This window comes from Harpegnathos saltator, unplaced genomic scaffold (assembly GCF_003227715.2).
Source record: "Harpegnathos saltator strain DR-91 unplaced genomic scaffold, Hsal_v8.6 scaffold343, whole genome shotgun sequence".
NCBI lineage: Eukaryota > Metazoa > Arthropoda > Insecta > Hymenoptera > Formicidae > Harpegnathos > Harpegnathos saltator.
The window spans coordinates 510,061-795,443 of record NW_020230143.1 but is presented as its reverse complement, the minus strand read 5'-3'; the positions used below and the strand labels follow the sequence as shown (position 1 = coordinate 795,443).

The 285,383-nt window shown below is 51.1% G+C and overlaps 7 protein-coding genes and 1 long non-coding RNA gene across 19 annotated transcripts; 3 read left to right on the top strand and 5 right to left on the bottom strand.

Annotated features, from left to right (window-relative positions):
* Positions 1 to 32,917: 32,917 nt before the first annotated feature.
* On the bottom strand, positions 32,918 to 45,382 carry LOC105181350 (sialin). 3 transcript variants are annotated; one of them, XM_011138338.3, is made up of 8 exons: positions 45,358 to 45,382; positions 36,393 to 36,700; positions 35,683 to 35,928; positions 35,463 to 35,547; positions 35,012 to 35,229; positions 34,574 to 34,723; positions 34,330 to 34,462; positions 32,918 to 34,245 (listed from the first exon to the last, which is right to left on the bottom strand). In XM_011138338.3, exons 1-8 carry the CDS (start codon positions 45,380 to 45,382, stop codon positions 33,797 to 33,799), a joined length of 1,614 nt encoding a protein of 537 aa, XP_011136640.1. In that variant the 3' UTR covers positions 32,918 to 33,796. The 3 variants fall into 3 exon arrangements, with proteins under 3 accessions (XP_011136640.1, XP_011136559.1, XP_011136402.1); XM_011138257.3 differs by lacking the exon at positions 45,358 to 45,382 and adding an exon at positions 38,166 to 38,350 and having other exon boundaries at positions 33,797 to 34,245; XM_011138100.3 differs by lacking the exon at positions 45,358 to 45,382 and adding an exon at positions 37,744 to 38,124 and having other exon boundaries at positions 33,797 to 34,245.
* Positions 45,383 to 47,902: 2,520 nt separating this feature from the next.
* Positions 47,903 to 67,255, bottom strand: f (espin protein forked). Of its 4 annotated transcripts, none has more exons than XM_025300254.1 (12): positions 65,123 to 67,255; positions 59,464 to 59,592; positions 58,703 to 58,937; positions 57,070 to 57,268; positions 55,483 to 55,658; positions 54,852 to 54,924; positions 53,637 to 53,797; positions 51,664 to 51,907; positions 50,560 to 50,918; positions 50,063 to 50,238; positions 49,795 to 49,985; positions 47,903 to 49,291 (listed from the first exon to the last, which is right to left on the bottom strand). In XM_025300254.1, the coding sequence occupies exons 1-12, from the start codon at positions 65,132 to 65,134 to the stop codon at positions 48,955 to 48,957; spliced, it is 2,292 nt and encodes a 763-aa protein (XP_025156039.1). In that variant the 5' UTR covers positions 65,135 to 67,255; the 3' UTR covers positions 47,903 to 48,954. The 4 variants fall into 4 exon arrangements, with proteins under 4 accessions (XP_025156039.1, XP_025156040.1, XP_025156037.1 ...); XM_025300255.1 differs by having other exon boundaries at positions 47,904 to 49,291; positions 59,464 to 59,589; XM_025300252.1 differs by having other exon boundaries at positions 47,907 to 49,291; positions 58,703 to 58,967; positions 65,123 to 67,254.
* Positions 51,727 to 78,574, top strand: hgo (homogentisate 1,2-dioxygenase). Of its 3 annotated transcripts, none has more exons than XM_025300256.1 (8): positions 51,730 to 51,926; positions 71,929 to 72,064; positions 72,490 to 72,635; positions 73,034 to 73,220; positions 73,344 to 73,523; positions 73,814 to 74,037; positions 74,529 to 74,655; positions 77,754 to 78,574. In XM_025300256.1, the coding sequence occupies exons 1-8, from the start codon at positions 51,873 to 51,875 to the stop codon at positions 78,068 to 78,070; spliced, it is 1,371 nt and encodes a 456-aa protein (XP_025156041.1). In that variant the 5' UTR covers positions 51,730 to 51,872; the 3' UTR covers positions 78,071 to 78,574. The 3 variants fall into 3 exon arrangements, with proteins under 3 accessions (XP_025156042.1, XP_025156041.1, XP_011136200.1); XM_011137898.3 differs by lacking the exon at positions 51,730 to 51,926 and adding an exon at positions 71,474 to 71,558; XM_025300257.1 differs by lacking the exon at positions 73,344 to 73,523 and having other exon boundaries at positions 51,727 to 51,926.
* A 2,102-nt stretch (positions 78,575 to 80,676) lies between these two features.
* LOC105181149 (uncharacterized) lies at positions 80,677 to 85,605 on the top strand. Its single transcript, XM_011137776.3, has 9 exons — positions 80,677 to 81,040; positions 81,843 to 81,903; positions 81,985 to 82,137; positions 82,811 to 83,047; positions 83,128 to 83,433; positions 83,630 to 83,734; positions 83,855 to 84,012; positions 84,097 to 84,511; positions 85,058 to 85,605. The coding sequence occupies exons 1-9, from the start codon at positions 80,936 to 80,938 to the stop codon at positions 85,303 to 85,305; spliced, it is 1,788 nt and encodes a 595-aa protein (XP_011136078.2). The 5' UTR covers positions 80,677 to 80,935; the 3' UTR covers positions 85,306 to 85,605.
* A 174-nt stretch (positions 85,606 to 85,779) lies between these two features.
* Positions 85,780 to 150,718, bottom strand: Ret (protein kinase receptor Ret oncogene). 2 transcript variants are annotated; one of them, XM_011137563.3, is made up of 20 exons: positions 150,481 to 150,718; positions 149,500 to 149,748; positions 113,278 to 113,499; positions 113,028 to 113,146; positions 112,245 to 112,380; positions 110,856 to 111,154; positions 108,544 to 108,721; positions 108,301 to 108,398; positions 103,767 to 104,050; positions 102,450 to 102,632; positions 100,654 to 100,832; positions 99,681 to 99,887; positions 99,388 to 99,490; positions 97,777 to 97,945; positions 92,056 to 92,360; positions 90,221 to 90,425; positions 89,764 to 89,893; positions 89,250 to 89,451; positions 88,343 to 88,521; positions 87,347 to 87,738 (listed from the first exon to the last, which is right to left on the bottom strand). In XM_011137563.3, exons 2-20 carry the CDS (start codon positions 149,570 to 149,572, stop codon positions 87,347 to 87,349), a joined length of 3,663 nt encoding a protein of 1,220 aa, XP_011135865.2. In that variant the 5' UTR covers positions 149,573 to 149,748; positions 150,481 to 150,718. The 2 variants fall into 2 exon arrangements, with proteins under 2 accessions (XP_019697770.2, XP_011135865.2); XM_019842211.2 differs by lacking the exons at positions 149,500 to 149,748; positions 150,481 to 150,718 and adding an exon at positions 124,098 to 124,254 and having other exon boundaries at positions 85,780 to 87,738.
* On the top strand, positions 136,315 to 137,082 carry LOC112588917 (uncharacterized). Its single transcript, XR_003113122.1, has 3 exons — positions 136,315 to 136,620; positions 136,748 to 136,859; positions 137,060 to 137,082. It is a non-coding gene; the product is annotated as an uncharacterized LOC112588917 (long non-coding RNA).
* Positions 150,719 to 165,737: 15,019 nt separating the features above from the next.
* On the bottom strand, positions 165,738 to 173,750 carry LOC105180786 (synaptic vesicle glycoprotein 2B). Of its 4 annotated transcripts, none has more exons than XM_025300262.1 (13): positions 173,560 to 173,668; positions 172,708 to 172,818; positions 172,368 to 172,582; positions 171,614 to 171,670; positions 171,367 to 171,528; positions 171,136 to 171,298; positions 170,661 to 170,782; positions 168,983 to 169,221; positions 167,896 to 168,062; positions 167,610 to 167,787; positions 167,180 to 167,297; positions 166,663 to 166,822; positions 165,738 to 166,303 (listed from the first exon to the last, which is right to left on the bottom strand). In XM_025300262.1, the coding sequence occupies exons 3-13, from the start codon at positions 172,411 to 172,413 to the stop codon at positions 165,874 to 165,876; spliced, it is 1,842 nt and encodes a 613-aa protein (XP_025156047.1). In that variant the 5' UTR covers positions 172,414 to 172,582; positions 172,708 to 172,818; positions 173,560 to 173,668; the 3' UTR covers positions 165,738 to 165,873. The 4 variants fall into 4 exon arrangements, with proteins under 4 accessions (XP_025156047.1, XP_011135567.1, XP_011135405.1 ...); XM_011137433.3 differs by having other exon boundaries at positions 165,740 to 166,051; positions 166,176 to 166,303; positions 172,368 to 172,818; positions 173,560 to 173,667; XM_011137265.3 differs by lacking the exon at positions 172,708 to 172,818 and having other exon boundaries at positions 173,560 to 173,750.
* A 38,287-nt stretch (positions 173,751 to 212,037) lies between these two features.
* On the bottom strand, positions 212,038 to 251,573 carry LOC105180712 (uncharacterized). Its single transcript, XM_011136992.3, has 5 exons — positions 250,620 to 251,573; positions 243,920 to 244,578; positions 221,369 to 221,487; positions 216,647 to 216,740; positions 212,038 to 213,628 (listed from the first exon to the last, which is right to left on the bottom strand). Exons 2-5 carry the CDS (start codon positions 244,160 to 244,162, stop codon positions 213,461 to 213,463), a joined length of 624 nt encoding a protein of 207 aa, XP_011135294.1. The 5' UTR covers positions 244,163 to 244,578; positions 250,620 to 251,573; the 3' UTR covers positions 212,038 to 213,460.
* Between the last annotated feature and the right edge of the window lie 33,810 nt (positions 251,574 to 285,383).

Here is a 285,383-nt window from a genome sequence, read left to right as displayed (position 1 = left end):
TCTAGCTTTATCTAATCTCGAACTTTGGTTAACGGTAGCCATGCGTGATTGCGCGAGCGCTCAGCCTGAGCACCTTGTCAAGAACAAGCGTCGTTGACTGACGCGAAGGTTACGAGCGAGAGTCGCGGTCTCGCAGAAAATCCCCTCGATCGTAACCTCGATCGCGAGCCGGCCCCCTCGTTATCCTCCTTTCTCCTCTCGCACATTCAACGGAATTTTCAGTAAAAAAATCCCGGGCTTGATCCCGCGCCGCGCCGTGCGTGGGATATCATTCCTCCGGATGAGCTGCGGCTCATCGATATCCCTGGTGGCTGCCGCCGCCGCCGCCGCCGCCGCCGCCGCCAGCGGCGAGAGAATGCCACCGGTAGCGCAACCGTTTCCGTTCGCTCTATCGGATTCCGAAGACGCGCGCACGCATCTCGCACGGGCGTGCGAGATCGGTTTGGCCCGCGGCGGGCTAGCATTAAAAGTTTATAGTAGTAATTTGTATCCCTGTGGGCTCTGTCTTTCTCTCGTGCGCTGCTCTTCCCTACCCCCCCGCCCTCTTTCTCTCTCTCTCTCTTTCTCTCTCTATCTATCTCTCTGCTTCCTCTACTCATTTCTCCTCTCGTCGAAGGGATCGGCCAAGTCTCTCACGCTGGCTGCAGTTACGTGATAATGGACCTGTGGAATCTTTTCCCTTCTGCCACTCGCGCCTCGCCTCGCCTCGACTCTTTCTCGGCCGTGGAGATTCGATCCATCGACCTTCCCGCGCGCTGTTCCGGTCGACGCGTATCCTGACGAGCGGCATTATCGGAAAAATACGAGAATATTCCGCCCCGGGCGAGAGCGCCGCAGGAAGGTCTCTCGCGTCCCAGCTTGATGACACGATATCTGGGAAGTGTCACTGTGTGCGAGTGTCACATGACCGCGAATAGAATGTACGGTTTAAAGAGTGGAGCATATCTCACTCGCCCGCGATAAATTCGACCGTTGACGATTATTATGCGTTCGAGAAAACGGTACTTCATGTCGTTTGAATTTTTAACCGCACCGACTGCCGTGACCGATCTGTTTGTTCCTTTTTTCTCTTTTTTACGCGTGTTGACGCGACGAATGCGAGCCTGTCTCTCTTGTGAATTTTGCCGATTTAATTTATGATAATGTACGGCTAGATTTTTACACTTATATGGAAATGTCTCCGTTACGTAAGTGCTCGGTCGTCAAGACCACACGTCAGCTTATTCGTCTACAGCTTATTATTCTACAGATTTTTTTCTCTCGCAACGTTATCGCGCTCGGTATATAAGCAGGTATCAATAAAATCCTAATTTTTGAGGTTGTACCGGATAAAATATTCGAGATTGTGAATTCAACGGTCGTCGGTCGGCTATCGAGTTGTCGACGGAGAAAAATCATCCACGAATACGCTCGGGTAACGCGACCCTAAAATTTTATGCAAATCCGATGATACGTCCCGCGGCTTTTTAATGCCCGTAATCGTTGCGCATTTAATCAATATAAAAAGGAGAGGAGGACAGGATAGGAGGAAAGAAGGAGAGAGAGAGAGAGAGAGAAAGAGAGAGAGAGAGAGAGAGAGAGAGACCCGTCGGCTCCCGTCGAAAATTCGGGTCCGTTCCAACGGAGCCGGAGGAGAACCGCATCAGAGGAGTGCACACACGGTGGCAGTGGCATTTGCACCTAACACACTCGCGTCAAGGAGAACCGGATCGAGGCCCGGTCAACAGGAGTAGTGGTCCTTTTCGTGCAGTGTCAAGGTGACGGCCGCGACTTCCTCGAGATTAAAGTCCAGGATCACGGGCGGATCCTGGCTGGCCGGCACCCCATAGTTAAGTCGGCTAATCTTTCTCTCTGAGACCATTTCTTTCGCTACTTGAAGCCCGCAGGAAGACGCGTATCGTCGATCGATCGATCGCTTAATGCGTTTTTGCACCTCCGATTCTCTGGCGAGACGAGATGGATTACGTTTTTCTAGGTCGGATTCGGTGAAATTATCAAAACTTCATATCCCGAATATTGGGGATTGTAAAAATGGATTCTTTTAGTAGTCTCGACGTTCTTTTCACAGCTTCGGAAGAATGACATTTTTTCCGTCGACTCGCCCGTTCCACCGAGGACGAGAAGTCGATTCCTAGAGAGCCCGACTTCCCGAAAATTTTAATACGTCCAAGCTCTTGTCCGTGGGAAAAATACACACACGATCGGCTGCGTGTTGTAAAAAGGGTAAAAAAAAAAAAGAGAGAAGAACGCGTTCTCTAACTGGTATTATGTCGTGATGTGTTTACATATGTGAAGGTACACAGAGGTGGACCAAGGTATACCCCCTTCGAGTAGGATCTCTAACATTTTTGTGTCCAGCATGAGAAACATAGAGTTCCGCGTACGGATCACTGTGGAAACGCAATAGTGAATTCACAAATTTTCACGGTAAATCGCCGTAATGCGATCCGCTGCAATTAATCGCACAAGCGCACGCCGTCGCGTTATTAATTATTCACGCTTGCGCGTAAACGCCGACCGACAGCGAAGGACGAAGTAGTTCTTTCTCTTTCGCTCCGCGAAAGGGTGATATTATCGGTACCTTGTGAGTTTATTTGTGCATGCTTGTAAAGCCGACGAGTGACTAAAATATTTGATCGCCGCGCGATGTCCGAGGAACATGCTTGTTTGCGTACGCGCGAGGGTTCGGATTCTTTTCGATAAGTAACTGACAGCAAAGGACGACTCACGCTCTCGATCTTACCTACACGGCTATATAGGGTGACGGTGCAACCTTCCTTTCGCTCTCCCACCTACGCGCATTTGCCTTAAACCAGTTAACAAGGACACGCGGGGTTATACAGAAATTAAGGAGAGGCTTCCTTTCGGCGAAATCTCTTTCTCTCTCTCCCTCTCTCTCTCTCTCTCTCTCTCTCTCTCTCCCCCCTCCCCTCTCTTCCTTTCAGCGATTTTGTGAAGTAATTTTTCAAGCTTACGTTGACGTGCCGTCGGTGAAAGTGACACGGTAGAAATCAGCGGAGCAGCTTAAGGTCACATTTTCCCCAATTTCCCAACAATCCGCGGTCATCGTAGAAAAATGCAGCGCCTCCTTCGCCTATTGTGACTCCTGGCCGAAAAATAAAACCGTGAAAGAGGGCATTATGTGAAAAGGATTTCTTGAGGTATCTCGCAGTACTCGAACTGGAGCATTCATAAAATGGCATCTCGAGCAAGACAGAGTCTCGACGAAAGAAGGATTATAACGACCTAGTGATCGTTTCGATCTACGGAGCACCAAGATCCACGTCCCGGTCGAAGGCGATGAGAAAAAAGCGAGCAAAAGGTGGGGCGAGCTTGTCCGATGAGGGACCTGGCGCCTATACGGAGCCTGGCACACCTGTGCCTGCCCGTCTCTTCCACCCTCCCCATTCTCGCTCCTATTATTTCCCTTTTCCCCCTCTTGTGCCGCCGCAGGCGCGGTCTGCCGCATCTCCTCTATTCTGTCTCTGCGCGGCGCGCGGAGCCTCCTCTACACGGTGCCGAGAAAGCACGCATACAAACTCCGGCATTGTGAAACGTCGAAAGTTTTTCCACGGACGTGACAGCTGGAGGGCTTTTCTCTGACTTATGAACGATAGAAACGGTTGCGGACGGTTTCTCAACTAGCTGCAAAGCGGATCCTGCTGCTTCGTTTGCTTTCTTCCACGTGGACCTCGCTCGACCCGAAAGAATCCCGACGCAAGCTTAATTATCGAGATAATTGGCATTGAGACGTGAAAAGATTTGGAGACTGAAAAAGTACGTAGATTCAAGATTTGAACGAGCGTAGAAAATACAGCGGACCTCAATGGAAATCTTAACGAACAACTTGCAAAGCCTATAAGAGCCAGCGCAAAGTTCCATTCAACAAACATAATACAAACTGAAAATTCTCGACGTTTCGACATTTTCGACTCTCGTCGATATTAATTATTTTTTTTTTTTTACAATAAATGCGCCAAAATCTCGCATGATATTTGCACGTGCAGTTTTTTAGCACCCTGTAGATGGAATCGCCTCTATTTCTATTACCATTGCGGTAGACCTCGGATCCACCTTCTATCTCCTCATCGGTAGGCCGAAACTCACATCGATGTTCGGCCAGAAGACCGTTCTTACATTTGCAGAGATCGGTCCGTTCGCGGTACACTTTGCGTTTCCCTCTTCGAATTTTGGAGCATTTCCCATTACGTGTTTTCGTTGATATTCACGAAATAATGCGGTCGTTCTCTCGAAATCGTCGCGTCCCATGTAACGATCCGTCGCAGCCATCCTGCTGTTTTATTTCATTGGCGCTTCTTGCCACCTGGTTGCATGAAAGTGCCAATTTGGCACTACGTGACGAGATGCGAGTCACACCGGCTTTACGATCGTCCATCCATCCTTCCGCCACAATTGGATCCTCGGGCCAAAAAGATTGGTCAGTTGGATAGTCGTGAGAAAATCAAAATCTTCTGACGTTTTCTGCCGGTACAGTGTTGAACTGCGCGAGCGAGTGAGGTGTATTCTTGTGCGCTTCTTGGTCGTAGTACTTCCAAGACACTCATTTCGAGAGAGAATTTTTCTACAAGGAGAAATTAATTTTGTCATCTCGACGGACTAATATCCCATGTAAATTTAAACATTGATTCTGTGTGTCGAGTGTTGTCTCTCAATATTTCATCAAATATTCCTCGAAATAACGAAGCTACGCATTTAAGATGGAGAGAATTATTCGGGTCTCCGGGTGCGTTTTCTTTTTTTTTCTCTCTCTTATTTTTCTCTTATGAAATACAAGACTCGCTAGGGGAAATATCGAGGTAAATCTGTGGAATAGACGCGAGAGGAGAAAAAAAGTTTTTTCGTAGGTGGGTCGTATCGTCGAAAAAGGTAGAGCAACCGTCGGCGCATCAACAGGTGGGTATCGGGTGGCGAATGAGAGTCGAATCGAAGCAAGGTGAGGCGAGGCGAGGCACACGCACGCACCTTCACACAGCCGAACGAAATGGCTTTTCTCCGAGCGCGGCCGATCGTATTTCATCTCCGTACATGCGCGGCACCACTTATTTCTCACGTTCTTAAAGCCCGGCCATTCGGCTTCCTGACTTACGGGCCTCGAAGCGGTACGTAGCGAAATAGCGATGCCTCGATGTGGCATCGATACCTTCATTCCGCTGTAGTTTCTACAAACGTACCGACATGTATACCTATTATTATATATGATAATATCGGAAATGTATCTTAATATATCTCGCGGAAGAACGTTATATTAACATATTTCGGGGGAATCAACCGCTATGCAATATCACATTACAGAAAATGTAATTTTTTTTCAAGTAAATATTAATCGAATAAAATAGAATAAAATTTATTTAACTTCAACGCGCGCCCTGTAAATTTTTACGACTTAAAAATATTCGTTGCGGAAAATTTTAAAAATTTGTTGAGATTTCGTGGTGAGAGGACGGTTCTCTTGAAAATAATTAAACCATGCGCGATTTACCGATACCGATCGACACTTGCGAGGCGATTTATTTTTTCGCGAATGCTTTTTCCATTCTCGACGACGCGACTGATAAATGCCTCACAGTCGGCTCATCGGCCGTGCTTCTGCGAGGTCCCGACCGCGAGGAAGTGTATCGTGCCGCGCGTCCCGTTCGGCGGGATGATTATCCGAAGAAAAAGGACACGCGGCACCTCGCGCGAGAATGACTGCGGCGGTGGAGGAGGAGCAGAAGGAGAAAGAGTAGCGCGTCTCCGCGCGGAGAGCTACCTCGATACGCGTTTCCGCGAAGTCGTAAATCAACGATGCCGCGATTACGCACTCGTGGCCGCGTAATTTATCTTTAAGAAGGCCGCTATCGGACGAAGGCGAAGAGCAAAAGAGAGAAACGGAGAGAGAGAGAGAGAGAGAGAGAGAGAGAGAGAGAGAGAGAGAGAGAGAGAGAGAGAGAGAAACGGAGAGAGAGAGAGAAAGAGAGAGAGAGAGGAGAGCGAGGACGCCTCGCTCCGGTGGTGGGACCTCTTTCGACCCGGTTCGTTCGACGCGAGTGTTACAGGTGCACCGGAGCCTGGGACCGGACCACTCGTTAAACACGCCACGATGCACCTGCCGCGGCATCATTCATTGCCTTTATTTCCCTCTACCCTCTCCTCCTCCCCTCCTCCTGTCTCCCAGTCACCTTCACCGTCGTGTTTCCTCCCTTCGTCCCTCGCGAGTCTCTCGATCTTGTTTCTTCTTCTCTCGCACCTCCGCTCCTTTCTCTCTCTCTCTCTCTCTTTTTCTTTCTCTCTCTCTCTCTCTCTCTCTCTCTCTCTCTTCCTCCGCTTCTTCATCCCCTTTCACGCTTTACTCGTGGGGAAGCCTCCTCGGCGACGAACGCGCGCTCCAGACATGCCATCGTCTCCTCCCTGGTCCTTCGCTCTCCCCGCGCGCTCCTTGTTCTTTTATTAGCTACTATAGAAATCTACCGGTGTATCCGTGATCTCTCTTACCCTCGGCCGGGATTAGCCCTTCGGCACACCCTCTCTCCGAAGAATTGCTTATTATGCGCTGTTTCTGGGGGCGCGCGGGAGATTCCTTCTTTGGAGCATTGGATTGCAACAGAGCACGGCGCGAGAAAGACGGAGAAAGAGAGGTGGGAAAGTGAGAGGAAGGGTTTGGTTTCTTCGGCGAGATGCAAAATCGCGATATGTCTTAATGTTTCAATATAAAATCCCAGCGTCGCGGCATATTACTTGCATTTCCTTCGGCCAGATTTCGCCGGGCTCATACTGCCCGATTCCACGGCGTTTTTCACAAACGAGGGTTGATATGCTTTTGCACGCGCCCTTTTGTCAGCGACATAACAGGTGTTCAATGAAGGGCTTTATCCTGAAAGCCACTCGAAGCGTATTGATTTTTAAACCTGCTATTGGCATTCAGACGTCCGGCATGGGGCTGCTGTGGGCGGCCGAAAAGCACGTTCTTGAGTTCAACATTTTGCTCTACGTTATGGAAATTTACTATTCGTGTCGAATGCACAGGTAAACTGTCGCCACGTAATTTTCTGCACATTCACGGGTATTATGTCGACCTGAAAAGTGGCGAACTCCTTATACCTCCTGTCACTCTTCTGAAGAATGTCAGGGAAATTCTACACAATAGCGGCAGGGACGTCAAGTTGTGAAACATAAAAACCGCTCATCCGACGCATAATGGATGATCGATAATGACAATTGATGACAAGCCAGATAGGGCAGAATATTAGCGCTTACCAAAATATCTCAATTGTGTCGAAACAATTGACCGACTAATATCCGTCGACACGAGGTATGTTTAAATATCGGACGTAAACAACGAGCACGGGATCACGCCTGCCGAGTTGTAAACATCACCGAAGTCACATTGACGAGGAACGCGGCCGCTAGTATTTTTGCTAGCTCGAAGCCGAAGCACAAGCATGAGAAAAAAGATGTCGGTGTATATCGAAAAAGAGACTGCCGTAGCAGATTCGTTAAATTTTTTTAAATTGACACTGCGCATAAATATTATGCACAAAACATCAGATTAATAAATAAATATTATGCACAAAAATATCAGATTAATATTCGTATAAAGTGTTGCAAAAGAAAGCCAGCTTCAGTACAATCAGTATGGTTTTTCATTCGTCAAATATATATCGTATCGATTATCATTTTCAAGGTTCCGCGTATAATTTTTCGCAGAATAAATATTTCCGCAATGATCAGAGAGGAAGCAAACAGTGCTTCTCGCAATTCATATTTTTATTAAACTATATATGAACGCATATTATCGCGCACTATTTTTTTAAATCTCTATCCGAAAACCAATGCGATTTATATACTGTGAGCATGCATTATAAAACATGACGCTTTCTGAGCGTTTGATTTGCACACTCACCGACTTTCGTTGACTCCTGTGACTTTTCATCCGTCCAATGTCCGATCTACTCAGCACAATTTTTTGTCGCTTTTTCTTTCTCTTTGTTTATCTTTTCTCTTTCATTAATTTCGATGGGATTTAAGAGAAAGAATGGCGAGAAACATATATGGTCGCGTTCAAGAGATGAGATTTTTATCCCAAAAGGAAGTAAACACGATATTGCAACGTTCCGAGAATGTATATACGTGAGACGCGATTCGCGTAGAATCAATCGCGAATGAAAATTACGACGTTTAGACAAGAGAGAAAAAACGAAAATGTTTTGTTTCGCGAACGGTAATTCGAAAGAAACGCACGTCCTGTTTCGTAAGGACTAAGTTGTAATGTAAATAAACGCGCGTATCAAATTTATCGGTCATTTCAAATGAAATAGTATATAGCTTCTGACATGTGTGAAAAATGTAGAATGTACGCGTAGAAAATTGATAAACTTGACAGAGTATAAGATAAATAAAATTTATCAAGCCAAATAAGATAAATAATGGTGAATTTCACGCGCGATGACGCAATTCTGATCAAATTTTAACATTACACACTACTCGAAGCAGGAGTTATATTGATTGAATCGCAGCAAATAATTCCATATCTTGATTTCAATATAATAACAATCTAAAGCATTTATATCTGTATCTTCTAATGATTCAGAGTAAATATAAAAGAGAGAAATATATATTATATCTTAAGGATTCTGTTGTATAATACGGTCATTGAAAGACACGATCTCCTGATTATTTCGAGCAACGTGTGAAAACAGTACAATTAAATCGCATTGATTTTCTCGAGATATTGCAAATACCCACTACCATAGAAATGTCTTTTTTCTCCGACTCACCGATACACAGCAGACAGAGTCAGCCGCGTTCTGCTGCGGATCTGTAACAAAAAATATAGTTTCGTTAGTTAAATCGTTAGGTTAAAAGTTAGGTTTGGTTGAGTTCAGTTCGCGGAAGCGCGCGCGCGCAAATACAAATGTTGATCCTTTGCCATCGTAATTCAACGGCTTTTATTCCAATCACTCGGTTTTCGATCGCAATGAATCAAGAAGAAATGTACAAACAATCAGTGAACCTCACCTTCAAGCCGACTCTGCTCGGCCCGAACCGGATCCTCCGGTGCGGCATCGGCGTCCGTCGAAACTGCCTTCCGGTAACCGCAGCTATCGCGTGGCCGCAAACTCCAGCAGATCTGTAATAAAAAGCGAGTTTCCTCATTAGTATTGCAGCGACAAATGCGCCCCGCATCAAGAGTACGAAGACTCAAAACTACAAATTAGCTTCTTCAACTTAACCAAGTTAACCAATAAAACTTTACCTTCAAAGCCATGAAACACTGCTATTGCTTAAGATGCTCCGGATCATCACGCACACACACACATACACGCGCACTCACGCACACACACGCACGAATATTACACGTTACACGCGCGCATATATTGTGATCGAACGTGAAAATTCGGAAATTATTACGCCGCGGCGGCGATCCGCCGATCCGTCCGCCGCCGCGGCGTAAACAATAATGGAAGCGATCGCGGCAATTGCGTACTTATGAACATATTGTTTTCAAAATCACGCTACCTTGTTCCGCCGGGACGCGTCTCAGAGACCCCGTAACGTTGTATAAAATTTACCTTTTTAAACAAAAAGGTAAAAAGAGGCGCCAAGTACACGCGCAACACGTATTGTGTTATTTTTAGAAATTTCAAATTATTTTTTTCAAGTTATATATGTAACATAAAATTTTACAAGTAAAATTTATATAACTATAATAAAACTCTACAATACTTTGCAAAAGAAATGATATAAACGGCAATGTTTACGCTTTTAGTACCGTGCATCGTACCGCACCTGAACGTGTATCTTTGGACAATATAATTTATTATTTTCGTTATACAAGTAATCAGTTTGTACAAGTAAAACTTATATCTCTAACAATAAATTCTCCTATTAAATACTATAAATAAAACTGTACAAAACTGTTCTACAAAAAAATGATATAACAAAACAATAGCATCAACTGAAAAACTCTGCTCAACATCAACTCTGCAAATGAGAGCGATTTGCAATCTGAAGATAAATGTATCGAAAACTTCCAATGATACACAGTCCGGTATTTCAAAAATAGTGTCTTCATTATTTACTAGAATATTGAGTTTTATATTTATTTTACTTGTTATTGTAATAAATTAGTTATTATAACAATGCAATAAAAAATATTCAATGCAATGAATCTTGGCTTCTCTCTTCTCTCTCTCTCTCTCTCTCTTTCTCTCGCTCTCGCTCTCGTTCTCTTTCTCGCACATTTCTACTCCTGTACTCTAGCAATATTCTTCTCTCTCTTACTCTCTATCGCTTGCTCACTCGCATTCACTGCTTCTTCAGCGCGCTTGTAACGCCTCTGGTGTCGGAAAAATGAGATGTACAAATTCCCTCTCCTGTGCGGTCTAGCGTTTCTAACTTTCTTACTGAATCGAAATTTTCCGTGATTTGAACTTTATTTTAAAATATCTGCACTTAGAGACAACGTACACAAAAAACACGAGGACACTTTTCTTCCTATTTTTTAAGGTCGAATCGATTAGGACTGAAAAAACCTCGATCGGTTTAGCCATCGCTGAGATATGAATATCTCACCTCGTTTCAATTCGCAGTCTCGCGTAATATAGGCACTACCATGCCTCTTGATTATCTCATGCCTTCCTTTTGCAACTTTTGCAAAGTCACCGGACGTTAAAACTCTCCCTTCCCTTATCTCTCTGGCGTTTTCCTTTCTTTCATAAGTGTTTCCTTCTGAAGAGGCTCTTAACAACGTATAACTGCAGTAAGATTAGATACGCCCGGGCCCGGTTGCGATGACCTAAACAGGTGTGGTCGATTCCGGCGATGAGTCTTAAGATGCAGCGAGGGTCCATTGTGTCCGTGAAAGTCAGTCGTGTTGCCATTGTGTGGCCAGGTAAAATTTACCTTCCCCGCCGGCCCTCTCTGTTGCCGGGCGCGTTCTGAAGACGATGACAACGACGACGACGACGACGACGGCATTTTCGGCGGGCTATGCAGGCCGATAGTGTAACGGCCGTTATGCAAGAAGCTCTTTATCCAGCGAGAGAGCGAGAGAGCTGATTTATGCGAGGATTACGGGAACGGGTCGCGGCCCTATCGCAGGGCAGGTGCTGGGCCCCGCACGGTCCTCGGGAAACGTGCGCGATGTCGCCAATGAACGCGATAACGACAAATCGATACCGCCACGACGCCGATGAAACTGCCGAGCGGCGCGTTCGCCGGGATTAGCGAGTAATAAACTGCTTTTACGATTTTGCCGAATTAATGCGGCTCGGTCGCGCGATAATAATTACACGAGGATGACCGAGGCGAATCCGCCCGTCGGAGATGAGAATCAACAACGCTCCTCGGGACCCGAGTCCGGGTCTGGGTCGAAGAAGGTTGGGGAGTCCTCTCAGGTATATCATACGGACGAGACCGAGCGCGATCGGATCTCGGGTTGTTATTGCCGAATCGTTCCTTTTCTCGCTCTCTCTTCCTGCCGGTACGAGAGAGAAAGGCTCGCAGGCGTGCTGGAGCCGGGCACAGGTGTGGTGCCCTCCTTGACGGAGGGTGCTCTTGAGGGAAAAACGTTCCACCGCTACCCACCCCGCCTATCCCTCCGCTCGATGACGCAGGTGGCGTGGCCGACACGTATACCTTGTCACTGATATCCTAAATACACTTTTTCCCGCCTCATTGCTCGGCTTGTAAGCGATGCGACGCTTCGTAAGGGAGCGAGAATGCGCTCCTCCCTTTTTTCTCCGTTTTCTTTTCTTACGCCGTCCTCGGCCGTCTAATTATCGCATCCTCAGACACGTTTCCCGACTCCTCGGTCTACGGACGCCAGCGTACGTGCCCGTACAAAGAGATTAGTTCGACATCCTTCGATCGGCTTTCACGCAACTTCTCTTTATCCCCGAAACTCCGCATAGATATTATGGACACATTCTGCGAACTCTCAAACTCCTGCGGAACTTGTTTCTCGCATCTCTCGTCTACCCAGGCCCTTCGCTACGGGAACGATCGAGCCCGATGACGTGACGCGTAGCGGCAGCTCGATCGAATCGACGGACAATCGACGTTCCTGAAAGGGACGGAACTGCTAATTGCAGTCTCGAAATCAAGAGTCGCCTCGGAGGGAGGATCATCCTCGGGGATGCTCGCTGCTCGTCCGCTCGATCCGCGTGAGACCGTCGCGCCGGGCTTTCACCTAAACCGGGAAAACTCACGGTCGCGTTGAGAGTTAGACGAAGCGGAATGTGGCGAACGCTGAATTAGACGGGCCACGACGTTCCCGAGTGATTTTATCGCGGGATACGCGAGATTTATCTTACGACTTCGCGAGGACCGAGGGCTGAGACGCGGAGCGAGTCGCCTCCAGAAAACGAGAGCCCGTGCGCGCGCCAGGACATAAACCGACGAAAGGCGCAACCCGATATCTCGGCACGACGTCTCCGGCACGCGTCTCCGTGCGTCAGAATATAAAGCTCCGCGAGAAGCACCAGCTGCGAAGATCGCTCCTACGTACAAAGTGGCAGCCGCTCGTTGCGCAGCCACTGCAGCCTCGTTCCACAAATCATAACACGCGTATATCTTGACGAATGCACGCGGTTGCACGCCGCCGCCGCCGCCGCCGTCGTTACTCCTTCGCGCACCGGGAGATGGGCTCGTCTTTGGTGACTGTTTATGCGCGCCGGGGAAATACCTCGGTACTGTAACATCAGGGTATTAATATATCTTCCCAAGCGGTCGGCTTTGAGCCATTAGCTGCGAGCAGAAACGACCCAGGAGAGGAGATGGTCGAGTGAGCGTCGAGCCTTCTTTCAGAAAGACGAACGCCGCTGTATCGGTATTAGCACGCCTCATTGAGTTACGCATGAAGGCAATTAATGGCATTTGGCACATCGGGCCGATGGAATTCGCTCGTCTAAAATCGCACTCGTTCACCCTGTCGGCGGTTACTCAATCATCAGTCGCGCTTTCGCGCGACGTCAAGCGACCGACTAGTTTCTTTGTTTCCCTGGTCCAATTAGCTGCAGAAGCCAGCAGTTCGCTTTCTCTCTCGCGCGATTCCGCGTGGGTTATCGTGTTACTCGCCGATCCTCCGGGAGAGATAGTTTCGGTCCCCTCGCGGCGCGGGGGCGGCGCGGGTCGTCGCGAAAATTGCTCGCGCGAACGAGATAATCTCTCGTCGACGGCGGCGATCTCGCTGAATCGTTCTTGGAAGCCGACGAGAGGCTCGCACGCCGGTGAGAGGAAGGAGCCAGGTAGCGCATGCGGCGAGCAAAAAAGCGAGACTTTGCGAAGGCGTTTATCGCCGTCGTGTGAACATGTCCGCCGACTAATGCTACCGGATACTTACCTGCCCGCCTGGCTGCGCGCGCTGTGCCCGCGCCGTCCAGACAATCGCCGTTCCTCTCTCTCTCTCTCTCTCTCTCTCAGGCTGATATCTCATATCGCACCTTGAGAGCAACGCTTTATCTCGCGAGCGGACTCGGACTCGGCTGGAGAACGAAGACGACAGGACGCGAGACTCGAGAGACCGCGGAGCCGTCACAGGTGATCATCGGGAACGCTACCTCCCTGGAAGAAGCCAAGAGCGCACGATGACTACCTTCGAGCCCTTCGCGGCCTCGCGATCAGTCGCGATAATCGATAATCGAGTTATCTGCCATGGCTCATTGCCCTAATGGTCCTGTTTTCTCGTTAGCTCGTGTGCTCCGAGATCGGTGGTTATCTCGTTGCACACGATGGCGGGCGGCATGCGATCTCGATCTCTCTCTCTCTCTCTCTCTCTCTCTCTCTCTCTCTCTCTCTCTCTCTGTCTGTCTACCTTCGAAACGGAATAGCCGACGGCCCGATCGATTCCGGGAAGGATATCTCGTAAACGGTTAATTTACGGGCCGACCGAGACGGACGACACAACCTTCGCGGTATCGTCGACTCCGTGCCTCTCACCTGCACCGATGCACCTCCTCCGTGGCAGCACGAGCGTTACGGTTCGCACCGCGTGCGTGATTCACGCATCATTGCCGAGCGAGACGCGTTTATTACGTGGGCTCACAGTCGTTCGACTCGCCCAATCGCGCGGAAACACACAGCGTGTCCGGTCCTTCGCCGTCGCCGTCGCCGTCGCCGTCGCCGTCACCGTCGCCTACGTCGACGACGGCGGCGACGAGATTCGCGCTGACTCAGACCATGAGCGCGCTCGTTCGGCACAAACGCGGAAATGCGGCGGACGCACGCATGCGCGCGCGCGCGCGGATATACGCGATCTCATAATTTCTTCATTCGAGTCGGCGAGCCGTTTGAACATTTACGAGGTCAGCCGCCGGCGTTTGGCGGATCGCCGAGGTGCCGGCAGGGGGGAACGACCGACGTCACCATGCGGCGCGTGTAGATGAAAGGACGAGGGCGCGCGTCCTATATTCCTCTCGCTGCAAATTTCGTCGCTGTGTCGGCCGAGAGAGAGAGAGAGAGAGAGAGAGAGAGAGAGAGAGAGAGAGAGAGAGAGAGAGAGAGAGATTGTCAGCGTGAAATCGAAACGCGGCCAAGTCGAGTTCTTCTTCATCTTCGAACGGCGGCGAACAGGGCATCGTTATTGCGTGCGGACGAGCGTGGTGCGGAGTAGCGTGCCAGGTGCAATTGTGTAAATCGCCTAGCAAGGTTTCGCAAGGTATTGCCGGCCGAATGTGATAATTCACGCATTCCTCGTGGCGCGTTACTGTCGCCAGGTCGCCGGCGGACCTGTTATTTTCATTGCGCCATTGCCAGATGCGAGCGTTAAACGCAGTGACTAATGCGATTTCATGCTTTCTGGCAATCGGGACGCCGCGGCTCGCCTTGCCTGCCGATCGCACAGTCTACCCAAGAACTGACCGAGGGAACAACCTTGGTCGAACGATCCCCCGGCCCGGCCGCGACGCGACGTGTAGCCCGCGCGGAGGAAAAACTTCCGTCGAATTAACGCGACAATGAACTCGGGGCCGCCGAGTCTCCTCCGCAAGAAGCTGAGATTCACTTTCCTCCCGCCGAAATGCGTTTGGTTCGCGCTCGTCGTCGCGTTAAATCGGCCAGAATCTTTCCTCCGTGCGCGAGCCGAAATTACGATGAAAACTCGTGTAATTAAGTATAACAGTGAGACTACGAGCCGTCGGCGTCGACTGCGCGACGGAGTCAGAAATACCCGGGCATCGCTCGCGGACTCCGGAGCGCATTGCACGAGGATCAAGACGCAATTCTGCCGACGTTGCAAGCGCGGCTCCAACGGCTGCTCGCGCATAAACCCGCTATTATTGTTGCGGCTATGGAAACACGATACGCGGTTCCAATGTCTCTTCGCGCGAGAGGTCGCGAGAGACGTGGCGGGGTGCAGGTAGAGAGCGAACGACAGCAGAAAGACCGAGATAGACGGACAGAGAGAGAGAGAGAGAGAGAGAGAGAGAGAGAGAGATAGCGGGAGAGGCTGGAAGGAAGGGCGAGAGGTCGGATGCTGCGACGAGGGCGATCGGTTGCGGGAACGGCTCGAGGATCCGCGAGCGACGTAAAGATTACGAGGCGCGACATCTGGCGCCACGCTCGCATGCACGCGTGCGCGAATGTGTGCCATATGGTTTATGCGAGAGACTCGCTCGCGGAGATCGCGACCTGAACCCTCGCCCACGTTTGCTTTGCTCTCTCGACTCGGTAGCCGGCGGAGAGGAGAGCCGGCCGGCTCTCCCGCACGGCGGCGAACGGTACGACGTACTCTTCCTCCTCACGAGTGTGACTTGCGACGGCGCCGGTATATGCGTGAGTAATTGCAGCCTGCGTGCGGCGGATTATCCACGCCACTCGGTGGGTTAGCGCGTAGATAATGACAGGATGCAGTGGAGGATGAGACGTGATGACGTCCGTATTGGGAAATCGGGGGAGACCTGAATCTGAGTGGCGTCGTGGTTATTAGAACGCTCCGGGGTCCGTGTTTGTCTCTTGTCCCTCGTAACCCGGCGCTCGTGTCGTTCGCTCTTTCTCTCCCTCTCTTTTTACTTGTTTCTCTCCGCCTGATAGTCAGGTCCGAGAGTTTTTCTGCTGTCGCTGTCGCGAGAGCGTCAGTTGCGGGACATTTGTCAGAAACTCAAAGCCCGACTCTGGGCGGGCGGAGCGCGGCGTCGAGCTTCGAAATGCTCTAATTATACATCCACAACGCGATATATCCCCCTCCCCCTCCTCCTGTCCTGTCAACCCTCGGGGATCCGTTTCTATTCCATCCGCGGAACACCTGCACGCATTCGTCTGGTCGCGTGGTCATGCGCGAAGTGCCACACAGAGCGAGGTAACGGCAAAAGAAGAAGAAAAGGAGGAGGAGGAGGAGGAGGAGGAGGAGGAGGAGGAGGACGGGAGGAAGGAGAAAGGAGAAGAAAACGACCGCGACGACCACGACGACGACGTCGTGACGCGTCGCGGCTCACAAAACAAGGACGCAGCGCACGACGCCGCGGCGCCGACGTCCAGCTGGCATCCCTGTCACCCCCTTGACGTACCGGAGCCGCATTGCCGCGAATTCCGTGCTATCTCGATCGCGCCTCGGGAGCACATTTCTGCATCACCACGCTATGCGCGCCGCAGTGTTGTTTCCTACCGTCGCCTCTTGGCCCGCGCCGGACGAAGCGGATGCGTCTATTTCGGGTGTTTATTGCGCCTCTTAGGCGCAGAATTTTCTGTCGGGGAGTTTCCTCCTCCGCCTCCGCCTCCGCTTTCGCCTCCTCGCGGGGCAAAAATGATCGATTGTTAGTTTCGGAAAAATCAGGCTGAAGAGGACGACGACATGGTCGAGATCGGAACCGAGGATCAGGGCTGAGTAAGAGAGAACGAGGCGAGGGGAGGGGAAGGGAGAGACCGTAGGACAGCCGTAAAACGCAACAATCACGGCTGTGTCGAATCAATAGCGGCCAATAGCGGGCTGCTGCCCTGGACCACCCCCGGGTAACATTCCTGGGATAAATCCGCCTGTTTGTCGCGATTTCGCGCCAACTGACCGCGTGGCATCCCGAAATCCTCGAATCGCCGGTCCAGCAACCGCGCGCGGTCGTGGTATTCTCAGTCTGGCTCGTCCCCGCGACTCTTTCGCTCTGCCGTCTCTCCCTCGGAACATTCTAATTCCGTAGACACGTGCCCGGATGGAAACAGATGTACTCGTTCTCTTCTCCCCCGTGTCCTTCTCTCTCTTTCTCTCATTCGCCTGTCGTATAAATACATCGGTGGGCTAGTCGTTGAGTCGTGACCGGGTATGTCGGTCCCCGGCAGTGCCGTACTTAGCCGTGGCACGATATAAAGTTACCAACGTATGGCTGGCGCCACACTGGCCGGACATTCGCGGCATTCGGTCAGAACGCGGAGACGCGATTTTCGATAGCCCGCCGCCGCGCCGCGACGTCGTCGTCGCTGATCACGTTCGCGCGAGGAGCGCGGCTCGCCGGCTCAGGTCAGACGCGTGGATTCTCGCTCTCGGCCTGACTTGGATTAATCTCGACAATGGGTGTGCCAATTGGGCGCCATCGGTCGCGATCCGTCTTAAGTTACCGAGCTTCATGTTTCATTCTGCGATGTTCTCTTGGCAGCGGCGGCGGCGGCGGATAAATTCGCCGATCGGGCCAAACTCGCAAGTATTAATCTCGGTGTCGTCTTGGTGGACCTCCGTCGGATCGGCGTCGCCGGTGGCGTGTATTCGCGGCTGAGAGGCCGCCTCGCTATTAAGAGATCCGAACGGCGCGTAACGCTCGCCGCAACACGGACGCCCTCGGGGATGTCGGTTGCTTAGAGATGGGCGAGACTAGATAGATAGGTGGGTAGAGGCAGAAGGTAGAGATAGCCGCTCGATGTAACCGCTCCGGCGTACGCGCTCGTGTTGCATTATTATGCATCGCATGCGAGCGCGCAGCGTGGTCCCGCGCGTTGGTCGGGCTGACCCAGGGCTTACAGGACGGACGGGGAGCCTCTTCAGGTTCTCGACCAGAGATGGGAGGAAGTACAACTTCGGCGACATCCTTGAACCGGCGTATCGAGTACCCACACAACGCGTCCTGGCGCTTTTGCTCTTCCTCCTGCTTCTCTCTCTCTCTCTCTCTCTCTCTCTCTCTCTCTCTCTCTCTCTATCTCTCTCTCGTTCGCTCGCTCGCTCGCTCAGTCTACGCTCAGATCGCATGTCCTGCATCGTTGATACTTTGCTCGACGGTGTCCTCTTCGTCGTATCGATCGTGCTGTCATTTTATCGCGTCGTCGTCGTCGTCGTTGTCAACGTCACCGCGCGACGAACCTCGTGCGCGAGCGGTTCCCCCCGAAAGAGGTCAGCCTGCGGAGGAGCGCACCTGTCCTGCGGTATCATCGCGTCTTCATTCTAATCGCGTGCCGGCGAGATACTACTTCTTTTCTTTTTTTCACGGGAGGTACCGGGAGGAAAAAAGCGAGGGTGGGAAAGCGCGTGGGTGTAGCCTCCTTGTGGCCAGGGCCGCGCAGTGTGTGAGTCACTGACACGCGTGATCGTTCTCGCGACTGGCATCATTATTTATGAACCGGTAGCGCCGCGAGAAACCTGGAATACGCGCCAACCAGCCACGCCACGTGCTGTCGAAATTCCGGCGACGCGACTCCTTTCGTCGGCCGGCGCGTGCGCGCGCGCGCGCGCGCGAGAGAGAGAGAGAGAGAGAGAGAGAGAGAGAGACTCGATTATAGATTTACGCGACTGTGTCCGCAGGACCGCCGGCCTTGAGTCCTCGCGATACCCCGGGGATCAAAGAGAAAGAGAGCGCGGAGGAGCCGAGGGGAAAAGAGAGAAAGGACGAGCGTCGATATCACGAAGTCGAGAAGCGAGTGGACGTAATTTCATCGCGCGTCTCTATAACCGCGACGTGCGGCTCCTTCTGCGCGGCGTGCAAGTTGAGTTGAGCCAGCGCCGCGTACACGCACACACGGCGGAGCCAACACGGACATGTGTGCAAACGCGCGTGCAAAAGAGCGACGACGAGAAATGCGCGTGTGGCGCCAATGGCGGTGAATGCAGCGCGACCGGGACTCGAGCAGCCGGCTGCGGAATGCAGTTCCGAGCCAAACTCAGAGAGGCAGCGCCGGCTACTGTGCGTAGAAACGAGAATGAGGGGACGGGAGAGAGAGAGAGAGAGAGAGTGAGAGAGAGAGAGAGAGAGAGAGAGAGAGAGAGAGAGAGAGAGAGAGAGAGAGAGAAGGAAGGGCCGATAGAGCGGGGCCCTCGAGAGGCCGGGGCCCTTTATCATCGCGGCCACGCGAAACGAAATGTCGAAGCGCGCCGTAACGCAGCGCGGCGCGCGGCATGGCGCGGAGATATCCAATCCACCTTCGAGAGTCGGCCAATGATGCAAAAGATACCTCATTTCCAGCACCTGAGTACGTAGTGCGGGGACTGCGCGTAATGCTGCTCTGGAGCCCGCTGCTCGAAAGTACAGACGCGGGGCAACACGCACTCGCGGCTTCAGCACCTTATATGTTGCTAGTCGCCGCTTTTTCTCGTATACGCGGATCCTTCTCTCGCGATGCCGTTTCTGTTTCGCTTCTTGCAGATACGCCGAGGATACGAGGATTAGCCGAACGGAGTATCACGTATCGCGAGGAGGAGTATTACGCGCGCGCGTGCGCTTCTTTAAGATGTGTACACGTACGGGAGATAATAATCTCTCTTCTTCTCTCTCTCTCTCTCTCTCTCTCTCTCTCTCTCTACAATCCCCCGGGGGATTTGATTAAAAAGTAAGCAGTAGTAACAATATAAAAAAGAAGGGGCGAAGACGGAAGGGGAGAGGCGCCGACGAGCTTCTCCACCGGCGCGGCGGGTCTACTTTTTGCGGCGCGGCAGGTAGAGGCGTTCCTGCGGCGTGTCGTCTCTCCTGCGCGATGCGCTCGATGTCACGACGCCGCGCGGAATGACGACGGAGCCTGGACGGGGAGCAAAAGCCTCTCACGAGAAGCGAGAGAAAGAGCCCGTTAACTCGAGCTGAACGCGCCGGCGAGAGCCACGGTCGAGTTCGGGTTCCTCCGCGAGGAACACGAGCCCTCCGCTTTAATTACTTCTTTCGCGCAACGTCGTTTGATGATTACGGCGATTATGATGCGGCTTTTATGCGGCCATTCAGTCCTGCGCAACGAATCATGGGAAACCGCTCTGGCAGGTACCTCCTTGCTTCTTCACCTCCGCTCTCCTCCGTTGTCCCGTTCCCTCGAAAATCTTAGAACTGAGATCGCTAACGTCTAACTGGGACAAATAATGTAGATATTCGAGAATTTTGCATCGACAACTTTAATCGAACTCGACGCGTTGCAGAGCGCACTTCTTTTGCAGGGCACTGAAACAGATAATGAATATATTAGTAATTTTTCCAATGCGACGTTTATTGGAATATTTTTCTTTAGTGGAAAAATATCAAATAAAGTTGTCGGAGGCACCGCCCCCCCCCGGAAGGTGCGAATGAACGTTTCCAGTCCTCAAGTACACCAAGACGTCGGATTCAAGTCGATTCTGTGCTGAGATTCAGTGTATCGTATTTTTTCATTTCAACGACTGCTGGATGCGTTGGATCTAAGCGAGCGGATAAAGCGAGAGAGAGGGAGAGAGAGAGAGAGAGAGCGTCCTTGCGATCGCGCGAGCTTTCCCATCGTTCCGCCCGTCGTTTCGGTTTATGCGGATTTATGGAACTCGCGTCCGGTGGTTGCTTGACGTGACGCGCGGCTTATTCGTTTGCGTAATGCGAAACGGTGATCGACTAGTAGCCTCGGTTTGCACACCATATGGCGCCAGCCAGGCAGCGAATCACGGCCTCTCCGCCGGTCGCAAACGAGATCCCTTTTTTACGTCGGATTCCTTTTTTCCATCTGTGCCCCCGTCGCTGCTATCCCCGTCTCTCGGAGCGCGCCGGGCCGAAAGACCGGGTGAGAAACTCGAGCGAAACTTTCGGAGGCGATCGCGCCTCGCTTCTAATTATCGAAGGGTCGCTACGCGCGCGGTTGCCGATGCACGACGAAGTATCGATGCGTAAAAGCCGGCGGATTCTTCGCCTGGACGCCTAAATTCCAAAATTTGGAATCCTCGATACCTGACTGGATTGTGAGCACGCTTTATCGCGATGTTGAGGAGTACGAAACATGACGCCGAGAGAGCGTCAGAGAAAGGCCAGAGAGAAGAAAGGAACCAGGCGGAATACAATGTTATCGGGAGGTTATCGAAATTCCAGTTCCAGAAAAGTCCCAAATGTGGAAGCGAAAGGAGAAAGAGACCTCAATAGCCGCAGTTTCACGGGATCTCAGAGATCTCAAGAGACACTCCGTCGGTTCCTCTTAATTTATCTGTCTTCTTATACGGACCGAGCTAATCGCCGCGCGACGGCGAGGATTCTGATTATCGAGCCGCGGGACGTGTAATCGGTCGGGAGATCGTTAGCGTGCGTATGAGAGGCCAGACCGGCAATTTCTTTCGCGGTTGCTCGTGAATTATTGCGCCTTCGCGAGAGCGAGAGAGAGAGAGAGAGAGAGAGAGGTGGGGGAGGAGAAGAAGAAGAGAGACGGAGACTCGCGCGGCGGCGTAGTCGTCTTAATACGACGAGGCCGAATCACGCCCGGCGTACGGGCGCGCGGAGGGACGTTTCCGGTGTTTAGGAGGATCATTTCGGGCCCGGTAATCACCACCTGCCAGCGCTAATTGCCAACATTCGGACCGCCCCGATGTGTCCGATGCGTCTCGACGATAATATTTGTCCGACACCAGCTTGCGCGCACAGTCCCGCGCCGTTTGCTCATTGAGCGCTCTCACCTGTGATCAAGAGCTGTTAAGGATACAATGTGGGGCCCTAAGTCGTGTAACGGGGCCCGCCGAGACTCGCGCGCGCTGCGAGAGGCTCGACCGTCGTCCTTCGACTCGCAGCCAGCCGGATAATTCGGCTGAGGCTGAGTCGTGCGTTTAAATTTCCCTCGCGATTTCCCACCTCCCCCCGCTTTGTTTCGCTCGGGTTTGATCGGACGAAGAGAAGAAGAAGAGGAGGGTCGCTTTTTTTCGGTGATAGCGCCGATATGAAGAGCGGCGTCGCTCCGGGAAAGAAGCCGCGCCGGTAATAGGCGCGGTTTCGGACGCGTCAAGAACCGATGTCGTGTAACACGTCTCGCGTCTCACGGCGATTGTTAATCGTCGTCGTCAGCGCTCGTCCGTGAAACGCGAGGTGAATGTCGGCCGAGCGAGCACCTGCGAGCGCGCGCGTCCGTCTTGCAGGATCTGCCTCTCGTTGGCCGAAGTGCCCGCCGGGCCATGTTTCCTCGCGATAATCGCGTCGTCGGCCGCTGCGAAATGTGTGTGATTCCTCCCCCGGCTGTTTTTTTTTGGGTCGTGTCGATTGCGAGTCGCCTCGGCCGTCGCTCGATCGTGCCTCTGTGAGGATCCTCTCGCTAATGCATGTGTGTAATGCGCGTATACGTGTGCGGGCGCGCCGTAAAGCATACACGTCCCCGCCGAAAGTACGATCGCGTCGATCTCGAGCCGATCCGCGAGGGCGTTCCCAAGCGGCCGGTAATTATTTGTCGGCGGGCCATTTGTCGAATCGCGCGCGCCTATGCCTCGTCTCAATTCGCGATCATTAACATCTCTATCGGCCGATCTACGAGCGCGCGAGCGCGCCTCCTCGACGCATCAGGTGTACACTGCAGGAGGAAGAGGGACGAGGGAGGGAGGGAGGGAAGGGTGCCGCTGCCTCTGCCGCTGCTGCGGCTGTCGAGTGAAGCAGGGTGGCAACGGCACATCGCGCGAATGGACGTTGCGCTCATGGCAGGTGGGTGTGCGTCTGTACGCGCGCGCGCGCGCGCGCGCGCGCGTTCGCGCGAGTGCGAACAGCCGGAATGCTTAAGCACGCGCCGGAACCGGAAGCTGCTGGGTGAGCACGCGAGCAGCGCTGCACTTCGTGCATCGTCAGGTGCTACGGCGCAGGAAATTAGGGTGAAACGCTCCGCCACGGTGGAAGGGCCCCTGCGGGGGGAAGGGGGGAGGGCACGACAACGAAATTTGCATTAACGAGCCGCGTCGTAAACGCGCGCGCGCGCGCGAATGTCGGCCCGCGATCTCGAAAGTCGCGCGCGGCTAATTACGCGCTCACGCGATGCTGGATAAGACTTCGGCGATCACGACGACCTGCTCCCTCCCGAGTGATCCGTCAAGAACGAGAAGAGCTTTCGCTGGCATGCGAGAGAGGCTGTAGCCGTTGCGTGCGTGTTTCCCCTCGTGGGAAAATTCGAGATGTCGAGGCGAATTTGCTCGACCGAGCGCGTACTCGTATACCTTTAGACGCCGCAGAGTCAACATTGAATGATTATCGCGCGGAGTCATCAGACTCTCGAGCGGCGCAAAAAGCACCAGCTGCAACTCAAGTGAATTTCTTTTTTCGAGAACTAGCGGCAACACGCTCCATCGAGCGCGCATGTGTGCCATGCGCGTGTGTGTGTGTGTGTGTGTGTGGTTCTCTCGTGTCCGTTTCTTCACTTGACGTCGTTCACACGCGAGCGCATACGTATTCCTCGGAGACGTCCCAGGCTACGTTCATCCGAAATTGGTTCCCGGTGTAAACACCTGTACGCTTAATAATCGGGAATTTCGGGCGATTATCGAGTGTCGGACGGACTTGCTCGCTTTCGTTGCGGCTCGCCTCGCCTCATTACGTTGCGTTGCACCGTCCTGCGCCGCGCGCGAATGTACGTACAGGTGTTGCCTTTTAATTTGCAGACGCTGCACAGAAGCACGTATCGTTTACGCGGAAGTCGTTCCCCCTGCACGCTCGCGGTACTTTTTTTTTTTCCTTTTTTATGAAAAGAGTAAATATCATCGATGTCGCGCTCGGGGATACGTGTTACCTCGAAAGAGGGAATAACGACGCATTCACGTCGCGATTAATCCACGTCTTTGTCGTGATTCTTTGCGCTCTTAACAAGACTCCCGGCTAGATCGCGATCAGTTTCTTCGCTTCTGCGTTCTCGACGCGGGATGTAAGAAAGAAACGGACATAGCTGTCAGGCTTTATTTATAGCTCTTGTTTCGGCCGTCGTGAAAACACCGGACATGTTTCATGAGCCGGCTAACCATGTGCCGACTAGCGAAACTCGAGTTTCCTCGTGATCGATAAACGATGCGTCAAACAGAGACAGTCGTGCTGACGATTAGCGCGGCAAAATCGCGTCCGCCAATTCGACGTCGTGGAATTCCGACTTTCTCCCATCGCAAAGCGCGCATCGATTACCGCCGCACACGCTTCAGATAAAGAATAGCACAGAAAAGCTTTCGCGGTGGCGAGAGACGGAGCGGTTAAGTTGAGACAGGGGTAGATAAAGAGCAAATATCCTCCTCGGCTTTGCCGGGGTGCGATCGCGGCCGCGTCGATGCGCCGTAAATCTCCCGGATACACGTCGCGCACTCGAAAGTATTCGGCTTTAATGGCCGGCCCGGCGATATCGATGCGTGAACATCGGCCGGATGTGGGTCAGATGTCATGTGGGCGACCCCTATAAATGGCCGGCGGCCGTCACACCGGCCAGATCGCGCGACGGCACAAAGCCACAATGTGGCGACACACCACCGAAAAGCCGTGTCGCGCCGCGCCGGTGCCACTATGTGTATGCAGGGGCGCGCGTGCGACTCGTCGCAGGTGAACACGAGCGAGCTTCACCTGGCGCGTGCCAACTGTCTAATTAATGACAATCGCGCGCGAGCACGCGGCGCGGCCGAGCGAAAGAGAGCGAGCGAGCGGGCCGGCGGCGGGGCGCCTCTCTATTCCTGCGTGTGCGCGCAATTTGCCTGCCTGCCTGCTTGCCTGCCTGCCTGCCTGCCTGCCTGCCTGTCTATACGCGTAGCCTGTAATGCCGAGGTACGGCTTATCGATCGGCGGAGATGTTGCGAGATATCGGGCCAATTGGTCAGCCCTAAAGAGAGCGGAAGAGAGTACGAGAGCGAGACGTGCGCCGCGTGCAAGGGTTACATCGCGAATTTACATGAGAATCGCACGAGCGCGAGCGAGACACAAGTCAATATCGACCGATAAAACACCGCAGCGGGTCGCGGTCGCGGCGCGTCCTTCGAGTAGAGTGCGATAAAGCACGGCGGGCGGCGCGGCGGCGAGAGAATGCACAACGGGCTCGTAACGGTGAATTGGAACGCGATTACTCGAATCAGGAAGCTGCGGATTTCTTCCCTTCTCGAACTTATCGAGCTTATCTTATTCCACTGAAGCTTCAACCCTTCAGTGAGCACGTGCGTAAGGGTGTAAAGGGTTAGCGTATCGCTAATCGAGGATACGTTGTTTTCGCGGTATATAATTTTGATTACTCACATGTGTGTATTTTCGCGACAAGAAACATTCGCTACTGCAAGGCGCGCTTTGTAAATATTATATATTATACCTTACGCGGTTGTTTCGAAAGCGGAAAAAATTAATCTCATCTGTGGGGGACGAAACATTGTGGTGCCACACCGAGTGCTAGACCGAGCGTCTAAAGTAAGGTAAAAAAAAAACGGTACACACCTGCGAAAGAGTCAATTGTCGGGCTTGTCGAAGGACGAGCCGCTCGGAGCGGCTTCTCGTTCGTTCAGCAATCGATTCTTTCTTTCCCTCTCTCTTTTCATTTTTGTTCGGAAGAGGAGTAGTATCGCGAGATGATGACCCGACGTTTCGAACGCCTGTCCCACTTTTCAAGAACCTTGATCTCTCGATCTCCTCTCGCACGGCCAGCTCGATCGTCCGCCGACGCCCGCAGCCAGTGTTTGTAATTGACCGGGCGATCAGTCGTTTTCGCTTCAGTCGATCGCTCGGTAGGTACCCGGGTAGGCCCGGTTAAGAGTTACGATCGATTCGATTTGGTCGTGCATATCGATCGCCGACATGCACCGTACCCCCGCGAGCGACCGATAGGCGGAGATGAACCTGTAATGCACTTGAGAGCGTGGGATCGCTATGGGAAAAGTGCGCTCTTCCTCGCGCGGCGGATGAGATCGCGCTGCTACCGTGTGTGGCTTAGAGAGCCGCTTAGCTACACGAGCGCCGATACGGTTGCTAATCGCGCGGCGTCCGTTGCAAGCCGCGGAACGTTTTACGAACGGTACAAAAGAGGTATGCTTAACTGGAGGCAGAGAGAGAGAGAGAGAGAGAGAGAGAGAGAGAGAGAGAGAGAGAGAAAACTTTGTCTGTACCGCGGTGGCAGAACGCATCGCTCAACGAGTACATTGACCTCCGCATTGGTCTCCGCAAAATACACCAAATATTTGTTCCTTTTTAAAAAAATATTTCATTTATTGTTTGCTATAGTTCATCACTTGGAGAATTCTCCCCACAGAGATCGTATTCCTACGCAATTGTGTTGCAAGACCGACTTGCTTCGTTTGTGCGGATATAGAAAAGAAAAAATAATCGCGCCTCACATACGCAAAGTTGGTGGCGAGGGAGCGTCGGGCGTTAAATCGAGTGACACTTTGGTCGACTAAAGTAATCGATATCGAGGTGGATCACGATTCCGTAAAATTATTGCTTAACAAGGTAGCGTCGAGGCGGCACCGGGGTCACCGGCCGTGTCCAAGTCATGGTCCGATCACACGCGGCGAAGTGCGACAATCGCGACAATTGCGACAATCGCCACGTAATCGGCGCGAGGAGCGCGTTTTCCGGCGAAGGCGGGCAGGAATGCGCGCGCGCGAGGCTCCGAAAAGAAGCAAAGAAAGGCGAAACGAGCGCGGCGGAAATTACAGAAGGCCACGACGTCGAGATAGCCACGATTACCGCGCGCCGGTGCCTGAAACGCAGAAAGGGGGGGGGCCCCGTGCGCCGCGCCCCTCTTTCTACCTGCCGGTTCGCGTGATGACGGCGTGTGCCCGCGGGGGCGTTCGATTCCCCGAGAGTCGTGGATCGCGTGCGAGTACGCAGCTGGAGAGAGGAAGGTAAGGGAGCGCGAGAGACGCTGCGAGACGGGGGGAGGGCGGCAGAGAGAGAGAGAGAGAGAGAGAGAGAGAGAGAGAGACAGACGGAGAAGGAACGCATCGACGAGAAGGATTCGAGCCGGGAGTTTATCGCGGGGCCCCCGGGGGCCCGCGGGGCCCGTTCGCTATGGCTCGCAACGCGCACCTTAAACGTGGGCGGAACGGCAGGGGCGCCCCCGGGGTGTTTCTCACCCGCATACCTGACGTACGTGCCAGCCACCTTCTCATCCTCCTTCCCGTCCCTCCGGCTCGTCCACCTCGACTCCTTCTGCTCCTCGCGCGACCTCATCTCGTCCCGTCCTCTCTTTCTCTCTTCATTACCTTCATTCGGCTTCTTGATCCTCTCGGGCTGCCCTCGTCTCGTCGTCTTTTCCTTCTTCTTTTCTTCCCAGCTCCTCTCGTCGTTTCTTTCTTCTCGCTTAGGAATTATTTGTCGGTGCTCGTGCTCGCGCGGCCGCATGGATCCGCGCAAAACCGCGCGAGAGCTATCTCTTTCTCATCTCTGGTTGAAGATCTGGGTAAAGGATTAGTGCAGTGTATCGTTACGTTGGGCTGTAGGGAGTAAGGAGAGAGAGAGGGGGGGCGGAGGGAGCAGGTCTCGGGGGATACGGAATATAACGCGGCGTGAAGACGCGCGAGATTGCCATTAGCGCGACTCTGCCCCGTAAAATTAGTCGTTTAATGATATGAATTACGCTCGCGCTTACGTTCACGGATTTTACGCGCATTCCGACGAGGATAAACGACGGGCGCGCGGGGCACGTTGATTCTGACGAGGGTTAATTTTCACGGCGAGCGTGTGCTCTATTCGAGGATAACGGAGCGCGCTTGGGTCGAGGAGAGTCCAATTTGTTCACGACGCGGAATCTGGCGCGAGGTCCGTTATCGAGCGGTCCGAGGATTCTTTTCCGCAGACGCGCCGCACTTTCCGACACGAAAGCCGCGGCGGTCCCGCCGCGCATTCTCGCGAAATTATTGCCTACCGTGACTCTCGGACCTTCCGCCGATGCCGGCTGCGCGACGGTGTCTTGAGATTGGAATCGTAGGCGAGCGAGACGACTGCTCCCACGAGGGTATACCGAAATATCGAAGGCCGCAAAGAGGAACGATTCTTTCTCCTTCCCTCCGAGTCTCGTCCGTGGATGTCGCGACAACGATTCTTCATCCGAAAAGGATCACCTGTCGGAATTTATGATTTATATTTCCACGGATAATCGTAATTGTTTCACGACGATTACATCTCTTGCTCTCTCTTCGCTTCGAAGTATCAATGACACGCAACGGTTCCCGGTCGGGAAAGAATCGCCTTCAGTCTTCGCAGTTTTTAAGTCAACTCAAGTTCTCAAATCTCCCGCGGATGTAATTCTTTAATGACAATTATATTTCGTTCTCTCTTCCTCTCGCATAAAGCGAGATCCAAGTCAAGATGACGCTTCTTGATCCGCGAACAACCGTCCCCCCCCCCCGTCTTTCACAGCTTCGAAGCCGACTTTTGATGACGGCGATAATCTGACGGCGCCATCGCCACGTTCCGCGGTAATTAATTTGTGCCACATCTCGCCGGCGCGGGATATACCCCTGAGAAGGAAGGTCCTGGGCTCTCGCGGTCGCGTCTAACCCGGTCGACGTGATTCTAATGAGAGGAGCCGTACATTTTAATAAGTTCCTCCGAAAAATTCCGACGGCGCCGATGGCGGTTCTTGCCGATGGTTGCTGCGCGCTCCTCCGAGTCGAGTCCGTGCTGCCCCGAGGACGTTCCCATGAGTCGGGGGCGGCCACACCGACGCTTTCGTAGGCTCTCGGGGGAGCTGTGGAGGAGATGCTGGGCCCGAGAGCAGCCGGGGGCCATGCCATGTTCCTCGTGAGCGGTGCGTGCAACCGCGCGCTGGCAAACACGTTATTACGCGAACCCTTAATAACCCACCGAGAGTTAACCTCTGCCTCGCTGTCTCTCTCTTTCTCTCGAGCTCGCGGAGGATCCCACTTGTCTCGCTTCTTCCTCTTCTTCTCCGCCGCCGCCGTCTCTCCTCCTTCGCTTCGACCCGGCTATCGGATTAGTTATTCCGCCAGCGACGTGCACGGTAGCCCCGGTTGCCTTCGATGCGGCTCCGAAACGCGTCGTCGCTTTCGCAGAGAGGGAACGGCTCTGCCGCTTGCTTGTCTTTCTTTGCTTCCTTTCTTCCCTCGAATCGGACTGACCCGCGACTGAGTCTGCGACAAACTTTCTCAAAAACAAACGACGACCCTGTTTTTATTATTATTTATTTCGCGTTGTTTCATGAACGCGAAAGAAAGATCGTCGTGTCAGCGGGGAGCACCTTTCCTCATCGCGGATCGCTTCTCGAGCGGAAGCTTGTTTCAAGACATCGCGCGACTCACGCTCGCCCTTCGACGACGTCGAAGGGACGCGGGCGAGGATTCCGCGACCTCTCGAGGGCTAGGCGCCTCGGCGAATATTGAGCGACGAAGTTGCGAAGGAACGAACCAGGAAGCGATGCGACGCAAGAGGCGGCCGTCGCGGCCGCGGATCAATGTCGACGGAAGGTATCGGGCGCGCGCGGCTGTCGCGTTATTCGTGACGTTCCCGCAAGATGAAGCTCCCTTACGCGCACGAAATCGCGTATCGATCGCGCCGAGCGCGATCCGTCGCGGAACGTGTCGGCTAACGACGGCATGAATGTTCTACAGCCCGGAAGCGTCGTGTGTGAGCGCGCCTTCGTACCATCCGGCAAAGTCGGCGAATCCTCAGATCTTCCGTACAAGCGAGACCTTTTGCATAACACGCGCGAGTCTGCAGCGCAGCCGGTGATCTCCGGACGTGCCGCACACACACACACACACACATGCATACGTCGCGACACAACGCATCCTCGAGAGAGCTCGCCTCTCGCGCCTCGTCTTATCGATTTCCACGGTCGGCACGTTGCCGTTCGGTCGCCTCGCGGACGCTGCCGCGCGCCGCGGCGGTGCGTCTCGCACCACGAGGACTCTGCATCTAACATCTCGCGAATTTCGGTATTAGGACCGTATGAACCGGAGCCGAGTGCGCGCACGAGACTCCGCCGCGCCGGCGACGTCCGGCCGCCGCAAACGCCGAGACCGCAAAGCACCGCCGCGGAGAGCTCTCACGACGCCGCGCCGCGGGAAACGCCTTTCCGTTTGATAGACACGAACCACGCGCGCGCGCGCTCGCGCGAGAGAGCGCCCGTCCCGTCATTCATATTAGTCCGATTGCCGACGCGTCCAAGGTGTTTTCGGCGATTGGCCAGCCCGGCGAGATAGACCCGGATTATCATGCGCGTGCATGTCGACAAAGGAAGTTTAGCTTGTAAAGCTGATTAAACCTTAGTTAATCACAACCGAGCAGGCCTACATGATAAGGCAGGAGGTGATGTCGTCGTCGTCGTCGTCGTCGTCTCGTCGCGCCGCCTCGCCGGACCGACCTCGTGCAAGTCTCTCTCTCTCTCTCTCTCTCTCTCTCTCTTACCTTCCAACGCGCTCTCCGTCGACGTGCGCGCGCACGACCATCTCTTCGGCCACGTGCTCGCCCGTTCACAGCTCGCACGAGCGGGCGGTCCCGCGCGGCAAACGAGTGCGCGAAGTGCGCTCCACGCCACTCATGCTCGCCCGCTGCGCCGGACAGAAATACTGAATTCGATGCGCGGCGCGCGCTCCGCAATTCAGCACGTCGCGATTGTTGCCGCGGTTCTGCGGGAGCCCTCCTGCGCTTTCTTGCGACGCGACGCGGTGCGACGCGATGCTACGCGACGCGGCGCTGCGCGACGCGACGCTGAGCGTTGCCCCTTGTCCACGTCACGTCGCGCCGCGCCTCGCCCCCCGCGCCCCTCGCGGCGATCAAGAGGCGCGCGCGTCTCGCGAGGACTCGTGCACTGACGACGGTGCGGCCGGCAGGCGATGACGTTTCTTCCCGGTCGCTTGGCTCAGGGGACGATGAGGCGGATTCACGAGTGGCCTCGTGTCATTCTTTTCTCGAGGAGCGACCGCGTGGAGAGCGGGATATTTCGCGTCCCCGCGTAGATTCTCGAGAAGCTGCGCACGATCGTTGAGATCGTTGAATTTGCGCAGGATTGTTTATTAGGAAATGTTTGCAATACCGTCTCTCCGATACGCGGTAAACGTTGATCATGCGTTGCTACTGGTCGTATACATTGCGACGTAATTTCTGAGCGGATAACGTCCACGATTTACGTTCGCCGTATCCGAGAGAGACGGTATTGCAAAAACTGCCTAATGTCTTGGCGAAATTACGTCATGTGACGTTTTCTCTGGAAAGTTTCTCCACGTGATCGTCGAAATCCCACAGCTTTTTGCAGCCTGCGGCTGTCTTCATGACCGTCTGGCTTAACGATCGTCGCGTTGATCTCGGCTCATTGCATAAGAATTTAATTAATAATCTAATCTGCTCAAGTTACGATAAATGAGTGTAGCTTGAGAGACGCGCGTATCTTATACATACACACACACATACATATATACATACATACATACGAGCGATTTTTATAAGAATAAAAAATAAAAGATGAAGAAATAAAAAAATCTCTTGGATAATCAATTATAATTGATACTCAACGAAACACGCGCGCCCGATAGCGTCATAGCGTTAATGATCATTATGATGTTCAACGCGCGTCAAGACGCGCTTTTTGGCGAGCGACGCGCTCGCAGCATCGCGCGATGCACGGCGCGGAGGAGCGACGCGCTCATGTGTTGTGCGTCGTCCGCGCGGAGAGACGCGCAGGAAGGAGAGACGCGGCGAGTGGGTGTGAAGGGGAGACAAAGAGGGAGCGTGCATTGGTGCGCGAGCGACTGGGACGAGCAGACCAGAGCGACTTCCTCGGCCGGCTGTTCTCCTGGCACATCGGCGCAGCGCCGCAGCGCCACGCGTCACGGCGAGCACCATCGCAACGCGCGGCGCCCCTACGCCGGCCACCGCGACGCGGCTACGCCGTGGCGCGTTACCTTTGGCTCCTGTTCATCCATCGTCGCGATGCTGCGCGGCGCTCTGACGCCTCCTTTACCCGAGGACGGTCGTCGTCGGCGTCGCGCGGCTCTCCAGAGCGCCCGGCCCCGGCCCCGGCCCCGGCCCGACGACCAGCACAAGAGGCGAGTTGAGTGGGAGAGTGGAATCGGCCGAGTGACGTGCCGAGGCTCTCGGGCACCCTGGGCTGACCGTTTGGTCTCGTAGTTCGGTGCTTTTTCATCAGGTGGAAGGACCGGCAGCGATCATGTTGCCTGGCGATGTCCTGAATCGCGCGTCTTGGTCCGACAGATTTATGTGCCGGATGAGTCTCGTAGACTTGAGTAAACTGAATCGACATATTGTTATTTGAAAAAGGTGTCTTGGAAGAAAGCGAAACCTTCCGAGGGAATTTTAATTTGAAGTCTGGTTAACGTAATGAACGAAGAGAGAGAGAGAGAGAGAGAGAGAGAGAGAGAGAGAGAGAGAGAGAGAGAGAGAGAGAGAGAGAGAGAGAGATGCTGGACCTCGAAGACACGGCTATAAATTGCAGTTTGTTAATTTTGAACTCGCACAATAAAGTGCATGGTTTCTTATAAATATTTAACGATGAAGCTGAACGCCACCTAGCGGATCTGCGAAGAAGCGGTGGTTGTGGAATTGCATCGTCGGGTCTGATACCGAGGATCAGTAAAGCCCGGCTCTTCGGGCTTGGCAGATGTGTTGTGTGATATCTACCACACAGCGAAATGCTTAATTCTTTTTGACGGCAGGGATTTTTGTCTAATTTGTCCAATCTGCCTTTAAATCGTGTTATGACGTGGCGCTTTCAGCAGCGACTATCTTGGAAAAAATATTCAATTTGCTAAAATTCATTCATCGACGGACTGCGTAGACCAAAAGTCTTGTACAGGGTTCGGGTCTCTGCTAAGTGACTTGTTGCTTCTACTGTTTCCAAAGCTTCTGATCTATTTATCACGTAAGTCGCCCCGATCTAACGACGAATTACATCATCGAGAAATGAAAATTCCAACAGGACAGACTGAAGACAATTTGTCAAAAAATTTAAAAACTGGTGCGCGGCAGGCGGTGATAAAAGTTCCACTGATCATCAGTGATTGAATATACGAGTACAGACGGTTCCAGATGATACAGCTCTCCCAAGCGTGAGCTGTGGTTTCTCTGATTAAGCACTTTTGTTAAAAATCGCACATTTATTTATAAATTCGTATCAACAGATGATGTCGTGTAAACGCTTAGTCTAAGCTAAACCGCCGTCACTCTCGTTCTCTTTGGTAATCGCACTTGTTACAACATATCGGTTTGATAAAAAGTGAGTAAATACGTACTTTGAATCATCCCACATCATCCAACCCTGGACTTGGCGGAACTAAAGATAAGCGAACCTAACGTAATAATAAAAATTATAAAAAAAAAAGATCAAAGGCTGTGGCTCATCGGTATAATTTCTTCTTTCGGATTCTCGTGCGACTAAGTGTACAAAACGGCGAATAATCGCGACAATAAATTACCATCCACCTCGTAAGGAAGTGAAAGACGCGTCCTTCTGATTCTCTAAGCGCGAACCTACCTAGGCAGTGAGAAACAGCCGACTCGGCTACTATCTCACGTTGGCTACCACCAAGTTGAAGGGTCTTTAAGCGTTTACCGACCGCCTTGTGAATGTCGCGGAGAATAAAAACGAATACTGTCCCGTCTGGAATATACATCGCGTCGGTCGCGAGTTGCGCGAATCGGGACAACGGTCGAAGTCCTCGTCATCGTCGTCATCGTCGCGCGCATCCACCTCTCGCAACCTCTCTCCATCGACTTGGACGCATGCGCCGCTACGAAATCGTCTTCTTGTTTTTGAGCGGCAGCGACTCGACGAAGTTGCTGCTGTCCTCGATGGCGATGCCGTTCTTCGTCACGTTCTTCACCGGGTTATTCCACTTCTGGAGCTCGCCGGTGCCGAAAGTCACGAAGACGATTGCGCCGATGCAATACATGGCCGCCAAGGTCCAGAACACGATGGTCCACTGTGTGTAGGTCTGGTTCTGGTACGTGATGGTGCCGATCATGAAGCTGCTGATGAAGCCGCCCAATGAACTGAAGGTGTTGGCGATGCCGAATATGGTTCCCGAGAAGTTGGGCGCGATGTCGAGACCGTTGCCCAAGTAGCCGGCCGTCACGCCGCCGTTGATCGTCAGGGCGACGGTGAAGATGGCGACCGAAGCTGTGCGATCGCAACCGTAATACGCTTGGAACACCATGAGGATACTAGGTATCAGCACAGCTGAAACCGACAAGAGTTCTCGTGTCAGCTATGTCAAGGAAGACCGAGCAAGTGGCATCGTGAAGGTCGCCTGGTTTGACTCACCGAACGTAGTGAACAGTTTCCGTATTGCCGTGACGGACAGCTTGTTGGTGCGCCGCAAGTAGTCGGCCAAGGCGGACATGGACACTGCGAAGATGTATTTGCCGAGATACGGCAGCGAGGACAGCAGGCCATTCTACGTTTGTTAGGGAAGAATCAGTGACGGACGCGTTTCAACCGTCATCATCGTTAGTTATCTCTTACTCGTACTTTTTAACATTATTTTATGTCGCGACGAGACATGTACCTCCTTGATGTTGAAGTGTAAGATGTACTTCATGTAAGTAGGCAGCTGATTGACCACGGTGAAGTAACCAAAGACGCTACACGCGTGCGTCACGACGATTGCCCAGACGGGTCCCGAGGTGAGGACGGAGCGCCATGGTACTGGCAGATGCTGCAATCGGCAAGACCGAATGAGTATCATGAGCATTGACGGGTTCCTCGAAGCGAAGAGAGAGAGAGAGAGAGAGAGAGAGAGAGAGAGAGAGAGAGAGGGAAGGTGAGATCAAACAAGAAGCGACGAAGGACGAGCCGCGCGAGATCCAGCGATCAGAATCCACCGGTCGTAAAATTCTCATACATTTTCCACGCGTTTCTCATTGCGGCTCGCTTCTCGCGCTTGTACTCAGATGGCTACATCCAGATGTAGAACGAGCGTTCTCTACCATTGCTCTTCGAATACCTTAGTGGTGGCGGTGGTCCCGATGGAGTCCTCGATATAGCACCGCTCCTCGTGGCTGATGCGCGGATGCTGCGACGGCGAGTCGAACACCAGCAAGAACCATGCCACGCTCCATATAATGCCAATCGCGCCGGTCACGTAGAAGACCGACTCCCAACCGAGCGAGGCGATGAGGTAGCCGCATATCGGCATGGTTATCGCGGCGCCGAGCGACGAGGCTGTAACAGCGGTACGATTTACGGGTCGCGTTTGATGCGTCAGCGTGAGCGTTTCTCGCCACGATCGCGGATGTCTGTACGTGCTCTTCTTGCGGCTCAGGCGGACGAGAGAAAACGACCTTACAGCGACTTCACGCGGGATCCTCGGCGGGATGGGCAGGACGGGCAGCAGCGGGATCGGGCAGGATTCGCGAGATCGCGGGGCGAATTAGATCGTGAATTGGATCATTTACCCATCATGTTAGAGACGAACTTGCTACGCTCCATCGGTGGAATCCATCGAGCAGTCATCGGCTGGATCGCAGGCCAGGTGGCACCCTGATTTGCGGAATGAATCGATTTTGAGAGATCGTCGGGCTGTATGGCGATGTCGCTCGCGTGAGACTCGACCGACGAGTACGATCGGGACGATTATCGAGCGCGAGTGTCTTTTCTTGAACGATAATAACATACCAGCATAAATCCGAGTACGACTCTCAGCGCCGCGACCACCTCGTAGCCGAGCGTAGCAGCCAACGGCGTCAGCAGGGTGATGAAGCTCGATATCAGCATGCTGTAGCCGAAGACTCGTTTGGTGCCGATAATTTCCGCGAGCCGGCCGCCCGGCAGCTCCGTGCAGATGTAACCCCAGAAGAAGCTGCCGAGAATCAAGTTCACCTCGTACTCGTTCCACGGGTACTTGATCTGAGGTCGTTCTTCCTGAAGCGAGACCAAACCCGTCGTGAAGTCGTGAACAATTCGACTCGAGGGAGTCTTGTACAAAAGGAAACATGTCATGAATGATCTAGAAATGCCATCGAGGACGACAACGGCTGAAGAAGAGAGGACACGTCGCGCACATGCTGACGAATATGCTTTTTCTCTTTCGAAAATCTCTAAACGAGATCTTTCTTTTTTTTTTCTTCTTTTTTTTTTTCTTAACGCGGTACTGAACCTGTCTACGCAGACGGTCATGAATCATGAATAATTGGTCTGCGTGCGCTCTACTCTCTTCGTCTGTGGGATCTAGCATCATGAACTTCGTCTTGATCCTTGCGAACACGGATTGGACACGGGGAAGTGGACATGAGGATGTGCGTTTAGATGAAGATCAATACGCGTGCGGCTATCATCGAGGTCGTGAATCCTGCAGGAAGTTCGGCTTTACGTAAATCTCAACGAACCCGATATCGCTGTGGAAACGCTGATAGGAGCGCAGTGCTGTTCGCCTCGTTGACTCTATTAGCGGCAGCGTCGACGTCGATCTGCGGCGGGCCTCTGGTGTCGCCGATCGGGCTGACGTCGCTCGTCACCGTCGCCCGGGCGCCGCACTCGTCCACCAACGCCGACTCGTTGGCATGCGACGACAGGCTGCTGTTGCTCGCCGTCACCATCGAGACGATCGCTATCGTGAGATTCACGCGCAGCATGTAGTTCAGCATGAAGCCCAGGATCACCATGATACTCAGCACCTGCCTGCAGTTTAGGCGATCTGCGGAAAAGCATTTTATTCGTGTCATTCGTGTCCGGCGATCGAATTCCGCGGTGAAGGAGAAACAGAGAGAGAGAGAGAGAGAGAGAGAGAGAGAGAAAGGAAAAAATAGACATTGCTGCTTGTTGACTTGTTTATCGCTCTGTGAAGTTTATCCCTAGGAGCGTTACAATTATTAAAGAATAAATGAAATAAATGAAAGAGCAAGAAAGAAGAAGAAAGCAAGAGAAAAAACAATCGTGGAGACGCAGCCGACGCGCGTTACTTTAGATTCATGCAGAATCGCGCAGACAATACTTGCGCATTTCTTGTCTTGTCTCTTTTCTCTTCGTTGTTAAATAAAAGAAATTGATATTTTCGGGCGACAGGGGCGAGTTAGAGCAGATTACGCGTCTGCGTTTCGCGTCATCGCGAAGGAGAAAAAAGTCGGCGAGCTGGCAAAGTCGCAGACGGTCGTGCAAATCGCGGCGTCCGTGCTCCTCTCGCTCGCCCGAGAGATCTTCGATCTCCCATGCCGCGCGACTAATGACGTTTGATTGATGCTGTTGGAGACGCCGGCGATACGTTTCGCCTGAATTTCCGCGGCGGTCTGCCGCACAATCATCAACATCGGCGAGGAGGGGGGAAGGGGGGGGGCGGTGGCAGTTTCGAAAACAGGATACTAGCGCGCTACCGCTCGTGTGACGCCATCGTCGACACGACGCATCACACGATCGGAGTGCCGTAAACAATTTTTACGTAACGCGGCCGCACGCGATCCGCGCGATCGCGCGTGTGTATTTTCGGTCCATTATCGATCTCGGCGAGTCGCGCGTCACGTTATCACGGTACGGAATGAGGCCGCGAGGTCTCTCATCCCGAGGTCGCCGAGATGAGTCCGACGCGGAAGGATTTCCTCACGCTACCTCCAGCATCGCACCTTCGTCACCGCGACACTCGAATTCGGGATTTTCGCGCTGTCGTGTGCGCGGAGTGGGCGCTCTCTCTCTCTCTCTCTCTCTCTCTTTTCTAAAGTGCGAATGGTGTATTCTTCATTGCCATACTTTTGACTGGTGGTTTAGTTGCAAGTATGCACACTGCAGCCGGTGGAATCGCGCTGCAAAAAGTTCAGTTGACAGCAGCAAACAGTGCTTGCTCGCATTATTGAAGCAGTTTACGAGTCTTCGGGGGCAACAGCTCATTCTCGGAATAGTTTGGGGAAATTATATTTCGGGATATATATTCGGTATTTTATGAAATACCTTTCCTGGAAATTGCCCCAAATTTCGAAGATAATATCTGGACAAAACTTGCGTGCTTACCGCTCGCTCCATCATCGCCGCAAACGCAGCAAGAGATTTGTGTCATGCGGATTTAGTGATAAACTGTGAAAATCAGCGAGATACAAGAGGGAACAGCGAAGTAGCGCTCCGCTGATTCTCGGCGAAATATATTGCCTGCACCCATCAGAAAAGAACACCTTTACCTTCACTCTAAGGGACGCGACGCTCGCGTTTGTCACGTTTCTTGGCGAAGACACGTCACGTGGGCATTCGGAAGCGTCGCGATTATCAATTCGCGATGGTCAATTCGCGATTCGTCCGTCCGGCTTTAATGAGAGCCGTCGATCGTCGTCGTCGCGCGAATCTCGGGAGTGCCTCGACCAGGGCTAACCGTCGGCAGTTTCGCCGTCACTTGGCAGACCGCCGGGATTATTTCAAGAATGGCGAGCGCCGCGGCGGATCTGCCAATTTTCCACCGTCGGTCGCGCAGTTCGCGCGCATTTCTCGCGGACGCAACGACGACGTTTCGCAAACGGCGGACCATATGCTCGCGCGCGTGAACTTCAGAATCGAGAAAACTCCAGGCTTTTCGCGAAACGCTGCGTCAGTGGATCGAACGAGCGAGCGTGAAGCTCTCGCACGATGCGACTGCGAGCCCGCGAAATCGCGATACGAACGGCCGGCTGGCGGCTCCTCGTTCCTGATATTAATAGTTTCGTTTAGCATGAGGTCGCCTTGAGTCGCGCGATACCTGCGACATTCGTGTTTTGTTTTGCTTATCGTGCTCGAGATTGTGCCTGAGATTATCGCCGGAATACTCGGTACGTACACGTATATACACGTGTAAACGAGTCGCTGCGTTTTATTGACTTAGTGGAGGAGGAGGGATAGATAAATAGACAGATAGATAAATGCTTTTATAATCCACCGTATGAAAAGGAGAACAAAATCAAGATTGCATTCTAATGACGGGGATCCTAATGTTGGATCCGTCGGATCGGTTCGATTTTCAGCAATTCTTCGGGTGAACGTGCATTGTCTCGAAGAATGAAAATCTAGATATTCGAAAACTGGGGCAATTTTTCGAAAAAGCACACGAAAGGAAGATCGGCTGAATTAACGTGACAATAGAGGAAGCCAACGCGTTTTGGTCAGATTAGATTATTAATGATGATGATTGCTTGACGAATAATTTGTTCCTGTCGAATGCGAGGAAATCAAATTTGACTCAAAGATTGAAGGCAACTGGTCCAGTATTTTTCCGCAATAGATATGCAACGATTAACATATAATTAGCGTAGGCTAATAAGTAGGCTAATGAGAATTAAAACCGCGGATATTACCGTGCAGTTTTAATCATATTCTCCCAGGGGGATAATGTCAAGGTGACTGAAAATTAGGAATAGATCGGAGTTTTTTTTTCTTAATCAAAAGAAAAAGATGAAAACGGGGGGGGGGGAGGGGTGGGCTAAGAGTCCGAAAAAGACCGTGAGAATGGGCCAAGAAATATTTGGCTAGAGAAATCTCACTTTCGCTAAACTTGACTTTGGTCCTCCCGAGGGGATTGATTAAAATTACACACGCGCTAATATTCGCGATTTTGGCCAACACGCCGACTGAATATTCCGTGTAAGAATGTCAACGCTGAATTCTCGCGAATGACGAAAGCGAGAATTCAGCGGCGCGAGCCACGTCTCAAGCGGACGAATGGTACGATAACCCGGTATATGTAATCTTCTCGATTAACTTTGCGCGAACTTCGCTTCCGTAATGGGTCTCGGTTCTCGATCCGCAGAGATAACGAGAGGGAGAGAGACGAGTTAAACCGGGAACCCGCTGGGATATTGTTAGCGGAGCGAGGGAAGCGTCGAGTCAGCGCTTCCTTGACGCAATTTGTTCTAACTAACGCGTCTTTGACGCATTTAATTATTACAACAGCGAGACGCAATCTGAGCGACAAATAAGTCGTGCGTCGTTGCATAAGATTCTCCGTCCTTCTCTTTCTCTCTTTTTCTCTCGCACAATGCGCGCCGGTCTTCGATGACAAAAGAGCTCGTGATCACCTATCATCTGTGAACGATTAAGGCTTCTTGTTTGCGAACTACCCACGCAAACGGCACGCGTGCAACAAGACAGACAGAGAGAGAGACAGAGAGAGAGAGAGAGAGAGAACGGGGGAAAACACGAACGATTGAGGGAGCATGAAAAAATAGCTCCGTCGGCGAGCGATGGTCATGTTTTTCCATGTAAAATTGTATACGATGTAACGAGCACACAGTTTCACGTAACCGCGACCGCGAGGAAGGTTTCATGAAATTGCAGGTGCCTTCCTACAATTAAGATTCGACATGCAGCACGTGCGATTAAAATTCCGATAGCCATTCGCCTGAATTACTATATGTATCGAGCTCCCCTTATTTTTCTACGCTAATTGCTTGCTAGAACCGCCGTATTATCAGCAATTTTTGCCGTCTTTATCATATACATGGAGGAGGAGAAGAGGAAGGGGGTGGAGCATGCAATCAGCCTATCGCGCAAAAAGGAAAAGAACTTGGCGTTCGCAAGACGCACTTCGTGACTTAGGTCGGCGTAACGCGTTTCTGACAAACGCGTAACTGGAATATTTCCTATTAAGCGGTAACTTCGTTTCCGTCGACGGATAGATTACCATCGCGCGTGCCTCGTTTGCTCTCCCCCACACGACGAGAGACTGCTACCGGTGTGCGAGCCCTCTCTTCCTCCGATAACGACGACGACAACGACGACGACAGCGGAATCAATTAAGAACTATTACACGTCCTTCTCGTTATTTTCTCTGCGACCGGCCTGTGCGCACGTGTGTTTGTCCGACACACCCCTTCTATCGGCATCGCATACGTCGCGAATATTCCGTGTCTTTTCGCTGGTCTCGGCCTCGACAGGGAGCCAGCGAGTCGTCACGCATCACGCACGTCGCCAGCGCGCGCGCTGTTTCGCCGGTGTTTCTGCGAGATACGCGCCATCCGCGTATGGGACCGGCGTTAGAAGGGACGAGAGAGAGAGAGAGAGAGAGAGAGAGAGAGAGAGAGAGCGCGCACAATTTGGACAATTGGACTGAGAGGAGTGGCTGTTTAAAAAGACCAATCTGACCGATAACGAACGGCAACTCGCGAATCGAGCCCGGCCCGCCACACGTCGCGCTAACCACTTAACCGCTATTACGACCATTACGCGCTCCCCGATCGCGCGGCAATTGACACAGGGGGCACGCAAGCGGCATAAGAAGCGCGCAAGAGGTACGTGTGCACGTACGACACGCGCAGTGTTTCTGCTATTTTAGCTATTCGTCGACTTCGGAACGGTCCCAGAGCGCCGCCGCAAATCACACGAACACGCGCTACGCGATAACGCGCGCGCATGAATTTTTCATTTTCTCAGACTCGGCTGTCGTCCGGCCGAAGTCCGGCGGCGTTTATTATTACATGCGAGCGTGATTGTTAAAAGTCCCGGATGATTATTAAGATTGCCGATGGAGCCGTTTCCGCCGCGCCGCGCCGTTTGAAACGCCGACGACGACGACGACGTTCGATCGACGGCGATCAGCGCCGTGACCCCGCGGGGGCCGTTTACCCGCCACGGCCGTCTGCGTTAACACCGCGCGCTCCGATAAAAAGATAAAAACTTATCATTGTGTTAACACGTAACCTTTCATCCGCGGGAATAACTCGGCGTTTAGGAGAGCGAACGTATTTTTCGGGAGCAACAATTTTCATCGCTTCGCATGTCAGCGACTTGCGAGCGCGCGCGCGCGCGCGCGCTCGGCGCCGCTAATCACAGGATTTTTACGGCCGCCTTTATTCAATTGTCGTGCCGCCTCGACGGCGTAGAATCGTATCGCCGATGACCCCGATAGAATGACGCCGGTTTTAATGGCCGGAAAAACGCGCGGCCGGGCGCGATTTTCGAATCGGCTGGGCTCAACCCTCGCCGGGCGATCCCGAGGGCGGATCGCGCGCGCGCGCGCCGCTCCAGGAGGGTCGCGATACGAATAATAATAACGACAACAACAATACCGACTGCATAGCCACATTATGGCTCGTAATTATTTGGCGCTGCTTCTCGATCTTTAATAGGTTCGTTACCAGCGCCACACATATGTGACACGCGCCGATCTCTCACGAGACTGACTCACTGACGTCACGCATGTGTGACACAGTGATGATGGTAACAATTGTGAACTTTTGACGAGAAACTGTTGACTGCAGTATTACAAAAGATAACAACTGACAGAGGGACGGAATAATCAGCGTGAATATACATTTTGAATGCGAACAAATGCAAACCGGACCTATAATTAGCTCGTATCGTCCGCGTTGTACGCTTGATTGATTTTAATCAAAGACGCGATTCGCGATCTCTCGCTCGAGACGAACGAAAATTTTCCTTGCATGTCCTTGTAAACAAATGAGGTCGGTTTTGCACATTGTTACATAAAAGGACACAAGGTAGTCCGTGGCAGGCGGTTTCCCGGATGAACGCGTGTTGGTAGCGAACGTGTGTTAATTTACATAGCGGCGTGTAAATAAATCACGCGGAAACGTCCGTCGTTAAATTAGAAGGCTCTCGATATTCAAGCCGGCCGACGAATTTTCAAGTCGCGAGCGAGACGCTGCGCAGGAGATACGGCACGGCGAGGGTTCGATCGCCCTGCGTGTCTTGCGGCGGAATCGAGAATCACCTCGCGTTTGTTGGAATTCTGTCGAATGATACTCGCAGAACATTCTCACCGGGCGCTCGTCGTATTTCCATGCCAATTAATTTGAAAGACAATTACGCGCTAAGCGCAATGACCGAGTGTGTCTGACGATCGGCGACCGATGATAATTCAAAGACATCTTAGAAATGCCGCGTGAGCCCTTTGGGATCTTTCGGGACGCGGACTCTGGCCGAAACTCTGGCCCGCCTGTTTTGGCAAAAGCACGAGCGGCAGATTAGTTATCACAACCTTCACCCAGAACCCGGTTGCATATTTCGCCTCAGCGGAGCTATTTGCGTCAGTTGTGTTCCGCCGTTTTGCGCGAGGATTCGAAATAGCGCAGCCGCTTTTCGCAGCCGCGGTTTGATGACTTGCCCTCGTAACGATCATCGCCGGCATCGATTCGGGTCAAGAAGCGCGCGAGTCTGACAATCGCGAGTGGAATTCACGACGCGTGCGAGCGCCGAGCGCGCGTCGTTCCGCGCGTTCTGCGTATTCGCCTGCCATTGGTCGAAGATTAGAGGCTGGTGCGTCGCGTGGACTATGAGCGGCTATTAGCGTTACATTACATGGCAGCGGCTTTCTTTCGATGCTGACGCGAAAACACGTCGCGTTAACATCAGCTGCATCGAAAGTCCAGGGCAACCAGGCGCGCGCACGCTCGCGCGACTCGATTTTTTCCTTTCCTTCTTCAACCGCGGACCGCGCTCGCGCGTTCATTCCGCCGCGACTTCATTCAGAGATCTTGGCGACTTGCGTGCGCGCGCGCAACCCTGCCTGATCCAGTTTTCGCGTTTTTTGACACGAGCCGTCTGGTTTTCGCGTTATGCGCGCAGAAAATTCCGGCAGATATTAGTTCGATTTATCGTTGAGATATATTACGAACACATTTTTTCTAAAACATTAAGATATTAGATATTTCTGGAAACTGTGTCGACGCTTCATGAAAATGCCATACCAGCTCGTTCAATTGAAATGCACTCATGTTATTCAAAACGCACGACCACGAGAAACTAATTTACGTACGAAATTTTCGTGTCGTCGTGGGTAATAAAGTCAAAAAGATATGCCAACAAATTCTACTAGATCATTTGTCTGTAGATATACTTTCTGTATTTCGATATAAATATATCCCAGCTACGCGACATGGTGTATTGTTTAATAAAAAAAAAAATTGCCCCCTGTGACGCGCGTCGGGACGTCTTCCTGTCTGACGTATTGCGTCTCGTATATTCATGTGTCTTAAATCATCAATTAGTCAATGTATTTGTGAAGGTAGTAGCAGAAGTAGCAGCGACGGCGGCAGTTATAAGAGTCACGCGGTGCTCCCCGACAAACAATTATTTTTGCATCGCCGCGCTTTGGTGTGTGTCGTTAAAAGACGACGTTTAATTTCGGAGTTAACATCGGGCTTATCGGGCGAGGCGGGACGAGAGATTCTCGAGCGTCTCGCGAATAAAACGCCGGCGACTCCTCGTGACGAGCGGCGGCGCTTTAATTTGAAGCTCGTCGCCGCGCCGGTCGAATTATGTTGTTTCTTGACGAATCATTGTCGTAACGACGAATGCATTAACGCCCGAGCGGAAGCCGCGTTCGTTGCCGTCGCGCAGCACGCGTGTTATTATACGCGCGCTTAAGCCTCGCTGACGTTGCAGTCTGCTTCCTTGGAAAAGTTATCGCCGAGTAAATAATGGATTTTCGACGATGGTGGACAAGAGAGAATCGTCCAGCCGTGAACGCCGTCACGACGATGCTCGCCGACTTTTTTTTTTTTTTTTTGAAGAGACGGCCACGAGAGCGTTTTTCAGAGAACCCCGCGTTTTCTCAAGCGACCGAATATGCAAATGCGCGCGTCGCGAGGTAACAAAGGGAAAATATGATTCGCAAGTCGCCATGTGGAAAGAATCCTTCGCGAACGAGACTCGAAGTGCGCAAGGTAGACGTGGCCCGAGGCTAATGTGACTCGCTTACACCTAATACGTTAATTAGTTCATGGAAAAGTCGACTAAGCAAGTGGCAACATTTATTGCCGCCAAGAGTAATACTCGGTTTACCCGACGTGCGTCACAGGGGGCAATTTTTTTTTTTATTAAACAATATACCATGTCGCGTAGCTGGGATATATTTATATCGAAATACAGACTTATATCTGTATAAAATGATTTAGGACAAATGATTTAGTAGAATTTGTTGGCATATCTTTTTGACATTATTACCCACGACGACACGAAAATTTCGTACGTTAATCAGTTTCTCGCATTCGTGCGTTTTGAATAATATGAGTGCATTTCAATTGAACGAGCTGGTATGGCATTTTCATGAAGCGTCGACACAGTTTTCAGAGATATCTAATAAACCGAGTACAAATAAACCGAGAACAAAAGTGACGGAACTAAACGAATTTGAGCAAACTCAAAATCAACAAACCGGAGCTGAGACAGAGAGAGAGAGAGAGAGAGAGAGAGAGAGAGAGAGAGAGAGAGAACGCGAGAGAGCGAGCGCGAGCCGAACTCTCCGAATCAGCTTACCATTCGCGCGTGAACGAACATGAGACACGATCGCGTTGCTTTGTTATTTAAACGCGACGTGGCGGCGGGTCAAGGCGACGTGGTCAACCCCCGCTTTCGACCCCTTCCGACGCACATCAATCAGCGACTTACCTAGCATGCTGCGGTTGGATGCCATCTCTCGCCGGTGTATGTTTAGCGCGCGCTCGTGTGTGATGTGACAGTCACAACCACGCGCGCGCCTCGATTTCCCGCTCTTCCGCGCTCGAATTGGCCCTTGTCTTCTTTTGCTCGATGCTTCAGCTTCGATCTCACTGATCTCTAACCACAACACCACAACCTTGTGCGTATATATATATTTGTATGTGTCCTTGTATATTATAGCTGTCTCTCTTTCTCTTTTTCTTTCTCTCTCTCTCTCTCTCTCTCTCTCTCTCTCTCTCTCTCTCTCTCTCTTTGAACGATGGCTCCTCTCGTTCACGCACCGTCAAACTGTCAAATCGTTCGGACGACGGAGCTCTCGACTAAGCTTCCAGCCCCGAAGAACTGCCGGAAAACCTTTCTAGGCGCGAGCACTCTCTCCTTTTCTCTTTCCCTCTCTCTCTCTCTCTCTCTCTCTCTCTCCCTCTCTCTCTCTTTCTTTCTTCCTATCTTTCTCTTTCTCGCTCTTTCTCTGTTTTCCCTCTCGCCAGCGTCGCAACTCGCTCGCTCGCCGTGCTCAAACTGCGCTCCAAAACGCCTGCCAAAAATCTCGCCTCGCCGGACGGCGGCGAATCGCGGCGCTGGCTGGCTGCTCGCGCGACGTCGAAGACGAGGATGAGGACCGGCGAGGAAGACGAGGAAATGAAGGTCCGCCGACAGCGTCGACGTTGCGACACCGACGCCTTCCGCGGGTTGCGTCGTTCTCCGGCTTTCGTATCGTTTCGTTTCGTTGTAACGCTCCTCGGTGTCGTAACGAAGGCTGCGTGTGACCAAGTGACGTGAATAGAGAGGGAAGAGAGGCACGGCCGCGCACGTCACGATACTCACAACTGTGTTGTGTGTATGTGTGGCGTGCACACATGCGTGTGTACAATGCCGCGCTTTGTTCGTTCGCAGAGAGGAAGAGAGAGAGGGAATAAGAGAGAGAGAGAGAGAGAGAGAGAGAGAGAGAGAGAGAGAGAGAGAGAGAGAGAGAGAGAGAGAGAGAGAGAGAGAGAGAGAGAGAGAGAGAGCAGTGCGTTACGCTGTCCCCCACCATCATCGTGCGCCTGAGCGTGTGGGCTTTTCCTACCCTTCTTGCTGTCGTCCTTTCGTTCCCCCGTGCGCCCTGAAGTGCATGAAAAACAATCGCGAAAAGCGAAAAGTGCCAGGTGCGCGGATGGAACGGGGGGGGGAAGAAGAAGAAACTGAAACACCTGTCGTACTTGGGGTTGAGCGTATCGATCATCGATAGTCACTTTGGGAGAACGCCACTTCCCCTTTCGCCGCGGTGAATGATAAATAAATAATTTCGCTATTTATAATAGCGATAATTCGCAGGCGCGGTAACTCCTCCGGAGAGAACGGCTCCGTTGGTGCAGCTGAAATTTCCGCAGCCTGGAAATCGGACGAAAACTCGTTCGCGGGAGGAAAGAGATTTCTTTGGGGGATTTTTCTACTCGCTCATAATTGCTCTCGACTATCTCAACTGAATTTCTGAACGAGTGCCAAAGTGAATAAGAACTGCCAAAAATAACGTCGATAACGTAGAATTTACCGTCCAAACGGGGTGTCAGGTAAGGACAAACAGGATCATGTTATTATCCTTCTCTTGCACATATAGATTTGACGTAAATATGTGTCGTTTTGCATCTTGCTTAGCGGGGAACATATAATAACGTACATTTAAATATGTTCCCGCAGACTACTTTTCGTCAAGCTTTTCTTCAAGCTTCTAGATTCGTTTGCAAGGCTAGGGAAGGACCTGTTAGATTTTCGGGTAGGGCGGACCCACGTTCGATAAGAGACAAAACAAGACAATACAATCGTATCAATGCGCATCTAATATGGCGTCCGAACGGCAGCCTCTACGTTGTCGGCATTTTCTTCTCCATTCCTGGCATTTCTTTTTCCATTCTTGGTCGTCCTTCGGACGTTTTTCGCTCGCGTGAAACTCCTAGACGTTTTCGATCGCGATAACAGAGAAACGTCATCCCTCGTCACCGATTTTCCGTTCGGTTATCACACAAGAGCTGGGAGGCTTCAACTCCGTGCTTCAACTCGTTCACGACAGGTCTGACACACGCACAAGGATCCGATCTCCGTGGTAAATCGCGTCGCGAGTATCCTTCGGAGGATGAAAGTTACGCGCGTGTTTATCGTGAGATTAATAGCGCGCGTGACGGTATCCCGACGGTCGTCCGCCCGTCGCTTCGTTATTTCGCGATGGAGATGGATCTGACCGAAGTGACGGAAGATAATTGTTACTCGCGAGAGACGCGCGCGCTATAGTGCGCCGTTATCGCGGCGCTGCCGGCGTGATTAATCAACGTCACTATTAATTCGCCGATCCCTAGCTTCTGCACGGTTCCTAATGACTGTAATTGGTGGCTACCAGTCGCGTTCATCGCGCAGCTAATGTCCTCCCTGACGCGACTAATCGGACCCGCCGGCATTGCCGGCCTTCTTCATTCAGCGCCGATACTCTTCGTCGCGCCGCTCAATGGGAATCCCACGTAGATCCCTCTCCTCTGCTCTCCTCTCCTCACAGCGAAAGTCAGCGAGATACGCCCGTAATCTCCGCTGCTCCTCGATCTTCACCTTTCACCTCCTCCTCCTCGCTTCGCTTAGCGATTAAGCGGCGCGCGTGGAATTTTCGTCGAATGGAAACGACCGACCGGGCCGAGCGGAATCTTACCGCGGCCGCGTCGATAGTGCAGGATCGCGATTAACTAATTAGGATTCGTCAGGTCTGGCAGTTTACCTCAAGCTGTATAATGCAAACGGAATCATCAAACTTTTTCGTATGTACATTGGTCGCAGTCGGTTCTCCGACTGATGAGAGACGATCAGGTCTCCCTCTCCCTCTCTGTCCCTCTTCCTCCGCCTCTCTGCGCAGTTGTAAGATAGTTTCTATATCTCCTGTATCCGGGAACGCTCTCGCATATACCCCTCGCGAATTATAATTCCGCAAACGTATTGTCGTCGGGAAAAAAGAAATATATATGTGTATGCATACGTTCGAAGGTACAATGTTAGTCACACCACGCGGTGACACGTGCGAGGATATTTCGCAAAGGCGCAATATGGACGCAAATGGAGTACATTGGAAAAAAAAAAAGAGAAAAAAAAGTATCCTTCTCGACTATATCCGCTCGACTCCGCGGTGGAGTATCTTATACGAGTGTACGTACGTGCTAGTCTTCGAGAGCATCGAAGACGCTTCGTGCGTTGTGTAATACCATGAATCACCTTATATGTTCATTTATATCTCCGCTAGCGAGAACAGACAGACACCCCTCCTCCTCCTCCTCCTCTTCTCGCTCACATTTTACCCGGATTGCGTAAGTTACATTATATTAACTCCGATTACACGAGTAGACTCGCCGTAGTCCGAGGGATAAAGCGCGAATTACTCGCGCGCACCGTGTCTTGTCCTTCTCCCGAATTTTTTTCGCTCTCCTTCTCTCTCTCTCTCTCTCTCTCTCTCTCTCTCTCTCTCTCTCTCTCACGGTGCTTAAACTCGCTTTCGTGACGCGACCGCGCGTATTTTCTTGGGCCGCCCGATCGTTAATCGAGGATGTTGAGTTTGCTGTTGGTCTTCCTTAATTGCGCCCGCCAGGGTATAATTTGGCCATCGTCGGAATCGTCCTTGGTCGAGTCCTCCCGCTTCTCGTCGGCCTCGGGCTTCTCCTCCTTCTTGATGACGCTCGACGTCGCCGGTGAGGCGTCCCTCTTCGGTTTCGTCGTCGCGTCGAACTTGGCCGGCGTAGCGGTGGTGGTGGTGGCGGTGGCGGTGGCGGTGGCGGTGGCGGCGGCGGCGGCGGCGGCAGCGACGACGACGACAGCGGAGGCGGCGGCGACGGCGGAAGCGGCCGACGCGGACGCCTGCTGTGTCTGGTTCAGTCTGCAACGAAACCGAGACGATGGACACTTGACACTCGTTCTCCGTCAGCGTCTCTCCGACAGCGAGGCTCGAAAAGGTGTCCTTCTCGCTTGGAGGCGAACTTCCAAGCACGCTCGTCCGATTCGGCCGGGCCGATCTTTCAATCGACGGCGTATGTAATATCACGCGCGTCCGCGGGTTGCGTAATTTTGTACAGCGCGAGCCTCGAAAGGTCAACTCCAACAAGGGGCAATTGTAACATTCGACATGATTCCAGCACTTGATCTCCATACGCGCTGAAACACGGACGGAATTCAATCGCTCGCGGAACAGCGCAAAGTGGATATCCCTCCCGCGCGGGATACTTCCAAGTCCGGCTCGACTCGATGACGCGCAGCTTTCCTCCGCATCTCGTCGCGAACACCTCGCGTCCCGATCGATCCCGAATTTTCCCAGATTGCGGCGCGTTCGCGGCGCATCAGTGACGCGCGTGCTGGGACTCTCAACGACAAACTAGCACGCACCTCTTTTCCTCGCTGTCCTTCTTGGCGAGAAGCTGTCGCTTCCACGGCGGGATCGCCTTCTGCCGCCTCTCCTCGTTCTCCCGCGCTATCTGCTCCTCGAGCTCCTTCTTCGCGCGTTCCGCGGCCTTCCGCGCCAGCATCTGCCGCTTCCAGATCGGTATCACGTTTCCTGAGCTGTCCTTCTCCGGAATCTGCGGGAACACCGTGAGGAAAGGTCAAGCAACGCTTCTCCGCGAGATCCTTCATTCGCGCGGCCGTGATTGCCTACCTGATCGACGAAATTCGTGACGCTGAAGGCTTTATTGATTTCCGACATGAGATTCTGCTCCTGAGTCTTCTCCACCTGCGCCCGCTCCACCTTCAGTTTCTTGATGCCGGGTATGTCCTTGGTGCGCTTCAGCTCGGCGATCAGGTCCGTCTTTTGCACGAAGAACGGCTCTGAAACTGAAGCGGACGATCTCGTCGGGACTCATTCCAAGTCGCGAAGATGTTGGACTTACTCCTCTCTTTCCTTCTCTGGTTTTACAGTTACAATCGACCGAAGATGAAGATTCGTCACGACGGCGCGATCGTGCGCGATGGCGTTCAAAAACCAACGTCAAGATTTAACACATTGTCATAATACGACGGGATGTATCTTCCCAATAATAAAAAATATCTCTACAGCCGAGACGAGCTCGTCGAGACGTCAGCTCGACGATGAGCGTCGCAGCCGTTGGATCCTTTGCGTGCCCGCAAACGCGTGTATGTGTGTCATTGGCTTACCGTTAGTCATGGACACGCTGCGAGGAGGCGGAGCGGAGAACGTCTTGGTAGCGTTCATCTTCGTGCCGGTCCGTCGTAGCTGGATACTCGTGAGGTCCTGAATGCTGATCGTCGCCAAGGGTTGCGGATTCTTGGAGCTCTCGGACTCGTTGCCGCCGGTACCTGCTACTTGATTAGCCCGTGCTCGCTGCAAGGGCGACAACGGCGGCGGCGGCGGGCCCGTAGGAGACCCCTTGGCCTCTTCGCTCCTTCGCGCACCTTCCTCCTCCTCCTCCTCCTCCTCTTCCTCCTCCGCGCCTTCCGCCTCCTCCTCAGCCTGCTCGTTATTCCGGCTCTGGATGTCCAAGTTGTCCACTGACCTGCGAATGCGATTTTCGGATCGTTACGCGGGCGGAAAATTTGTAACGGGGGGGGGGGGTAATTTTGCTCACTCGTGCGAGGTGAAGTCTAGAGAGAAGAGTTTTCGGATTTATCCTTTCCGCTCGTGTGTGCCGTCAGAAGATATTTTTAACATTGTAATATCAAGTTTGCAATTGATGATATTGTGATGTATTATGTAATGTTATTAAATTTAGTTTGCTCCGAACGTCGAATGAATAAAGATATATTATTTATACTATATATATCGACGTTATCATTCTTCCGCAATAATTAGCTAATCGCAAGCTGTCAACCTCCGTTGATTCTTATCAGCCATTTTCCCACTTAATTTTACTTTTTTCTCACTTATTACTTTTTTCTCACTTAATAATATATCAGTCTGCGTTTTATCTGGGTATTTTTCATCGAATCGTATCTCGCTGCGAGAAACAGTCGTTTTTCCGCGGGAAAGGCAGATCTCCCGGGGAGAGAGAGGCGTTATTAATCGCGTTGAACTCTGCACATTTCCGCCGCGTCACCGGCAAAGAATCAAAGACGCTGCGATTTTACATTGTTACAGCATAGCCGGCAAACGAGACGAGGAACTGCCATCGACGTACGATACCTCTCCGCCGACTGGCAAACCGCGCAGGTACCCCGAAACACACGAGAGATGAAGCGAGGCAAACCGCGAAGTTAGACACTGCGCACGTAACTGCGGGGGGGGAGGGGGGGGTCACTGACCTCGCCTTCGACAGGCTGTTCTTCGACGGCGCCTTGCAGATGCTCTTCAGGTACTCGGACGGCTTCAGCAGGGTGTTGGAGTCCGCGTTGGCGAACTTGGGCGGTATAAACGGCAGCACCATGTGCCTGTTTACCAGGTGGGACGCCTGGCTCGCTTTGATTTCGTCCGCGTCCACCGGCGCACTGGCGGGAGGCACTTCCGGCTGCTGATGCTCGCCGGAGGATACGTCGGACTTGTTGGTCGCTGTTCCGAGACAGCGGCGGTGAGTAAGAAGAAGAACGAACGGGACAGAGAGAGAGAGAGAGAGAGAGAGAGAGAGAGAGAGGAAGAGAGAGAGGAAGAGAAAGAAAGAGAGAGAGAGAGAGGGAGAGGAGAAAGAGAGGCGCAGAGAGACAGACAACGATGGAGGGACAAACGGAGAGGGGTAAGTGAGTAGAAGAGAAGTAGAGAGAGAGAGAGAGAGAGGGGGGGGGTTCTTGTGTTATATCCTAGCGCGCTGGACGGTCGTTACCGACGAGCAAGTGAAATCTAGGTAAGTATATTATATGCCCGGTGAGCGCTATGGTCTAGTAAGTGAGGCTACCTCGGCATGATCCGCTAACAGTTTAATTAAAGGCCGAACCGGCGTGGGCCAAATCGCGAGACGGCATGAGCCGTCTGAGATCACACGCGGCGTGGCGCGATGTGGCGCTGAGCCGAGCCGAGCCGAGCCGAGTCGGTCCAATTAAATCCGCGGCGCAGATTAACATCCGTGAATTAACTGATTCGCCCGATCCCACTAATTGCCGTTCGTCGTCGTATCAGCTAATTGCCGTGCGTCACGATGACACGTATCGGAGAGCGCGCTGGGAAATGTAGGCGCGCGCTGGCTCGCGACGCGGCACGCCCGGTTGCGCGATAACACCGCGATAAAAATGCAGCAATATTGCGGATATTACGGATTCGCTATAGCGGTTATTATGCTTCGCGCGCGATCGCGGCTTCCTGGTGCCGGCTGGTCCGATACATTCGCCGGGGACGGGTTTCCGTCGCTCTCCTATCCGGAAGAGACGCTCCACTCGAGACCGGTGGGCATAATTCGAGATTCCCGGAGATCGCTCGCGACGCGACGCCTCGGGGATGTGGCGCTTGAGCAGCTGCGTTGATTTTCATTGATTACCTCAATTCAAAGCAATTCAAAAGGAAAATGTTGCATGCTTTTCTCGAAGGGCCCTTTCCCGGAAGGAAGAGGAGCGAAAAGAAGCTGCCTGACTATTGGAGCTTTTTTGGACACAAATCTGTACGAACTTGTTGAACAAACGGATAAATTTGATTTGTTGCATGCAATCGATTACGTTTATCGATCCTTTTGCTTATCGCTGCGCTAACCCTGCGAGGCGGTCAGCGCCACGAGGAGTCATTAAGCAAAGTTCCACGTTCGTCGAGGTATTACGGCCTCGTGAGTGAGAAACTCGCGTGCGATAATCCTCAGAGAATTATCGGTAAGACCGGTACGTCGTAAGACCGGTGAACGGCCGGCAACCGGATAGCTGATGGGTGGATCGCGTGGACGCGGTTTCGGGGAACTTCGAACAATTCTCTCGTCGCTCCGTCCGCGATCCGCCAGGTGAAAACTACCACAGAGTGCCGCCGTGTTTACGTCTCAATAAACGCGAATGTGTCCGTCTCGCGACGCTATACAGGGTGTCCCGGAAGTAGCGCGCTTTCTCTCCGCCTCACGGAGGCCCCCGTCGTCGCGAAGTCGAAGTCGTAGTTGAAGTCGACGACTGGCCGCGGGCGCGAACGTACGATATGAATCGGTCTAAGAACGGGAAACGCGTTTTTCGCGGTGAACGCGTACGTACGCGCGCGGAAATGTCAGCCCGCGCGGTTCACGCTCGCGGCTCAAAGTCGAGCTGCAACTTTCACGCTCGCGCATTTCGTAAGGGAGCGAAAGGACACGAGGAAGCGAACACGCCGCGCGATTCCTTACCGGAGGACTCGCTCCTTCCGTCCTGGCCGGTGCTCCGCGGCTCTTTCTTCTCGCCGACGGCGATGCTCTCCGCGCTCTGCTTGGCGCTCACCAGGACGACCACCACGTCGTCATCCTTGTCCGGTGGCGGCGGCGGCGGGGGTGGCGGTGGTTTCGAAAGACTAAACAACAGAAGACATCCTGGCGCTTGTAAAAAAGTGTCTCGGGCAATTGCCCTCCTGCAAAATTTTGCAGGAGGAAATCCGACCGGGGGATCGGTGAAAGGGACTTTTGTCAGGAGACTAATAGGAGGTGAAGCTAATAGCTGCAGTCGAAGCAGCTGCGGTTGACACCCGATAGCGGGTAATATAAAATCGCAAAAGCGTCGGGAAGATTAGCAAGCTTTTAACAATTTTATGAGCACTAGCGAAGGCGATCATAATTATAGTAATGATCGATCATAGTCCCTAATAATAGACACACCGGAAGATAACGAATGAAGACGAAATAACAAAACGGGAGGCAGCAAATACGGGTGAAAGTAAAAAAGGAAAAGCCATACGACTGTGTCTGTCTTCGTCTGTCTTGTTTCGAAAGAGGTACTTTTGGCGGATGAGTGTCAGTTCTGATCGGCTCGAGTGAGGTTTTACCAGCGAACAAAGACGACGATAATTGATAACAACGATTCGTCATGGTCTTTAATAATAGATGCTGATAAGGAAGAAAGGTACCCAAAGACAAAAGATATTAAGAGGTGTCAAATGAGCGAGGGGAAAGAAGACGATCCGACTGTTCTGTCACTGACCGTCCGTCCAGTTTCGAAAGAGATTCCTTCGCTCGAGCCGTTTCCAGCGGCTTTTCAGCGAACGAGTGTCGCCAGGGTCCGCGCTGATCGACTTGAAGAGCTCGCTCGCGCCCTCATTCGAGTATATTCGCTATTCGGGTCGATTATCCGCATTCGTTCTGCCGAGGCGCGCTAACGACCGGAGACGTCCGACCAAGAAAGCGGCCGTCCGCGCCGCTTCTAATCCCGTATCCTGCCCCATCTACGTAATATCACGGAGCGACCGAGAAGGAGCTGATCGAAGGATCGGAGCGAGTCGAATCGATCGTAACGCGCGGACCAGCGGCGGCCGGCCGTGCGCGATCGACTTTCGATCGATCTTTCCTCCTTATTGGTAGCTAAAGTGGCTTTGTGAAGCGTCTTGATCCGGTATATCGATCTGCCCTACTTACCTAGGTCCGCCATTGCCGGCCGCTCGGGTCTCCTTTTCACTTTCCACGTGCGTGCTCGACGAGTCCTTCCTCTCTGCGAACAGAATCGCGAGGTCAGCCGGTCCTTTGCTTTGTCTTGGACCGTTTGGGACCTTTGGACTCCCGCAAGAGTGGCCACAACGATGTCTCGTTATCTCTTGAGAAATTGCCAACCGCAAATAACACACACACACACACACACACACACACACACACACACACACACACACACACACACACACACTAGTACACTGTACAAGTACTCTTCGTTTCGCATTTTAATACCAGAACTACCGAGCGACTGCTTTGTAATTTCTCACGAAAATCACTCCAATTCATACAACGATTCATTTCATATTTTTTATGGACGTTAAATAAAATTAGAAGAAATAAACAAGTTCGAAGTCAAGTCCTTGACTAACGTATTTTTTGAGAAACCTGTCATTTCGACCGCTCGAAGTAGATCGCGTTAAGACAATCGTCGGTAGTTCTAGCGTTAAGCGCGAGTCACACTCAAAGGGAAGAGATCCCGCCGTTGCAGTGGTTACTCGAAGTAAGATCAACGTGCGGCAGAGTGCGGTCACCCTTCAGGAATCCGGGGACTTGAACGTACCATGCGACACGTCGGGATTCGTCTTGACACCCTTGCCGATCCGCTCGTTGCTGCTGTGTCGCGACAAAGAGGGGGTAGACGTTGTCGAGGACAAGCAGTGGATCTCGCTACTCATGTTCGAGGACTCGCTGGCGCTGCTGGACCGGCTGTATCGCCTGTCGGTTTTCCGAGAACGACTGAAACGACGAAGAACAGAGGTTTCGCGAGATGCCCGATCGAGATCCGCGCATATCTGCGCGATAAGCGGCCGAAACAGATAGCGATATCGCGTTTTTCCGTTTCCTCGAACGCGCGTCGTCGGCGAGCGATCATTCCTTCGCGACGATCCGCAGCCGTGGTGCGCTTACGTGTTGTGCCAAGAAGCGTCGCCACCGAGTCGCGCCGCGACTGCTTTCGTAGCGGCTGACGCTGCGTTATGCTGCGCTCATCATGTTCTCGCCGATTCGCGGTAACGAAGAATGGACGGCTCATTGTGTTAACTCTAGTTTGGCACTCGTCGGTGCCAAACTGATGCGAGCGAAAAATTAAGAGCCTACGGCTGTTGTGAATTTGTGAAATTACGGCGCGTAGAAACGTGCTTTTCTTAAAGCGTGAGATATATCTTCAACTTGCAGCATCAATATATTTTTTTCTCTCCTACTCGCTACTCTCTAGGTATTATCCGTTTTTAACAACTGTCATGCATGACTCAAAGTCGTTAACATGATCTCGACGGATTTTTCAAATTCACACTTTTTCTACGCTGAAAATTATATCTGTACACTCCGGACTGGGGATGGACTTGGTCAGAAAAAAGCATCGTCTTCGATTTAATCGATTATCAAAAAAATCATTTTTGCATAATCGATATTTTAGAAATATCGATAATAATCGATGTTTCCCTAGTCAATTTTAAATTAATGTGAAGAGTTATATGTTGCAACAATAAATATAATTAACAATAATATATTATTAAAACCTTAAAGACCCTTTTACAGTAGCTGCAAGCATAAGCTTATATATAAGAATAAGGCTATAAGCGTAAGCTACAAGAAATAAACCAATCAAAGTCGGTTGTCCTTATGATAGATATCGATATAATAGTCGAAACTGTTGTTGGTTTATTTTTTACTGTTTACTGTTACAGCTTTATTTTTGCAGCTACTGTAGACGGGCTTTAATTTAGTAGTAAACAAATTCCCTAGTGATAAAAATTTACTAACAAATCTAGTGATATAATCGACGAGAAAAATAATCGGTCCCAAAAATATCGGTCTGATAATCGATTTTTCCAGAAAACAAGAATCGATGCTTGTTTCGTCGATCGATATTTGCCGATCACTACTCTGGACATTTGCAGATATTTAAGCAAAGATACATCAGAAAACCTTTCGGATCTCACAGACCCAGTGCGCCGACGAAGGGTCAACAAGGGTTAACAAGGGTTAAATGTTGCGTGTTTGTTTCGTCGGATAAATCTTGTCAAGACTTACCGGCGACCAAATTGGCTGTTTCCCGTAAAATGCTCATCGATAATAGAACGATTCTTACGCTCTCGACCCTCCCAAGCCTAAATTCACGACGTTTGCGACGTCACAATGGCGTTACCTGCTGTCGGAGGTGTTGTCAGCCAGCTTCTTGCGCGACGACGAGCCGACGCTGCCAGTCTCCTCCTGTCGTACGCAGATCTGCTCGTAAGCGTGCTCCGAGGACTCTCTCGGGGCGATCTCGGAGCGGGCCGCGTGTCCGTTGCCGGGATGAAGCGACCGGTTGAAGCCGCCGTTGTTGATGTGCACGTCCACTTTCACTGCAAGCCAAAGTCGCGCGCGAATATACGCAACGCGAGGCGTGAAAACGCAACGCGGCCCGTGCTGTCTCGCGGGTCGAAAACGCATCTCGCGATCCGAGCGAAATCGCTGTTTAAAAAGCGCGAGCGCTTTGGAACGAAAATCTCAGCCCGCACACAATTGCATTGTGTAGGATCGCTCGATTCGCGATCCCCGCGATAAAATGGGCAACGCGCTCGCGACTCGCCGAAGGCCTCGATAAGCCCGTCGATCGCGCTTCTTATTACTCTTACTCATTAAGAGCCGCTGCACTGTAACGGCTTAACGGTATCCGCGCGGTAAATCGCGCGCGAGTCTTTAACCCGGTTTCGCGCGAGACGCGCGTCGCTCGCGACGACGCGCGTGCAGCTTTTTTCGCTCGCTCGACAATTACGGTATAATTCCGTTTTTCTTTCGTTCTTTCTTTCATTCCTTCTTTCCCCTCAATGAGAGGAGCAGCGCGGGCAGCTTTGCGCATCGTGCGTATCGCATCGGCAGCAGGAACTGCTCGAACTCGTCGTTCGATCGATCGCGAGTCCACCTTGAAAATTGTGAATTACATTCTGATGCGCAGAGTGTCGCGTGAGGTTACGATTCGCGTGTGATTTTCACAACTGGATCGAGGGAGAGAGAGGGAGAGAGAGAGAGGCAAGGAGGGGAGTTGCGATCTCGTTTCTGCGGCACTCGAAGCTGGTGGCATTTAGGTCCGCGAAGTAGATGCCGCCGCGAAGGCAGATGGCCGCGGTTTTGCTTAATTGAACATGAGACTTTGTAAATATCGTCGCGAAGAAAAGAGACAGAGCGAGAGAGAGAGAGAGAGAGAGGGGGAGAGAGAGAGAGAGAGAGAGAGAGAGATCGACGATGTCGAACATTGGACGCGAATCGAGGTCGCTCTGGAGCCACAACAGTTGCCGAGAGCCGACGGAGTGCACAGGGTGACCCAGAATTATTCGTCCGAGCTCATCCCGAGCTCTTTCGGGAAGAAGTCGATCAGCTGACCGAGGAGATCAATCTCGCGGTATCTCGCGGTATCTCGCTTCAAGACCTTCGCACTTTCGACTCTTGGCACTTTGACGATCGATCTCGGAATTTAGATCGCCGTAACTCGGCGGATTTCTGTCCCTAAAAAAAATTCTTCGCGCTGAGAATCGCTTCGTTTTCTTCCGCGCAAAAGAGATCTTTTCTTGCCCCTTCTACTCCGTCGGTTTTGGAAATATTTTTCACAACTGGGGACTGGGTGAAATTTAAAACCTCGCCGCGACGAAGGCCACGCCGCGCGAAATTCTCCCGTTTCCGACTTTCCTCGGAACCCCTTCACTTTCGACGGCCGCGTTGGCCGCGTACAATACTTCTGGGACACCGTGTGTAGCGCGAGCGTTAGCTTAGCGATGAAATATCTGGGACGTGCTACTTACCAGTCAGAGTCTCGTCTTTCCTCTCCGCATGGCGCTCCGCCGCGACGCCGTTCCGCGGCTTCTCGGCATCGCCGAACAGCCGGGTGATCCTCGTGTAGACGAGATCGTGCGGGCTGTGCAGGTAGAAGGACTCCGTGTCCTTCGGCTTCGGCGGCTCTCCGATATACGCGCTCATCGGGTTGATGTAGATGCCGTCCCGCGGCCGGGAGCCCGGCGGGTGCAGGAAGAATGGCTCCTGGAACATCCCGCAGCCACGTAACGAGCACTGCAACACAAACAGACGTTGAGGCCGTATCAGGCCGGCTATTGGAGATTGCGGACCGCGGGCTAAAGACTGAGCCACTTGAGATACCGATCAGGACTCAAGAATGAACAAACTGAAATCCGTCGATTTCCGATCAAATTAGTTTATTGTTTTTATCAAAGCGACTAAACTCCAGCTGATTGTGAGCGCGCAATTTTGGCGGATTAAGTAAATTTTAAATAATCTTATCAAACTTTAGATGTCAAATTTAGGAGAGACGATAAATAAATCAAATTTTAATCTTCAATCCGCAACGTTCGGTCTCCAACGGTCTGTCCGATACGGGCTTGACGCGGATGTAAAGCGATCGCGCATCCTGGGCGTTTCGAGAGAGAAAGGTTCGACGAAAGACAAAGATATTTCTCTCTCTCGGGAAAGGAATGAGAAGAGTTTTCTCTGTCAAAAGATATTCGCTTCCCCCGCCCTCCCGCCCCCCGAAGGAAATCACCGGGCCCACCTTGTCCATGGAGCTGGCGACGCAGCTGCACGTCGTGGTGTCGCTCATGTGACCCGAGTAGTCCGACCCGGAACGATCCCTGGCCATCTTCGGGGTGACATTAGGAGGAGGCTTGCCGGTCTCCTGCTGCTAGAACAAACGCAGAGCGATTAGAACGGTCCGCCGGCCGCAGGTCCATTAGATCGCGCGTCGGAATGATCCTGATCCTAGCCGCGGAACCTGTCGCGGAAGCGATCGCCTCTTCCTTATTGCGCGACATGCCAGCAACTGGATCTCCCTTCTCCCTCCCCTCCTCTCTCTCTCTCTCTCTCTCTCTCTCTCTCTCTCTCTCTCTCTCGTGCTCGCCCTGCGTCCTGTTCTCTCGTCCCGCCGATGTACCGCAATCGATTGCGTTCGCTGAACGCCGCGCTCGAGACTCGGACGGCGATAATCTCCGTTGCTTAATAACGATTACCTACGGTATTGCGCAAAAGTCCGAGGACTGACCTCTTTCATGCCCAAGAGCGTCGGACGAGGGCGGGGAGGGAGAGAAAACGCCGATGATTCGGCGAACGTCGCTCGCGCCAGGACGTCGTTGCGGAAGGTTGCAATTATTTGGAGACCTTGCCGTACGCGCAACAAACGGTTACACTCGTAATCGGACAGAGGAAAGTGGAAGGTGCGATTAGCGCGCGCGTATGTGTGTGTGTGTGTGTGTGTGCGCAATTCTTTCTTCTCTACGCGAGGTCATTCCTTTCCTCGGTGCCGCGAGCGCGCGCGGAATGGCCAGCGATTAAGCTCGTTAATGATTCTAATGAAAACGTATCCGGCTCTTCTCTTCCCCCCGAGAAAAGCGTCGAAAATTCGCACAATACACGCACGATACCCGCTCTGTTATTAAGCCGGGCGATTTCATCGATTACCCCCAAATCCGTCCGAGGATAAACGCTACCGGTTCTCGTGGGAGCGATCCGGCGACAGATTAGCGAGGTCGTGAAAGGAAAGCGTAATTAATCCGCGGTTTCGCGCAGTGTCGACAAAATGCTGCGTTTCGCTTCAATTTGCTTCGACACGACCGCCTGAAAGGGCGGCGAGGGCAGCGAGAAGTAAGCGGCGCGGGTGAATTTTAATGACTTGCACGAAGCCGCGGGCCTCTTATCCGTTCAATGGGGAACGCTAATAAACGGTGAAGAAAGTTAAGAAAAAGAAGAGAAAAAACGAGCCAACGATCTACATAAGATCCGGAACGACGTTTTGCCGTCGCGGCCTTTGTGCGAGTGTCACATCACATTCTTCAGCGTTTTTCATCTTCTCGCTCTTTTTTCTTTTTTTCTTTCGTTCTCGCGCGTCAGGAAACCGGATTATCCTGCACGGCGCGGACCATTTGATACGTCGCGCGCCGCCGCTAATTATGTTATACCGTAAGCCGAGCTCGTAACTCCCTTTCGCGTAATTCCGTGTGCGCGCGCGCGTGGAAATCGCGCCGCTTCCCAGTCGCTCTCGTTTCGTCGAGGTGAAACCGCGTGTCGATAGCGCGAGATTCCGCACTCGCGGCCGATTAAAGCCGACGAAATCTCCCCCTCCCCTCCTCCTCCTCCTCGGCCGCGGCCCTCTGCGAGCCTTTCTAGAACGCGCGTTTTCGAGCATTCCCGCTCGGCGCCGCCGAGTTGCACGAGTTTATTCCGTTGTATCGTCTACGTCGAGTCATTAGCGGCTAATCGTGATTCCGCGTCGGAACACGTTATAACGTTAACAGTCTCCCGTCGTTGCGCCGTATAATTAATTAACGCGCGGTTGTTCGCGATAGATTCTCCCCGTGAAATCGGTCGCGATCGGGGCGACCGATTGTCAAACGGCGGCAGAGATGAATGACGGCTGCAGAGATGAAAATCGCGCAATTTGCGCCGTTTCCGTCGCGATCGCGCTCGCGCGGCGCTATGCAAATTAGCGCGCGATGCGCTTTTAACCCATGGCGTAATTGGGTCGTGTGTGACGAAAGAGGGAAACGAAAGAAGTGCGTGCGATCGCGTAAGAGCAGGAGGAGGAGGAGGAGGAGGAGTGCTCGTCGCCTGTACGACGCGGAGTCGCGCGTGATAAAAGTGACATATCTCGCGCGCGCGCGCGCGCGCGTTCGACTCGGCCATGCGGGGAAAGTGGTATTTGAATGACCGTGTATTCTAATTTCCGAGCCGGCGGAAAAGAGAAATTCGCGCCAGATATCTCTTCGGTCGCGCCATCCGCTCGTCTCTAAATACGACGCCTCTCACAATTCGCCGTCTCGCCTCTCTCGACTGCGAAGACAAGTCTGACCGCTCGCTCGGCGGAGCACAATGCGACGTTTCGCAATCGCGCGTACACGCGTGTCCTTATTATATTTCAACGCGTGGACGCACGTGCGAGACGTACGGAGAGAAAGATCTCGGGGCTCGTGTTACCCGGAGCAAGGACCGGACGAAAATTCTCGGCGACGAGAGAAATGGTATCTCCGTTCGCGCGAGCGAAAAGAGTCTTCCGAGCGTTCAGAGCGAGCTTCGAGATTCGACTGAGATAATTGCGAACAATTGACCGACTGCGAGCCTTCCACGGGAAACTTTCTGTCGCCACAGCCACGAGTTTTTCCACTTTGTTCTTGGTTTTCTCGAGGAATATCCGGTCAGATTATCAGAATTCTTCTCGTTCACAAAGCGTGTACGAAACTGTGATACGAACTGATTTTCTTTCTTTTATCGGGAAAAAACCAGACCAAAACTTGTTTGTCAGCAGAAAGATTCCTGTAAGAAATTCCCACCCAGTCGATTGTCCTTTTTATCTCCACGAGGGGGTTTTAACGTAGCGGATGTTTTTCAGATTAGGAATATTTCAGTCGTGTTTCAAACGTCGCTTCACAAACTGACAACGACACAGATATCGTTTCTCGCTGCATTTCGACCTTTCGACTGCTCCATCTTGTCTATTACTCGAGATCTTTCTTTTTTGGTGCAGACGTAAATGCTGATAATGATTTCACAGTCGGTCTTCTCTCCACGAGGAAGCTCGCGTGCTATGCAAATGGGTAACATATTTCGGTCTTTAGGGACGTGAACGCGAAAATGCACCGTGACGGAGACGGATGACAAATTGTAAGAGCGCGATGTCACCGTGATGGCCAGCACCCGGAAAAAATGTCCGCTCACGCGAGGAGTCCTTCCCACGTGATGTGTGCTCTTCCGTTGCGTTATGCGCCACCGACACGCTCCTCGCTCAAGCGGGTGAAGGACGGAACGCGGGGAAAATGAATTCGTCCGCGTGCGGGTTTACGCGGATTTTTCGGTGCAGGTTACTCCTTCGCGCAGGATTCAGAGCGCGATGCTGATCGGCCGACTGCTACGTCTCTCCCTTCCGTCGTGCCGCGTACGTTTACCGTAAGTCAACCCAAGTGGGTGAGGAGCCTATGTGGGTAATGCCGAAACGTTAGAAAGTCGCGAAGGTACACGATCGTCTTGGCTATTGATAATACGAGCTAATAATTCAATATGAGCCAAATCAAAGGAGGGGCAAAGAAGATCGGCGATTTCGGACATCGGCCTCGAGTATGAGTGTGTTGGCTCTCTCGAGAAGGTGGACGAGAAACTCTTAGTTTTTCACATTCCCCAGCTCACACAAGTGAGCGACTCCTGGCCGGGACAATATTCCTCGCGATATCTTTCTTTCTCTCGCGGGAAAGTTGAGAAAGAAATGAAAATCAAAGTGGATTCGCAATTAAAAGATTCGAAGGAATTTTAATTAGGATCGGGCAAGCGATGGAAACGAGGAGAACGACACAAGAGCTTGGTCCTCTTAGCGTGAAGGATAGAGTTCATTCGCCTTTACCCTCCCGAAGAGATTCAGATTACGCAGCAATGGCGACTCCGAAATTCCGGATTCGGTCGACCCACGTCGTCACTCATTCGCGAATACCTTAGCGTCTACATTAAAAAGAAAAAAAAAAAGAAGGAAGAAAAATACCAGAGTCGTCAATTTCAAGCGGCCTCGCGGACGGTCGGTCTATCATAACGGGTTCCGCTCCTCGTCGCGTGATTATTATCGACAGATAATCTGCCGAATGCGTAAAACCGCCGCTGGAAACGCAACCCTCGGCGGTAACCACGAATGCACGCTCGCAGACTCGGGCCTCTCGCCGTTGCAGATAATCGCGTTTCCGAGTCGTGTTAATCTTGTTATCACCGGGCACGTTGTAGCGCCGCCGGTTGATCTTTCGCAGGCGTGTTCTCGTGTGCGACGTTCAAGGTGAAAGATCGCGTCTCACAGTCATGGAACTGACCTGTGCAAGGTCGCAGCGGCCGCGCCGCGAAATGCAGTCCGCGGCACCTCATTCGCGGCGGATGAATGACAGTGACGTGATTGGGTCGACCGGTCGATCGGAATCCGAGAGCGACCCTGTCAGCCCGCGAGCGCGGGATTTTGCGAACTCACCGTCGCGTCGCAGTGCTGGAGATTCTAAATTTACCGAGCGCTCTGGAAATTTGGAGAAAGTGCGCGCGGCACTTCGTGCACTGCCGTGGCCGCGTCGACTTAAACATCGACCTCTTGCCTCTTCGGTCTTCGACGAGCCGTTGCATCGCGAGCGCGCGTCGGCACTTCCTATTACACGCATGAATGTCCGCCGCTCGTTACGAGTGAAAAGTTAGCAGCTATTAGCAGGTGTGTACGCAAAACCGGATCGCGCGTAGAAACTGCCGGCTCTCCGTTACAGCGGGGCGATTTTACAGCTAACTTTCGAGTCATCGTCATCGGGGGATTCGAAGCGCTCGCGTCGGAGACGATCCTCCGGATCCTCGAATCGGGCGATGCCCGTTGAAACCGTTGTGGATTATCGACAGGCTTGCAGCAGTTCGCCGTCGTCGTCGTCGTCGTCGTCGTCGTCGTCGTCGTCGTCGTCGTCGATGATTTCATCGGCTTGACAGGTGCGAATCGCTTTGCAGACGTGGAATCGGACGGATTAGCTGCGAGACAGCGGATGCTGCGATCAACCTGCGACGCGTTTCGTCGTTAACAACAAGAAGTACGGCTAAAAGCCCGACGTACCTTCGCGAGCGGCCGCGAGCGACGCGATGAGAGTAATCTCCCAGATCGAAATTCTGCATCAACACCTTTAGTTAACGATCTGCGGTGTCGATCTGCTCAACTTGCTCAACTCTTGGACCAAGTGTCTCGTCTAACGAGATTAACATTCGCGTGACGCAACATGGTTGAACATTTCTCCGCGTGAAATGAGAAATCGATCAAGTTATCAAGAAAAATAGTACGGCTGAGGACGCGGCCAACTTCCGCCTTGAGACTCACATCTTCTGCATCGAAATTCTTCATGAGCCACTTCTTAGTCAACCTAGTCAACTGCTCGACCGAGTGTGTCTAACGAGACAAGTAACGGACAAGTTACTTTGCGCGATATATTTTCACGTGTTCACACGGCATAACGTGGTTGAATATTCCTCGACGTTAAACAACGTTCAGTAGAGAGCGAGAGAGAGAGAGAGAGAGAGAGAGAGAGAGAGACAGAGAGGGAAGGAGGGAGGGAGAGAGCGAGTCACCTCTCGAAGTCGTGTATATCGGAGCCGCGAAGAGCTCAACGCTAAATGTTGCCGCGCGGAGCGATGCGCACGGTGGCATTACGGTACCTTATGCATTACGGCTCACTTACGTATACACCCATGCAAAACCGGACTTGGTACTCCGCTGCGCAACCGGAAACCAAAAAGCCTCTCAGGTCGCCTCCGGTCGCTCGTCGCAGGCGGCTCCGCGCTCGGTCGCAGAAGAAGGCTCCGCTCGATCCTTCCGCTCATCTGTCGGAACGCACGCTCCGCTGTCCTAGTTCGGACCAAACCGGGGCTCGCCAAGGCTCGCGCCGTCAAGGCCGTTCATCCGCGAGTCCCCAGCGCGACCAGAGAGACAACGGTACCTCCGCTCCACGTTGGCGCCGCCGATGCGCTCTCCTCGTGCTCCACGCGAATCCTCAGGACCACCCTCTTCCGACTCTCCCCTCGGCTGTCGCGAATTTCAAGATCGAGTCACCGCAGTCGAATCTCTTCGTTCTTCAAGCGCGTCCCCAAGTCCCTCCGGATTTCGATCCGGGTATCCAAACCGGTTCACACAAATTCGCGAGAATTTCTCGAACGCGTCCAGTTACTTCCGATCCTTCCGACGCTTCAATAGACGCCAGAATCGCCCAAAGCGTCTTAAGACTTCAAAATGATACGTTCGGGATTTTCCAGCGTCCGTACTTTTGCTCCTGAGCCGCTTAGGGCTTTCGAGCAAATTTGCAGAGACACTCTCTCTCTCTCTCTCTCTCTCAAATTTCCTCCAGCGAGTTTCAAAAGTCGAAATTTCTCTACTGAATATTCCTCCAAAATCCTTCAAGAGCCTCGCGGTCTCACTGTCTCTCCTCTCCGGACGAGTCTCTCCAGGCTCCTCTCGCGACTCGCGGTCCAGTTTTGGCCAGTCGAAATCACGCAAAATCCTCAGTGCTCGAGTCCGCACGCGTAGCGTTTTCTCACCGGCTCTTGCCGTGCTCGACGAGCACGTCCGGCCAGTGCGAGCGGGCGCGCGACTATGACTCGAAGCTAACCGGAGTCACGCGCGAGTTAGCACCTGCCTGTCGGCCTGGGTGACGCGGGTCGATTTCTCGACTGGAACCTGGTGCGCGGGTTTTCCTCTGGTGGCGGCGAAGCGCGCTACGGCGAGTGGAGTCGAGTCGAGCTGGGGCTAAGCGAGGCGAGGCGAGGCGAGGCGAGGCGAGGCGAGGCGAGGCGAAGGAAAGCGAAGCGAAGCGGACCGCGCCCGCGCCTGTTCGTCAGGCGCAGGTCGTCAGGCCGGTGGTCCAGGTGCCCTTTTCCTCCGATCCGATCCGGCTTCCAGAATACGTTCGCTCGGCCCGTCGTCGCCGGGCACACCAGCAGGCGACCGGCCGGTCGGGAACGGCCGGGTACGGGCGCGCGCGGGTGACGGTCGGCCAACGAACTCGCGCCTCGCCGCGCGAGTCTCTCTGTCGTCGTCGTCGTCGCGCGTCTCTCGTGCCTCCGCAGCGTGCTGAGCGCAGGAGGCGGCAGACCGGGACTCTCTCGTAGTCGTCAGGTCCGATCGTCGAGAGCCCACCTGCTCTTCTCTCTCATCCGCCGGTGAGGCGGACGAGGTAGGGATGCGATGCCTCTCCGGTGCTCGTTGTCCGCCTCTCCACCTCTCGGCCGCCTCGCCGCGGATCGCGTCGTCCTTTTGCCTCTCGTCGCGTTGTCCTACTCCCGGCGGATCCCGCGGATTTTCCCGCCACGCTCCAGTTTGCCCACGAGACCCCCGTCTCTCTTCGGGGGATGTCGGTTGGCTGGTCATTTATGGGGAGAAATTCTCGGGACGTTTTCCCTCGAACCATCGCCGTCTTTCCCGGCCTCTTCCCCGAGACGCCGATGACGCCGATGCTTTTCGACGTTCCCGAGGAGCAGCCGAGGGACGGTATCAAGTCGGGAAGCTGTGATTAGCGCGTCGACGCGTCGCGATCTCTCCTCGTTATTACTCACTGTACACGCGCGGCGTGTATATCAGCACGCTTAATGAGACTGAGATACGCTGCGATTTTTGGACTCGCGCTCGTGCAATCATCGCGCTTGCAAGATGCAAATCGCGCTTGAAGGTCGTGCGCGAGCGGCTCTAATCGCAATGTTAAGGCATAAAACATGAGACGCCCGATGCGCGGGCGTCGAAGATAAGATTCGATAGGAAAGATCCGATACCGACCGAGCGCGCCATCATAATCAAAGGTGTGTTGTCGTTAATTGCACATTATCGTTGATCTCCGCGACTCTCCTTTATCATTCCGGCAGCCGATACACCGGGAGAAGAGGAGACGCGTGCGCGCGTCTCTTTGAAAAGTAAGCGCGACCTAGAAAGCACCCGTCGATCGAGTTTCTTCTTCTGCTTTTTTTCTCCTTTCGGGAGCGAGCAGCATCTGCGTTCCCCGTTAGTTCTCCCTCTCTCTCTCTCTCTCTCCCTCTCTCTCTCTCTCTCTCTCTCTCTCTCTCTCTCTTTTCCTCTCTCAACGTGATGCAAAAGGAAGTCCCCTCTGGAGCGAGGCGGCGGAGGATGAGAAGCGCGAGCCACCGTCGCCGCGAGGTGGCAGCGCTCTTTCCTCTCTCGGATATCATCGTCCTCGTCATCTCCCACCGAGCTCGAATTTCTTTTCGCCTCCTCTTCGTCCGATCCCACTACGTCTAACTGTAAAGAGCCATCCCCACTTGCCGCCTTGGCGCCAGGTAGCCTCGGTTCTTCGCAGGTGCCGCTGGCAGCTACGACCGCGCGGCAGCGCGTCTGTGCCAACGACGACGACGGGAGCGTTTGAAAATTAAGATTAAGACAGTTAATTGCGACTGCCGTTTCGGCTGAGGATGAGCGTCGAAGCGATGGTCTCACGACCATCGCTTCGACGCTCGACCATCTGACGATTTGAAACTTGATTAATATAAATACTTTCGTGCAGGATTTATTACTAAAAAGCGCAGAAAACAGACAGACTGCAATTGGCTCTTGTTTTTCTGCTCGTTTCGTATAATTTTGGAAATTAAGATTTCTGTTGAGAGAAAGATTGAACAGGAGGACATTGAGGAAAATTTGACAAGGTTAAAATTTAAAGGAGAGAGAGAGAGAGAGAGAGAGAGGGGGAAGGGGGTAATATAAAAATTAATGTTAAAGGATTGAAAGGTTGCGAGCGATAGAATAATAATATGGAAAGCTTCCTCGGTGTGAGGCGATAATCAAGTAATTATGATCTTGCGTTGTCTCCGGTCAACGTTTCTCCCGCGATCGGAGAAATCCGCGAGAGTCTTGGGATAATCATTGATCTCGATAATTTTTCTTTACTTAAACGACGACGATTCACATCGCTACTTGCCGTCGATTTGCGAAATCCTCGAAATGCGAGTTCCTTTCCCCGTGGAGATTGTCGCCGGCCGGCGGTGATCACGTTTTTCTCCTGCGAAATATTGAAATTCGACGAAATGTCAAGAGTACTGGTTTAACGGAATTATGCGGAAAACCGATCGGCTCGTGCTGCATACGATCGCTGCTAAATCACCTGTGAAATTCTGTCGGGAAACGGACGCGTGTGCGCACGCACGCACGCACGCACGCACGCACGCACGCATTGCAGCATCTGACGCGGCCCGACTCGGTCGACTCGGTCGATTTTCCGCGAGCGGAACGAAACTGGTCCTCGCGCGATTCCTCCTCCGCGTTGGCGTGCGAGCATCCCGAGAATCCGGCCAAAGTCGATCTGAAATTCGCCGTTCGGTCGAGTCGATTTTTGTCAACCCGACGGAACCAGTCGGAGCGGTATGTTGTGTAACGCGCAGAGCGCGCGCGCGCGCGTGCGCCAGAGATTTCCATCGCGCTCCACGTGTGTCGGAATTCGTTTTACCGAGTCGCGACAAAATCGCAAATCGACACATAAACGTAGACGCACGTAGAGTACGCTTATCTCACCGCTTAAATTACCGCCGACACGCGCGTTTCCTCGACGCGCGCTCGCGCCGTCTGTTGACGTTGATAGCGCGATAAAGTGCTCCCGTGACGTAGATATCGCTCTGCTCGGCGACGGAGAGCGGCGGATTTTCACGCGGGCTGCCTTGTTTTTCGCGTCGGCGATCGCGAGAGTTACGCTCCACCGCCGGCTTATATATATATATATATATATATATATATATATATATATACACGTATATATATTACATATAAGTGTCGATTTTTCTCGATCCGCGAGCGCAGCTCGTAAATTGCCAGGCCGGTGTATCTTCGCGACACTCAGCGATTGCGGTCACGTGGCAACCGTCATTCCTCTTCCTTTTTTTTGCCGCGTGACCATCGAGAAAACAACGCGTGATCGTATGCAGATTTCAGCGCGCATCTTAATTACCGTCGCGCGGGTGCGATTTCCACTCGCTCTCGCTCATAATGACCGTGCCGGTCGAATGGCAAAAAATGGCTCGCCGATTCGATCTCGCGGCGCGAGCAGCGCGACGTCTCTTCTTCGTTTTCGAAAAGCGAACGCATCGAACGGCGGGCTCCTCCCGCCGGACGCAATCGGCTCGTCATTACGTGTCGTCGGTAAAATGACTGATCCTCCGCACGGTGAAAGTCGAGAATATGGAGCGCAATTATGGCAAATACCTTGTTTACGGCGTGTACGTTATTTTCTGCATTCCGCGTTTTTCGAGCGATTTTAAATCTGGAAGTACAATCTTTGTAACGCGGAGCACGCATTATACGCGCGGCCTTCGCGCATAAATGAAATTCTGTTTTCTTTTTCTCTTCACGCAACCGTAGAAAATGCAAATTTCAATCAACCACGCAGGCACCTGTTGGCGCACATTTAAATACAAATTATGGTAGCCGCTAAAATTATCCCAAGTGAAATATCACAAGCGCGTTTGAAGACTTATAACAAGACTGCCGATAATCCCGCACGGAGACGACAGTTCCATCGATGTGGATGAAACGTTTCCGTTGTGTGGAATGAATAAAGACCAGATGGAGGAGACTCGATTGCGGGGACGGAAAAATTCCTCGAAGAGCTCTCTCGAGTTCCCCGAATAATTTCCGTCAAGTTTTCACGCAGCTGAACGTGTCCAGACGACGTTCGGCCGCGGTGATACGGAGATACGATTTCTCGCCGACTCGAGTTATCGCCCCCGTACGGTCCCCGTTCGGTTAAACGAACCGAGATTTCTTTCTCCGTACACATTCGTACACAGCCGAGACGCGCCTCCTCGAAACCGAGCTCCACCTCGATCGCGATCGGTGGAAACTCGCGTGTAATTACGCCAAAGGCGCCAGAGGCGTGTACGCGTTCGGCGTGACGCGAAACTTTCTCGCGGACAACGAACTTTCCGCGATAACCGATAAGAGGTCCGACAAGGTGAAAACGATTAGAATAAAATCCACGGCGCGCGCGGCGGTCGAGTTCGCGTCGCGGACGAAGACGATCGGATTTTCGTTGAAACTTGACTGTCATGTCAGGTTTATTTGATCGAAACAAGAACGAGCACCTTGCCGAGATGTTCTAGACTCGAGATAAGATAAAGCGACGAGGCAATTTATCGATGGATGATTACCTTCTCGCGCGAGAGCGATACGCTTACTCTGTAAAACGACGTTATAAATATGAATGTTACAAAGGAGGAAAGCCGCGATATGACATTGAGCAACAAACGAGTCGAGTTTGCAAATCTTCAAGTGACGTTACGCGACCGACAACAACACACCTCCCCCCCCCCCCCGCAGAAGCGTGAAACGTTCCAGATCACGTAGGCACGCCTCCGCCTCCGCTCATAAATCTTCCCCGAAGGTGCGTGCAAGGAGAGTGTTTCGGTAAGCAGGATAGAAATAACGAGTATTTGCCGCTTACGCAACGCTTACCCGTCATTATTGGCTAAAGGTGATCGCGACCAACACAAGTGCGAGTGGAAGTGCGGGACCCTCTCGCGTTTCCTGGGGAAGGAAGATATCGAAATGAGAAAGTATCGGGAAATTCAGAAGCGTCGAGACGACTTCACGAAAAGTCATCGGAGTTGTCGCCGCGAGAGCGGACTCATTTGAATATCTTTGTAATTTGGAAATTTTTCGAGTCGACGAAATCGACGAAATCGACGAATCACGGCTCTTCGGCAACCGGACCCGAGGACCGGGCGGTTTCTTCGGGCGAGATCACAGATCAGCCGCGTGCTCGTGATGACGACCGATCGTGATCGGCCGGTCGGCGATCGGGCGAGCTGATGTTGCGAGGGGCTCGTCTCGGGAGAGGCTCTCGGTGATAAATTCCTTAGTGTGATGTGGAATTTCTGGCTCCCCGACTGGCTATCACAGCCGGCCGTGCCGGTGTTAACCGAAGCCGTGCCTACGATTACTCGCAGCCGATTGGTCCGCGGCCGTAAACATGTTTTTGCATAATAACAATCTCGTCGTCATTGCGTGGCCTGAGAACAAGCGCGGTCCCCCCGTCGTTCATATAAAACGGGGGACACCGCGGAGACCTCGGTATTTCGTGTGAGGAGAAGAAACCGCCGAGCCACTGCCGTGTCATGAAAGACGAGCTCAAGGTAGCGGAGCTGTTACTTCTCTCGGATATTAAACCTCGCGTTACTTTTCTTCCATCTCTCTCCGTTGATTGTTTTCGTTTGCGAAAAGAAGTCGATCTTGAATCGCAAGGACCTCTCTCGTGGGATCTCTCGCGGGGTCGACCACGCGATTGGGGCGATCCCGCGAGTATCTCCCGAGTCGCTTGGGAGCCGAGACGACAGCTCTCTCGGAAGCGTCGCAAGCGAGATAACGAGAGCAAAAATTTGAAGAGCACTCGGCAAGATTTGACGTTGCGATCCGGGCTTAAGATAACGACGCGATGACGATTCGCCGGCGCGCCCGTTGCCTTCGGCGAATATCATCGCGAAGTGACCGCGTGTCTTTTGTTAGTACCTCACGGGATTCGGCTGCGAGTTCTCCAGCGAGGATGAGCGCTGCCCAGGAGCACTGCCTGCTAGACAGAACAATCCGCAGAAGTGCCCATATGGTCTTTACGCCGAGCAATTGTCGGGAACGGCGTTCACCGGTAAGTGAAGTCTCGCGTGTGCGCGTATTTGATACCTTCAAAATTGCACCGGAGTCCTGAAGTGACGAAAGTTGCCTCGCGCGCTCGTTGCTCCACGTTCCAGCGTAGTTTTCCCGAGTTTCTTCGGCGTAATCTTCGGATAAATCCACATTTTCGATCAGTCGCTAGACACGTCGCCGGGAGTTTCAAGCGACGAGAGCACTCTCGTTTCGAGAGAGTTGAAACTGGTTTCCCACGCACCAACGGAGTTCTATCGCCACTCTCGTGCTTATCAGCCGACATATTTTCACAAGTGACCCGCGAGACACGCTATCATCGCTGATCTGTAACTCTGTTGGTCGTTCGTGACTTTCCGTAACGATAGAATCGTGACGCCTCGTCGATTAACACCGGTCAAAGCGGCTTATCTCGAATTCGTTCCTCAGCTCCGCGTTTTGAGAACAAAAGATCCTGGTTCTACCGGATGAGACCGTCCGCCGTTCACAGGCCGTTCAAGCCTTTTAGCGAAGCGCACGGCGCCGAGTGTCACTTAACCAACGATTGGAACAAGACTCACCCCAATCCTAATCAGGTAAAGTCGCAGTTTGGGGTTTTGGTGTTTAACAGCGGGGTCTGTGTACATACCTTTCAACACCTCGAGCTCGAGTAAAACGTTCGGACTACTCGAAGCGGCTCTTGCGCAGCTTTATCAAATATCAAACAAGTTTACGAGACTTGATTAATTACTTATTGATTGTTATTTAACAGTTTTCCAGTCCCCCTTAATTTTTGTTCGAATCCGCCCAACTGCCGCGTACGCGGATCTTATCAAAATGTTAATGCGGTTTAAAGAGGTGAACAAGAAATAATCAGAAAAAATCGTGTAAGAAACGAATCACACATATCTCTTCGTCGCGCTGAAACCATCGATTCAGCGGGACTTGCCGACGATCGGCGGCTCGTCTAAAGCTGACCGCTCTCGCTTCTCAGCTGAGATGGAAGACGTTCGATGTTCCCACTCGACGGGACCCCGAGGTGGACTTGGTCGAAGGTCTTCACACCGTGTGCGGTGCCGGCGATCCCAAAATGCGTCAGGGTGTCGTGGTGCACGTGTATCTCTGCAATGCGTCGATGAAGGATAGAGCTTTCTACAACGCCGACGGCGATTTCCTTATTGGTAGGTAACAAAGGGCCGAGGTTTTTCTGAAAAAAGGTAGAAAGATGTGAGAGAGAGAGAGAGAGAGAGAGAGAGAGAGAGAGAGAGAGAGAGAGAAAGAAACTCGCTGTTCGCTGCTCGCAGTCCCGCAACTGGGCGCTCTGCAAATCACCACCGAGTTCGGCAAGATGCGCTGCGAGCCGAACGAGATTTGCGTGATTCAACAAGGCATGCGATTCTCCGTCACCGTCTTCGGGCCATCGAGAGGTTACATCCTCGAGGTCTTCGACAGTCACTTCCGGTTGCCGGAGCTGGGACCGATAGGTAGGATTCGTCGCGGTCGGTCTCGACCGAGGAAGGATCGCGAGTGCTTCGCTCCGCTTCGCTTCTTTCCTCGAAACTTTAGAAAACTTATGCGAACTTATCTCGCATACAACACGTTCATGTCTCTCCCTTTTTTCTCTTAACTGTGCTTGTATCGCTTCTATGCTGCTGCTGCTGCTGCTACTGAAGTTCGCTATTTGTTTGTTGGAAGTCTAAATCGCGACAGAGTAAGTCGATGTTTTCTTAATGAGCGATCCTTAATGAGTTTCCTTAATGACGATCACGCGCAGGAGCAAACGGCCTGGCGAACCCGAGAGACTTCCAGACGCCGGTCGCATGGTACGAGGATCGCGAGGTCGACTATGAGATCGTATGCAAATATCAGGGAAAACTGTTTGTGGCCGGCCAAGGTCACAGTCCCTTCGACGTGGTGGCGTGGCACGGCAATTACGTACCTTACAAATACGACCTCGACAGGTTCATGGTCGTCAACTCCGTTTCCTTCGATCACTGCGTGAGTAAACACATTCGCTCATTCGAGCGATCAACCTGTCACTTGCGGATTTGAGAGGAGGTTTCCAGCGCCGCAGTATTATCCCTATTGATGCGCCGGAGATTTCCCCAGCGATGATCCTCGCGAATATATCTTCGTCGACGCGGGGCGATTCTCTTTCCCCCGCGAGCGATCTCGATCTTACGAGTCATCCGGAAAGTTTAGAGTTTCACGTTAGTCGAAAGATGGATCGATCGATCGTGATACGTTCGAGCGGCGAGTAAAGTAACTCGATAATTCGCGATCAGGACAGAGGATCGCGTGCGAGGACTCTCTCGATCGACAGTCGACTCGGAGAGAGAGAGAGAGAGAGAGAGAGAGAGAGAGAGAGAGAGAGAGAGAGAGGAAGGGGAGAAGGGGGAGGGAGAGAGAGAGAGAGAGAGAGAGAGAGAGAGGTCTCAGTGAATTTGAGCGTGACGCTCTCGCGGTAAATGGCTCAATTAATTCCGCAGGATCCGTCCATCTTCACCGTGCTGACGTGCCCCACTAACAAGCCTGGAACCGCCGCGGCCGACTTTGTGATCTTTCCACCCCGATGGTCCGTGCAAGAGCACACTTTCCGACCACCTTACTATCATCGTAAGTAGAAAGTGTATAGCTTTACGGTCGCGTTTAATTATCGCAGGCGCATGCTGATGCGAAGACCCGCGTATGGAGGAGATCAGTCGTCATGACGTGAATCTATCGCACGAACATTATCCGAGCGCTGCACGGGAAGGAAAATCCCACTTCGTGTAACCGAACAGGGAACGAACGAAAATACGGTGACGGGGTGTACGATAAATCTCTGCTGCGCAGCCGAAAACAGCCGTCTGAATAGCTAGCTGAGAGCTCGGTTGAGAGAACTGAGAACAATCGACTGATCAGAAAATTCCTGCTGCCGCAGAAATTTCTCTGTTCCTACAATCGAGCTTCAGTCCTTTTAGTCCTCTGCGGGCTACGGAAAATTCAATCCACCAACGGGGAATTGTCTTTCCTGCCACGAGCATCATCTCATTCAAGTTCTAACTCGCGCGAGAAAAGTGCCGGTTTGGGGGAAGAGGCATGGCTCGCCAAGCGGGCTGCGGAAAGCGTCGGCAAGAGAGTACATTGTATTCAGTATGCAGCATCGGTAATCGGCCGCCAATCGGCGACGTATTATTTACCGGACACGGTACGCTCCCGAGAAATTGCGAAACCTCCGGTCTTTTTTCCCTCTCACCGGTCTCAGGGGTCGGTTATACACAGCTGTTTCGAGCGAGCGTTCCGTCTCGAGCTGCACGGTGGCGTCTTCGTTCCGGAAGAGCGCGCCTGAAAATTGTGCAACCGAGCCGGCACGGAGAAAACTCGACATTTTTCCCGCCGACCGGTCACAACAATGTCTCTTTCTCCCGGCGGGAGAATCGTTTCACCGATTTCCTACCTCGATGACGATCCGATCGATTATGCGACACGGGCCGGGCACTTTCGTTCGCGCTCCTCCTCGCCGCCATGCTCGCGCTCGTCGTGCTCGTTGTGGACGCGCTTGTTTGTTGTGCTCGTCGTCGTCGTACTACGCGCTCTTGCTGGGAAAGTCCGTCGCGTGCGAGGAGAAAGACGCGCCTCGGGACGGGATGCCTATCGACGGACGCATCCTTACGAGTTAAATAATTGGAAGCCACGGGAGGGAGGGAGGGGGAGAGAGAGAGAGAGAGAGAGAGGCGCCCACACCGCGTCGCGGCCCGCGCAGTCCCTGAATGTCCCGTTGCGTAGAAATCGCGCGCGTGCGAAATTGCAGGATCGATCGGGGTAACTGTGACAGTCGGCTAAACGCGACACACGACGCGACGTGTCGCGGCTGTGTGCTTTCCGATCGTAGAATGAATGCTGGTCGAGACCGGGAGATTGTTAAAAATAACCGTCCATGACCGCTCGACCGCAGCTTCACTGCAAATAAGTGGAGTCAATTATGATTTTTGCCGGCGATTAATGGCGAGACCGCTCCCGCGCAGAGACTGTTGAATATTTATTCGATATAATGATAGGAATTACGTGAGAGCGCGATAAATGTCATTGCTGGAGAAATGATTTCTCCTCGTGCGACATTTCGATATCCTACCGTGGTCGATCGAAAAATCACTGTCGATCCTCTCGTACGCGCGAAGGATCGCCATCGAGTTTCCCCTTATCGCGCCTACGCGTCATTTCGCTCCTCTTGACTCCATCTCCCAACGCTCGTCCCCGCCTCTCCCCCTTTTCGCTCCTCTTCGTTGCTCCTGCAGCATCTCCGAGAATACGTGGTCGTGCCGCGTCGATCTCGTTCGTGCGAGAATCCAGATCGCCGATAAACGAAATCACCGCGCGACGCACAATGCGTGTCTCGACGAAGTTCATCCGAGCAAGCCGGTAAGAGTGGCCGTTCGCGCTGCTTTCTCCGAGATTTGATAACTAGAACTGAAGCGGCGCGTACATGATACATCCAATGCGGGCCATTCTCCACGTTAATGAATAACTCGGCGGCGCGTAGAGAACGATAATATGCAAAACGCGCCCGCCGGATTTCCATTGCAGATCGCGCCGCCGCGGCGCGGCGTGTTTCGCGTTGCGCGATCGCGAACGATGACGCCCGCGTTATGCATTCGCTTCGCGTTTCGCGTGTCGGACAATGTGCCGCTCGACGATGAAAATTAACATCGATATAAACGCGCGTTAAAGAACTACCGGCCGCGGTCGTCATCGCCAGCCGCTGATTTATTCGACGCGGCTATCGTCGCGCGCGCGCGCGCGCGCGCGCGCGCGTTTCGCGAGTCCTTTCACGAGTCTTTGTCGCGAGGACATGTCGCGATTATTCATGGGGCCGAATCGTTACTTATCGAGACGACGATCCCGTCAGCGATCCCGAATCGGTCTGTGCGAAACGCGTTTCGGCGCGTGAAGATTTCTTCCTGTTCTTTTTTCTCCAGCTCGACGCGAATGCCTCGTGGGGCTCATTTGCACAGCCGTTGTTGCATTAGCAATTCGGTGTGTAGTGACTTTTTTCTAGCTACGGCTAGTTGGGCTAATTTATACCGGAAAGCCAGTACTCGGCGATAACGGAGCCGGTATTCTCGCACATATGATGTTCTGCCGCGCTTCGCGTTTATTTTCGGCGTTCCCCTCGCTTATTATTTCACATGTGTCTTATTTCTTGCAAATATAACGCGTAATTTATGCTAATCCATGATGCTCACTGCTTGTATTATTGATTAGCCGTAAATTTGTTATTTACGTTTCATCCGCCATTCCAGTAGGCGGTGTGATAGTTTATCGCGGCTATTATGTCATCGTCTCTTATTTCTCTCCAGCGAACTCTCGTAAGTGAGGCAGGATTTATCGATTTTTAATAGCCCCAAGCGTGCCCAAAAATTTCCCAAGTACAACTGTCAGCACTGAAACTGCCGATCCGCTTCTACCGGAGTGGTCGAAGTGACAAGTTTGTGAAAAAGTCGTACGTTGCAGGCCCCAAAAATGCCTCTGCTTACATATTTCAATGTTATCTATCGTTGAAACCGAAGACATATTCGCCGTGTAACATCGCCATGAATAATTTTTCCAAGAGATCACAAACCGGTCATTCTCGACGGCGCACGCCGGTTGTAAAAAGAAGTTGTAATAAGAATCGCCGGGACAAAAAGAACACGGAAAAATAAACACGGCGGATCTCGCTGTTCGATTCCCAGGCAATTGCATGAGCGAGTTCATGGGGCTGATAAAGGGCCGCTACGAGGCGAAGGAGGACGGCTTCCAGGCTGGCGGCGCGACTCTGCACTCCATCATGACCCCGCATGGGCCGGACGCGCGTTGCTTCGAGGCCGCGTCCGAGGCCGAGCTGCTGCCGGAGAGAATCGCCGACGGCACGCAGGCCTTCATGTTCGAGAGCTCGTACGGCTTGGCCGTGACGGAGTGGGCCGAGAAGCACTGCAACAAGCTGGACGACGAGTACTACGAGTGCTGGCAGGGCTTGCGGAAGCGCTTCGAGCCGGCGGCTAAAGCTTAGAGTGAGAAGGCCCACGACGAGTGGCGCATCTTCATCTTGACGCGCCTCCGCGACCGGCAGTCGTTCAGCTTAGACACGAGCCTCTGATCACCATCCTCCTCCTCTTTTCCGCTTTTCTTCAAGATGCTACTCGAGATGAATGTTAACCCCTTGCTGCGTCGATAGACGTCAGTTGATTTTATGTCACAAACAATCACTTTTGTAAGTGAGAACTATATTATATTTGTGCTCAATATATTATATTTGTAATCGCAAGCGATCGTAAAGTACAAGTATACTTGTACTTGTAACCGTAAAATATATTATACTTATAAATGTGTTGCGGGAAGCGGATATGCAAATATTTTCGCGATATTGTCACGAAGTAACCGAGCATCCACGACGGATGATCGGCTGGACAGAAACTCAGACTCAGAAAGTTGAGTCTTTCGACACGTGTTTTCTAGCGCCTGCTTGTCTGTTTTCGAAATCTTGGAGATTAAATCGAGATTGCTCATATCTCAATGCTGAGAGCGCTCCCTTTTGTCCCTGCTTTCCCTTCCGTCTGCGGCTGGTTCGTTCGCAAGGCAGTCGGCGCGGTCTCGCAACTAAGCGCATCGGAAAACCGAGGGGTGTTTGGCGAAAGGGAGGACCGAAAGGGCGAAACTGCTCGACAGTCCCCGACATATCCGCGGATCGGGAGAGCAGCATCGCGCTCGGCCTCGCGAATTTTTCTTGCCTCCGCCGAGAGAAGCGCAACGCTTTCGTAGCTCACGCGCGCGCGTACGTCCGTGAGATATCGCGCGAAGAAACGGCGGAGTTATCTGGTGCGTGCAGCTGGGACTGGTTATGAATTCGCCGGGGGTCGACGATATCGTCCGCACGAATATTGCTACACACGCGAGTGCTAGGAACTTTTAATCGCGCATCCACCTCTTAACGGAGAAAATCGCGGAGGCTCTCGCGATCGACGTCCTTGCGATTCGACGCGAGAGCGCGTCAGATAAGCTCATGCGGTGTGTTACGGGGGGAGCCGCTGATAATAAGAAGGCGACATTCGCCGGGCACGAAGACCTCAGGGAGGCGATCACGAATTTTTCCCTCCGGGGAGAACTTGTAGAAAGCGAACGTTTTTGGGAGAGGAGAATCAAGTCAATCTCCTCGAATTAGAAAATTTCATACATACGAATAGTGAGAGGACTACCCGACTTCTCGACAATGAGAACTTGGTCCGAAGGTTAAAAAGAACTGAACCTTTTGAACTGGCGCGGTGAGAATTGAGGACTGGTGTGAGAAATGTGAGTGGGACACCATTGGGCGAACCACGAATTGAATACAAAAGAGTTATTAAAAATAAATTAATGGTTGGTCTTCGAGTTCTAGTTTTAATATCTATTAAAGAAAAAAAAAGTTGGGAGATTTGTGCCTCTCACGAGTTCGCGAGTTGGAGGAGGAGGAGACTCTTGATCGAGCGTGAAATCTCAGTCGCGATCGATCGACGCAACCGATTCCGCAACATCGATAGCGGACTCTAAGGACGCGCGACGTGAAAAATTGTAAAGGTCGCGCGATCACCGTACTGCGACCGCGAATTCGCAGTCGCACATATTTGCGATCTCATTCTCTGTCTACACTGACGAGATAAATATCATCTTACCAGCGGTTTAACGCTCATATATTTATGTTTATAATGGCTGCGTTTATAATGGCTGCGTTCAGCAGAACAAAGTGATCAGTGAGCGCTTAGTGATTCTCGCTCCTGATTGGTAAATACTTCTGGGTCTATGAGGAATCTAAAAGAATGATCCAATCACAGACAATGATCACTAAGCGCTCACTGATCAGTTTGTTCTACTGAACGCGCAGCCATTGTTTATAAGACATGCAATTATCCATGTCTCGCGACGCGCAACTTAATTACTTTAAATAACCGGCGCGTGTCACATTTTTCCGCGATCGAATTGCGAGTCGAATCGAAGGTATCGCGCCTTTCGCTCCTCTCTTGTTCCTCTCTGATATATCTCGCGGTCAATCCACCCAAGAAGCTCGCAATTACATCGCGCTGTTATTTTCACCCGACACTTCCCTCCGTTGATTTCATTGAAATCTCGCCAAACCAATGCGTATCCTTCTTCCTGCAGAATTTCCTTTCAATCGTACGCAACGATCTTGTTGAAATGAGTGAGTCGCAAGCGCGGAACGAAGGAACTCGGCAGCTCCTCACGGCGGGAGGAAGAAGTGTATCGATAGGCGCGTGCTGCAACCCGCTTCTTCATCTTCCTCGAGACTTCGTCAAAACCGATGCGTGTCTCTCTTCCAGCGGAATTTCCCTGCACTCGCACGCGACAATTTTGTTGAAATCAACAGCGCGGCACGCTGTTCGGGAGAACGGGAAGAAGAAGCATCGCGACAGGTGCGCCACACACCTGCCTGCTCGTCAGTGCTCTTCCTCCTCGCTGTGCCTCGTGGTAATCGTTCTCACTCGTTGAGCTGGCGCAAGCGACGACATTGTATCACCGTTGATCCGCAAGGCAGAGCTTCTCCTTGCCGACGGTAGGCTGTGTACTTGGCAGTACTTGTCGCTCCCAGCAGGGTCTTCGTGGTGTTACGACTGTCAGCAGAGAGTGTCTCTAGTCGCTTCCCGGAGAGTGTTCCTCGAGCAGCTCGCGTCGTATTGCGTCGTGTTTGACGTGCGTGCACCAGCGTAGAAATCTCGCGGGTCTCTTCGCTTCCAGCTGACATTTGGACGTAGCGCGGCTCTGGGCAGCCGCGGAGTGAGAGAGACCCGGTGGTCGCCGAGCCGACGAGTCTGCCGACGATGTCCAGGTCGACGGTGTGCGTCGCCTGCCGAATGTCGCGCCTCGCGAAATAACGGGTAACCTAAAAATGCGCGGCCAACAAATCCGCCGCGTCCTCGCGTTCGTTCTCCTGTGCCTGCTGGGTGAACGCGCCGCGGCCTCGCATTGTTATCCGGACTATTGTAAGAATGTGGTGAGTGCTTTCCTCTCGTCCGTTGCTCATCCCGTCGGTCCATGGGTCGCCGCGGAGTGCCGACGGGCGTGTTATACGGGAGTGTTTCATCAGGCTACGCGTGTCAGACACGCGATCTAAAAATTCGTAATCTAAAAAATCCAAATCCAAGAGATGGATTCAGAAGAGATCAGCTTTATCGCGATGCACGCGCGCGCGCGCGCGCGCGAATTATCGCGCCATGTCCGTTATCTTCGTTATTTTTCATCATTGAGAATCATATCGCACTGTCTTCCACGTAGCTGCTGTCGAGCTGCGGATTGTGGGGATTCTCGATTTCGAGCCACCGCGCGCGGGCTCTTTGTGCGCAAAAAGGAGATGTGGAAAAGGCTCCGGTGATGATATCCAATCAATAACGGAGCGCAAAAGGCCGATAAGAGACCACGCACGACGCTCTGCGATAACTCGTATAATTCGTGCGCAATTCAGGCTGACGGAAGTCTCGTGATACTACGCGTCAATTACTCATTGTATGAATCCGTTGTTCTTCGTATGACTAATGTTTGGTACATCGCGCGGCTCGTTTATCTGTGATTGCAAGCGGATGGATAATAAGAGGTGACGCCGCCGCTGCCGCTTGCGCGATGAGAGCGGACGATAAACAAATCTAAAATCAAATTTTTATCAGTCCCCCTCCTTTCTTATCAATTCGATCGCCACGGGTTAATTGCGAATGTCGTACCTGGACCGACGTGATACGACCTCGTGTCTGCGATTACTTCGTTCTTCTCTGTCCTTTTGTCTTCATTTCTCCGCCTTTTAGACTAAACTGGTGCCAACACCGGGCTATCAATGTGTGTTAACTTCGGTACAAAAGGGGAAAGGTAGGAAATGATAATAAATAACTCGGCGAAGGTTTCTCTCGCGGGCGAGACTCGATGTGTGACCGTCGCATGATTTTACAGATTGCGCGAAGTTCAACTTCGAGGATGCCGACGAGACTTCGTCCAAGCACGACGACACCGCGATTTTCACGCTGTCCGCGTACGTCGTGGACTTTGGGGGCTTCCAGAAAGCGACCGCCTTTAATTTATCCGTCTCAGACATCAACTTCCACAGTAAGCTCGCATGAAACCGCGAAACCATGAAAGCGCGAGACCACTCGATCGTCCGATCAAACAAATCTAACGCTCGATTCGTTGCTTTCTCCATCAACACACACTCGTCGGTGCCGATTTTCTTGGCATTTTACCAAATACTTAAGAGTCGGTGGAAATTTTCAGTCACACGCATCGTGTCCTCTGGATATACCGTACCGTACGTACGTGCATTGACTGTTGATTATTCACAGGAATATCTCACATATTGCTTCTTTTATATTATTGTATATATTTCTTTATAATTCTGCCTCTTTGAAAAATTACATTTTCTGCGTTCTTACATATTTATATAAAATTTTTATTGATTTCCCTTCCCTCCTCTTTCATCTCTTGCAGATGTCGATTGTTAAACAGAAGATCGCGGATTGTACCGCGATGAATGATTTCTCGTATATAAATATATATAAACGTGATCTTGTCTTTTATGTGCCACAAATGTCGTGCACTGTCTGAAAATAACATTTGAAACACACGCAGTGTTCCCGGATAATAAACAGCCATGCTTGTGATGGACAAAATGTTCTTATTAGTAATCTTACGTCCAGTAAGTGTCAAGAGATCAGCACCGGCGAGTGCACGCGGACGTGGTATCGCGTACTAAAATATCTGAAAACATCTAAATGTGAAACAGGGTTATTCACGCGTTATCAATACATCGTCGAGCCGGACGAAGGCGTGAACGCGTGCAGACACGTGGAACTATACGGCAACTCGAGCCACCCCTCGCCCCGACACCTGTTTGTGTCGTGTCCCTTCGCCGGTGACACGTACGAGGGCTTGCCGTATCGCCTGGAGTACGCAGTGATGGGCGACGACTTCGCGTACGTCAGGAAATATGTCTTCTACGTGCCGCAGCATAGGCACTTTGGTGGGTCTCGGCGGCGAGTCGGCCGCGTCGCATATGTCAAGCTCGCCGATTGTCACGCTAATCGCACGCGAATCTTCCAGAGGACGGTGTCGCGCTCGGCACTCATGTGCCCTTCATCTACGTAGATGTGTCGGACCCGTCGAATCTGGCGCTGTACATACAACCGCTTCCACCGAGCTACAACGTCACCAGCTACCGAGCGTGGCTGATCCGCAACGAGACCAGCTCAGCGGTCAGCGCGATCTTACCCGCGAACGAGCACGGCGGACACATACGGTATAACTTCACCGCGCCCGACGGCGTGTACTACGTGAAGGTAGCGGCGTTGCATCCCGACTGTGACCAACACGGCTGCGCGAACAGCACGTCGCCGTTTATACCAATAAGTAAATGCGATTCAAATATCGATTCTTCCGCTTCGTCTCGAGGGAGGCTAACTCTTTCTCTCTCTCTCTCTGTCTCTCTCTCTCTCTTTCTCTCTCTCTCTCTCTCTCTCTCTCTCTCTCTCTCTCTCTCTCTCTCTCTCTGTGTGTGTGTGTGTGTGTGTCTCATTCCATCTGTCTTTCTCTCTCGTGTTCGCAGAACATGCGTCCGACCGACTGTTGATCATGATAATCAGCATGATATGGATACCGCCCGTGCTGTTGTACGCGCTCTACCACGCGTTCAAGCTCCACCGCAAGCGGGGTGAGGCTCTTGTTTTATTTTCGTTCTTTTCTCCCCTTACGAAAATCCCACGTCCGAGATCATGTAGCCGCGCGGGCGAGTTGTCGTGCTTTTCAACACGAGACGGGTATCTTTTGACAGTCCTAAGAGGCATATCGAGGAGACCCAATTGCCTGTTGATTTACTCCCCGACGCACGTGGCGCACGTGCAGGTGATGGAAGAGTTGGCCAAGTACCTGCAATGCTGCAACATCAACGCCATGATCGACATACTCAACATCCGCGACATCGCCAGTCAAGTGAGTTATCAGCCGAACTGCGTCGCGTTATCTCGTTGTCGACTCGCCGATTCGTCAGGCTGATTTCCCGAAACGTTGCCGCAGGATCCGGGGATTTGGTGCAACATGGCGTTCCGGGCCGCGGACGTCGTGCTGGTAGTTACGTCGCCGCCGTCCACATCGTCCTCCTACCCGAATGTGTACCGCAACGTGGACAAGCACCTGCTGCGACTGCTCAAGGAGAACTACCCGCAGCGGAACAAGCGGTACTACGCGCTACACTTGCCGTACTGCGACGCGGACGACATACCGGAAGAGGCGCGCCTCTTCAGGATGTTCCGGGTGCCGCGCGACCTGCGGAAGCTCGTGAAGACGATCCACGGTATCGGTTGCCTGCGGTTCCTCTCGCCTCGCGACAACACCGGCATCCCGGAGATTCTCTACAGCATCCAGTTGGCGGCAGACATGCTGGTGAAAGAGCAGAACGCCAGTGTGGCAAAGAGGAAGACCGAGGAGACTGGTAAGGCCACCGTTCCCGCGATATTGCGCTCGATGTCATCGACGTAAAAATATCTGGGCCGAGTATGCGCTGTTAAATTATGCGAAGGGGATAATCTGCCGATCTGCGGGAGTAAGGGGAAAATTACGGTACTTAACTCGCCATCATTATTCGACTCACATTTGCACTATACTGTATTAAGGCTTGCAACGTTTTGTCTGAGTTTCTTCGTAACGCATTCAGTATCCGATAGGAGAATTTGTTTGTTGTACCTCGCGAGAAATACATTTTCCTATTGAGCGCGGATCGCGTTGTGGAATTCATCGAGGGGCAATTTTACGGCCAGTTTAATCAGCCGACTACGCTGATAACTCACGATAAGTTGACGCAGCGGATGCTTCGGTTGCTTATCTCGACTGTTTGCGAACATCATGGTTCTAACCCGAGTCGGATATTATCTGAAACAGTCGCAAGACGCAGACGCTCCGGGTCCAGATATTTTTATGTCGATGTTGAACGTCGAAATCAGCGAATTTCATTCGGTCGATTATGCTGGATTCCCCGTAGACGACCTGCTGCCGTCGGTCGTCGTGCGACAGACCGCCGAAAGTCGCCGCGAGTGCGAGCCCGAGCGAGTCCTCCCTACGGATGATCCCGACATCCCCCCGGACGTCGGCGATGTTATACCGCAATCTTTCGCGACGGATATCAACGAACTGAATCTGCTCGGCGAGAACGACGAGAAGGAGACCGCGAGGAGCGCCCACTCGGCGAGGAGCGACTGTGAGTTCCGCATCGATAGGTTAAACTTGTAATTTCTTCTTCGTATGTGTAAACGTAGCTCGTAAGATTTGTTTACCGCGATCGACTGTGTAGATTTAAGATAAAGACCGACTTTCCCCAACTTTCTCTATTAATTCGTGTCGCGAGAGCATTTTTATATCGAGAGAGAGAGAGAGAGAGAGAGAGAGAGAGAGAGAGAACTTCGGTATCTCTTCTTCTCTCTCCCCCTCTTCCGTGTCTGAGTACAGATCATGTCTCTTAATTACACGACAGTTCGATAGATAAAGTTCACGGAGAAATTCCTAAAGGCAAGAATAAATCTTGTGAAAGAAAGAAAAAAGATTTTTTTGTTTTACCTCAACCTCTAACGACGAGATAACAAAATCCCCCTTCCGTTCGAAAATTGTCGCCTGTCGCACCACCGGCGGCGGCGATATCGCATTACGCAAGGACGAGGGAGGCATGAGCGCCGCTGAAAAACAGGTAAGATTAACATAAGCTTCGTACACCGTTGTGAAAGCGCTTTATATGTAATTCTGTAATATATTAATTACAAGAAATTAATATGGCACATAGCATTTATACGTAGATTAGCCGAGCCATACCGACGCGCTCGCACGTCGGTGTCGTTGTTGACTGAATTAGCGCGTCGGCGGGTGGTAACGAAGTCAAGAGAAAAGAAGAAGGGAAACGAAAGAGAACACCAAACGTCGTGTCGCAAAAGATGAAAAATCAGATGCGATTGTCGCGCTCGCGCGACGAAAGCACTAGCCTAGTTTCGTGGAATGTTGCATTTATACATAAATACAAAAGGGACGACTCTCTTTGTTATCTCTCAACCGTGGGATCGCTCTCACGGCGCGAGACGCGCAGTCTTCTTCTTTGGATATGGAGTGTCGCCAGCTCTCGCACTTCACCGCGTCTCGTGAAAACCGCCGCTCGTCCTTCTACTACTCGTGCGTCGCTGTGTGCGATCTGCTCAAGTTGCCTAGGCCACACGAAAGCCACAAAAGCCTAGTGCGACAGTAGAAAGTATCTTTCGTTTCGAGGGAAGCGTGACGATTCAGTTACGGATCCTGGTGACTGCGTGCAGGGTGTCCCGCTAGTTGCATCTAATTCTCCGCGCTCGCGAATGTTTGCCAACGGAAATTCGATGGAAGCCCGGGCATCTTCGATAGAAAAATTTCCGGAGCATTGAGTGGTTGACGGTAATTATACGGCTCGGGTGAAACTTTTTATCGGAACTGCCGACGACGACGATAGAGAAACGATCCATCCAGTTGTGAAGGTTCCCGTCTCGCGGGCACCCTGTACGTAGCGTTCGTCGGTCGCGAGGAGACTTGTCGCTTTGAATGAGCAAACTACTCTCCCAAACCTCATCACAGTTGCGTAGTGTGACACACAGAAGACACTTAACGCCGATCGGCGAACTCGATGATTCTCCTTGAGAAAACCGCGCGAGTGACTTATATATGATGCGTAACTATCGGTATTAAGTAGTAAAAGCGGCCTTACCACTGCTGGTCGACAAACTGTCGTACAATTTTAAGTACATAAAAATAGGATAAATTATTTACTAATTTTCTTCACTCGCTACATGGTAATCATTCGTTCATACGATACTGTCTGTTCTCTCAAGTCTCAGCGGAGCGCTCCGTTCGCTTGTCCCAAGAATTCTTCAGGCATTACTCAGCGATTCTCCGGGAATTCTTCTTCAGATTCTTCGGCAGCTGCTCTTCCGGAATTCTTCCGCCGCTGCGAATTCCCCGATCCAATCGTACCATCGCATGCTCCTCTATAAATTGCCATAAAAATTGGCAGTTTTCGTTTCACTGGAATCGCTCGTGCATTTCTCGCTTGCGCTTCTCGTTCTTCACTAGATAACTACGTCACTCTCTCACGATTCGCGCGAGCGCTGTTCACTCCATCAGATCTCCTCTCGTTGTTCTCTCATCGTATTCGCTCGAAGACTTCGGGAACACGTTGAGATTCGGGAAGTCGAGCGTGTATCCTGATTCGATCGTGGAAGCTTCTCATTTGTCGGACATCCAATCCAATTTAGGATTAGGTAGCTCAATTTGTCACGTTATTGTCGCTCCTGTCGTCGTCCATACTGCCGAACATCAAGAGGTCCTCCGTCTCAGTCGATTTCTTCCCTTGCATGTCAATATAGGACTGAGGACGTTCCTGACTGCATATTCGCAGGTCGTTCTCACTGTTGCTGGTCACACTAGTATTTCTCAGTTTAATGGGACTCTCGTAATGATTAGCGTTGAGGCTTGCGGGTCGATCGTTCACGTAGGAGGATTTGACGGGCTCCTCGGGGAAGGACGCTATGGACATCTGCCAGAGCGCCTGCAATTTGTCCACCTTGTCGCACTTGGTGACCGGCTCGGAGGACATTCTGCCGAGGTAATTGACGGTGTCCGTCTTCAGGTTGCTGACAGTCTCGTTGTCATCGGAATCTGAAACGATTTCGTCGGAAATCCTCGAGTGACACAAAATCGCATCGCCAGATCGGGAAAGAGCGGCAACAACTCCAATTAATCGCCCGTCAAATGCACCAAATATTGATATTAACAGATTGCGGACCGGAAATGCGAATTGACGTTTTTAATTTCTGAAGCGTTAAAAGCTGAAAATGTCATTTCCTGTCTACAGGGGAATGAGACACGGTACATTTGTAAATTCTGCCTGGTACTTTTTCAACCTTTTGAACCTTACAGAGGATGATATTTCAATATGTAATAAAATTGCTGGTGTACTGTTCGATTGTACAAAGTTCATTATAAATCACACAAATGTTAAATAGTTTATATTTTATTCAATATTTATTTGTATACGAATAATACTAAATATATATATATATATATATATATATATACACACACACTTATTTATTTATATTTATATTCGTACATTTATATATACAAATAAAATATTACTGCTGCATGCGCGGTCCGCAATGTGTTAATCGGAAGCAACATCGACCAGTCTGTTGTTTTAACGCTAATCCTGAAGATAAGAAACAGAAGCGAGAAATATCTCGAGTCGATTTGTGTAACTCACCGTCCATTTTGTCCAAGGAATGCAAGGACTCAAAGTAGGCCTGATTGTGGACGGTTCGCGGATTAAGATCGAGATACTCGATACCATCCTCCAGCATGCGTTCCCAATGGCAGGTCAGTTCCTTGAAAGACGGCCGCATGCCGGGCTCCAGATGCCAACAGGACATCATCAGCTTGTATCTGGACAAGAGAGAGAGAGAGAGAGAAAAATATCTTGGATACTTTTCTCCGAAAGTTGTAAAAACGAAAGGTAACTTTGCGATCCTCTTGCTAAGCGCGAGAATAAAAATCCACTTTTACGGCGACCTTTACGACCAGCTGAGGAAGTTAACCTACTTGCTGCCTGGCTCTCTTCCAGGGCCAGTTGTAATTGAAAAGACGCCGCGTTCGATTGCTGGATCATGTCCTCCGCGTAAATCACTGTTCCCTGCCATGCCGCGATCTGCGCAACGCTAATTCAACGGCGGAATCGCCACCGTGATCCAGTCTTCACGAAGACGAATAATTTATGCGCGACCGGGAGCTCCAACTGCTCATTACGAATTTCTTTTTTCCGCTAATAACGCGAACCTCGCGGCAGTTACGCATATCGCGCGAATTGGAATTACGTGTCATAAGTTTCATTCCATCAACGTTGGGGTCAACCAATCAACACGTCCACCGTCTGTGGATGAGGTCTTCGAACGCGCGCGCGCGCGAGATTTTCTGTGAAATATATATTCTCTTACGGTTGATAACTTGTTTCACAGGAACCAAACATTTTCCTTCAACGCAGAGGCGATAAGACGCGCAGGGGAGATAATTTTTACATGAAAGATAATTCGGGAAGTCTCCGTGTCTTTGTGCGAAGGCAACGCTGAGCCTCCTCAGCGAACACATGGCGCGATTTTCTCGACCCGAGCACTTACAATTGCTGCGAACAATTGACCGGCCTCTCCATGCGATAGCCGGACTTGAGGAGATTGTAGAGATTATGTACGTCCACTCCGGGATACGGCGAGGCTCCCAACGTGACCAACTCCCACAGGAGCACGCCGAAGCTCCAAACATCCGATTTGCTGGTGTACACATGGTCGGCCAGGGACTCGGGCGCCATCCATTTCACGGGCACTGCGGGCCAATTGTAAAATCTCGGATAAAGCGGCTACCTCTGAAGGTAGCGCGAGTCATTACAGATGTTTTTCTTGCTGCGAATTCTCGCGAGAGCGGCTGCGAGAGCGAGAACGGATCGCAAGAACGGATTGCTATCGAGCGCGCCGAAGAAACGCTAACTGCGATCTGTAATTTTGTCCTTAATCCTCGTCCTCATTAGCCGCGAGTTCGTGCTTGATCCTCTCGCCCCACTTTCGCCATTATCTGCAGATTTCTCCGCGAAAGTCGCCAACTTCAGGCAGAGAACTAATTTTGCGGGTCAGGCCTTACCTCGCCCTTTGCTGCGCTTCAGGTACGCGTCGTCCTCGTAGACGTCGCGAGTCAGGCCGAAGTCCGAGATCTTGCAGACCTTTCCAGTGGCGAGCAAAACATTCCTCGCCGCGAGGTCCCGATGCACCAACTGTACCGCGCAGAAAACTTTGATTAATGCTGACCTACTCGAACGAGGGAAGATATTCCGCGATGTCGTCATCCCCGCGGGAATATGGGCAGAGGAACGCGATTGCGCGCGGCCATAAGCCGCGCTGACCAGACTGTAACTCTGGACTTTCTGATTACCGACTACTCTCCCAAGGTCGCCGATTGATATTTTTAATTTTGTATCTTCCACATTTTCTTTTCTTTAAATATCTCTCCCTTAAATATCTTAAATTCTCCGGAACGGGTAATATTTAATCCCGGCAAATGCCTCGAACGCCGCGTATACCTTCGCACGAAATTCCGTTACCTTAATGTCGGCGAGATACGCCATCCCTTTGCTTATTTGCCAAGCGAACGAGAGAATATCGTGCGGCGTTATAGTGTAGGTCAACGCGTTATCGGCGCATCGCGACTCCTCGCCGGTGTTGTTGCCCGACGAAGCGGAAAGCAGAGACGTCGAGCAGCCGGTTCTTCCTTCCGTCTTCAAGTTACGGCTGCGCCTCAGATAGTTGCTGAAATTCCACGCGAATTCGCATAATAAATTTGTCGCGCGAACCGCGCGTGCGGTATTCGCAGCGGTGGCGCGCGGATGGTCGATGCAATCGTCCGTTCGTTCCGAGGACGAACCTCGCGTGCGACTGGTTGCGCGAGTCCACCGCGAAGAAATTTCGTTACTTCACTACCGCAGCAGACCTCAGTTTCTCTCTAATTGTGCCCGAGTCCTTTCCGACCGCGGCACAAATTCTTGGGTCGTATTACTCGACGCAGAGCTAAGATCTTGCGACTCTTTTCTTTGACATTTCGACACCGTGTTTCAACGTATTGTAATTATTAATATTTCCAATGAATTGTAATTACTAATATTGTAATTATTATTACTTATATATTCCCTTTCTGGTTTAATTTTATTTTTATTTCAAAAATTGTTCATTCTGTTATAGTATATATTTTGCATGTATAATTCATTATGATGAACGCAAACGTGAACGTGAGTGCCACTGAGTGAAGAAAGTGCCGTTGATCGTGTTTAGAATATTTTAAATTGGCTCGAGGAAGACCCGGACACGGTTAGCGGCTTGATTGAAGGCCGGTGGTAGAAGGCGGGGAGGCTTCCGTGATGGTTATTGTGCCGGCAACGCGGCGGGATTCCGATGGCGCGGAATTTCCGCGTTTATAAGTCGTTCGCGCCAAGGTTTGTTGACCCTCTTTGTTCATTTAGAGGTGCGCGCATGTAGCGGCATCGTTGGCATAAATGGGGTAACACCGCAGCGCCCTCCTGGCGCGTGTCTCCTCCAGGTCGCAATGAGACAATAAAAATACCGAGACGCGCATTCCGAGCTCGAATAACCCCCGTGACCATCATTTGCCCATTCTTCACGCCCATTCTTACACTCGGCGAAATGATCATCGCCGCGACGCGTCCCACTAATTCAAACGTCGGGAAACAGGCGTCGCGGGAATTTTATTAGAAGCTTGCGGAAGTCCGCCGGATCGCCAACGATTTCGTCGCCTCGGAAAATGAACCATTGTCCGGAACCGGACAATTAACTGCAAGCTGGCAGAAAGGTGGCGGACAACACAATGAAAGCTTCCGGACAGATAATAAACTACTGTAAATCGGCCACTGGTGACCAGTACTATACAATATTACCGCGCTTCGTTCGCACAGAGCGTAATTAATTGAGAAGTACTTGAGGAAGTTAAATTACGTGGGATATAATTAATTATAATCTGGAAACTCGGTCGTACAAGTAGCAGAGAAAGAGAGAGAGAGAGAGAGAGAGAGAGAGAGAGAGAGAGAGAGAGAGAGAGCTGAGTTGAAACAAGGCTTAATCACGAGTCGAAACTTTTGTACGGGTGACGGGCAACAACGCGGCGGAATTAATGCGTGTTAATGAAGGAGACACGTCGAAAGTCGGAAGATCCGACGAATTTTCCCAGAGTTCCCGATACCATCGCGTTCCAGCCACCGCGGAAGTCGTAGGTAGCCGATTCCGACGGACACGGCGCGCGATTTACGCGGATTCGCTCGCAGCCGTCGATAAGACCAGAAAGCCGTGAAACGGAAGGGTCATAAATAACGCGGGATAACGTCGGTTCTTGAGCGTCTATATATATATATATATCACGGCGCCCACTTACCGTAAGGAACCGAATTCGGCGAACTCGATGATGAGGTAGACAGGCGCGCCCGGCGTCGTGCAAGCTCCCAGCAGCCGGATCACGTTCGGATGCTGCGCCTCTTTCAGCAACTGATACTCGGACAGCAGATCGGCCAACTCGGAGGCGCACGCGTCCTCCTTCAGGGTCTTCACCGCCACGGTCGTGGGCCCGGACCATCCGCCGATGTCGATGGCTTTGGCACGCAGGACGCGCCCGAACTCACCCTCGCCCAGCACTTGCTCGATCGTCAGCCGCGACCGAGGGAACTCCCACTTCGGGTCCGGCTGAGGAAAGATTTCGGGCATCGAGGCTTATTGTTGAGATGTCTCGAGATCATCGATTGCGCCGGGCTTGCGCGCAAGCTCGTCTCGACTCATGGATACAATCACTTTGCGCGCCTGATTTCATATCGTGACGTAAGAGAGACTTTCCGAACTCGGGGAGATGTTGAGTTTTTGATTTCGCGACATTTACGCCGACGCTCTCGTTGACTCATTTTCGCTCGTGTTTGACAAAAATCTGATGAGCCTGCTTCGACAACTAACGCTTAATGATTTAATAAGATTCGCCCCTGATTCGATTTATAGGTATTCGATTTGCTCCCGATTTAGATTCTTACTGAATCACTTTTTTATGTCTAATCGAAAATTGACGAGTCCATTTCCATTCATTTTTAACAATCTTGTCTGATTTATGGTGGATGATTTGATTTATGGATAATCAACTTTCGCTCTCGATTTAATTGCACGTCGTAGCGAGACACTTTCGCGCATCGAGGGCTGTTAACTTCTTCATTTCGCGACCATATCAGTTTATAGCTTTTACCCATTTGAATCCACGTTTAATCGAAAATTTAAAAGCCTACATTTAAGAATCTCGATAATTAATTTTTATATATAATGGCTACATAATTTTAATATCCTTAGTCTCTCAATCCCAATAAGAATTCGAATGTTGATATGGTTGCAAAATTAAGAACTGAACACTTCCGAAGGTTCCTCAGCGACGAGAAACTAAATCGGGAACAAATCGAACATCCACAAACGGAATCAGGGGCGAAAATGATGATTGTTAAATGTTAATTGTCGAAGCAGCTTCGTAAAATTTTTGTTCCCTCGCGAGTCTCACGGAAAATATTACCACGGTGGAAATAACGCGCGTTACAACTCGTTCAATTTTTACTCCTTTCCAGTCGCAATCCTCTCTCGCTCCTTCACGCGAGACACGAAGAACAACTTGGAAGATACAGCGCGAAGAAGAGCGGCGAGGGTGAGCGCGTCGATTAATAAATCCTTCCGTGCTAGTTACGATAAAAGCTTCTCGCTCCCTTTAATCCGACATACTACGTCCCGGTGGAACGTGTTTCCAGCTTCGGGCTCGCAAACGCGCGTAAGATATTACACCGTTTGTGTTACTCCGCACGAGTTGCTTCGCGACGGACGCCGGCCGGAGATCCAATTAACCGACGGTTCGGGAATGATAATGGTGGGATCACGTAGATAATGAGAGATTCCGCCACGCATTAGTACTCGCGTGACTCGCGTCCGACGAGAATCTCGCGATCAGTTCGCGAGCCGCATCCGTTGATCCATTCGCGTTGATCTTGTTCGACCGACAAACTATTAACGGAGATTGCGATCCGAGATGACACGGCGAAACCCGCGAGTACGCGCGGAGGAACCATTCGATCGATATAAATACATTTCGGTTGCGTTTCGCAGAGAGACGACATATCGGGAGAGAGAGAGAGAGAGAGAGAGAGAGCGACAGAGCCACAACGCGAGATCGGACTCTTTCACACGGCACGTCTCTCGAAACGGCACTCTCGATACATGAATTTTGCAGCACCACGAATGTCAACTTGCGAAAGTGGTATCATCGCGCCTCGCTCTCGACACCTTGCTATTTCCTCTCAAGAGCGTCGGAGGCTCTCGAGGATTGCTCGTTCTTTTCTGTTTTTTCCACGTCGTCTCTTCGTTCCCTCTTCTCGTTCGCCGCAACGACGAAAACGTGTTCCCGCGAGGTGACGTTATTATTTCACCGCGAGTCTTCTTCCGACACGTTGGGCCGTTTCAAGTAACGCTGTCGCGCCAAGTGAAACGGATTAATCGCGCTGGCACGATTAGGTTCTCGCGGCACAGCGACATGATCGGTCTTCGAGCGCCGAGAGCGATAGCGAAATTTGTCGGACGCGAAAGAGCTCTCGATGTGTGACACACGTGCGCGAGCTCTCGCGCCCACGCCAGGCGTCACGAAAGGGTTTACGTGGTATATAAATCCACTGTTCACTGAACCGCGCGTGCACGCCACATGCCGGAGTTACGTTCGTTTCGACGTCGAATAAAAGCGAGGACTTTATCTCGCCGGTGTCGCTCCGAGAGAGAGAGAGAGAGAGAGAGAGAGAGAGAGAGAGAGAGAGAGAGAGAGAGAGAAGTAACCCTCCGCGAAGAATAGAAATATCGCGCGAGCGCCTTCTACCTACGGACATTTCGCCCCATTCGTCTTTTTATCGGCGCAGCGAGCACCCTTTCATTCGATTGTGGACGCTCCGGGCGACGGGAGCTGCGTCAGAATGCGCCTCCACCGCCCGGGAGAAAGAGGTCTCTCTTGCGAAAGAACATCGCCTTGTTGTTAGCTCGAGGCTCGAGTAGCGGGGTGTTAACTTCTTCAGTGCTGTGGACGCATATGTGCATCCGGCAACCGTCATCGGCGTAGACTATGGCAGCGGCGAGGTATTATCAAAGATTGTCAGCCCTGGGCGAACTTCCGTGACCGCGGAAAGGGTCGGGGGAGAGAGTAATTGAAGAAGGATGATGCCATCGACTACCTTCAGTCACCGGGATATCGGACTGAGTAATAAGTAATCTCGGCTTCTCCGATAGATTTCCCAAGAAAGTCCGAAATTGTGCTAGTTAGACAATTCAATGAATATCTGGATATTTTTCGGCGGGATGAGTATCAACTTTAACATTTCATCTCGGTGTTTCATCAATCATCACGCACGCAGCGATCGTTTGGCTTTTTGAAGTGTCGGAGCTCGGTGCTCGAATGGTTAATCAAATTGTTGCACAGATTTTTTTCGATCGATACGCTCGCTCGCTGTTTTTATTATCGAACGGAGGGGAGCCAAAAGTTGGCTCAACTCGAGAAAGTTCTTTCTTGTGTTTGTCAAGATTTTAACGGATGGGAACAAGAAACGTGGCGACGAGCTCTTAATTTCCAAAAAGCTCCGGGATTTCGCCAAGTTCCGTGAAAAATTCCGACGATCCTCACAATCCCGAGCGTCGCTTAATTACGTCGAATAGTTTCGAGAACTGTTTGCGGATGCGGGAGATACCGGATAGTGAACTTTAATTTTCGCGTCACTTCCGACAAATACGAGCGACTCTCCCGAAAAGTTTCCCCAATCGAGGGTGTACGATCGCGTCGGATGTCGGAGGCTTCTTTGCATATTCGCTCGCTGTAAATTACTAAGCCCCCTTGCGCAACGCAGGTCTTTATTCACCCAAGGTGCAAGCGCGGGAGGAGCAAACGCCGCTAAAACACACGATCGTTTGCGATATATCGGAAATCGGAATCGGACGAGTACAAAGAATGACACGAAACGGAACGGCAACGGAGCCGCTTCCGCTTCCGCGAAGCGATAAAATTCCCCCAACTATAAAAGGACTCGCGTTCTCCTCTCTCTCTCTCTCTCTCTCTCTCTCTATTTTTTTGTTTTTTTCGTGCTCTGCGTCAACCTTCGACACATTTGACATAATTTCCATAAGTCGCGAATTTACATTCACTTCTTGAGCATTTTTCGGAGACTCTCGCCGAGATCCGATTTTACGATCGTCGGAATTCCCAAAGTCACGTAACCTTGAAATTTGTCCAATTCCCAACTTTAGATTCGCGGATTCGCCCCGGCAAGCTCCCCCTCTCCTCGTCTCGTCGTCGCATCGTCAGCTCTTACATACCTCCCGAGAAGACGTGACATCCGTTATGCGGAATCGCGCCCCGCCATGAAAGCTCGCCCCGTTTTCCGAGAGATTAGCGAGCGTTAGATCGGGGTGTGATACGCGCACGTTTGCGACAGCGTCGTTAGACAAATATTCCAGACGAACTTGAAGACCAGGAGAGGAAGCTTGACCGAGTTTCCGAGCCCGGATTCCGAGAAGCAAACCCTGTAGTTTTGCATCTCTCTCCGTGCGGCAAGCACGGGAGGGAGCTTACGCGCTTTAGCACGCCCTGGCCTCGGGATTATGCGGCCACACGCTAACACGCTAACACGCGAGCACGCACGTACGACGTATCACGTGCGGGAGAGATGACCGCGGCGGAGAAAAGTCCGCGCGGAGAACCCGTGCAATCCGCCGGTGCGGGACAAAGGCCTTGCCTTTGGTCGTCAGCAAGTATTTTTATCGCGGCGGGGCAATTTATTGTGGAAATAAATAAAGAACGGCTGGAATTTATTTCTTTAATAAAATCATCCGACCGTGCAAAAATGCGCGAAAGCCGCGGGCTACGACTAACCCTCCTTCGACGTAATGAATCGGCTTCATTAGACGCGGGAGAATGGAGGAAGGAATGCGCAGAGAGGCATGAATCTGGGAAATTAATTTTTTTAATGAATATGTTAATGACGTCGAATTTCAACGACGTAAGGCATGTCCTTCTCAGCTGCACCTTTTTATGCATGTCCCGCATGCTAAACGAAGCGGATGTATTTATAGCGGCGGAAAGGCAGGATTGCGCAAGACCGCGGAGAAATATGCTCTTAAATGCGTGAGGAATATTAAAGCTATATTCTCCTTTTGCATTGTAATTCCGTTGCCGCCGTGTGCGAATCATGGCGCTGGACTTGGGTCGCGAATAGCAAGATTTAAGATAATCAACCGGCACGGAAGAACGTGCACAGATAATCCGGATTAAGCAACCCACGGGATAATTCTATTAGTATTATTAAAGGGCCGTTACACACGGAGCGCTCTTTTCTCTGCCTTATACACATCATCCAACCTGGAAAGTCTCAAGTCTGCGGCGGTTAGATAGCGCCGACCGAAGTGTTGCGCCAGCGCCGAGGTAATCAGAAAGTTTCCGCAACTCCTCGTGCACCGTATTAAGCAGCGCGTCGATGTATGAATAATATTATTAATGATATTTCGCGATTAATGCGAGTAGCTGCGCATTTTTAACACGCTCGCCACCGGTCTCACAACAGAGATCAGGACCACGCGTGTGTGACGTGTTATGTAAGATAATCGATCCGCCCGTTTAATACATTTTATGCGTACATCGGTGCAAATTTGCACCGAAATATATTAATAAGTATGGCTTTTGAAAATATAACTATAATTAATCGCGGGCTATAGCGAGCTATTGATTTTTAACCGCACCGGGAGGAAGAACCGGGCGAAAATAAATAATCCTGATGGAAAATAATTATTACGTAATTATGTAAAATTGTACACGAACATGGAATATGACTGTATATAAATTACATGCCTTTACTTTATGCGTGACCACACAAAGACGCGATCGATATAGAATAATTATTTCCTGGGATGAAATGCGCGCTGTACGTGTGTGTGTGTGTGTGTGTGTGTGTGTGTGTGTGTGCATCGATCGCGCCGCATTCCTCGACTTTTAACCGATGTGTAAGCGGTACGCACACAGCGGTAGCTGATATACGACGGTAATTAATTAATGGGAACTCACCGGACACGTCTTGGGCAGCAACAGATGACGATTCGCCGTCGTGAAGGTGTCTAGACCGATCAGGAGGCCGTCACCGCGATCAATGTAGTCGGACGGTAGAATACCAATACCATTCGCCGCATCGTCCACCCTGTGTTTGCATTCCCGTCGTGCGCCCTTCGCCGCCCTCCTGGAACGCGGAGAATCGCGATGCAGAAGATGAGCTACGCGCTGGCTCGCCCGGCCATCTTGGTTTATAGAGCGGAATAGCTTAATAGCTCGGGGATCAACAGCGCCATCGTTAATTACGACGCGCATAAATTCGTCAGCCAGTATAATCCGCGAAAGTAATCACTGCGACGCGACGGAGAAATTTCGGTTAGTTTCGGCAAATAAGTTCTCGTGCGATTCGATGGAGAATGAAGGGGAGAGAAATGCGACGAGAGCCGCAGAATCAGACATATATATCTGACTCCTGTCCTTTTTCGTACCGATTGAATTATTCCGGGATTTATTAATGCAGCTTGGCGCTGGTTAATCCAACGCGGTTGCTAGTTACTTTCGCAGAGTAATTTCGGCAGACATTGACCCAAATTCGAAAGTTTGGCTGGCTCGCGGGCTTGCGCGGACTTCGCAACAGTAAATACGAAATGCACTGACGCTCCTGCGGTTTCTCTCGCCGAATTAGTGACAATTTTTTTCGCAGCCGGATATTTTATCTTCAGCTGAGCGAAGAGCTCGGTTTCGTCGGCTCGACGATCAATTTCCCGTCACAGCGTTCGCACGATCCTTCCGACGGGAAATTGCGGCGACGCATGTGGGATTACGAAATTATAGTCCGGCGTAACTGGGCAACGCACATCGGAAGGTTCAGGGAAGAAGTAGAGGAAGAAGAAGCAACTGATTGCACGCGGCGGACGTAAAGGGGGGGGGACGTGTAGCCGCAACGTGCATATTGCTGAAACTTCCGCAATTCCGCCCGTCGCGAGAGCTTCCGCCGAGTCGTGAGTCGGACTTTAGTTTACTTTGGGAACGGGACGAATACACTCTTACGACCGCGAGATCCGGTCTCGCGAGGAACCCCCTCTGGAATCTTTCAATTCGTATCTCTGCGACGATTTCTTTTCTTTTTTCTTCTCTTTTCTTATAACATGTCACAGATCGCGTTCCATTGCGGAAAATTCCCGACACTTTTCATATCCCGGCAAGTCGCTAAGGGCTAAGGAAATTACGCTCGAAATCCTGTTTACCCGCAAACTTCATAACGCCCTTAACTCCTGCTAAACACCAGGCTCGAGCCGATAAGCTCAGTAAGCTACTGGTCCAGAACTGATAGTTCGGCAAATCCTTTTAAGACCTGTCCGCCATTGAAAGACTCCCAACAGGACATCCCGTCACGGCATCACTCCGCTATTGTCACATCGATCTCACGTGTCGTGGCGCGATTAGTTCCTTCCTAAATGAGCTCTAACGTCTCCCTTGTTATCGATAATTAATTAATCAATAGTCCCAAGAGGCTCGCTCGAGAGCTTCTCGACGATACAACGCGCCGCATGCGGAAGAGACACGCGCTCCGCTATTTCGCTATTTAAATCACCGAACAATACACAAACAAATGTTTCGACCGCTCACCTGTACCGCCACATGACGAACGAGCCGACGATGACGATCAACACGAACAGACTGGCCCCGATGACACCCATCATACACGTGGGACCGCACGGATTGCTGGACGCTACAGAGAAAAGGACCAAAGAAAGTGCGCAGTCGTTAATCACGAGAACGAGAGAACGCAGAAAGCTTGACACGACGGCGTAGATCAAACACGCTGCGCACAGGGAGCTTCGCGTGAAAGGGAGGAGCCGTGACAGGGGATGGCGGGGTCGGCGAGGTAAAGGGAAAACTCGCGGTGTGCAATGACAAACCTTTGCGCGTGCCCGACGCGACGACCTCGTTCTTGCGGTCGCGTAATTTTCCGGCGTACAGTCGCTTCTCTTTGGCGTTTGAGACGATCACGTGGCGAAAGGCATCGAGTCCGCAGGTGCACTTGGGTAGATCGCTGCAGGCGCAGGTACCCAGGCCGCTTTTTATGCCGCGGCCGTTCGGGTGGATGTGCGCGAAGTGCACGTCGGCTGAAAAAACAAAAAAAAAAACGGCTCGATATGAACGAACGAACGCGGCGGCGTTACACGTCTCGCAGGCGGGGAGACGAGAGCGTAATAATCCTGCGTCGGCGGCGGCCCTTAATGCCCCTTTCGATCGGACGCGATCGCGCGATGCGCAACGACGACGGTGACGTGAAATCCTTGTAAATGGAAGGCTTTGCGTACTACGGGCGAAACTGAGGCGGCTTCGAGGCAAACTTTGGAACAGAGAGCTCTTAAAGGGAAGTAGCCTTCTCCTCGAAGGAGAGAGCGAGTTTACGAACTATATCTCAAGAATTTTAGGATTTCGATGACTAGAGTGACATTGAAAGCGTTTGGAACCTTTCACGCTCCGAGAATCATAAAAGTGAAAAAAAACGGTGCCTTTAGGATCGAAGCTTTTAGGATACAGTCGCGAAATTAGCGATGGCTGGCTTAGATTTAGATCCAAAAGTCGAAATCCTTTCAAATTTGATAAGAAACTTTCTGAGCGCGCACCTCAGAGAGCGCGAGAATGGCTTCCAGGAATGTTCCAGGATTTTAAAATAGCAGTTTAGAGAGGGGAGGAAAAAAATGGTTTCTCTCGTGCCTCGATTTCCGCTCCGAACGCTTCGGTACTCGACGATTTATCCGCTGCGACGCTGTTAACGGCCGGACGTAACGCACCGCTTCTCCGCCACGGTATCGTCGAAACACGACGTCGGATTTGCCGCGTTAACCCGATCGACGAGCCGATACGCGCGATTCAACTCACATTCAACGATGCAATCCTGCGGGCATATGCGCGGATCGCTGCGCTCCAGTTCGTCGCACTTGTTGTCGGGGCAGTAAGCGAGGTTCGGCGAGCAGGTGGAATAGCTCTCCGACATCTGAGAAGTGCCGTTGTTGCGGTCGTTACTTCTCCAGACACATTGACCGGCGAAACTGCCATTGCTGCATATAAATATATTGCTCAGAGCTTTTATTGCTCTTTGCTCGCGTCATCACGACGCGGCATACGATAGGCGGGAGGAGGAGAAGAAGGGAGAGGCTAAGGATGCAACTTGTCAATTACCGTCCTTTACCTCATCGCGTCACAAGAGGATCGTTATCGGTGAAAGACAGACCGGGAGAGACGGGAGCGAATCGAGCGGAATCTAATGGAGCAGCCGTAAACTTGAACGAGCTCCCGTCCGAAATAGTCATTACGATGGAGTCGAGTTTCACGGAGACACGGCGGCTTCCGGCAAGGAGGGAAGTAACGGTGCAGCCTCTCTCTCCCTTTGTTCCATTGCAGAGAATTGCACCGGCGATTCCGTCGCGCAGCAGCCGATGGCCAGGGGGTAGTCGATATCGAGGAGAGCAGCCGTGCGAGCAGGTTTGCACGAGGTGTCGGCGAACAAACGCGATTTCTTTCAACGACAACTTCTACTCGGATTTCGCGGAGCGAATGGAAAAGCCATTAAATCGCAAATGGCCTTGATTCATTTTTACGTTTTCCCCGCGCGCAGCATCGACTCGCTCGTTCTCTTTTTCTTTTCGGTCTCTCTCTCTCTCTCTCCCCTCCCCCCTCTCTTTTTCTCTCTCTGTCGCGCTGTTCACCAAGGGCGCAAAGCGAGCAAAGAGCTCGCTGAAAATTCTTGACACGTGCGAATGAAGTGTTACTCCCAGCGGCGTAATTATGAAGTTACGCATACGACATTCGCACGACGGAGGTAGTTCGTGCACTTTGTGAAATGTGCAGCTGATGTTAAACTCGCCGGTATCGAATTTACGTCGCGTGCGGATTAAGAGAAATGTCCCCTTCGCACAGAATAAAACGAGTCATTTCGGGCGAGCTTGACGAACACGATGGATTTTTCACCGACGAACGCTCGACATTGATTACCGGATTTGCCGTTTATTAGAACATTCGCTATCGGCGTCGCACATACGCGGCGCATCGATCTCTCAACGATCAACCCCATCTCATCTTTATTTAAATCTATTTTTAAACCTATTTGATATGTCCGTTACTAACGTCAAATATGTAACAACGATAATTCACCTTTCTGTATTCACATGAAAAAATCAAGTTCGTTTTACTCGTTTATAAAAAACAAGAGAGAGAAAAAAAAGAGAGAGAGAGAGAGAGACTATATAACGCAATGTGATTTATGGGGAGAGTTTTCCAGATAAATGGATAAGTGGAAACCGGGAAAAAACGATTTGGCATGAATTTTGTCTCTACACATCCACGTATAATTATACGTGGGTTTCCATATAATTGTATCTAATTTACATATAATAACATAATTTTATATAATTAATTTGTCATTGTATAAAACTTCACGTATGATTATATATTAATTACGTAAAGTATATAACCATGAAATTTTATACAATATAATTACATGCAATCTGCCTCTCTCTCTCTCTCTCTCTCTCTCTCTCTCTCTCTCTCTCTCTCTCTCTCACTTTTTTTCCTCGAATAATCTGTGAATTTTATCGAGTGCGATAATTGACGCTTCATTCACCAACGATGGTCAACCGTGGTCAAGCGTGATATTGGAAAGGGTCATGAGCACATACCTGAGTGCTCCACTGGCGATTCCGCAGGACTGCACACATTTGTCGCGCGATCTTGCATTCGCGCACGAGTGCATCTCTTGAGTCAGTCTGCAGGTGTTGTTGCCCTTCGACGGCGGCACGTCGATCAGATTCACTTGCAGCGTCCACTCGGCGCGCTTCTCCTCGCCCCATTTTAATTTCAGTCTGGTGAACAAGCCGATACACCGCGTCATGCTCGCGCGACAAGAGAATTTTCGCCCCGTGCACGGGCGAGGTGTCGATACGCGTCCAGCTGAGTGGCGCGATCGAGACAGGAGTCTCATCGCGCCGCTGGTCTTCGGCAGTTCGCGCGCTTAATATGCGGGAGTAACTCGACGTCGCCGGTGAAAGGTTCACGATAAATGGAAACTTGTCAGTGTTTCCAGTCGAGATCGTTTTTCACGCGCCCGTCTCCGGTATCTTAACTCAGCGATTATCACGCTAATTTTCGTGGAATATGTTCCGAAGCTTCCTCTCGAGGTGTCTTTATGAATAAAAATTTCACTGAAAAAGTTGTTTAACAACCGAGAAAAAAAAGAGATGACTCTTCATTCGTGGGCAGTGACTTGCTCCATTCTGAATTTCGTCGAGTAAATATCTTGCATGAATAAAGTATATTGTGATAAAATATTAACAATTCACGCCAAGGTTTAAGTCAAATATTCACTCTTGTGGATTTCCATTTGTTTTGGTCGAAACTTCACTCTCCGAGAAATTTAGAGAGTAACTAAAGTTTTTGGGCAATCGAATTTGAGGTAAGTTCGCGAAGCGAATATATATATATCTGCCGGCTATTTGACCAGAGCTTCCTATTTGCATATTTGATTCGTTAAGAGCAATTAGCTATGCTTTACGCGTTAATAAAACCGAATCATAATGCCGATCGACCGGTGATATCCCCAAGGAGCGATCAACGTGTTAATATTCAATACGCTCTTTCGAGGATATCGATCAGATTGATTCTACGTCTGGTTTCATTACTCGTTCTCTCACTTGAGCATGTTCGAATATGTGCATGTATCTATATAATAGCGGCTTTCTCGTATCAAAAATTTCAGTCGATCGCGAGGATTACGATATTACTTTTCGCTCACATCTTCTGTATCAACAAACACCGAATATACTCAGGCCAGGCCAGAAAAGATATCCGTGCGACGATAATAACACTTCGTTTTTTCCACGGCGAAATGTCAATCTGCATTAGCGCAAAGAGTTTATTCTCGCGCGACGTCGAGCCATTTGCAAAAGCGAAATGCTCAGGGAGGAAGACTGTTCTTCCCGTTTGATCTTTTTACTCACAGAATGGTGGCGGGCTCAGAGCGCAACAACGTCTCGTTCGATACGTAGACGATGCCGCTTCGCTGGGTGACGTCGAAGGCGCTTGACCCGTTTAGGACAAAAGTTCGCGAGGACCACAGGTTCACCGCCTGTTCCGTCACGCGAAAGTACCTCGGCGAGAGCCGCGCGATCATCACACTCGTGGGGAACAAGACCGGCTCCAGCGTCGTCGGGGCTGATGATGATGACTTCTTGGTCGTGGAAATTCGGTGCACCGGGCCCGTGAACGATACACTGATGTTCGCCTGAGGAAATGGGAAGTACTTCGGATCGGCTTAGTTCGAGGTGGAAAGCCGAGCTGGGAGGAAGTTGATTCCTCGAGGGATTCCTCGAATGTGGGAAGATTGAGCTATGAATTTTGCACGATCGATCATCGCTTCGTTTAATTATTACTTAAGCAACGACCGAGCTATTTATTATATTATTGCTCATCGAAGCCTGGACGTAAGCCCTTTTTATTCGTCCCCGTTATTCGCACGTCGATCCTTTTCGATGTCGCCTGGAGGGTGAATAAGAAGGAACCTGTAGCTCGTAGAAAGTTGCGCAATGATTAATGGTGCGAGGATTGGTTCTCGGTTGAGAGAGGTGTTATGGAGAACTGGAAAATGCACAGCATTCCCGCTGTGAAAATCGACTTCTCGTTTTCCATACCTGTCGATATGAGTTTTTCCTTCACACCGACGTGTTTGTTCTTCACATATTTTCCCGTCCTCCATGTCTTCGTAATGGATTCTCGGTTATCCATGCAATAATTCGCGATTATCTCAAAACGAGCGAGAAATCTCGGAAAAGTTTTCGAACATACGAAAGCAATCAACGAGTCGTGACTCGAGAACGATTGGCCGGCAGTGATCTTGCGAGAAACCGTAAGAGACGGTGTGTCACCGCGGGGAATCGATATTAAAGGCCACCGCGGACACAATTGCTACGTGACGCTCTTTATTAGAATTTATCGTTCTTCGTTCCTGGTACACCTATAGAACGAGAACGTAGAGAGGGAAAAGTCCTCTCGGTACTTAAGCGCGTCCAATCTTTCTTCGAGCGACGTGCAAGGACTGCGAACAAATCCATATCTCGACTCACTGACGACACTGCACGACACACAACCGTGTTTTTCCGTCGTTCATGACGCCTCATCATAAAAAATCTCTTTCCCCTAACGTGCAATTATTCTTGACCTAAAAACGTGAAACAAAAACGCGACCGTCAAATATTGATTTTGCGTGCATTTCTCTCTTCGATGGCTTCCACTTAATTTTTCACAAATATTTTCACAAACATTATCCGACAATATAATGTTTTCCTGAATATTGTAAAAGTATACCGAAATTAATGATGATGAGATGTTGATATTGATAACATTCAAAAGCGTACACATTCGCAAACATTTGCACCGATCATCGACATTATCATCTTCCCGCGGGGAAAAACGACTCGCCATCCTCTCATATTGGCCGAAATGAATGATCAGAGGGACTGAAAATAATTCAAGACCGTCGGATATGTAATAATAACTCGCAACTTCCTGCTCCACGACGGGGATCCGCGAGCGCGCGAGTTTCGTCGGGAAGCTAAACCCGAACCCTCACCTGAACCCGAAGGTGTCGCGTCCTGAGAGGTGAAACGAGATCGGCGTTATCGAGCCAGCGCAATTCAAGACACGGCCCAGTTTAAGGGTCACGCGATATATTAGGAACAGGTCGCCGTGGCCGCGTGGATACCGCCGTCGAGATTTATTTTGCCCGCGCGGTTTCAATTTAAGCGCGCGCGCGCGGATGATGTAGGGTATCCATTAAAGGTGCACGAGAACGCCGTCGGATCGCTATATATACGCGAGTCGCGCCTCGAATTAGAACGAACGGCCGCGCGATTATTATCGCGCATCGCAGCGTGCGCGCGCTAATCGTTGTACCCCTTTTTCCAATTACACGTTCGGCGGCGGCCTGTGTGACGTGCGTCTCGCGTGTCGCGCGTAAAATACCCGGCGTTTAATATCGCGGCCGCTCCGCGGCATTAAACGCGCATCTACGGGCTGTTTTGTCTCTCCGGCGGAGCCCGTCTCTCTGCGACAATTTAATCGCGCCTTCGCTTTTTAGCAGTCACGGCAAGAGCCCGCCGCGACGCACGGATTATAATCTCACGATTGAGTGGGTCGTTGTGAAGTGTCGCGGACGAAACGCGAGAGTACCTTTAAACCTTACGCTCCGAGACGTGGCTCAGCTGCAGTCTCTCCTTCTCTCCCTGTTTCGACACCAATTGTTTCACACTCCGCGTGAATTCGAATCCCCGCGATATGATTAAGCATTCCCGCCGCGCGAGTCCGCGGGCGGAATATTTGGAAATTGCATTCTGCGGCGGTGTTTACTCATGCATATTGCGCTCCGCGCCAACAGTTTTTCCGCGATGATTCTTTGGAAATCAGATCGTCGGACCGAACGCGCGCGCTCAAAGTAGCCCGAATATTTCGCCCGACACGATGAGGCGGTCTTTTTATCGCAGGGGTGAAGGGGTGGGTTTTGCGGGTTTTGGGAAGGAACGTCGCGGCTCACGCCGCGTTTTACGACGTTCGTGATATTCCAAACGAAGCTCGGCTTCGGCAATAAGCGACTTACGCCCACGTGCCATTTTCACGTGGCTATTAATTCGCGATTAGCCACCTCCGCGAAATCAATGCCACACCCAAGGCGCCCCAGCAAGGCGGGATTTCAGCACCTAATTGTTTAATGACCTCCAATTATACCGCAGCGGCGCCGGCGCCCGGGGTTCACCGATCCTAGGCACGGCTAATCGCGACTAATGAGCTCCCTTATCATTCGACTTCCTCGATACAAGCCGCCGAGCTCGATGTCGTCTCACACGGCTGAGAGCTGGTGAACTTGAATGTAAACGAGGGGAGATTTGCACCTGAAAGGGACGCTCGCGGATACGTACTCTTGGCAACGTGCTTCGGGTCGCATTCGATTCACAAAGGAGCGCGAGCAAATTAAAAGTGCACAATTGTCGGCAGAGGCTTTACTCTCTGATCGAAACGAGCGGTCTCGGAATTCACGGAACGGTCTAATTGCTTCGTTACACGGCGATATAAATATTTATATGTCGCGATAACGAGCAATCTCTCCTGGACTTTCGTCATCGGCCGGTGGACACGTAAAATCCTGGAAAAACGTACCGAAATTCCGTAATGTGGTGCAACGTCCAGAAAAGGCACGATCTCGAAATTCGAGTTCTGAAACACACAACTTTTCCGAAACATTCGAATTTTATACGTCCACATATTTTCGCAATATTTTGAATATTACATTTCACATGTTATCGAATATGTGTTTCGGTAAAATTATTTTTCTCATATTGTCCCGTTGTATCGATTACACGGTTCAGTATTGTCATTTCAGGACATCCTATACTTGACAATATTTATAAATTTATTATACTTTACAATATTTCCCGAGATTTGCGTTTCGGGACGTAGTCGCGGTTAGTTCAAATTTCAGGATTATGATTTTTCGCGTGTCCACCCCGATGGCGATCGCGTTCGCCGACGCAATTCGTATTCACTGCGGATGGATGGAAACGCGAAATTGACTTCTGACGGGTTCTGCGAGTTCGTTTTCCCTGAGTGACTGTGAATCTCGAGTGCTAAAAAGATCCAGCTTCCTCTCTCCCTCTCTCTCTCTCTCTCCTCTTTTCTCCTCTCTCTCTCTCTCTCTCTCTCTCTCTCTCTCTCTCTCTCTCTCTCACCATGACAGAGCAAACGTCTTAATATATACACTCTTCGTATATTGGCGGGAGCGATTCCTTCGAATTATAGGATCAGCGTGGCGCACTCTCGTCCGAGTTTTTCAACCGCGTCGTTCGCAAAGGACGGTGGGATATCGGAAGGCTCCTGTCGATATCGCGGGATTTATAGCGGACGTGGCGAACTTTTTTGATCGGACCACAGATCCCCAGCGGGCCGGCAACGGCGATGGTGGCAGCGGCACGCTGCGCGCCGCGCTCTTTGTCCATTTCGACGAATGACCAGTGCATCACGAGGAATTCCGATCCGTACTGTACGATGGCATTAATTCAATTTTCACGCGACGCCGCAATATTCAATCGAAATCGTAAATTAATTATTTTGTGCAGTCTGCAGACGGAAATCATGCCCCGAGCCCCCTGCGTTTGTTTCGATCAGAGGGAAATCCGATTTCTTTGAACAATTCGCACGTGACTGCGCGTCGACATCAATCTCAAGCTCAAGCGAGTCGCGTTTTCGCTAAATATGCACCATAGGCAGCGAGCAGAAGCCACTTTGATCGCCAACGCCAACGCGGGGAAGAGCCGAAGGAGCTCGGCTCGCCTTCAACAACGTGATCCTTCGTGCGAAATCGACCGTCAGGCCGCGCGAGCGGTGTCCTTTCTTGGACATATTGCAAATGGAGCGAATGTTTCAAGTTTAATCGGCGAACGACCTGTCCGCGACGTTAGAATCAATAGACTGCCGGCTTGGACTCACCGTATTCGGTCCGTACCGCGGGAGAAGCGACTCGTCGATGGCCTGTATGGTCACGTTGTACGGCGATTTCGGCAGCAACGTCTTCCTGGCGTCGATACCTGGAAAATTTCCATTACGAATTTCCGATCACGAGCGTGCGGCACATGCAAGCAAGAGAGAATTGTCTCTGTGCAGTGTCCCGCGGACTCGTTGCTCTACGGCGGCGGGGGGGGGGGGAGGAGGAGAGGGAATGCGAATACTCACTGACGACAATAACGGTGAAAGGTGCCTTGTTCGGATGGTGCTTGGAATGCTCAATCGGCAGCGTCTGGTGACTGATCCTGAAGGCGTTGTGGGTGTCCCCGAGCAGCAGGACGTTGTACCGGTTGGTAGTCATCGCGTCGGCGTCCGACAGGATCAAAGTGTTGATCAACGTGGCGCCCTATAGGGAACATTCGCGCCTGCGTGTCTTACTGTCGAAGTTTCTCGAGGGAGAGATCAATTCGGAAAACGAGTGAAGAAATCTCATTTGAGCGATGATGAAAGCATCACCTCACCGCTCGGGATCGCGAGAGAGATGTTTGACTTATAATAGATATCTGAGACGATGCGCTCTCGAACGTTTCAATCGATTGGAGTGAACGTGTTCCTCCGACGACGGGCTGCATCAGGTTCGCTCTTTAATTTCGACTGAGAGAAGGTTCGCTCGGCGATTCAGAGCGGAGATTTCACGCCATATGACGGGCGAATCGCTCGAATGACTCGCTCGAGTGACTCGGTGGTAGTTTTCGAGCGGAATTTCGCTGGAGGAGATTTCGAAGTGTCAGGATTGTAAATACACGGCGCTCTTTCTTCTTTTTTTTTTCTTAGATGTACGTGCTCGATAATCGGTGTTCGCGTTATTGCTTCGGAAAAGACGTCCCGGCGATCGGTAGTCTCTGACTGAACTCTGATTGGTTCTCGTCAAGGAGGGTAAGACAGCCAAGAGGACCGTCGAGTTGCTCCTGGGGATGCTGAGTTTCGAGTCTTTTCACTGCGCTTCGCGATTCGACGCGACGGGATTTCGATTAACCGATCGCGCGTTCGAACTTCGCCCATTAAGTCTCCGACTTTCGCGGAAGTTCCTCAGGTGTCTCGACGCCCGGATATAACAATATAATCTCGTTTTTCATGGAAACCAGGATACGAACGATGAGAGATGTAACGGCTGCGAGGGTGAGGAAGAGAGAAAGAGGAAAGAAGAAAGACAAAGAATGACGTTTGGCGAAGAGCGCAAAGCGGGGGGAGAGGAAGTTCGGCGCTTTCGTCGGAAAACGAGGCACCCCGGGGTTTAATCAGGATTAGTCGAGGAGAAACTCCTCCTCTCGCCTTGTCCCTCGGTATCCTTCGTCGCGCGCGCGCGCGCGCGCGCGTCTTTTGTGGCTGGCTCGTCGCACTTCCTTTTTATTATTACCGGCGCGCCGCTCAAAACAGCAGCGCCGGTAATTACGCGAACAATGAGCGCGTGATTAAGTCGTCTCTCGCTTCCGACGTGGCGCGCGTTGAGAAACGAGATTCGTCCGCGGGGAAACACTCTGAAATTCGTCGGATAAAACGCTCCGGGTGTGAAGCAACCGAGTGAGACGCGTCGGCCGGAGGGATAAGGACCTGCTGGAATTGTACGGGCACGCGCGTCAAACGCGACACGCAGCTCGCCGTAACGCGTGTAACGCGAACAGACGTCTTTTGCACGCGGACCAGGTTGCTTTACTTGCTTGCGATTCTTGCCTGTATCCTTATATCTGGATCTGCCGGTGTTAATATTTACGGATGATCGGGAAGCGATCGATGTTCTCGATGGGAGTCTGTTTCGTTTTTGTCACCATTTGAAAAATGCTCTGTCGAGTTGGAATATTCGCGAAAGAAAATCACGTTTCTACATAAGCCTGAGATATTAATGCTTCGTCTACGCTCACACTTGTTTTACACATGTTGCATTTATGGCGAGAGATTTTGGAATCAAATTAATATTCCCGCACAGAGGGAATCTCGGCGCAGCTGGGATATTATATTCATACCGAAATCCAACTTTATTATGGCATTTCACGGCAATTAATTAACAGTTAATTCCGAGTGTCTTTCTAACTGCACGACATGAACATTTACACTGCACGTGAACTGTACGCAGTTTCCCACACTTCCCTTCGAATGTTTGGAGTGATACGGAGTAGATCTCTTAGCCCGGCCGAGCTTTCTCGGTGCAAGAATATCAATATTTCACCAACGTTAAAATTCTGCCCTGTAATATTCCCGGCTCTCGTTCCTCCGACTGTTCCACGAGGGAAAATAATCGTCCGCACTCGAGACTCGATTCTGCCCCGGACGACTGAACGTCGAGTGTTACAAGTGTGTAGGAGCCACGATACAGACGAACGACGAGTTTACGCCGTCGCGGATGGCGGACCCCCCGACTTCGATTCGACAACGGCAAGTTAATCGACTTCGAGCCACTCGGGCGGGCACAATGGGCGTTAATTCAATAGTCCCGGTCACAATCTCGATCATTCAACGATACACCCGCAAATCGATCTACTCACCGTGCTGAAGTCTTCGAGTTCTTTTACGATGGAATTATTGCCCTGCATGGAAGGAGGATTGTCGTCCTCATCCAGGATGTCGATGGCGATGACTTTCGTCTGCGTGTACTGTCGGCCGCTCGTCTCCCAGATGACACAGTTCACCTCCACCATCACGAGAGGTCCGGGCCCGCTCAGATTGTTCTGGTCCAAGGACGCGTTCGCGGACGTCATGTGAGGCACGGATGTGTCCAGGATGTCCCGGTCCAAGGACGCGTTCGCGAACAGCATACCGTCGACGGCGTGAAAGTACTTCGTTCCTGGAAGAACGAGAACGGATCCTTGCCCGTTATTCTCGCGATATCGGTTGCTCCAATGACAGCGTTCGGTACGGCGCTACGGAAAATTGAGCCGTAACAGCCCCGCCCGGGCATCTCGCCGGCACTGATTAACATAATCGAGGAGGTTCCCGGAACGACGGTGTTGCGAATGTCCGGCCGAATCTGCAATCTGGCGGAAAAGCGCAGTCGACATTTCATCCGCGCGGCAGGAAGCGCTTTGCGACGTCGTTTGCGACGAGCGCGAGCCGCGGCTCGCCTCGTTGTGTTACCTGGAGGAATTTAATAGTCGCGTATCCCGTTATTTTTCAACTGACGCTTTCTCGCGGAAACGTCGCGTATGAAATATAGCGCGCGCAACATTTTCCCGATGGCTGGCTCTTCAATTGTATTCAACGGCGGAAAAATAAAATTCAAAACGCCGCGGAGGAGCGGGCCCGGGAATTTGATGTATGGCTGCTCGCGCACAAAAAAAGCCGGGAGTTGCCGTTGTTGTACGTATTATGTCACGGACAGGGTAACGACATCCTCTCTCGGCGAATTTTAATAACGACAGCTCTCTCGCTGTCGGCCGAGCCCGCGATGGTGCAGCTTTTCGGCATCACGCGCTCGCCGCGCGCGCAGGTGGATACGCGCCGATAAATTTATTCGTATTTCACGTTCAACTGAGCTCGATCAATCACCGCTCGCGTTGCTCGCCGTCCGGGCTTTGTCAGTGAAAAATGCTCGATCTTCAAACCGAGAGATTTATATATCTTGCAAACAGAAAGCCGATGAGACACCTCGGCGAAGGGCACTGGAGCGCCGATTCATCAACAGGAACGAATCCGCCGCGAGGAGCATCCGATGGCGAGACCTTATTTGCTAAATCCCGAAATGCCCGCGCCAGTTCATTTCGCCAGTTATGCTGGACGATCTCTCGGAAAGTTGCGCGCGAGAAGTCGGCTTCGCGGTCGGGGTCGTCGATCATGCGCGATGACAGCGCGAAGCAACTTGAAAATCACGCGCGCGTGGACCGCAAATCCACGGGAGAAAGAAAGGGAAACGAAGGTGTGTTACCGGAGATACTTGCCGTTCAATAACTCATATCTGGTGACGTTGAATTCGGGGCACACGTAGCCGTACGCCTCCGGACCGAACGTGCCAATCATGGTGACCGGTTGATTCTCGTAAATCTTGTATATGGACGTGTTCCAAAAGCACATGTCCTGCAACACTGGAAACCTTGTGGAGCAACGCACGCCTCGGGTAAAATATGTCACGACGTGTTAACCCCATTAATGATCGATTATCTTTGCCCAAGTGTCAAAGTGATTTTCACGATCGTCGAGATCGTGGTATATCACTCAAATGCATCGCGGTGATGCACGTTGTCGTAGAATTCTCCGATAGCCCGAATCGATTTTCAATATCTCGCAATACGAATTACCTGCATAGAAAATTTCTCGATATCTAATTGGTATTTGGTCCGATTTTCTGAAATTCACATAGATTCGGACTAAAAATATAACATTTCAGATACGCGACTCTATGCGGGGGCTTCAGAGTTGGTAGTGTCGGTAATTTTTTGCTCTTCATTAAAATTTGATTCTTCATTTTTTATTCTATTGAGTATAATATTGGCATCACAAAGTAGGATTCCTCTTTGATACCGTAAAAATATACCGACTGCAAAAAATATGCGAGTTTCCGCATAATATATTCTGGTTTCGATTTTAGATAGAAAACCCGCACGAAATAAGAATGGGGATTCTAATCGGGGCTTATACGCCGCATCCGGCAGAATCGTGGAAACTTTCTATGCGAGTACACGAGATATTCGGAGAGAGCAGAAGCTCGACGTACGACGACTTACCTGCAAAAAGTCCGTACAATCGATCGTTTTCGTCGTTACTGCCACTGGTTGCACTAATATATCGAGCACCGCCTTGTCGAAACTCGTCTCGCTCGCCTCGACGATGATAGAGCCGGTGCCTTGCGGAAAAACAACGCAACGATGAAAAATGTAACGTGCCCGGCCAGGGCTACGCGTTACGTCTTGCGATTTATTGCGACGCAATTTGACGAAATTCCGGTCGCCCCCGCGCTAATAAAAATTCACCCACCATTCACCGGAAGGCTCTGCAGCACGATATTGCTACTGTTCTCCTGCTGGATCGCGAAGTTCTGCGGGTCTGTTCTGAGTCGATACTCTACGTTTTTCGGCGTCGTGGAGTCGTCGCGGAGAGTCCTCAGGTCGACCAACTTCACCCGCGGCAAGACTGCCGCGCCGTGTTGCGCCAAGTACGGTAGCCTCAGCGTCAGATTCGATTGCGGGAAGTAGAGACCTGAAACGACAAGGAGAAAAGAGGAATGTTCTTATTCTCTGGTACTTTTCATCGACGGATTACTTTTCTCGGAAAGAATTTGCGGATCATCCTCTTAGGCTAACAATCGGATATCGTTCCCGAAAGTTGCGCCCGGGAATAATAGCCCTCCACCCCCTCTCGGCCCGTATAAATTCACCATTGAACGACCTGAACCGGTAGCTGGTCGCCGGAAGCGTAGGCGAGCGCGGTCAAATTTCGGAAAGCCCCGCGAGAGAGAGAGAGAGAGAGAGAGGGAAAGGGGGAGAGGATAGCTCTCTTCTCTCTCTCTCGTGCGCGCGCGGTGTATACACTCCGATTTCGCCGATTTGGTCGGCAATTTCGCGAATACTCGTCGCGCAGTGATTTGCCGAGCGAAAACGCTACTTGATACACCCCGCGGCTCTTTGCCGTCCCTGGCGCTCGAAAAATTGACGGAGCGCGCGCGATGCTGTGTTCGTGACAGCGGCAGCAAAATAAAAGCAAAAACGTCGGTTCCGCCGTTAAAGCGCCAGTGCCAACGTGATGATCACTTCAGCGGACGTTTTTACCGGTTTTTGTAAAGTCGCTCCGGAAATAAGCTCGCTGATTCTCCTTTTTTCGCCACACGCTAAATCGCCGTATAAAAACCGGCCTTTATCTCTCCCCTCCTCCTCTCTCTGACTCCCGCTGTCTCCAGGTAATCGTTTCTTTTACAAAAATACTTGCAATGCAGTTCCTGCTCACGAGGATAGCGAAGCGCACTTAATGTCGAATGTATGGCGACACGTGCGACAAGAAACGCATTGAAGTACAATTCCCCGTCGTCTGCTGTTCCCACCCTCCTTAGAAATTGGAAATGGAAATGCAACGGTGCCGCGCAACACCTTGCATCGAGCTTAAATAAACGAAGCGCCGCCGTCTATTAGAATCGGGATTCAATTTCGTCGTCGCGCGCACTGGCAAACACGAGGCTCGCCCTCGCGAGCAGCCCATCCCGGATGCATATTTCATCCCCGCGCGGGGGATGCATTTGCATCTGTCGCGAAACGCGAGTGCACGAGAGCAACAGTTTTTCGCCGCATCGCCGACGCGGCGGTTGAAAAGTCGCGCGGGGCCAATTCCCCGGAATGGGAAAAGGGTTCTCCCGCGGACGACGGGTCATACTTTTTCCTTCCCTCTCTCTTTCATTAACGATGCCGGAAGGATTCTTTCCGCGAGCCTTCGGTCCCGCATAAGGACTCCCGTATGCGCATACAGTCGCTCCTCCGAACGGCCGGAGCGTGTTCAGCCGGCGGAATGCGCGCCACGGTTGAATAAAATATGCGAGACGATCTAAAGGCTGTCTGGAACGGCACATACGATCCGCGCGATGTATAGCGCTGAAGCCGACTGTGCGACTGTGCGACGTCTCGGCCGTGTGTCGCGGTAACTTACGCGTAACACCGGAGCTCTCGAGATCGCCATCGCTGGGTCCGACGACTGAATTACGTCGCGGTGACCGATTCTCTTTCCGCAGCTACACGCTTTCTTTCCTTTCTTCCCTCTCTCTCTCTCTCTCTCTCTCTCTCTCTCTCTCTCTCTCTCTCTCTCTCTCTCTCTTTGTTTCTCCGTCATACGTCATAAATTGTAGAACGATAAACGCCGCAATGGCGGGAAAAACTCACGCCCTCCAGAGTGCGCAATTTCAGAACCCGAGACACGGCGGGCGCGCGTGTGTGGCGACGAGAGATAGAAGCCGTTTGTTTCAAAAGCGAGATGTAAGTCCAATCTTGCGGCGTATAAATTTCAACGGGATGGGGATGCGTGATGCGGCCGGCGTTTAGCGAGGATCTTCGAAATGAACTCTGTAGTATTCATAGAATAGATAGAAAATACGGCGGATTAAATATGAGGCGATGCGTCTTTGCCACCTGCGAGGCGGTTTGCGGCGATACTTCGCCGCTTTTTCAGCCGTGTTTGCTTCGGCAATAATAACGAAACTGTGCGTGTGCGAACGAATGATTTGCCATCGTTACACTTTCTGGCTTACCAGAAAGGCACTTTCTGGCTTGGCAGAGAAAAGAAGGATTTCCACTGATAAGTGAAGTTGTCGGATCCTGCTTCTGCAAAGATCCTTTGCGCCTTTGCAGAGGCAGGATCCGACAATCCTTTAAGACTCCTGGTCCTTTGAGCCAACAAGGTCATCGACAAAGGGATGGACTTTTGCGAGTCTCTAATACATAAAAGCGCCTACACATCTGTGAGATGAAGGATAGTTTCTCACTCTAATCTTGTAACACGCCGCTTCGGGACAAACAAGATAATATAGCAGCTACTTTCACAATGGCCGTCGGGAAAGTGTTTCGCGCAGCGTCAAGAGTCACCGACGTCACGCGAGTCCGCGCCGAAAGTCCGCGAGTTCTGGCTCTGATCCTTATGGGTGGGCGGGATCCTTATTCGACGAGCGTTTCCAATTTCGAGCGGAATGGACACTCGGCGATACCCGGTATATCCTACGATAGAGTCTCTACGGTATCGACTCTATCGCGCCAGACTAGTCCGATGCTCGCTCGCCCACGCACAGGATGATATTACTCCCCCAAGTGCGATTGTCAAGGACGACTGGAGAATTCGAGAAACGCGTCGCCGCCGGTGCCGTACACAGGAAGAAAAAAATCTCAGGCTAACTGAGCAGAGGAAGACGCACAATTCGGGAGGGAGCGATGTCTCTGTTATCACACAGCTGAAAACCTTCATCTAGACCTTCGTTTAGCAATCTGAAGGTCTCGTTTGAGATAACTGAGAGCGCAACTGCGTACAAGTCTGCTACACGGTCATCTTGTAATTGAATTTTCGTCTGGCCCGTAGATAAAGTTAGCGTCACACGATGGGCGATTTCATACCTCTCTCGACATGCACGCTGGCCGACGACGTTGCAGACAGCTCGGTTCGCCGCACAGGTCTCCCCAATGCACGGCAGCGATTCGGCAGTGAGCTGAATGTGCCAGTCAACAACACGTCGCACGTCGGAAGGCATGAAATCGTGCATCAGACGTTACCTTCGCACGGAAGGAAATTAGTCGCGCGAAGCGACTGTTCGCATTTTCGAGTGTACGTCGAGTTTTACAATGGTACGCTAACAGTGTTAAGTCTCGGCTTTCGGCTTAATATTCGCAAAGTGTCTGCCGCGAGGTCGCATAAAATACAACGATCCGACACGGATAGACGACCAACAACGACGGCGGCGGCGGCGGCGTCTAATTTCGCTATTTGCGCGAAGGTTCAATGCCGAGAGAGCGAGGAGAGGCGTGTTGCGTCGAGGTCGAGCTCCTCTCCCTCGGAAACCTCCTTCGCGTGCAGCAGTCGTCTGCGGAGGAACGAAGCAACGTACGAGCGCGTACGAACGAACCTACACCTACCTCCCGGTGTCAAGGTGAGAGAGCGAGCGTGCAATCAATATACGCCGAGCGGCTGTTAATTTTAATCCGCGGATCGCGTGTACGGCCTGATACAGACAGAACGATTACGAGCGCTTTTACGAGAGGCCACCCCTCCTACGCGGCACACAACCCCGAAAAGTCCACTCGCACGGATACGCGCGCATACGCGGCTGTACAGGGTGTCCCCGGAAGTCGCGATCTTTCCGACCGGCGAATCCGTGTTCAACGGTGATCTCCAGCGATTAACCACCTTCGAATTAATGATCTGCCCTTCCGGTGCCGATCAATCGTCTCGTCCGCGCCGGCATAATCGACGTGTCGGTAATCGAATGCACGTGCCGTCCGTAAGAAATGTACGTCCGCGCGCGGATCACCGAGTGTTCTCTCCTCCTTCTCTCGTGGCTACATCAGCACCGATGAGGAGACATATTCAGTATGGATCGTTAATTTGAATAGTAATTTCCTACCTCCATATGTCGGAATGAGAGAACAATTAATTCCGCGACCCGGGGGTAAAAGTACGTCGTCCTGGCGCGACACGTTTCCTTCATCCTCCTTTCCCCCTTTCTCTCTCTCTCTCTCTCTCTCTCTCGAAGATGTAGAACGAAATTATCTGCTCTTTCCATCTCCCGAGATGCGGATTCAGGTCTTCGTAAAATCCAAACATTGTTAATCCCTCAGCGTTTCTTTTGTCCCACTTGTGGAACGTTTCTTTTCTATTGGCGGGGACCATTTGATTAATTTATGATTTTATTTTTAACGTTCCCAGTAATTCCCTGTTACGCATTCGATAAAAATAGTCGCGATACGAATTTCGAGGAAATGAAGAGAGACTGGATCATTTAATCGAAGGATGATCGTAAAATAATATCGTCGTCCTTAGTATAAAAAATCCGACGCATGTTGGCGATTTTACCCGCGCGACGTTTCGTTTATCAAAATCTTTCGATGTATTCGCGCGCACGGTGCTTGGTCACCGAACAAACGCCGTTTTATCGCGAAACCGTGTGCGAGTGCGTTGCAGGCACGTGTGCGAGTGTTGCAGGTACACCCGGTGCAGGCAACGGTGCGTATCCGAGACGCGATCGACCGTAGGGGGAGCTCTTCGCATGTTAAGCGGAGTAGCGTTTGCATATTCAAGAGCGGATAACGCCGCGAAGGCAGATACGTCTCGCAGACGTCTGTCTCTCTCTCTCTCTCTCTCTCTCTCTCTCTCTCTCTCTCTCTCTCTCTCTCTCTCTCTCTCTCTCTCTCTCTCTCTCTCTCTCTCTCTCTTTGTCTTTTCGTATAATTAAATTCTTGGCGCCAATGTCAAGCTCCGAGTCATTGGAATACTTAGATCCTCGAAATATAATATTACCCGAAATATTTCGTTCTGGTAAAAATCGCTCCGAACTCCTTGCCCCCTTCTCTCTTGTTTCCTCTGCAGACAAAAATATCGAGTTAAAAATTCAATTATGATCGGCTCAAAATCCAGCGACGGTTCTTACCAGCCTATCATTTTCGCCGTTCGTGCACCACCGAAGCTTTTCAAATCACATCTCCCTTTGATGAAAAACAACAACGCTGAAGTATTTAAAGAGTAACGAGCTAAAAATATGCGATAATGAAACACCGAAGTCATCGTCGCAGTTGCGGTATCGACCCGCGACGTACGATCATCGTCATTCGCGAACCCTCGGCAAGCCTCAGACGCACGGCTCGCGTGAAGCGAGCCTCGCCGAGGATTCCGGTCGGCGGTGGCGCGATGGATAGATTCGATTTGCGTTTATGCGGGTCGTAAATCAACGGGCCTTGGGGGGAGCATCGCGCTTGGTCAAATAAGCTCCTCTGATGAATGTCCATTAATAACCGGACGCGTAAGTATATATAACGTCGCGTCCGATTCGCGTTCCGCCCCAACGGCGATCGTCTCGTGGCAGGTCTTCCTAGCCGCAATCGTGCGCGGAGCTTTTACGGACCTCAGCGCACCACGTTTCTCCTCCTCCTCCTCCTCCTCCTTTGCAATCCGATCGACCGATCTATCGATCGGGATCGATCTCCCAAACGATCTCGGGAATGAGATTCCTGAGCGATATCGAGCGCGCGCTCAAGAATTTACATGTCAATGCAGTCGTTAAAATACACTCACGGGACTTCGATGGGAAAATGGCCTCTCTTCGTTAACGAAGGTAATTATCAACGCGGTCTGTACCGATAACAATGCGACGTGTTGGCCAGCGCTTAAATTTGGTTACTTAGGACGATCATCGATCGCCATCGCTTCTCACCCTGGGGCCTCGTTCCGGGCGCATAGACGATTAATTAGGTATGCTCGTTTAATTCCAATTTCCATTTCTCTCATGCGAGCGTGCGACGTGTAACGTCGCTTGTCTCAGCTTGAGAATCGGAAGGGCATATATTCAGCGTTCGATGGGGCTACCGTTCGGCAGCGTGCGGGCCTCCTCCCTCGCTTTTCGTCTGAGAGTAAGTGCGAGTTGCGTGGTATGGGCGAGGATGCGTTGTAAAAATAGCGCGTCGACCGCGTAATTTTTCCTGGCGGCAATGAAAATAAAAGGCGGCCTCTCTCTCTCTCTCTCTCCCCCTCTCATCCGAAGAGAGATCTGGAAGAGGAGCTGGAGCGGAGGGAGAATCTACGGTATTTCCGCCGTCTGTCTAGCGTGTATAACGGTCTCCGGTAACTCCGCTTTATTGGTACTGCGGAACGTTAATCCGCGGGGATCCTCCGCGAATGCCGGGCATTGTTTATTCCGCGACCGAGCCCATCTCGCGCGTAGAAATGACACCGTGAGCTTTATTAACCCATTTTGCCCGACATGTCCGTGCGCGCGCCGCCAGCGTCGCGCGCGCTCGTTCTCCGGGACAGAAAACCGGAGATCCGCCTCACTTTCGTCGAGGATTACAGATGAATTACGCGGACCCCTGAGCGAGCAATATCGAAACGCTCGCAATTTCTCTCCACTCGCGCCGCACTCAGCCCCGAATCAAGAGAGACGAAGTATCTGTGGCTTCCCCGGGTGTTACGGAGTAATCGAAGTTTCAGAGCTCACGGCAAATTTGTGTCTCGAGGGTAAAAAAGAAAAGCAGATCCGCTCTTATATTGCGTAGTCCCACCAAAAGTGGAAATATCCTTCTTCGAGTATTGTATTTGTTAACTCCTTAATACGCTTTTTCTCGACACCGCGGCATCGCCGCGGGGCTCTTCTTTATCCTCCTCGATTTGATCTCCTCGAACATTATTGTTACCGTGGCCCGACGGCGGATATATGCGCGTCCTGGTCTAATTTTCGGAATACTGGACTTAGATTGTGAAACTTCGCGCATTAATAATGCGCGCGTCTGGCCGCCACCGCACGCGCGCACCGACCGAGCTTCGATCGCGGTCCCGCGATGATATGTCATCGGCGACGAAGCCGATACATATAGATGTGCACGAAGCCGATGGGCCCTGTCTCTTAAGAGAGCCTTCGGGCTCGCGGGCGAAAAAGAGCGGCGCTTGTATTCTTAAGTGCCAGGCTGTCGATGTGAGTCACGAGACGGGAGCGCTTAAGGCTTTCGACACCGAGAAGCGAAAGCGGCGGATGAGCTTGGCTTATGGCGCTTATAGGATTTTCTACGACACTCGCTCGCGCCGTGAGGACGGCGTATTAATCGTCTGTAGAATTTTTACAACGTTCCTGATAGGGTCCGTGAAACTCAACCCTGCTTCCCGAACCGGCGAACCCTCCCCCTCTCTTTGAGAAAATTCCTCCTCGATTCTCTTCGCGAAATTTCGATCTTTCCTCTGCTCCTCTTCTCTCTCGACGTTTGCCAGCGTGTCATCGACGTGCAGCTTTATTCGATGCGCAGCGGAGACAGTTTTTAGGAAAATCCCCCGCTCTTTTTCTCTCGCGCCTGTGAAAACAGCGGGGCGCGAGTATATCCTCTTGTTGCGCCCTCTTTTGCTCCAGGCGCCCCATTGTGTATATATATATATATATATATCTCTCTCTCTCTAGAGAGATATCTTAACGGTCGTGCACTTCATCTTCTTTACTGTCTCACCGCTCTTATCAGGTTTCGCCTAGTGCCGCCGTAAAGATGTCACGATGAGAGCGCCATGATGACGACGACGACGACGACGACGACGACAATGATGATGCAGCAAGTGCAACAATGAAGATGCACTGCCGCTATCTTAATGTTAATGCGCGAAGCGGATACTCGAGCACGACTTACCTCATAACCTCGACTTCGACTTCGAACAGACGTTCGGACGTTAATACGATAATCCGCTCTTAGCTTCCGCGATCGTGCGCTCGCTAAAGCAGGTAGAGAAGAAGACGATCAAAGCGCTCTCAGCGAAGGTGTCTCGGGTGCATTCGACATCGCGGTCGAAGTTCCGAGTCGCAGCAGAAGCTGCGGATGATAATCCTCTCCGTGAATTTCGGCGACACGCTATCAGTTAATAATCCGCGACTAATGACTGCTACGAGCCGACTTGGGGGGCAAGTTCGGATCGCGCGCGACTATCGTGCCGAGTAATTACGCCGTGTCGAAGTTGGACGGTGTGGCGCTCGCTCTAAAGCAGGTGCATAATGCAAGAGGGAGAGAGGCAGAGAGGAGAGAGCGCGAGAAAATCTGCCCGAGCCGATCGATGCACGGCCAGGCGAGATACGGGCGAAACGCTCGGACTGCGAACGTATGCACGCACGCACGCACGCACGCACGCACGCACGCACGCACGCGTGCACACGAGCACGTGCGGGATCGTTGCACCCGGAAACCCTGTATTTGCACATCGAGTTACCATTCCCGAAAACAGAGACCGGAGAACACGATACGCGCAGCCATACAACGCGGCCCTCGCTTCTCGATCTCGAAGGTCCTCTCTCTCTGCGTCGTGTCTTGCCATGCCGAATAATCGAGCCACGCTCGCAGTCCGCCCGCGTACGCAAAGTGTACGCTCGAGCCGGCCCGCTGATTGGCGTCCTGCTCCGCGCCCCACACAATTCCGGAATCGATGAATAAAACCGGCCCTCATTATCGACGATCCACCGCGAGATTCCGCGAGATCGGCTTTCGCGGTATCGAGAGTATAGATGAGGAGGAGTAATTTCAGTCGGCGGAGATAAGTCTTATTAAATCTGGGACTTTTATCTCCTATTGTTCCTCCAAGAGATAGTCGGATTTGAAAACTTGGAAAATCTGAGCTCTGAGAAAGAAAACACTGTAAACGCAATTTGTGAGGATATAATTCTTTTTTTGGAAAAAACACGTCAATGGGGATGAGGAATATTTCGCAAATTGGACGTTCTTGGTGCCTCAGTCGGGCAACCGGTAACCGTGGTAAAATCTGACGGCCTACATCTGAAATTTCCACGCTCGCCAATAATTCTACAATTGCCAACGATTTCACGCGTTACTCGCGTCCGTGGCGTCTGCGAGGGCCATAATTCCCAGTTTATCGGACGCAGGAGTCGGCTGCGATGGTACATGTGAAAAATACACAGAGGATACACGTAGATACTTAATAACGACGGCCTGTGTGTCGCAGTCGACAGCCCGATGCGATAGCCGATCGCGGCACACGTGTGTCAACAAGTCACCTAGGTAGGGAGAGAAAGAGAGCGGCCGCTATTGTCGCGACACTTGACGACAAGAGGAGAGGTCCTGGGGACGCGCGAGCAGGACCGCCTGGGAGCACTATAGATCTCGAAGAGGAGACACCTGCCCGCATACGATGACAATAAATAACGAGGACGAACCGCCTGCGCCCCATCCGCGACCGCGTTTCCCCGCTTTTCCCGCTTTTACACGGCCGACACCTTCGGCGCGGAGCGGTCGAAATAGCCCGGGCTATATTTAGGCCGCACTTCGACAGCACGATCCTCCGGGGAAAGTCCATGTCGTCGACGCGCCGTCCGCCGTTTTTCGGGAAAGTAACTCACCAACCTCGTTACCGTCGACGCGTTAATACCACGGCCGCGCATTTTAGCGCGCCCGGTGACGTATGCGCCGAGAGGGAACGATGTCGTAAACACTCTCGCGGTGACCTTATTACATCTCTCTCTTGATGGGCCACGTCCATTTGCTCGTAAATGTGATTTCTTTCCTCTCTTTCTTTTCTCTCGTTTCGAACGTCGGGAAGGAACGTCGAGCGATGTACGCGGAGAACTCGCCCTGCGGCACTCGACTCGGCTTTCGACTCGGCGACGAATCTCGTTTACGCGGGCAACAATAATCGAGCAACGAGTGTCAAGCGCGTAAATATCTGGCGAGAATTACGGGTAAGCCACTCTGTGCAATTGCTAATAATTCTGCGTGTTGTTGTTCGTGCGCGTAGCGGTCGCGCCGCGGTGGGCAATAATTTTCGGCTTATCGGCCGAGGAGTCGGATGTGCGACGTTGAACCTATAAATCTCGCATAGATATCCATTATTCGAATAATTTTGCGCGCGCATGCCGCATGCTCTACTCGCTTAATTGCGTCTCCAACGAATTACCGTTAGCCTGGGCGGATGATAGTTGCGCAAAGTTTGCTTCAAAGTTTCCATGAAACGGTCTTCGACCGGCACGCTTGTGTAAGAGTAACGTATAGGATGTATAAATAACATGGGAGGGAGTCCCTATAGACACGACCTTCCTTCTTTTGTTTATTTGCCTTATGCATATACACTAAGAGCCGAATGAATAGACGAGCAGTTCGAGCTGATAAACACAGAAAAAAACAATAGACAGCAGAACGATAATATAATTCAGACGCCCGTCGGTGGAGGTCGAACGGGATACGGAGACGCGCCGAGTACCAGAACACCTTCGAGTCAGGCTTTCGCGCAATTACTTCACGCGATAATTGATTAAAAATAGCGGTCCGAATGGATACGCGCACATTCGAACCAAACTGGCGGGCAGTCGGAAATCTCCAAGGGAAAGCGCACGAGATGTCCCTCTCAGCTGCTAACTCAGATCACTTAGGTCATACCGGCCCCCTCCCCCTCCCCCCCCTCCGCCGGAAAAACGCACGGCGAGCCCGGTCTGGTGACCAAGAAAACATCTGAATCGGACCGGTGTCGAAGAGGAAATGCGCGACGACACCGGTATTCGGAATTAAGAGAAATCAACTAATTGTGTAAGGGAACAATGCTCGACCCCGGTCACCCGATGAACATTAGAAAACAATGGTTTGATTAACACTCACCAACCTTCTGCACGAGTGGTGACGGCACGTCTCTCTCGGGCGTCCAACAGCGACTAACTAACTGCCTACCTCTATCGCGACAGCCGTTTTTGTAATCCGCGTCTCTATCTTCCAAACGTAAACACATCGTTTTCCCCACCATTGACCTTACTGCGATCGTTATTGTTTTTCAACGCTCCGAATGCCCATTTCGGATTTTCATATGCAATACTCATATCTCGTATGATATGAATGATTAGGTATTAGAAGCAAGAATAAATTCAATATTTTTACAATTACAATTGTGCGCTTTTCTTCAAAGGTACACACAGCAACAGATCGACGGAATTTTTTAGAAACGGAAAAAGAAAAAGGGGCGAACAAGCAAGGAAAAAGAAAGGAAAAAGAATATCTGTCTCACACCTGTGAACGCGGCTCGGCCGCCACGCCAATTTCTCGGTTATTTCAATATTCAACTCGAGTTTGAATCGCCGAGAAATAACGAGTGCAATTTGCGGGCGTACACTCGTTATAATTCGCGTTTCTTCGACTCTCTATCGGCTGTATGTCGAGTTGTTGTATATAGTTGCTTGTGTTTCATCGGTGTTACGTAAATTAACGAAACGCGCGGCTGTCGTTGCGTTGTATAATTAATTTTACATTTATATTTTTAATTGTACATTTTACAGCGCCGACTGCACTGCGGCGGACGACCTACTAATCCATGACGTGAGAATTTTAGACAATAATTGGGAGAACGATAATACTCGAGCTTTTTGGAACGCGTTTCGAGCAAATTAAATTCGCTGAAAGATGAATAAGCGTTTTGTCGGCCGCGTCTCTCGCGTCACTATCCGCTATTCCGCGAGAGTGAAATCGGGGCCGAGGGATGCTGCTAATTTTACATGCACGTTGCTTAAGTAATCAGCCTTATCGTTCGCGGCGAATAATAACGCCACCAGCGGTGGTATCGCGATCGTCGCTTAAGTAATTCCCTCACTTACTGCGCGCGCGCGATGCGCGTTAAATTTTATGGCACACGACAAACCGCGGTAATGGACCGGCGCGCCCGTGCGCGACGCCGGCTGTATTTCGCGGTAAAGAACTTCCCCTGGAACTGAATATCCGCGCGTTCAAGGTATAATGAAGTCATCGTGCGAATAGAATTCGAACAAGCAAGTTCGGAAAGCACTCGGACTGGTGCGCGAGGCCATGCGATGTCTCTCTCTTTTTCTCCTCGCGCTGACGCTAACATTACATTTCAGTGTGAATTGCGATTATTCGTTAAACGGGAAAAATCTCGTATCTTCTCGTCGTCGTCGCTTCTCGCGATTTCCTTTCCCCTCCCCCCCCCCGCCGACGTTTATTCGGCTGCCCACGAGGTTAACGTCGAGTCGCGCAATTTTTTATTGGATTATAAAAAGGGAAAAAAATATTGCATGATACATCGTTGTACGTGCCATTATTTTTCCTACGCCGCCTGTGCGGCAGTGATGAAAATAGAGATGAATGTTTGCGCTGTAAACATTATTCAATATCGCCAGGCGGAAGATAAAATCGTCGGGGGATGTATCGGAGCAATTTATTGTTATATCGCGATAGCGATAGGATATTAACTTGTTGATCCCGATCCTACAATATCGCCGTGAAAATAATTTTCTTTTTCTCCTACCTCCCATTTTCTTTTCTCCTCCCCCCTCCCCCGCCTTTCGTCGCCTGGCCAGGTCGCAGAGAGCGCGAAATTAGGGGGAAACTTCGGAGGGAATATTTTTCAATTAACCATCTCGCCGAGAAGCTCGCCGAGAGCCGACAGTCCCGCCGGTGCGAATAGGTCGCGGCATTTTCTAACAGTTGCGGAAATTATTGAGCCGGCTTTAGAAGCTCGCAATGAAACTTGTGTGCGAGCTGACTCTTCGTTAAACAGAGACAAACAGAACCGGCGGGCGTAATTTCTGCGCGCGCTCGCCAACGGAACCAACTCGCGGCGTCGCTTTCCTGGCTCGCGCCCCGGCGAGAGGCCGGGCGCGGACAAATCGACCGGATAAATTAGCAGAATGCGAAGTACGGAGCGACGACGGTCGGAATGTGTGCGAATTTGAATCAAGCCGAAACAAATTGGAACGCGATCGGATCGCCGCGCGACGGGAATTCGCGCGATACAGACTCTTCCTCGCGCGCGCTCCTCTGGCGATCATCGATTTTGCCCGCGCCTAACGGCCGGCTTATAATTGCCTCTAACTGGACTTTTATGTTCCATTCTTCCCACAGAGCGCCGGAGTTTACTCGGGGACCGCGCACCGGCGCTTTTACCGGCAATAAGGTGCCGAGGGTTTAATCAAAGCCTCGGTAAACATGGCCCGGTTTTCATACCGTGATCGCGACCCGACGACTACGCGAACGCTTCCTTCGTTTCGTCTCTTCGACGGATGGCGTTTAATTGATGTGTACTTATTATCAGCCTCATTTTCTCGTTAATTCGTGAAAAATACGAAAAGCACGAAGGAATTGCATTTGCTGAAATTTCGAAGTTTCTCTATAGAATCTAGAGAGTCTCGTTCTTCGAGGTTATACGAAAGACTTCTTATTGCCGTTTTCCTCATGTCATGGTTTAAGACCCGAAACACAATGGGTGCAGTAAATCTTTGACAGTTCGCTCTTTATAAACCTGAAAATGCCACGTAATTTCTGGCAAAAGGCATTTCCCTTACTATCGGACTCAATCTTTAAGGTTTAAGCGCTGTTCTAACTTTTGGCAACGCAGGAAACGCTTTTTGCTAGAAATTACGTTACACTTGCAGCTTTAGAGCTAAAAGCTAAACTCTGCTTACTACACTCATTGTGTTGCGCGATGAAAGACTTATTTCAGAACTACAGAGTTTACATTACATTCTAAAGCCGGTATTCATAATTGTGAGATTATTCAAGGTCCTTGATTAAAAGGATAATTATAAATTCTTGCATTCCGAATCGTGAATCGACTGTTTGGATTAATGTCTCTTGTTAAGTGAAATTAATATAGAAACTACAATTTGATATACCTTCTCGTTTTCTAAGTGTTTTTCAAGCATCTTGTTTAGCGCCTTATGATTAATTTCACTTGAGATTGTTAAATTCTCTTTCGAAATGTTTATTTTCTACATGTGTCGACGTTTTTATATGTTTTTCCCCACTATATATAAAATATTTTGAATGTTATTGTTGGCTTTTGTAAGACGAATAAAATAAATTAACTAAGTGTCACGCTGTGATCTGGCGAATGAAACAAGGGGACCAAACCATAAGTACGAGGTCGAATAAAATTCGCAAAGTATTATTACGGAGTTATGGCGCACCAGATTAGCGCCACTTTAAGCCGCGGTAATAATATCGCTCGCGATAGATTTCGCGAGCCACGCTATCGGTCTTTAATTCGACTACTCGTATGTACAGTCAGTGATGCGAATTTGGTGACGGGCTTGCCAGAGAATTTCCTCCACCATGCACGCATATATAACCGGCTCGGTCCAGCCATGTGACAGTGTCAAATGCGTAGCTCACACGGATGAACTAAGCTGGCTGTGTGCGTGCGTAGTGGGGGAAATTCTCTGGCAAGCCCGTCACCAAATTCCCATCATTGTGTACAGTCGCGCGTCACGTTTACTTTACTCGCGGTCTTCAAATCATGATTTTTTATTGCTTTTGTTATCGAGATCTTTACATGTGTGTGTATGTATGTTTCGGACCATGGGTCTGTTAAAGTGGCCATTACAATGAGATCATAAACAATGCGAATCAATAAATCTCGTTAAAATCGCCATTGAATTTCAAATATTCGTATCCGTTTCAAAAATCAGAATTCGCGAAATGGAAAATGTTTTCCTCGGCAGTAATTCGCTCGAAGTATTTTTTCGATTTCGTTGAAGACGCGATCGCGATCTTTCAATTTGTGATCTGTTATGCGCGATTCGTGAACTTGTGCTTTTTTCACATACGATTAACGGTGAATTTGCGATTTCTTACGCGTCAATTGCGTTTTGCAATCTTTTACGAGTTTGGAAATATGAGAGTATATTTATAAAGACAATAGAAAGCGGTTTGTGTTAATGCCGCTCAGTTAAATCGTTAACCGTTGAACGCCGTTAAAGCGTTCAGATATGGACAACCGCGTCGCGGTGTGAATAGTGAAGTGTGGTCGACGTGGGACAGAAGCTGGAGGCAATAGCTGGAACTGAGGGTGAATGCGGAGGGTTGCAACGGCTACCTCAACGTCAACGAAGTCAACGAAGTAGTGAGTGCATAATTTCAGCGCTTACAGAGCGCACTTGTTTCGCATCCTTATTTATAAACCGTATTGATTTTTGACGAAAGAAGTTGAGGTATGTGCTATTGTGCCAGATTTTGGTCGCTTCGATTATTTATTTAATACACGAATAAGATCTGGCATGATTATTGTCTAATGATTCAAGTCTAAATGCGCGAATCGGCCGAATATTAATGCTGAGAGAATTTTACTTTACCTTAACTTGTTTACCTTAACTTGTATTATTTTTTTTTGTACTTTCGAAATAATTGGGGACATCATATTGAGCGAAATTTGCTAGTTTGATGCTAAATCAACATTTCGATTTGGATATAGAAATATTAAACGGGACTATTCAGATATGTAAATATTCGTATAAATATTTGCACAGATTCAATCAATGTAATGCCCAAATCATTTCGACAAGTGCATGTTACTATTTGACATACTTGCGACTTGTGCAAATTGTGCACACCATTGTCAAAAATTGAAAAATTTTTGCACAATGTGCGAAAGAAATACAAGAATGCTGCTATTTTGTATACGCATATATACATATCTAAGATTTTTTATTTTATATTTTTATGCTTATGATTATATACATTTCGTACACGTTATATATATAACGAAAGGAGTATCATGTAGATATTCCACAAAACTATTAGCAATTCTTTGAACGTGTCTATCTTGATGAAATTACCACGGTGGTTTTATATCACCAACCGACCGTTGAAACACGCGCGACCGCATTACAAAAAATCGTCGCGTCCACACAAATTCCACGCTCTTAAATCCCATAACGGTCACACGGGGATACGTATACATAACGTCGCGCGATGTTTTTTTCCGCCAGGATGGAACGCGAGCACGCGTCAGCTGTTAAATCTCGAGAACGTATCTCCTGCCGTCGTATCTCGCCTAAAAACGGCTAAAATGTCAAAGGGGATCGTGTTTTGCGCGCGAATTGATCGTTTTGAGCCGCAATGAATTTACTAAATATTTAATTCCATTTAATTATATTTAGTCAACGTAATTGATTCGTTGGCCGTTCGTGTGTCAATGAATTTACGATACGGAGCGAAATTGCATCGTTCGATGTTGCGTGCAAATATTGGCAGGGAATGTCGATGCGCACACATACAGCAGGCTATCATACTATGATACAAATATAAAAAAAAATACTAATATTTATCCGGTGATAAATCATCGGCAGTGGATAGATTAAAATTGAATAGATTAAAATCGGTCGGTATTCCCCGAACGATCTAATATTTAATACCCGCCCCTACTATTTGCATCGCTGTGTTTACAGCTATACCGTTTGTGTCCGCGCCGCGAATGGAAATAAGCGTTCCAGATTCGGCGACTGCATAGCTGACAATGCTCATGCCAACCGTGCACTTTTCGCGTTCATTAAATTGCGTCGCTCATAGCTTCGACCGTACAACAACGTGCTCTCTAACGGGCCTCCTAAATTAATTTACCGCTGCAGGTCGCGCGCTAACGTAACCGGAGCCCAGGCAATATTTCAGGCGCATCTCGACCACGGCAAGTACTCCAGGCGGGAGAAATATTTTTTTTTTACACTCGAGTTTTGCACTCGACGTTAAAAGCGACTTCTTCACTATGGCGAAACGCATTCTACGCTGTTTCTTTTCGACCCGATCGAGCGTGCAAGCGCGCATAACTAACCACGTTTCCTCGGTCTGCGCCGTACGCCGTCCGGACGCGCGTTGCTCGAGACACCGCGTAGGCGTCGTGAAACAAAACGTCGTTCTCAGAATAGCAGATGGAGACAATCGACGCCCTTTGAATTTTCCGGCACTCGTTAACTCGAGCTCAGTGGTATTAACTCGGTCGTAATCCTCCCTATATCCGCGGAATGACAAATTATATCGTAAATTCGAGGGAGAGTGCGCGCGCTCGCTCGCTCGCTCGAATGGGTGAATTAACCGAATTTCAAATTTAGTCCTATCGTGTGTCGCGCCCGCGCGACGTACACCGAATCATCGATCCGAATTGGAAATTCGAGGTGTCTCGCCCGCGAACGCCGAACGAACAAAAAAAGAGAGAGAGAGAGGAAAACAGCGCCGGGTTTCCACCCTCGACTATTCAATAAAGATCAATAGACACAGACGCAGAGAGAACAAGTTTTGCAAGTGCATCAGTCGCGCGCGCCGAGCTATTTCACCCTCGTCGGGCATGACTAGTTAATTTTTTTTACCGGCATACCGATCAATCCGCATCGGCTCGTGCAAAAAGAGAGAAGGGGAAGAGGGATGCATTGATATTTCTCGCGATTAGACACTTCAGTGCAATCACGATTGATCAGGACAAGTTTCATCCACGCACAAAATTCTCTGTGTCCTCTCTCTCTCTCTCTCTCTCTCTCTCTCGCCTCACGTCTGCTTTATCCGAGGCGAAGCGTGACGTGCGAGTTTTCGCGCAGAAAATCTCCGGAGCGATTCCGCTCCGTCCGAGAGCTCGCCGCGATGCGCGGAAGTGAAATTTCACTCTCGCGGTTAGACGGATCGCGACGGGTATTAATTCGCCAGCGCGCGAGGTATTAACTCGGCCCGGTTTGTGAAGCTACTAGCCGCTCCGGATGCGACTCGCGACGCTCGGTGTATATCCTTCAACAGCACGGGCGAGCCGGCTGGTTCGGAGAATTTAGTTTCCTGCCACCGGCGGGGTTCGTCCTCCTCGTGGTTATATCGAGGCGCGACGGATACGTCGCAAAGTGATGTTGACAGACGCGACCGGCCAGGGGGTAACGTGCATACGTTTGCGCTCGTGCGCGCTCATTCGCGCGACAGTTTTCTGTTTGCTCGCTCTATATACGTACGCGATAATACGCGCGTACGCGCCGCGCGAAAATGACACGGTCAACAACGAAGTATACGACCATGCTAATTTCGCCGGCATCACGCTCGTGTCAACGCACCTATCGAGCCAGGATCGAGCGGACTTAATCAACCCCTTCCCCCTCGGGTCGCGCGGGTGGTAATTTTATCGCGAAGGTGGTCGCGTGTGCGGCACGTTAGCCGTTCATTAAGCGCGACTCGCGACTCTTTCTTTTCTAGCCTCGGACGGGGATTTTAATAGATGCGAAGTGTCCTTTAGTTAGCGGAGTGGGCGAGAGAATTTTCCTTCGGATAATTTTCGCTCGGGAATACAATCTGTTGGATGGCGGTTTAGATGAAATGTTGGCACTCTGTGCGATTCGTCGAATGGTGCGTTGCAATATCATCGATGTATTTCTATTATATATTTGTCGTGGGAGTTGTAACTTTTATTGCGTGCGTTTTAGCGTCTGTATATTTTTATTACATAGCGCGTCAGAGCCGCGCTTCGGTGCCGCCCGCTCACGCGCGGGGTCACAAATCGCGGCTTGTCCGTGCAAACGACGCGTCGATAATTAATATTTAGGGCGATATCGGCTGATAGCACGGCAGCTAGCTAATTAAATATCGGCGATTTGGTGTGCGCAATATTTCTCAAACTTGCCGCGTCAGCGCTCGCGAGCGCCGTGTTCAAAATGAATTCTTCTTTTAATCATCTCCCGTTTGCTAGCGGAATATTTTAGAGAAGGACCAGAAAAAAAATTCTTTGTTCGGCGAGTTTTAATATTCAAGCGGATAACTTTAAGCGCCAACGTCCCCGTTATACTACGTGTCGAGTCGTCGCGGTTTAGTTTCAATTTTCGAAATTGAATATTCTTCGCAGTCAAAATCCCGACTAGCCTCGAACGTGCGCGCGCGCATATGTATTTTATTCCGCGATTCTTTCTCTCTTTTTTTATTCCACCGAAACCACCTACGTCGTTTCCGCGGACGCGCATCCTGCGTACTCGAGAGGTGCGAAGATTTTTCCCCGCACTTTCATAATTCATGCCGACTCTCGCGGGAACGAGCATCCGTGTTTACAAATGAGATTAATTCTCGCGGCTCCTCTTCTGCGTCCGCGCGTCGAGATTTATATCCCTTTCGCCGCGCGCAGTGGTGCGAGTCGATTTTCGATCGGACGTACGCCGGAATGCCTCCTCTCTCTCATATAGCTGCGTAAATATTAGAAAGATGCAGCAATCGTTTGCTTTATACGCGGCTGCAGACATTTCTGTCTTTGTCTCTCTTTCTCTTCCTCCCTCTCTCTCTCTCTCTCTCTCTCTCTATATATATATATATATATATATATATACAAGTGCGGCTTATCGCAGATTCTTCCAGCACGCTAAGTCTTTCCAACGCGACAGGACCGAGTTATAACACTTCGAATATGTCCCTCGCTCCCCGATCCTTCTAAGACGATTATTGCATGTCCATTCTGACGACGATTTTGACGTTGAATTCTTCTGCTGAAAATAGCACAATTTCGCGACTGTTATTTCGACGCGATTCCAATTATTCATCGCGCTGGCTATCACGGCTGCGCGATTTAATACCCGTCGTTAGAGCGACATGTGATGATTTCGATCTAATATCGTATTCATTGGCTCCGCTGTTCGTTTATCGTTATCAATTTAATAGGTCGGTTTCCGCATAATTAATTAATTATTCCGTATGAGACGGTTATTACTGTTATTCTGTCTGTTATTATTATTCGACACGCCGATACTGTTGTTTAGAGGGCGATTTTATTGTATTATAAAGTTATTACGGGGTGTTACACGCGCTTGGCGCGCGGCGTCACGTATTCGTTACGCGTAGTTTAACGGTAACCTAGATCGGGGGAAACTTTGTTCGGCGTGTACACGGGTCATACCGAAGTGTCGCCGTGTCTTTTTTAATCACCCTGTATGGTGTCGGCCGAGATACACGACTCGCTGTGTCACGTAGCGCGAAAATGGATGATTTCCGCTGGGAAAAGCACGCGGTAAGGACGGCACGGGCGCAACGGCGAGAACGTCGAAGAGAAGCCTAACGAAGAAATTAATGGTCTATTATGAGGCGCTCGCGACAGTCGTGAACATTCGAGGCTTAACCGGGTTTAGCCCTCGAAAGGTGCCCTCGAAAATAGAGCCCGCGCGGAGACGAATCGGCTGTGGCACGATCAGGATAGAATGCAACCCGAGCTTTATGACTTTTTCAAGCGTACGTCTGACGTAATTACGAACATTTCGCTCCCCGTCACGTTCCCCGTTTGCCTGGTCGATCTCGAATGAATTATAATCATGGGTCTTTATTAATGACCTCTTGGTCAAAAATTGTTAGTTTATCCGCAATTAATTAATTGCACAGGTTGATTCATCGTAAACTTGTCTTAAGCACATGCGGATAATGAGACGTTCTTTTCTCTGGGATTCGTGCATTTTCCTCTCCGATTAGTTAATCGTTCATTTGGCTGATACATAAACGAGCGACCGTCTGGAAAACTTGGATCAGCCTCGTGACTTAGTCACCGTTGCGTCTAAATTTATCAGCATATTTCACTAGTCCGCGACTAGTAATGCTCGAGGCGAAAACGTCTGAGGCCGATGAAATGTCAAATGTTACGAAACAACAAAGGTTACCGTGTCTCCGCCGAAATACGATCCGCGCTCGGCGCCGAGTGTGCGCGATATTTGTACTTCCGTTGACGCTTAACTTTCGCTTAACTGCGAATTCCCGGTCGGAAGATTTAGACCGGGACTCGGGACGGAACGTGACTTGATTATTTTCCGCATCGAGAAATTTTACGACGGAATATTTATTGCCCGGCGATACGTCTGCCGGCCGAGCCCCCATCAGAAAACTTTATCTTGCGGCGAGATGTATATTACCGTGGACGTAGCTCACGCCTGATATATTAGCGTACATGTAATAGCGCGTATTTCATAAACTTTATCGGACAATAAAAATGTCGAGGTATTTACTGAATAATTCGGAATAGCGTTAGAATACGAGCAGTCACCGGTATAAGATAGCCGAATACTGCGGCAGAATTAACGCTTGACCGATCTATAACTATTAGTCGTTGGCCAAGAATTTATCGCACAGTTGTGGGCCATTATCGGCAAAAAATTGGGTGCCCATTCGTGCAGTGCGGTTCATAATGTTTAGGAGTGATTTATATGGCGACGATCTATCCGAATAAGGTAAATAGCTTTACAGACGAAGACTCTTCTGGTTTTTCGCTGTAATAGGTCTCTGTATATGCATACGGTCAAACGAAAACGTAAACTGGGTAGCGCTTTACAAAAATGAAATTATAATATACTCTTTTTCTACGCTAAATAGAAAATTATATTTTCTGCAATATTTTCATTTCATGCTGCTCGGATATTCTGAAATCAAAATCGAAAACATTTTCCAGTCGCGTATTTGTCCTCCGTTCAACAGAAAGTCGATCTTTACTGGAAGAATAAGTTAATTAATTTAGACTAGAGACTAGAGAAACGTCAAAATTAAATTCAATTAGATCTAAAAATGAAAAAGAAGGAGAATAGCGGTGTTTTTTGATAGTGTTAAGATAACATAGAAGAACGACCAGCCGCTCGTCGGAAGCGAAATAGTCTAAGCTTTAAGATGCAATTTGCCGCATGTCTACGACTTTTCCACGCGGAGCTACGAACAGGCGGCGAATCCGTTTAACGGGGACTACGGCCCATGACAATGTTGCACGTCGCTCCTTTGAGTGGGGCGCACCGTCGGAGGTGTGAAGTTCGGCGCGCAAACACGTTACCTCGGGCCTGTTCTTTCTAGCTACAATATTAAACTGGTGCAATAAGTCAGAGCGAGAAGAAATATTGCACTAGTTCAGTAGTGCAGCTGAAAAGAACAGACCAAATGTATCGGGCATGTTTCCGTTGGCTCACTGGCAAAGAGCCGCGTGCCGCTTTGAAGAACTTTCAACTCTTCGCGCGGCTATATCTCGTGAGACAAGCGTCATTCTTTTCGAAATTTCGCGCTGCACAGGATCATCGTCACGTTTGCCCTTGTGTCATGACACGCCCTTACCTGTACGATCATGACACGCGATGTATCGTCGCATAGATGTGTCAGGGTATATTGTTAGATAATCGACACGAAAATAAAGCGTCGGGAATCCGTAAAGTCAAAGTTTCGTGCGTACTTGGTCTTTTCTTCCGGATAACAAGCTTGCGATTTCAAGGAATTCAGTCTCTGATACGTTATTGCGGTTTCGAACAAAATCCTGAGTCGTACTGGCCGTTATTATCGGCTCGATATCGAAAACTTGACACCTAATGGTTTAACACAGAATCAGTTGTAAAATCCCGCACTGCCATATTCGGCAAATTTTCATGAGCAAATCAACTCAATTTTCATGCAAAATTTGTACAAACTTTATTAGCGACTGCAACGACGAATCCAGCGCTTTTTATACGCTGCAGTGCGTTTTCGCCCTTCGGCTAATTCGTGGTCGCGTGAAATTTTTACACCGCGAAAATCCACGTGCGCATATTATTCAGGCTTAAAGCAAATTAGCTATTCTCCTCCGTCGCGCGTGTATGAAAAAACGCAAAGTGTGCAACAGGCGTTTGTTGAGAGCGCGCAGCGTAGTTCGAATCGGCGAAAGGAAAAAGACAATGTATCAAGAGGCACGGGCAGTGCCTCGTGCCAAGTTCAAGTGAAACGAAGTTGCGTTTTTCAGTTGATGCTACTGTTTTGTTATATCATTTTTTTGTAGAACAGCTTTGTACAGTTTTATTTATAGTATTCAATAGGAGAATTTGTTAGAGATATAAGTTGTACAAACTTATTACTTGTATAACGAAAATAATAAATTATATTGCCCAAAGATACACGTTCAGATGCGGTACAATGCACGGTACTAAAAGCGTAAACATTGCCGTTTATATCGTTTCTTTTGCAAAGTAGTATTGTAGAGTTTTGTTATAGCTATATAAATTTTACTTGTAAAATTTTATGTTACATATATAACTTGAGAAAAATAATTTGAAATTTCTAAAAATAACACAATACGTGTTGCGCGTGTATCTGGCGCCTTTTTTTACCTTTTTGTTTAAGAAGGTAAATTTTATACAACGTTACGGGCTCTCTGAGACGCGTCCCGGCGAGACAAGGTCGCGCGATTTTGAAAACAACATGGTCATAAGTACGCAACTGCCGCGACCGCCTCCATTATTGTTTACGCCGCGGCGGCGGACGGATCGGTGGATCGCCGCCGCGGCGTAATAATTTCCGAATTTTCTTGCTTGATCACAATATACGCGCGCATGTAACGTGTAATATTCGCGCGTGTGTGTATGTGTGCGTGACGATCCGGAGCATCTTAAGCAATAGCAGTGTTTCATAGTCTTTGAAGGTAAACTTTTATTGGTTAACTTGGTTAAGTTGAAGAAGCTAATTTGTAGTTTTGAGTCTTCGTACTCTTGACGCGGGGCGCATTTGTCGCTGTAATGAATAATGAAGAAACTCGCTTTTTGTTACAGATCTGCTGGAGTTTGCGGCCACGCGATAGCTGCGGTTACCGGGAGGCAGTTTCGACGGACGCCGATGCCGCACCGGAGGATCCGGTTCGGGCCGAGCAGAGTCGGCTTGAAGGTGAGGTTCACTGATTGTTTGTACATTTCTTCTTGATTCATTGCGATCGAAAACTGAGTGATTGCAATAAAAGCCGTTGAATTACGATGGCAAAGGATCAACATTTGTATCTGCGCGCGCGCGCTTCCGCGAACTGAATTCAACCAAACCTAACTTTTAACCTAACGATTTAACTAACGAAACTATATTTTTTGTTACAGATCCGCAGCAGAACGCGGCTGACTCTGTCTGCTGTGTATCGGTGAGTCGGAGAAAAAAAGACATTTCTATGGTGGTGGATATTTGCAATATCTCGAGAAAATCAATGCGATTTAATTGTACTGTTTTCACACGTTGCTCGAAATAATCAGGAGATCGTGTCTTTCAATGACTGTATTACACAACAGAATCCTTAAGATATAATATATATTTCTCTCTTTTATATTTACTCTGAATCATTAGAAGATACAGATATAAATGCTTTAGTTTGTTATTATATTGAAATCAAGATATGGAATTATTTGCTGCGATTCAATCAATATAACTCCTGCTTCGAGTAGTGTGTAATGTTAAAATTTGATCAGAATTGCGTCATCGCGCGTGAAATTCACCATTATTTATCTTATTTGGCTTGATAAATTTTATTTATCTTATACTCTGTCAAGTTTATCAATTTTCTACGCGTACATTCTACATTTTTCACGCATGTCAGAAGCTATATACTATTTCATTTGAAATGACCGATAAATTTGATACGCGCGTTTATTTACATTACAACTTAGTCCTTACGAAACAGGACGTGCGTTTCTTTCGAATTACCGTTCGGGAAACAAAACATTTTCGTTTTTTCTCTCTTGTCTAAACGTCGTAATTTTCATTCGCGATTGATTCTACGCGAATCGCGTCTCACGTATACATTCTCGGAACGTTGCAATATCGTGTTTACTTCTTTTTGGGATAAAAATCTCATCTCTTGAACGCGACCATATATGTTTCTTTGTCTCGTCATTCTTTTTCCTTAAATCCCATCGAAATTAATAAAAGAGAAAAGAAAAGAGAAAAAGCGACAAAAAATTGTGCTGAGGAGACTGGACATTGGACGGATGAAGAGGATTCACAGGAGTTAACGAAAGTCGATGGTGAGTGTGCAAATCAAACGCTCAGAAAGCGTCATGTTTTATAATGCATGCTCATATATAAATCGCATTGATTTTCGGCCAGAGATAATAAAAAATAGTGCGCGATAATATGCGTTCGTATGTAGTTTAATAACATATGTAGTTTAATAAAAATATGAATTGCGAGAAGCACTGTTTGCTTCCTCTCTGATCATTGCGGAAATATTTATTCTGCGAAAAATTATACGCGGAATCTTGAAAATGATAATCGATTAGATATATATTTGACGAATAAAAAGCCGTACTGATTGTACTGAAGCTGACTTTCTTTTGCAACATTTTATACGAATATTAACCTGATATTTTGTGCGTAATATTTATGCGCAATGTGTCAATTTAAAAAAATTTAACGAATCTGCTACGGCAGTCTCCTTCTCGATATACATCGACATATTTTTTCTCATGCTCGTGCTTCGGCTACGGGCTAGCAAAAATACCAACCGCGTTCCTCCCGTCAATGTGACCTCGGCGATGTTTACACCTCGGCAGGCGCGATCCCATGCTCGTTGTTTACGTCAGATAATTTTCAACATGTCCATTTCTTACCGCGAAAGCGCGTTTGATTAACCGGGCTAGATGGTATCCCAGTAAAGAGAAATCCCTGATTATATGTATGTATGCGGCGACGGTGTTCGCGATGCTATGAAAAAATGCTACGGATAATCGCTTCTGTCGATGCGAATCCTCGTCGGACAATTTCAGCTCGCTACACGAAAGCGGGGCGCTTTTGTTCGCGCGGCAACCTACCGACTTAATTAGTAACAAACGTCAACGGCGGCGGTGCCGAGCGCGTCATATCCCGCGTATGTGTGTTCCACGTGCGTTTTCGATATGTGGGTTACGGGGTGTGGCGGCGAGAAGAAAGAACCACCCTCGAAGCGTGTGTGCTGGCCCGCCGGCGCGCGCGAGGGCGATATTTTACCTACATAAGTGTCTTTGACTCCTTAGCCGCGAGCGGGACGTCACACAGTCGGATTAAATTACAACGCGTCGCTGCGAATCGCGCCCGCGGAAGTTCGTGTCGAGGCGAGTCCCTCGATTACATTATCGCGGTCCCATTACATCGCGTTAATAATACGCGTGTTCATTATGAGCAGCGCAAACAGCGCGCTCACTTGGAGTCACGTAATCGCCGCCGTTGTGTGCACGCTCGGGTGTGTTTCCAGCCGCGACGGGTTTCCGCAGAACGTTCCATCGGAACGATAGAAGCTTTCGCGTGCGCGCGCGCGGCCGCTAATAATATCGTGAAAATGCTTGCAATTTCGTCTCTCGCCAACGGCAGAAAGAAAGAGAAGAGGGGAGGGAGGGTAAAAAGCTTTACGTGTCCGTAACGGCGACGAGCCGGACCGCTCGGCGTTCACACGCCACGACACGAAGGAGGAAAGTGGCGATGCGATGATTGCCGGTGTGGTCGAGGATAATGCGGGGAATCGTTAATTCGCGATTGCGCTTCGCTGGAGATCAAAGGTGTCCCCGCGAGAGTTAGCGGAGAGTTGGCGGTGCTGCTTAGAGCGCCGTGTAATTTTACGTTTACCGTCCCGGTAGCTTCAGAGCTTAGAGTAGCTTATCGATTCGCTCGATGGATACGGACCCGAGCTGTTCTATACTCGTCGGCTTATATCGCGGAAATAATACATGAAGTTCAGATGCTCCGAATACTTACGGTCGAGTGGAGTAATCGGAATCTTTTCGGGTAAGTAGGACGACGCTGTGGACGAGTTTTCAGATCTCGATCTCTAAATCAACAACGTGTCGTAATAATCGATCTTTATGAAAATCATATCTCGAGGATAAAATTCACGTCGAACGGCTTATATTCCCACCGCGTTTCTTAGCCGATTTGCATGAGAAGCGAGATGCTTCTCCGTTTCTACTTGGCTATTGTCACGGAACTGTCGCGAATAATCGCAATTTCTTGCCGAAGACGGACCGAATCGCAAGGATCACGCACGGAGAAGGGAGTCTAGTTGAATGAACGTGAGGGATGAACGAAGGAAACGCCCTTTGCTTGAGGAAAACAGCATTCCTGGCTCTTATGAACTAAATTCGATTCTACGAACTGTTCCTTCGTAGAATCCTTCGTGAATTCCAACGTGTCTGCCAACGAAAACACGTTTGGTTCGTTCATTTTGTCATGCAAATTCAACCAGAGTTTTTCCCCGTGCGCGTGTTTCTCATTCATTTTATCATTATCGTAGAAAAAAATGCTGCTCGATGATGCGGGAGTAATTTTTCAAATTATGTGTCAACACCGCAAACAGGTTAACATTTCTATAACGATCGTCGAGTCCATCGGAACGCGAGTCGCGTTTCGCCCCATATTCCCACCCCTATTTACACACAATCGCGCGCGCCGTCGCGTTGAATAACGCAACGATAAAGTCAGACGTTCGCTCGGTAATTAAGATCGGTGGTGCAAGATCCCGCGTTTGTAGCTGCATAGCCGCGAATTATACAAAATGTACGTCGCGGTCGCGCTTCTCGCCGATGACACGCGGATATATCGTCGCCGATATAGCACCGGGAAACGTGCGTCGTATTCCGTCCGCCTTCGTTACTGTGCGGGAGCTGTATTAAATTAGAGCGCCTCGTCTTTGCACCGCGCCGCTGCCGCGCGGCGCACATTAATATTCTTTGGAGGGATGCGCGAGGGATGAGCGAGGTTCTCGGGGCACAAGAGACGGCCAGATCGGCTGACAGGCGGTGGGCAGATCGTAGGGAAATCGATGTTCTCGCGCGCGGTGTCGACGAGTACTTTAATTCCATAACGCGCGTGTACACGTCGGAGCGGCGGCACGAGAGCGAGATAAGCGCTCGCGATTACGCTTAATGGACGCGCGTTGCTGCGCGATCGTACCGCGTCTCCGATCGCGTGGGCGGCACAGTTTCGCGTTTCGTAAAATGTCACGGGAAGGCCGGCCGTCGCTGCGGTCCTCCCCCGGAACATGTTGCACTCCGTTGCGCTTCTTTACACGGCCGCTTTACTCGCTTGCTTGTGTGCCGGTCAACCGTTATGCAACCGCGACGGGCTGTCGTTACTCGCGCGCGCGCGCGATTCTGAGTAGCGCTATTAAATTATAATAATATCCTGACGGCGCGGGGCTAGAACTCGCTCGCTCTCGATGAGAACTCGATGAGAAAGATTAGGAGTACGCGGAAAAGCGAAGGACGACCCGGGCTAGGTTAATGTCAGGGTCTTTCGTTCGAACAACGGTCTGTGCTTTATTTTCTGCTGTACATTGTGAACGTTAGAAACGTGTGGAAGAGAGGGGGCAAGGGAAAGGAGAGCTACGTTTTCGCACGTGTGCACCGCGCGGCGAATGTAGAATGTACCGCGGTCGATATACACGATACGCGACGGGTGGAATAGCGGACGGAAAATAATTATTTGCTTTACCGTCAACCGCATCGTCGGCTCCTCCCTCCTCGCGTCTCATCGCGTCATTAAATTCGCAAAATGTGAAATAGTTTACTGCGAATGGTTTACAGTGTACACGCAGCAGGAATGAAATAGCGATTCTTTTGACGGTATCTCGCTCTCGTTTCGCGTCGCGTTTTCCTCGCGTTTTCCCCGCGCTCGTCTCTTTCGTCTCGATGCGGCGAATTCTCGAATTTTATTCTGATATGAAAAACTCGATCTCGTTACATCCGCTCGATTGAATCACTGTCGGTCTTTCCTCCGCCGCGGGGAACGAACGTATCGTCGTTCGAAATCCTCAGAACACCGACGAAACCGGCAGGAGGGAGAGGGGATATGTCTCAAAGGAGACTGTGAAAAACCGTCGCGGTGCGACATGTTCGTGATGTGGACACGATCTAGCCTACTTTCGAGCTCGAAAGTATCATTTGTCGGGTGTCTCCGTGGCGCACGGGATTATTAACTGAATTAAATGTCCTCTCACGCACGTCACCTCTCTCGGCATTGTCGTTTTCACTCGACGCTTAATTAAATTATCACGCATTATCTAATTTTCATGTCACTTGGTGCGTGCGCGCGCGCGCACGCTCGTTGCTTCGCGCCCGACGCGAGACGCACAACGCGGAAACGGGCGCGGAAATAATCGCGTCCGTCGACAACAAAGCGCGATTGCGCCGCGCGAGAGAATCGCTGGCGCGATTTGTTCGCACGAGCGAAACGCTGCTGAACGTGGCTGAAGCAGACTGCATTTTCCCGCCGCCGGGCAAAGAGGCGCAATTTAGAGAACGCGGCGCGGCGGCTATTCTCGAGACTCCGATGTGCTTGCCTCGAGGAGTCCTTACGGTGTTACGGCTATTTAATTCTTCGGGAGAGAACAGTCGTCCAGCCAATGATTCATAGAGAGCACTCGAGAACGGTCGAGAAACGGCGAGGTGAGCGAGCAATTTCGGGAGAATTTCGTACTTGCAGGAACTGTTTTGTGCGCGCTCCTCGTTCGGGAGCTCAAGCGCACCGATATAGGCGAATCCTGGCCACGATTGACCTTAATTGATTTTAAATTGATCACTTTGCGCTTCTCCCCGTTCATCGCGATGCTTAAATAATTTGAAATTTAATCGCGGAATCTAAGCCATGGAGGGAAGGAGGATTGGCGTCGCGCGATAATCGACCGCGATCGTCCTCAGGAGAATATCGCGTGGCTTTTCTCTGAAAAACATACCGCTGCCGTTGGCCGTTACCTTGTACCTTTCGCGCGGTAAGCTTGCCGATTCTATCGAGTCACCTGCGGGATTTCATTAATGCGAGTCGAGTTGATTGTTGTAATTCCTACTTATACGCGACCAAACGACCGCGCGTCGGTGACCGCTAAAAATCGACCCGTATGCGCGCATAATGCATGCGCGCCCTTTGCATTACATTGCAACGAGGGTGAGGGTTGCTTTCAAGACCCGTCTTCTTGATTAACGATTTTGGCGCAGCGACACGCGATGTTTGATTTCGCCGCCCGCACTGTAGTCGCGTTTATTCGCGGTTTAGTTGCCGGCGTAGTTGAGCGACAGGATTAACAATTCAAAATTCCGACACTGCAGGCGAAAGAGAGCGAGAGGATTAGAGAAAGAAAGGATGAAAGAAAGAGAGAGAGAGAGGGAGAAGAAAGCAAAAGGGAAATTCGCTCTTTAATTCTTGCAAGCTCGCTTCGTGTTTATAAAAAAAAATCAATAACTAACTCTGCAGCGAAATAAGGCTCCCGTAAAACGATACAAGCGAGCGGGGGAGAGAGAAAGAGAGAGAGAGAGAGAGAGAGAGAGAGAGAAAAAGAGGCAGCCCTTAATTTCTCGTCTTCGTTGGTCGACTTATTTATGCACAAGATTATATAAATTAACTTGTGCCACCGGCACACCGCACGAGTCCGGTCACGCGGCGGAGTAGTCGTGATAAATTTTTCTAGAGAACCCCGCGCTGCCACACGAGGAAGTTAACCCGCCCGCCTGTAACCGAGGCGCTCCTTCTTTTGTGCCCTGCTACCTGGCAACCGTAATTTTACGGCGAAACGTATTGCCGACGAGCTGCAGTCCTATAACTCGGCCGGCAGAGAGACCGACCACCGAAACGTCGGGCGTTTCGCATCGCGGCTTGCTACGGCGCGCGTCGTTAACAAGCGAGAGAGAGAGAGAGAGAGAGAGAGAGAGAGAGAGGAGGGTAGAGAGAGTCTCTCGTCTCGTTTCCTCATTACTATTCATAGTGCACGATGACTCGGCGCTAACGCTGAGGAGTGTCGGTGCTTCTCGCGTAGCGCGAGCGCGAGGGTCAAAATTTTTATCATCCCCATAAAAGCCGTCTGATCACCCATCGGTGTCTCGGGAACGCAAGGAGTCCGTCGCGCTTGTCGTCGTATTCGCGAGTGCTAAAAGCGCGCGTTCGCGCGAGAGGCCATCGTCGAATCGTTTCGCGAGCGTTCCGTCGAATTATCGCCACTCCTGAGTCTAATCTCCGCGCTCTCGACGTTTCTATGTCTCGCGGAATCGTCGCGCAATTCCGTCGGGGAGACTGCTAAATTTGTCTCCCTCTCTTATTTTTTTCTTTCTTTCTTATCGAGTGACGTCGAATGACGTCTCCGATTCACACTTTTGCCGCGCGCCCCGCTCGGCCACTTTGCATTCTGAACTCGCTCGCCGTTGTTTATAACGTTCATTAATTACTCGCACAAACAGCGAGCCGCGTGGGCGTCGAGTCGGATTAACATTCATTCGCGACGCTTTGTCATCGGCCGAACGCTACGTTTCGATTATCGATCCCCGGGGCAGCTCGGCGATCTCGCGGCAGGCCGTCATCGGGCAACTGCGTATGTAACCTCGGCGTTCTCTTGCGCAAATAGCGAAGCGTTATTGGTGGTAGCGCCGTGTGATAAACGTCGCGGCGGCGGCGGCGGCGGCGACGACGACGGCGGTCACACGTTGAAAGGTCCCGCGACGATTTGTGCTTATCGATCTTGCGCGCAGCAGGCTTCATCGATATAGCATCATATAAGGAACCCTTTCAGGATCCCGTCGACAGTGGACGCTATTGTGCCGGATCCGACGTCCTAGTTTCGCCGCGGCTGTATCGCGTGTCGCGATATTTAAGAATTCGCGGAAGCGAAGGCCGGCCATAGAATAAAAGGCTTCGCGAAATTACGGCCTTCCTATTCTGTGTGATGGAATGACGTGCGCGCAGGATGCTAATATTTTCCCTCGCACGACGACGCGATCGTTTATATCTCGGATGTGTATGAATCTCTCATTTCTCACCCTGATGCTTTTCCGATTGCGGCGGGGTGGCTCGCGATATGCACGATTCTCTGTGTGCTACCTTGTGCGCCTGACGCTAAAAAATGCGCGTCTCCGCCTCGCCTCCCTCCCGCAACGCCCCTTCCGCAACGCAACTTTCCCGCCCCGACGCGGCGAGTCATTAGCCCACGCGCATTTAACTTCCTGTCGTCCGGTGTGTTTTCATCGCGTGCTCACTAAATTACACGCTCGCGCGCACGGCACAGTGCGACCCGCCAATCTCGTAATTAAAATCTCGCAGGTAAATAAATAAATAATTAATTAGTTAATTGTTTATCTCATGACAGTCGGTTGTTAATTAACACTCCGCGGTCCGCGCTACAAAGAAACTTGTTAAATTCGACCGTAGATGTGTACGTGACAATCGCGGTCAACTATAATCTCGCTTCTCACATCGCGGCATTGCTACGATGCAATGCGGACTGCAACGCTGAAATTTGCGTTGTACAACAGACGAGTCGTAAAATGTTTACCCTTCGATCCCCAAGCGGGGTGTGCCATTTGCCCCCTTTATAAATTATTTTCTGGCATAATCTTGCCTTCTAATTTTTTTCTGGATCCTCCCAATTAATTCTTGTATTATATGCTTTCAAGATTAACCTGATAAACGCGTACTACGCATATGCAATTTTACTCATTGTTTTGACGCAATTTTCAACGTCACTTGCGTGCGATTACGCGAAGAATGTTCCGGGGCAACTCGCTCGCCCAGCCCTTGACAACCTATATCTCGGAAGTAAGCACGGGAGTCGAAAGATTAATAGATCAGTATGAAGCCGCGTCCCGTTGATTCCCGCGTTCAAGCGCGTCGAAGTCGCGAACGACTGCGTCATTCGAGATTTATCCGTTCCTCCCCGGGACGACAGCTCCACTCGATAACGATAAGATCGCGGGGAAGACGCGAGTCGCGTGTTTCCGCGGCGACCTCGACGCGGACGTAAGAGTGGCCGAGGTCACGCGGGGCTAACGTTGAATCGCGTATCCTCGGTGTCGAGAGCCGCGCTACGCTTCCTTCGGCGAAATCGATGCCGAATTTCTCTCGCTAGCCAGCCGGCGGGCGGGCGGACGCGGTAGCGTGACGCGAGCGATAAACCGGTGCGCAGAGTAGGAGCGCTCCGCGGGCGCCGCGTGGCGTCGGGGGTGGAAAGCGACCCCCGCGGCAACGCGCCCTCGTCGTATCCTCCCCCTGCATTAATGCGTCGGGGCCGCCGCGACGCAAGAAAAGGAGCAAAAAGTCGCGTCCGGCCGGACCGCCCCGATACCAAACGAGGAGCTCGCTCTCGCCCGATGTCGCCGACGCGATGCTGCGATAACACAGCGTCCCCGTGTGCGTCTCGTTATCTTCGGAATTGAGGAGGCGCTTTGACGACGCAAAAATGCACCCTCTCATCCTGCGTCGCGTGCAATCGCGACGATTTCTCCTCTCATCGTGCGCGCGCGCGGATGTACTCGAGACGCGTCGAACTCGCTTCGACCCTTAAACTATGACGTCAGAGACGCCGTCTCGTAGACGGCGACCATGGGTCGGTTGGTACCAAGGCCGTACGGCTTTTGATGAACGTGCTGCTATCATCATAACGGAGAAAGAAACTCACCCCTTCGCGGCTGCCGCGACGTTACCATTTATCCGGATAGAGTTGCTCCGGGACGACCTTTGGAAAACAGCCCGTCCTTCGGCGAGCTAATCGCGATGTACCGCGCGAGCAGTTTACCGAGAACACTCCACGCGGCTCGGATCTTGTCGCACGCCTGACAGCGTATCAGCTGTAATCACCGGCGGAAAATACACTTGTACGCGGAAGGGCGGTATCGATTCTCTCGCGGTGTACGGTTCATCGGTGCCACGTGAGAATGTCGGTCCGCTTGGCACGCGACGTCGCGACCGTTGCATGGTCAAGCGCGAATGTCACCGGTGGCAACCTTCGCGTGGTCGTCTAGTGATTCGAAGAAGTTACGTCGGCTCGTCAATGTCACTCTCGTGTCGCTCGAGAAGTCGCCGGAGGAGAGGTCGGAATTGGACTCGTCGTTTCACGCTGAGTGTGTTATTCTTGCTTATGCAGAAAAGCCAGCGGAAATCGCAAGCTAAACTGATTGACAGAACGCGATTGATTTAGCGCTCCTTTTTTTCATTCATTAAATTCACCTACGATCGACTTTCGACGTTCGACCTTGCCTTGGTTTCTCTGCCGTTGGTCTTTCGGTGTTTTACACTGCAAACGATTTTGCAAGTCTTGAATGTTAATGCGTACAGATTTGGTTCATTACTAGAGCGCGATTAATTTAATCTCCTTTCTAATTTATTCGATTCACCCACGATCGAATCGATCAAAAAATCCGTCCCTTGGTTTTCTCTCGTCGACTTCGCGAGATATATTTATTTTCTTTTATCTTATTTAACTTTATTTATTTAACTTTATTTAAATTAATTTATTTAACTTTATTTTATTTAATTTTATTTAGGTGGACGGTTTCGTAGGTGTCTGGCATATTATAAATGCGTACGGGGACTAATTGTAAGTTCGTTAGAATTAGAATTACAATTAGAATTCAGGATGCGAAATTATTAGATTTAGCAAGATCGACCAAATTCGATCTCACGATTTTCTCCCCGTCGACTTCTCCAGACGGTTCTTTAAGTCTTGCACGCCAACGCGTATGGAACAAATTCATTATCCGACCGCGATTAATTCAATCCCAGCTTAATTTATCGGGTTCAGTCAGATCGATCGAAGGCGACTTTCTCTCGTCGGCTTTTCGGCCGCTGATTTTTCGAAACCTCGTGCGACTTCGTAGGTCTTAGATACCGGTGCGCATAGAGTCCCCGCGGCTTTCGGTCGAAGGGCGAAATGACCCCGGCGCACTTGCACCTGGAGCCGCGTTTCGCGAATGCGTTATCGTAGCCCCTATCAATGCACCCTTGCCCGAGACCCTCTTCCGCGCTCGTGTGCGGTTGTTCGCGCGAGATCGATAGCGGCACCGGCAAGCGTGCGTGAGAAGTCGAGCGGGTCCCGGTTCCGCAATTCCTGACGTTCGCACGGCGCCCTCCGCGGTAACGGCAGCCGCCCTGTTGGCGAAACTCGCGCGTTATTTCGTCCGACGCGCGCGCGTCAAATTATATCCCGTAAACGGACGGGTGTAAGAATCAGATTAAAGCCAGTTACACAGAGCGAGTGTTCTCGATGCGAAGAAGTAACGAAGGTGCGGGGAAGGAGGGGAGGACGGACGGACGGGCCAATTTAACGCCGACCTGTTAAGCTGTTGCAACTTTGATGTAAGCCCTTGTTGGCGCGTCGCCGACAAAGTCACCGTAATTTTGCAGTTTGATGCACACGCTGCAATTGTATGTACACCCGACGTTAACACACATACACGCGTCTCTAATGTTGTAACTTACGCGAGTGTAACATTGTAATCTCGTCGCGCTGCGACCTTACGGAATTAGACAAGGCTGTAATTAGCAATGTTATAACTACAGAGTTACTCTCTCAAAACGAATCAGTGAAACTCTCACTGTCGATCAGCGATTATACACTGATTATCAGTGCTAAGTATGCCAGTGAAAAATTCAGTGCTATATTCTTTGACGAAGATTCTTTGACTTTGAGAGAGTACGATCGCGCGGTGCTACGTTAGATTACTTTACGTTCTCGTGACGTCACGATCGTAAGAAGGATCGCGAGGTAGATTCGCCTGGACGTAGGCTCCGCCGCCCCCGCCGACATTTACCAGCGGCACGAGCCGCGGATAATTGGATGAGTGCGCGACGAAGGCGCTGCTGGTGGTGGTGGTGGCGGTGGAAGCGCAGACATCGATGTATTAGGAAAACGCGGCACATCTGCCACACGGAGAATTACGCGCGCGGTGCAAAGGTTAATCCCATAGTCACCCTCTCAATTCCCGCTCTCCGGTAATTAGGGAACGTTTTAATAGGATGACCTCGGGTCGCGCGCGGGCTCGAGATTATTCGAGGGACATCTCCGCCGTAACGAGCAGCGGTGCCGAGTCCCCGGACTCGGATTGCCGGCCGTCGAGTCGCGAGACCTTTTGGAGAGAGAGAGAGAGAGAGAGAGAGAGAGAGAGAGAGAGAGCAGGATGTCGGGCAATACGCGACACGCATAAAACGCGGGTGAATTGTCGCCGGGACGCCGGACAGACCGTCGCGTTCGCGTGTACGCGAGGCGGAATGAATTTCTTACGCGGCCGCGCGCGATGTTGTTGCGTCAGCTTGATCCGGGATATCGATCGATCTCGGGACAGAGCTCGCGTGAGAAATTGATCGCGCGGGGCCCCGCAATCGACAGGGGGGCTGCCTTGCGCCTGGTGCGATTCGGCAATGGCGCGGCCGCGTAAGTCATTATTTTCGATTAAGCGTCAGCTGCTTAATCCGACGTCAACAACAAATATTGCGTTGTTTTCGCATGTGGCTTCGCAAATGGACGTTGAAGCGCGCGGTGATTTTGCATACAATAGCGCCGCCGCCGCCGCCGCCGCCGGGTTAATTCATTAATCATGGATCTGTGGCGCGGCTTAAGCTATTCGGCGAGGAGGTGGCGACGCGCTCTCGCGATATTGCTTACCGCTGTCAGAAAAATTATCAACATCGCCTGGAATTGCGATATATTGCCGCGGGATGCTGCGAAATTGCGTCGTCGGTATGAGACAGCTACAGAGTGGCTGTCGGGTAGAGAGATACGATCTATCGCGATTAAAATTGCTTCTCAAGATCTCGTTACACATACCCAAGGCCAGTGTCCTTATCGCGATCAGCCAGGATAGCAGGAAAGTCGCCAACGGCAGTCCGGCGGTCCGCATGATGACGTGCGTTGGTCGATCAATCGGTCGGGTAGATCACTGCGACATCGTAGTCACTGCAGCCTCGCAGATCGCACACGGCCTCGCTGTGCGGGGGAGGTTTTCACTGCGCTGCCGCGAAAGTGCACCGCCGCCGCGCCGCGCCGCGTCGCGTCGCGTCTTTCACACGCGTCCTTCTGTCGGATGAAAAAAGACGTCGGAGTTTCAGTCGACGCGTGACCGCATCGATCGACACGGCGAGATAAAACGCGGCGCGTGCCGCGGGGATTCGACGAGGAAGGAAAAAAGGCAATTGATTTTCGAGAGAAGGCTGAATGGAGGCTCTCCTCTCGACTCCTGCAACACGCCGCGGCGTTTCGACGCAGAAGCGCGTACGGCCCGCCGGGGAATGTCAATATTTTGCGAGATAACAGTGACAGTCATATTCTCTCATCGTCATCAAGAACGCGCCGGTAAACGTATGCTCGCGTATATTTTCCGCGTTTATTACGTGTACCGTCGGTCGAAAGTGAGACGACGACGACGATACCTCGTTGTCTCACCGTGCGGAGTCGATGCGAGTTGCTGATGATTGCGCCTCCGCGCGACGAGACGCACCGTCGGCCGTTTTCGCTTCTTCTAGTCTCTCCTTTTTCTTTTCACTGAAGGGTGGCTCGTGGCATTTTTAAATCAACATACTCTCGCGTGCTTTCCCCGCGGTCTCTCCTTTTACGCGGCGCTCGTAAAAAATTGTGGGATCGTAAAATGCCGCGGAATGACTGACGAACGTACCGCGGCGTGCGTTTTCTGCGCCGCGCTCGCCGCAGCGAGATACAAAAACCGGCTTCGACGACGATGAGAGACGCCGATTTATCCCGCGGCTAACCCGCGCGAGCTCCCTGCGGAGGGGAGGGGACGCGAGGTCGTACCTCGCGAGATCCGCTACTCTTCCGGTCGTGATCGCACGACAACCGGAGCGACATGGAGCAGCAACAGCAGCGGCGATCGCTGACGATTCTTGGACGCGTTGTCGGACCGCAGTCTCATCTTCCGCGATCGCGCCGCCCGACGATGTTTCTCTGCGACGAAGACGTGGTGGGTACGTGGAGAGGAAGCGCTATACTCCAACGTCACGACGTTACGGCGTTGCGGCCGATACTAACTGACGTCGAGACGCCCGCGCGTTATCAGACAATTTTCCACGCGTGCGCACGGCCCTCGAGGAATCGGCTGGCGGGGGCGGCTGAAACGACACGAGGGTCGACGTGGGGTGCCACGGGCAGAGACCTGCAGCGCCGAGGGAATCCCCTACGGCCCCTCCGGGAATAGGCGCGACTCCTCCTTTGCACGTCGTTTGGACGAACGCGAGACTATTCGTTCCGATTATTACCGCCGTCTCGGCGCGCGCTGGTAATGACTCTTCGTGCGATCTTACGAAGCGCCCCCCTCCCCCCCTCCCCCTCCCCTCCCCCCCGGTGGTGCTGCGTTCGAGTTTGACTCTCGCCCCGCGATTCTCACCCGCGAAGGAGATGCTCGAAGAAGAAGATCGCCGATAGAAACCGCTGGTTTTTTCGTTTTTCTTCTGTAATTTCGATCAAACGCGAAAGAAAATGGCGCACAGATCAATCGTCGACGATTCTTCATACATACAATGCGATGCAAATGACGACGCGAGAAATTTATAGCGAGAATATATCTCCATGTCGAGAAAATGCACGGAATATTTGAGTACCCCGTTTCGCGAAAGCTGCCCCCTTCCCCCTCCTCTCTCTCTCTCTCTCTCTCTCTCTCTCTCTCTCTCTCTCGTCATTATCGAGATAAATTATTTCATCGATTTGCCGTCGGATTCTCACCGCTCGGCCGCCGAATCCGTTGCGTTCGATCCATCCCTCACGTTCTCGTTCCTTTTATTTATTTCTCATATTTCTCCCCCTTTACGGTGCAGCCAGCACCGGCGCGGCGGGCCGGCGGCTCGGTTTCGCATCGATCGCGCTTTGTCACCTGCGACAGGTTTGCATTATTCGTCTCGCCGAAAGTTTCTCCTAATTCAATTAGCGCATCGATTAGCGCGACCCGTGTTGCCTCCGCCTCGTTCTCACAGAGAAGACTCGTGAAATCGAAGAAGCCGGGGCCGTTGTCGAGCCTGTAGTTGGGGGAATGTCGGCGTGTGTGCGCGCCTCCTCCCTTATTTTCCTTGGACGGAGGACGAGCTTAGGCGTGCGACGCGCGTTTGATTTAGAACGCGACGCGCTTAAAGTCGCCGACGCGTTTTTCCAGCCTCGCGGCCGTTTCATTCGCGACGGAAGAGAGGCGTCCCGTCACTTATGATTTAGCGATTCTCTCTCTCTCTCTCTCTCTTTTCTCCCGGGCGACGAATACACTTAACTAAATGCTTCTTCCCGACCAGTGTCGTCCGTCACGCTCTCCAGAGCCCGGAATATTGAGCTGTGCTCTAAAACATTATTTTGAAGCCGCATGATGTTGAAAAAAATTTGAAACGGTGAAAAGTAAGAAGATGCGTGAAAGATATGGAATTTTTCCGACGATGGGATTATTTTTACGAAAGTTTTTCACGAATGTGATAAATTCGAGACGTCAGCTTCCCGTTTTCTTACTCCTCAGGCGACGTCACTGTGCAACGCTTCCTCTCTGAGACGCGCGTGTTTTAGCGAAGATTGCGCGTCGGCTCGCTCGCCTGTTCGCAGAGTTTGCGAAAAAGTTGAATCGATCGGCGCGATTAAAATCGCTGTCCGACGCGGTGATTTACGGTTTACGCAACAAAGTCGCCGTTGCTTGCCTTTGAGTGATGCATTCGCCTCGCGCGATATACATTTTCCCGTCAACGCTGACGAATCGACGACGAAAGCGGCGGATATGGAAAATCCAGTACGATTTGTGTCGACGCGTTTTGTTTTCGAAGCGAATTGGAGAAAGAGATTGAGAGAGTACGTGTGTGTGTGTGTGTGTGTGTATGTGTGTGAGAGGGAGAGAGAGAGAAAGAGAGAAACAGTGGTTTTCATTAGGCGGATCAGTCGGCGTAATTCCGGTAAATTTCTCGACGTAGAAAAAGCCCGTAATTTCCGCTAATGCATACACAGAATCCGTACGAGCGTTGTCCTCGACAATAATTACCGCGCATAAATATTATTTCGCGTAACATCTCGCGGCGATTTAATCCGATGAATGAGCATAACGAACCACGGAAGATACGCGCACAGAGCGCGCAGCGTAGCAAATATAATATCTCATCGGGTGTGCTGTAAATACGTAGGGTGTGCCAGAAGTCACGCACTTTCTGCGAATCGGACGGTCCTTGGCGGTCGAACGTCGGGCTATCGACGGGGATTTCTCGATTGCGGAATCGCGCTTGCGGCGCTCAGAACCACATTATTCTCGCTGAATCGATTTCTTCCTTTTCTTCTTCTTCTTCTTCTTCTTCTTTTGCCGATCGTAGTACAGACGTGGTATAGCGGAACGCCGCGACTCGCGAGGCACACCTCGTACATAAAAGGCAAGCGTGTGTCTCCCGCAGGGGAAAATAATATAATGACCAGGTGGGATAGCTGATTGGTTCCCCCGTGTATGCATAGCGCCGGCTCCCCCCCCCCTCCCCCCGTCAGAGTCGAAATAGCCGAGAGATTAGAGCCTTCGTCTCGTGTAATCCGCGTGTTTCCATACGATTCTTGCCACGTGGCTCGTGATAACAGCAGCGCGATACCAATCTCGTAAAAAATCGCTTTTTTCTTTTCTCCGCAAAAACACGACGCCAGGCGAATGTCCCAATTAGTGACAGTGTTTGAATTTGTGAAAATTGCACCCGTATCTCTCGATGGATGATTATCTGAAGTACGTATACGTATGTATGTCTGTCTTCAACGTGCATTCTTAAATCCATTAAAATCTAAAATTCACATATTATCGAGGGGGGGGGGGGAGAGAGTTATAATAAGCTTGTGGAGTAGAAAGTAATTAAAAAATTAATTATAAATTCTTTCATAAATTATAGAAAAGATATAACAATAAAATGTTCAAGCTTTACAATAACATCAACTTTGTGCTTATTAATGTATACGACTAATTTATTAATTTATTTTCATGATGAGATTACTTGGTCACTAATTAGTATAATTAGGTCACTAATTATACTCGTTTTAGCGAAACTTATTTTTCTGTTTCCTTTTCTCCGGCAACGCAACATTTTAGCCTGATTTATAAGAAAATTATTCCCATTAAGATACCCCGCGCGCGCGTTTTAGCCATTTCATGAAGTTTTTAATTATGGCCTCTCGTTTGTTGTGTTTCAAAAAGCGGATTACAAGTATATTTCGTGTTGTGTTCTTCCCCTTGCAATCCGCTGCGGAAAAAAAATTGCAGTGCGTTCACGCTCCTTAAAAGCGCATCGTTCTGGAAATCCGCACGCTCTTTCACAGTCTTTCCTCTTATTGATCTCCCGGCTAAACGCGGTATCTCCAAATTAACGTCCTAGACATCCTTGCGATCCCGGCGCGCTGTAGAGCCCGTTATATTAATCGATACACGGCGCACGAGACGGTAACGTTTTATTTGTTGTGACGTCGATGAAAGCGCGAACGATAACAGGTACATTATCGCACCTATCTTGCCACGAGAACACTGTAGGAACCCTCGCTACAGCGATCACCGTGAAATTTTTATCTGGGCTCACTAACGATAAAACTCACCCCGCGAGTGTGAAATATCCTCATAGATTGTCGCGCTAGTAACGTTGTTTACCATCTGGTATTACGGCTGGTCAAGTCGCACGAGCAGCTCGCCATCGCCGTAGTATCAGTCGGGCCGGCAACTTCACCTCGTATATGTTTCGGGAAAGTATTCTTTATTACTCCCTCTTTCTCTGGTTCCACAAAAAGGTTTATCGTCGACGTGTTCCCTCGATGATATTTTTATCATAATCCTCGGGCGTTTGATTTGGCAATTAAAATTTCTAAACATACATACATACATACATACACGCACACACACAGAAAGAGAAAGAGTGAGGAGAGAGAGAGAGAGAGTTTGCAAAATTTTTTACATTCTGAGCAAAAACGAGATTTTATCTCGCAGTTTCTAAGGAACCTCTAACAAAATCGACCGACATTCATGAGGAAATGCGAAGGATGCACGCGGGATAATGTTACTCTGCTGCTCCTTTGTAATGCTCCATAACATGACGATTGAAGCGAAATAAAAACGAAAGGTAAAATCGCGTTTGCGTCGCCTAGAATCGAGCGTCCGTATCTCAAAGTATACATACTCCGGCGAGTGCTTTAACCCGAAGAAGTTCCGTATTCGAGAGAAACGTTTCGAGCAAGGAAATGTAGCGCCCCTTGCATCGCAGTAGCAATGGCCGGCCTGGGATAGCGGCGCGCACGAGGGGTGCATTTCAATTGATCCACCGCTATCGCAAGGAGGGTTCGTTGACCAACATTATCGTATATAACGAGGTGCACGCGAAGTCTCCGCGCGCGCTCCCTCGCTCCTTTCCTCTCCCACTCCGGGTGTCCTTGAAGAGCAATCGCTTCCCCATTAAGGTCATCGCGCGGGGCCGTCGCGCACTTCTACGATGAGCTATGTTTAATTATTTCGACGAATTCCGCGCGGGAACGTTGGTGATTAACTAATCGATTTGATTGGAGACGGGATTAATTATTCCTTTTCTTCGTTGATAATAATTCGACATTAATTCTCTTCGTCAAAAATAATTCACGCAGAATTGATTGGAGATCGATACAGACAGCTTCCTCAAGACGCGAATATTTTTCTTGCTTCTTGAAATTTTTAGAGGATTCCCTTGGCCTTCGTTGGCACCTGGAACTCGAAGGGAACGCGCAATTTTTCTCGAACACCTCTTAAGCGTATTAAATCATCCGCTGCAGCGGATCGCCGTCGGTCCTTTGTCTCGCGAAGCAGGAGTTTCTCTCCCCGAAGAAGAGTGCTTAATGGTCGGGTCCGGAATTTCTGAACGATCGCTCGTTTATTTTTGCGATTCATTCAGCATGCCCGATTGTCCGCGGGAAAATCGATATACCGGGGGATGACTTTCCCCTTCTTCTACCCCGTTATAGTCTTTTAATTGCTCTCCTCGTCGACGTTCGATACGAACGACATCGAATGCGCTTTCGATAAATAGCAGCTCCTCCGATGACTTTTATTTTTGCAATGTGACATTTCCGAGCTTCCGCCGCTCTTGTCTAATGAACGAGAAAGAGATACGCGCTCGATTTACACTCAGTGACGCCATGCTCGCGAGTATAAAAAAACAAAACAAGAAATATATATCGCAGACGGGTAAATTTTTTTGCGGATCGTTAACAGCACCCCAGGGGTCGTTACTCTCGGCTAATCTCGGTTGCCGCGTTTACGCAGGGCGGATGCAAATTATTGTCGTGGAACGTTCACTACATCACGGTAAACTAATTACTGCGTTTTACGCGATTCCTCGCGGAGATTCAAACAGAGCAAACAAGCGACTCTTCGACGTATCGAGTTTCGAATTCTTCCGCGAACTTCATCGCGCGACTTTTCTGCCGATGCAAAAACTATCGATATTTATCTCGCGACGATCGAACGCGGCGGATCAGAGCTTCCTTTTCTACTATTGGTTTTATCTACGACTCCGCTCTATTTCCGAATGCATACCTCGCCGTTATTTCTCTTAACGACTATATTTTCTGTGTCCTCGGAGAACAACCGGCTAGTCAATGTCAAATATGTGCAAACGCACGAAAAATTGCCGGCGGTGCGAGTCACGTATTGCTTACGCATTATTACGCAAATGAGATGAATAACGAAGCGCAAGCTCTGCCTGTGACTGGCAAGTCCTATGATTTATCGAGAGATCGATGCGGCCGCGAGGATACCAATGATGATGTCACATACTATTGCCTCGCTGTGCGTCGCAATGTCGCGACAGAGATGCGCTCTCTCTCTCTCTCTCTCTCTCTCTCTCTCTCTCTCTCTCTCTCTCTCTCTCTCTCTCCTCTCTCTTTCCCTATCCTTGTTTTTGGACCAGGAAATGCCAGTGAGTCAGAACGGCGGAATCATCCCCCGGGAAGGGCAGTTCGCTGCCGCTCTCTCTCTCTCTCTCTCTCTCTCTCTCTCTCTCTCTCTCTCTCTCTCTCTCTCTCTCTCTCTCTCTCTCTCTCTTCTCTCTCTCTCTCTCTCTCTCTCTCTCTCTCTCTCTCTCTCTCTCTCTCTCTCTCTCTCTCTCTCTCTCTCTCTCTCTCTCTCTCTCCTCTCTCTCTCTCTCTCTCTCTCTCTCTCTCTCATCCTCTCGCAACAATCGCGACAGGAAAATTAATCTTTTGATGCTCGCATGTACGTTGAAGCACCCCGTTAAAGGGAATTCCGTATCGTGTAATGTTTTTTAAATGTCCTTTATCTTATATCAACGAGATTAACTGAGCGTTAATTTAATTAAAACATTTTTTTGTTTTTGCGTACTAATCCCTTGCAGTGAGAACATTAATTGCTTGACGTTTGCTTTAACGAGCATAAACATCCCGCTATTCCGGGAAAACTGAAATTATATACTCGAAGTTGTCTAAAAGATCGAAATTATATTTGATAGATTTCAAATTTTGTTTAGTTGATATTAGTTCGCTTAATTCATATCAGTTTGAATTGAATTTAGATTTGTTCTTGAATTTGTTGTTACATGTTGCGTACTAATCCAATTTGCAATTTGCGTCGTTGACGACGAATGCGAATATACATGCCGTGAAATAAGATGCGCGAAATGACATATTATTACTGTAGAAAAAACAGGAATATCTTTTCTCGCTATATATACCCAGTTATTTCAAAATGAATTATATCTGACACAAATACCTTTGTCAAGAGTCAGAGATGATTGTGTCAGTAAGGTCAGCTTAACATGCGAAACTGCGAAAAAAATACTATATCTTTGATATAACAGAACATATAACAGAAGTGAGAGAAGTGAGAGAGACGTGGAGATAATGGAAGATGAATTTTTGCCGAAGAATTTCTGGCGCATTTCTCGCCAGTCGAAACAATATCGCGAAAAACAGAAAAAGAAATCAGAAATATTTCGCGAAATGTGGAACGTTATCCCGAAAATTTACGATTATTTATCAACTCGAAAGATAAATGTGCAGTTTAGAATAATAATATTTCCGGGTAATATATTTGAACGTCCCATTCTCTTGATTCAAGCGCCTCGCGATTTTCCGCGGCTTTGTATAATTCTTTCGCGCACTTTCCAAGAAAGTCGATATCTCGATTCGACAATGGCTCGAAGTATCACTTTTTTCAGCCTGCTGATTAATTTTTCCTTTCATTCCTCTTTTCCCTTTCTCTTTCGGGAAATTTTTCAAACCGCACGCGTAACCATCGGACATTCTTCGTGCACGTAGTATCTCGTTTTATTAGCAGGAGAGAGGATCAATTGCCGGCTGTTTCGCACGTGTTATCAGTGTTTACGAGTTGAAGATATTGCGCTTTTAATGACCGCGCGCGGCCGTATTGTAAGCTTAATTTACGATTCGTAACACGGGACACGTTTACGGCACGCGTTATTCAGGTGCTACGCGAAGAAATCGATCTGTCGCATTCCTTTCCGTGGCGGAACTTCTCGCGTGAGGAATTTCCCCGCGCGAATATCCGCGACGGTTGTCCTGATTTTCTCGCGGTATTATCCCCCAGGATAACAACGTGACGACGCGTCGCGTGATTCACAGTCGGCCATGGCATTGGACGTATTTCGGTATTAGGGAGCGCTACGGCAAACGGGCTTGGAATCGCCGACTCGCGCGGGATCGATCGGCGACGGGCGACGTGAAACGTCAACGGGCGCGTCACGACGTTAGGAAGAGAGGAGTCCGGCTGTAAGATAATTTACTATTGTTAGCGCGGTTAGATTAGATCTAACAAACGACGGTTCGAACGGGGATCGATCGACCGAGATCGTTCTCGCGGCCACGCTGAATTGTATCGTCGCGCGGCTCTCCGCATCGCAACGCGAATGTACGTCGCGGAATAAAAATGCTAATCTCCTGAATGACGAGCGAGGTCCGTCGCTGGCGAACGCGCGCGGCGCGCATTGTTTCGGACGCGCGTTCGTGAATTATTCATAGCGAAATAGCTTAGCGGGCTACGCTAAGTTTAATACCGTGCGCGATTCCACCGCGGATAAGACTGGACTCACTGCCCGCGGTATTGTGACCGCGAGAAACTTTGGAAAGCGCGCGATGTTACACCGGCTCGGCGATTTTCCAAGAGCGATCGGCGCGCACAGCTCTTTGCGGAACATATGCAAATCAGATTCGCGAATGTTGCAACAGTTGCAAGGTGTCTTTCTGCTTGCTTGCTTGCTTGTTTGTTTGTCTGTTTGCTTTCCCCTCATTTAAACGTGTGACTCTGATTTACGAGCGAGAGAAAAGACAAATGTCGAACGAAAACTCGCGTCGCTTTCGGTAGTTTTCACTCTCGGAATGACTCTCGCAGCGACTGCGAGCTGAGCGATTGCGAGAATTTCTCGAAGAGACCCCGGTGTGTCTCGTGGAAACTTTTCCTTCTTCTCGCGAAAAGGAACTTGAAGAGAGAGAGAGAGAGCGAGAGAGAGAGAGAGAGAGAGAGAGAGAGAGAGAGAGAGAGAGAGAGAGAGGGAGTGAGAAGGAGAGATAAATCGCCGCGTCAAACCGGTGTTATTTTTCACGCGTTCTCTTGAAAAGCCGAATCGCTGGCGACGAAAGGGTTGACTCGCGCACTCAACTTGGCATTGATGCAAAGCGCTAAACACTCGCGCCACTTCGCTGCGGGAGAATCACATTAAGCTCCCTTCCCGCGTTTTTCTCAGCGAGGAAGACAGACGCCGCGCGACGCGAGGGAGAGAGACAGAGAGAGGACCTCGGGATGAGATAGCGGCGCTCGTCGTCCCACTCTCGGAAATGTTTCAGCGAAAATTAAAACGCAGCTTGCGCGCCTCCCCAGTCGCGCCGTGTAATTCCACCGCGTATTTTTCCCCTTTGCGTTTCATTACCGAGGAACGTCCCGGTTCTCTCGTTTTCACCGCAGGTGAAATGCATCTTTTATATCGAGGCGAAGATTCTCGCGCGCCCGTGTAGCCAGTAATAAATCTCTCGTGGCCATGTTAATTAAACATCCCGCTGCAACGTTTCGCACGCGCCGCCGCATCGTCGACCCGATTGTCGATGGCGACGAGATATTCGCTGCGTACATTTACGACGTACGGATGTCGGGCGCGTTCCTTGCGCCCAATTATTCAATTACACATGTAAACGTCGTACCTGATGAAGACCAGTTCATGAGCATCGGCTAACGATGTCCCCGACGTTCCCGCCAAATTCTCCGTTGCGCTCGCCACGTAAATGCTCATCTTCCCCACCTGTTGTTCATTGACGCGAAATTGATTATGCATATATTTCCGCGAATTAAACATGTCCGCAAGAAGATACTCACCATAAAAATGTAACGGAGAAATTCCTCTGATCCCTCTGATCCGCCGCTGAATCGACAGGCCTCGACGCAGCGCGATTCTGAAATCGCCATTTTCCTAAATTGAAAGATTGATCAACCGATAATAAGTCGTGTTACATAGAGATTCGTCGGTCGACTTATCGTTGAGTCGTACTACAGTCTCGAGTGCTGTCAGCACACATGGTGGCGGCTCGTAGCGGAAAACTTGGAACTAAAGGTACGAGGGTCGAGATTTAAACCCGTTATTTCTAGCGGGTCTTCTCTCGCTATATCGTTTAATGTAAATTACTATAATATTATGAGACTTGAAAGCCTCTCTTATCGGTTATTTGCACTGATAATTAAAATTTGCATACGCTGCACTGTGAGAGTGCTGCATAGAGAGTGATACTTCTGTATCGATATTGAGTAAGTAGAAACGTTAGCGCGTGAGCTCGTTGTTTCAATGGTAAGAGATCGGACCAGAAAGTAGTTCCAAATCTCCTGCCAGGTGCCACCACCGCTAAGGGAATCGCGACGATGAAAGCAACAAAATCGATAAAAATTTCATTTTTGCTTGATATTCAGTAAAGTCATTGTATTTTGTTGACAATGCGGGACGCATCGTCGAGTACGTCAATCACTCGGCCGGATTATACGGCGCGCATCTTGTTCATTTTCATGCGGGATAAAACAATTACGGGAATAACATTGTTACGTGTCATCAATTTGTATTACACACGGCAAACAATGCACATATAAACGCCTCTTCATCCCCGATATGTTTGCCTTTAATTAATGCGTTTAATAAAGCGAGCCGCGATATTCATCGCGATAAAATAATGCGATATAACGCGAGTATTATACGATCACGGGATGAAATAGCGCGTTAAATGTAACGGGGATTAAATCGAAGATAAAATTAACGAAGTTTATCGTTAACGCGCTCGCCCTGTTCAGAGATAATGACGGCCGAATCGTGCTGTCTCGTCCGGAACGTAATTTATGTGAAATCATCTCTTAAATTGTACGTAAAAGGATACAACAAATTGTACTTACGAGACGACATGGAACACCGCCGATTAGCACGTTCAACTTTGAACTTTTGTTTCGTGGGGACCTTTGAGAACGATCGATCGTGTAAGTAGCTTCAGTATAATACGTCTGTCCTTTGTAAACATACTTGCTAAATTATATCTCGCGATCTATTCATTTCTCTCTCTCTCTCTCTCTCTCTCTCTCTCTCTTTCTCGTGATCTATTCATATCCTCTCTTCTATTGAATGTCGAATTTACACTATGTTATTTTGAGTACAAACAGTGCAACTTAGTGCAGCTATGAGAAATCTAATAATCGAGATAAATGTTTCCATCTTTTCTCGATTTCTCTATTTTTATTCTATTTTATTCTGAGATTTCGCTCTGTTGAGATTGCTTCAACTTAGCTGCATCGATTCTTGACAAATAATTAAATCGAAAATACACCGTAAGTACACCGTAATATCTCACAGCGCATAGACGTATAATATCCAGACCGCGCGGTCTCAACGTTTCCCTTTGCTAGAATGCGTCAGAAATTAGAAAGAGATGGTTGCTGTACGGGTACCATTTTGTCTTTTTCTAAAGACGCGTGGTAGAGTGAAGAAGCCTTTGGTGGGGGTGGAAAAGGGAAGGTAGAGGAGAGTGGAACAATACAAGTAATCCTCACTCCAAACATTATCAGAGAAGACAGAATGTAACCCCGCCCCAAAGCATGCTCTCTCTTTCTAATATTTGACGACTTTTCGGCCGAATGCGCGCGGTCTATAGTGATTATACGTCTATGTCACAGCGTGCTCGGCAGCGCTGCGTCGGAAGTATCGATTACTTCGCAACGTCGATCTCTGTGTTATGTTCAAGCAGTGCACGAATTCGCGCTGCATCTCCTTTTTTGGCGTGCTCAGGGCAAGCATAGCGCGCGGGTCATCGTTGGAAGTACCGAAAGAGTAAGTGTCGCGCATTCGTCGGAGTGAAATACCGTCATCGTACGACTGACGAAAGTGCATATTTCGCAGGACAGATCGTCGAGAGTGCCGGCTGACGACCCACGCTTTCCTCGCGTTACGACAGTTCAGAGTTGAAATCGCCGGTGATTTACGCCGTCAAGCCGTCGCGAGGAGGTCTATTATCTCTAGGAATGCCGAAGTGAATAAGTAAGTTCTCCCGTCGGCGTCGTCTCGCAGCAAAGTATCATAAAATCGCATAAAGTCGCAGCACTGTAGAAAGTATAGAACGTGCATTGGCCGGAGCGGTCGGAGGTATCGCTATAAAATCGTTAACATATCCTAGAGATATTCATTTCGGAGTCATTTCGGGCTTCTCGTCACCCTACACGGCGTGATGTCTGTTTGGTGGTCTCGGGCGGGCGACCGCCCGAAAACCGTCCATCTTGATATTTCGAGAATCGCAATCGTTACGAGATATGTGCCTACGTTCAGTGTGCATGAGCGGCCATTATGACGCGACGAAGCGGTTTTTCTCGGGAAGTGTCCGCTCCGTGTTTCTCGCAATTTCGACTCGCGCTCGCGCGTGTCTGTCGTTGTTCCGGGAATGAGCGTTGTGCGTTTGTTTCAACGCTACGTCGTCGAGTCGCTGGAATCGCCGCCGAACCGACGAGTGCCCCGCGATCGAGTCATCGTGAGAGATGATGACGTCGGTTAGAACAGATTTGTCGCGTGGTAGCCATTAGGAGTGCGGATATTCATACTGTGCTTCCGATTCATCAGAGAGAGACGGCCGCGTGTGAATCGTCGTCGGGAGTCCCGCAATTGAGTGAGTGATGGGATGTCGCGAAGCGACCGTGTCAGGAAGTCTTGGGGAAACGAGTCGTCGGATGTTCGTCACGTTACGGCAGGTCAGGGTTCTAGTCGCTCCGTTCTCTGCGCGTCTTTCAACTCGACGCGAGAGGACAGCTGGTGAGTACCAGAGAGGTTATATAGTTCCCCCGTGTGAGATTTTTGCATGTCGTGTCACACAGTGCATTCGCGAATTCGAGTGAAACGTCGGACAGGATCGACAATGAAAACAATCGTATCGCCTAGAATTACGGGTGGAAACAAACGATCGAATAAATTGAAAATTTCCCGTCGGATATATATGGAGCTTAGTCTCAGGCGATACTATTATCATGACTATTGTCATTGCACAAATGAGATGTTACCAAAGACCGACATTCACGTATGGCACTTTGTGTGGTTGTTAATATTTGAACAGTTAGTTTATGATAATACGGCACTTGTCATTTGCACATCTGTCACTTTTCAATCATTCGTGGCTTCTATTTCTACAATGAGTAATCGCAGCGCCATGCGGTTTTCATGGATCATCTTTATTTCATACCTAGATTAATGTCTTATTACACATAATTTGTTAACTTATACTTCATGGTACATCATTTTCGCATCGATCTATGTCGACCTTTCGGCCTTCTGTTTCTCAATGACGCGTAACGTTATTAAATCGTTAAATCGACCGTAACGTTGAGTCGACGTGGTTAAGAGCGCGGTTTACGAATTATTGGAAAATATATAAATATGTTCCGAGCAGTACGAGAAATTCTGTGAAAATTTCTAAACTCCGATATTTTGAGCAACGTCTCAATTTGTTTACTTCACTACGGTTGCTACTGTTTATTTAACTAAAATGAATTTTTTGTGTATGACATTGCCCTTCATAAAACCGGTGTAAAACTAAAATCCCTGCAAAATCCATCGATATATGATGACGGCACTCGTGTAGTAGGACGTAAGTATGCGACCTTGGTCTCAATCTGTCCGGCTTTGTTTTTCCACTTCGAGAAGCAGAATTATTTGTTTACCCTCGATCAAGGACTCTAGAACTACATGAAGAAAGGAGGCAAAAATCTGGCTAATTGGTGAGTTTCCACGAAAATGAGGCACTAATTTTACACACGCTATCTGTTGCAATTAACACATTGTCTTCCGCATGTTGTAATTTCCAAAATTTTAGTCCTCCTGAGGCGGCAGTCGGCGCGGCATCCGTATAAGCCGAGAACGTATGGAAAGCCTTTAATCCCAGCGGAGCATTAAGCATTCTTCGGGTCGCGTTATCCCGCCGAGCCGAGCTCGGCCGAAAGGGTTAAGTGACGAATAACTGTACGGCTTACCTTAATTCCGTGCGGCGGTCGTTCTATAGTATATCGCGCGCGCGCGCGTGCGCCTAAATCGGTAGAAACTGCCAAAAGCCTTGCCTACGCGCGTATCTACGCGTAGTACGCGTATGTACGTACGTTTGTACATTTGTACACGTACGTGTTACATATTACGTACAAGTTCGGATGTTTATGCTGCGGGCGAAAGCAAGGCGTAGCGGAAGTAACTCTTGCAGTGGCAATAAGCATGCGCTATGGTTCCCTCATGCATATTCGGCAGAGGTAAACTTTGCTGCGAATTCGCCCGGCGGCTTCGCGCTGGTAGTTTGCTCGCAGCTACCTAATTAACTATCGCGGCAAATAACTTTCGATAACCCCGATTACGCGGGGAGGAGGAGGGCCTCGGCTTACGCGACACGTGCAATCAACCTGTCGAGCTACCCGCCGCGAGGCGAGGTTCTCTCGCTGTTCACCTTCAGGTTTATGTGCACGTCATGTGAACAGCGGCGGCGGGAAGGGCGGAGCAGGAAGGGAAAGGGGGTTTCTCTCTCTCTCTCTCTCTCTCTCTCTCTCTCTCTCTCTCTCTCTCTCTCTCTCTCTCTCTCTCGTTATCGTTGCGGGGCGACGAGGAGGAAATTTTTGAATAATTCCAAACGATTCGGAAAGTGCCAAACGCTTTCCAATTCAAATGCGACTTTCTCGATTCCGTCCGCGGGCGAAACTAAAAGCAGCTCTCGTCTCTCCGCTAAGAGGATGTAAAGCCTGAAAATAGAAAAGCGCGAGGATGCCGGCCCTCGCGCGCGGGCGCGCGATGTAAAATGCAGATAAAATAAGAAGGTTGGTTACTCCTAATGCTCTAGGACGTAATCCAATTACAGCGCGCGACGTTCAAACAATAGAAAGACCTTGGGTGGGGCAGTTTAATAAAAGAAACCTGCAAATAGAAAGAAACACAAGTGTGAAATCTGCTCGGGCGACTCAGTCTTTCGCCGCGTTTTCTTTCGCGTTTCGCCCTTGTCCTTATCCCTCCTGTCCGGAGTCGAGGGAGTAACATAGTGACACTCCAAGAAACGCGTCGCCAAGTGCATACTAACGTGCATACAAACGAGGGACGACTGTTAAGGACGCTTGTCGGAATTAAGGACGCTATCCGGTAAAACGGTATTTTCCCCGTCGTAAGGAATAACGTTACACTCGTGCCTGGTTTCTCGTTGCCGATGCCGAGAGCATTTACAGTTGTCGTCGTCGTCGTCGTCGTCGTCGTCGTCGTCGTCGTCGTCGTCATCGTCGTTGTCGTATCGCAGTGTCGAGAAAAGATTTCCCCACGCAGTTTACACGGAACGTTTACGCAACGCTCGCAAGTGCTCGTTTCGTCGTACGTTGTGAATTATCATCGTCGCGTTGCTCGGGTAAAAAGCGACGAGACGTCTCGAAACGATCCGAGAAGCGCCTGCCAGAGCCTGTGGAGAAGTGAGAGAGAGGGAGGGAGAGAGAGAGAGAGAGAGAGAGAGAGAGAGAGAGAGAGAGAGAGAGAGAGAGAGAGAGAGAGAGAGAGAAAGAAGAAACGCGACCGTAGAATTGTATAAAAAAATTATATCGCAACCGCTTCGCCGACGTAAGGGTGAAGAGGTGCGTGCACTTTTATTCGCCGCTGTGTCTCATTCCGCGTTACATTCTCCTCTCGATAACGGTACAGCTCCTTTAGAAAAATATCACAGCCCAATCGCGAGAGCCAGCTGTTCGCTTAATGAAACTTTCAACGATCCTAAACACGCCGATCCCCGAGTTATTGCGTTGTCCTCCCTCACACATCGGACCTGTTCGTTTGCGCGAGTTTCTTCGGCGAGTCTCTCACGGGTTGCGGGAAGAACAGCGACAGGCAGAAGCACACTGCGAAAATGAACAGGTGAGAAATCAGATCGGGAAAATCCGTGGAAATCCATGTTAAAATATTCGATTAGACTCTTCGTCGGGCAAATGAGGCCGCTGCACGTGGCATGCGCGTTAATCATACCGGTGAAGAGGCAGCCGAGGCCGGTAAAGGCGACGATGCACTCGTCGCCTAGAAGCGCGGAGAAAATCAAATTTCCCACGATGGCGCCGATATTTCCAATCGTCACGAGAACGCTGCCGCTGGTAGCCCTGCGAAAGATTCATTTCCGTCGCGCGGATGTATTTATCTCGGCTCACGGCCCGTATCCCCCTTTCTCACGCGTTAACGACGTAGCTATGGTAAAAAGGACGAGTGGAAAATTGATCTCTCGATAAAATCCGAGACCAAGATGCACGGTGCGCGCACTCTCTTCCTCGCGTGCGCGTGCTCCATGTGGTTGCTCGCGGTGCAATTAATTTCTACGTTACGGAAGAGAGACGCGTGAGAGCGAGAGAAGGAGATAGGGAGAGAGAGAGAGAGAGAGAGAGAGAGAGAGGGGGGGGGGGGAGCGAATGAGGAGGATACGAGCGCGCATCAAAGAGACGCGCTTATATTCGCGTGGCATTACCTTAATGGGACGGGAATAACGTCGACATTCACCGCGGTAACGACATTACCCGCTATTCTTGTCGTCACGATAACCGCTGCCGCCAGCGTCAGCATGTACGGCGGAGACTGCGCCCAATTTATTCCGAAACTGCTTGCCACCGATATCAAGAAGGCCGTCACTGCAACAATGGTGTTGTACCCGTTAATTTACGGATTGCTCCCCAGAGGTGGGATCGCGAAAACAACGCTTAACCACTTCTGCGCGGCGTATAACTGGAATACGAACACAGGGTGTCCCCGAACGTGTGCGGCCTTAATTTTCATGATGGTCTCCCCAGTGAATTTGAGAACCGGTTTTTTTGTCCGAGACGAGAAATGTTGGCGCTTCGCGAGTATCACGCGCATTGAATGCGGCGGGAAAGAATCATCGTTTTGTAGGGACTCGTGTAACGCGCAATTGTGGTTTTTTCGCGAGACGATAATAATTACGTCGCACGGGGGAAAAGGGAGAAGAGAATAACGCAACAATGTCTTACGCATTACGATCTGCTTGCGAAGCTTGGTGTTCATGATGAATCCGGCGAGGAACGAGAACACGACCGCCGACGACGCGATTATGGTGGAATTCTGATAGACCACGGGATTGATCGTCCACTGAAAATGCAACGTCGCAATTGTTATTACGTGAATCTGTCGTTTACGACAGGATAGCTAGCGAAGTTCGTCATTTGCGGCTGATTAACGATCGAACCAATTAAATCGGCATCGTTAATTGAAAACGTTACGCTCTTGTTAAACGAAGTGGCTAACAATCACGCGCACGAGCACGCGCGCGCCTTTCACGGGCCTACATTCTCTCTTTTCCCTTTTGTTCCTTTGAGTTCCTTCATTACGTCGCGCTCGTGCTCGGGTCGAGCGACGAGAAAGACACGCGGTTCGTGTTGACCTCGTGCGGCTATTACCGACCTCGAAGCACGCCTCGTCGAAATTCGAGCAGTTCAGGTAACGACGGCCCGGTAAAGCCGCGCGTCGCTCCAGCATCTCGCACATAGTCGGCTGCCTCGTGCCAGGTGTCCAGTTATCCGCGTCGAAGTTGTTGAGGATGATGAACATATGCGGCACCCACAGTCTCATCGTATTGAATCTGCGCAAACGATCGAAACGCCCGTCATCGTCCTCAGTCCTCCCCGGTGGATCGCGATCTCTCCCGATTCGCGATCGTTATCGCGTCGCCCGCACGACGCCAACTTACCCGAGCATACTTCCAAATTGGAGGAAACTTACGAAGCAGAAGGCGGGCAGGTAGGCCGTCGACAGCAGCAGCTTCGTGTTGTACAACGAGACGCGCATCTTCTCGAGACTCGCCTCGAGCACGGGACGCGCCGATTGCGTCTTTTCCGGCGCCAGCAGCGCCCTTATCTGCAACGAAAGAACGAAGGCGGGACGATGAAAGGCGCCTCTGCCTCTGCCTCTGCCTCTACCGATTCGCCCGGTGAATTATGCGTTCGATTTGCCGCGACGGTATCTCAATGTATAACGCGTGGTATTGCCGCTCGCGGCAGAGGAGACGGACAAATTTATCAAGCGTGTTTGTTCGTCATCGAACGCGCAAAATAGAGATTTATCGTCCGAAGACGATAATTTACAGTAGAAGAGAAAAAAAGAAGGCGCGAGAAAGACGCGGCAACACACACCCCTCTTCTACCTCCCACCTCCGTCCGCGACTGTTTTCATTCGCCTGAAAAATGCGATTTGCGTCTTTCTCTACTTCCGTTTCCGCTTTGCCCCCTCCCACTCATTCCCTCACTTCCATCTTTCTCTTCACTGGACGTGCCGTAAATAAAACGTGTCGTTTGTATCTAGCGGAGGCGCTATGAAGTCGCGGAGGATATCTCTCGGCCATTTGTTAAAGCCCGAAACAACGAGTCCGCTCGATAAGCGCGCCCGGTTAAAAGATAATAACGCCCTCCGAATAATGCAATATCGTTGTTGCCCGAGCCGGGGGGCCGGGAGAATGAGGGGTGTGAACTCCCTTTCTCTCTCTTTTCCTTTCTCTCTCTCTCCCTCTCTCTCTCTCTCTCTCTCTTTCTCTCTCTCTCTCTCCCTCTCTCTCTCTCTCTCTCCCCCCTTTCGTCTCCTCTCGCCCTTGCCCCGCTCACGCGAAAATCCTCCGTCAAAAACAGCGCTGAATGAACGAGATGGATTGAGCGGAGGAGAGAGATGGATTCGCGGCTGCGGCCGCTATCAATCGTTAATGAATTCGGTTCGAAATCGGCACTCGGGATGAAAAATCGAATTACGCGATGAAAGTTGAATAGTCGCGGAATTACTCGGCTTACCGGGAACATTTCCGGGGGTTGTCCGGTATTCATGCGGTACATTCGCCTGAGTAAGCTCAAGGCGGCGTCCGACCTGCCGATCGACATGAGGTGCTTAGGGCTGTCCGGCAACATGGCCGACATAATGAGGCCGATGACGTGAGGTATCGAGCAGATCAGCAGGTATATACGCCAGGAGTCGTAGCCTCGTCCGAAGATGTCGATGTACCAATCCAACGACAGTATCGTAAAGCCCAACGCTGTCGGGTCGCGAACGTGTTTGATTAACGGGCCGGATTAACGAAGGCGCGTTAAAGGGGAGGCGAGCGTGTTCCTACGTCCCTATATTTTCTCTTGTCTGCTCTCTTCTCATCTCGTCGGGTTAATTCTTTGTCCCTCGAGAAGAGGTTCCTGCCGAGGTCTGCCCGAATTCTCGAGCTTTTCGCGGAGAATCGTCGCCCTCGTGATAGACGACAATATGGAAAGTCTTAATCGGGTGAAAAGTTTGTTCGGGCAAAAAAGTAACACGCGCCGCTAATGCCGGGGAAATTGAGATATCGTATACGTATATCAGGAATGTGCACACCTGATGTGAACCTGGCAAACAACTTAATAAAAAAAAGAAATTTTCAATACGGTTCGATTGTATTTCGTTTGTAACTGTTTGTGTCACTTTTTGCTTCATTTGTATCTCAAAGAACAAAAAGATAGGAGCAGGAGAAAAAATTGCCAGCAAGCAAGTATAAAATATCCGAAAACAGTCAACGCCATCCGAACGAAGGAGAATCGTTTGTACCCGTCTGTACTTCTCTTCAAATCGTTTGTACCTCAAGGGGACCGGAAGTACGAAAATAACCTTCCGACATATTTTGAAGATCCTATACTTCCGGTTCCTTTGAGATACAAACGAAACAAAAAGTGGTATACAAACAGGCACAAACGAAGTATAATTGAATCGTATTGCGAATTTTTTTTTTTTTTTATTATTAAGCTGTTTGCCAGATTCACGTCGGTAATATACACGCATGCAAACACACACGTACACCGTCTGGCGCATCATGCGGCTAGAAAGCGACGGCAAATAATCTTGGAAGTAAATTAATTAACTTCTTGTAGCTTGGCGCGCTCGATATCTCTCGCATTCAGCTGGAACCAGTCGGTGCCAATGTGATTCATCGCACGCGTTGTTAGGTAAAGTTCGCTGGTTATTACACACAGGACTCCGCGATAGTGACACGTAATCTAGTTTCGAACTAGTTCCGCCAGCCCCGACGCTACGACGAACTGTAGCGAGTTGCGCGCGGCGGGATCCCTTCTGGATCCTTTTCGCGAGCGTGAGCCACTCTCGGCGCGACGTCTTGGTCGCGTTTAAATGCAAGTCGATTTCAGCATGTGGAAACAAACGATCGTCATAGTAATAATACTAACAATAACCATAGATGCAAAGGGGAACAAAGTAACCGCGGCTGCAAATCAACGCGAACACGTTCGTTGCGTTTCCCTGAGATTGACGTCTCTTTCTTGCTCGAAATGTTTCCTCGGAAGGTTTCGCAAGGTTTCGCATTCTGTCCTGAATGTAACTCGAAGCCAGCTCTCGCGCGTATTCGCGTTTATTCGTAACGGGTAACGCGACGTCGTTATTAATAACCGCGATGCATTGCGAAAGACTTATCGCGCGATCGCGCGGTCGCGTGTCTACCTGCCGGCATGATGTTCGCCACGGCGAAGAGGAATCCGGCCCACGTGGCGAAGCGCGGCTTGTACCTCGCCGAGTGAAACTCCGTCAGGTACGTCATCACCATCGCCAACGGGCCGCCCGCGCTGTAAATCATAGATGTGCGCGTTACACACCGCGCGTATCGGACCGTGAGGTTGCGAGGGAGGGGAAAGGAGATCGCGATAAGCTTTTGGCGGTCGAGCTTGCTCGCGCGAGAGTCCCGAGGAGAAGCGAAAGAGAAAATGCTCCCGTGTCCCGTTAGGACTCTCGGGAGAGAAAAAATCGGCAGTAAAGTACCCTTATTAATCAGTGAAGCACCGTTGAAAGTTTGACAACACGAGTATCCTCGTTGAAAGAGATTTCTCGGCCACTATGCACGTGAACGCGTTCGATTGATTGACTTTCGTGTTTTTCGCGGAAGAGAAGGAAAATAAAGGGAGAAAGAGAGAATACTCACAGAACACCGCTGACGAACTTGACTAGTAGAAACACATAGTAGGATTGCACACCACTGCTCAAGATGTTCAGGATCGAGTCACCCAACAGCGCGAGGATGAACAGTGTCCTCAAGCCGACGTAAGGCGTTATGTAGTCCCATATGAATGCGGTCATTGTCATAGCTGGGGAAATTGAGTCTCGTGAGAACTCGAGCGCGCCGCGTCGGTTGACTTTAATTCGCGTCTCGTACCTACGTAAGGAAACGCGACGAGGACACCTTTCCGGAAGAACGTGAGCTCGAGGTCGCATTCGGCTGACGCCAAGATGAATGCGCCGGAAGTAGTGTCGAAAACGGCGGTCCACGCGATCGGTAACGTCGCGAGCAGCAGCAGCACGTTGAACAGTCCATAACCTGAAATAATGAAGCAGCGAAATGCGAGAGTACGAGAAACTGCTGTAAGTTTTGACGGTCACGTCGAGAAAAAATGCGGTCTTACCGGTCGCGGAGATGGCTTTATCGAAGTCCGCGGGTTCGTAAGTATTATCTGCATTATCTGAAAAACGAAGAAAGCCTTCGTGTGTTTTGTGTACGTGAACGTTACGTAATGAACGGTTAAAAATATGATATCGGAGCGTCCGGATCAGTAGACTGCGCGTTGCTTGCGAATAAAAATATCCAATTGCAGTAAATAATTTACATAATTCACAAGCGATAATTTATATATAATTTGTAATTCACAATCTATTTATCAAGATACGTCCACGCACACTTTAGTGAAAATACAGTATTTTCGCTTGTTCACTTGTCTTTGAAACTTCAATTTTTCGCACATGCACGTAACTCACACCCATGCGGATTATGCACGTTGAAATCGCGCTGAGTGAATTTCCATATTGCTTCTGCGACTCTCGATATCGATGGTCATATTAGACGAAAATAAAATTTATATCTCTACATGTGCGTAAACAAAAATACATACTCAATTCGCGCATCAATACGCACGCTCACAAAAACGCTATTCGAACCGTCGAGCTGTGCAAGCCCGATGCATCAACGAAAACACCATGTGCAAACAATTGGCGGGAGAATTCCCTGCGGAAAACCCTGGAACTTTTAGGTCGCGGAAAGCTATACCAGTCGTCAGCGCGCGTGCACAAATAAATTACACGATCGTCCGGAAATGCCGCGGTATGCCGGCTCGGGCTCGGTACCGTTGGGCGCATTTCACTAAAAGGGCCGAGTGTTCTCACCGGTTATCGTGGCGATCTTGTCATTGTCCCGGTCAGTCGCGAGCATATCCGACGCGGCGAGCTGAAGAGGCGACTGCGCTCGACGTGATGTAGTCCCGCTTCCCAGCACTCAAAATAGAAGCCCGTCGTCGTCGTTGTCGTCGTCACCGGCGCTCGACCTCGGTGGCGATCTCGTTTGGCCAGGTGTCTCTCGTGCCGCTCGGCCGTTGAATTCTCTAAGTGCCGAAAAAATAAATTTCGCCGCGGTGACGGATCGTCGGGGAAGTGCACGAGGTTCACTATGCACAGAGAAGCGGCTGAAGCCCGCGCACCGGCGATTCAGATATGCATTTTCTTTTACCAACGTGATCCGCGGCTGACTTCGGCTCTACGAATACGATTTGATCGGACTTTGCAGAAGCGCGAGCGAATGAGCTCTGGCCAGCTTCCCGCTTCGCGATCGCTCTGTAACCTGCCAATAAAAACGGGTCAAACGATTCAATTGTCAGCCGCGTCTCAGCTGTTCCTCATTAAACGAGTCCCGACGTCTTTAGGTCTCCGCGACATCGTATCGATCGTATCAACTAGATTGTTTTTTTTTTAACGCGCTATACTTTTTATAAGAATAGCTTCAATCACGTAGGGCGAGTACCGAGTCTTTTTGATTTATATCTTTTTTTTAAATGATATTTCTTATAAATATAAAATTAATTAATTTATACTTTCATACGCTTTTATATATTTTTATGCTAATAAGTTTGCAATCTTATTTATATTGAAGTCCGATAATATTTTTAATTAAAATTAAAGATATCTCTTGCGCTTATTATGATAACACAGATATTTTTGAATATAGCAAATGTGGCTCAGATAAGCGTTAATTTGATGTAACGCAATATTTAAGTCGTTTAATCTCAAATTGTACGTTTTATCTCTAATTTTACGAAATCTGGCGATATCCATCAAGATCGTTACCGTTAATACCGAAAATCTTGCCGCGAATAAAAAATATCACGTACCGTAAATTACGTGTCAGAGGAAATGATATGGAATTACGAGATACAGATACTTCTTCCGTTGTGATTTCTCTCGTGATCCTATGACGATAAATGATTACAATCACAGGAACTACGATACGATCCGAAAGATTAAATAATTAAAAACTGGACATGACGTACTTACTGTTTTATTTATAGAGATTTCAAAAGCTTACTTCTCGATAAGATAATCAAGCTCTCTCGATAGCGCCAAGCTTCTCAGCGTTTAGTCCGCACAGCTTGATCAATCAACTCAGTAAAACACACATAGTGAGAATGACTGAATAAACATACACTGCACTATATATACACATATTCAGCGGATTTTTATCAGTACATGTTTGGAATTATCTGCCCGATGTTCACTCACATTGATAACGTATTCACTCGGACCCGCGGCACTTTCGCAACGTGATATTCACCTTCGCGATTTTCCGTCACAGCCGTGAGAAGGGCGAGAACATTTCTATCGGAAGCGCGCGAAAGGGAAATAGGTTCGCATTAAAACAATGGCGGAGGGTATTCTCGGGGAAATGTGTGGGATCGACGAAAAACTCGGAGAAAGGTGCAAACAGGCCCGAATACAATCAGGATAGAACTCAGAACGTGAAAACGAGCGTTGATCAACTTATAGACATGACGCGACGCGATTCTCCGTTTCGTCATCACGTGAAGAAGTAAAACTTTGCGGCGGCGTGCCACTTATCGCGATTAACATTGCAAATACAGTCACCGCGTAAATACACGCTCGCGATTCTCGCAAATTACTGCACGTGTGCGCGTTGACACTCGCTCGCGCATTCCTGTTCATTACGAGACGTGTCCTTAACTGTCGAGATATGGTTTCAATCAATGTGACGACGGAAGCAGTAACGATTGCCGCGTGTAACCGATACGCTTGTTCGCGCGTGGAAAATCTATCGGATCTCGCCAATTGAGCCCGCCGAGGAGAACAATGGGACTCGTCGTCGGACGTCACATTTTTAGGCTGCAGTCTCGCAATTATCCCGATTGACTCTGCAAAATCGCAGTGTTGCTCTCAAACTCGCGCGTTTCACAACGTAAATAAATAATAAATACTAACGCAGGTCCTCTCTTCTTGCTTTTCATACTTCGTGCTACAACACCTGACGGCAAATCCCAGTTAAAATTCAAAGGGAACAGCGTACCATCCCTTATTCCCTTTGACGCAATCCTGTGGCCCATATCGTTCCAGTAGACACGTCGAGAGAACGCGTTATTAATTTAGATAATAGCTGAGCCGGGGTAAAAGGCGATTTTTCCTTTGCGCTTTTGCCGCCGCGAAGGCGGTCATGTCATTTCCCGCGTGCAGACATACGCTTTACGTCGGCAGAAACGGAAATGGATATTTGATCCGGTGGTGTTACGCTGGCCTTTGGTCACCCTCCTCTCTCTCTCTCTCTCTCTCTCTCTCTCTCTCTCTCTCTCTCTCTCTCTCTCTCTCTCTCTCTCTCTCTCCTCTCTTCTCTCTTCCTCCTTCTCTCGTCCTTTCTCGCTTGCTCGATGTGTCCGACTCAGTTGACAAGAACACGAGAGTGCCACTGAGTTTAAACTGGATTCGGAGTTCTCTCTCTTCCTCCGCTTTCCGACCAGTGATTTTCGCTTACCGGCAAGCTATACATACAAATTGCCGCGACACGTGGGAAAAGCTTTCGCGCGAGGCGATCGAGGTGTTTTCGCTATCACCGCGTTTTACAAGCCCGGGATCAGTCTCGTGTCCGAGCGCAAAAATACCCATTCTGAAAATGAGACAATTCATTTGCAATCGTATGTTATTTTGATATCTTGTTTTATTAGATGAAGCTGTGGAACGAATCTCTTCAGCTCCCAAGAGAAAATGTTTAATATTCTTTAACGTGGATTTCCCTCTCTCTCTCTCTCTCTCTTTTTTTTACCGTAGAATATATACGGACCCAGAGTATCTCCTCTGCTTTCGTTATAATGATAATGATACGACGAGAGATAACGAGAGAAAATATTTCGCGCTTCCAGTTTTTTCATTAGCGAATGGAATTGACAAGATAAATAATTGTTTAACCGATTAATTGCGTAGACGCAATCAACGGGAGAATCGATTCTGTATTTTACGCGAGGATTTTATCTCGACTTTCTTTTATCGCGATCTTCCCGGTGTTTACATTGAAACGTTCAGAACGGCGGAGTTTCGCTCGCTCGCACGAGTTAATTGCTACGAAACATAACTACCGACTATAAATGTTCGTGGTCTAGATAAGCCGATAACATCGTTATCGCCCCGTCGAAATACCCTCCCGCTAATATCGGACAGATGCTCGGCGCAAATAGAGGCAAAACTGATCGCGGTGAAAAAACGTCGCGACTCGAATTTCGACACCTGATAAAACACTGACGATCTTTCGACGACACGGTCGCAATTCGTCGCAAAAAAAAAAGAAAAAAGAAGAAAAACTGCATCGCTGCGTCATCCAGCGTCGTGTCGTTCGTATGCATTCGTTGCTGTGCTCGAAATCCCGGAAGAATCATCGTTCGCGCAGCGTACGCACCCGGTGGGAATCACGCACTTACAACTTACAACACCGTGTCCGCCGCGTATCAATAATGACGATAACGCACGTCTGCGATATAGCGATAATCATTTTTTCTCGTTCCTATCGGATTATCGAGAACAGGTAGATTCTCATTCGTAGTTCCAACTCGCGACGGCGACGAAGAAGTCGTTGCCGTAAAAAAGCACGCGGCTTATTCCGAACGAAAAAACGCTGGATGGACATTCTCGCGATATTTGTTGTATCTATTGGAGCGCCTGCTTTCTCCCCTCCCCTTCGATCTTTTTTCAACAGAGCGCGGGAGAGAAGATAATATAAGCATGATAGAACCGATATCTTGTTTAAATACGATTCAGTGAATCGCACGGGTGTAGCTCTATCGATTTTCATCTTCCGCGCTTCTCCGCTCTTCTTTTTCTCCTCCCGTCTCTGCTCTCTCTCGTTTCTCCTTTCCTCCGCTGTCTATCCTTAATTCTTTTAACCGTATATCATTAATTCACTACCGTAGCGCAGGATTTTACACACTGTTCCCGTCAGGAGTGGAAAGAACGTTAATCATACCGGTTAGAAAGCGCGGGACAACTCGGTGGCAGTCGACCGGGCTGGGGGGAGAGGGACGCGCGAGACGCGCGAAAGAAGCGACATAAAATATCTCGGTGCTGAAGTTTGACGGGAAGTTGGATAATTTTAAAGTCAAGCGCAGTTAGCCGGACAAACGAAACGCACTTATTGTCGAGCGTTTCGTCGTAGACGGCGGAAGCGGCCTCGTAACCAGTCGGATACTTTTGCTGTAAACCGTCTCTAAAGCCGGGCAAACAGCCGCCACCGACCAGCACCCCACACGTCAACCCCCTTCGCACATCCCTTCACTTCTCCTCGACCTACCTCCGTGGCCTTCTCTTCTCCACCACTATCACCATCACTACCACCACCACCACCACCACCACCACCATCACTACCCTGTACCCGTTCGCTCGATGGGGCAACTCCCTTAATGAGTTTCTCGGGTATTCGATGCGGAATGCGGGCTCTATTCAAACTTGTTCGGCTTTCGTAACGCCCCGCTCTCTGGGATTCTTGCAAGAACGGCATTGCGTCGAGAACGGTAACGATATCTCGTTCCTCTAGCATCTACTTAGCTCTCTCGTCCGACTCGTGACTCATATCGCCGGATCCCTTAACTCCTTCCGCTCGATCGCGTGTTGAACTCCGCCGTTCCGAGGATTTTACCGGAGGCAAAAGGCACGGGACAAAAGCTGGGAGAATACATTTCGGCGAGGAGAAGACGATTTCCCTCCGCTTCTGGCGCAGATCTGGCGTCGTATCAGTCCGGCGCAATTTTTTAGCGACTCACGGCCGCAACGACACGTCTGTATCCCGGCGTCTCGGTTGGTTTTATTTCTGCAGTGCAGTCGCAAGAAAGCAATTACGCTGAGGAAATAAGTGAACGCTACCTTGAGCCGTTATTCGTGGCTGGAATATATGACGTTGAATTATCGCAGTTCTCCGCCGGTACTACTATTTCGGCTAACACTTTCGCGCGTTCACTCGTGCTCGCTCTCTCAAAGGAGAAACTCAAATTCGGAAAATCTCAGATAACCTTTGGAATAAAGGAATCCCTCGAGCTGTAATAGGAATAATCGCGGCGCATACGATCGATGATTACAATCACGCGCTCGCTCCATGTTTATCTCTTATTCTTTATCATTCACCATCCCCCCGTGTCCGAGGAACGAATCACACGCGTGCGACGCGATCTTACGTGAGCCGAGCAGATTGGCTCAGCGCATTCTTTTAGCGACGCGCGGTCGCAACGATCGAGCTCATATCCTGGCGCCGCAATTACCTCGTAACTTGGTCCTATTTTTGCGACGCGTTCGATGGAACCTCATCGGTCTCGATTGTTTGCGCAAGACGAGAGCCGCCGTCGACGACGATGACTGCGACGACGACGCTCGGAATTTCCGTGGGGAAAGCGAAGAAGGAACTTCGTTTCGCGTTGTCGAGACGAGGTCTTCGTTATCAGGTCGACGAGTTCGGCGATCGATCGGACGTCGTCGCGCTCGGGGATCTGCGATCTCGTGTTTGCGAACGAACTTGCATTCGCGATCCCCGAGTGCGCAGAGCGAAGGGCGAGAGAAAAGAACGCGAGAAGTTGGCCTCTCGTGGCCGAGCGGAACTCGGCGGCAATCCTCCGTGAGACGGACTTATTAATTCCGAAAGGATTGTCCTTCGACGGCGCTGAGAGACATCCGAGGTTGTGCGCAGTTCTTCCGTTTTTTGCTCCATCGCGCGATAAGTTAATTCGATTCCCGGGGCATCTTGGACACGCGATCGCGAGACTTTTCCAGCGGCCTTTCGCAAAATTGATCACGTCGTGGCGGCTATAACGACTCGCTTATAACGACATGGAAGTCCAGGATTTGGCTCTCGACTCGATGGAATTCCCCGTTTTCTCGTTGGTCACTGCTAGTGTCAACGGCCAACGCTTCGATTAGAATTTTTTAATTATACGCGCTCTGACAAGATTGGGCATCCGCTTGCTCTTCAGCGGAAGTTTCGCCGGGATGATCGCGATGATGTAATTACATTTTCACCAAACGAGCCGTATCTGTCGCGTTACACGTTTGACTCGCGCGCCATCTTTTCGCTGTTCCCCAGGCCCCCGCTCTCTCCCCCGGTCTCTTGGCGCGCAATCGTATGCACCCTTTCGGACCGGCCTTTCGTCCAATCCATCAGTTTCGCGGCTAAATGACGGGGCCCTTTATGGATAGAGAGACACAAGAGGGCAGCGGCCGTGCAATATCAACCTTCTCTGCGTCGAGATCCCTCGGTCCTTGCGGCATGTGCGCTAACCGACAACTTAATGGAGCTCGGGCCATACGGTGTCGCCATGTGCCGTCTGTAATTTCTATGCTCGCGCACATCGACATTGCGTCGTCATTGTGTAACGTACGTGACACGCGGCTTCCGTAATAATATCCGGCGATTCGCTACTAATGAAGCCGCACACCGGGCGAAAGTACACGATATTAGCGCGAAGCGCCCAAGACAGCACGCGAGATTGTCTCCTGTGTCTCCGGGGCGTGCTCGATCGTAATTCTAATTTCATCTAGCCAGCCGAGGCTGGCTTAACATATCGAGGGGACCGCTTCGCTGGTAATCGCTTCGTGATTCCCTCGCCATTTTGAGCGAGCGAGCGAGCGCGTTGGAGAAATAGAGATATCGAAGTTCGAGCGCCGCAGTGAGGCATAGGCCGCGGGCGTGCGGCTTGTGAAAAAGGTATGACGACGATGAAAAAGTCAGAGGCCTGCGGGCTTCCCAAGCGTGCGCGCTCGTAAAAAGGCGGAAACGTTCGAAGGAGGCCACGTACGTGCTCTTCAGGACGGCGAAATACCTCGCGGTCGTCCACGAAAGTCGTAGGCACTCGCGTACATTTCAGTTATTCGCTGTTGCTCTCTCTTTCTCTCTCTCTCTCTCTCTCTCTCTCTCTCTCTCTCTCTCTCTCTCTCTCTCTCTCTCTCTCTCTCTCTCTCTCTCTCTCTCTCTCTCTCTCTCTCTCTCAGTATCTGCCTCTATGTTCCTCGCCCTCTCCCTCTGTCTCCGTTTCCATCCCGCTCACATGGCGCACCGGGAGTGACGGTGCGGAAATACGAAGTGCTGCCCTCAAGTCGTCTATTACGGTTACCATCGCGAGAGTTTATCACCGCGATGCTTTCGTATCCACCGTGCGAATGTGACACGCATATGTTTGGCTAATATTTAGCACTTGTACTTACATCCATACATGATTCTTTAATGCCTTTTATGTCTTTGAAAAGACAAGGACACACAGCATCGTGCGTGTGCAGTAATACCGCGTTAATAAAACGATTAAGATACTTGGGGGGGGGGGGGAGAATTAGAATATGAAAAATTCGTCGACACGTCGTGTCCGATTACTCTGTCTCTCTCTCTCTCTCTCTCTCTCTCTCTCTCTCTCTCTCTCTCTCTCTCTCTCTCTCTCTCTCTCTCTCTCTCTCTCTCTGTCTCTCTCTCTCTCTCTTCTTCCTTTCCTGTCGTTGACTGTTACCTCACGGGCTACGGACAATTCGATTCCGCTGTGAGGCTCGCGGGCGCAGCGGGCTAACGAACCGACAGACATCGAATTATGGCGAAGAGGGGAATAAAACAACACGGGGATCTTCGACGGGCCGGATCCACCGGCGAAATTGGCTTACGCCGCTGATAAATGCGTTCTTCTGCGCCGTCCTTTGCGCTGTCTGTTCTTGCCGAGGGCGGAGAGAAAGAGCGCGACTACATTTGTCGGATAAATATAGTTACGGAACACCTTCGACTACTGCGCGAAGAAAGATACAGCAGTTGGCATATTTACCCACGTAGATAGCACGCTATATTCTTTCCCGTGACTCTCTTGAACGACTGTTTGCGGATTTAACTTGCGCGCGCGGAGAGCACTCGTCTGTCCTCCACTTTTGCCCGTCGTCTAAAATTAGTAAAGTCGGTTATTTCAGTCGATCGCGGACGAGACGTTAATTTGTGACGCGTCTATCGCCGAGATACTTTACACCGAAAATGAAAACTGTCTGTAGCGGGAGAAGGGAGAAAGAGGGAAAGGAATAGGAGGGGGGAAAATAAATCCGCGAGGAGAAACTTCGTTTCAGATTCAAATATCGAGGTATTTAACTTCGAGAGCAAATAGCTCGCAAAGAAGGATTCTCATTAATCTCTTTTCTTTTCTGAATAAGGCAAAATAAAAATTTAATTAGGTTTCACTTTGCGGGATATTTAATTGCGAAAACTGAAAAGGCGACGCGCTCGCGCGAGCGGAGCTCCTCATTAAATTTTTACCCGAGCGAAATCACGGCCGAATTGATCGGCCGTGGCACGTCTGTCGGCCGTTCGAACATTCTCGCCACGGCGCGGACACCCCTTGTATAATGCGGACGGCGGCGAACAATGCCGTATCTCAATTTTGCTTATTCTCCCTCTCGGGCTGTCCAAATCAGCGGTGAAGCGCCTTAATTGTCGGACGTTGCCGGCGGACGAATGTGGCGTCGCGTCGGAACGCTCGTATCGGCGGCGACAAGCGGCGCGAGGGGTGGAGGAGGGAGGGCTATGGGGGTTGGAAGAAAAGTGAGGGGGAAAGCAATCAGCGGAAATTTCGCGAGCGGAATTTTCGCTTTTCGGGCTCCCGGCGACCGTGACTCTCGCGGGATTCTGCCGAGATAATTGTTCGGTATACAACGCGGCCCGCGCCACGTACTACCTCGTAACCACTTCGCGTTAGCGAACCAGCACGGTTGCGTGCGAAATAATAAATTCCGCGCGCTAATTGCGACAGCGGAGTACCTTTAAATCATGTACGACCGGCACGTCGGCCATGCTCCCCGACGGGGTCGATCGGCGTAATTGCGACGGTGGATCGTGTAGAGATGTGTGCGGTAGGTTCCTTTTTCCCGTTTGCGCATTTTTCTCCCCCTCCTGCCCCCTCTCAAAGACGATGAATCTTTGAGGCGCCGTGCATTTCCGAAATAACTCGATCGATCTCTCTCCCTCCCTCCTCTCTCTCTCTCTCTCTCTCTCTCTCTCTCTCTCTCTCTCTCTCTCTCTCTCTCTCTCTCTCTCTCTCTCTCTCTCTCTCTCTCTCTCTCTCCATATATCTCTCGCCCTATCGTGGTTCTCTGTGTGCAAATTATAATTTACGAGGGCAACCCGGCGATGTAACGATATTCTGAAATTAACCGGATGATAATGAAAGTAATCAGGCAATCTCGTACAGATTGGATACGTGACATAATGCGCGATCGGTATTTTCGGCGCGATCACATTACCGACAACCCGAGCTACGTGTGCATAACGTTAACCCGATGACCGACATTACGACGATCGCAAATTTTCGCTCGAGGAAAATCAGAGGAAAGTCGAAGAAAATGGCCGTAAAAAATAAACGTTATATATTCTCCGAGAAAAATAACGCTCTCCCGGGATCCGTTCCGCGCACGGTGAGTCATTATCGTCGGCGTTCTCGCGATCGTGGAATTCGCTGTTGAGGCAGGGTTCGGGCGGGGTCCGGATTGCGATGCGCCGGGCGTGCGTGTGTTCAACATTGCGCCGACAAATCCGCAGACTCCATTGATGTAAGCAAATATTGGAAACACGTCGGCTTTGGCACTAACGTCAAAAGCTAATGATACAAAGACAAACCCCAGTCGCGTTAATCCGCCTCTGCGCCGGTCCCCCACGCGGCCTCTCCAAAGCCGGATCTCGCGTTAATTCACGCGAGCCGTAAGGATCATAGTCCGGATGTTACGGTTTCGGTTCTCTCTTTGGCTCGTAACGTAATCTCGAATGTATTTGAGACGCGAAATAACGGGATCGCGCTGTTGTGTATACACATACACACGCACGGTGTATCAAACGCCGTAAACGCGTTGCTACTTGGCAACATCGACGTAGAGACGTTTAGATTGCGTTTATAGGTCACATTTTATACGCACCGGGTCGCACCGGGATTCACGCGCGCGCGATTCTCTTCTCTTCTCGCGTTCTATCGGATGGTTTTTTGTTTTTGTCCAGGGATCCGATTTCGGTCGAATAACGAACGATAAACGTGCCTCTCTGATTCTGAAGTTGAAACGACTTTATGCGACATTGTCTATATGTATATAAGTAAAATTAAACTTAAAATTTAAAAAGTGTTAAAAAGAGATAGCGTATTTGTGTCCAGAATAAGGCTGCACGTGGTGCATTGAGCCGTTGTATCGACTCGAGAAAGAAAGGGGAGCACTATGTTTTGAAAGAGAGAAAGAGGAAGGGGGAGGGGGCAAAATTAGGAGATTTAGCTTCCTTTTACTCGTGTATTTTCACGGAAAAACTGAGAAGGAAGCGAGAGTGAGATATTCACATCGCTGGATTTTCTCCAGTGCGTCCCTTTACCTTACCCTTTTCTTTATCTTTCATCTTCAGTCTTTACTATTCAATGTCTAAGAGGGAGCTCCCGTAGTGCAATATTCCGCTTGTTTGTCGACGGATCTTTTTTAATGGAATTTGTCATTGCCCTCGTCTTACTGCAGGCCCTCTATTTTCAGTGCGCTCGGCAGCTCTTTTATTTCCGCTTCCCGTTACACACATGCGCTTTGTATCGAGCATTTGCATCTCCGTTTTTTCCCCTCACTCGACATTTCCCCGACAGCTTCGTACGTCTTCCTTAAAATTATCTCTCAAAGTTCCCTTTTCCGACGAGTTTCTCTCCCGCAAAGGTGCAGTTGCTCTTGAAGCGCGCAGCATCTAAATCGAGATTTCGCTTTTCAGCGAAAGAAGATTTCTGCGAAAATTTCCGGGTCAATTATAGAATTTCCAGTTCCGGCGCGGCGGCGTTAACGCTCCTCTTTGGCCATCGCTCTTGTCTTTCCATAAAGTCCCATAAATCGTCGCGTTGGGTAGCTTTGTCGAGCGTGCGATTATCGCGACGAAGCGGCAGAAGCAGGAAGGGAAGTCGAGGGAGAAGGAAACCGAAGGGCGGCTCTCGGCGGAAAGAAATTCCCGAAGATCCCCCTCGAAGGTGGTGCCGCCGCTACCGCGGTAACCCACTTTACCAGTCACCCGCTACTGCCTGCTCGTCCTTCTCTTCCTCCTCTTCCTCCTCCTCCTCTTCCTCGTTCCTCGAATTCTTCCGTTTGTCTGCGTCGACGTGTACACGACGTGTACGAGATACGTCCCGCGCGCTACAACACTCACGACGTTACAGGAGCTCTTTGGAGCGAGAGATATTCGAGGTAGCCAATTTATTTTCCCAGCTGATTCTTCAAAGAACCTTCGGTCGTCGGTATGTCGCCCCCCCCCCTACAGGACGACGAACTACTGACGCCCCCGTAGACAAGACTCTCGCCTACCCCGAAGGCATTCCCCTTCTCCTCACTTTCGAGAAAAATAGAAACCTTCAGTCTTCGAGATATTTTATTAATAGAACCGCAAACCGTCATGTAGCAAAAATTTCTCTTCCGAGAGAGAGAGAGTCTCCTCTCCGCTTGATGCGAAAACGAAGAATTTCCTCGTTGTATTATCCGCTTGTTAGATTGCTAGACTGTGCCGCACTCGTTAGATTTGGTACACCCTATATACATTGTGTGCTGTATAATTCGGAAAGGACAGGGCAATTTACAATCCATCGACACGGTAATACCGTTATTCTGACGAGGGCTGAAACTTCAATGGGACATTATGCGGGAGATGAAACGACGGGAGGGGTGAGAGACGAGACGGTGACGACAACGTCGACGACGTCGACAACGACGACGACGACGAAGCCGGAGTAGTGAGTGGCTGAGAAGCCCTGAGAAGCTCCGGAGTGTGATCTTTCCTCTCCGAGTTTCAGTCGTCGACTTTCGCCCGCGAATTTACATACGGGCCCTCCTTCACCGCGTCGTTCATGCCGTGTAAGAGTTATTTCAACGATGTCGACCGTTTTTCGTCTAGATCGTCAAGTAGTTGGCGGGTATTCGCGGCGTGGGAAACGAGAGCGTGAAGAATTGTGCGTGTGAGTCGTTCGACGGCTGCGAAGTGTTGTCGCTCGCAGAAGGCACGTGCCTCCTGTGCTGCTGATTCATCAGATAATTAGCGATCGTTATCGGTGATCTCGGAGATTCGTAAAATTCGCGAAATCTCGTAGGGACGCAAAACGCGTTGTTGTTACCCCACGTTCGTCGCATGTGCTGTTTTTTATATGTAATTAAGACTTCAACAAAAGTCGTTAACATGGCGGAAAACGTCGTCGCTGCAGAGGTCGTAAGCATCCTTAGCCAGGACCCTACAGGCGTGCGCGCGCGGGTACCCTACGGGCACGTGCAGATTCTCCCGAGGATTCCTATTTACGTCCTCGGAGGAGCAGTCCTTAGGCTTCCACGGTCTCTTATTTCTCCGCTTCCAACCTCTTTTCACTCTTTCATGATGAACTACGGCGGGGACCACGGCAGAAGTAGAAGCGCCCCAGGTCGATGCCATGAAGAGGAAGGAACGGGGGGGAGGAGGGGAGAGGCGGAGAAAGAGAAGGCGCACGCGAGAGGTGCCGGAAGAGGAAAGCCTCTCCCTCACTTTGTTTTCCGCGGGCGCGCCGTAAGCGTTAATTAAATTACGTCCTCGAAGGAAAAGCGAGAAAGAGAGAAAGAGGGGGAGGGAGAGGCGGGAAGAGGAAGAAGCTCTCTCTTTAAAACTCGCCGGCGGCCGAACGGCCGTCGTTTCGCGAAAAACCGTAAGAACTCGCCCGCGTTTGATGTCCTGCCGGACCGGTACCAATTCCCTCGGGTAACGATGTAAGAAGGGGGTGAGAAGTGAAGATGGGGGTGGGACCTAAATTAAGAAGTTGAAATTTTCCCTGTCGACGCCCTCCAATATTTAGGAACTCGAGCGCGTTCCTCGGACCGGGACTCTTTCCGGGAGAGACGCGCGATCGCCAAAGAGAATTTCTCGCGTGCGCGAGAGGGCGAGGAGGTTATACACGGCATCATCGATGAGCACGTAGCGTCTTCCCGGGTGTATCGCCAGTTTCGAACGTGACGGGAAAATACTTTCATACTTTATGTAGGTGAACACACGTGTGTGTGTGTGTGTGTGTGTGTGTGGTATGTGTACACACATATATGTATACGTATGTGTATGTCAGCTTGTTCATCTGTTTCCCATGCCGGCTCTCTTCGTGCTCTTCCCATCCTTATTTTTCATTCATATTTTATGACCGCCGCTAGATCGAAACAGTCGCGTACCCGGTAGATGCTCGCACAAAATTCTACCAAAATATTATCCGGATACAAAGAGGGAGCAGAGGGAGGAAGAGGAGGAGGAGGAGGAGGAGGAGGAGGAGGAATATCGCGATCGTCTTCTGGACGACGAGTTCGATTCTTCGACGAGTAAACTTTTCGCAGCTGCGGAAGAACATATCGTTTTTTCTCACGATCTTCTAATGTCCACCGCTAGCTCCTCTCTCTTCCATCTCCTCTCTTTTGTTCGATTTAATCTCCGAATCCATTCAACTTTTATTCGCCGTAACTCGAGGGCCATCGATAGCCGGGGCATCGCGCGAGCAGCGCCGTTGCGCTCCAAGTTCAGTCTCTAGTACCTCTGCTGCTTGAAGCAGCCTCGAGCAGCCGATTTCCGAAACATCTCGCCGCGCACTACACGTCGACAGCCCGTCGTTTCTCTCGTCGGCCGAGGCTCTCCCCGCCTTCTTCCATCCTCGGTCCTCGATGTCTTTACCCGGCAATTACCGTAACTCTCTTTATCTACGGCCGAATCCCTTCCATTCTACCCTCCTTTGCAGTAGCCCGATCCGGGGCTCGCAGGGAGTCCCTTTTTCCCAGAACCGGCCATATAGAGCAGTCCCTGCCGGATCCTTCGTCGATGCGCCGCTCCCCCGAGAACGACGTTCGCGCCGTCGTTTGCGAGTGCCTCCGAGGCGCGCACCTCCGAGGCTAATGTTGGCCGTAAAAAGAGGAGAAAATCGTCGTTCTCTCGGCGAGAGGCCGCACTTGGAAATTTATCTCACCTCCGCCCGCGGACTTCGTTAGGCTTTTGAGCGTCTCTTCCTCTCCCACCTACGTCCTCGCGCAGCGCGAGGCTCCGCCGAGGGTAGCCGCGTGATTCCATCGGCAATTGGAAACGTCAGTTGGAAGTCGCGTGAGAAAATCGTGGCGTTGTTCTTTCTTTGCACGCCGAAGGCACACTTAATGGGGACCGTTCGCTGCATCGCAGGCGACAGCCATTCGGCTTTCGCGTCGGAATCCCGCCTCGCGCTTTGTTAACGATCGCTAATTCGATTAGACACTCGTCGTCTGCGAGTACTCACTTCATTCGCTCCGATGGCTCGTGCTCTCTGGGTGGTTCTCTTTGATTCGTCGGTTTGCTGAACGCGCTCGACGGCATGGAATTAATGCGCGTGTACACGCGTGTGACGCTTCGGTTTCGCGAGAGATGCGCTCTCTCCCTCTCTCTCACTCTCTCTCCCTCCCTCCCTCCCTCCCTCCCGCGTTACGCTTCGTTTCGTGGCGGCTCGTTGTCGCGAGAAGCGAGGGAGTGGCGCGACTCTATCGGCTTAAAACTGCCGCAACTCCTGCGCGTTGTACAAACATACGTCCGCGGTGACAACTTCGACACTCAACGGTATTTTAATCCCGTCGATCGCGTCAACCGCAGCCGCGCGTGCGTGTGAAGTCTGAGCGAAACTGTCACCTCGCGACTTACATCTCGTGGAAGTTGTGTGGATGAACTCGTTTTCTTTTTTTTTCTGTTTTCAAAGACGCCGCACTTGTAAATTAATGATGAAGAAGCGCGAGTGGTCATTCAAGGGTGACTTTTTTTTTACAAGGGTGGGATTATTTTAAATGATACGTATAGACGGCATCGAGCAGAAAATTCGTACTTGATTTTGAATGGCAGGTTCTTCTCGATTTTAATGAGAAGTGCCTTGAGAGGCGTCACTCGACTCTTGGGGTCGTCAGCATATTTATTAGTCTGAAGCTCCTAAATTACTTATGCCGGTTTTTTGCACTATTTTTTCATACCGATCAAATTGTTGTGTCGTCGTCGTCGTTGTCGCATACCCTTCCGCTATTCAAACTGTTACATGTTTGCACGTACATCACGCAAACGGGCACGCTGTTCCTAAAAAAATAAGGCATACTTATTCGGAGAACATAATTTTCGCTTATCTCGGCGGAATATTCTTTTGTTTGACCTACCGAACCGGCTCGTACAAGTTCGTCCTCCTCGTAATTTATCGGGCGTCCGTTTTGCGAGGGAGTCCCGTCAAACGAAGCGTGTGCAGGGCCAAACGAGTCTCGGACTGTCGCATCTACCTCTCGCCTTTTTTCTCCCGTCAATCGGAATATCGCCGCGTCGGCATTTTCGCTTGATCGCAGCTGTAGATCGCGAGGAAGTCGAGAGAAAGGGCGAGAGAGAAAGAGACGATGGGCTTTAAATCGAAAGAAGGCAGCGTGAAATTGTAAGGGCCGCTACGCTCAAGAACGAGACGAGGCGAGCGCGCGGGAGAACGCGGTAATGAATTCTGGACACTTTTCGGAGAGAGAAGAATCTCTCTCTCTCTCTCTCTCTCTCTCTCTCTCTCTCTCTCTCCCACCCGCTCTCGAACGGCAACTCTCTAAGAGAATGGAAATTCCCGCGGAGTCGGGCGATTCCTGAATATTCCGCGAGGTAGGCGTCAGACTCTTTCTCGAGAGAGATGGTGTCTCACTTCGAGTACACCGTCGCGCGAGTATTGCACGCCGTCGCGTTCGCGCTCGTCCCGAATCGAGACCTCGAAACTTCGCCTCTGTCGTGTCTTTCGTTGCTCCCTGCCGTTCGGTCGTTTGCTGCACGCGTATGTCCCGCGATAAGAACCGCATCGCAGTTGATGTTCGTTAGACTTTCGTCGCTGAAAGTTTTCTCGGAACACCAAGTGTGGAGCGAACGGGGGTAATTTCATTCGCGATAACACAGCGGTCTTTCGATATCTCGTCCAGCTCGCTCGCCTTGCTTGGTCGACCTGCTTTGGCCGATTTTCGGTTCGGAAAGTGCTCCGAGCGAGCACCTTTCCGTCGTCTTCGAAAATACAGCCGTAAGAATAAGAACAATGCGCGCGCGAGTCTCCGACGATTCGCGAGATCAATCTGCCGCGTTTGATTAATTTTTCACTCGACTCGACGGTATCGTCGAGACACTTCGTGCCTCAAATATTAAGATATTTACTTACGTATGCGCGCTCGCGCGCGCAAAGGCGCAGCAGGGAACTTGCGAGCTCTTTATGACCCGCTTGCGGTGCTGGGTATTCAAAGTTACACGACGAGTTTACACACCGGCGGAATTAAGCGGGTCATCGGGCCGTTTCCCGCGCGGCGAACATTTTACGGGCGGCTGCATAAAACTCGTATGCAAAATGGGGCGCATGCATGTCGAAACGGGCGAGGAGACGGCGGTACACTTTAGGAGAGCCGCCGTCACTCTCTGCGTGTAACGCAGCCATCGTCGTGCGCACTTCGATGCGCTTTCTGCGGAGATGGAAACCACTTCGCAAGGATGCGCGCGCGCGTGCGTTCGAAAATTCAGGCCGCTCTTTCCTACCTCGCAGCACTTGGGTTTAGCAGGTTTATCCGTAAACCGGAGTCGTAATTTATTAAGATTGATAACGTACTGTACAATAATTCCGGTCTTTCTTTCCATGTATCTCTCTGCACCGACCTCTTTTAACGTGAACCGTCTACCAGCCGAGTTATGTATCTACTTATTTATTTCAATTTATTTATTTACCTATTTATTCGTTTGTTTATTTATGGGAAGATATAATCTTTTTAATACAATATATACAATACGATCTCTCCAATCTCTGATAACACGTACAGAGAAAAGACAGATTCTTTTCACAGAGAACAAATTAGAAATACAAAAAACGGTCATGTCGTCAAGAATAGGAACAAATTGCAAAAATTATCGAAATCGGTTGTTATTACGGCATTGATATCTTCTCTCTTTAATGCGGCTGCTCGCAATTCAGAATCACATTACCAATTCGAACCAATCCGAGGTAATTCGAGCCTGACCACTGCGGGACATACACTTGCAGCGTATATCTCATTAAACAAGCGAGTCGCGCGAAGCCTCCCTCATGTTGGCGAATCATTATCCTGTTCTCGAATTACGTTAACAACAAGCGGCCCTCGGCCAGCCGCCGATTGTAAATTCAATTTGGCAACATTTTGCCGCTGTTCCGTCGCGAGTGCTTGCGGCAGCGGGGAGGGGGAGGAGGTGGAGAGGCTGTACTACTTCAAATGTTTTCTACTCCGTGTCGCGGAACGAGAGAGACCCTTCAGACGCCTCGAGGATCTATCTCGTTCGAGTGCCAATCGCTTTTGAAAAGCTCTGTAATTCTCCTCTGACGTGGATCGCGAGTTCGAGCCGCGCGACCGCCTATCACGCGCGGCATATATCGGCTGCTGCCGCATGCCGGTCACGCCTGTCCGCTTGAATCGCGCTTTTTCCACTTGCCGTCGGAAGTCGGTTTGTCTCGCGAAAAACATTAGAGGCATTAGAGACGCGCGCAAAACGCACGATATCGTTTGCTATCGAGAGTTTTGGACACTTTTTATTAGCGCGTTATGCAGTAATTCGATGACATCATCGCGGGCTTCGTGTTCGTTAATTGATTCATTCGTCATCTCTAATTGGTTGAGGTTAGCGTATCTCGAGTTAAATATCCCGAAAATATACGGCCCTGGTCAAATATTCCGAAAATTAAGGCGAGAAAAGAATAATGCTGTCGCGGAATTTAAATTTTCCTGGCAACGTGCATTTCGTCGGATTTTCTCGGATACGGTGGAATTTAGCCAGAATCCGTGTTAGTTCGGACTACATTTCTCTTTGTTTAATAGCAGGTAAATCCAGGTTGTGCGAGTTGGATGTATGCACATACAGCGCGGAGAAAATGAAATTTTTTTTGACAATGTCTCTCTGTGCGAGAAGAAGAAGAAGAATTTTGTGAAAAAAGGCGCGCGCGCGCTGGAGCAGTGAGCTTTCAGAATTTTTACTGGCAGTTTATTTTCCGACGAATAAACAACGGAATATACGGGAAGGAATATACTGAAGCGGGAGGGAAAATATCGTTTCTCTCGGACAATGGGAAAAATCCGTTGTTTCTCTCCCGATAAATAACGAAGGAGAAATAAATCAAAGGAGACCCGCACCGCCGAAATGCACCGCGTGAAACCCCCCAGCCGAGCATCTTGCCCGGGGAGGGGAATCGTTTTTTGTGAGACGATCTATCCCGAAAAACGAAAGGTATCGATACCTTCCGTGGCATTAGAGTATCACTCGTCACGGGTGATTCGCGCGGGCGTCGCGGGCGTCGAGAAGAATAAAGAGCGCGCTCGTCGTTTTTCTCCCCGTCGTATATATCGCGCGTCTTCTTTTCCCGGATATACGGAAGAGGCGCGTAATATCGCGCAGACTTTCCATTACCTCTTCCACCCGGGCGATCGTGCACCCGCACCCGCGCCTCCTTTCGCGCGAATCCCATTTCCCGCGTGCCCCGCGGCGAAAGTGAGAGGAAAAAAATGCGAAATTTCTTACCCCTCTCTCAGCTCGCGTAAAAATCCGCCTCGATGCGAAGCCGCCTCCGCGACGCGACAGCGCGTGACTCTTTACCGTCGACTGGACGCGAATATTCATACAGGCGACGATATATATCGCTCGCGTATTCGTGATATTATACGTCACGAAGCATTTTTCGCAAAGAACACGCGCGAAGAGTTAGTCGCGGGGATTTTTAAAGCGTTTTATTTCCCGACAAGCAAAAGATGACATATACCTGGGGAGGCTGAGGTACTGAGAGAGGTAGGAGACGATATCGTCTGTATCTTACATCGCGCGCGTGCATCTCTTCACGTATATTTTTACAGTCACATGAATGCATGAGCGACGTTTCTGAGGCATTAGTCTCTTCCCAAATGGACTCGCCTATTGAATGGATCGCCGGTGACGGTTCCCTTCGAGAGGAGGCAGCGTTCCGACACACTCGGTGTCTACTCGGCGTCCCCCCTCGTCTCGTGTTACATCAGAAATCCTAGCGCTCAGAGGAGGATTGTTATCGCGTTAGTATCGGTGTCCTCCAACGGACCCGTCGGCGGTATCCTCCGGTGGAAGAGAGAGAGAGAGATAGAGAGAGATAAAGCGAGGGAGACGGGAGAAAACATCCCCCGAGCTTGATGGAAATGCCGCGCGAGCTACGGCTCCGAGTAAACGCGCGTATCGCACGCTTCGCCTGTGTACACACTGCGGACTCTCGAACGTGGTAAGGACGCGCTCGATCGCGCTCTCTCGCGCGGTGATAGTCGTGGCTTTCTGGTCAGCGAGGTCCACGGGAGAGCCGGCCCGGCGAGTAAACACCTGCCGGGGGTGCCAGCTGTTCCCGTGGGCTTATCGATAAAGCGCGAACGCGGTCGGAGATTATTGAGATTATTGATTCCCGAAATCGATACCTCTCGCGATACCTCACGCGGAGGGCAGTGCGAGGGCGCCGAAGGGGGGGAAGGGTGGACGCTAACAAAGCGAGACGTGCGAGGCACGTCCCGTGCTTCGGTGAGCGGTGGGCGGCCTCGGAGGGCGCGGCGCTTAATTTGATGAGGCCTTTGTGAGATTAGGTTTTAAAAACTGTTCCCTCTGCGAAAATAATGGCGCGGCAAAGCAGCTGGATTTTATATTAAATTTTTTCACAAACGCGCGCTGCGTCCTCGAAACGAGGAAAATGCGAACTATCCGCTCGACTGGAGCTTCTTCTCCGGGGCGGAGGAGCGGCGGGAGGGCAGGAGGGAGAGGGGGAGGGCGAGACTGAGGACTCGCCGAGCGATAAAAAAATTGTGCGCACGCTGTGGCGAGTGGCGGGAGTTCAGGTTGCGATGACGACGGTCGGCGGGAATTTCACTGGCTGACATGCGGCGCGCGGCTGTTTGTATTATACGTCGTCCTTTTAAGAAAACGCGCCGGCAAGATTGAACGTTGAGATTCGAGCTATCGATCTGGGGCTTAGCGCCGCTAAGTGCTTACGAAGGTTCGAGGGGGTGCGACTGCTGCTGGGTACTAAGCAATTTGAATAAACAGTATACGGCGCACCGAGACATCTCCATTAGACGTCGATATTCGAAAGGGTGGCTGGCTGGCGCTGGATGGGGGCTGGCGGGCGAACGAGAGGAGGGTAGTCAGTGGGAAAAGGAGAGGGAGGAAGCGAGCGGAGAATATAGCTGCGAAACGCAAATTGCGGAAGACGAGTCGCGGAACAAAAGAGACGCGGGACTGAAAGAGAGCGTGAGACGGAGATTCGCTCGGACGTTTCCCATTACGTTCGCCGCATTTGACGAGCGCGCGGTGTCCCTCGGCGACGCGACGCGGGCTGTTTCAGGCAGAAAGAAAGAAAGGAAGGAATCGATGGTGGAAATTTATGCCTCGACGCGCCCGCGAGTTTCGCGTTCGCGCAGATTCGCGCAAGCGACGAATTAGCGCGGCGCGGTGTGTAGAGGAGAGTCGCCCGATATTTATTATTTCGTCGATCATAATAAGTGAATTCGGCAAATTAACTCGGGAATTAATCGGGGCAAAATTTCACGGAAATTGTGCGCGGCGGAGGAGGAGAAATCCACGATGCCGCACTCGTCGAAGCGTGTATCGTGGCAAGTTTCTTTTTTTGTCACAGGACATCCTGCACATAGGTAGGGGATAGATGTAGCCAATTAAGCCGATCGGGAGCTTTTTTTGTGGTGGCGTCGAGCGTACGGCAGATTCGACGCCATTCGGGAGCGGCTGAATCCGATTAAGCCTTATAGATTCGCGTCTCTTCCCACTTTGGAAGGAAGGGCGCCGCGTTTCATTACACCGCACATAGCGACCGCGCCGCTCGGACGCTGGATAATGCAAATAAGTCGAAAGCGGTATTACCGCGACGCCCCTGGGGGTCGCCCGAAGCAACAAATTAAAACAACGAGACGAGTGCGCGATGTGGAAGGCCGGGGTAGACTGAGATTTAAGGCAATCGCGACACACCGACTCGCTCTGCCGCGGCAACGATAGCGGGCCGTCGCGCGTTTTAATATTCCCTCAAATTTCGCTCCATTCTTTATGTATCGCATGCCGCATTTTTTGCAGAATTCAAAGAAATCACGTAAAAGGCGCTTTCTTTTTACACCAGCGGGTCGTGTACTCGCTTCGGTATTCTGCCGACCTCAGCTGTGATTTCTGCAATTAATCTTTTTTTAATTTTATAACTCTTACGCAAGGCAAATGTACGAGATCGTTTCACTAGGCGCGCGATTCTTCGAGCAGTGAAGTTTTACGGAGCCGTCGTTAAAAAGAGTTAAGCATCTCCGATACCGGGAGTGCGCGAGGAGAAAATAATAAATCAGGAGGGAAAAGCTGGGAAAAAGAGACGCGGCGAGGCGATCGGGAGACGGAGAGAAAAAGAGAGAGAGAGAGAGAGAGAGAGAGAGAAGAAGAAAAAGGTAGAGGGAAGGGAAAGAGAGGGAGTTTCACGAGCCATAAAAATTAACGTTACGCCGCGTGCTTATAATGGAACTCGCGGCCGCGGCTAGGCCGCGGCGATTTGTCGAGAGTTACGACTCTCATTGGGTGTCCGACATCGACTTAACTTTGCATAAAATTACCACGGGACGATTAATCGAATCGAGAAACATTTATGCGGTTGCTCGCCGCGAAATCACGACGGAAAAGGGGGACAATAAAGACGAATAAATAGGCGATGCATTTATCGTGCGCATTTATTCGCGGGAGCGAATCGATACGCGGAATATGAAATTTACAAGAATCGGAGCTCGGTCTCTCGTGTTTTATCACCTTCCGCGCGTACTTGGCATACTTTTTTAGGGTTTATTTTTTAGGATGGAGATTACGCTCCGTAGTAAGTCATTACATGGAAGCTATCTCTATAACGTGAGACGATCAGCTTGGAATTTATAGTTAGATCTGAGTTTGCCAGCTGAATCATACGATGTATGCGTATGTGAGATACTATATTTGTAATTCCGATTAAAAGGCTCAGATCTAATTATTTTTCATTCTGATTCAAGCTGAGTTTCGCACGTGAGACAAGTATCGAGTGAGGGTTCTCGAGAAAAGTCTGAAACACTTTTCATTGCGAGCGAGAGTCTCGCTTCGTCTCGGCTGACTTACCTTATCTCACAACGCAACGTCTCGAAAGAGAAAACAAAAAAGAAAGAAGAAAATCCGCGAGAGCAGTTTTCTCGGCGAGTCGCCGTTAACGCGTTAAGCGCCGATTATCCGATATAATCGATTCCGCGCGCGTCTCTCCCAACTCTCGAATTTCCGGCGGTTGCTCCAGATACGAGTTATCGACTTCATAATTAACGGCGTCCCCGACAGCCGCGTTTCGAGGCAACGTAGAGGTGCGTCGTGCACGGAATCGCTGTATCGGCAGGAAACTTCGGCGCGGAGAAGTTCTTCCAGGCCGCAACTAAGTCAGGCCGATAATACAGCGGCACGATGCGTAGAATACGAACAGCGCGCGGTAACAATAGCGGCGTCAGCCCGTCACTTGCAGTCTCTATGTCAGACGAAACGACACAGATCGAACGGGAGCTAAAATATTCGAATTCCACGCGTAGCACCCGCGCGTAAACAATGTGATAGAGGGATGAAAAATACATCACAATCGGAGCAATTGTCGAGATTAAATCGTTCGATCTTTCGGGGCGAAATGACAGACATTCACGGCTTCTGCCGACAATCAAACCGCGATCTTCGTGATCCTTCTCCTCGCCGCTTCTCCTTCGCCTTTCTTCGTCGTCGGTTACTCTATTCATCCCGGTAGTCCATCCGGAGTGCCAAGGTGCTCGCCGCGTGTGACGCATAATCCGCCACTGGAGACAACAATGAAGCTATGATGTTGTCGCTCGTGCTCGCGCGGGGTGACTGAATGTGCGACGAGCAAGGGAAGGGTGAGACGCGAGCGCGCGAAGAAGAAGAACCGACAGAGAGCCGACTGCGAAAAGGGCGAAGTGAGGGGGTGGGCTTCGGGCTCGGCTGGAGGCAGGAGAACCCGCGTAGGCAGACGGAGAACTGTCAGCAAACTGCATTTACCATTGTTACTTCAAAGACGCGCCCGGCATTGTGCCCGCCGCCTAAACCCAACTTTCCTTAACGATCCTGCGGGCTCGCGCAGCCCGTGTTTTCCCTAAATACGACGAAACTACGGAGATAAGCCGAAACCAGTTAAGGCGTCACGTGAAACCCCCTTCAACCCACCTTGAGTCTTCCCTCTTCCCCTCCCCCGACTCGTCGGCTGGCTCGCCAGGAATCGTTTAATCTCGGCGAAAGGAGGCAGAGGACGAAGCAGCGCGAAGAGTTTGCTAACTCCTCGACCGTACTGGGATACCCTCCGTCGCTGCTGTGTGATCTTCTCCGAATGACTCGCGCGCGCATTTCATCGTTCTCGCGCGAGACAACGCGTGCGCCTGACCCACTGTCTTCAGCATTGCGCGGAGACGAAAGTTTCTCGGGGGGAGGGAGAACGCAATGCTGAGACGCGGGGAAGTGGTGCGCGGTTACCGGCGAGCTTGCCGTTGTTGTTCTTGAGGACTTGATGCCGAGGACGTTGGCGCGACGGAGTCGAAACGTCACGTAAAAGAGTTCAGCCCAAGTTGGAGCAAATGTTTAGGTTTAGGTTTGGGAGCATTGCTTTTTCACCTCTTGTGAACAATGGCGGCGGATGTGTCGCCAGTGTGACTAGCATCGTGTCCAAAATATAAAAATATAAAAATAATAAAATCGGGCTTTCTCTCTCTCTCTCTCTCTCTCTCTCTCTCTCTCTCTCTGTCTCTCTTTTGATCAGGAGACAAAATGACGAAGACAAGAAATGACAATAAAAACACGCGCAAAGAGAGATAAGAGGCGCGGCTCCCTCCTGGAAATTAACGAAATCGCCGAGGGAATCGCGATTCGTCGGCGGTTACGATCGCGCCGCCGGTTTTACATCCGCCCGTAACTTCCAGCGCGAAAGTTTCGCCGAACGAGCGCGTCGTTAAATTAAACGCCCGTGCAATCGGCACGCGCATAATGGCGGGCGTTCGATGGAAATCGAGCGTGAGATGATCCTCGCGCCGAACCGAGACGAAGCAAGCCGCGCGTCGCGTCGTCACGCCGGTTACGGCTGCGGCCGTTGTTGTCGCTCCACCGCAGCCTCGTTTGCCTGACAGAGCCGATATTAGACAAGCAGGAGGTGGCAAGCGGGATCGAAATACAAAGTACACGCCCGCGAACGGATCTCGCTCGCTCCTCTTTTTCTCTCGGCGATTTTCGCATGTTACGTTTCTCCCGCCGATTCGCATTCAGCCCGCTCGCCGCCTTTCACGTTTGCGGCACGACGCACATTCAAGCCGGGATCGGCACGGATTCTTTTCGCGGAGATTTTTCCGATACCGGCCAACTTCATTATGCCCCACGCTACCGCCGCTACCCGAGTTTCTCTTTGCCCTTTCGCGACCACCGCCCATGTTCTGCCGTTCTATGCGCGCCTTGTGGCTGGATGTGGGTGTGCGCGCGCGCGCGCGTGTATGTGTGTGTGTCGGGGGTGTGTGGATAAGTACGCTTTGATGCTGCTTCCCTGATTTACAGTGGGAACCGTAGCTTCCCCGGTCGCGTTCCGTGCCGTTTGCAACGAAGAGGGCGCCCCGGCCACGCCACCGGTCTCGTCCTTCGTCCTAACGGCCGAGCCGGATTACGCGATATCGTTTTGTCGGATACTGTAAAGATTTCCGCCCGGCGATATCTCGCTGCGCGCACGCAAATCAGTTTACGGCTCGCCGAGCCACGGCTGCGGAGCGCGCGCGTGGTGCAGTGAAAAATGGAGCGGAGGAAAAGGGGAAGCTGCTGGTCACTCTCGAATCAGGAACGTGCGCGGGAAATCGAGCTTCCGAGCGGGTTTTGAGCCGACAAGCGTACTTGAACGTTTCCTACACGGGGAGTAACACGGCGCCAGCAGTAGCAGCAGCAGCAAAGCAATGCGCTATGCGCCGCGATAAATGCGGCTGAATAGAGCGCCGCGTTTGCTCGGAAAATGCTCGGGACGGAGGCTTCTCCGGGTATCGTTCGTTCTCGCGATGCCTTTATAAAGCGTGTGTTGCGAGATTCGTATAAAATTCCGGCGATTACTGTAACATTGGAGATTAAATTCTCTCTCTCTCTCCCTCTCTCTCTTTCTTTCTGCGATGAACGACGGCTTGGAAATTCAGCGGAGGTTAATTGCCCGTTCGAGAGAGAAAGAGCAAAGGAGCGGAGGGAGGAGCGGAAAGAAGGAGGGAGGGTCGCTAAGAAATTCGAGTGGATGCCGAGACTCCTCTCGTGACTTGGCACGCGAACGTGTCGGAGGCGGCGAGATTACGGCAAGAGGACGGCAGTAACGGCGTTACATTACGCGCCGTTTCGCCGCCCTTTCGTCGCGCGATCACGCTCGCGCGTTTAGAATTCGGCGCGCGCGTCCCGCGATATTATCCGGAGACAATTAAATTAGTCGCCGCTTGCAATTGAATTATTTCGAGCCGCTCGGTGTGTAGGGCTCACGCGAGCGCACTCGGCCGCGCCGGCATACAAAGTGCCGGCGAGATTTCGGAGACGGCCGTTCGACGCGACGCCCCCCGATCGACGTCCGCGTGTTAATTAGATAGCCGACGCCGATGGCCGATAATTATGCCACGGCCTTTAACGAGATCGGAGTCGTTGGAGCGTCCTTTTGTTTCCGCATCGAGCTGTTCTGCGCGCGCGCGCGCATTTCAGGGGGATGATTTTCATGGGAAATTATGTCGACGTTAAGCGCCTCGCTTTTGTCGACGGTGCGATCGATATCGATCGTCCGGGAAGACACGCACACGTCGTAGGGCGAGGCGATAAAATGTCGGGTTAAAGTCGACAGCGTGCGCTCGCGCATTTTCCAGGAAATTAGACGATAGAATCGGCAATAGTGTCGTTTAACTTTAATCCGGAGAGATATCGAGCTCTCAGCTGTAAAGTAAATTTTGAGCGTCGCGCGTTTCATAGTAATCCCCCACGATTCCCCAGTCGAAATTTGGATTCCCAACCTCGTCGACCCTGCGTATTCCGTCCAACTTGGAGAACCCTACGCTCGACATGGAAGCAACAACAGTAAGCGACGGTAAGTACAGTCGTCGTCGTCGAGGCGAAACGACAGTTTGTGTAATGTTACATCTTCAAATTCTTCATCGGTCCACCCAACTTGACGTGGAAGCAAAGTTTCGATTCGGCTTGCGCCGTAGAACGGTCGAGATAATTCGCTCGGGAACTTTCGACATTTCTTTTTCTTTTTTTTTTTTTCTTTCCTTTCAACTGTAGAACGTTTATTTCCGAAACTACTCCGACGTTGCGATCGTTCGCACACGCCGAGCGAGGAGTATAGCACGCGCGACGGCGTGACGCGCGTTCGTCGCTCTTCTTTTTCCTCCCCCGGGCCGATAAAAATTACCCGAGTTGCCGCCGGGCGCCCTCTCGAAAGGGTGGGACTACACATCGGTATTAAATGATCCCTCTCTCTCTCTCTCTCTCCGCTTGTCCGACGAACTGCGTACAGGTCGAAATAAGGTTCGCGCGCCGTGTCGCCGATCTAAATTGCAAAATGGAGATTCCTCCCCCGGTCGTGTGTGTGTGTGTGTGTGTGTGTGTGTACGGAAAAGAGCACTCCCCATTCGCGCGCGGCACAAAAGAGTTCGCGTGTGATTTATCGGCCGCGCGGCGACTTTTCGTCGGCCATCTCGTTCATGGCAGCTGCAACTGTGCGAACACAACTGTCCCTGTGTCCCGCCTTAACATTGTATCAATCGGTCGTTTCCAACATTCAACTTTTTCCAACTCTTCCGCCTGGTCTTATTCTCACCATTGTCGAGACACGAGATAACTCGTGGATTGGCAAAATAAAAGCCTGCGTCTCACTATCTTCGATCTTGATCAGTATACTTGATGATCCATTGGGACACACTACCGCCAGACAAATGGCGTTGAATCCTCGGCAATGCGCGAAGCCCGACTTTGCGCGATTGTTCGTACTGGTCGATAAGTATTGCAATACGGCAGACAATTTCGTAATATCTCGCTGTAACTGATCCGTATCGCGAAGCCGTAGCGAGCGCGCTTCCATCTCGCACTTGGACAGTTCAATTACCGCGGCTGATGCTACACGACTACACCGGCCGCCCCTCACTCTTCACTCGGCCAAGAACATTTTCCCTCATACTAACCATGCCGAGGGGATTCGCGAAGTAATCACCCCTTCCGTTCATCCCGCGGCGAGATGCACAGATATCGATAATGAATACAGGCTGTTTGCGGCCTCCGCACTCCGGAGAAAAAATATTTGCGCGTCACAATTTCTCTCTTTGACTTAATGTTTCGCCGAGAAATAGATGAGAGGATCGTGCGGAGATTTCCTGTAAATCTCGGCGAATTTTCTCTTCGGATTTTTCGGTTAATTTGTTAATTTTTGTCAATTTGTAAAATTGGTCACAGACACGAGCGAATATATATATATATATAAACACGGGAATAATAAAACGCGATTTGTTTATTTATCTACTTGTTTAATAAATGTTTCATAGCACGATCGATGTTGGACTCGTCACGTTGTGTCGTTGAGATTGATTAGTAATTTGAAAAATTGCTCCAACGTCAGCAAACAACTCACGAATAATGAAACGCGAATTATTTATTTACTTATTTACTCGATGAAAGTCGTGTAATGTGATCGCGGTATCGGCGGTCGAGCTCATCATTACGTCGTTGAGCTCGAGTCGTAATTCCGACAGACCGTCGAACGCGAGCGAATAAAGGCGAATAATAAAACGCGAGCAATAAAAGCCCCATTGCGCGATCGGTATCGCGATCGAGCTCGTCGTTGCGTCTTAATTAACCAAGCGGCTTTAAGGCCACTTCGGCTTCAAGGTTTCTCGCAGTCTGACGGTTCTCGTTCGGCGCGAAGAGCTGCTACGGCACGGTTTCTCGCGTCTTAAATCGCGGCTTATCTCGGGAACACGATTGCGTTAGTAATAATTATAATTCACGCCGACGGAGCCGACGTCGCGTTAAGATCCCATTACGGATCTAACGACGATCTTATCGGCGTCGTATACCAGGCGACGTGGTAGGAAATTCAGCGGCAAATCTGCCGCGTCGAATCACCCCCCCCCCCTCCCCGATTTTCGTATCGCGACACACCCCAGACACCCGAGACACACCGTCTCTCTCCGAATCGTTATACGTAGGAAAGTACCCGGCTGATAAATCGACACTCTTTTTGCTCGTTACCTCCACGTTGTCTCGCGGAAAGTTTGCGTCGCCTCGGTCGCGCGACGGCCCTCAAGCTGACGCTCAGCTTTTCAGGATTGACAGCTGTTGTTCGTGTTAATACACACCTCTCTCGCGTCACGCGACATTTCTCCCGCCTGCCGGCGAAATATATAACACTGCTAGAGAGCATCATACTTTCCAAAACAGACATTCTTCTCCGTCCTTCCCCGAGCGTGGCCGCGAGCGTTGCGCGGAGTCGTAATCCATTATTGCCGACGTGGGCCCGTAACCACCGCTATTCGTCTACGTAAATCCGAAAGAATGGCCGCGGCTGCGACATTAGACACGCTCGCTCGCCCGCCCGACAACTTTTTCGGGGCACTGAAACGAACGAAATGTTTCCCATTATCGCGATGGATCTCTCGCGAAGGGAGCTCGCTCGCGCGCGCGCGCGCCTCGCGCTGCTCGTATGCAAAGTTCCCGTGCTCGATGAAATTCGGGCGCCGTTATGTAGATTTCGCATTCACTATTCCTGTGCCCTCCCCACCCCTGCTCTCGCCACCCACTTCCCCCGACTCCAGCCTTCGCCGTGGCAACCCCCGGACGGATTTATGTTTTCGGTATTGCGCGCTGAATCGCTGATTTACGACGTACGGCTGCGTATGTTTAATCTATAATCCAATTTGCTTTTCGTCACCGCGAACACCGGGACGTCCGAACGATTAGAGGCGCGCGACGTGATTGGAATATTTTTTTACCGCTCCCCCCCGTCGGCCTGCTTCGTGCGCGTTCTTTTTTCTTTCCTCTATTTTCTTTCGTTTAATGCGCCAGTCGCATTAATTTCGCCGCTCCGCGACGCCATACGCCACGATGATAAAAGTAATGTGCGCGTGGTTTCAGGAGATTAAAATATCGCGTCTCGCGTGGGTATTTTTTCACGGATTTAAGGCCGAGCTTCTTTTCGCAGCCGGCCGACGCAGTCACCGTCGAACATCGTGTGATCGCATATTGATACGCTTTCGTTGTATCAGTCCCAAAAACAAACGGGAAAAACCAACATACGCCGCCGCCGATGTAATTCCGCGTAATTCAGGTATTCCGATATTGGACGAGCGATTGATCGGTGTCGGCCTCCTTTCTCGATACTCGTGACTTTCGACGTGCACTCGTTTGCAAAACGGCTCGGACACATTTTTCCCGCGTGCAGCTGGCCAATGGAATCCTAATCCGTGGCCGCACACAAAATGAGAGAAGGAAAGAGAGGAAAGAAGGAAACCGAAGTGACGAAATACGAGACATCCGAGACGTCACAAGTCGAGATGAGGATTGAGGAAGAACGTAAAAGTATCTTTATTACACATCCGTCAGACATAATAAAAGGCCGATATTTACATCACTGAACTGTCACTTTGGCTCCTGCCACAGCCAGTTACGGCGTGCAAGCCCGCAAGGGAAAATGTGTGTTCACAAACATGTGTTCCGCCGAGACGAGTATGCGCGCCATTGACAAACGTCGCCGAATAGATTGGCATTAAGTTAATTTCACACTTGTTTAAGATGATGGAAAACGCATCGGTAGAATGCTAATAAGCACAGTAGCAGCAGGTGGCAACGTCACGTGTCTTTCCGCTCGTTAAATCAATATCGGACTTTTGCCGGATAAAGTCGGCCTGCCGCCTTCGTTCGATCGTAAGTCCTGTCTTTCCCCCCCCCTCTCTCTCTTTCTCTCTCTCTCTCTCTCTTGCCAAGTTTTCCGGCCGACGTTAACTTCCATAGAATTTTACGTCGTCGTCGGACGCCGACTGTGCTGCGACCGATCGAAAAGTTCCCGGCGAGTTTAGTAACTCCGACGCGACGTTACTATCGAAAATGTGTTACCCGTTAGCGGAACGCTCGAGAAATACTTACGGAACTTTTCCGTCCTGGAAGCAGTTTCCTTCGCCGCTGCCGCCGCCGTCGCCGCCGCTGCCGCCGCCGCCGCCGTCGCCGCCGCCGCGATAGTCCGTCCGATCGCGGCGTGATGGATACCGGTATCCATTACCGCGACAGTTTGCGACGCCCTCATTGTGGCACGCGTAATCTGCGACCGGGCGTATACACTTGTTTCAGCCCGTGGCCGGGAGCAGACGAAGAAGTTTTCCCTTATTTATCTCACTCTCGCGAATGGCTCTTATCGCGGTGGCCGACGGGTGGTGGGTCAAAGTGTTAATTCATCGCGGCTCGTCCGTATATTCGGGGGCTGCGGATTCTGACAGATAAAGTCCGTTATGTTCGGGAAGTTTGCCCGGCGGAAAGTTACTTATCGCCGGCGAACTTGCCATCGGAACCGGGAAGTTATCCTTCATTATTCGCGAGTGTTTTGAAACAGTAGTCAATTAAACTTAAACGAATTTCATCGAACTTCTCCTCGGGCTCTCTCTCTCTCTCTCTCTCTCTCTCTCTCTCTCGCAATTTCCATTTCTCGCTGTCTGCGTAACTCTCGCGCGGTATCCTAATTACCTCCGTGTCGTTCCAATTACGCGTTTCCCGCCTCTCTCGTGCCGACCTCCCTCTCTCCCCTCTCCCCGCAGCCGTAAGGCTCTTCCGCGTCGCGAGACCTCGCGTTCTTTTCATATCGGGAACATCGGGCAAGGAAAAAGGAGAGACAAGGCAGAATGAGAGAATAAATCTGGCGCGTGTGACACGACACCTGGTTATGCGTAAATGTAACATTTATTCGGCATAAATTATGACGATAGATACATAGATTAGGTATAGATACAAAATGAATTGACTGTAGACAGGACTGTAGTGAAAATACATCGAACAGCCACGCTTCCTTCGTTCCGTAATCGCTACGCTCGCGGTTAGGACGACACACCTGCATCCCGCGTCGAGAGCGTTTCTCTCTTTCTCAGCCGGAAGCTCGGCTCGGCTCGTTATTTTGATTCAATTCGCGGCTTCCGTTCCACACACTCGCGGTCCGTCGGAGGGAACGAAGGAGCCGCGGTCAACTGATTATCTCTGTCGCTCGTTTTACAGACGTAAAGGGCACAGAGAGGATGCTCGAAGGAGCGTCCTCCGCTTTCTCGAGCGTATCCTCCCCGGCGCGCGGCGTATTCGCGCGATTAACGGCGTGCAACAGCAGCACAAAGCGCGGGGCGCATCTCGCGCTCTTTCTCTCTCTCTCTCTCTCTCTCTCTCTCTCTCTCTCTCTCTCTCTCTCTCTCTCTCTCTCTCTCTCTCTCTCTGCCGGCGCGGCGGTACGTTCGTTCTCGCGCGTCTCGTGAATTATGTGGAAAATTCCCCCTTGCCGTGTCGAAAAATTCATACGGCCGGGAAACGACTGACGCGATTTACATCTCCCGCGAGAGAGAGAGAGAGAGAGAGAGAGAGAGAGAGAAAGAGAGAGAGAGAGAGAGAGAGAGAGAGAGAGAGAGAGAGAGAGAGAGATGGGAAGAGAGAGAGATGGGAAGAGAGAGAGATGGGAAGAGAGAGAGAGAGAGAGAGAGAGAGAGAGAAACGCATCTTGAACGCCTGTTTTTCCAATTTTCCCCGGAGGAAATCGAGTCTCTCCACGTGCCGTGCCGTGGAGCTCCCCTCGATCGTGACTCGCTCGTTCTAATCTGTCGCAGAGAACCTATTTGTTCAGCTGCAGCGGTGGTTCGCAATCAATGCGTGCGATCGATATCCTCTCGTTAGCCGAAGAGCCGCTGTTGAACGCCCTTTCATCGCGCGTATCTACATTCGCGCGGCATTAACGCCGCTCGTTAAGCCTACGGCCTAATCGATTAATTAGACGTTACGTTAAACGAATCGTATGTGTGTGTATGTGTGTGTGTGTGTGTGTATGCGCGTGTGTGTATGTGTGTGTGCGTTTACGCATTGACGATGGATCGCAGAGAGACCTTAGGAGCTATCGCGCTAACGGCTTTGATTTCGGAGGGGAGCCGGCGACGGGCTCGCTCTCACACCACGGAGATATTTGATTCTCAATCAGACGCGAAAACAGTGAGCAATCGTTCGCAGACGCGCGAACACGCCGGCTAATTGTAGAAACCGCCGAGGGGGGGGGGGAGGACCGCCGACGCGCGAGAATCGAGACCGCTGTGAGAGAGCATTCCGGCGGGTTCAGCTTCTTTCGCCTTTTGAAAACGCGACGAATGCGAATCAGTGGGAAAATCGCGATCTCTTTTATCCCGATGAAACTCAGATCGCCTCCGGTATCCGATAGGAGAACTTATCTTTTGAGAATTATTAAAAAATTCTCCTGTTGGGATACACAGATGCGTTGCAAAATTCCACGAGAAGGAAGAGCATCGTGATTTTTGTGCCGCTGATTGATACTGATATCTCGCGAATCGTCCGTCGCGAATAAATATTCGGGCTGAGATTCAGATAGGCGGCGACACTTTTCAGCAACGTGATCCGTGAGGGAAAGGAGTGAAAGAGCGGGGTGGGGGAGGGGGGCTTATATATTATTTGGAATGGTCGTGAGATCCTTAATTGAATAGAGAATGGCAACTTTGATCTTGGATTCTCTCGAGATTGCTCGTGGGATGCGGCCGAAGAATGATCGCTCTCTCTCTCTCTCTCTCTGATTTTTGACGACTCGCCATCGCACGAGCGAACAATCGTCGTCGCGTTTGTGCGACGGACGTTTGCACTTTGCAAAAACGACGAGTCACGGAAACCACATTTGTATCGGGTTTGCGCTCTGTGTTCACATTCATGGATCCCTATTCCTGAAACACGTCGCCTTGTATTCCGGGCTCCGCCGGGGTTATTTTTGCGTGTTTCTACGCCGCTGAAAAACTCTCTTCGCTCTCGGTATCAATCCCCGCCGCGGCAGGACGCCTAGGGACCGATCGATCGATGTCTCGATCAACGAAATCGCACGCTAGTACTCTCTGGGATTTAGCACCAGATAAAAAAATAAAGTCCGCCCCGTCGCGGGACGGAGAGGCGCGCGCGATTGTGAATTTCGACTAGGCGAGAAAAGGAAAGAGAGACGCGAACGCGCGAAACGCAACGGCGTGCAAAATATCGTGTCTTTATCACTAAATATATCGCCGCATATAACCTACATATATGTATATATATATATTTATTTATTTATATTTATATATATATATATAATATATAATATTTATATATATATATTTTTATATATAATGTGTCGAATACAATATGAACCGATTTTTCACCGATTAATAAGAATCACAGCCATAGCTTTGAATACGAATGTTTTGTTCGTATTTTTCTTCCTGCTTCTTCCTTCTCTTCCGCCCTTTTTAAGACCAGTGTAATATCGTAATCCGTTCTAGCGGTTGTTACAAGGATACATCTCTTCTTTCTAGTTTCTGTCGCTACTCGCTATGTGACTACACACATCGATTACAAACGAGACGCGGATGCGACAGTCGATTGTTCGCGAAATTAACGAAACTTAAGTCGGTTTGATCTCGGCTCGAATCTTCGTTTCGTAGTCGAATTGCCAAGTTGCCCGTCGAGTCTCTTTATTATCGCGTATCACTCGACGCGAGCGCGAGAAATAAAAATCGAAAAGCCGCAAGTAGCAGGGTAACGTAACGCGAATACGGGCCGCTATCTCAAACTGGCATTACCGGAGAATGGTCGTCGTTATTAGCAAAGTTTTACACCGCCGTAGTTAGGATACGGTAAACGCCGAGGCCATGTTCGTTGCAAGCCAGCTATAAATTATGGCAATTGCCATCTTGGATTCAAGTTCGCGCTAATGGCCCCCGCTGCCTTTAGCGTTTGCCGTACCTAAATTTGGCGACATTCAGTCAGAAACGTTCGGGACAAGACAGAATAGACTAAATTTACCTGCGCATAATTCTCGAGGCGCGCTTTAAACGCGACAAGTCACAGTTGATTATGAATTCCGGGCTCGCGGTGCTTCTCTCTTTTGCGCGGCCGCTTCGTTTTCCCGGCCGTGCGCGAATTCCAATCTCAGCCGCGGGCGGACGTGGGGCCCGACTGTCGCATCCGGACGAAAATCATCGCCGGTCCGTCGCGACTGCCGAGACGCTCACACGACGCTATTGGGAAGGCCGCGAGATCGCGAGTCGAGGATCTTTGCCGCCTAGAAAAAATAAAATTTGCCGGTCGACGTTCGCGTGAGCGGTGAAGATTCGACTGGCGATCTAACGTGAGCGGGAGAGGGCTGACAGAGGGGGAGAGGAAATGCGGGAGGGATATAGTTGGACGAGACCCCGCTCCAAGAGCGACTCGGAGAGGAGCGGAGCGTCGGCAGCGTCGCGACGCCGGGCGATGAGACACGACGACGACGACCATCGATTTCACTACGACCACTACTTGGCGTGTCTACGTTTACATTCTCGCTATATCTCGAAGATAGGGCACGACCCGCTACCTCTTCCGCATCCGAATCGCCGCGATCGATTTTTCATTCTGGCTTCCTCGACGAAACGTAAGACGCGCTCTCGGCGGAGAATGCGGCGCCGACGATGAAATGCCGTCGAGAGGAATTTCAGCACACAGATCTCGGCTAAGATTCTAATTCTAATCGCAGCAGGGTAAGGTTCCCGCGAGACGAAGCGAACGCCGCGTGAAGTGAACTTTCGCGCAAGTAAGAGCGAGCGGTATGCGACGTGAACGAGAAATCAATTCTCTTGGGTATCCTCGAGAGTAGAATTGTAGAAAAATACAGGAGAGTACGTTTTCCTTACTTTTTTGCTTTTCCTCTGCGGACTTGGGAAAAACACACAAGTTGCACGTTCATTCGATGTAATTACGGACGATTCGGGCGCGACGGGGTAGCGCGACGCGATAAGATAGACTAGAGACCCGTTGTGCAGCTGACGAAGATAGGAGTACTCCGTTTCAGATTCGAAGAAAGCGTGCATCAGTGGGTCTAGACTACGGCTAAGTAGTTAGGAGGGACCGTGATATCGGACGTACGTATTCACTTAAATCATCCTAAAAGGCTATAGAAGACTACCCCGAAAAGTGGTGGACACGACCGCTATCGTTTTAGACGAGACAGTAATGTTATTTCGCTGAGGGATGAACCGAGGGGAGAGTGAGAGAGAGAGAGAAAGAGAGAGATGGAGCCAGAGTCAGAACGAGAGAAAGAGAGAGAGAGATTCTCACGGGTCGAGCGCGAACGAATTAATGTGCGCGTCGTAGCGGCGATACGCTGAAATAACGACGTCGGCCAGACCGTGTCCAAAATTTGCGACCACAGAGTCCGCCCAGCGCGAAAATCTAATCGCGCATTTCCCGCGGATTCGCCGTCTCCGATGAAAATTTCGTCTCGGGTCAAAGATACACGCGCGACAGAGGATCGCGCGATGATCGATCCGCAAGGTGTCTGATGTCGGAAAGGGAGCTTCGATGCGCTGTAATTTAAAAATTCACCCCCAAATTCACGCCCCGGCGAAGGGAACGGTCGGCTCTGCGGGATCTTCGCCACTCGTACACTGCGGAAGCGATGGATCACGACTGGGGATAGATCCGGTGGTTTTTCTCGAGAACGTCGTCGCACACTCGACTGCGCCTCGGCTAGTCGGCAGTACCCGTCGCGATTCGCGAGAACTTGGCAAAAAGGGGGACGCGCATTTCGGCTGTAAAGGTCTTGTCGAGTGTCTGCGATTCGCCGTGGATCTTAACAAGTTCCGCGCGATCGTAGATCGGCTCGCCGCCGTTTGCGTCGAGTGAGCGACGTCATAAAGGCGACGACCATGAATCGTAAGAGCCGGGAAACGGAGCGAGACGTCTCGTCTCGTGGGCGACGACGCTCGGCTCCTCTTCGCCCGGTCGGGCGCCGGAAATTCGCCGTTGTTGAATTTAGGAGCAGCGGCGCCGTAAAACGGAAGCGCGCGCGATGCGCGAGGCTGCTGGCCAAGTATAAGACGGAGAAAATGGATCGCGCTATGTTTTTCGAAGTAATAACCCCTCGGGGGGCGATAGGGGACATGGCCGTGGAATTTATCAGGCGACGAGACTCGCTCGTCGACTCTGCGAAGCGCCGAAATTCATGTCTTGGCTCAGGAGACCTCTTTCCTTCCCTTTCTTTCACTCTCTCTTTCTCTCTTTTTTTCTCTCTCTCTCTCTCTCTCTCTCTCTCTCTATCTATCTATCTATCTATCTATCGGCCCGAATCCCTCAGCTACGTAATCTGCCGCTATCGAGAACAGTCTAACTACGACGGGCGGTCCGTACTAGATCTAAGGACTAGATCGACTAAAAGAAGCGTCACGAGTGCTAATCTAACGATCTACAATACAACATCAACGAGGTTCTCGCGGAAATTTCATCTACTCGCGGAGCATGTGTGTGTACATATGTGTGTCTCTCTATCTCCCTCTGTCTCTCTCTCTCTTTCTGTGTGCGCGGTACGTGTATGTATGTTCGTGTGTGAGTGTGTACAATGCACACATAGTGTACATGAGGATTGTGTCCGCACGTGAGAGTTGTGTTCGTGTTTTTACACCGTTATATATATGTACATGTAGCGGTACGCTATCTTATCGATCCACTACTCGATTTTCGCAATCCAAGTAATGTGGGTAATAATAACGAACGTAATTTTGGTATACATGCATACATACATGCACTCACACATACGCACGATCGCAAAGTACGAGCACAATAAACCCTCGTTAGAGCAAGTTCAGAGGAACTCGGAACTAGTAGCGGGAACAGAGGAGGATTTGTAGTGGGGGGAGAATTCGAGCTAACGAGAGTTTACCGTATTATGAGCAACGTCGATTCACAAAATTATTCTTCCTTCCGACAATCTCGGCCCTGTTTTTTTATCCCGACATGTTGATCGGGATCGGGCACGAAGATTGCCGGCAGAAGCGACAAACCTTGAGCCACCCTTGAATTGCGAAAAAACGCTAAACCCTGTAACACGTAACTTCACCACTCGCGCGAGTGGGAGACTCGAGGAATCCGATTGGATTCGATCGTACCTACCCGCGAAAAATTCGAGAAAAGCGTCGACGCGCGTCGTCAGTACGCAGAAACGCAAAGAAAAGTTCAAACGGTAAGCCGCGAGTTTTCTCTACTTCATTTGATCCTTTCAATACCTTCGCGCATTGCACTCTTTGAGACTTACAAATCATTGCACTAATATTCGTTGATGCGACAATCTTAAGAGGATTAAAATAGAATTATCGTAAAGTTCTCTCTTTTTTTTTCTTTTTTTTTTTCGAGAATGTCTATCATCTATTCGATACTCGATACTGAAAGGATCAGTCGAACAAATCTGGCAAGGCTATCAGCCAGGTTATCACTGACGAAAACGATCTACGACAACGTCTTAGAATTTCATCCGATGCTCGGGTCTACCGTGTTTTACCTCGACAGCGAAACTTAACAAAACGCAATTATCCTAATATCAAATGCGAGAGAAACGACTTGACTTCCTTGCGCTCTATTGCACGTAGTATTTATTTGGCATTAGGTAATTCCTTGAGCAAAAGCGGAAGGTACTAGATTCTCATCGAGGACTCTCTAGGGGATTACGAACGACGAGTTTCTTATTAGTAGAATTCTTTTTTCTTTTCTCGCGAGATCGCTCGTTCGCCATCGATTTCCCGTGAAGACGGCAGTGCGACGCGAGGAAACGCGAAACACCTCCGCGAGGAGCATTCGGAATGGAAACTCGTTCGAATCGCCACGCAACGTCGACGACATCGGTAAGCATCATCGCGAGCACGCCGCAAAAATTCGAGAAAACGACGAGACGTAAATCTCATCTCTCACCGTGCTAAAATAACGACGAACAAATGAGTCGCTCGAAGGAACGCGTGACATAACTCTGAAACGTAACCTTACAACTACCGACACGAATTGACGTTCGCCAAGTAGGTACAACATGAGAGGACTGCGAGAGCTTGCGCGACCCCATTTTCCAATTTCCCACGTTTCCGAAAATCCCCGGGGTTCCTCATTCGATTTCTCTGCGGAGCCGCTTCCCGTTCCGGACGAACGAGCGATCAACACTCGTTAGATGATCCGGATGCATCGTGACTGGCATCGTGAGCGACTTTTTCCTACTCTTTAGCAAAAATAAGTATCGTGTAAAGATTACAACGCCGGTTCACGATGATCCTGCAAAAGTGCAAGAGGAAAAGAAAGAGAGAGAGAGAGAGAGAGAGAGAGAGAGGGAGAGAGGGAGAGAGGGAGAGAGAGAGAGAGAGAGAGAGAGTGAGCGAGAGAGTGAGCGAGTGAATGAGCAAACGAGAGAAAGAGAGGGTACGCGCATAGGAAAAAAGAGGAAAAGAGAGACCTTTCCTTTTCCTCCCTCTCCCTCCCCCCTCTCTCTCTCTCTCTCTCTCTTTCCCTTTTTCTCTCTCGCTTTGTTGTTGTATGTCCGGCCGGTGCAGCGAGGCTCTCTCGCGGGGCTTTCTTCCTTCGAGCGGCGTCGGCGGTGACTCAAAGAAAGGGGCGCGTAACAAGCTTTGAAATACCTTGTAAGCCGGCTACACGCTACAGCTATACTGCCTATAAAGCCAGTGCCAGGCGAAACGATATTTATAACCGGCCCTGTGCCAGCCTGCTCGGCTGACGGGCCACCGCCGCCGTCATATGAAATCCTCCCGACGAGCTCTCAAACGCAAAATGTAAACGCGTAATACATACAAAATGTAATTACACTTGAAATTCCAGCGAGGTATACTCGTATGCTCCGCGAACACGTTATCCGGGATTCCCTCGTAGATCAGCGGCGGTGCTCTCTCTCTGCGTCGCTCCGAGCGGAATTGGCCGGCGCTCGCGCGCGACAATCCAGAGACGCGATAAATTTTTATTCGCGGACCACACATATCGCGGCGAAACGTGTAGTAAAATGGCACGTACACCCCCTGCTCCAGAACGCGCGAGCGTCGTTCCCGGGGACGCCGTAGTAGCCGTTGGCGCGATCGGCGCGGCACGAAAGACCGAAAGACGTTCTTAATTTCCCGGGAGATAGCTTCCGCGGATTCTTCTCGGACGTCTTTCGGGACGGCGACGATTATTATTACGTCCGACTGAACCGCGCTTAGAAATCGCCGGGCGGAAGCATCGTTTCGCCACGGCACGGACTTGGCGCGCGCGTTCTCGCGGTAATTGTCAGGTACAGCGCTTTCGTCAACGATGGCTTCGAATTGGCACAATAACCCTAGCCTAGGCAATTGAGCGCCATGAATTCACGCCGAGAGAAGAAGCCTTAAGTCGCTATAGTCGCTTACTAATTGCACACGCGCGAGTCTCGAATCTCGTCGATGCGTCGTCGGTCGATGAGAAGCAGTGTACCTTTTGAGGGACTGGGGAGGTGCGCTGCGACATTGGGTTATCGCCGGCGAACTTGCAGACTTACGTGCTAGTACTTTGGTAAACAGTTTGCCGCCTCTCAGTCAACACGTCTCTCGCCTTCCCCCCTCTCTCTCTCTCTCTCTCTCTCTCTCTCTCTCTCTCTCTCTGTATTATACCGCCGCTTATTTATGCGTCGCTCGTTAGCGCTTTTATTAAGAGCTAATTAATTCGATCTAAATTACGAACTATCTTTGGACGTTTGGCTGTCGCGCGTGCTGCGAGGGGCCGCCACTCGGCTTTGGTATATGTCACACGTTCGTTCCTCGTCCGATCGCCGACGATCCTGCGGCTTCCTTCTTACCTTCCGATCCGAGTCCTTCCGATCGTCGAGTCGGCGGCCGTCCGGTCCTCCCGTCCGCGAGCTTTCGGGAATAGCGCTTTCACCTGGGAATACACTTCGCTTCGGCAGATCTCGAGCTACCGGGGACACCATGTGTGAATCCGTCAGCCCGCCAATTTTCGGCCTCTTCGCGAAAGGCAAAATTACTCGAGTTATGTGCGTCGCACGTGTGCAGGCGCGATGCAGGCCAGCGGCTTGAAAATAATATTATAATCGGGGAGGAAATATTTATCCCGTCGGCGAATTAAGGCTCAACATCCACCTCTTCCCATAATCCACTTCCTGTCTTGACCCGCACATCTCTCATCCACCCAGCGTCCCTGTGATCTCTCGTAGCCGCGGACTGATGTTGATTCTGCGTAAATTAAGACTCCTTCTCCTTCGCACTCTATCTTGATTATCTCTCGTCCTTGTGAACTTCTGCAAGCGAAGAGTACACAACGCTCCAATTGCGGTGTTTCCTTAACGACCCCCGTCTCATCCCCGTCGCCTTTCTCTCTTCACCCATCTTCACCTGCCTTTGCCTATCTCTGCGTCTCTCTTTTCTCTCTCTCGCAACAACTCTACCGCTGCTTTTCACTCCCTCTCTCCCTCTCTCTCTCTCTCTGCGCGCATCCTCCCTCGTTTCCTTTACTTTCCTTCCTGGCAATATTGTCGGTGATTCAACCGGCGAGTTGGCGGCCTAACATTACACAGGTGTCCCCGGCCGCTTCTCGATCGCGAACGCTCCCGACCAGGTCGCGCCGATCTGGGAAGCCCTCGGCCGCGCGCGGGCCGGGAGTCTCGGGGTTTCCGGAAGCTCGCGATCGAAATGCTCCGACGAAGAGCCGCTCCTTCCCGAGCGACCTGGAACGCCGCGCGGATGCACTTCCGCGCGCGCGCGCGCGCGCGCGCGCGGCGTACGCACGTGGAGTACGCAAGGCCGCAGTGCGCGAAAGTGCGTCCCTCTTGCCCCTACGTGTAATGCTCGCAGTCCCCACACTCTGAGAGCGTGGGTGTGGACGGACACTAGGTGGGATTCGGGTCCTCGTATGCCTTCTCGTAGTCCCGCCGCCGTATCACCGCGAAGTGGGTCATCTGGAAGGAGTTGGTCTTCTTGCAGCCGCGCTCCAGCGTGCCCGTCATGCTGTAGCCCATATTGAAGTCGCTCGACGAGACGTTCGACGTCAGGTACAGCTGCGAGCAGACAGAGAGAGAGCAACAGATCGATAACGATATTACAACCATGCTCGCGCGCACACATACATGCTCACGTGCGCGCGAATCCCCTGGGAGAAGCCCGCTCTTTCCCGTTACAGTCGCTCGCCTAGCTCCGTCGCTCGCGCGATTTGTTTTCTCCTTTTTTTTCCCTCTCATTCTCTTTGTTTCTCAAGTATAGAATATAAAAGTATACGCGCCGTGAAATTACTCCGGATTTTTACGTCGGCATATTTTTTCCCTACGCACCAGCCCACTCGCGTGGTATTTTGTTTCCTTTCTGAAACGAGCGAGCGAGCGAGCGAGCACGCGTGCGTACGTACGTATGCGCGCACATACGTGTGTTGTTTATAATTGCGAATGAACGCAGCGGCGCAGCGCCGCGAAAGAAATTGCTTCCAAATTTGCCCGCGCTAATTAAACCGTCTTTCGCGCGCGCGGTGCTCGACAATTTACAGTCAGAAATACCGCGACCGCCGTTGCGCGGTCGTCGCGGCGGTCTCCGCAATGCGCGCGCGGAATTAAATATATATCCGAACCACGCCAGGCAAGACAAGGTGGACACCTCTACGAGACACGAGCCCGGGTCGGCCGGGCTGATCGCGTCATCGATTCGAGCTGAGCGGCACAGCAGCACAGCACAGCCGGAGTGTTCGGCACGCTTGTTCTTTATGCTGGCTGGTCTCTCTATCAAAATTGCACGCGACAGCTATGGTCGGCTGTTGGCGCGCAGATACCGTGTTACTGTCTGACGGCAGTCGGCCCGACGCGGTAACCTACTGGTACACATTCGCGCGCGACTGCATCGCGGGGACACACCGGGCTTGTAGCGCACCACCAACCCACCTAGCTACCTAGCTACCTAGCTACCCACCGCCGCACACGCCGCAGCTTTCCGCGTTTTAGTGCCGTCGTAAAATCCCGCGCGCCACCAACTATATGGCTCCCCCGCACCGCCGGCGCACAATGGCATCCACTTTAGCATTTGGTAGGTGCGCGGTGTCCGGGAATCTCCCCTCACCCCCCTGCCGCCCTTTAACCCTCTTCTCTACCCCCCCCTCTCTCTCTCTCTCTCTCACACACGTCTATCTGTCTCTCCGTCCGTCGCAGAAAAAGTCTGCTCGCGACGTGACTCTTCTTCCGCCGGTTCGATAAACGTCGCGAAAACGCGCCGCGATGTCCCCATGGCGTGCCGCGGACATATGCGAGACACGTCGACGCCTTTTATCGGTTATTTCCCCGTTGTCGCCCGGACAGTTATTTCCTCTTTCGAGAGCGAGCCGCCGCGCCGAATTGGTGCGTCGAACGTTTCACACGGCGGAATAGTGAGAAGGAAAACTGGGCGAAAACATTCAATCCGTAAAATAATGCTTTGCAGGGTGCGTGCATTGCGAGTGTGCGCGCGCGCGCATGTGTGTGTGTGTGTATAATCATGACAGCGATAAGCGAACGCGACGCGTTTTCCAATAAAAAGTTTAACGCTCTCGTTACGTTGTGGAATCGTATTTTTCAGGCGCATGCGACTCACCGGTGTAATTAACGACGGTGAGTGAGCGTGACGCAATAATTCCCAGTGATAAACACGATAACCGGCGTGTTTGACGAGCATGAGATTTATCATCGGCGAACGGGTTATACTGGATGTCGCGCGTGTTTTCTCGCTTTCGCAGCGAGAGCCCTACCGCCGCCGTCGCGCGGACTCTTCGCTCAAATTGTCGCGCGCGGGGTATATTTTTTTTCGCTTTGAGCGTCGATCTTGTTAATTCGCGCCGGGCGTTGCATGCGAGCGGGACGCGATTCCTTTAATTCGTTTAATTTGCCCGCTCGAAAATTCGTGCGCTCGACCTGTTTCCGCAGCTGCGGAAACACGCGCAGTCGTTACAACGCGCGCGCGCGCGCGCGAGCGAGCGATATGAAGTTTTCCGCGTTGCTGTATTTATTTAATTATCGCCCAGTTCGCTCTCCCCTGCTCTCTTCCGCTAGCGCGCGCGATAAAAGCGTCTGAAAATTGAACGGCGCGCACTCGTCGCGGATATATTTTCGCGCGCGGTGACGGGGAGGACGCGAGGCGATGCGGAGATACGTCGTTATTTGTCGCGTCGCGTCACTCGCTCGCTCGTCCGCTCGGTGAATGCACGGCACGTGCACTTCGTTGCCGTTCCGTGAGCGCGAAAATATCACTCGCAGGACAAAGTTTCTCGTAATCCGGCAATCTGCAGATTAGCCAGCGAGAGAGAGAGAGAGAGAGAGAGAGAGAGAGAGAGAGAGAGAGAGAGAGAGAGGGAGAGAGAGAGAGACTGCGAGCGTCCGATAAAACGCCCGCGCATCGTTTCGCGAGAGAGAACCGTGCGAACTTTGCCCTTTGGGTGTGAAACGGAAAATATATTTGCGCGGAATGAAATACGATCCGCGCTTGTGAATTAAATATTTCATTTGCGATAATGAGAATTATATACACGCCCGCGTTTATACACGCTCGCGAGAGAGAGAGAGAGAGAGAGAGAGAGAGAGAGAGAGAGAGAGAGAGAGAGAGAGAGAGAGAGAGGGAGGCGGGGGGAGGGAGGGAGGAAGAATTTCCAGCGGAAGGGAATTTATGGTAGCAGCGCCGTCGGTGGTTTCTAAATAATTTCGGGTCAAGGTGAGACGGCAGGGAGTACGGTATATGGGAAAATATAACGCGGTCTAGTCTCCGCGCAAAGGTTGAAGGTTATTTCTCGACGAGCCGGGCAACAAGCGACGAGCTTGCTATTTGCAATTAACAAGCCGTGTTATTGAATTTACAGAGGGGGACCCCCCCGCGTAGTTTGTTATGCGTATTCATTATTGGCGTGACAAGAGTTGCACGTTGAGCACGTTAGCGCTTGACGCGCGGAAAAGTGAGCGAGAAGTAGCCGGGCGCGACGATACGATTTATCGCGCGAGAAACGAGAGTTTACAGATAAAGGCCGGCTTTCGGGAGCAGCAGATTCGACCTGTCGAATCGTACGATTGCGGTACCTTGAAATCAGGATCGGTCGTCATCCTCTTGAACGAGCCGATAATATAAAGCGTGCCTGTGCCCGTGTCCACCATCTTCGCCTGTGTACTGTACCTGAAACAACAAAAACAACAACAACCGCGAATTGAGTGTCGATCATAGCGGTCCGAAATTTTCGCTCGAGAATAATCCGTGCGGGATAGCGAGAGGTGCCGAGCGGCCGGGGAAAGAGTCAGCGGAAAGAGATATCGGGGCGAATGCGATCAATTCTGCTGATATTTCGGCTATGAGGGAAGAGCTATCAATTGGTCGTCTTCAGTTCTCGGCCGCTTTTCAGGCTTAACGTCCTCGCGACGCGGTAACCCTCCGGAAGATCGAGACCCTCGAAGATCGGCTCACCCTCAATTTTATTCTTACCTCTTGTGTCCCGAGCTGTACAGCGAGGGTGGCGAGGCATTGTGCATGCGGACAAAAAGCGAGGAAGCGATCTCTCGCCGGTCACTGTCCTCTTGCAAGAGTTCGCGAAAGCTGTTTGCGTTGCGTCGCTTCCGCGAGTGGAAGAGGGCGAAGTTAGCCGGCGCTTTCCGCCGCTCCCTCGCGCCTCTCGCCGCCATATTTTCGTCTTCGTACGCGCAATTGTCACGTGTATTATTTCGTACGTATTATCCGCCGACATCGCCCAAAGATGAGGGAAATCATTATTTCGGTCGATCGAGATCGCGAGTGGACGGGGCGAGTGAGGGGACTTTTGACGGTGCACGAACTCCGAGTGGTTGGCGCGGGACTTGCGAGAGCCGCCGTCGTCGGACTCGCATTGTTAAGTTAATTGACGATCGTCGTTAGCTACGTGCCGTGTCTTTCGGCTACAACGCGATCCTCGTCGGAGCCGAACGAGGGTCGAATCGCGAAGGGAGTGAATAGGGAAAGCAGGAGGGAGTTACGCTCGACTGGTGACGGCGGATGTTGGGGTGCCTTTTCAAAGAAAGAGGACGCGAGGGAGGCAGGGAGCGAGGGGCTGGAGTAAAGTAGATTTCATACTCTATAAGAGTGTCGTTCCGCCAATTTTTCGACAATGTTCCCTCGTCGGCTAGTAGCATTTTGTAACCTGCTTGCCGCGCGAACGATTTTCGCATTCAGCTTTAGTAAAGAGGCAAGTCGATTTTTTTGTGTTTGAAAATATGAAGATATACATATTTGTGGAGCGGAATAAAAGAACGCGCGTTCGGAGCAGGCAGCAGGAAGATAAAAATCGCGCGAGTTCTCGGAGGAAACCTCCGTCTGACACACACACACACACACAGACACACACAGAGAGAGAGAGAGAGAGAGAGAGAGAGAGAGAGAGAGAGAGAGAGAGAGAGAGGAGGGGATGAGGGAAGGATGAATCCTTCGTTCTACATAAAGATGGAAAAAGAAGGACAGGAGAGAAGAGGCCGAGAGTTCACCAACGCCAGTGCACGATCGACTCGAGGGGCTTATTCCAGCAGAGATGCCGCCGCTCGAGGACCGGCGACGATCATTAAAAGTTTAAACGGCCTCCATTGAAGTGAACGACGGCGGCGGTGGATCCGACACTCGGCTCGGAATCCACCGTCTCGCTCTGTCTTCCTCAGCTTCCTCTCTCTGTCTCTTTCCCTTCCGCCCTCTCTCTCTCTCTCTCTCTCTCTCTCTCTCTCTCTCTCTCTCTCTCTCTCTCTCTCTCTCTCGTTCTCTCGCTCTCGCTCTTTCTTGTGAAGAAGGGTCGCGCAAAGGGAAATCCGAACCGCCGAAGAAAGACACGTAGACGTCACTTGCTAGGGTTTACGTGACCATGCGGGTGAAACGCGGCGCGATATTAACGATAACATCTCGACAACTCTAGCAGCGAGTATCGAATACTCGTAACCGAGCACTTGCGGAAGGTGAGCACTTGCGGAAAAGAATAAATCGAGCGAGATGGAACGATAACTTGAGGCGACATTGAGATTTTGTTCGTGGATAAATGGATACGCACGTACACACGAGGGGAGAACAAATTGATGGAATGAACGTGAATTGAATTAACCAAAACCCACTTGATGCGTTTGTTGTCGCATTAATTCGAGCAAGCTCTTTTCTCGGCGCGTGAATATCGAGAGGAAGGAATTTATTTATCTGCTGCTGACGCGACTAGTTATTTAATTAGAAAAGAGAGAGAGAGAGAGAGAGAGAGAGAGAGAGAGAGAGAGTAGATGGCGAGATCGGTAATTATTAACATGACGAATTAGCGGGGGAATAATCGCATCGATAATTACTATCGTGTCACTAACGATAGCATTGATAACCTCGCGAGATTTGGTTTATGTATGTGCGGGCTAATTCGCCGACAAATTGGCGTATGCTCGTCGCACTATCGCGTATATTTGTCGCGCCGGAATACACCCCGATCGGCTTGGATTCGCTCTCGCAGTCCATCGCGCCGGATAGAAGGTCGCAGAATCGAAGTCCGCGACGAAGATAAATGGGAGAGATTTCGTCGCGGCCGACGACGACGGTCCGGCGCGACGGCCAGGGCCGAGGCTGTCCTCGCGTTTCAGCCCGCTCGTAAAAGCTTTTGTTGACCGAGCAACGACGTGGATCGGAATAAAGTAGCGATCGACTCGAACCCGACGTAACTGTCCCGGCGTTACAACCCGCGGTCGGGAAACTTTTGTTGACCGAGCACGACGATCGGAGATCAGACCGGTATAAGGATCCCTCCGTGCGATCCGGAGCGATCCCCGCGACGTAACTGTCCCGATATTCCAACCAGCCTCGGCAAACTTTCCTTTAGCGTAGCAGCAATCGGAGATCAGAATAAAGTGGCGGTCTTGGACGAGACCCGAGACGACTGTGCGATGTAACTGTCTCTCTCGGTGTGTTCGAACCGCGCGCTCGCGGGATTTTCGTCGACGAAGCAACGTTCGCGGCGGATACGAATGAAATATCGACTCCCGGAATCCTCGTGGCGACCTCGCGACGGGGACACTATCTCTCGGTGATCAAGCGCGAGGACCAAGCGCAGCGCGATCGGAAGTCGAGGGTGAAGCATCGATCGAAGCATGAGAATGCAGAATCTCGAGGGTCGCGAGCGTAAACTCGCCCGCCGATGCCTTAGTCAGAGGCGACACAGCTCGTCGCAGTAATATCGTTTGCCCGCTCTGTTTCTCTCCGTCTCTCGGTATCGTCTCCGGACTAACGCCGGCTGTACACGTGTCCACGTGAATTGGGCTCGTAGGAATTGATCCGTGCTGCGAGAGTCGTTGTAGCGCGTGTTTGCCAAGACGCTCGGGTTCTCGCAGCGCGGGGAGAACCCGTGCTGCAGCTAGGAAGACTGGAATACGACCGTTCCGCCGGCCGTGGGATATTTAGGCAAGTTTCGGTCGCCTTCGCAAACTCCGTTCGATCCTGCGGAGACGTCTATGCCCGGTGCGCCGCGCTAAGGATGCCCCGCGGCCATCCCTGACCATATATTAATCGCCGTATGACTCGCGCACAGTTACGGCGGTGCTCTTAGAGCACCGCGTGGATTCCCTCGGCACTTCCTCGGAATAGAGAATTCGAGTTTCGGAAAAGCCGCTGAGAGACAAATACGGAGAGGCGGATCTAGAGATGGGTGGGAGAAGGGGGGGAAGTATAAAAAAGATATCGGCGCGTCTCATCTCTCGCGGGGTCATTCGGGGCGCGTGCGGGGAAATAAGAAAAGGACGATTCCCCGTCGTATAATTTAGTATCGCGCGTGTTTTCCTCTTGATGGCGGTATATTATCGGACGGTAACGCTCCCCGGGAACGAGATTCTTCGCGTTTGGTTCGCGGGAAAAACGTCGGACGATTCTCGCGGAATCGACAAGTACAACGTTCGATTCCCGGCGTCGTCGTAAAACGCGTGACTTTATCGCGCTCGCGCCGCTCCCGAAGCTTCCCGGAGACTCGTCTCCACCTCTTCGAGGATTTATCATGACTCTCAGCATTCGGTGAAAGACAATGGGGGTCGATGGGGAGCGTCTTGCTCGCTCTCGCTCTCGCTCTCGCTCTCGCTCTCGCTCTCGCTCTCGCGCGCGCGCGCGCGCGCGCGATCGAACGGATCGCTATAAATCGCAGCCTTCTTATCGGCTTCGACCGCCGGCGACCTTAACGGCGCCGAAATCTATGGACGCCGGAAAGTTAGACGAGCCCCAGTTTCCCGAAGTGATACGACCACCGGAAAGAGAGCCCCCTCCAATTCTCGTCTCATGACCTGCGATACGGTATATTGCGTCTCCGTACGTTATTCCCCTTACGTGTACGGTGCACGTTTCTCGAGCTTGTTATCTCGACGGGCAGCAAGATGCGCGTCCTGTGGACCGCTCCGAATGTTGCATCGTGCCGTAAACGCGGCTTATCACGCGCGATAATTGCACCGCGAGCGGACTGATAAGAAACGATAATTCTGTCGAGGCGATTGCGCGTGACGACCAAAGTGGGACACCGGGCGCTCTCACCGGAGAGTGAACACGCGAATTTAACGACGATGGTAATTCGACTCGGTTAGATTTGTAAAAATTTTGATTTTTCATTTAATTGTTTTTCATTTAATCTTCCACAAAGTTTCGATCATCGCGTTTAATTGACGGTTGTTGCTTTAGCTTTCTTACTTTTCACTTCAATGTAGATCGCGGCGGTATTGAGCGTGTAAGGTTCAAAATTGAGAGTGCCCCCCGCTTTCCCATTTTTCCCGTTTTCCTGACTAAAGTCGCCTGCTTACCTTCTTGTTCCAGCGACCTCGACGACTTTGCACCGACTCCGACTCCACCAAAACGGCGTCAGGGTCCAGTAGGAACTACTCGCGCTTCTCGCCCAGCCCTCCTCGGGAAACAGAAGAACCTGCGACATAAACGGTGAGCGAATCGTTCAATATCTCATCTGTCGTGACATTCTTAATTTATATCGAGGAAAGAAAAACGACGATTTAGTGGACTTTGGAATTTCACGTTTCGCGCGCCAGCATTATCTCGCTGGAAGCTCGCTGGAAGAGCTATAACGCTCTCGAATAAAGTATACGAGATCGCGGGAGGGCTTCGTCGGGACTTTACCGCAGGATAGCGCGGCGTCTTCGACGAGTTCGAGGTTTTCCGGGAAAGATTTGTCGAGGTGAAATCCTCCGCGGAAGTAGGAGGAGGAGAAGAAGGAGGTGGGGGAGGGGAAGGGGCAAGCGGGAAAAGAAGGAGGATGTCTTCTCGTGGAGAACGTATCTCTCGCGAAAAAAAGCTCTCGACCTCCTTTCACCCCCGCATCCTTCCCTCCTCGCCTCGGGCTCTACGCCCCTCGCGGCTTTCCCAAACCTCAGCTATGTGACCGAAATATTGAAACTTCGTCGAATCATTTCTCCCTCGCTCGCGCTCGCCCGATGAAAAAGGAAGGAGCATGCATCCCCTCGACCGGCTCCCTCGGCTATCCCGCACGCGATTCAAGCATCTGTCATGCCGGGGATTTTCTGTGCCGCTAACGTGCGTTTCGCGAACATGGATAGATCGCCCTTTAATCGGTACACATCTCTCAGCGGGTTAAGCGTAAGAGGATCGTTGTTCCTCTTCTTCTTCTTTTTCTTCTTCTTCTCACTGCTCGACTGTTGGGCGGAAAACTGCAACTCGTTTGCGTAGCGAGAGACGATTCGTCGAGAAATTTCGCACGTCTGGGTCTACACATCGCTTGCGTCTCGTGAAGGCACGTTATAATGCGAACGACCCGTCATCGGGAATGACTAAAGATATTGCACACATACACACACGCAACGCACACATACAGCAGGTTTCGAAACGGTTTGGACACTTCTACGAACGCAGTTCGGAGCTCGATGGTCCAATGGGAGGACATGTTTCCGAAAAATTCCCGCAAGTCGAGTTCTCTCGCTGTGGACATCTGCTGCGTTCGGAAAAAGTGTTCAAACTTCCGTTTCGAAGCTCAGTGTGCATGCACACATACATACACGTTACCTTGCTTTTTGCCACCACTCATCGTATCGTGGCGCATCTCCGTGCGAAGATAATTTCGCGAAACAACGGATTACCGCGATGAAGCACCGCCGCGCGAAACATATTTCGTGATACGGATCCGACGGCGTCACGCAGCGAGGCGAATATCCCCCGCTTTATCGAGACACAAATCATCCCGTTTCTTCATTACTACCCCGTCCCCCGCGGACAGCTTTCCCCTTGGCAACGGGTTTCGTCAGCATCCCAGATATTCCGCGATAACCGCGCATTTCCGCCGAAGTTACGATACGTTGCAAATTGCTATCCGTCAGCAAGAATGCGCTTTCTTCTACCCTCGAGCTACGAGGCTGGAAAGGAGGGCGGGAGAGGGAGAGAGAGAGGGGGTGACTAGCATGTCAAAAGAGGAACACATAACGCGGTTGAGAGGCTACGAAGGGCTGAGACTTCTCTTCGACGTCTCTCTCTCTCTCTCTCTCTCTCTCTCTCTCTCTCTCTCTCTCTCTCTCTCTCTCTCTCTCTCTGCTCCTCTCTTCCTCTTCCTCCTCTCTTTCGCCTTTTCTCTTTTCCTGCCTCGATTTGCCGCGGGATAGCTCGTTGCCAAAACTTCTTGATTTGCCGTTCCAGAATAACGGAACAGTCGGCGGGAACAATTTACCCCGCTGAGAAGGAAGAGGGGTGGGCGAAGGGGAGGGAGCGCGATTTTATCGGATCCCTTGGAATTGCATTCCAGCCACGTAAACGGGAATATCGAGATTCAGACGAGCCTCCTCCCGACCTCCTCATCCCTCCGTCCTTCATTCTGGGTCGAGTCGAGGGTGACGAGACAAATTCACGATTAACGTCCTCCTTCTTCCCTTCTTCGTCTCTCTCTCTCTCTCTCTCTCTCTCTCTCTCTCTCCTTTTTACATTTCATTTCTCACTTTTTCAAAAAAGGCATGTTCATTTTGTGCGCTGAGATAAATAACGGTAATGCGTTATTCAGCGGTACGGTGATCCTTAACAATAACGCACCGCTCAAAATGTCAGCCTCGTGCCGACTGTGTTTTTCAAAATTCCTTTTGTTAATCTATTTTTACATAACACGACCCGCGTATAGGGTTGCAACGGGGTCGTGTGGGAACAACGGGGTGACCAAACAACCAAGCAAGCCAGTTTCCAATCGCGGCAAAATCTACCCTGCGGCGATAAAGTATGCATAAAGCTGGAAACACAATTCGCGACGGACTTTCGGCGAACGCCGGTGCGATTATTCGCTCGCTCGCCGATCAAACTCGCATGATTACGTTCGCGTTTCGCGGTGTCGGTTCCACCGTTCCCTCTCCCCCTCCCCCTGCCTCTCTCACTCTGTCTCCGTCTCTCCTCTTTCTCCCTTTTTCGATTCAATGCCGCGGCCGACCAATCGAACGTGCTCCGCGGCCGAGTTTACTGGCCTTTAATAATGTTTCGCGAATCATCGAGTCGCATTACGGAGCGGCGCGCGGTACGCTTTTGCGACGCAGTCGCTGAATTTGCCGTCGGATCGACGTTATTTAGTATTTTACGCTCCGGTATATTATAACGATCCGCTGATGTTGCATTATAATGATTATATTTTGCCGCGGCTGTCGTAACGTAATCCTTTGTCCTGTCGCTGTGACGTGCTACGTACGTGGTCTGCCGTAACTCTGCAATACGCACGTATAACTATTTAATTCCATCCGAATCCGAATGCAATTACTTAATTATTCTAGTCGTGCTTCTCCTCCTGCTCGTCGTCATTGTTTGAAAGTGGTTTGCGCGTTCCAGTACGTTTCAACGTCGACTTAATTCGCTTCCGAAGTATACCGCTCATAATTCGCCTTTCCGAGATATGCAGCGAGAGAGAGAGAGAGAGAGGGAGAGAGAGAGAGAGAGAGAAATTTTTAAAGCAGTTGAGCAGCGATCGAAAATCTTGGAAGTCACAAAAAGCGCAAGCGAGATGCATCGAGGTATCGACCGGAAGCGATTGGAGCTCAGCTCGGCTTCGACCTTAACTCTCTCAACGTTCTCGAGAGCCGGCAATTACGCGCCGTATCCGCACTTCTCGATGCGTATCGTGAATCGAACTACCCTCTCCGCGTATATATGCATGTATATATAAATATACACATACACATACATTTTCGCCTGCTCGCTGCTTTTAATAAGCGAAGATCATGCGCGCAAATATCGAATCTCGCAATTTCCTAAGCTAGACACTCGCTCGGGGCCGCGCCTTACGAGCGAGAAGAAAAATAAAAGCGCACGATCGCGATCGAGGAAAGTTCCACGAATAAAGAAGCGACCGCGAATCGCGAGGGATGCGAGTGAGGGTCGAGTATAAACAGCCGAAGGGGCGGGGGACGAGGAGGAGGAGGAGGAGGAGGAGAAGAGGGAACGGAATTCCAGGCGAAGTTTCCACGCTCTTCGGCCCACATCTATTTTTCTTTCGGCTCCTTGGCGTCGTCTCTCTCTCTCTCTCTCTCTCTCTCTCCCTCTCTCTCTCTCTCTCTCTCTTTCTCCCTGCCTGTCGCCATTTCCGCCCGTATGTATTTTGTAGCTTCGCGGGCATGACGTGACGCGCATCGAAGCCTGAAGCGGTTGTCGGTCGATCGAGCGGTCGATCAATCAGCCGAAAAAGCAGGCGGATCCGTGGTCTCCTCCTCTTCGCCTGCTCTTCCTCCGCTGCGGAAGAACGACCGAACAAATTGAACTAATTTCCACGGCTCTCGGAAATGGTTAGAAAGCGCCCGCTTGTAATGGCTGCCCTTTGCTGCCGAACATGCAAATTTATCAACGTTCGACGCTGACGCGCCCGGGGTTGGACAATTTGTCCATTAACGATTCCAATTATTCGCTGTGGTCATAGTTCGCCAAGAATAGAGATTTTTCCGGCCGCCGATGACGCGGCGCTTCCGCCGGAACACACGGCCGATGGAAAAGTAACAACGGCGATGACGCGATTTTGCCCTTCGCACGCGCAGAGAATCGCACGACGTAAGCGACTCCTTCCGTTCCTCCGCCGTCGCGGAGGAGGACTTTTCCGCGCGAAGCGCGAATCGCGACGACTCCTCTCGCCTCGCGTTCCCTCGCGTTCCCTCGCAAAGCTTGGGAGAAAAATGGACTTTGGCGACTTTAATTTCGCCAGTCGCGCGCGATTAATTTTCGCCGAGCCTCCGCAGCGCGGGAAGCGGCTTACGCCGCGCGGTCTCCGCGAAGCCGTTGATTAAGCTCGTCCTCGCGGACACGCGAGTTTATTGTCCGCCGCGCTGATGTCGCTCGCACGCGCGCGCGCGCGACAACGAGGAACGGAACCGGTCGCCGGTCGACAATCGCGCCCGATATTGCGGATCGCGCTTATATCTCCGGCGCGACTCTTGCCGGTTTATGTCGCGCTGAATGCCGTTGATTGAATAAGTGGATCTCACGCGCAGCTGCCGTCGTCGCCGTAGCTCGCCCGCTCTCTCTCTCTCTCTCTCTCTCTCTCTCTCTCTTTCTCTCTCTCTCTCTCTCTCTCTCTCTCTCTCTCTCTCTCTCTCTCTCTCTGTCTCGTCTCTGTCGTCTCTCAGCTCGGTCTCTCTGGCTCTCTCATCGGCAATTTACCCTCTCTCGAGGTGTGTGAGAGGCAGCGAGAGAAAGAGGGAAGGGGGGCAAGAGACCGCCGAGAGCAACGGCGGTACTTCGCGCGACCGGTCGCGCCCGTCGTCTATTTCCTCGCTCCACTTCCGCGTGCCGCGAGGCGCGCTTAATTACGCCGCTGCCGGCGGAAGCGATATTAGCGCTCGTTAGAATTCTGCACGATTGATTTCCCGTTTTGCGGAGCTCGCGAAAGATGAAATGAGCCTCGTGGGCCGCCGCGATCTCGTGCCGGAGCGAGCACTTTGCTCGTTCGCGAGAAATCGGAGCGCGTCCGTCTCCTAAATCCGCTTACAACGCGAATTGCGAATATCCGCGTTTCTTCCGCGCGAAACTTTCGCTCTGTCAACGGCGAGATCGCTGGCGGACGTGTACGAGCTTCGAGAAAAATACACTTTGAGTATAACGTAATATAATACGGCAACACGATACGGTGTGATGATTTATCAGCTGCGAAAATGGAACGGCCGAGTAATCGAATCATGATGAGTATTATCCGATTATTGAAACACGCAAGGTACTATATCAGAAATATCTTGGAACACTTGATATCACCGGATTTTAAATTGGAGCGAAGGAAGGAGCAACGCTTCACTCGCTCGAGCCTCGACGATGTCTATCATATTTCCCTCCAGTTCTCGATAAACGCACTGCTTGGATGCGTTTCGGTGTCCTGTTCTGTCTTCCGCTCTGCTCTTCACGCGTCTCGCAAGAGCAGCTTTTTAAGCGTCTTACACGTCTAAGAGCAATACAACACACTTGTTCAGACACGATTAGAATGACCGTCGAGTCTCGGCTCAATAGACGCTACTACGGCTTTGTCGAGACTCAGCCCGCAAGAAGAGCGCTGTGACGATGCTCCGCGTCGTCAGCTCGGTATCAGTTTGCGCCGGGTACGTCAAGTGTCGGGGGTCAATCGCGCGGACGCGGAGCAGCGGCCGCTCCGCTTTATCGTGCACGGCTCGCTGGCGTCGCTTGCGCTCGCCTTAATTTCGGAAAATCCGATTCGGGCGCGACCGCCGGAGCGTAGCGGTAGTTTCGCAGCGAGAGCGAGAGCGAGAGCGAGAGAGAGAGAGAGAGAGAGAGAGGCGGGGGAGTATCGCCGCGTTGGTGAACGATAGCTCGCGTGCTATTCGTGCGACCGTGTTGGCCGCGTTGCGCATAGGGGATGCCGGTTTACCCGATAATCCGGTAGTTCGGTCCATTGCCCCGCCATAATCCCGTCCCACCCTCGCCCACGCAATGTGGCGTCCCTTCGGCGGCCCTAGCGACAATGGCTCGACGTGCATTTCTTTGCGCCCAGTGTCTCTCAAACAAAGCGAGACGCGCCGGATGAACTCTCCCCGCGGCCCCTCGAGGACGGGCGCAGTCGTCGTCCTTCTCCTCCTCCTCGGGAATCCTTTTAATTTCTTTTGTTCGCTCCTTCATATTTCGTGTTGTCTTTGTCCCTGTGTGCATTCTTCGTCCCGTCTCTTTGCTTTCTTGTGTTACTCGAGCTTGGTCCAGCGGCGGCATTCAATTGTTGTCGCGCCCTGCGCTTTTGCGCCCTGCCTGCCTTCTTCACGCAATATGCTTCGATGTGTATCGGGATTCTTCTTGCACGTGCGACAAAGTGCGACGGAACAGAAGAAGGCGGAGAAAGGGCGGATTCACGTCCTTTGCCCCGCGGCGGGAAACTATTTCGCTCAAACTTTGGTCGCCGTGTAACAACGTCGAAGGTTAGCCCTCAGCCGTGGCGAATAACCGAAGCGTTGCATCGCGATCGATTTTTTATATACTTAGACGTTTGAGTAATTTTTTTTTTTTTTTATTACCCGTCGTACACACGAGCGAGTAATTGTCGCGCGTTTTGATCGCGGCGATTGCCGAGGCAGCGCGCGCGGGCGCGGGCGCGAGCGACAAGCGCGCGTGCGAGAAATTTCACCCGGGGATTGTTCGCAGTTATCGAAGGACGCCGAAAACGCGCATAGTGATCGCGCCCAATCCGGGGTAATGGACTGCGGACGTAAAATCGATAGGCCGACGATAAACGTCATTGTCCTTCGAGGAGAGCGATTCCGACGGCACGGCGTCGCTCGCGTTGCGGCCGCGTCGCTCGATGCATCGTGACGCGCGCGCGGCGCTGCGCGACGTGACGTCGACGATTCGGTCCGTCTGCTTGTCAGGATGAAGTATCGCGTAGCTTTCTCCGTGGCCGGGTGAATTGCGCCGCTTGCATGCACCCTAAATTTCGCCGGCACGGGATTAGCGGATTGCGAGGGCCGCGCGCGCTGATCGGCGCCGCTCGCGCAACTCGTACATCTGCATTAAGTCCGAGCAACTGGAGCGCCTAATGATTAATCCGGTAATCCGTCAGGAGAAATCGGCCACACGTACGTCTGTAATCTTGCTGCACGGCTGCACGTACTCGCTATATACCGAGATATCCTCTCCGCGGATTATACCGCGTCTCGAATTTTCCCGCCGCACCGGTACAACAGAAGGTACGATTAAACACGCTATCAAAATGCGCGGATCGCGATTGTTTCGTTGTAATTTCGGTCTCTCCCCACGTTGCTGATAAACACGGAACGCGCTGCACATCGCGCAGTTGCGAGAGCCGTACAAATATGCTCTGCAATTTCTCCCTTTCGTTCTCTCCCTCCCCCTGCCCCCCCCCCTCTCTGTCTGTCTCTCTCTCTCTCTCTGCCTTGATTTCGTACGCACTTTTTGTCTCGATTCTCCGACGATTATCCATCTCCGATTGGTCGAACGGAGCCGCCGCTACGACGCCGAGACACGAAGATCATTTATGCGATGATTCAGCCGGATTGTTTAATTCGTAGAGGACGATAATGTGCATTTTGTGAGCGACATGATGTCGCTTTCGCGTCGAGTCCCATTAATTAGGGGGCGCGATTAACGTATTAACGTAATTATACTCGGTTCGTTACGCTACCATACGCATCGCGCGAGCGCGGGTCGCCAAATTTGTTCAACCTATTTCCCGCTCATCGTCGAAATTCAGCGACGTGTATTAGCCAGTTATTACCTGTGCCATATACACACGCTATCATTTATTCATCCGCATTTATTATAAAACCATTCAGCTCCATTATCGGCAGTAGCCGGTACGCGGTCCCGGAGTGGTTATTTGATTTTTGCATGTGTATTCCGCCGAGCGCACGCTGAAGAGAAAATACGTAACATTGGGTTCGTGCTTTCGAAATTCCTTTTCGAGTGAAATTTCACTCGGAAAAATAGAATGACAGGCGAGTCGAACTTGAACTCGAGCGACTTTCCGCTCATACAGAGTGAGTGTTTTCAGACTGAATCGTCGAGTGAATATTTTCATCCTCGTTTTGACAGATTTTCCGCCTGCTTTGAGCGAGATTTAACACCAAGAAATTCCGGGAATATTTTCTGCATATTATCGAACAGAAAGAATTTCACGCGGATGGCAAAATAACGGTCGGCTCACTCCGAGTCTGGTGACTTGTTCGCTCATGTAGAGTGAATATTTTTACTCGAAACGGAAGAATCAACCCGACCGAAATTCACCGTCAGCGAGACAAATGCAACCGATTGAAATGTTCATTCGCGCGTATTAGAAATTCATCGCAAGTTTAGATGAAACCCCGAGTGTGTCTCTCGCGACACCGATCGGCAATATTTTCGCCACCGCTTCGTGTGAATTCTCGCTCGCGCTCCGACTAGAATTTGTCGAATTTCCGGGATTGTCCCGGAATTTTTTGAAATTTATCCCGTGTTCCGGAATTTAAGTCTTTTGTCCCGGAGAATCAGAATTTCAAGAAAATTATGATCATAATATTCATGTTGTTAACTGGTATTAGAGAAAAATGTGAGAGCAATCATTGGGATTTATAAGATCGAAAAATTTAACGCGCGACCTGAGAGACCATTCGTATGTAGTAAAAAAAAAAGCAGAAAAAAGGGTCAATCGTATGATTTATGTCTAAACTTCTCTCTGCTGGTATCTAATTCACACATTTATTCATTGCAAGTAAGCAACGACATCTCTTAACCGTCTTACGCCCTCTATCTGTCAAATTTAACTAAAATTCTCCAACAACCTATTTTCCAACCCGAAAGATGTCCCGGAAATAGTGATTTTGCATCTGGCGAGCCTAGCTCCGACTGATATTACCCTCCGAAAAATTCCGAAAGCAAAGCGGAGCGAACGGTTGTTCCGTCCGCGCGCTCAGCGTGAGATTCGCGGCCGCGCGCGCGCTCGCGGCGCACTTGAAATCGCCCAGAGCTACAAGGGATCAGGGAGTCGTACGCGACGAGAGAACGAACGGGGCCGGGAGATTCCCGCGACCCTTTCCGAAAACCCAGCGCCGTAAATGCGCGCTCTCGGCGATCTCTCGGGTCGCGGACTGCCACGAGCCGGCCCGGCGAAACCCCTCGTCGATGTAACGCCGCGGCGTAGCGTCCAAGCATCCGTCCGTAGGACACCCGATATCGCACTTGCCGTGATTCGCCCTCGTCCCGTAACTCGAGGCGTACGTCGAGTGTTCCCCCGTTATGGTCGAACGTTGCGAACGCGACCGCGACGTCGAGGAAGCATGCGAAGTGTGCAAAGGAGAACGGGGTATCAGCCGCGAGCCGCGTTTACGATTCGCGGCGGCTCACATGGACGAGAGAATTAATGAACCGCAGGATTTCTCTGCAGTTCTCGGCAAAGTAATCCAAGGACGGCTCTCTCGATGTTTCTCTCTCTCTCTCTCTCTCTTTTCTTCATTGTACAAGACGGCAGCAGATTACATCCGCCCTGAAAGATCTCGGTCGGGATGCAATCTCGGGAACTCTCGAACGTATTGAAGGGAGGTGTGTGCATTCGCGACTGTGCGACACTGACTCCGTTAACTTCGACCTCGGGGTCGAACAATGTCTCTCGCCGTCGACTTGGATCAGTCGCGAGTGTCGATATCGCGCGCGGCCAACGCAGCATCGCGAGCTCATCGGCAGGTCCATTTGTCGCAGGATACTGTCTCTGGAGGGCGAGATAATCCGCAGAGTGTAACGAGCAGGGAGACGGTGAGAGAAAGAGGGAAACGGAAAGAGAGAGAGAGAGAGAGAGAGAGAGAGAGAGAGAGAGGGAGGGGTGAAGAAGAGAGACGCCGAGAGACGCCACGCTACCATGATTACCAATGTCGAGTCGAGTTTGCAGCTCGGGCTGTGTCGGTGGTTCAAATTACCGGTGTCTGCGAGCTTGTCGCAGACATGCGAACATCGTCGTGTCACTTAGCGAGATCATGCGACTCCGGCAAGTTCCGCGGACGTGTCGACCGGGCGGCGACTCCGTCGAATGCATGCAAATAACGTCGATGTCCCGACAAAGGAGAATATGATTCCGCCTGCGCCGCTAAGCTCTCTGCCACCTGTACCTGTACTCTCTCGCTCTCCCTCCCCCTCCCCTTCCGCGTCTTCTCTTTATCCATCTACCTATCTACCTGTCTCCTTTCTGCAGACGTGTACATAGCCGCGGCATTGTGGCTCGAGTTTGGCCAAGAAATTAGGCGGCGCTAAGCAACAATAGAAACTCTCGTACACTCCGCGTGGAAGTTTATGTATCCATTGTGATCCGGGAATTCACTTGGCCGACTGAGGGGGGGGGGGGGGGATACGAAGATTAATAAGCGGCGCATCGCGCGATTTCGAGGTATAAGCGACAAGAATATTGCGCAGCAACGAATGGAATACGACGAGAGCAAGAGATGCGCGGGATTCTTTCGCGCGAAAAACTCTTATCACGTTTTCGTGTTTCTTACGGCGGTAAGAAAGTGCGGATTACGTCGCCTGCCGTCCCCTCCCCTCCTCTCCTCCCCCTCGCCGGCGTTATCCCGCGCCGCGCTCGGGGTTTTATCGGCCGCTTCGTTCTGCTCCTTCGTGCGGGCAGGTGACCTGCGTCTCGAAGACAAAGTACCGAGGGAATTTTCCGGGTTAGCCGTTCGGGCAAACGCCAGTGGCGCGACGAAGCTGCGGGCCGACGGAGAAAGAACGGGAGAACGAGAGAGAAGGAGACGGCACGGGGCCGATAAATATATATCAAGAGATTAAATCCGGCTTCCCGCGCGAAATCCCAGAAATCGCGCTCCACGTCGATTCGGGGCATCTCGCGCTTTGCACGTGCCTTAGCGACTGTGACCTAAGTAAACGCTCGCGGAAAAAATACCGGCGATCCATCTCGGGGACTTTTAGGAGTGTATTTGTGCCTTCTTTCCGCCATTTTTTCTTTCTCCGGCCGGATGTATCGGAAATAAAGAAATTATCGCCGAGCTAGCCGCAGCCACGTTCCTGTTCTCCTTCAAGCCGAGGGAAACTCGTTCCGTTGGGGTTTTCCACGCGATCTCATTCCTCCCCTTCGTCTGAGAGTTGCGTGCGCACGCACACGCACACACACACACACACACACACACACCGGTGTAGAAGAGCGGCAGATAACGCCGAGACTAACCGATTCGACGACGCTCGAAAACATGCTATCTTTCACGGCAAAATCGCCGGCTCTCTAAATTAACTTCTCGTCGTCTAGCTTATCGATAGAATGACAAACGAAACGCGGCCCGCATCTCGGCTGCGAGACGGCTTTATCGGCTTTCCAAATCGGACTCCCTCGATTTAATGCACTCTCCGGACTATAGACATCCCGGAGAGCTACTTTCACGAGAAACTCACCCTCTCTCGTCCTCTCTCTCTCTCTCTCTCTCGTTCTCCCCTCTCCTCCCATTCTCTCCCGGCAGCTTCCTGACAGAAATCCGAAGATTTCCACGGCATCGATTTCAATCAATCCCGTTGCCAGCCTGCTTCTACCCCCTTCCTTGCCCTCCCCCCACTTTCCCCTCGATCCTCCCTTTCTCTGCGCTCGCCAAGTTTCCCATTTACGTCTTGAGAAATTACCGTTTCTCGGGCGCTCATTTGCACCCGGGTGAATTTACTCTCCCATCGGTGTTACCGAGAGATACTACGCGGGGATACGGCTAACGCGCTCGCGCGCAATAAAATCGACAATAGCGCGCGCCGTTAATGAAACGTTTTTGCAAGCATCCTCGTTAATTGGACCGTGGCCGATATTAACGCGACCCTTTGTCGATATTTTCATGCCGCACCGGTAATCGCGCTCGCGCGTCGGCGCGTTACACTTTTCGCGTGTAATTAAAAATTAATTCACTGAACTTGTTTCCGACAACGTCGGGGATAACAGCGATCCGAAAAATCCTCGATAATTCGAGGCCGCGCGTAACGAGATCGTGACGGGGACGGTGGAGCAGAGAGGACGGCGCATTGGCGGGACTCGTCGCTCAGCACGGGTCTCTCCGTTATTGTCGCGACGCAATTTTTTTCCGGCGGGAATATGACAGATACGTCCGGTTAATCGGGTGAAAAAGCACGTCGCGGAGCAATTAACTGCGCGCGCGCGCGCTATGTCCAGCCGTTATCCGCGAAATTCGCGTATCGCTGCCATACGTTCGGTCGAGTTTAACGACCTATTAAAAGCGTGGCAATCGAGTTTGACCGGTTCTGTCTCAGCGCGCGGCCGAGCGTATCGAACAATAGCGCCCTGGCACGCGCGAGTGTGCAGTGAAGGACGCAAAAACTCCCCGAGAAATTTCTATGACTGGTCGGCGAGGGGGCGGGGGTGCGCGCATGATATTAAAATGCGACAAACTCGCGAATCGGAAATTACGAACGCGGATAAAAAACGAAAACGACGCTTCGCGTAGGCGAAGAGGAAGGAGGCGTTTGGCTTGACATTCGCGCTTCACGATCACCGAACTCTCTCTCTCTCTCTCTCTCTCTCTCGCTCGCTCGCTCGCTCGCTCGTAGAGTCCTCGAAAGGACTTTTAATTTAACGGTTATAAATCGTTATCGAGACGAGCGCGCGAGTTAGTAGTGATATCAAGTGGCGATGAAAATAAATGAAAGCGCCACCCTTTTCGCGCGTGGGGACGCTCGAGTCGACGTCCACGCGTCGCGATCGCCGAACCTTCCGCGCCTCGTCCTCCTTTCCCCGCGAGGTTCTGTGCAAGGTGACGGACACAAGTGCTCGACGCGACGCGAGCTCTCCAGGTGGAAGTATCGAATGAAAACGAAAGCGAGAGCGCCACGCCGCTGCGCCGCTCGTGCACGAAGGAGAGCGGCTCGAATCGACGCGCTCGCGCGCGTCACGATCGTTGAACTTTTCGCGCTTCATCCTTCATCCCTCCTGCCGAGCCCTTGTGAGGTAACGGACATAAATCGTCGGGCTAACTCGCGCTCGCTGTCTCTCACGACGCCTTCGTGCGCTCGTTTTCTGCATACGAGGGTCGCGCTCTCGATGGTGCCTCGTAAATTAAGGGACACAATGGCCGCCGTGAAAACGTCGCCACGGCCCCTCTTCAAGCTGGAAACCTGAGGATAAAACATGAGGAGACGATCGAGAGAACCGGGTCGGCGAGCAGCCACCGGGAAACGGAGAAAGATGGATCAGCGAAGCTGTGAGTCCACGCCGGGGCGATAAATCCGCGATAACGCGGGCGACGCGATTAATTCCTCAACCGCGTCTTCGAAATATCGCGAAATATCGGACGCGACCGGGCCATCCACCGTCGGCCGCTTCTTAGCTCTTCATTGAATGCCGCGGCGGGAAAGACAAAGAGCTACTCTTCCAACGAGAGAGCGGCTGAGGAGTTTGAAAAGGAGAGAGAGAGAGGGGGGGGACAGAGGCGAGGAAGGGAAGACTCTCGTTAGTGGCAAGTGGCGCCGATTAAAAACGCTCGCCGTGATATATCGGCAAACACGCGACGCGGCGCTCTCCTCCAAACTGCATTTTCCTCTCCTTTTTTTTCCTCTCAAGTGTTTCTCCTTCTCCCTGCCTAAAAGAGTACCGTCGCTTCTCCCGTTGCAACTCCTTCGGTAAGAGTTTCTTTATCAAGTCAACTCTCTCTCTCTCTCTCTCTCTCTCGCAAAAATTAGATTCGTTAATTCTCCGAGCAGAAGCGGGGCAGAGGAGGGAGGAGGGAGAACGGGAGAGCCACGTGACTTTGCGCAGAGAGTTTTCTTTGCCGGCGCTAACGGCGGCTTCTCGCTCCTCGTTCGATCCATTTGCACCGTGTGGATGAACTTATTATCCCACTGCTACGGCGGGCAATTTCCGATGTCGCGGGCTCTTCGAGTCGCAAGGACGACGCTGTGTTTATGTGCGAACTCATCCCGCGAATAGGCTCATACGCCGCCTAGTAATATCTGGTAATATCACGGCGCGCGGCTCTCTTCTCACGCTCGTAGAGTAAGTGGGGCTTACACCCTACGCGCCTACTTTCCACCCCCTCACTCCCCCACTCCTCCCGACGGTTTGCATAATTCGAGCGGAGAAATGGAAGTCGTAGCGCGGTAGAAAAGCCGCCGCGGCATACAGAGCGTTTTGATTAAGGCTAACGATACGTCCGCTGGTTGCGGTATATAATAACGTAATGCGTAATAATATTAAAGCGCGTTACGTCTCGCGAGATTGCTCGCATTGTCGTCGTCGTCGTCATCATCATCATCATAACGATGCGTGGGGCGCGATAGATGAACAAATAATAAGCCTGAACCCTTCTTTCTTCCTCTTCGCAGCGATGAGAAACGGTATCGAGTGGCTGCCGAGTGTATCTTCGCGCAACTTTATCGGCACATTTTCTCCGATCGCGCGAAAACCGATCGCGAGAAACGTGTCGTTGTTGGCGGGGCAAGTTTTCGCAACGGCTCTTCTCCGAGGGATGTTTCCGCGATTCTTCCGCCCGAGTTTCCGAAGCCGCGAGATGGGCGGAGGGGGAGGATGCTATTAACCGATGGACACGCGGACCGTAAATTCGGAAGGCTTGTGCCGCGATCACGCGAGGAAATCGAGGAGAGAAATTCCGTGGGAAGCGCGGCGCGCGATTTATTTGTAAGCGCTGGGAACAGCCGGTCATTGCGGCCGCGATCGGATATTTTCCTCTCGCTCGCTCGATCGGAGCTTCGAGGCGTAACGAGCTGCAAATCTACGGAGACCCAGCGACTCCGTTTGCGGCTTCCCGACGCTGCTAAACCGACATAAATTCCGACCTGCAGCCACCGCCGGGTAAATCCATCCCCGGGGATCGATCAACGATGCAATCGCAATAAAAGGTTATTGTTGCATACCGAGAGTTATGGCGGGCGGGCCGCCGCGCTGGCGCTCGCTGCTCGCTGGAAAACACGGGCGTCATCGCCACGTCGGCGGGCGTCGTGAAATCGCCCCGCTGCATTTTTCCACGGATCCGTTAAAATCGTAGAATCTCTCTTTCCCCCTTGCGCGCTCTCGCTTCATTTATTTCCCTCCCGCCGCTATTGCGCAGGAGTTACGAGTGCACCGTTCGGCGGTTGCTCGCGAAGGGTGCGAGGGAGCGCGGGGGAGGAAACTCAATAATTCGATACGACGAAGAATTCGCGCGAGCGCGCGTTCCGGAACGCGAGCAATCGGCATGAAAGCTCATTATCCTCCACCCCTGCCTCTCTGCCCGTCTCTCTCTCTCTCTCTCTCTCTCTCTCTCTCTCACGAAGCGAAGACGATCACGAAGCCGGCGATTACGGGACTTGGATGGCGCACGCTACATTCATGTGACAGACCGTATCGTCACATGGGCCATTACGTTATTATCGCAACCCCACACTGCGTGTGGCATTTTGTCCGTATTACCTTAATGACCCACCGTGGCGCGATCATTCCTCTCTTCTTTTCTCCGGAGAGCCCTCGTGTCCCATATGACGAAGCGCGCAAAGGTACCGCGTGCGCGCGCCTCGCAGCGCGATGCGAAGACTCTCTCCGGCTCACATTAGTCCGACTCCACAAACAAGGACATTCCCCGCGATTATCCTCGGCCGAAGCGGCTCGCCCGTCCCTTGTAATCGAATGTCCGGCATCCGAGGAAGCAGCGCTCGACGAGAGAAATTAAATTCTCAGCCAACGACAGCTTCAGATCGGCCGACCGATTGATCGATCGATCGATTCACAGGAAGAGACACGCGGAAACGCGTCGCAAATGAGGTGCTCGATAGATGTCCCGAGCGAAGAGCGTATCTCATCTGACGTGAAGACGCGTGACATGAAGCTCGTTTTTATCTCGCGCGACGCGCGATATCTAGGCGGTCGGAGGAACGAAGCGAGAGAAGTTCACTCTCGGTTACGGACAGATAGACCGACACACAGACAGACAGACAGACAGACAGACAAGCGGTGTCGTTCGCCAGCCCGCTGCCGACTGCATCTCGGACCGCATGCATCGCGCCGCGCGCGCGACCGGTATGTAGCCGCGTCCTGCGACCTACATCAACGGGCGGAATACAGAGCGAGGATACATTATTACTGCCATCGGAAAGCGAAGCTCCGATGGTGCGACGGCCGGAGGGTGTTTCAGGGTCGGTTGCCATGGCGATACGCTGGGACTGCCACGGGGTGCAGCCTGGAATATCCACCCTCTTGCCTCTTTTCCGCGATTCCCTCTCGTCCCCTCCCTCCCGACCACCCTCTTCGTGCCCCACGGGTCGCTGCTCTCTCTCTCTCTCTCTCTCTCTCTCTCTCTCTCTCTCTCTCTCTCTCTCTCTCTCTCTCTCTCTCTCTCTCTCTCTCTCTCTCTCTCTCTCTCTCTTCTTCCTCGCGTTCCTCTCTCCTCCACCCTCTCCGGCTCACCGTTCGCGTTTTTCTCCCCCGTATACATACGTATTCACTCGGCCACCCTCCCCGTCCAACCGCTCGTCCCTTCCTCACCGCCGTTCGTCCTCGTCGGCCCTTTCGCCTCTTTTGTTCCCAGGCTGACTCCCTTCCAACGGAGGCAACGGTGGCTGGCTGGCTGGTTGGCTGGTTGGTTGGCTCGCTGGCTGGCTGGCTGGCTGGCTGGCTGGCTGGCTGGCTGGCTGACTGGCTGACTGGTCTCTCTTCTTTTCTCTAGCGCGACTTTTCTAATCGCGACGCTCCGTCCATCCCGTGCTTTTATTCCGTCACGGCGATTTTCATCCCGACGCTGCGCCCCCCGCGACGCTGTGGCCTCTCTTGCCGCGGCGTGATATTATACCACCGCGATAACGATCGATAGCGCGTAATAACGACGTATAGCCCGCGGAAACGTGACTGTCGGGCTGACGGAATTTCGGAAGCGTCCCGACGACGTGTCTGTCGCGGATGGCGCCAATCGTGATTTCAAGTTTGAGCGAGCGAGCAGAGATAGGCCGCCCGCCGGTAGACAGATAGACAGACTCGTTAAATCATCGTCGTCTCGGCTCGCAACTGGTAACGCGCCGCGCTCGAAGGAGATCGCCAGTCCGCTTCGATAGTGTGGCGGTCAATCGCGGCGGGCACGGATCGATATCGCGAGAACAAGTTTCGGCGTTCCTGACAATCGGAAAAATGTATTCGACGGTCAGTTTTGCCGTTGTGGAACGGTCTCTCCCATCGAACATCGATAAACTCTCCGCGCCGTTATGTCCGTATAATCACATAAATGTATACACGCTCGTATCCATTCGCCGGGCAGGGGGGAGGTAGGGGGGGGGAAGCGGAGGAAGAGGATAAAGGATACACCGAACCATAATGAGCGTGCCGGAATCCCGGACGCTTGTTAAAAAGCAATTACTCTCGTGCGAAGAGCTATTTGCGAGCGGAGGAGAGAGAGACTACTTTGCGAAAATCGCTCGCTTTGCGCTTCGCGCTAATTTGAATTACTCGTCGCGCTCGGCCGGCTCTCAAAGGCCGCGGGAAACTCGTTTGTCGCGCGCGATTCGCGTTTATACTCCCGGCGCGGGAAATTCCTGGGGATGAGTGGAGCAGAAGGAAAGAAGGAACTAGACCGGCGGTGAGTAAAATGAAGAAGAAGAAGAAGACGAAGAGGAAGAGGAAAATGAAGGAGAACCAGAAGAAGAAGAAGAAGAAGAAGAAGGAAGAGAAAGTAGAAGAGAGCGGACGTAGCGGGAAGGAATCGTCGGTGAAGATATATGACGCGACGTCGTCGTCGTCGTCGTCGTCGTCGTCGTCGTCGTCGTGGGTAAATTGTAACCGAGTTGACTCTTCCGAGTGTAAACGCATGACCGGCGGCCGCACTGCACTCGCGCGAACCGCGAAATAATCCCGTCGCCGTTCAAGATAATTTCGCGGCCCTTTTAATAACGATTCCCTCTTCTCTCCCTTGTATGCACTTATACATCTCTGCGCTCTCTATCTCTCCCCTGGAGAGTCTATAACCCCGGTATTCGCGTATTCAACGGATAATTTTATAAGCGAGCGCGCTTTTAATAGCGATTCATTCAATTCCGCGCACGAGATTTCTCGCGGAAAGATGTATTTTCGCCGCTTATACTACCCCCTACCCGCCCCATCGCCGCCTCCTTCCACCTTCCGCAGTTTTTTCGTCGCCCTCGCCCGCGGATCCCTCGGGGCAATTTCACCGAGCTCGCTAATTAACTTTTAACAGGAACAAATAAATGACGCAGTCGGGTTATAAACCGAGCGAACTCAGTTTTTGTCAAGCAGTCCCGAGAAAACGCACGAGAAGAAGCGTCTCTCTCTTCCCTCCCCTTCTCTCTCTCTCTCTCTCTCTCTTTCCTTCTTATTTTCTTTTTCTCTCGTTCTTGTTCTCGCCATTGGAGAGAAAATCGTAAGAAGAGAGCGTGTTACTCTCGGTTTCCTTCACCGTCATTTGTTCTCGAATACGCGAATAATCGATATCTCAAGTTTGTTAATCCCTCAAAGTAACGTTCCTCCCTGTCTCTTTCTCTCAGCCAGCTGACGCTTTACGCTCGTTGTGATTGTTTCATTTACGGTCCATCACGGTCAAGCTGCATTTCCTCAAGAGGATCCACTTCGCGGTCGCCGCGTCGAAATTCCGTACAAACCCTTTCCCCGAGAGAGAACCGCGACGAGATCACGCGCGGATAACACGCGGACCGTCTCCGCGTGTAGAAGTCGTTAATTACCGGTGTTGGAGCCGAATGTCGGACAACCGAGCGGGAACGTTCGGGGCCCTCGGCGTTCTGCCCACGAGAGATGCACATTGATCTTCCGCGGGACGGGAAAGGTGGAGGAGCGATTAATCACCGCGCGATGGACGTCGCTCGCGCGCGCGCGCACAGAAACCTTCTCGACAAAGTCGATGCCGTCAGCCGTCGCCGCTAACGAAACACGTGTCACCGGCGTTAAGTCGCGCGAACCCGGACGAACGACACGCTCGTTAATCACCGGCACTATTGGCCGTGATGGATTAAAACCGACGGCGTATCCGTGTGCGACGCTTTCTTTCCTCGGGACCAGCGTTGTTTCCTTCATTCGATCATACGCGTTCCCCGAAGGTTCTCCGGCTGCTTTTATTTTTCCCTTTTCGACGAGGGTTCCCTCGGCGAGTTGTGACGTACGAAAAGTGACGAGTTGCGGACGAGTCTCGAGTCTTATTGTCTTTCTCGCGGGGTATTTTTCGCAGCGAGTTCAGCTGATCGCGCAGCTATCAGCGACGAGTCGAGGCACCTCTCCGCGTGAGAACGGGCACCTTCCACGTTTCCACCATTTAGTCCGCGTCGAAGTATCGAAGGGCGCGTAAAAATAGCCACTGCGTCGTGTCGCCAATGATATATTGATGGGGCAAATTACGATGTCGGTCGTGAGTGCTTACGCTGACGTGAGAGCGAACGAGCGTTCGTGACATGACATTATTATTATTAGACCCAACGACTATTGTTAGAGAGTCGCATTGCTTTCGCGTTTAACGCTGAGATCGCGTGACGTACGACCGAGAGCAGCGGCGTGGAAGTTGGCGAACTAATCGCCGGGATGTAAGATAATATTCGCGTGGGTCGTGGACTAACAGTTAGCGCTCGAGTTGCTGTTGCGCCGAGATAAACCTTCGCGATCGAACGTTTCACGCGTCATGCGCGTGAAGCCAGAGCTCTCGGGACGCCGCGGCGGGGTAAAAATAAAAGAGCGGATAAAAAGCCGATATTAATAACTCGATAAATGATCCACGAATTATCCAGAGAGCGTGACCATGTATATACGCGTACGTGTGGAGCGCTGATACTAAATGATGGCTCGGGAATCCATCTATACCTCGGCCGAAGTACTGCAAGAATGGCGCTGGCATTCGGAATTTTGGGAGGAGTATCCGCGCGCGGAATGCAAACTTACCGCTCATATTTCTGGTCCGAGATAACTCTTAGATTCTTTCCGTCCCGAACATCCGCGTAATGTGCAAGATTGATGCGCAAGATATACCGAAGGAAGCATATTTCGAGGAGAGGCGAGCGTGAGGAAATGGAGGATCTATCCGACGCAGAGTGAGAGATAGTGAGAGGGAGAGAGAGAGAGAGAGAGAGAAAGGTTAGTACTTCGCAAGGCCGTTCCGTTATCGGACAATTGAAAATTCCGACATTTACGAGAGATAACCGTCGCACACCGTGATAATCGATCGACGTTCGACAAGCACTTGCGCGCGCGCGCGGAAATTCCTCGTTAGACCGCTCGTCGTGTGATTCTTTTTTCCTTTCTTCGGAATATAATAAGAAGAGACTTGTCGGGGGCGGAGGAGAGGAATGATATTCACCCACGTAGCCCGGAGAGCGACGGCGAATCCGCGAGGAGAGGGAAAGGACGGAGAGAGAAAGGGAGTGAGAAAGGGAAGTGACACCGTTGAGACGGCGCGAAGCGGAAGCGGAAAGACGAGACACGAGCCGACCCCCGGAGTCGAGTAATAAATGATCGCTATGAATAATAACTCGGTTATTGAAAGAAAATTCCGGCGTGATACGAGCGCACCGAGTTTTCTCCAACTCGGGGCATTAGCTCAGTTCTCGGATAAGGCAGCCACCCCCCGCCTCGCCAGTCTCGTTCTCCCCGCGTGCCTCTGCCGCAGATTCCACTCTCCGACCACCCATTTCGCCTTGCTCTCTTTATCCCGCGAAGCCACGTCCGCATAATGGCTATTCAGATATCGAATCGATTTATTTCCCTGGGGGCTTTCGGAAACTTCGCCCGGCCCTGTGGTGAACTTGGAATGGCTATTTCTCTCTCTCTCTCTCTCTCTCTCTCTCTCTCTCTCTCTCTCTCTCTCTCTCTCTCTCTCTCTCTCTCTTTCTCTCTCTCTCTCTCTCGTATACTCTATCTCTCGTTTTTGCACTGCACTTCGACTCTCCGAGACACACACACAGCGAGGATCGCTGTACCGTAAAATGTTCATTGGGTCACATTCGTTTCTAGCGTGCGCCCGGTAAATTTTTATCGTCGCAACGCGTTTTGTGGCGCCCGCCCCTAAATCGACTGTTAAGGGAAAATACCCGATGTAAGTTTGCGCGGAGGAGGGCGTTCAATTTATGTCCACCGCTCGGCGAATCGAACATTTATTTGCGTGCTTAAGCATCCCCCGCCTCTCCTTTCTCTCTTTCTCTCTCCCTATTTCTCTATCTATCTTTAGTGTTTTTTTCTGCACAAACAAGGGCAACATCTTTGTGTCTTAAACAATTTATTTCGAGAGTGAGAGAGAGAGAGAGAGAGAGAGAGAGAGAGAGAGAGAGAGAGAGGGAGAGAGAGAAGGGGGTAATTCCTCGGTCAGGCAATTCCCGTGCGCAGTTGAACGGCCGTGTATGGTCGATTTAATTATACGAATAAACGGATAGGTGGCTGTGGAGAGAGTTAGATTCATCAGGTAGATAATGGATGTGTGGGTAGATTTATCCGGTCAGATCAATTATTAAAGAGATTTCGAAATAACGCAATCGAAACGAGCCTCTCCACAAACGTGATTAAAATCACATTCAATTAAGAAATGCTAGCGGAAGGAGAAGGAGGAGGAAGAGGAAGAGTAGGAGGGAAAGTCGATAACCACTAATGAAAAGAGCAAGCGGTTAAGCGAGATACGTCACATTCCCACGTGAAAGTCGTATTACCACTGTAGATAAATTACTTGGACCGATATATATTGCAAGAGGCAGCTACATGTGTGTGTGTGTGTGTGTGTGTGTGGTATCTCTCCTTCTCTCTCTCTCTCTCTCTCTCGCGCGCGCGCGTGCGCTCGTGCGCGTGCGCTCGTGCCCTCTTGATGGTTAGTCGGTTTCTTGCTTATATTAATCAACCGCGCTCTCTCGAAATTTGACCGAGTTATGTTCGATCCACGGAACTTGGTAACGTTACCTATTCCGATTCACCTGTACACAAACTTGGCGCAGCGATACGAGGGTGGCACTAAGACGGACATTAAGTCTCCACGCGAGGGAACTTACTTGAGAGAATAGTTTAAGTGCCTTTCTAGACGGAGCTCCTCGTCAAGGCGCTCGTCAAATAATTAATGCCCTCCACTCGGGTTCGCGACTGCGATGTACCTCAGAGCCGCATACTCTCGCGCGCGCGCGCACACACACACACACACACACACACACATACACATACATATATACAGTCGAACGCTTCGACGCGTTCATTTCGTTCCCTTTGAACGATGAAGATATTGCCTTACGGGCTACTCGTCGCGAAGGACTCGCGCGGAGAAGGTTGTTCGTGGGTCGACAACCGTGAGGAAATTGGGGGAAACGAAAAGAGACGTCGTTGGTTTCTCTCTCTCTCTCTCTCTCTCTCTCTCTCTCTGTCTCTCTCTCCCCCGAGAATCGGCCGGCAGCCGTGGCCGTACGGATCTCGTATCGCGAAACGAACTTTCAGACGCGAGAACTTGCCTGACCTTGTTCGGGTATCCGTTGTATCTGAGCAGCTTCTTGCAACACTTGCCGCGGTTCTCGTAGTAGAACATCTGCACCATCTCCGCGCGGTCGGTCGCGGCGCTCACGGTGAACGGCGCCGAGTTCCTGGACGACGACGGCGGTTGCTGCTGCTGCTGCTGTTGCTGTTGCTGCTGTTGCTGTTGTTGCTGGGCCGGCGACTGCCGACGCCCCAGTGGCACGCACGGGCACCACCCTGAGACCATCACACCGATCGGGCCCGCCGGCCCGATTCGCCACAGCCGCGTCGAACCTCCCTTCGCTTCGTCCCGTCGTCGACGATCACTTCCTCCCGTTGGAGAGGAGTCTCCTCATGATGTCTATCGCCGACTCCTGGCCACCGTCGACGGCCACCCTCGCGTGCGACACGCGCTGCTTGGGCTCGCCGAGACCGTCGGGCCGTGATGAGGTCTCGTTGGGTCTCGTGTCTCTTCCTCTCTTCCTCTCTTTCTCGTCGTCGCAAGATTATCGCCGTTTCCTCAGCGCATATCCGAGACTTTCACCAGGCAGACGACTCTGTGGCGATGAGGACGCTTGTCACGCGGCGCGAATTTGGCAAAGGTCCTTGTACTACTATCTGACGGTGCTTTTGGCACGCCGGGCTACCCCCTCCCGGAGAGATCTGAAAGAAGAAACATTTCGTTCTTTCTAACTGCGCTTCTTCCTGCGGAGCGCCAACGCGGATTGTAATTCGACGAAGGTGTTATTCGAGTCCGACTAAACTGTCCTTTCCATTCGAATAATTGGACGACGACTCTTTCTGCTCTCCTTTTCTCGCGGCTTTCACTAATATGACGAGCGAAGTGTGTTTCTTGCGGGATTTCTGGCGAGAATTAATCCCGAAGCGGGTCAATTAAATTGGAGCCCCCTCGCTCCCCCGCGCGCACTTCGGGACGAAAGGCAGCGACGGCGGCGGCGGACGTCAAGGAAAGAGCGTATCTCCTGCCGGGACGTCTGCGCTGCAGGCCGTCGTTTTCGTCGCGTCGCACCGAATGCCATTCGCGCGCTTTTAGACTTTCTGCAGGGGAGTGTCTGATTAAATCCGCGCGCGCGCACGCGGCTGTCGCCCCGAATTCCTGCCGGATCCATTACCGCTTACGAAAAGAGAGCGTACTACTCGTAAATCAACGGCCGTGCGTTAGAGATTTGCCGTTCGATCTCGACTTGAATTAACGACCGGCGCAAAAAGCGGCCGGATTGATAAATCGGCGGACAGACGACGGATAGACACGCGTGTGCGCGCACGCGCAGATGGATGAATCCTCCCCCGCGATAAAAAGCCCCAAGGAGAGAGAGACCCGCAATGAGATAAACAGATATAATTTATTTAGATCTCGGCTGTCTCTCTCTCTCTCTCTCTCTCTCTCTCTCTCTCTCTCTCTCTCTCTCTCTCTGTCTCTCTGTCTCTCTCTCTCTCTGTCTCGAATCCAGGCGATACGGGACCGGGGGCGCGGCGAAAGAACCGGGGCGACGGTTTATCAAGATCGACGACGATGGACGGTCGGTGCAATTACGTCGAGTGATTGAGTTTGAAATTGAAGAACGATACGCGAATCATAGATTACTTCGCGGAGACCGATCGATGAGGATTGTCGCGTCGTGCCGGGCGGGTGGGTCGCCCGCGTGTGTATGTGTATGTGTTTTATTTCTTGATAAAACAAGATAAACCGGCTAAACCCGGCGTGGGGCGACAGCGATGGCGGCTCGTAAAGATGAGAAAAACAACGCGGAAATTTGCAATTCATGAGAAACGTCGTTGTCGGCCGTGCGTTAGTCACAGAACGCGCGACCTAATTTAAGAATGGAAAATTTGCGGCGTGCCCGCCGTCGCCGCCGCGGCTTATAAGCGCGTCGTACTGCGCAAACATCATTCGGCTTACGGAAAATAACGAGGAGGGACTTTTCCACCACCTTCCATTCCGATCGCGAGGAGGTAACATCGACAATTTCGCGGAGGAAGCGGTTTTCTTGCCTTCCTTGTCTTCTTAACGAAAGTTCGCCCTCGAAATTTCGTTTCGTGTGTGTGTGTGTGTGTGTGTGTGTGTCGCTCGTTTCGCTCGCGAAACCTACAAAGTTGCGAGATCAGGTACGCGCGTCACACGACGGCGAAGATTTCGGGCAGAATTTTCCACGAGGAAGAAAAATACAAACGATATCCTCGAGTCGTCTCGTGCAACACGCACATTCGCGTTAGTCCGGAAAATTAATTAAGGAATGATTTATACATATATATATATATATATATCCAGCGACGGTGCACCGTGTCCGACGAAAGGGCGAAAGACGCCCCTTTCGCGTTCGCCGAGACAAAGCCGATCGCGTTTCCCAAGGCGGCGGGTTTCCGCAGTTTCCTCGTTTCGAATCTAATTTCTGTCCGACCTCCTCGTAATACGAGGTCGCGCGAGGTGCCGAGAGGACGCGCGATAAGTTTGCTTTACGGTCGCGCCAGATGACGACGCGAGCCCCGTTTAATAAAGCGAAGGCCGAGTAGCTGCCGGAGAATGCCTTCCATGGACTCTCCCCCCTCGCTCTCTCTCTCTCTCTCTCTCTCTCTCTCTCTCTCTCTCTCTCTCTGTTCGTCTCATTCCTTCTCGTTCTCTTGAACTTTCTTGTGCTCTGTCGCACACGGGTCACCCGGTACACGTCGTAATAGAGAAGGTGGTCAAATGTGCGCGGAATGACCGAGACGAATAAGCTGCGGCGTTTAAACGCGGAAACGGGAATTTCCGGTCGCGTCGGTGTGTCCATTGATATGTTAGTCACGATTAATTCGATTGATCTCCCTGTCTCTCTTTCTCTATCTATCCTTTTCATATTTATATAAACTAAACAACGGATATGATTGAATGTAAATCTAAAATTAATTAACGTAGACCGCGGTTGTGTGTCTCGGACAGAATCGTCGCGAGCATGGAGAGCGCAAAACACGGGAGCGGGAGAAAGCGCCAAAGAGGAGTCAGCGGATTTTTCGAATTTGCGGCGGCGTTGAATTGCTAACCAGTATCAGTCGGAGGTGTGTGAGAAATTGCAGGTGATGAACATTTTACGAGCCTGCGAATGAGGCGGAAGGGAACTTCAATTATTCATGGGTAACTTGCGGGTTGCTTTCACCTCGTAAGAAAGTGAACCTGTTAGATAAACGTTTATCGTAGAAGAGAAAGGGAGAGAGAAAGGGAGAGAGAGAGAGAGAGAGAGAGAGAGAGAGAGAGAGAGAGAGAGAGAGAGAGAGAGAGAGAAGGAGAAAAATATATTCTGATAATGTTCTGATCATAAGGGATATTTTTGTACTTTTGAATAAAACGCAAAAAATGCGGATGTGGAAACAATGGGAACTCTCGACGCGGGTGTGCGCACGAGTGTATTTCTTTGTAACATTTTAACCGGCTGTCTCTCTCTATCTCTCCCAGGGCTCATTTGTCCGCTGATGCAACGATTTTTCACCGCGACATTCCCGGGCTTAGGACTATCCCCGGGGAGTTTCACCTGCTCTCGTTTCGTTCGTGGCCGAGTGGTCATAGATTACTTACTGAAGCAGAGTCGCGAGATTATCTCTAATCCCCGACTTTATACCGCGGTATAACGCGCCGCATGAAAGGCGGCGGATAGATTATTTTAGGAGGCGTCTACCTTTCGCGGATAGCCGACGGCCTCTAATTATTGAGTTAACGACGGCCCGACATCTTTCGCGCGCGCGAGGAAAGTAGATAACGGAAGCATGTGCAACCGTAAATTTTCGACAATGCACAAAGAGACAAAATAATAAATAGATTTATATGGATGGATAGTTGGATGTCTTTGTCTAATGTCTTGTTCCTTGCTTTTATATCTGTTTGAATGTTGAGTGGATGAAGAGTCCATCACTGCCGGACGAGGCATCCCATTCGATCGCGAACTAGTTCGATGATTCTGATTGAATAAGTTCCGTGCAATTTCTCGCCGCTGTCGTCGTCGTCGTCGTCCTCGTCGTCCTTGTCGCTGCCGTCGCCGTCGCCGCCGCCGCCGCCGTCGTCACTCGGTTTTCCCTACGGTCCGTAACTTTTCGGGACTGGCTGACAGTTCAGGCGCGGATTTCTGCACGAAAGAGCTAACTCGACTCGACCGGCGGTCTCGCCGGAATTGCTTCGTACCGAGTACCGCCGCCGACCGCTAGTAAAATCAACGACGAGATCGATTTTTCGATAGGTCGGAGTTTAATTAAATCGCGGAGCGAAACTTGGACGTGGCGATCGCGGCCGAGGGATCCGTGAAGGCTGTAAAAAACCGTCCCGGAGATCGAGGCTCTCTGTCTCTCTCTCTCTCTCTCTCTCTCTCTCTCTCTCTCTCTCTCTCTTTCTTCGCGGAGCCGCAACGCATCGCGGCTAATCGACCATCAATAATGCCCGCGCTAGAAATCGTGCGCACGCGATTCGGCGCGAATCGAAGCATATCACTTCCGACTCAACATCGAACGGAGGTGAACGAGAAAACACGCATTCATATGAAAAAATAATATTTATGCAATATTGAACATTCAATTAGAGATATTGAATTTGAAGTGCGCATCGTCATTAAAGCGAAAATCACGACTCTTCAGCGGTAGCGCGAGCGTAAACGCTGAAAATGACAAAGCGTCGCGATTTTTAATTGCTCGGCGGCTCCATAAACTACGACCTAACGAGAACAAATTCTCGGTTTTCCATATTTAATTTTTACGTCGGTTGGCGTGGGGTAGTGTGGGAGTGAGCGAGCGACTGGAGGGTGGACGGGAGGAGGGGGAGGGCTAAAGTGGCGATGACACGGCGCGAGAATAAAAGCGCGAGAGAGGCGGGTCGCGACGAGTTCCGCGGCGTGTATTTACGAAAAAGTTTGTCGGGATATTCCACGGGACCGTTGTGCGAACCGGTTATTATGGGCGCGCGCTTTTTTCTACCTCGAGCGCGCGTGCGTTTGTACGACGCGCGCTCGTTAAATCCGCCGCTTCCTCTTTCAGCACCGTGCCTTCTCTCCTCCTCGCGCGCGCGCGCGCGAGAGAGAGAGAAAGAAAGAGAGAAAAAGAGAGAGAGAGAGAGAGAGAGAGAGAGAGAGAGAGAGAGAGAGTTCGGCGAGTTTTGTAACGAGCCGCCGGGCGCAAAGTCACGTGCGTGGCAGCCTCGTTTCCGGACTTTATCAAGCGGCCGCGATAGTTAATCGTCGCGAATAAACAGCGTGAGTCGGCGCAAAGCTCCACCGACGACGACTAATGTAAACTCGTAAGGAACGATCACGCGTGACGTGCAACACGCGCGCGCGCGCGCGCGCGGAGAAGGCGAGCGAGGAGAGGCTAACGAGCACGTGCGCGTCGAGTTCAAGTGCTCGGAGAAGTTCAACGTGCCGGAGCGAAGTGACAGAAGGCGAGGGAGAGAAAGGAGCTCGAAGGGAGCGAGAAAATGGAGAAACGAAGCGCGCTACTCGGAAAAGAATCGGACTAGCTACGATACCGAGTCTACGATCGGTGAGCTAACGAGCGGCTTACAAGTCGCGGTTAATTCGGCCGCTGATACGCGTCCGCGGATAGGGGAAAAATCGCAGTCAGCCTCGCAGGAGAAATAAAGGCTCCTAACTGAGCCAAACGTATCATATTCATCTGCAACACACCCCGGCCGACAGTTTGATGCATGGGACTGCCGCGACGACGCGGGTGACAAGAGCAAAAAGTTTTTCTCTCTGTACTTCTCTCTCTCTCTCTCTCTCTCTCTCTCGCTCGCTCTCTCTCTCTCTCGCTCGCTCGCTCGCTCGCTCGCTCGCTCTTTCGCTCTCCTCGCGTAGTAATCCCTCTTCGTTTCCCGAGAAATCTCATTACGGAAAAGTTTGAGGGAAGGCTCTGCCGCGCGTCGCGCGTCCTACTCTAGAGCGCCATCCTCCCACGCATACAGTAGTCTACGGTGCGTGGAAATTGCGAGCGCAGAAGGAGAGAATCTCTCGACAAAGAGCGGAGGGCAAGAGAGAGAGAGAGAGAGAGAGAGAGAGGGAGAGAGAGAGAGAGAGGAGGGAGGGAATCATATTCTTGTAGCCATTGTCGGAGATAACTTTTCGCGATATCCTCAACGGGCTCTGCCGAGGAGCGCGTTGAATTTAAACTTGTTGCGACCCTGCACATCGTGCGCGAAAGTAGCTCGCCCCACACCTCCCTTTATTAACTTTAATATATTTAAATTGATAATAATTCATTTACAAGCGCCTCCTTTTTTTTTTCGAGACACCACGAATTTGCTTCCTCGCGAGATAAAAAGCGCGATACGGAACGTGGCTGGCGAATTTAAACCTGTCTCGAGTCATGAATGAGACTCACTTCTCCTCATCGTCTCTCACGCGAGGAAATAACACACTAAGAATATTCAAATAGGAAGAGAGTAAATGCGATTCTTTCCCGAGATAGCTAGCTCACTCTGTCGCCTACGACAGCAGGGAATTCTAATTTCGACGGACCGAGTGCGAATCGCGAGACGAGTCGCGAGCGACTGCGGAGGACTTTTCCTGTATCGCTGTGGAAACAGTTGTCATTATTGAGAGACTGCGAATTATCGTCATCGCGTCCGTCTCGCACAGCTGAGGCTACTCGCGAGACGTCGGTTCATCGGTACCAGCTGATTGCGTTACCCGCCGCGCGGGTAACGAAATCGCGACAATAGAATCTCAGAAACGCACCTCCGTTCGACGGATCTCCGATCCCGATCGAATCCAAAATCCTGGCGAGGCGAGATCTCGAAGTCGTCCTGCTCTCTTTCTTTCTCTCTCCTCTCCCTCTCTCTCTCTCTCTCTCTCTCTCCCCCCCGAAAGCGTGTCGACCTCGATGTACCGTCGTAGCCTGCTCCAACTCTCGAAGGTAGGAAGCCAACCGGCGCGCACACACCGTAGGTGCAACTAGAGCTGCCGGATATTACATCTCGAATTTCCGCCAGTCTTAATCCTGCCGCCACGCGCCCGAGACATCCTCTCGCCTGCCTCTGTCTCTCAAAGAGGATCGCGAGGCATCTCTCGCAGAATGGGATCTCGCGGAGGGATGTCGAGAGTGACTGGCACGACGAGAGTAGGAGCGGAGCGAGCTGATACGACAGCCGGCAGAAACGAGGACGAGGACGCGCGCGCGACAGAGGAGGAGAAGAACCCCGAGGACTCTATTGTATTCGATCCGTAGCCAGGTCGATCCTTCCGCCTCGCAGGATAGCAGGAGGAGGACCGTGTCGTGGCTCTCTCGAAGGGTATCGCGCGCCGAGGGGAGGGCCAAGTATGAGAGAGAGAAAAGGTAGCCGCGCACACTTGACACGGACGCGGCTCGGTCGCGTTTCAGTCGACGTACGAACGCGGACTAAAGCTCTCGCGCGGACGGGCGCTCGTCGTCACGTCGCGTCGCGTCGCGCGACGACGAGAAGCGGTAGCGCGCTTCCTTCCCTCGTCGTCTCGCCCGTACGGCGCAGGGCTGACTGAAGCCGCGGCGCCGAGCGCCGCCGTAACAACCCCTCGCCGGCGTGAGCCTGCGTTCAGCCGTGTTGCCCGAGTGGCGCCGATCTCGCGCTCCAACCCCGTTCGTCCCGGCCGGAGGATTTTTGCCCGTCGTGGTGATCGTTCGCTTGCGAGGGAGAAGTCGCGGGATTCTCTACAGCTCCCGTCGAAGGAACTATCGTTGACGCCGAGGTCGTGGGCTTGGGAGGGGGATGGACGCCCTTAATAGCCGGCCGAGGTCGAGAAAGGGAGGGTCGGGTGTGGGAATTTGTAATGTCTGCGTGTACGTGTGGTCGAGCACACCGAGTGATGCAATTGCGCGCCTCGATTCTCGTATCTTCATCTTTATCTTTCTCATTTCATCCCGCAACGGTTCTGCCTTGTGAACTGCTACGACTCGCCTGTTTACACGTTTAACTGTTAGGGCCGGTTGTTCTGCCAACTCCTTGAAGTTGACCGATAAGTTAAGACCGATGGTTAAATCATATATTTATCTTTGTTTCTCCTTCAATTTAAACGAAGACAGAGATATGATGTAACTATCAAGAGGGAGGCACGGTAATGCCTCGCGCCAAGTTCAAGCGTAACGTAAGTTGCGCCCGAACGACGCGAGGCATACCGTGCATATATTACGCAAAACTGCGAGTCGAAACAAGGTGAGATATTCATATCTCAGCAATGGATAAACCGATCGAGGTTTTTTTAGTTCTAATCGATTCGACCTTAAAAAATAGGAAGAAAAGTGTCCTTGTGTTTTTTTGTGTACGTTGTCTCTAAATGTCTAGATATTTTAAGATAAAGTCTAAATCACGGAAAATTTCGATTCAGTAAGAAAGTGAGAAACACTAGACCGCAGAGGAGAGGGGATTTATGCATCTCACTTTTCCGACACCAGGGGCGGTGCAAACGCGCTGAAAAAGCAGCGAATGCGAGCGAGCAAGCGATAGAGAGTAAGAGAGAGAAGAATATTGCTAGAATACAAGAGTAGAAATGTGCGAGTAAGAGAAAGAGAAAGAGAGCGAGAGTGAGAACGAGAGAGAGAGAGAAAGAGAGAGAGAGAGAGAGAGAGAGAGAGAGAGAGAGAAACCAAGACTTTTTGCATTAAATATTTTTTATTGCATTATTATACTAACTAATTTCTAGTGTTCTAGTAAATAATGAAGACACTGTTTTTGAAATACCGGACTCTGTATCATTGGGAGTTTTCGATACATTTATCTTCAGATTGCAAATCGCTCTCATTTGCAGAGTTGATGTTGAGTAAAGTTTTTCAGTTGATACTATTTTGTCATTTCATTTTTTTGTAGAACAGTTTTGTACAGTTTTATTTATAGTATTCAATAGAAGAACTTATTGTTAGAGATATAAGTTTTACTTGTACAAACTTATTACTTGTATAACGAAAATAATAAATTACATTGCCCAAAGATACACGCTCAGATGCACGGTACTAAAAGTGTAAACATTGCCGTTTATATCATTTCTTTTGCAAAGTAATATTGTAGAGTTTTATTATATTTATAAATTTTACTTGTAAAATTTTATGTTACATATATAACTTGAAAAAAAATGATTTGAAATTTCTAAAAATAACACAATGTGTGTTGCGCGTGTACTTGGCGCCACTTTTTACCTTTTTGTTTAAAAAGATAAGTTTTATACAACGTTACGGGCTCTCTGAGACGCGTCCCGGCGGGACAAGGTCACGTGACTTCGAATGTTTATAAGTACGTGATTGCCGCGACCGTTTCCATTATTGTTTACGCCGCGGCGGCGGACGGATCGGCGGATCGCCGCGCGTATATATAATTTCCGAATTTTCACACTCGATCACAGTGTAAATTTGTATAACGCGCGTGTAACGTGTAATATTCGTGCGTGCGTGCGTGCGTGTGTGTGTGTGTGCGTGACGATCCGGAGCATCTTCAACAATAGCAGTGTTTGATGGTCTTTAAAGGTAAACTTCTATTGATTAACTTGGTTAAGTTGAAGAAGCTAATTTGTAGCCTCGAATCTTCGTACTCTTGATGCAGGGCGCATTTGTCGCTGTAATACTAATGAGGAAACTCGTTTTTTGTTGTAGATCTGCTGGAGTTTGCAGCCACGCTGCGGTTATCGGGACGCAGTTTCGACGGACGCCGATGCCGCACCGGAGGATCCGGTTCGGGCCGAGCAGAGTCGGCTTGAAGGTGAGGTTCACTGATCGTTTGTACATTTCTTCTTAATTCATTGCGATCGAAAACCGAGCGATTGGAATAAAAGCCGTTGAATTACAATGGCAAAAGATCAACGTTTGTATCTGCGCGCGCGCTTCTGCGAATTGAACTCAACCTAATCTAATTTTTAACCTAACGGTTTAACTAACGAAACTATATTTTTTGTTACAGATCCGCAGCAGAACGCGGCTGACTCTGTCTGCTGTGTATCGGTGAGTCAGAGAAAAAAAGACATTTTTATGGTGGTGGATATTTGCAATATCTCGAGAAAATTAATGCGATTTAATTGTACTTTTTTCACACGTTGCTCGAAATAATCAATTTCAATGACCGTATTACACAACAGAATCTTTAAGATATAATATATATTTCTCTCTTTTATATTTACTCTGAATCATTAGAAGATACAGATATAAATACTTTATTATATTGAAATCAAGATATGGAATTATTTGCTGCGATTCAGTCAATATAACTCCTGCTTCGAGTAGTGTGTAATGTTAAAATTTGATCAGAATTGCGCCATCGCACGTGAAAATCACCATTATTTATCCTATTTGGCTTGATAAATTTTATCTGTCTGTCGAGTTTATCAATTTTCTACATTTTTCACGTGTGTCAGAAGCGGTAATATTTCATTTGAAATTACGATAAATTCGGTACGCGCGTTTATTTACGTTACAACTTGGTCCTTACGAAACAAGACGTGCGTTTCTCTCGAATTACCGTTCGCGAAACAAAACATTTTCGTTTTTTCTCTCTTGTCTAAACGTATCGTAATTTTCATTTGCGATTGATTCTACGCGAATCGCGTCTCACATATACATTCTCGGAACGTTGCAATTTATCGTGTTTCTTTTTGGGATAAAAATCTCATCTCTTGAACGCGACCATATACGCGCTTCTTTGTCTCGCCATTTCTTTCCCTTAAATCCATCGAAATTAATGAAAGAGAAAAGATAAACAAAAAGAAAAAAAGCGACAAAATATTGTGGATAAAGAAACTTGTCCTGAATGCTGAGGAGATTGGACAATTGGACGGATGTAGAGTCACAAGAATCAATGAAAATCTGTGAGTGTGTAGATCAAACGCTCAGAAAGCGTCATGTTTTATATTGCATACCCATATATAAATCGCATTGGTTTTCGGCCAGAGATAATAAAAAATAGTGCGCGATAATATGCGTTCATATCTGGTTTAATAAAAATATGAAAACTGCGAGAAGCACTGTTTGTTTCCTCTTTAATCATTGCGGAAATATTTATTCTGCGAGAAATTATACGCGGAACCTTGAGAGTGATCGATAAGATATATATTTGACTGAAAAACTATACTGATTGCGCTGAAGCTGGCTTTCTTTTGCAAAACTTTATACGAATATTAATCTGATATTTTGTGCATAATATTTATGCGCAGTGTCAATTTAAAAAGATTTAACGGATCACTGCTACGGCAATCTCTTCCTCAATATACACCGACATTTTTTTCTCATGCGCGTGCTTCGGCTTCGAGCTAGCAAAAATACTAACGACCGCGTTCCTCGTCAATGTGACCTCGGCGATGTTACATCTCGGCAGGCATGATCCCGTGCTCGTTGTTTACGTCCGATAATTTTCAACATGTCCATTTCTTTCCGCGAAGGCGCGGTTGATCGGTTAACTTACCAAGGAGTTGGGACAATCTGCCCTCAGACATTTTTATCTGAAATCTCGCGCATCCGGTAGCCGCAGTAACCAACGATGATGTATGACACAATATTCGGATATGACAAAGGTTATTTATACGAGGGGTCGTTTATGTTGTTTATTCCCAAAGTAATTATGAGACTTTTGGAAAACGTATCCGATAGACGACAAGAAAGAGGGGAGGGTAGTACATGGAAACGTGCAATGTCTATATTGCCGCGGGAAATAATACCATAATTTGTTTATACATACTTTCTGCCGCTCTCTCGCTGATTGACTTGATTACGCATGAAGCGATTATTCAATGTTTTGCCGTAAATTCTCGCTCATCCGGCGCCGGTAGTAACGTCAACATCATTATAACCGGTGTATCTCTCGCGCTTCGCAACGGGAGTCGCAATTCGCGAGATCCTCCGGGACTCACGATGTCGCGGCGATTGTCGTGGTATACCGCCGGCCGCAATTCGCGTGGCTCGAAAGGTATATTAATAAACGGTACACAAGACAGGAAACGGCTTCTCCCTTTGCTTTTCCATCCTTTGTGCCTCTATCTCGCCGGTGCTTTTTCTTCGTTCCACTCTCGCGTATACCGTGTAAGTGTGCGAATATAGTGTGTGTGTGTGTGGTGTGTGTGTGTGTCGGGGGAGGGGAGGGGGGAGGGGGAGGTGCAACGTGAACGTGCCTCGGTACATCTCCGACCTAGAATATCACCGTTTCTCCCGTTTCCTCAATTCTCCGCCAGCTCCTCTTATTTTCTGGAAAGGAAAACGAGCGCGAGTTGGGCACTCCGCGTCTGCAAGCACTGTCTACGAGTCGCTTCTTTGATATCTATCTGTCGTTCGTCTCTTTTACCTTTCTTGTTCCCGCTCGCCACCCGCCGCCGCAGTCGTCGTCGGCGCCGCTGCGGTGGTCGCGTTTCCGCCCGGTATATTTTGCTCCGGGGTGCTCGACGTTCAAACCGACGTCCAACTCGGGGTCGCCGGAGCCGCCAGAAAACACGTCCGACTGGCGTCCATTTCTACGTCCGTCACGATCTCGTAACCCGTTTGCGCCCATTTGAGCCATCCGAACGTGCTTCACGATGAGAACGTTGTTCCCGTACCGAGTGTGGCGCGGGAATTTTAAGGGGGCGAAATTAAGAGAGAGAGAGAGAGAGAGAGAGAGAGAGAGAGAGAGAGAGAGAGAGAGAGAGAGAGAGAGAGAGAGAGAGAGAGAGAGAGAGAGAGAGAGAGAGAGAGAGAGAGAGAGAGAGAGAGAGAGAGAGAGAAGGAGGGAAAATTTCTCAACAATGGCCGATTACTTCCGCTTGTTTCGGCTCGCGAGTCACCGCGAGTGGAGGCGGAGAGGCGCGCACGAGACGTGAAAGAGACGACAGGATGCAGATCGTCGTACATGATTGCGCTTCAATTAATAGCTGTGACTCACACGCGTTATGAGCGTATTGAGGAACGCCATGAGCCGCGGGAAATCATAGCTAACTATGAGCATTGTCCGAGGTATGAACACGTTTTTCGATCCGGTCGATTGTCTCTCGCTGGACACAGGCGTCTATTACGCACGGAAACGCGGGACGTGAGCTGCGTGAGAATGAGACGGCGAGTGAGAGAGGAGGAGGAGGAAAGGAGAGGGAAATAGGGAGAGAGAAGAGAGAGAGAGAGGGAGGGAGAGTCATCCACCGTCTCTAACCGGAAGAATGAATATTTCAGGGGACGAGTATCTGCCGCAGCGAGAGTATCTCATTTTTCCACGCGGCCACGAGCTACGCGAACTGGGACGATCGCGCTATTTGTTTTAAGAATTGATCGCGCCGCGGGCTATCGACATCCTCGAGTAGAACTCGGCGACAAGTGTGGACTCCGTGATGGAATACGTAACTGCCGTTTTCCCTTTGGTCTTTTCCTCTTCCCTTCTCTTCGCGCGACTCTGTCGCCGCCTTGGAAAGCGAACAGATCTCACGAATCTCTTCGCGCGGTGAAGCAACCTTCAAGAAGCACATCTGAGAATCGAGTCTTGCTCGCGCGTGTCCCTCGTAGGAGGGGACCACGTGGCCTTCGAGAGGCCGTGAGGTGGATTAGAGTGAACTTGGGAAAGATCGAAGGAACGATAATGTCGGGAGAGGGCACAGAGAGAGAGAGAGAGAGAGAGAGAGAGAGAGAGAGAGAGAGAGAGAGAGAGACGACGGAAACTCGACCGGATATAGAGCCCTACGAGAGAAGAGAGAAGGTCGTCGTGTGCACACATATACGTACACGCGCGCACGTTGCGACACACAGACCGACTCGCGTGCTCGCGTCCCTCCTCTCTCTCTCTCTCTCTCTCTCTCTGTCTCTTTCTCTCTTTGTCTGCTTTTATTCTCATCTCCCGTGATACGGGGTGGATTAGAGTGTCCGGAGCAAGTGCTCGAATTGCATTTCCAACAATATCGCGAGGTCCCTATCGCGGCTGTTCAAAGTTACCGTCGATCTACGGCGCCGCGGTTGAAAGTACCAAAGGTACATTTTATACATGTGGGTTTGTGTGTTGTTAGGTGTGTTGTGTGATGTCTCGGCGACACAATCTGTTGTTGTCCCGATAAGTTCGGCCGATGGACGATGAACCTATCGGTCTCTCTAGGTTTTTTTCCGAGCCCGCTCGGTAAATCGCCGGGACTCATCGAATTACTTTTCGCCGCGTGGAATTTTATTTTATCGCGCCACTACGCCTCGTAGAATTTCATGCGCGTTTTCGAAAAATTCCGGGTAAAATAATTCTCAACAAGCGCGCGTCCGCATTTACACATACAGGCGCGCGCGCGCGCGCGCGTTCCACGAAGCAACGACACGCACATGACGCACGCGCTATTTATTTCCGTTCGCAGTTCGCCGCAGTTTCCTCGCGTGAATAAAAAAGCGTATCGAGAATAAAAGGGTCTTCAATTTTTCACGCGTACACTCGCGCTCGCTCGCGCGCGCGCGCGCAGCTTCTTTGGCGAGCGTTAATGAATGGCTATGAATAAATCAGCGCTCATTAAATTCATTCGACGTAATCAACAGTGCTGATCAATTAACATTAATATGGCTTTACGTGTAACAGCGACGCGCGAGGAAATAGCAGCGAGTGCGCAGAAGCAAATATAACACGATGTAATATTGATCGTTAGTTATCGGTGTAAACGTTATTTACAATGGCCATTATGCGAAAGGGGCGAAAGGGTGACATATTGAGATGCATTGGACCGGATTACTGACAACTAATAATTTCAATTAATTATGCCAAGTTAATAACACGACGATAAAAAAGAAACGCGCTCCCGCGTATTCTCGCCGCAACTCGTCAATAATTAATCGTATCGATCGTTCGCGATACGCGTACACGTATACCCCTCCCCCCCGGCTGCGATTATTGTTGCAGTTGCGCGGACGATAACTCGTGATAATTATTGCAGGCGTGGCGCACGTAAAGGTTGGCGAAACGAACGAGACGCCCGTAAATTGCGCGATCGACGGTCGTCCGGCTGGAACCGGGGGATGGTGGCGTGCGAGAAGAATATCGACGGAAACAGACTAGCGGGGAGAAAGAGGCGAATATATACGAACGGGAGAAGCAAAGTTAACATAATAAAGCGCGCTCATATACATGCGCGTATACATACACGCGCGCGCGCGGGTACATGACAGCCGTAGCATCGTCTATCATTTTTAGTACGCGCCTGCCTGTGGTATCCTCTCCCACTTACCTCCCTCGACAGACAGACGCAGCCTCCCGGTAGTCCGATCTTTTTACCCACGAGCCAAAGCTCCGCTGTCATGGCTCTTTTCCCCGTTAACGTTATTAGCGCGTTCCGAGTCCGCGGAGTGTAACGGCCGAGCGAGCGCGGGACTTTGCCTCAAGCATTTGTGATTAAATGGTCCAGAGCTGCTCTCTCCCCCTCTTGCTCCTCCTGCTTGCTCCTCCCTCGACATCGGCTTTTCGGAGCGCCCGCGCCAAGAAGAAGAGACTGCTCGCATTCGGATGAAAAAGACTGCCGAGAAAATATATTCACTTTGCTCGCGAACGTGACCTCTCGCAGAGTCACTCCGTGCTCCGTTTTGCCGAAGGAAATTCGTGTCGTTGAGAAATACCCTCGCGAAGAGCGCGGGGAAGGAGCCGAGATATCGTCGGCGAAGCCATCTTTAGCGGAGCCTCGTCCGCCGCGGTCAAGCACCGCGATGCGCAAATTAGCATGAAGCGAGCGGGATTACTGCGTCCATGACGCGCCATCGCGGAGATTCTCAAGACGCGATTTTCGAGGCGGTTTTCGGCTGGCAACCGCGAGTGCGTGTATTCCTGTCGCGTCTTTCTATCTTTAGACACCCTCGGGGACATCGGCGCGGCGCGTGCGGCAACGTTTGCATACGAATGTGTCGCGCACTCGCGGTTAACGATGTCGCGTGCTCGCGCTGTTTAATCTCGCGTCGCCGGCGAGAGAATTCGTTAGACGTCCCGGGACGTATATTCGGACCGCCGCTCCTCCTGCGCACCGCTGACGGCCGCCGCTCCGGAAAAAGCCCCTTCGCATTCCTCGAGCCGGTCTCGCGACCGGCGAGAGATACGTCTGTCCACGGCGCTTCGAATGCTCCTTGGGGGAAAAAACGTGCCAATTCGGCAGTTGCCGTGATTTGGCGGCAAGTGCGACGACGCATACGGTGACTTTTATAGGACGGCCCACGGCGAGACCGCTCGCGTCGGGAGGTTAATTGCGACGAGCGGCGCTTTCAAAGCGGCGTTTTGCAGTGCTCTCGTAGCCTCCCTCCCTCTCTCTCTCTCTCTCTCTCTCTCTTTCTCTCCCTTTACCCGGACGTGGATCAGAGCTGCTGTCTTTGATTTATGAAAGTGATTTCGTGGGCTTTAACTGGCCCGCTCTTTCGCTCTCTCTCTCTCTCTCTCTCTCTCTCCCCCTCTCCCTCTCCCCCTTCTCCTTCCTCTATCATCTCTCTTTCTGTTGCCCTCTGTCCATCCATTTCTCTCTCTCTCTCTCTGCAGCTAATTTATTATCAAACGGCACCGGCGAGGAGCGAGCGTTCTCAATCTCCCCGTTTCTTTCAACCCGCTCTGAGCTCTGATTACAGCCGGTGAAAAAAGGGGGAAACGAAAAAGAGAGAATCATAGCGCCGGCCGTTGCTGCAAAGTTTCGACAACTCGTTGCACAAATGTTACATAAACGCGCGCAACGTCGATAAAAAGTCCGACGCGCGCTCGCTCGCTCGCGAGCGAGCGAGCGAGCGAGTGAGCGAACGCAAGGCATCTACGAGGATCCGAGTTTCACCCTCGCGAGCGAGAGCACCCTCTCTCCTCCGCGTTGCCCGGCGCGTTCGATTTACGAGCCTCCTCCTGCACGTTCGCCAAACTTCGGTCGGAGGACGACCGGAGCGCGTCGCGCGTGCTCACGATGCTCCGCGGCGGGATCGAACGGAAAGCCGAGCTCGCGCGACAAAATTTGGACTATAACCGGCGATCGGCGAAAATCAGAAGGAAATCCTCGGGAAAATGGAAAAACCGGGCTCTTAGCCGCGCAATCAATTCCGATTAGCTCGGCGCTCGCTCCGCGCACGGATCAGTTTAATTAGACCTTCCATTAGCGCGCGCGCGCGCGCGCGGCAGCCCCTTACGGATTGATCGGATCGCAGGCGCCGATGTCATCATCTTAACCAGCCCCCAATCGCGAAGTTCGGCAGGCCGCGGTGCGAAAGTTGGCGCTCGTGATCGATGGGAACCCGATGCGAGGAGCATATAGCTCTCACGGCATTTCCCACGCTACATAGCCTGCCGAGCGTTCCGCTTGTTCAGACAGTCGTCGTCGTCGTCGTCGTCGTCGTCGTCGTCGTTGCGACTCCGTTCTTGCTTCGCTTCGCGCTGAAATACGTATCCAGAGGGTTAAGGATGCACGTTGCGCGCCTCCGCATCCGACTTGCGCGCCCGATCGGCCGCGTCCTCGGGCATCCGACATTTTTCTCGATACGCATCGGCGACATCGTCGCGCAGCCAACGCCGACACGATTCGCCCATTTTGCGACTCGCCGGCTGGAAAACTATGACGCGGCGACGATGACGGGCGCGACGATATAGGGGGAGCGGGATAATTGACGACAAGTCGATATCACGGATGGAAGATGAACCCTCTCTTTCTCTCTCTTTCTCGCTTCTGAGATAGATAAAATTCGATCGGCGAGTTGTCAACGAGGCCTCCGCGCTCGGCGTGCCGAAAATTTCTTTCGAAATTGCGAAGTGGATTTTTCTAAGAGACTCGGGCGTGTCACGTTTCTCGAGTTTCGCGGGAGATTTTGGATACCATTATTGTTTTTGCGAAGCAAGCTCGGAGCGTAAAGAACGTTAATCACGTCTTCTGTCACGGCCGTGAATTCCAATCGGATGTGCGATTACGCGATTGCGCGAGGCAGCACGCGTAACTCTTGGGCGCCGCCGCGATGACGATTGCGCGGGCGTAATCTCCGCTTTCAATCTCGTGTCTTCCATCTCCTCACGGCTGGACGTCAGTTGAAGTTAGAGATTAGGGTAACTAAGGCTAAGTCCGAGAATTTTGCGACAATGCGAGAAACGGTCAGCTCGTTGCCCGAGACTGAGACCGGAAAGAGAGAGGGGGCAGAGAAGGAGAGAGGGGAGGGTCACCGAAACTACATCAGTGCCGGTAAAGGGCCGCCATGAAGGAAGGCGAAGGAAAAGGGAGGGAAGCGGGGCAGGGAAGCGGAATGGAGGGTTCAGCTTGGGTTACCGAAAGCAGTGAGATGTCTCGCGCGTCCCGTCCGTCCGTCTGCAGTTTCCTCGTTCTCCCTCATCCTCTTTCTCTCTCTCTCTCTCTCTCTCTCTCTCGTTCTGTCAGATTCTCTCCGTCTCTCTCCGACATCTCTTCGCGTACACGTACATCTACGTGACATACGTACACACGTATGTAAATAAGCCGTCTACGCGGTGACTGTGTACACAGTATACGTTATTTATGGTCGCGCGGACATCTGCCTCTCTCTCTCTCTCTCTCTCTCTCTCTCTCTCTCTCTCTCTCTCTCTCTCTCTCTCTCTCTCTCTCTCTCTCTCTCTCTCTCTCTCTCTCTCTCTCTCTCTCTCTCTCTCTCTCTCTCTTTTTCTGACGGTTGAGAGGGGGACTATTATTTTCTCTCATAGGCTCGCTCTCGTAGGAGCTCGCCCCCTCAGACGGGGTGGTTTCACTTCCTTCACCCTTCCGTTGAAGGATCACCCGTCGAAACCCGGAAAACCAGATGCCTTTTGTTTATCTCGACGTTTCCGCTACTACTCTGTACGCGTTGTGTGCTTCGGCCGATCAGGCGGAGAAGGAAAAACATGTTCCGCACGCGAGAGAGGAAGAAGAGAGAGAGAGAGAGAGAGAGAGAGAGAGAGAGAGAGAGAGAGAGAGAGAGAGAGAGAGAGAGAGAGGACAGGAGCGAAAGGGAGGGAGCTCGATGCGGAACTGACGGAGGAAGCGCTTTCACGCGCTTACATTGCCTTCGACTGCCTCGGAAAGAAGAGACGTATCTCTCGGTGATACAATATTTTTCGTGCAGACAGTTCGGACCGGCGGCGAATATTCCTCTCGCGCGATGATACATTTTCCAAGGCGAATCGCGCGACTGCGCCTCGTCGAGACTCGTGTTCGTCCGCCCCGCGGTTGGCGATTCGTAGATTCTCCGGCCGAGTCTCGTGAAAAGTAGAAGCCGCAGCACGCGAGAGTGCGCTTTCGCGGCCATTTATCGCGGATGCTCGATCTAAGGACATCAGCTTTGTTCTCCCTTCGGCGTACGAAGCGGGCACGTTCTCCCCCTCCCTTCCCCCTTCCCCCTTTCTCCGTCGTCCTCCTCCTCCGCTCGGGCCCTCCGACCGGGCGAGATCCTCTTTCCGCGGCCAAGCGGCGCAAATTGCTATCATCTCGACCGTCCGGTAACGCGTACAGGAAGGAGGGTGCTGCGGATATATACTCTCTTGATTATTTGAAACGACACGCTCGCGGCGGGATCGTTGAACGTTCGCCGCTGACGCATGCTGGCCGACGCGACGAGATCCCCCGGGCCGTCGCGCCGGCCGTCGGGAGTGTCCGCGAGCGCGCCAATTTCCTTTCGCATTAATTAAGAGTGCGATCGAACCGTAGCCCGGTGACCGGTAGCGAGCGGAAACGATCGCCGGCTGACTCGCGCTCGCGACGAACGCGCGCAATTTTCCTGGTCGCGCGGAGTCTTTGTTTCCTCGACGTAAGAATATCTGGATCCGTCGTGGATCCGTTCCCGACGTTTTTCCAGCGAACATTCCGGCTCGGCGAGAACCTTTTCAGATTTCAGGAAACTGTTCCAAGCTGTTCCTCCAGCGTGAAAAAGTGAACCGGGGTGTTCGCGAAACACGTCGGGAACGGAAATCCGCGTTCACGAGCAATCCGCGCGGGGGGGGGGGGAATCGAGCATTTTTCTCTCTGCACCGCGAGAGTCTAAAATATCAGAATATATCTGTTCCAGATATTCTGACGTGGCCGCTTTGTTTGGAGGCCGTTAGGTTCGATCGAAGTTGCGAGCGTTCAGATGTATTGATCGCTTCTTTTTGTGATCGGTCGTGTTGCGGCTCCGTTGTAGAGTTTAGCGTTGCCTAATCGCCGAATGGTCAGAGTCCCCTAAACCAAACGCGCGGCTGTGAGTGCCGTATATTCAGCATGCTCGATTGAATTTCGCCCGGCAACAATCCGATCCGTTGTCAATGACAAATAGCCGCCCCCATTGTTCTATTGCCAAAGCTGTCACTATCCGTCTATCCATTGTCGTTCGCTCTTAATTGAAATGAACCTACTAACCCGCCACGCCATTGTCGCCCGTTTCCACTCCCGCTTACCTTCCGTCATTTGTTCTTCGAGAAGAACGAAACTCGCGCCGATTCGCGAACCCATCTCTCTCTTTCTCTCGCTAGTCTGACATCCATAGTTCCTCGAGGATTCCGTTTAGCGTAAAACACGACGACGTCGCTTTACAATCTGCCAAAATAACTCGAGAAGCTCGTTCCCGAAATTTTCGTCGAGTCTAGTCGCCTCGGGAAGCGGAATTACAACCGAGTCATGTGACTTCCTCTGCTCACACAAAGCGAATTCCTTCACTTTGCGTTGCCGTACGATCAAAGACATTCATCCGAAATTGAAGAGTGAGTCTGACTTCATCTCTACTGCATTATATTCGCTCTAATTGCTCGAAACACTCGCCCGTATGAATTCAGAATCCACTCTGCAGTCGAGTCAAGCGTTCGCCCTTGTGATTTCAAGCAACATCATTTTGTCCATCGCTTGGAAAGAATCTTCGTTCGTTTCAAGTATTATTTAAGACTACCGTTCAAGTACTATTCGAGTACTATTTAATTAAGATTTCAGAAATTTAGAGAATAACTTGATGAGAGGCAAACTTTCGGCCGAAATTCGGCCGAGAGTCGTCAATATAACGACCAACGCGTTCGGCGACGACGCGACTCATTTATCACGAGTATCGCCAAGTATCGATTGCAGACCCGCGCCGGTAATGATATCGACTCGTCGTCGTCATCGTCGTCGTCATCGTCATATTTACCGAATTATCGTAAATCACCTGTTGCCGCGGCCGGTCAATTACATACGTGCGACGAGCGCGCGGCCGATCGGGAATCGTCGCGTCGCACCGCGTCATAAAATCCGACGCGCGGCGTCAGCGATTTTTGAAGGCGCTCGTCATTCCCGGCGCGTTTCCATTTTACGATAATTGGCAGCGACGTAATGTCCAATGTCGATGGGCGCGTTAGTGCGACCCGCGTCGACCGCAGTATCGAGTTGAGTTCTTCCTGGGTCCGCGGCTCCGATAAATTGAGAAAAAAAAGAGAGAGACTCTCTCTCTCTCTCTCTCTCTCTCTCTCGCGCGCGCGCGCGCGACAAAGAGACTATTCGAAAGCGCGGTGGTCCGTGATTTTTATTTCTCTGATATTCCTCATAGCCACTGCTCTCTCTTCATTTTCCTTTCTCTCTTTTTCCTATTGGCCTCCACCTCTCTACTTCTCCCTTCCTAGCTCTAATCGCTTTCTGCTGCATGCGTTCTGCATATTCGATTTCCGCTTACACCACTGACGATCACGTTCATGTTTCCACGTTCAATTGGTCAACCGGCGCTTTGTGTATCGGGGGAAGGGACGAGAGGAACGCCGATGGAGATCCCATTTGTGCCACGATCGAGGTGTTACGGGACAATTGTTTCGGACGCGACCAGCACGTTTCTAATCGTAATTCGGATAACGGGGCCGATGCGTTCGACATCCCTAAATTCTGACGGAGTAACGGCGCTCGTCGATTTTGCGCGCGACTCTGTATCCATGGAAGGAGAGGAGAGAGAGAGAGAGAGAGAGAGAGAGAGAGAGAGAGAGAGAGTCAGAATATTCGCAAACTCCGACGTAGATGCCCTCCGGCTATCCTCTTTCATTCCCTTACGAGCTTCGCTTAATTATGGCCGAGATTAGTGACGAAAGTATTGCCTGAATATATAATAATAATCGGGCTGGATAACCGACAGCCTCATGTCGAAACTTTCGTGACTTAACAGTGCCGGCGATAACGCACGGGTGTGCATTTCTAGACGATGCGCGCGATTCCCGGGACACCGTTTGCAGAATTCCGCGCGAACAGCTCTTCAGGTTCGCGCTCCAGGTCCGAGGTTGTCTCGCAGAGACAGCCTGTGTACTCAGGGCTCTCCCCGGGGCCGATGCTGACAGCGTCGGCCGTCGGTGGAACGACACGCTAAACTTTCCGCGGAGTAATTTTCCTCGTCCGAGCGGAGTGCCGCCTCCGGAACGGCGGGGGTGACTATTGTTTCTGGAGGCTCGACGGCTAGACGGAGGGTCGTCGGCTCGACGAGGTACTTAAAAACAGCCCGGTCCTAACGAACCTATTTGCATTCAATAATGAAACGACCGACCGACCGACCGACCGACCGACCAGTCGAGAGAGCGCGCGCATGTCTCCCGTCAAAGGGGCTGCGCAGTCATCCCCTGATTAATAATACAACTTTAATGCCGACCGTCGCTCATTGTTTTGGGACGACGGATGATTCACGCTGATCATTCTTTTCCTGAGCGTGAGGCCGAGAGAGAGAGAGAGAGAGAGAGAGAGAGAGAGAGTCGCAGTACGCGCTTTTAAATGCGCCAAGATTTACGCCGGGGTGCTCGTGCGACGTGTACAACAGTTTTTCAGAGGAGATAAAACTCGATCGCGTTTCGCCGCTTTTGAAATTCCCACCATCCCTTCTCCGTTTCTCTCTCTCTCTCTCTCTCTCTCTCTCTGATCCTCGTCTGTACACGTCTCTGCGCCGCGTTCTACGAAATCATGATGTGCCCGTTAACCGAGTAACAAATACCAGAGCTCTCATGTGTAACCAGCTTTGCAGATCCGCCTGATAGAAATTTAATTCAGCGGGGGAGGATTTATCGGGCGTAGTGACGTAAAATGTCTGTTATACTCTCACACTCGCGCTCGCGTACACGTACGTACATACGCGCGGGCACACGTGCGCGCGCGCTCGCACATACATATCTTTAAGCCATATGCAGACGCGCGCAGTACGAGACAGAGATTACAGCGACGATTACATCGGCGGCAGGAAATCCGATAACGCCGTTGTAATGTAAACGTCGGACCGAATCCTGCGCGCCGGACTGCCGTTTCGGATTCGTTCGAAAGTAGGGCGACTCGATACAGAGCGTTTCCAGTACGTCCACCCATCGAGTATAGTCCACCACCCATCGAGAGACCCCTGCGATATTTTTTTCCGAATAATATAACCGACACACACATCCTTTCTCTCTGTCTCTATCTATATCTCTCTCTCTCTCTCTCTCTCTGTGTGTGTGTGTGTGTGTGTGTGTGTGTGTGTGTGTGTGTGTGTGTGTCTCTCTCCCTGTCTATCTATCGCCCACCCGCGCTGCTTGGATATTTTCAATTTCCCACGAGCTCGCGCTCTCCGACGAAATAACAATTCATATCGCAAGGGAAACACCGTTCGACTTATGTTGAAAAGCGGGGTGCGTGACTCGCGAACCGCCTTATATAGAAAAATACGCGTGGATTTTGCGGTTACGTGACACGTGTAAAGGTACACGGTATTGACTGATCGGCAAGATGTGGCGGCGTAATAAGACGAAGGGAGTTTGCTCGCTCCGCCAGCGAATTTGGAAATTTCTATTTTGCTTTTCCCATTCTCTCTCTCTCTCTCTCTCAAGAAGAGCAAAAATCTTTCACGCGTCGATCGTTCAGCAAACGATGTCCGCAACTTTGGACACGCCGAAATTCTCTCGCGACGATACGCCCGTCGCGAATTAATAGTTTCCCTCAAAGTGGCAGTTTTCGAGCGGGGATAACGCGCGGTTAACAGCGCCGAATACTCTTACGCAGCAAAGTCCTAACGAACCGGTTAACCTGTTACATCCTGCCGACGTTGTGCGACGGCGTAATCCTCAATAGACAGCCATCGCGGTTAATTTTCCGCGGAAAAGAGCCAGCGGAAAAATTCGTCCGTAAAACGTATAAACTCGGAGAGTAGCGAAAGCCCGACGGAATATCGTAGCCGGGAACGTACAACGACAACGCTAAGCCGCGCCACTGGCTGTGTTCCAGATTTTCCGAAAATTCCCGCAGGGTTTCCGCCATTCTCTATATGGAGTCACGGCGTAACCCGATGGTCGATATTCGATTTTGTAGAGGATAAAACTGGATTTTTTCGCCGCGCGATAATTGAAGCGTGCTCATTGCCGCTCCCTCTTCCTTCTTCCTCTCTCTCTCTCTCTCTCTCTCTCTCTCTCTCTCTCTCTCTGTCTCTCTGTCTCTTTCTCTCTCCCTTTCTCTCTTTTTCCGTTTCCCGGCCATTCTTCTTCCCTTCACGTCCGGATTTTTCGCGAGCACTTAGTCCATCGGAGCGCGTTAATAGTTAAGCGGATGCCATAATGGCGCCCGCAATTTCGGACATTGTTTCAATTTCCCACATAAGCGCACCGCGCACGAAAGCAATTTGGAGTCCATAATAGCCCGGGCCAGTTTGCACTGCCTACGTCGACGGATTAATTGAGTACTTTCATTCGTCCGCGTGCCGCCTATAGCCGCGCGCCGCTGGAAGCAGTTTCGGTGTATACACACACATGTACACACACACATACCCACATCTCCTCTGGAATTCCAACTTCACCCTCGCCAGATCCTTGCAGTCCAGCGTCACATATCGATCTCGCGACACGAAAGTCGCGACCTGCGGTCGCCGTTTACCCAGCCGGCGCCGCGATGTAACGCCGACTCTCGTGAAAATCGTTTTTCACGGTCGCTCGTTCAGACATGAGCTCGGACCTGCTTCTGACGCACTCTCCTCAGGGAGAAGGGCGAATCGGCCTACGCACGGTAGCGATACACTTCCCGTGTTCCATGTGTCTCGGAGAACTTGGAGGATCTCCATTGTTTGGTTATTAGGTTTCGCTTGTCTCCGGGCTCGAGTTAGCGGTCGCATTCGACTACGTCCGCGTAATTGAATTCCGGCCGTTTGGCTGGCCAGTTGCGTATTATTGGGTCAGAGGATACGCCGAGTCCTTTCCCATGCAAATGAAGTAGACGCGAATGAAGCAGTTTCGTCTCCCTCTCTCCCTCTCTTTCTCTCTCTCTCTCTCTCTCTCTCTGTCTCTGTCTCTATCTCTGTCTCTGTCTCTGTCTCTGTCTCTCTCTACCTCTCCCTGTTGCGTCCTCGCGACTCGTACACTTGCTCGCTCGCTTCTATCACTTTCGTGAGCACGGTATTATTATTCGGCATTGACTGTAACACCTCGTCGATCTATCCCGCCGCGTTGTCTCTCAGGATTAATCCCGATCTATCCGGCTCGTGTATGCGATCGTGTATCCCCATGTATCTCCTTTAAATACGGGATCAAATTAAATTTGAACGCGACGCGACCATAAATCCTCGGCCGAACTTTAAGAGTGAAATATCGCTGTCTCTCTCTCTCTCTCTCTCTCTCTCTCTCTCTCTCTCTCCCTCCCTCTCTTGTCACACGTGACGTTGAAAATGTAATTATCGACATGCTCTCCTCCTCTCCTAGCGGTGTGAGTTGCGAGGAGAAACCCAGTTTGTGTCGGAACGCTGGTGTTTTTCATAGCGCATCGTGAGGAAAAGGGAAAAAAATGTAGACAACTTTGATTATTACATCACGCGTGTTATTACTTCGTGTCGCCCCTGTGCATGTATGTGTGTGTGTGTGTAGGTGGATAGGCGTGTCGAAGGGAAGAGCTTCGCGGACTTCCATCAGTATTCAACAACGAACGCGATACGGATACGTAACGCATCCGCGGAGGGTCGGGACGCCCAGGGTGCGGTGAGATACGGTATAGCACGTATACGTCGGCGAAGTTGAATCTAACGAAGCCGAGTAGTTGTTTGGCTGCAAAAGCGAATCCCCGCGTAATAATGCAACGAGCGGCGCTGCTTTGCAAAGCGCGCGGCTGCGTTCCGCCTGGGTGGGATCCCTCCCGCCGCGCCGGTGGTTACAACCGGTACAACCGCAATTGAGGGGGGAGTTCACCCGAAAGAGGGTTGCACGCGCGGAAAGTATGGCACACGTATTAATTATGCATTCCATATTTCCGCGTATCTATCGTGCGATCGCGTTACCTGGCCGCGATATTACTTAAAACGACCATCTCGAGCGCACTCTCCCGCCCCGCGTGCCGAGCCAGCGTTTGCCCGCCCGCCGCGCTCAGCTGCGGAAAACAAAAATGCTTTATGCATAAGAGTGGCGGCCGCGGCAGCGGGCAAATGTTATCATCGGTGCTGGAGATTTTTCTCGATTTCATGTTTCCCGGACAGCGCGCGGTTTTTGCGCTGGACGTGTTCCGCCGGTTTCTCTCTCTCTCTCTCTCTCTCTCTTTTTTTTTTATAATACGGTTTTTACGCGGTTTGAGAATTATTATTCGAGGTGTCCGAGCTGAGTGCCTCCGTCTCTCCCCCTCACCGTGAGTGTCTGTATTTTTTAAATGGGGACAGAGAGAGAGTGAGAGAGAGAGAGAGAGAGAGAGAGAGAGAGAGAGGGGAGAGGGGAGAAGAAAGAGAAGAAGTTTGAAACTCTCTGCCGTTGTTGTTCGATTGTACTTTCTAGGGTAAATTCTCCCGTTTCTCAACTCTCACTGACTCTCCTCCTCCTCCTCCTCCTCCTCCCTCCTCCCTGCCTCTCTCTCTCTCTCTCTCTCTCTCTCCCTCGGGCTAGAGCGGTGGATGAATGTGTTTGCGAAGCGACCGCAGCGGGCTCCATCCCGCTAACGATCGTTGAGGGCGCGAATATGTATTCTCCGCTCATTACGACGCCTTTGTGCGGCGCCGAGTTGTCGCGAAAACACCAGGATCACACGGCTAATTGGTTTTTAAGCTCCGCGGAATGACCGCGGTTACTCGTTACGATTTCTGCGGGACAATCGCGCCGGCGACGATGATCGTCGTGGCGCGAACGTGTACGGAAATAGCGGCGCATTCTCGTTTCGAGGCGCGTCTGCTTCCCGCACGGTGCGACGAAATTACGCGAGCGTATTCGAGCGGCTGTTTGCGCATGGATTGTGCAACGGCCGAGGTTATGTCTCAATGGATAATCAACGTCGTCGTGCCGCTCGTCGGAAAATCGGTGCGCGCAGCTCGCCCTTTTTTCGCGATTCAATTTCTATCCTCCGATGCGCGGAGGAGCTCCGTGATTATCGGCGGGCCGCAACGAAGTAATTCACTCGCGTATAACCGCGTTATGCTGCCGCGAGCTATTAATCATGAACGAATTCAGGAAGCTCGCATCGAGATCGAAACCGATCGACTTTATACGGCTCACCCGTTAGCGTTTTGCTGTTCCTTCCGTCCGCGGTTTCCGGCGTTTACGAGAAAATAAAAGCCCCGCAGATAAAATCCTTATTTCCCGATATTCTCTCTCCTTCCCGCCGTTGTCTCTTCCCCTCCCTCTCTCGGTCTATACCCCTGCTCGACCCGAGCCCTTAATTTAATCCGATTGTTACGCGCGCGCGCGATACCCCGATCGGTCGATAATTGGTATTACTCGAAGAATTCCAATCCCGAGTTTCGCAATGGCTGGACGGGTTAATCGATTTACGGGACGAGTCGTAAGAAGGATTAAACCGGGCCGAGCTTAAACAGATCATTGCGCAAATCGCCGAATCGGCACCGCGCCGTCGGTCCTCAGCGTCGTCGTCAACGTGGTCGTCGTTGTCGTCGTCGTTGCCGAAATCGCGCACGGCCTTCCCGTGAGCTTCGCTTTTAATTGTCCATCCGACGTCTCCTCCGTCTGATTCTGCCGGTATTCTGCCGGATTCTGCGCGAATTATTGATCCACGCAGAATTTCACCTCGCCACGGCCAACGCGCGTCGCGCGAGGGATGCGCGCGTTTCGTGCAAACGTGACGATTCTTAACCCCATGGATAGCCAGCCGCACGCCAATCTCTGCCGGGAAATAGCTGATCGGACTTTGGGGAGGCGCGATTTTAGCAGCCGTTTACTCCGCCGCCGGAGAGAATACGAGGCTTGATCAGAAAGTAATTTTGAATCTTTACTACGGAAAGGATTTATTTAATCTTCAATGTTTATCCCATCTCCCTCAAAGCAGTCCCGCTGTGATATTATACACTTATGCCAACGTAGTTTCCAGTTTGAGAAACACCGGTGGAACGCCTCTTTAGATATCGTCTTGAGCTGGATCTGCGATTTCGCCTTTAGCTCATCTATCGTTGATAAACGTTGTCCTTCGAGTGTCCTTTTGAGTTTGGGAAATAGAAAAAAATCACAGGAGGCCATGTCTCGAGAATAATTGCGGGTGATTGCGGCGTCGCAACGGTGTTGTGTTTCGCCAAGAACTGTTGGATCAGCAAAGCGGTGTGTGCTCTCTGATCCGCCACATTTCGCCACACAAAAAATTGCCAAACACCCTGAAGTACGTCTTGTTCACTCGCTCGCCAAACACAAACTAAGCGACGCAGCTGCCTGAAAATTGACACGTACGTCACTGGTAGTGCTACCAACACACAAAAAAGGAATCAACTGAATAGACAAGATACAGCGCGCGCAATTTCAAAATTCTCCTTACTTTTTGATCAAACCTCGTACGCGCTGTAAAAGCGTGCGCGAGAGGCTAAATCGCGAAACGATCGACCGGCTGAGCGAGCCGCGTGTGGAAAAATCGCGGCGGCCGGCGTGTAAGAGACGGCCGCGGGTGAAATGACGAGCTCGAGCAGCCTGAAAGGCGCGTCTGATAATTATCGGCGGAAAATGATGGATGAGAATAAAGATTACACCTTGTTGTTGCCAATCTTGCAACGCGCGTATATATTTTCGCGTATGCATTTTTCTCCTTTTCCGCTACCCTTTTGTTCTTCAAAATCGCGGTACGTCCGGTAATCGGGTAACAAATACCGGAGCATTCGCGTGTAACTCGCCGTACGCTCCGTATTGCTCGTTTATTGCGACCCAGATTTACATACGATGTAAATCCATTCGTAATATAAATAACACGCTCTACATGTAACGCACACACGGCTATTCGCGGGTTTTATCCGCATGCCCGATAATCGGCCTATGAATTCGTCCGCACGACGTTAACGTCCGCGGTTAACGGACGTATGAAAATTTCGCGATTTCGCGCGATCGATCTCGATTCTCGTCCGTTTCGCTCGCCATGTCTGGTCTGGTTGAGTCCAGTCGGATCGAGTCGAGGTGAGGCTGCACCGTGAGAGAGGCAGAGTGAGAGAGAGAGAGAGGGGGGGAGGCGGCTCGATAATATCCGCGCGGGATTCGCGCTCGGCGAGTAGCCGCGTCCGGAAAAAAAATTCACCGAGCTTAATGACGCCGTAACTCGCAATTTATTCAAATCTATGCTAACCAACATTATAGCTCCGCGCACGCTCTTCATTCAAATTGCCGGTAAATCATATCAGGCGGCAATTTACATGCCGGGATCCTTAATTCGCCGTCTTTATTACGGAGCTGACGGCCTTTGTCGTCGCGCAATATCCGCGCGATGCCCGTCGCCGTGTGTTTCCGCCCGTAATCTACAATTCCTGATCCCCCTATCGCCACCCGCGAGAAACAACGGCACGCTCCCGCGTCTACCTTTCTCTCTCTCTCTCTCTCTCTCTCTCTCTCTCTCTCTCTCTCTCTCTCTCTCTCTCTCTCTCTCTCTCACTCTCTCTCGCTTTGCAGAAAATTCGCGCTCGATCCGACCAACGTAACTCGCGCGAGCAAACCCGCGGCGCGGCGCATCTCGCGTTCCTCCGCATCATCCGCCCGACCACCGCCTGTTCGAAATTTAAATATTGATCCTCGCCATTGGCGCTCGTAATGGCATGCTCCGCGAGCACACCATTCGCGCACCATTCGGAATCGTAGATCAAAGTTCCCGGTTAACTGAGTTAACTCTCTGCGAGAGCCGAGTCGGGGCGCGCTCCGGCCACGCTAACCATACAGGCAGAGAAAGGGAGGGAGAGAGAGAGAGAGAGAGAGAGAGAGAGAGAGAGAGGAGGGGGCAGACAGACAGGCGGACAGACGAGTCCACCGCACATCGCCGCGATTCATTATGAACTTGGACGATGCAAACGTACGAATGTATAGCGCGGGCGATCCTCCACACCGCCGCACCGCCGCTGTCGACTCCGAGACATTCTGCCGCGCGTTCGCAGTTTTTGCGAAAGTTGCGCGACGCGTTTATGTCTCGACCCCGCGTGATATATCGAGCTTGAGCGGCGCTTGTTTGTCCACAACGGCGGCAGGTTTATCGCGAGTTCGCCTTTTGTCACATTGTCTACTCGTCTAGCCGGCAATTGGACGACGGGGATAGCCGCGCGTCGCGCGAGTGGCTGCCGAACGAGGTGCTTACTCTCACGGAATTCCCAGCGCATTCCCCCCTCCCGCCCCCCCCCCCCGAGGATCGCCTTCTGCTCTCGCATTATCGCGCGAGAAACTTCCTTTGCTCTCGGATTTTTCGGGGAATCAAGTCGAGGTAAATGGTTAAGTAACGAGAGCGACGCGACGCGGCGAACGGCGATTATCGCGAACGACGAGCTCCGCGCTTCGTTCTCGCGCTCCTGCGCTCAACTTCCGCGAGACGGAAGTCTGTCGTCGGACGTCTGTGCTTTATTAAAATCGCCGTAACTCGCCGTGAATAGGATTTCTTCCGCTCGGGAGCGCGGGAGTTACGTATTCTCTCGAAGATTTTCCTGACATCTCTCTGTCTCTCTCTCTCTCTCTCTCTCTCTCTCTCTCTCTCTCTCTCTCTCTCTCTCTCTCGCTCTCTGGGGCGCTCGGCAAAGTCGCCGGTCTCACTTCCCTTTTTTAGAAATTTTTAATGTATACACGATGTTACGTTTAGGGAAGGGTCAATTACGCCAACGAGAGATAAATTTTTGAACGTACCGTGGGACTCTGCGGGACCGAAACGGTTAAATGTTCAACAGTTCGCCGTTTGTTATCGAGCGAATTGGGTCGCGCTATTCGGCCGATCGGCGATCGATGTCACTCCGCAAGTGTGCTAACTTCAGGACACTGTAAGTGCCGCATCCTTCGTCGACCATTCAATTACTTGCAAAAGTTATCGCAAGCTCACTCTCGCGATCCAGACTACACCTCTTTCCAAGCTGACGCTCCAGATTCCGGTTTCCGTCGATTTCTCTCTTCCGCTGAGCGTTCATTTTCGACTTCCGTAAGCGAGCAATGTACACTGGCTTTCAGAGAACGATTTCAACGTCTCTTTTGGACGCAGCTTGGTGGTCCAGCGGGAGGACTTTTGAAAAATTGCCAGAAGTCAAGTTCTCTCTCTCTCTCTCTCTCTCTCTCTCTCTCTCTCTCTCTCACTCACTCACTCACTCGCGTTCCGCGCTGCTCCGAGAGGGAAAGCGTTCGCGTCGTTCCGAGAGCCAGTGTGCCGAGCGCACGTAGTTATCGCGCGCACATTCGTCACGGGATAAAAAGACTAACGAAGGAACTGCGCTGGAATCGCCGGCTCGGCTCGAATCCAGTCGTTTGCGATTGCGACGAAATAACCGGGCCTTTATTATCACGTCGTATAGGCGGGACGTGTCGAGGGGGCCTCCCCGCGCATTTCTCATCCGCGAGTTCTCCCGTCGATCCGCAGCCGAGTTTCCCCTACGCGTGTCGCCCGACACACACATGTCGTATTGTCGTAATCCGGCAAGGAACAGCATCGCCGTGGCCATCCATATCCATTCGCGAATGAAGTGGACGAACAAAAGCTCTCGATGCCGGTCTCGGCTGTTGTTATTGATATCCAATATTCAGGTTGAACACACGCGGTCGAAAGAGAGACAAGGGAAGCGAGAGCAAGGAATAGAGAAAGGTGAGAGGAATAGGGAGAAGAAGGGGGAGGAGAGCGAGCTCATCTCTCCTCCCCCTTCTCCGACGCGCGTTCCATCAATCAGCCGTCATTGCCATTGATTTTCGGCCTGACTCGCGGCGAATATTCACCGCGTCGGGGGCAAGGAGAGGGGGATATTTGAATAATTTAAACACATCCCGCGTTATATAATTGAATTTCCAGCGTGCTGTCTCTTGCCTTTATTTTCAGCCTCTGCTTTTCTCACTCTGCTCGCGAGCTGAACGCGAGCGGCATCGCACTTCTCTTTTTATCCGTTGACAGCGCGCCTTCCCGACGAGTTCAGTTTGCCCGCGCGAGCAACGAATTAAAGTCTTACGTAAACTTAATCTCGTCTAAAACGCGCGCGGCGGAATCCCGTGAAAAGTTTCCCAACGCCCCGGACCGTTTACGCGATCTCCTTCTTTTCCTTTCTTTTCCTCTTTTTTATTCCTCCCTTCAGGAATATCATCTATATCCGATAAGAATTCACGTGGATGAAAAAATGCTGCGTCGGGACACCCGAGACTTTCTGCACGCGGTGACACCGTAGTCGTAAAGCCACCTGGGCGTCTGTATACACATATATACATATATACATATATACGGCGGAACGCAATCGGCATCCACCGGCTCGTTTATCCCGGAAGCGATCAGCTCACGCATCAATATTTACTCACGTCTTCGACGAATGACTGCGAAAACGCGGACCCATCGGCGTTCCTCCTCGGCAATCTCATCGTTCTCGCGGACCTAGCATTTTCGTGGACTCTTTCCTCTCCCCCTTTCCACCCCTCCCCTCTCTCTCACTCTCTCTCTCTCTATTTCTCTTCATATAACTATCCATCCATCTGTCTGTCTGTGCTGTCTGTCCCTCTCGCTCTCTGTCTCTCTTGGGAGAGAGCCTAAACGTGCGGGGGTGAGTCGACTTATCGCCGGCCGTACGTGACGACAATATTTGTCGATTTCGATTCTCATCGTCGTTTTTCCGATTTCGAAACGACCGAACGCGCCGACCTGTCAGGATGTAGGATTACGTGACGCGTGCCGGGGAGAAGAGTGTAGCGATTTTGTCGCGACTCGACTCTTATTCGCGCCGGAAAGGGGTCGAGCAAATTCGCGAGGATATCGCTCGGCGTGATCATTACGCGCGCACATGTGTGTGTGTGTGTGTGTGTGTGTGTGTGCATGTGTGCGTGTGTGTTACGCTCGATGTTAAATTTAAATTTATATTTAACGCGGTTAATTGCGCCCTCGAATCGCGGATAGAGTGATATAATACTTTACACGAGAAATACAACGGGATATATAACGAGAGATTCAAATCGCGCTGATATTCTCACGCGCGATTTCGGGTTGTACGTTCGGAATAATTATTTCACCGGCGGATATATAATTCAATACCTGCGCGGAGAAAAGAGAGGAGACCAAGTGGGGAGGGTAGGGGGAGGATAAATCGGATATCATGGAGGAAAAGCCCTCTCGCGCCGAAAGACGAGTCCGGCGATCAAATATTGAAATCCGTCTTAACCACTGAGGCCACGGCGGAAGGTTCGATGTCGCGTTAAGTCACATCAGCCATTTCTCCAGGTGGCCGGGTAATCCTTCGCAGCTTGGTAATCCTTCGAAACTCGGTATACTTCGGCGAGTGAGCAGACAGACAGGCAGGCAGGCAGGCAGGCAGGCAGGCAAGGAGGTCTCGAAGGATCATAGGGTCGTCTCGTTGACGTTCCTTGTATATTCCGCGGGATCGAAAAGTTTGCCTGGGATCCCGAGACTCGTGATGCTTGCCGATTAAACTTAAATCCACGGAAACGTACGCGATGCGACCCGACCACTAATCGCGGCGATCGTCGTTATTCTTCGATGTCGACCGTCGAACAGAACGATAAGAGTCACGCGACGGCGAATCGATGAGCGCGTTTTCTCAAATTCTCCGCGAATTTACTCAAGAGACAGAGAGAAAGAGAGAGAGAGGGAGAATGAAAGAGATAAATATGCCTGGGGCAACACAATCGTCTCGTATATAACACACACACACACACACACACGCACGCACATACACGTATGTATAGGATAAGTCGATGAATCCAGAGAAAATAACTCGAGAAATACACATCGCGGACGGAAGCTCGTGGCGAAAGAGCATCAGCGTCCTCGTAATCGAGTACACTGCTTTACATAGTAAACAGAGCTCTCCGTCCCGCTGTATGTTCGCCCTCCAATAGGTCACCAGAGCCGTAGATACGTTGCCTCGCTCCCCCCATCGCGGTGATATAAATTCGCACCTGTTGTGAACGCAGCAAATGAATCAATTATTTATTTTAAACTGTATCGGGAGGAGAGAAAATTGAAATTAGAGGAGGGATGGGGCGAGAGAGAGAGAGAGAGAGAGAGAGAGAGAGAGAGAGAGAGAGGGGGAGAGATAAAGAAATCGGATATTTATTTGGAAATTCAAGTCCTCGCGATTCGTTCGTTGGTCGAGTTACATGCCGACGTCGAGGGTAACGGGAGTTCACGAGGACGGATTGAATCCCCGCGACTCCGCCGGACAATTCCGACCGGCCATCTGCGTTTTTCCAGCAAATCCATGTGTCTCTCATGAATACGGACTGTAAACGCGGCGCCCGGTTATTCTTATCGTTATCAGCGCACCGGCACTCCTCCCAGGAGCATCGAGAGAGCGAGAGATAGAGAGAGCACAGAGAAAGTTCTCGCTAACCCTCCGACTCGCAGGGGTGAGGCCGAAAGATCTCCCCGGGGAGGACGAGCGTCGGAATTAAACTCCTCGTCGCCGGCAGATTCTAATCTAAATGTCGAATGAAAATATTGTTCCACCGCCGTAACTCCCGAGACTCCCGAAGAAACTGCTCCAACGGGTGTATCGATAACGTCCTTACAATCCTAAAGCAACAAGCGACGATCCCCCCGTCCCTGGCCCCCCTGCGTGTCTTTTATGCTCGAGTGCGAGATCAGCAATCGTGTCGTTAAGAGTGGCCTCTTGTTTCCGCTTTTCCTCCCTCGAGCGACTCAAAAGCGACTCAAAAGGCGCGCCAGGCTACCTCTCTCGATTCGCCCCTGTCAGCCAACGTTCAATTTCGCGAAAGCCTTTTCCCATCGAGGCTCGATGCCGGACTTATCCTCGTTTCCGCAGCTTCGCCGAGGAGAGGTATCATCGACTCGATGAAAGAGGGAGAAAGCGCGCGCGCGCGCGAGCGGTTTGTAGACGCGCGTTTTACGATTCCTATCGCGAATCGCATGCTGCTGCTGCTGCTGCTGCTGCTGCTGCTGATACTGCTTTCTAGCTGGGGCTCTGCTTTTTACCCCGACGAGCTTCTTCGCGAGACACGGCGGTGTCGATGAACTGTCTGCGCCGCGGACATCCGCGATATAGATCGGGGGATCACGGAGCCAGTGAAATATGGGCGAAACAGGGCCAGGCATGTGCGATGCGCCGAGTAGAAACTGCCGGTCGAGGCCGTACGTGCACACACGTGTGCCGTGTGCTCAGGATCGTCATCGTTCGCGCGCGCACGAGTTTCTCACGATTCGACAATCGAGCGAATCGGGCCGAATCGTGAGAGTCAAATGTTGAATGGAACGAAAACTTTTTATGGGACATTTTCTTCTTCTTATTGATATGTCGACCGTGGGGACCGTCGGAGAGTGGAGAGTAAATTATGCGTCCACCTTCTGGCACTAAATTAAAAACAATAAATTTTTATCCCCGATCCAAAAGCTGTATAATCTCTCTTTTTTTATAAAATCCAATTGCATCGTGCGATTTTGCTTTCTAAGCCACAAATGAGATGATGCCTCAATTTTACAACGCTCGATGTACGATTAATTTGTGTTTCTGACAGGGTGCGATAATGAATTTTATTTTATTTTATTTTTATAATTTCGAAAATTTACTTTCTTAATTCCAATGTTTAATACTTTAGTTTCTTTAAGTAATTTCTTGTTTAATTAGTTTAATTTCTTTAAATAATTTCTTGCTTGATGACGAAAGGTGACGAAGGTAAATTTTTATGATATTTATATTGATATTCTCTTGGGGTTTATTTTTTTTCTTTTGATATTAATATTCTCAGCTATTTAATATGGATTATGGATTGAGAGACAAGTTCGACTTATACGATTCAGCCAAGAATCCGTCATGGAGAAACAATAGAATATGTTAACGGCTCGCCCTGGTGTGTAACGTTTCTCCCCCGACGCAACCGCCGCGCAGTTTTCGAGCATCTATCACTTTCATTCACCGACTTTGCAAATCAATGGCAGCCGGCCCCCGTCTCGCCGAGAAGAATGGCGCCATCGCGCCGGGTCTATAAACACTCTTCCGACGAGGGAAGAACGGCACCAAGTAGGGATCGAGACGGACGAGTGTTGTTCTTGCTTCAGTGGCCTCCAGCGCACTGATTTGTCAGCGGCGCTACATTAGCCTCATCGGAAGGGCCAATAAAACGCGCTCGGAAAAACGAGGTTTCCCCTAGGAAAACAGACGGCTCATCATCGGGCGACTGTGAACGTTCTGCGTGAACGGGGGAGGCGCATTGTCGGCAAAACTTGGGCGATAAGTACACTCGGCTCATATTCGGCATAATGAAATTCGGAAAAGTATAATTTCGAGCGTCCGGTCGCGACGGGCAGCCGCGCTGGCGGAAATTGCGACAGTCGGGAAATGTGCTTTCGCTTCGGTTATCCGATCCGACGGGTTACGCGCACATATGTACGTGTACATATGTACGTATGTGTAATGTGTAATGTGAGAGTACGTATGTGTATGTAACGTGGCAAACGCGAGAGTAAAGATTTTCGCGGTAATAATACGGCGAGAGGGATCTCCGCGCGCGCGCGTTGTCGGTCCGACAACGTTATTGCTCGCATTTGTTACCATTGCGGGCCCGTAATTGCTCGTAGGATTAGCGATTTGTCAATTAGACCGACTTAATTTATTTATCGCCGTGTTCGCGCGGCTACAATTCTTTCGGAGCCGACTTGCGCGCATCCCGTGGAGTATCCGCAAACGACGGCGCCGTGCTACATGCGCTACCTTAACGTTCTCTTAAGTTAGATATAGGATGGTAATAAGAGCATCGCGAGCTGTGCAGCCGACGAGTAATCGCGGTTACGTCACAAAAACACCAGCGCGCATTCTCCCGTGTGTGTGTGTGTGTGTGTGTGTGTGCGTGTGCATGTCGTCCACCGCGAGAATCGCGCATAGCCGGAGCGCGATTACGTGCTCGAATAACGATTCACGCCGCCGCCGCAAATTGTCCGAAAATGACAATCACACGCGCGCCGGCGATGTGCTTTGATCTGCATATAAAACGAAAGGGAAAATATATCACGGTAACGATCGCGAGGTTCGAGTCCTGCGCTCTCCTTCATCGCGATCGCGCGGCTGAGCCGTGCGCTCACCTCCCGCTTCATTTTTCCCCTCCGAGAAAAATGAATTGGGTTCGGGGAGGGACGACGATAATAAAAAGGTCAGGTCACCTGCGCTAAAAGATTTATGCCGTAATGGGGCGGAAAAAGCGAAACGCCGTCCGGCCGAGAGCCGAAACTCGCGGCGGAAGTCCCGGGACGCGATATTTATGCTAAAACCGCGCGGCTGCGTTAGCGCGATGGGAGCCGATCTCGCCGTGAACACGGCTCGACACTCAGCGGCCACTCTGGGGGATCCCGGCCTCGTCGCGCTTCCCATCGCGTACCGTAATGCGTGTTTACCGCGGCAGCACGCACTTTAGCACGTCTGGTAAATATAGCCGTTCGCGACTAACCGCCGGCTAAAAGTGGCCATCGGCGAAAGCGAGCGCATTTATCGCTCGCTTGACAGGCTGGAATCGACTCGCCGCGGAGAGATAATGAATTTTTGCAAGAGGGCTAGAAAGAGACAGAGGGGAGGGTCGTCGAGAGCGGAAGAGAGAGAGAGAGAGAGAGAGAGAGAGAGAGGGAGAGAAAGAATGAGAGCGTTACTTGTCGCGAGCGCTTCAGATGGAGGATCTCTCGAGCGCATGTGAAGTAGAACAAAATTTTAACACATTCAATTCCATAAAGTCAACATTTATCTAAGGTTAGACGAAAAAATTAATAATTACTTGCGGAAAATCGTTTATGAGGATTTTCGATGCATGTATGTCTTCCAAATTCGTGGCTCAAGAGAATTATATGTGCTGCATAAATGTTTCGGTCTCAATATTCGGACTTCTTTCGGTATAATTATCCAAATAGGATGAAAAAAAGAAACACACACTTCGTCGTATGTGCGATGCGTTGGACGCAACAGTCTAAAGTACTCAAGTCAAGTGAGCTGTCCGCTTTTCAGAGAAAGAGGAGAAGAGACAATGCCCATTCTCCCTCCCTCTCTCTCTCTCTCTCTCTCTTTGTCTCTCTCTCTCTCTCTCTCTCTCTCTCTCTCTCTCTCTCTCTGTCTCTGTCTCTGTCTCTGTCTCTGTCTCTCGCATCACCGGATCCATCGGATCCGAAGCCGATGAATTTTCGCGATGAAAGACACGAACACACGTCTTGTCCGCGCGATACGCGATCCGATCCGACGCGTCTCCCCGGAACAGCACACAAACGGCAAACGGCGACGCGGTGTAAAATCCGCGATGCGACTCGAGAGGCGCAACACGTATCGTGCATGAATCTCCGTCAAAATCGATGCGCAACTCGTGTGCAACATGCATTTGATGCATGTTGCGCCGTTTCGAATCGCGCGTTAGTCGTATTGCCCCGATACGAGCTGCCTTATGCATAGAGCCGGCTGCTGCCCGGGATAACGTTACATCGTAAAGGGTCGACGTGTAACAAATGCGAGGAGAGCCAGCACCAACAGCTGCATCGCATAACACACGGCCGCGGGGCAAGTTACGCGCGGCGTACGGATATTCGGCGGACTGCGATAACTGAGACGCGATAAGTATCGACCCGCTCTATAATTAATTAGATATCTTATTATCGTTAGTACCATATATACGATGATGTAAATTCATATCAATGTATGCGCGCGTGTGGACTTTGCGCGCTCCTCGCGCCCGGAAATCTTCGTCCCGCGTCGCGTCGCGTCGCGTCGCGTAATATCGTAAAACGACAAAGCCCCCTACGATAACGATAACCGCGCGTATACTCGAGCAGCTCGTTCGCTCGTCGTTCCCGTTCAAGCGCCGACGTTGAAAATATCGGCAGTCCGGCGGCGCGATTCCGGACGAGTTCACCACGAAAGCTATTTTTTTATTATTTTCCTCCCGCGTATATTCTCCGGCATCCAGCGGGGAATCCGTTCATCAAACGGAACCAACGAAGCGGCAAATATCCCGCGGAAAGGACGACGGTGCATATAGAGTATGATTTTTCAAAGGATGGCCGATGGAATTGATCGCGCACTCCTCCTCCTCTCTCTCTCTCTCTCTCTCTCTCCTTTTTGCGGCAAGCCTCTATCTCGCGGCCCTTCCGGCTCCATTAACATTTCCTGATACTGATTTCTCCTCATGTATGTCAACATTTGTTAATTTTATGCTAAGTGATGCTAATATCATATTAATTAATATTTCCTTCTCTCTCCCTTTCGCCGCGGCAAAATTATCTCAAACGATGCGTTCGTCGATTTTTGCAATTATCTTCTTTTCGAAGTAATATTTACGGTACCTGACGGGAGAAAAAACAAGATCCTGTCCAAGTCCGCATATGATCGTTCAAGAAGCAAGATTTTGTCGCCATTTCCCGCGCGAGTCACCTTTCTCCATCACATTCTCCTCGGCCGAATAACCGTCCGTCACTCGGCTTAATTAACGAATATCCCTGTATCCGGGAATTTCTATAGACAAACGGGCGCGAGGCGCGGGAGACGCTCGGGCGAGCGAGAGAGAAAAAGAGAGATAGACGAAACTTTGGAACTTTATCGTCGCGATGAGATGGCTCGCTCGTTTATCCAGACTTTATTATGTCCCCGATGCTTGTCACGGTCCAGCGAGCGCGTCTTGGCCCGATATTGAAAAGTCCGGATCGGCTTCCCTCTTTCCGTCTCTCCGCGCACCGTTTCGCCGCGACCTCTCGTCGTCCCGACGAAGGAACCCGAGTCTCTCCCAAGGCGCGCCTCGTCTTTTATGCGACGTACATATCGGATTCCCCCAGTCTGCGTTAGCGGGAGACGAGCGCGTTGCGTTTGCCGATCATGCGAGGAGAACGAAATTGATTATGCGAGCAAAGGGAGGTCTCGTGGCCCGCGGCGAAGAGCCGCCTCTTCCTCTCTTTTATGACGACAACTTGAGCTTCCCGAGGAGGAAATTAGACATACGCGCGCAGGATAACGCGCGTAAACGCAATCTCCCCGCAATCTGCAAACGCGATTTTCAGCCGGGCTTACCGTCGTCCGCCACCGCGCGTCCCTCCAAATCGCCCGCCGAACAATTCAATCTCTCGCGCATCCCGCGAGCTTTTGCTTCTCTTTCATTATTTTCCGTGTGTACGTACGAAATATCGAGGACACGACTCTAACGGGCACGCCTCTCGCGGGGATCATATCTCCCGAATGCCATTGCTCACGCGAATGTCTCATGCATCTCGCGAAACGTACCCAACGAGAAAGAGAGGGAGAGGGAGAGGGAAGGGGAGAGAAAGGCAAGCAGGCAGACAGAAACGATGGCGCGACGTCTCACCACGTCACGTCGTTCCAAAAATTGCGAAAAGCAGAACAGCCGCGTACTCAACGAGAGCCGATCGGTGCATCGCGACGCGCGATCTCGAAGCCGCGCGAGGTCTCGGATAATAATGTAATTGGATAATTCATAGCGAATAAGCGCTCGCGCACTTGCGCCTACGGAGTGCCCCATTATCGCGGACCACCGGCTTTGTAATGCAAAACCAATTTCCTCTCGTCGTGGCCTCTCCTCTCCTCTCGTCTCCTCGTCCTCCTCCTGCTCCTCCTCTCCGTCCTCGTCGCTCTCTCTCTCTCTCTCTCCCCCCCCCTCTTTCTCGCTGCCATGGCCCGATCCACCCCGTTATCCGGTCACCACCAACCCCCCCTCCCCCCTGTGTCTCTCGCGCGTAATCGCTGCGGAAACTTTTCTTTTCCACGAGAGAGCGTAGTCGAGGGGAGCGAAAGAACGCTTCAAGGAGAAGGAGGAGGAGGAAGCGGCGGGTGAGGGGGAGAAGGTAATTCGGGCGGAACGACGGAGACGATGCGACGCAATCGCGGAATATTAATCGATCGGAACCGACGACCGTTCGATAAGATTGTGCGCGCTAACTCCGGCTCCGCGCTGCCGACGATGAATTTGCAGCGTGCAAGGCTGCGGTTGCACCGTCGCGTTTTCGACTCAGCGACGAACGCGGCAGGTTCGTCGGAAGTGGGTCGAATGTCCAAACTTGATTGAGTGTTGATTTTCAGCCGGTTTGAGGTAGCTCGCTCGGGCTTTTGCCGTCGCGTTTCGTCGCTTTTTTCCTCCTCTTTTTCCCTCTCCTTGAAAAAAAAAATCTCTCCTTTCAAAGTATCACGGTATCTCCGGAATGTCTCTCTCTTTCGCGAACTTATTTTTCTCCTGCGGAAATGGCCGAGCATTCGGAGCGTCTTTTCTTTGTTTTACTGCAAAAGAACGTCGCGTTACAAAGATATATTAGCGAGTCAAGTTTGTTCCAAAAAACTTTGCTCCTCTCTCT

What these genes read in the sequence shown, in the direction of transcription:
- LOC105181350 (XM_011138338.3), bottom strand. Translation starts at nt 45,382, where the DNA reads ATGGCATCCAACCGCAGCATGCTAG. An exon ending in ATCCAACCGCAGCATGCTAG is followed by an intron (nt 36,701 to 45,357) that starts GTAAGTCGCTGA and finishes GCTTTTCCGCAG; the next exon opens with ATCGCCTAAACTGCAGGCAG. An exon ending in GGACCACCGCCACCACTAAG is followed by an intron (nt 34,724 to 35,011) that starts GTATTCGAAGAG and finishes TGCCGATTGCAG; the next exon opens with CATCTGCCAGTACCATGGCG.
- hgo (XM_025300256.1), top strand. Translation starts at nt 51,873, where the DNA reads ATGCTCGCCGGAGGATACGTCGGACTTGTTGGTCGCTGTTCCGAGACA. An exon ending in CGACGGCGATTTCCTTATTG is followed by an intron (nt 73,221 to 73,343) that starts GTAGGTAACAAA and finishes CGCTGCTCGCAG; the next exon opens with TCCCGCAACTGGGCGCTCTG. An exon ending in GCCGGAGCTGGGACCGATAG is followed by an intron (nt 73,524 to 73,813) that starts GTAGGATTCGTC and finishes GATCACGCGCAG; the next exon opens with GAGCAAACGGCCTGGCGAAC.
- f (XM_025300252.1), bottom strand. An exon ending in GACAACACCTCCGACAGCAG is followed by an intron (nt 55,659 to 57,069) that starts GTAACGCCATTG and finishes TCGTCGTTTCAG; the next exon opens with TCGTTCTCGGAAAACCGACA. An exon ending in GAATCCCGACGTGTCGCATG is followed by an intron (nt 54,925 to 55,482) that starts GTACGTTCAAGT and finishes TTCTGTTCGCAG; the next exon opens with AGAGGAAGGACTCGTCGAGC.
- LOC105181149 (XM_011137776.3), top strand. Translation starts at nt 80,936, where the DNA reads ATGCGCGGCCAACAAATCCGCCGCGTCCTCGCGTTCGTTCTCCTGTGC. An exon ending in CGGACTATTGTAAGAATGTG is followed by an intron (nt 81,041 to 81,842) that starts GTGAGTGCTTTC and finishes TCCGCCTTTTAG; the next exon opens with ACTAAACTGGTGCCAACACC. An exon ending in TTCGGTACAAAAGGGGAAAG is followed by an intron (nt 81,904 to 81,984) that starts GTAGGAAATGAT and finishes ATGATTTTACAG; the next exon opens with ATTGCGCGAAGTTCAACTTC.
- Ret (XM_019842211.2), bottom strand. Translation starts at nt 124,239, where the DNA reads ATGGTGGGGAAAACGATGTGTTTACGTTTGGAAGATAGAGACGCGGAT. An exon ending in ATTGTACGGACTTTTTGCAG is followed by an intron (nt 112,381 to 113,027) that starts GTAAGTCGTCGT and finishes CCAGTGTTGCAG; the next exon opens with GACATGTGCTTTTGGAACAC. An exon ending in GAAGCGCAGCAAAGGGCGAG is followed by an intron (nt 89,452 to 89,763) that starts GTAAGGCCTGAC and finishes ATTGGCCCGCAG; the next exon opens with TGCCCGTGAAATGGATGGCG.
- LOC105180786 (XM_011137265.3), bottom strand. Translation starts at nt 172,413, where the DNA reads ATGCTCGCGACTGACCGGGACAATGACAAGATCGCCACGATAACCG. An exon ending in AAGTTCGTCAGCGGTGTTCT is followed by an intron (nt 170,783 to 171,135) that starts GTGAGTATTCTC and finishes TATGATTTACAG; the next exon opens with CGCGGGCGGCCCGTTGGCGA. An exon ending in AACCCCCGGAAATGTTCCCG is followed by an intron (nt 168,063 to 168,982) that starts GTAAGCCGAGTA and finishes CTTTCGTTGCAG; the next exon opens with ATAAGGGCGCTGCTGGCGCC.
- LOC105180712 (XM_011136992.3), bottom strand. Translation starts at nt 244,162, where the DNA reads ATGGTCTCAGGGTGGTGCCCGTGCGTGCCACTGGGGCGTCGGCAGTCG. An exon ending in ACAACGGATACCCGAACAAG is followed by an intron (nt 221,488 to 243,919) that starts GTCAGGCAAGTT and finishes TTTATGTCGCAG; the next exon opens with GTTCTTCTGTTTCCCGAGGA. An exon ending in GAGGTCGCTGGAACAAGAAG is followed by an intron (nt 216,741 to 221,368) that starts GTAAGCAGGCGA and finishes TTGTTGTTTCAG; the next exon opens with GTACAGTACACAGGCGAAGA.